The sequence below is a fragment of the Corapipo altera genome, unplaced genomic scaffold, assembly GCF_003945725.1.
Source record: "Corapipo altera isolate COAL_440 unplaced genomic scaffold, ASM394572v1 0, whole genome shotgun sequence".
In the NCBI taxonomy this organism is placed as follows: Eukaryota; Metazoa; Chordata; class Aves; order Passeriformes; family Pipridae; genus Corapipo; species Corapipo altera.
In genome coordinates, this window is record NW_020884872.1 from 56,577,801 (window position 1) to 56,866,158 (window position 288,358).

Genomic DNA, 288,358 nt, shown 5'->3' on the forward strand with positions numbered 1-288,358 from the left:
CCCCTCAATGCACACCTTGAAAGATTAAAATAGCACTGTACTGTGTGTCCGTTTGAAAAGGACCTGAACAATTTTGATTCCCAAGGTAATTTCCTCCTTGTATAAAAATAATAGAAGGTAGAGGGGGAAAGCTGAAAAGGAAGAGGACTCGATTCTCAAAAAGACATGCTTTAGGACTTCCAGTTCTCAAAGAGGTTTGCCTTTTAATTTTTGTTTCATTTCAATTTAAGTTTGTTTTTTTTTTTTTGTTTTAAAATATTCTCCTGGAGAAATGCACAGCCAGTTGGTCACAAACATGTTTAATTAGAGCAGATGGAACGCAAAAGCTGGTGATTGCTGTGAGCTCATGTGCCTTCACATGGTATATCTGGGGTTGTCTTTCAGAACTGGCTCCAGGCTTCACAGTGTTCTATGCAAAACTGAAATTTTCTGCCCAGAGGAGGCAGATGAAATGAACTTGCCTAAAGTCAGTTTTCTACCCTGGCTGCCCTGGGCTAGGAGAAGAAGTTGTCTCTGCTGGTGTCCCACCATAACCCCTGGTCGCTTTGGGAACAGCAAGCTTCTCAAGGTGTCTAGTGCTTGGTGCCTCAGCTGTCAGGCTGAACACCCCACTTAGCTCACTTACACTGAGCATCCCGATCCTGTTTTCAATGCCCTAGCTTTTCTGAGATGTCTGCTTGGGATAGCAGCAGTGGCACAGGTCATGGAGAGCAGCTTGGGGCTGGTGTAGTCCATTGGGGCATCTCTTACCTATTGAGCCCTATGTTTTAAAACCGAGATGAAAAGACCTTTCCTGGCAGGGAAATTGCTGGGTGTTGTATCCATGTGTTTGGAAAGCACTAAGATACACTGGAGGAACACACAGACTCAAAGTATCATATCTCACTGCAGCAAAGTACCTTCTCCTTGCTCTTGCTGCACCATGTAACAAAATGTCCCAGTACCACAGCACCAAAATACCTTACAAAACACAGCTCTTTGGGTATTAGCTTGCTTTATTAATCTTCCTCTGGCTTTTCCAGCAGTGGTAAAGGAAATTATACCAAACATGACAACCTGCTCCCTTAGGCTTAGCAGGCCACTACACGGCAGGTCCCTGTAAAGGGATAAAGGCTTTAAATGGGAGCTATCCCAACAGACCATGTGCAGGATGGGCTCACTAGCCTACCGGCAGTCATCTTAGGAGAAGGACAACCCTAATTCCAAACCTGGGCAGATGGACCTTGCTTAGCCCTGTAAGGCCATCTGCCTAAGAGGATACTCTGATTAAACCTACGTCCTGAGGACCTCGCTGCCACCGTCCAAGCTCGCTAGGCCCTGGCTGATGAACCTTAGGATTAAAGGGTGGGTCCAGTTCTGCGCATGCTGCATATCACCTAAAAAATCAATTGCACAGGCTCGAAGGTTATATACGCTGATGACGATGCCCTCGTCGCCCACACAGAAGCAGCTCTGCAGCATTTAACATCCTGATTTGCAGAGGCTGATGAGCTTTTTGGGCTGTAAGTCAGCTTAAAGAAGACAGAAGTTTTCTATCAACCCGCACCTCAGGAAGTCTTCCATCATCCCCATATCACCATTGGCCAATCAGAGCTCAAATCAGTCCAGCAGTTTAAGTACCTAGGTAGCATCATCTCCTCAGATGGTAAGATTGACAGAGAGATAGACAATAGGTTAGCAAAGGCATATAGTGCTTTTGGAAAACTCTGTAAAAGAGTTTGGCAAAATAAACACCTGAAGAAAAGTACAAAGTACAGAGCCGTTGTGCTGTCCACTGTTTTATATATGGATCCGAATCATGGGTCATTTACCGCCACCACCTGCGACTCTTAGAACGCTTCCATCAACGCTGCCTCCGTACAATCCTAAACATCCACTGGTCAGATTATGTGACTAATACATCTGCTCTGGAACTGGAAGCAGTTACAAGTATTGTGGCCATGTTGCTGAGAACACAGCTGTGTTGGGCAGGACATGTCTCCAGGATGAAGGGCCACCGCCTCCCTAAGAATCGTGATGTATGGTGAACTTGCCACCGGCTGCCGCAAGAAAGGAGTCCTGAGGAGGAGATACAAGGACTCCCTGAAACAACATCTCAGCATTGGCCACACTGATCTTCGTCACTGGTCTACTCTGGCCTCCAATTGGGAGGTAGAGACACACCATGTATAACGCTGCTGATCCTTTGAGAACTCATGCAGGATCACTCTCGAGGAGAAAAGACAATGCAGAAAGAATCGTGTCTTGCCAATACCATCCAAGGAGTCTTTCTGCTGTGCCTTTTGCAACCAGACTTGTCTGTCTTGCATTGGCCTTTTTAGCCACCAATGCGCCTGTAACAAATGTGGGTAGAGTCCTTCCCAAATCTTCATTTGCAAAGCCTAGCCATGATGATGATCCCGACAGACAAAGGCCAGCGTACCAGATACAAGTGTGGGTTTTGTTCACCAAGCTACTAAAAGACTTCAGAAGATAAAGACATGGCCTCTGCACCATGTACTTTCCCCAGTAAACCGCTCTGAGACCTTTTGTGTAGCACTAAGTGAAGTATGTGAGCCTGTGAGCTCAGAAATCAGCAAAAATCATTTGCTTCCAAGGCAAATGCAGCACATCAGTGAGCAAATGTTATCTTCTAGAAACAATTTTACGATCAGCATGTAGAATACTATGTTCCAGGGTTAATTTTTGCTATTATTGGAATTTCTACTAAACAGTATCCTGTGGCATACCTGGAGTGAGTCTTGCAGCCACCCCACCACCCGTGACTGCAGAGTTGGACATCAGCTCCAAAATCCAACAGAAACCACTTCAAAGCCCATGGTGTTGTTAGCAATAATTGCATAATGACACTTGTTTGCAGCATGCTTTTCACAGTATCCCATAACGTGAATGCATCTCCTAGAAGATCTTCATGGGATGCTGGAAAAAAAAAGAATAATTTGAGCTCTTCTAAGATCTTATCTTGCCCTAGTAGCTACAGTGTTTAAACCCTGCAATCAAAACAAACGGATCTAACACAAACTCATACAGATTTTTCACCAGCAAATGCATTTTTACCTTTCCAGGATCTTCCCTGATGGTCTCTGCCTGGGTCAGAGGAAAATCTAGTAAGGTTAAGGAAATTGAAACTCTATATCTCTTTGGGGCTCAAAGAATCCCCTCCCTTAAGATCCAAGGTAGGCAGTTGTCCTGGTGCATAAATGTGTTCCCCAGTGTAAGAGCATCCCTATGAATATACGTGTTCTCAGAACATGAGTACAGAGGAGACCTGCACCGAGCTGCCCAGCTGCGCAGGTGTGAAGCCTTGAACACAGCCCAGAAGGCATTTGCCCCTTCATTCCTCCCCACTTTCCTTATTTGCTGACAATCTTCTGCCAGTTTTACAGCATCACATAATCCCACAGGCTGGTACAACATGCTTAAAACACGTCACAGCTGCTGTTGCATTTGCATCACAAGTTTGGCCTGGTGCAGCTAGGTTTTGGCTTTGCTGCATTGGCGGGGGGGTTCTGTTCATATAATCTGTGCATTGGGGTGCTTGTCACCCTGCTCATGTTGTGTGTGGAATTTAGAAGAATAATGCAGAGTTTACTCCACTTTTTGTTTCACTCAAAATGTGTTTTCTGTCATTAGCTATTCTGTGTCCATGAGCATTTCAAATGGCTGAGTGGAGGTGGATGTGCTGATACATTAGCTCTGACTTTTTGGGTACAGCCAAGGCAGGGCTCTCAGAACTTACTCCAAGACATAACAAAAAATATAAAATAGTACAAAATTAATATAATAATAATATTAATATACATCTCATCAATATAAATAAATTATACCAATAATATAAAGAAATATTGTAACTATAACTATAAATAACATGATATAAATATGAAATAATACAGTATAAATAATAACAAGGTTTGATCTTTCTGATATGTCTGCACATATGTTGTACGAGAACAGGGCTGGATAAAGTTGCAGTTTAAACTGACACTCATTAAATTAAATCTTAGTTTTCTAAATCTCACTGATCTTCTTGCTCTTTTTCTTCCTACAATTATCCCTCTCCCTATGCCAGTCCTCTAGCCATTTTCCTGATTAGCAGGACTGTGCTCATCACAACAGGGAATAGGAACAACACCCTTGACTGACTTACTGACACAGCCCATATTCTCCATCAGGCATCAAATCTGTGGAGCCATCCCGGGCAGATTAAGCAAATGTGAACCATGAACAAAGTAAAAAATATGTCCCTTAGAATAAATAAGAAAAGATATTAAAAAATGAATACATGAATAAAATACAGAGGGCAATATGCTCCACAGAGCTCCTGGTGTCTGCCGTGGCAGCTGCCCACACTTTCCCTGCCCAGCTTTGCAGTAGATGAGGCTGGGACTGGGAGCAAAGGGCACTTTGTGTGTCCATGGGTGTTCATCAGAGCTGGTTTCTGGATGGGACCAGCACTAGCCAGCAGAGGGCAACGCCAATATGTATTTTACACACATTAAAAGGATGGAAGATTCTTGTTTAGCACAGCTGTTGGACAGTGAAGAGAAGATGGCCATTGGGACGTAACATGACCAACACCAGAAAAGCAATCTTCTCAGCCCAGGCTCGGGTTTCCCTTCTGTCCATGGCCATGACTGAGCAATGAAGCTCAGCTCTCAGCAAAGGCAGCTGCCTCCATCCCCTGCCCCTTTCACCCTGGCATGGTGCATTTATCAAAGTACATGTATATTGGCTTCTTTGTACAGCTCTCTGTCTGGTATGTTACCTGATTTGTTATCATCCCAGCAAGAAAGGCAGCCAGAGTCTACAGAGTATCACTTAAAACACTATTTATTAAGCCTAATACTATGAAGAAAGAAAGAATAGTATAGATAACTTAACATTCATTTAGGGGATATGAACCTCAGACTGAGCAGCATCCAGCTAGCCTCCCATCAGGCACAGCACGATGTGCAGACTCCGCCTGTGGAAAGGGTTACCCCATTTTGGTCATGGTGGAGTAACTGTGGTATGGAGTGTGAATTTCCTGCAGGTTTCTCCACTCCAATGATCCAACTCAGTCTGTCCTGTATTGAAGGAGATGTGCAGTTTGTCACAGCCCTGGAGCCAGCTGGTATGTGCAGATCACCAACCCTTCCCGTTGGGATCACTATAGGTGGGAACACTCCATTCTGCTCTCCACAGTCCTTGGAGAACTAGTGACCATGTTGGTGCTTGTTTTTTTCCCACCACTTTGGATATAGAGAGATGAAATATAAGCCCAGGAAAAAAATCAAAGCATTTAACAATGTTTTTGTCATGGGTTTTTTTGCCCAACAGAGGGTGTTATGCTTTCCTGGTATGTTGGTCCCAGATTTTAAATAGCTGTTTTCCCACCTGACAAAGCAAAAATTCTATCAGTCTGGAACATATTCCTGTCATTTTTTACCTCACATTTCTGCCAATAATCATATATATATGCCTAAGTTTAGTTGTATATCTCTATCCATTACAGGCAAGAAAGCAATTCTGCCATGAATATACTTCACATGCCGAATCTCCATTTGCTTGAATAAAATTCAGTCTCCCTGCCCTCCTGGGTGCCTCATAATTTCTTAGCCTCACCTTCCCGTAAAGCATTACCAAAACTGAATGGCATTACACTCCCTGTCCCTCACTGGGCCTTTGTCACTTTAGCCCCTCCTTGGGCTGGATGGATTTTGCCTGGCCACCTCCCTGCTCTTCCAGCATCTCTCCAGCTCCTTCATGCAATGCTGAAAGGCTCTTTTCCCTTTGAGTAGTCCCTGCTTCTCTCTTGAGTCCAGGAAGGTTGCAATAAACAGCAAGTGAGGGAGCTTGCTGGTGGGAATTTCCTCCTTCATCAGCTCCACTGAAGCATCTGCTGGGAAGGTTTTTTGGCCAGGTCAAACACAGAAGCATTTGCAAGCACAGGCCCCCATGGAAAGGATCGTTCACCTTGTTTAGGTAGACCTGACATCATAGGGACCATCCTTACCAAAATCAGCATTGGACACACCACAATACAATCCTGAGCTTGCACTGCTCCCTTGCCCTAACAGCGGCTCAGGAGGTTTTACATGATTTATTCCTTATATGCCAAAGCCAATGACTTATTGATATCTTTATCCTAAAGATTCCCTTGTGGCTCTGATACCATCAATAATTTCGAGGTTGCTTCAGCTGTCAGCATCGCTTCTGCTGGTCACCAAGGGTTGTGTCCTGTCCAGGGCTGCCCTGGCTTGGGTATCCTTATTATTTTACAGAGGATAGCTCATCTATTGAAGCTATTGACAAATATATGTGGTTTTAACATTGAGACTGTAGCACATTTCAATACCATGTATGTTATGTTACCTCTACAAAGGTGTGTTAAAGGCTGTGGACAAAATAATTTTACAGGGTATTGCAACTTAGTCTCTAAATTAGAGAAATGGTGTAGTTAGGATACAAAAGTGAGCTAACACAAGAAAAGTCAGTTCCCTGTCAGTTCTCAGCATTTCCAGGTCAGTTTAGGACATGCACATCACAGAACCTGGCACTGGGGAGGAAATAGACATCTTACATTTCATTTCCTGCCTTTCGGATTCCAATAGCAATGATGAACTCTGGCCAAAGCAGTTGTTTGGGAATTTATGATCAATTGAGGTTATTGGGCCTTGGCCTTAGGTTGACAGGTTTCTAGGGGGTAATTAATCTCTATGAAATGCTCTACATCTCTTTTATTGCTGTTTAAATGATGAATAACTATGAATTACAAGAGTATCATTGCCATATATCAAGTAGTTCAGGCTTGGTAAATCTGAAACATTAATGTATGCAAACTGAGCTCTAATTAGAAGTTTGTTGCCATTCACCTATACTTTCTGTTGTAGAGCTGGCAGTTATGTTGTACTTAATGTGAAATAAAACCTGCAATGCTTTGCAGAAAGAAGAAAAAAAAGATACTGGAAAATACAATACAAAATTATCTTCTGCAATGCTGTTTATTAAACAAGGTCTCTAGCCTTTCCTGTATTGGTAGCAAGAGTCTTGGAGAAGGAGTGAGGCATAAAGATGGAGGAAAACAATGAAAGAGGGAGTGTATCTTATATAGCTCTCATTTTCAGCGAAAGAGACAAGAAAACATGAAATGAAATAGTTTAATAATAGATTATATATTTTCAGTAGTAAATAAAAGCCTTCTGAGAATCCTTATGTTAATATTAAATTGACCACAAAGTGATATTTACAACATGATTTGAAGGGGAAAAAAGAACTTATGTGAAAGGGAAGCTGGTGTGAGCCAGAGATATTACTTACTAAAACAAGAAGTACAATACACCTCTCAGGAAAAAGCTAAGACAGTATTGTATATGTGAAGTGCTTATGGCCTTAAACTGAGAAATCCATATGAAATTTCCCAGTATTGGTTGTAAATATTTGCCTGAGCCACCCCTCTGCAGGGTGCCTTTTCCTGGCTCATGGTTGTGTGCGCATGCTGGACTGGACCCAGGAAGTAATTTCGACAATTAAGATACCACTGATCTCTGCTGGGAGTAATCAGATATGTTCAGCTTCTGTCATGGGGCCCTGTGCTGCCCAGGTGTGGCAGAGAGTCCTCTTGCAGGGGCAGACACGTGTATATATATATGATTTGCACACCTATATGCAGCAACATGCACCTTCCATCCTTGCTGTCACTGCAATTTTCCAGGTGGCCAAGTGGTGCAAACAGTAAAATCCATCCTGACTTGCAAAAAGAAATTCTTTTTGCAGCAAGGAAGACTTAGACCTCCTAAAGAGAAGAATCCCTACCAATTTTCTCTATGATATAACATCATACACATATAAACATACAAGATTCATGGATCTTTTTGTTCCTAAGAGTTGAAGGGTGAGGATGGCCTGGTCTGTAACCCATGTGACTGAAAAGCAAAGACATTTGTGATGACTAGCACATCTTCTAGATGGGTCCTAATGAACACATTGCAAACGCATTGAGCAATACTGTTTCAGTTAAATAAAGGTTTAAACTGGCAATGCACAAAATACATGTGGAAGACAGACAGATTGTGCAAACAAAAGAGATCAGATAAAGAGGTATTGTAGAGGAATCATCATCTTTCCCACTCAAGTAGGGCTAGTATGGAATCACTTTTCAAGTAATGGAAAAAGATCCTTCTCTCTGTGACATCCAGTGTTCCGTCGGTGTTTCAGAGAAGCTGGAAGCAGCCCATTGGAGAAAATACTTCGACAGGAAGAGTCAGAGATAAACTGAATTAATTTGTTCACTTATAATGAGTGGCACGAAATAATTACTGTAGAGCAGAAAACAAATCAGATGACCCTGCAATGGGGTAGTAAAGGAAAGTCAAGATACCATATGAAATTATGTTCAATAATAGCTCACTTGGAAAGTGGTATTGACTATACAATTAATAGTACACAGAATAGGACTGCATCTGAGGTCCAAAAAAGCAAAGTCCGTTTATGATAGAGGAACAAATCATTCAGATTGAAAAAAAAAATTGTAGATGAGCAGGATTTATTCCCTTACTGAAATATTCTAGCAGTGTTTCAGCTATCTATCTATTATAAGAATTTATTATCTCAAGGACAGAAGATGAATCAGGTGTTAAGACTGAAGATAGCAATGAAAAGACTGATCTTGATTATATTTAAAAAAAAGAAATGACAAGATTTAGTGAGACAAGGTTTAGCATGGTTGAAGAAGAGAGTCCAGATTATGAGACAGACAGAAGAAAACAGATTTGTCCATCATGACAGATGGTGCAGAAAAGGCCAACGAGAGGAGATCTGGGTTTATCTTAAAGAACTTAAATTGAAATGGTGGATACACATGCAAAAGCAAATGTTGAAGGAATTAAATGCAAGCATGAAGAGGTTACAGTTGCCACTAGAGAATGTACCAGAGAAGAAAATGAGAAATGAGAGGCAGAATTAGGAGGAAGGAAAATATTTTAAGTATGTGGGGAGAAGTATTTTTTCCATTCTAGCCATTCAGATGATCTGGCAATATCTTCACCTAAGTCATCTCTTAAATATGGAGGGAAGTTTTTAGAAATAGAGGACACTAACAAGAAAGGACTAGAATTAAAAAAAGCTGGTTGGACTGTACCTCAAACTGCAGCAAGAGTTAGTTCCATTTTCAGGCAGAAAATAATGGAGGTACCAGATGCTAAACACTACTAATCAGCCATGAAGAGCCATCCTGTGCTAACAAAAATTTCCATGTGACCTTCAAATAGCCACACAAGGCTGTTCAGCATCCTCCAGATGGGAGGTGGCAGAAAAGACAACTATGGCAAGTCCCACATGTAAAAGGAAAACCACATCCTTTGTGCTGTAAGGTGAGAAAAGGCAGCAGGCTTCTTCTGCTTTCTTTGGGCTGTATGTTTGGTTTTTTTAAAATAGCTCAGCCTTTGACAAACAAGAGCCACCTGTAAGCTGTCATCTTGTCCATCCCAATTGCAATGCCCATCCAGATGCTATAAACCTCCCACTTCCAGATCTTAGTGGGCAACATGGATCTACGCTCAGGTGGCATTATATGGTTTTTAGCTCAATTGTCTTTTCTAACCCCAAATTACAGTTCAACATCTTTATATATTTTTAGTTATATTTTAAATTATCTGAGGGAAAGGGCATTTTCTTTAATCCTCCCACTGCTTAAAAATCCTAAATAAATACTTTGGCCTATCCTTTCTGACCTAGAAATACTTTTAGGCATGATCACAAAGGCATTTAGACACAAGACTGCCCTTATGCAGGCCAGACTGCAGTATTTTTTCCCATGTACATTTTTGTCATATTCCATATTAAAGACATCCCTAGAGAGCTCTACATGGCCACTGTGGTCTGTCCCAAAAACAGTGTATGTTTCTGGCAGTTTCTAAGTGCTTATAAAGGTCCCAAACAATACAGGAATGGATTTGTTGTGTGAGATTGTCAGTCATAACTCAGCCATACAGAAAGTCATTGAGGAAAGATATTTCATCAAAAAGAGGTGCACATAAAGATCTCCCACCGGGTTTTGACTATGCTGAAATACTGAACTAGCCGTGACTGTTGGGTGGGAATTGTGGAAGAAAGGTAAGTAGCACAAAGTACTACTGGGACCAAAATTTCAGCACAAAGCCCAAGGCTTATAAGAGCATAAAACCTGATATTAATGTACAACCAATATCATGCTTATTAATAACAGATGCTTATTAATAACAGATACTGGTTCATAATAGGTGGAGAACTTAGCTGGGTATAGGTATCTATAGGCTTTGTTGAGCTCATTTGGACATTTTTGGTGTGCCGATGTCTGATTTGTTTGTTTTATACAACTGAAATGTTTCCTTGGGAGGACAGTGTTTTTTAATCCTATTTATAAATTGACTTTGGAATTCTCCATTGGATGTACTTTCAGGGCAGGTATATGTGTGTACACAAGTGTGGCAAAAGAAAAAGAGAGAAATACCTGTGAGGCCATATACAAACATTTCTAAGACCCAGAGAATTCTCCTTTTAAGAGGATCTCATTGATGACTCCCTTTGTTTGGACCACAGACAAACTGTTCTCTTGAGTTCTCGAGTTTTGATCCTTGGTAGGTGGGCAGGTTAGTAAGCTGGAACATGCAGAAACATGCTGAATGGGTGAGGCAATTGGAGATGTGTCTCACTCCAACCAGACACCATAGACGAGAAAAACATTTTGAACTGTCACTCATGAGACCTTAGCGAGACCTTAGCTCTGTGTGTGTATGTACATGTATGAATGTGTGTGTGCATGCTGGGGAGAAAGGGAAGGATTTGAGGCGTTATCACACTATTCCTATGGAGAAACTCTTCCAGGCTTCTGCCACCTATCAAATCCAGCGGCAAACCCAAATAAACAGGAAAACATCCTGACTTTCCATCTACCAGTTCTTTACCAGAAAATCGCTTTTTCTTGTACTGTGGGAAAACAAGATGTTTTATAATAGGAAGAAACACTAAACCTCTGGGGTTTTTTTCCCATGGCACCTACATATCCCTCTTTCCAGAGCAAAAATCCTACACCCTTTTGTGTCCCTTTCTGTAACACAATGTTAATGGTCTAGCTGGCAGGACAAGTTATTGCTCAGCCTCTGCTGCAGCCTTTTGCTCTGTGAGGGAGTGAATCTGGCTGTCTCTCATCTCCCCAGTGCCATTATAAAACATACATGCCTTTAATACAAAGACCTGTTTCTTAAACTCTTCATCCCTCCATTGTCAAATGGAGTCAAAACTGGCTTGCACATTCAGAAGATAGCACGTAGGAAAATGACAGGTTGATGACATGGTCATTTAACTTTGTTTTTATAATGAAGGAGGGCAAAATTACAGATGACAGCAAGCACTTACTGGGCTGAGCTCCTGGGGAGAAACAGAGATGGTGATGGTGGTACAGTAAGGGTAGGAAAAAAACCTATCCCCGAAGGGGCTGCTGGGGAATACCATCAATAAATCTCCCGGGTCCTCTGCTTTTGGCAACTCTGGAAGTTTCTGGGATGTAGGTACCAGCTGCAGCAGGTGCTCAGATGCCTTTTTCATCCCTCTCCATCCTCCGTTAAGTGGGCTCAGACACTGAATCATCTTTTACAAGAGGTTCCAGTTGTGGAGCACCCATGAGTATCTTCAAATCCTTAGACTGTGAGCAGGTAACAGCAGTGACATATGACCAGTTGAGGATATTTCCTTCAACTCCATTTCCTAACACACTCCTTCTGCTCCTCCTCCCTCCAGGGCTGTAGTTTGTGGGTAATGGGATTTGTCCGTGATAATCAATAATTCATTGCCATATACATTTAAGCTGTATGTTTTCCTTGCAGAGTTTCTTTGCATATGGCTGAAAGCACAGAACAAAATTACCCTAAAAGAGACAGTAACAATGCATTTCTTGTCCCTGATCACTTAATTTTCTAATGAGGAGTCTGTATTCACCTGGGCGCTTTCCCAGCTAATGGCCTATTAAAAAAATCCATCACTAATAAACTGAAAAATATGTTTTCACCCTCCAGAATTATGTTTCACCCTCCAGCTCTCATGTTGGCTGCACCAGGTGATGGCTGATGCAACTAATCCCAGTTTACCCCACAGGCAAGGTAACAGGTAGTAAAGCCATAATCCTTACAATTGGTTATTATTTAAAGTAGTAAACCTCACAACTGGGTCTCACTTGCCTGTGCAGCCATTTCTCTTTGAACCTGACCTGCATATTCAGTCCAGTTCTGCTGCTGTTGTTTCAGGAGCTCTGAGGTAGAAATGAATAGTCCCAAAAAGGTAGCCGAGGGAGCTCAGCCATGGACACATCCCAGCTTGCTAGTGGTCTCCAACCTGCCAGTCAGGTTCCCCATTCTGCTATCAGTGGGGAGCTCTAGATATTTGTGCTGCTCTTTGTGGACAAAGTCTTGTGGACCCTGCCTCTGATGCAAACCCTGAAAGGCTAGGGACAGGGCACAAAGGATTAATATATATGTATGTATGTATATATATGAAGTTAAAAAAAGCCATATCAGGGTAGGGGGTTGTCATGTAAGTAGGAGGTCACGCTATCCGCGCCTCTGGTAGCCACTCCACTGAAGGACTGATTTTGCTCCATTTTCATGTAAGGCAAGGGTAAGGCTATACACAGCTATACAGAGTTCCTTAGAAATGAAGCCTAAACCTAAAATTTACCCGTCTCTCAGAGAGTGGTTACTGGTAAGGTTTCTTGCCCAGCAAGGTCTCTGATCTCACAGTCTTCAGGGAGTTAGTCCCTTTGGAAATGCAAACAGGCAACAGGGAAATCTGGGTTTTCAGAATCCCCATAGCACCTTCACCCAGCAATTTTGGGTCCAAAATCCATGACATCTGGCAGCCCTGGACTAGACTGCAAAGGTCAGCTCTGAATGTTTTTGGTGGACAATATCACACCACCTCACCTTTTTGCTCCTAGGCGGGACCATTTTTACAGGGTAGGCCTGGATAGAGTCCCTGTTCACTGATAATTTATCTGGAATAATTTTCTGAAAGAAGGACCTTATAAATCCAAGCAAACTCACGTTGATGCTCTGTCCCAGGAGAACACAATAGTCATTCTCAATAGTCAACATGAAAGATCTACTTTCTGAAAATGTGGTGTGAGTTTCGAGTCCTTGCTGTGAATTTCAGTTCTTTTTATCTTTCTGGGTGCATTGACATTTCCAAGCATTGTGCTGGGCAAGGACTCTGACTGATGGCAACCACCTCTCTTCTTGTCCTTTATCTGGAGTGCTGGGGACTGGAAATGTAAGAGCTCATACCTCCACTCTCATATGTCACTGTGCATCACCATCATCTTATCATGGTGGAATTACTCTAACATAGCAGGTGCTGGAAGAGCCCAGAAGAACATCTTGACAGGACAGGACGATATTTTTAATTGTTTAAGAGCATCACTTTAACAGCCTTAAATCAGTCAGCACTGACACAAGACCTCGAAACCCCAAGGGATCTCTCTGCATTTTAATGTGTAGCTTGAGTGTATGCAATTTGCTGGTACAGTGTACTTTTAGCAAGAAGATAGGCTTCTTTTATGTTGGCTCAGAAAGGTGAAAGTTTATAATTTAAAGAGCTTGGTGATGTCATCTGTACCTAGGGATTTACTTGTATGAGCTTGCTCTGATTGCTGCTATGTGTTGCCTGCATTTTAAAAACTTGCATTGCTTTATTGAAAAATCATGTTTAGGAATGCCAGACAGCATGCAGTCATTAGTGTGTGATTAGTATGAAGTTGATGTAAAAGTCTATGTGTTGGAGCAGGATTTGTTTCGTTTTTATTCTCAGCTCTGCAAGGCTGCTCACATTTTCTATTTAGTTTCAGCTGTAGGAATCTGAAGCTGCATTGACCTCTGTAGAGCTACACAGAGTTTATACATTGTTGCAACAAGGCAAAATTATTCATACTCTCACAGCCCCACTTCCAGCTGAAATTCTTCAAACACTTCTCACTTCAACTGCAGTTCAAGAATGGGGACATTAATGTTACAGTTTCTGTTTGAAGTAATACAATTGTTCATAGCACTTGTTGCATTTTATTTATGGGAGAATTAAAATGCTACATGTGCATTTTAATGTCAGTGGCTCAAGGTCATATAATGAGAAGTGAAAAGTTTGCTTTGGGCAGAGGAGGAAAGGGGATAGTTCAAAGGAGACTGCCAGTGGACCAAGGCAGCTTCATCTCTCCTTGTTTTAGACATCTCCACTGTGACCAGTACTTCAACCCAAACCTTCCCCTGATGTCACTGGATCTACATCTAAACTAGTAAACAGTCCGGGGTCTCTTATTTCACTCTGAGACCAAGTGGTGCAACATGGCTTGTGTCCATGTGGTTACACTCTCTTCCTTCTTGCTCCTATTTGAGAAAAACCTTTTAGACTAGTGTGTCAGACCCTCCTGCCCTCTCTATCTCTCTAATAAGCACAATTATGACCACACTCCTAGAACTAAGGAGCCTCTTCCAGCATCCATTCAAGTACAAAGATGTTACTCACCAAGGTATTGATTTTGTCAACATCACCTTTCCCTGATCCTCCTCATTGAGGCCAGGTCCTTGCCGTCTCCTGGCAGTAGCAGTGAGGAAGCAGGATCTGCCTGGCTGATTCCTCACACTTCTGCTCCTGGGACAAGCCATTTGCTCAGACATCCATTTCTCATCTGGCAGAAATCTGGAAAGCCAAAGAGAGCTGTCCTGTGAGAACAGTTCAGGCCTGGTGTGTCAAGCTGGCTCATGCTATGATGAGTTATCCCTCTAGAATGTTTCTGGTTTTTTCCCATTTCCCTTTTCCCTCACCACTGCCTTTATCTGCCTTGCATATTCTTTACCTTTCCTTCTGTTGTCCCCTACTTCTCTCTCTTCACATTGCTTTTTGTGCACATGCTGGTACAGCAGATGGGAAAGTCTCCACTTGACCATGTTGATCATTGTGGTCTTCCCAAAAAGCTGTTTCCTCACAAGTAATTTATAGACCTATCCCTGACTGAACACATTTCAGGCTCCTTAAATTGGTGTGATGACATCCACATCTTCTGATGTTGCAGCAAGCAAAACATTTCACTTATCTCCTTCAAACTGGAAACGCTTAATGACCAGCTTTTGGTCAGTACTGCTACTTAAGAAGGAGAAAAAGAGATGTAGGTAGATGACTCTAATAAAAAACTAACAGCCATTTATGCTTCTTTAAAGAAGGGTCACAGCAAGTAGTGCTAGGGGAAAGAGCTAGAAGCTTGAAGGAGATTTGTACTGTGGGTCCTCCAGAATCAGATCTAAACCTCACCCTTTTCCACCTTATTATCAACAATCCTATCACCAAAAATGGGCACACAATAGAGAATTTAAGACAAAGAACTGCATCTTGTTAAAAAGCCTGTGGGAAATGGAAATCGGGAGCAACTTTGGTAGTGCAAAACACGAAACCACATACTCTTTGAGTATCTCCACATCACTAGATAAAAGACAGCCAGGCCAAGCCCAGAAGCTGATTATCTGCTTCTCTGCAAACCTGTTATTTAACTTCCAACCCCATTTTAGAGAACTTCAGCTGATTCTCTCAAAGGCACTTCTATGTGACAGTTTGGGTGTGAGCTGGTCCAGGCTTCTTGGCCTCGTGTTTAACAACCAGTGTAGGGATTGCCATAAAGACTTGTGACAAAAAGCAGATGAATGACTTCTGGTGGGAACAAAAGAAGTAAACTAGGTAGCCCCAGGGCAAATATGAGCCCCAAGAGCACTAAACACGAGAAAATCCAGTGTTGTTTAAAGATTTATCAGTCCAGTACCTCAAGCAGGTGTGGACAAGAATGACCAAGGTGATCAAGGTGATTGGAGACACTGTACCAAGAAGTATGTGGCACATTCAGCCTAGCAAAAACTAAAATAAAAATGTTTCCCCTCGGTAGTAAACCTGGCAGATAACCTCCAGATGGAGAAAAACAGCTATGCAAAGCACAGGAGAGAGTCAAACAGAAGAGTGAAAACTGGAAAATTATTTCTTACCATCAAAGCACTGTTGCCTGGTAAAGGAGTGTCAAAAAAATCTTTTCTTAAGTAGTCTAACTGCTTTTCAGGCAATTTTGATCAGTTTGTGTAGATGGACATATGGAGATGTTGCTAGCAACAGAGTGGCACCATTTCCCCATAGATCTATTCTAGTGCTCTCTCCCTGTAGTATTCATGAATGAGAACTGAAAGATTTACAATGGGATGTGTCTTGCCCGAGTGTAGGTATTTACCAGATAGAGAAAAAGAATGGAGCTAATAACACTGAGTTGTGATTAAAGCCAAGAGGGGCAACTCATGTCAGGATGACTCATGAAGCAGGTAGAGACGTCTTGACTGGCTTAAGCGCTGACCCAATATCTGTCCGCCAGCTGGGGGGGCTTGGCTGGTGGAGTGACCACCCTGGGGCTGCAGGTAGTCAGCTGGCCTGTGTGAGGATTGAGGAAAAAGGAGTCTACCTTTGCAAGGATGGAGCAAAATCCACCTGGGGGAGGGAGCCGATGTGAAGCAGTTCTTGCAGTGGGGTGCACTGAGGAAATGTGGAGGAACTGGAGCTGGTTTCTTACACCACAAATCTGGGGGAAATGATATCTGCCTCATTATGCACTGTATTTTATGTTAAGAAATAACACTGTGTTTAATGTGCTGGAGTGTGTTCTTAAAACATAACTAGGGCTTTCTTCATAGCCCTATGACTTGGGACACACATCTCCAGACAAGGTTATCCAAGGTGAATCTACTGTGCTGGACTTTTATGCCTGACCACAGTCAGATGTAACTGGGATACTTTAAGTGCACTTCCTCACTATGTGACCTCTCTGCATTTCTCAGAATCTTGCACTGTTGTGATTTCTCTCCTAATATGGCTTATGAGATGGAAATCCTTGTTCTTTAAGGTAATGTCTTGTGGATTTCCACAGAGTCACAGTTCAGACTTTAGACTTTGTCTCCACACACATCCCATACATGTTACTTGTACACCAAAATGCTGTACAGAAATATTGACGTCTAAATAATCTGACTAATTGTAATTAATCTAAGTTTTAATTAAAACTGGGTCAGGAACCAAGACACAGCTTCATGCAAATGAATCTGGACTTCTTATAGTTGTGGTCTTTATACTAACTTCTCTTCCTACTCAGACTCACTTTTTCACCTGTGTCCTTACATAGAAATTAAGATAATTATCAACATCCTTTTATGGGTTTCTTGGGTTTGTGCATTGCTAAATGCTCTGCTTGGATTTTGAAAATCATGCATCAGCGTAGTTTGCATCCTATTTTATATTTTCCACATTTGCCAGAGGCAGCTGGTCAATCCCACAGTGCATGAGCAAAAGTCCCCTGAGCAGCAGAACAATCTGACTCTGTTCTGTTACCACCTCCACTTATGGCACATCTTTTCTGAAACAATAAAATTTGATTGCTTCTTATACATTTGTGTATGGGAAGAAGATACAATACTGTCTTTTACTGGAGGAAGATTATATTGGCCTTCAAATCAATTTCAATTTCTCATGAGTCTTCAATATAATTTTATTTTATCTTTATTTTTGGATATTACATTTTCATCACTTCATTCTACTTTAAAAATTGGAATTCTCCTGACACCTGCCACAATGATAAATTAGTTGTAATTGAGAACATTGCCTTTGATGGGAGAGAGTGGGTTTATTCCCAAATAGTTTAATAGAATCCCTTTATTTTCTTCAGTGGGATATTGAAGAGTTTGAATTTTTCCAGATCTCTTTCTTTTCCTCATAGAAATGGAAGTGCTCAGGAGCCAAGCCAGTGTCCAGTGATTTCCCAAGAAGCTTGTACAGAATTTCTCAAAATGCAATGTTCAGCCTTGATGTTCTTTTGCTCTTGCTTACACATGTTATTAGTGTTTGCACTGAACACAGACATTTGCATTTTGGGAAGCAACTTTTCTGCATTTGGGAATGATGCTTTGTGACAGCTTTTTGCTTTCCTCTGAACACGTGAACCCTCCAATAGTACATTTGATCTCATTGACCACAAATTTCAGTTTTTTTCTTACTGTGATCTCTTTGAAGAATCTGCAGATCCCACCAGTCTGCACACCGTAGGGTAAAAACCAATGTTTACCATACCAACATCAGGCCAAAAACCTGTTCTTAATTCACAGCTCTCAGTAGAGATTTTTGAAATCTTTTCCACACTGTTTTCCTGTGTGTGAAAAATAGACAGCTTATCAACTTCTTAAAAAAGACAGCATGCCAAAAGTTTCACCTGTCACCTCAGGCCAAAGTGGGAGTCACAATGAAACTGGAAGTAGAAATTCTCTTTTGATAAGGATGTCAAGCAAAATTCAGCAAGATGTAAGACAAAAGGTATTTGGGTTTGCTTTTGTATTTTCCCCAATTGGAGAATGAGTTTCATCAGACAAGGTATGAATTCTGATACATCACTTAGGGACCAAAGTTTCACTTTCTTATACTTCACATCTCCATTGCAATTTTGTGATGTAGTAGGCCTAGTCCTAGTTTCTTTTTTTAAATCCATTGCTGTGATATTAATGGAATAGGGTTACAGAAGATGAAAGTTTTGAGAAGTTTGTCACTGATTACCAAATATGTATTCATTGACTTTGCAAATTAAGATCTGTGGTCATGTACATAAATATATAACACAAAAAATTAATAAATAAATATGAATGTGTATGCACCTGTATAACTGTATACACACACAAACACATATGCTTTTTTATTACGGTTAAAGAATTTTATTTTTCTGCTGCTGCCTGTAATTACTGGATACTAAACATAAAATCTGAGACTAATAAGTCACAGAATCATAGAATGAGTGGGGTTGGAAGGGACCTCAGGAGATTGTGCCATCCAACCTTGCTGATAAAGCAGGCTCACCTGGAGCATGTTACTCAGGATTGTATCCAGATGGCTTTTTATTATCTCCAATGAGGAAGACGCCACAACCTCTCTGGGCAGCCTGTTCCAGTGCTCAGTCACCCACACAGTAAAGAAGTTCTTTCTCATATCCAACCTAAACATCCCCTGACACCAGCCTACCCCTCTCTTCCCCTTGTGAGGAAGCTGTAGACTGTGATGAGGTCTCCCCTCAGTCTCCTCCAGGCTATTCAAGCCAAATTACCTCAGCCTCTCCTTGTATGGCTTCTCCTCAAGGCCCTTTACCATCCTTGCAGCCCTCCTTTGGACACTCTTGAAGAGCTTAATATCTTTCTTATACTGTGGCACCCAAAACTGCACATAATATTCAAGGTGAGGCCACTCCAGTGCAGAGCAGAGCGGGACAATCCCTCCCTCGACCAGCTGGTGATGCTTTGCCTGATGTACCCCAGGTTGGCCATTCTGGCTGCCAGGGCACTGCTGACTCATATTCAACTTGCCATTGACTGGGATCCCCCAGGTTCCTTTCCATGGAGCTGCTTTCCAGCCTCTCATTCTCCAATCTGTCCGTACATGTGGGGTTGCTCCATCTCAGGTGAAGAATCTGTCACTTGTCTTTTTAAGCTTCATAGAATTTGTGACTACCCAGCCCTCTAATTTGTCAAGGTCTCTCAGAAGAGCCTCTGTGCCTTCAAGGGAGTCAACAGCTCCTCCCAGTTCCTGGAAGAATATATAATATATAAATACTATAAATAGTATTTCTGATAGAGGTTTCATAACTACTTTGCTTTTTGCTGTTTTCTGAGAAAGTTTCTGGCATTCATCCCCTTACTGTTGTTTTTTATTTTGCCTCATGATCCTCATTCTCTATGGAACATGTAGCTGAGTGCACCAAAGTCAGTAGTAGTCATGCTTAGCTCAACATTTTCCCTCTGATTCCCTGCTCTTTGGATGGTCAAGGTAAGAAAACTGACCTATGTCTATTTGAGTGGAGAGAGGGACAGGGAAGGTGGGGAGATGTCAGGGTATCCTTGGACCCCAAGCAGCTCAAGGGGTGCAGGAATGATTGTCGTCCTTACCCATTCTCTTCTGATCAGGTACAAACCCTCTGTCAAAATACTGAACTGCGTCCAAAGCTATCTTACCCACATGGGCCCTATCCCTAGAGGCAGTACAAACTGTATGGGTGGAAACAGCAAGGTGTAGCAGGTTAAGAGAGGCATAGGAGAGGGGGTATTTTGGTTTGGGAGCTTCCTTTTATTGGTGGGTTTCCCTGAATCAATCTTAATTGCTTGGTTGAGTGGGTAGCTCTGTCTGCAGTTTTGCTTTAGAAAATGTCTTAAGAGGACACATTTGCCTAAGGATTTTCATTAAGAGATCTTGTGGTTTTTAAAGGTTTTTACTACTGGCTTATTCAGGGTAAGAGTCTTACTTGGGGAGTGGTGTCTGGAAATTCTTGTTTAGACGCTGTCTGTCTTTACCTCAGCATGCTGGTGGCCCTGATGTCGGCTCCGTTGATGATTAGTTAGGTGTAGCATCCACCCAGGGACATTTGCAGTACTGGACATAGGAGATCTCTGTGATGGATGGTGGCTTTGAGGGTCTGATTTTAGTGGTGTCTGAGGCAAGTCCAGCATTTCCATAATTATCTCCTACCTTAGCACAACCCATAGAACATGTTCTTCTCCCCATCATCAGGCTGTCCGTGTCATGTCCTCATGTGCCACTGAGCTTTGCTGATTTTGAGTAATAACTGCAGGATCCCTCCAGGAAGACAGGGCATGCAAGCTTTAGAACAGATGGTCAGAAAATAGGAAGAGAGACCACAGACCATGTCAGTAGTCCTTGAGCTCATCTTGATACTTGCAAGCATGTAGATGGATTCTCCCCTTGAGATCATGGGCTGCTATTTTAGTTGTGATGGCCCTGAAAGTAAATGTCAAAAAGAGAGACCCTGGAGAAGAGTCTGAAGGTGGGCATCAGCTTCTTTGTCTTTGGGCATTGGCTTGAATTTCCCATTTCTCTGAGAATGGAGCAACATGTTCTCCCTATGCCATTCCCAGCTGGGCCATCTGCCCATCCACTCTTATGTTTCCCAGGCCAACCTTCACCTGCATAGTCCAGCTAGCTCAGCTGTAACTAAATGCCATCAGAAATTTGAAGGGAAAGGAACTGGGAAGAGGCCAATCTCAAATTGTACCTGGTACTTACAACTCAGTGGAGGTGATATGGCCAGACACATCACTTGGGTGTGTCATGCATGTTGGTGACCTGCTGAGGCACATCCTTCCCACCTGGTCTCTACATCTAGTTTTCCTTTCCATGGCAACCAGGACACAAAGGTGTGGAATGCACAGGCTGAGTTTGTGCGGGTGTAGAGTCAGGTATCTCTGGACTGTTCCCAGGCAATAGGAAGGTTCACAAACCTCTGTGACCAGAGGACATGTTTCTACCCAGGTTCACAGACTGCCCAAGTGACTGTGAGTCTGTGAAAGGCCCTGAGCTGCGTGCTTCACATATCACCTCCAATTCTGGAGGATTCAGGTGAGCCTGTGCTGCTGCTAGAGCTTTATAAAGAGAATTCTACAAGCATCAAGGTCTTCAGTAGTCAGGTCAGTGAGATTCAAAATTAGGAAAATGAAACAAAAAAAAGCCTATCTGAGGGCACTGGGTTTTTTAGCATACTCACCCTCCTAATCTGGGTTGGTATTTTCTTTTTTAGTGGGGAGGGACCACCAGAAGAGACTGACCTAGCTACAGTAAAAAAGATCAGAAGACATGTGATGGCTCCTGAGATGGATTGTTTTTCTCATTCCTTCTGGATTGTTTGTCCTTGTAGTTTCCAAGAAAAAATTGCTAACTTACAGCGTGCAAGCAGTATCTCACAAATGAGCAAAGCATCCTTAAACATCCTGAAACTCTGGTGGGAGACTGGTTACAAGGAAAAATCAAGCACAAGAAGGGATTTATCTGTTATGGAGGGCTAGACCTCAGAGAGGGACCTGGAGCAGGGCTGCCAGAGACAGTCAGGCTCCTTGCCTCCAGAACTGAAAGCTGGTGCTAATGTAAGAAAAATCTGTAGAGAGCGCAGATCCCCTCTTCAGGGATTTCCTTCCCCAAAATTTTTATATGTTATGAAACACAGCCCCATGTTGACCGAATCACCTGCAATTACATTTACCACAGCTGCCCAGAAGAAGACATAATATCATGCAACAGTTAACATGCTCAGCATCTCAACATCTGGAAATGCAGACAGCAAACAGGAAGAGCAAACCTGCCAACCACCACTTTGATCATTCAAGCCCTACGTGAGGCAATATGAGTAGTAAATTAAGGTCGAGAGCTTTATTTCTTAACTTCAGCAATAAAGGCTCAAATTTTGCTACTGTGAGCAGGAATATGACTTGTGTGGCCATGCTTTGGCCCCTGTGTTAGGCAGCTTTATCCTTTCAGCTGTAAAATCAAAAAGGAGAAGCAGTGGTGGAAATCTGACCAGTTTTCTGAAAGACAGAAAGGAAATTTGGGACAAAGGAACCTATTTAGTTTCTTTGGCCTCCTTAAGCTGTTGACTGGTAGCTACATAACATCAGCTGAGTGCAACTAAATATACTGCTTGCCTTTTGCAGTTGTCCAGGTAGATTCCTGTATATACACAACACAACCGTGTGAGAGGTACAGGACTGCATAACACATGGGGACAGTTGTATTGCCTGGGCAAGTCACATTCAGTGCTGGCTGGAAAGCTCAAGCCCAAACAATATTGGACTCTCTCAGAAAGTCTTCACTTCCACTTCATCTACACTGTCTTTTAAATAGTTTGTCATTTAAGCTGTCTCAGATATGATGCAGGAAATCAAAACACGAGCACAGGGATGGTATCACTATTGAAACAGAATCTGACTTCTCTGGCTTCAATTACATTTAGTTGTTTTGGATGGATCTTATTTTCACTCCTTTTAGCTGAAAAGGCAGCAGGTCATTTCTACCTTACCCATCCCAAAGGACCAAGAGAAGCATCAACAGCTCTAAGACAGGTGGGAAAAGTCCGATGACTGCTCTGCTGCCAGCACAGCATGCTGTTGTCACATAGAGGAATATGCACCTCAGAAGGAGATGCTGAGCAGCAAAATGTGCAACCCTTTCTCCCAACACACTTAGGGGCCAAAGCAAAATAAAAACTATAGTGACAGGATGTGTGTTGAGGAAGACAGAGGATATATCATGAAAATGAATGGGATAATGCATTGATTAAGTTAAAAATCATAAAATCCTAGAATGATACAATGGTTTGGGTTAGAGGGGACTTTAGAGATCATTGAGTTCCAACCTTCTGCTGTGGAAAGGGACACATTTTGCTAGACGAACTTGCTCCAAGCCCCATCCAGCCTGGCTTTGAACACTTTCAGGAATGGTGCATCCACATCCATCCTTCTCTGGATAGCCTGTGCCAGCATCTCACCACCGTCAGAGTAAAGAATTTCTTCCTTTCTAATCTAAACCTTCCCTCTTCCAGTTTCACTACATGCCCTTCTAAGAAGTCCCTCTCCAGCTGTTTTATAGGGCCTTTTTAGGTACTGGAAGGCTGCTCTAAGGTCTCCCCAGAGCCTTCTCTTCTCCAGGTTGAATGACCCCAACTCTCTCAGTCCATCTTCATGGGAAAGGCGCTCCAGCCCTCTGATCATCTTTGTGGCCTATGCTGGACCTTCTCCAAAAGGTCAAAGTCCTTCTCATGTTGGGGGCCCCAGAGCTGGTTGCAGGACTCTAGGTGGGGTCTCATGAGAGCAGAGTAGAGGGGACAATCGCAATCATGTGATGCTCCCCTGCTCACTGTGACTCCACACCATCAGGCAATCATAGGCACATGTGGTCCTGAACCAGGGCTAAAAAATGAAGGTGAAGAGCGAGCTTTCCTTCTGCTGAGCATGAAGCAGTTCAGGCTGCCTGCAAGACTACTTTAGAAAATCTCTCTGTCTTTAGTGTGGCTTTGGACTAAAAAATTAACTTTGTCTAGAAATACCAGGACTTCCCTGAATGACAGGAAAACATGCAAATGAAGGGTCCCAGTCACTTAAAGGCTTCATTTCCTGTTCTTATGTCTCCTTCAAGCTCAAAAGTTTACTGTTGCTTTAACTTTCTATGCAGATAGCTATTTTTAGATTTCGTCTCATGGAAAATTGAGGTAACATATCAAAGTACTTTTAAAGGATATGTGGTCCCTTGAGGGATCTAGCCACATTGCCAGCAATTTAGCTGTCATGAGCTTTACTTTTTAGAATAAATATGGTGGCTTTCTTTTTTAACTACATTTTTACTACGATACTTTCACAGTGAAGAACCCTGGATTTACCTCCATGAGTAGAGACATGCAAGGATACCAAATGAAGAAATGACAGTAAGTGAGAACATGGCATGTTATACAAGTGTTGTTAAAGGTTCTTGAGAAGATTCCTAACAAGGATGGTGTTAAATCCTTCTGTAAGTAAATCATAATTTAAAAAAAATCTATTACTTTATCTGCATCTCAGATTTTGATGGATGTTGCTCACTATTTTGTTAGTAATATGAATAAGGCAGCAGGATGTTCTCACACCTCTAGAGACATTTCTCTCTTGTGAAATGATGACCCACATAAGAAACTTAATATCTGTTTCTTTGTCTTTCTCCCCCTGCACACTGAAGAGATTCCTTGTCAGATGTGCAATCAATAAAAAACATATCTTCAGCCACTAGTAAATTTAGTTTATTAAAACACAGGCCTGACAGTTAATTCAATTGCCAATAAAGTCATAGCATGATCAATAAAAAAAAAAGAGTGACCTCATAAGTGACATACATATATCTTCTAGATGCAAAATGATCAGATAATAAGGTGCATTGGACAGATACAAAAAACTCCACCTTGGTGAGATTAGACTGTGGCTAATTTTTTTCATTCCCTTGTAGTATTTAAAATGTGTGGTATCTCATGAGAGGGTTCAAGCTTGTCACTTGTTGCTGCTTAGGTCTGATCCTGACAGGTGAAGACCGTGGAAGAAGAGTTTGCCCCTTCCTTCCAATTATGTGTCTGCTCTATCTGCACAGGTTGCTATCTCAATCGTGTTCATGCTGCAAAACAGTGCTAGTATTCCCTTTTTCATGAATAGCATGGGATCAAGCACTGCAGCAGCTTACATGACATCATTAAGTCAGCTCTCAACTATGCTGCTGCATTACTGAAACTAGGATTTGGAGCATGAACTTTAGTGAAGACATGATAAAACTCTGTGTTTACATCAAAGGTAGCATCAAGTGACTGAAATGGATTGAACATAACCCTTAGATGGCCAAGAAAAATGTGCCTTTCCCAGTGATTTGCCAAGTACTTTTTCAGCTGACCAGCGATGATTTGCTTTTTGCATATTTCAAACAGAGCTGAAAACAGCTTGCTGCTGCTATTTTTGTTTGGGAGCAATAACGTTCAGTTTATAGAGTGCTTTCTCCAGAAAAAGTTCAGAGCATTGAGAAGTATCTTCACTGACAGAAGCCTTTCTTTGAGTGAATTTCACAGGGAGGGAAGGCTTTCAGCATTTTTGTTATTTTTCGTATGAGACCAGCTGCTTTCCTGGAAAATATGACTAAACTTCTTGTCTGTTTTTAGTAAAAGATGAGGTAATTAAAAACAAAATCTAAATATGGTGAAACTGAGTTGTGAGTCTGTTTTCACTTAGACCTGAATTTTAGAAAATGTATTTTAGAAAATATTCACAGACTTAAAACTATGGGCAGCCATTTGATGAAATTTTGCAAAGTACACATAGGTGTAGCTTCCTGTTGCTTTCTGAAACAGCTTTCCTCCTTCTTCTCTGCTGCCCATCTTTCCTCCTGTTCCTGGTTTTGTTCTTCCCTGTTTCATTCATTCATGTTTGATGCCTGGGAGTTCAAAAAAACTGGAAGTTAATCTTATAAGAAAAGGGAACACTTTCCTCCTTAGAGCAAGCAGGATGTGAGGGATTAGGCATGCTTTTGGCAGCAGTTTGCTGTCAGGCTGGTTTACCTGTGCAGAGGAAACTCTTCCCCAACTACCTATTTGGACCAAAATAATTTTGAAAGTTTGCCTTCAGATCCTTGTGTGGGAATTGGGCTGCTGAGCCTCAGCTTTCAGAAAAGCACTGGCAACACTGGTCACAAAAACAAGTGTTGCAATGACCTTGAAGGAATCAACACACATATGAGGAGCTGCAGGGTGCAGCCTGGTGCTCTGGGTATCCACATCCTGCCCTCGCTGCCAGCAGTCACCTTACTTACAACACTCTATGCTGATACCATTCCTTCAAAATCATTCTCTCACTTGACAATCAGTGAAATGTTAAGCAAAATACCTTGGTGGCTGGCTCAGAGTGGAAAATATAGAAATTTTAGTGCCTTCTGAGAAGCCTGAGCGAGTGTTGGATCCTGTTTGCCTCTCTGCCTTCTTTTTAAGTCGGACTCAGCAGAAAGCATCAGTGATGCTTTACATTCCTTTATGTGCAAACCCTTTGCCAGTGTTTGCAAGGGGAACTGGCAGGGCACTATGAATCTGTTGGGAATCACAACATCTGAACCATGCACCCTTGCACACACCTGGAAATGGAGAAGAGAGGTTCAGGTACAGGCACTGAAGTGGTCAGGTGAGCAGTTTCCCTTTGAGTCATTGGTTGAGTATTATGAAACAAAATAAAGGGGCTCTAGTAGCAAAGCAATTTCCTTTCAATCCCATGTCCTGAGGAGAGTGAACAGTAGGGGTATGTGATCGCAGTATGTGATACAGCAGGAAACAGGAGGAAGAGGATGAGAGTGATGATGATGGTTAACAGTGCCTTCTTGTGATAAACCACCCTCTTGCTCTGTAGAGTCCTGCACTTGAGCAAGGCTCTGATTGCAAAGACATAGCAGACAACAATTGTACAAAACAGCAGGATGAAACCCACTTTGAGGACAAAGCTGTTCATCATGAAGAGCCTGTGTGTGTTGAAGAGGTGGAGTTCCAAGTGTTTGACTGTGGTGCTGTACCCAGTGACTCCCTTGCTTAACAGAGGACTGGCGGCTGCCAGCACGAAGATCCACATGGCTGTGTAAGTTATTCTTGCTGTTGGTTACTTTTCCATGTTTGAACGGGTAGACGATGGCTATGAAACGAACTACGCTGAGCACGGTGAGAAAATAAATGCTGCAGTACATATTCACTTACAAGGTGTAGGTCATGATCCTGCAGAGAATATTACCAAATATCCACTGCAATCCCAATAGGAAATATGTAGCCCAAAAGGGCAAAGTACTCACAAACATGAGGTCCAAAATAGCCAAGCTCTGCATGTATTTATTTACTAAGATCCTCTGCGAAGGCTGGAAAAACACATATATGGAGAGGCCATTTCCAACAGCACCCAGGAAGAAGATAATGAGGTACATGATGGGATAAATTACTTGTTTGAAGCCATCAATTGAACACTTGAAGGAGCTGGTAGTGAAGTTGTCATCTAGAGCCATCTTGGAAATATTCATAGTCTGAGCCAGGCTCTCCATTTTTCTGCCAAAATGAAAAGAAATTATATGAGTGCTGTGTTACAGACTGGGCAGGGAGTTTGGCTATTTGAGACTATTTCACTAAGGGAAGAAATTGCAAGATGAAGATGACAGTGGGAAGTAAGGGTTAATGAGTAATTACTTTTGCTGTCACAGTAAATACACATCAAAAGGCACAAAGCCCCAAGTAAGCCCTAAATAGTTTCAGTTTTACAGTAGCTGATTGTTGTCTCAGCCTGTGAAAGTGTTACCTTTTAGAGGTGAGTGCTATGTGTGTGTTTTAATGACAAGTCTCTGATCTTTGCTGTGCAAAACAAGCCAACTTGCTGTCAACCACTTTGTGGTTGAGTCCCCAGTCACCTACCATGGAAACATCAAAACTTGATCAGAAAAGAAATCACTGTCCACTAGTAAGTCTGCATTTCAAACTAGAATAGAAAGACAAAAGAACTGAATTTGCCTTTTGGAACTACTGAAATTTTTCTGGTATGTTTTTGGCAGCATTTCCTGAGCAATACCAGAGGTATATTGAAAGATGTATAAATTAAGGACATTAAACACTGTGAAAATACTGTGCTAGTTATGCATTGCTCCTTTTTCAACTTCCTCCTCCTTGCACTCTATTTGTTATTTCTTGTTAGCTTCTGATGGCTTTCCATGTCTCTTTCTGAGAGACCTTTGCTTCATTTACCATGCCCTCAACCCCTTTTGTGCTAAACTGCTCGGCACCAGACAGTCATCTACACACTCTGCAGGTCCCAGGGCAGCCCACATTTGCAGCCTTAACGAAAAAGAGAAAATGGGCTATATGCACAGAGAGTGGCATTTTTCCTCCTATGAGGATATAATACAATCAAATCAAAACCACTCACCACTAAACCCTCTAAATAATAAATTTTTTTTCTCCTTAGTGTTTTTTCCTTGCTAAACTCTTGATTCCTTCTCTCAGCTGTTGTGGAGCTAGCAGTATTTTCAAAGGAAGGTTTCAGTATTGTTGCTTGTTTGACAGTGGGAGCCATTCCCTCTTTGCATCTACCAACATATTCTAATGACGGGGCATGGAAAATTTTAGCCTGAAAACCACAACTACACAGCATTTCTAGAGGCATGAAAAAAAACTTTTAATTTGCCTCAGTGAGAGTGATAATGTGTCTATGGTACACAACTGCATTGTATCTCTCATTCTGAACCTCAGTGGCTTCACAATTTGAAACTAATTTATTTGCACAGGTGGAGTCTCCTTGGGGGTAAAAGTGGGCTGTAGATTTGGGTGGTCCGGACTCCCAGTTACCCAGTGTGCTGTAAAGGAGAGCCAATTTACAAACTCAAACCATGATGTGGGGACCTGAGCTGCGTTCAGAGCAACCTATGGTATTTTCAGGGTGGTGTCTCAGAGTCTTTCTGAATCCCTTGATGTAGTAACCAGACGTGCTCCAGCAGTCACCTTTTATCTGGCCCCACTTAGATGGGGAGCATGGGAAGCACAACCCTGGGCTGCTCTCCCAAAGAGAAAAGCTTAATGGATATTGAGGCTCAGCAAAGCCCTGCTGGACTGTGCTCCTAAAGGAAATCTCCTCCTCATTTGAGATCCTCGTTTCTCACAGAGGAGAGAGGTAAAACACTCTTCCTAAGAACAAATCTTTTGCAATCAGAGGACTTTTAATGGTTTTTGGTTTTCTGTACACAACAACTGTCTCATATACATGTTTTCTGTATGGAATCAAAGACCAGCCTTTCTCCTGATGAAACCTGATCGCCCCATTTTGCAGGCAAACATTGCAGCATGAGGTATTGCAAAGGGAAGAGCCTTCTGACTGTGTTTTCCTATGGTCCAAGTATCCTTGCCTTTAGAAACCCTAAAATACAAGAAAATATTAGTGAAGGGATCTGCCAACTGTTGAAATATTCCTATTGCGTGTGAAAGCTGTGAGGTAGAGGAGTCAAATGAGGTTGAAGAACTTGGAACATGGACAAATTCAAAGTCCTGCTCAGCACTGTAAGTGATGACTTGTGACCCAATGCTATCTGATGATGTATACGATTAGGGCAACGCAAATTTAGTTGCTGAAAATCCTTGGGTCTCTGCACCCTTTGAAGAGCACTGCAAGCACAGAGCCTGAGGCACTCTGCTCAAGCTCTTCATATGAGGGTGTCTAGCTAACAACTACTTAAAGCTATTTTGTGCTTTGACTGAACAAGTGCTTCTCAATTCTCTTTCCAGCTAGAGACCTAGACTAAAAGTAGATGTGCATGTGCAATTGAGAAAATTTGATATCATTGAACCTGGCAAGAAAGTCAGTACTCAGACTCTTCTCCAAGTTATCCAAACAAAAGTTTCAGGTTATCAGAGAATGTCTAAGAGAAAGAGAGTGGAGACCAGTCAATGGAAAGCTCTTAACCACCATGGTGCATACCCTCAGTAGAGGGCCAGCAACAACCCATGCAATTATGATATGTAGATGCTCCTATTAGCTGTGTCTTAAAACACACAGATGAATATAGAAAGAAAGGTGAAGTAAAAGATATATTTCACACAGGACTATCTCAAGCAATCACAGAGGAGAAGGGGAGAATTTTACCCCACCTTGAATCCAAGAACTGTTATTAACCAGCTAAGGTTCAGAGATGGCTCCTAGATACACAGAATGACATATCTAAGGACAGGCAATAAACTTTGTTTTCAGAATGAGTATCCAGAAGGGCTCCTGGGTCAGGAATGAATAGGGCGTGTTCAGAATGAGAGACTGGACCTATGGGACCTTTTGGGGTCCCCCAAAAGAAGGAAGATTTGCAGTAAGATCTAACAACCCTCTGAGAAAAAAAAAAGGAGGCAAAAGGAAGAACTGAAATGGGACTCTCTCTTAAGTGATGCTGCAAGACTTCTCTGATGGAAATTCTCAAGCAGGAGATTTTTTTTTAATATACGATCTTCCCTGATGGAAGTTATCAAATGGAAGCAGCTAACACATGTCCGGAGGCTCTTACAATCTCCCTGGCAGGAGAGAGAGAACATCAGCTGAGCAAGAAAAAGGGAGCCTTTTCTGGAATAACTGCTGCATAAGTAGATTTGATGTAGAGTTTGGGTGGGTATTTGTCTTTTCTTCACCTCTGGGAAGTCTTTTAAAAATATTCGCAGCTTGAGTAGTATGGATTTTATAAATAAATATTTACCTTTCATTATAAAGTACATATATCTTATGAATTATATATTTTTATGATGAAGATATATTTTGCCTTTTATCTTAGCCTGGCTTGAGTGTGATTTAAGGTAAGGGGATAACAGAAAGACATTCCTTGCCTATGGTGAATCTAACACCCTTAACAAATGGATAGGTGTGCAAGCCACGTGGGGGGCTGAGAGAGTAGAAGTAAGAGGACGTTTGTTTAACTAAAGGAGATACTAAACTAATAAAAAATGCCCCAAACCCACCATATTTTAAGCTCAGGATGCAGGTAGCAGTCTAGCAGCAGAGTAGGGGCTACCCTATAAACTGCCTAGGGTGTGATGTGTGTGTCTGCCTCCCCAGAGCAGGTGTCATGTGTGCATGTGCAGAGCAAGGGGCTGGGGACATGGAGGGACGAGACTGGCTTTGTCTAGGCAAGAGAGGCTCATCAAGAGCAGAAGGGAGCAGGTCTGCCCAAGGAACAGACCTCCTGAGGTATCTCTGTGTATCACTTGGGGATGTGAGAGAGGAGCTGGTGGTGGCTGTGGTCATTGTGGGTACCAGGAATGAAGCTGGAATCTTTGGGGTCTCAGCTTTGAGGCAAGAAAGAGGCTCAGCCAGATTCAGTGTTTCAGCGCATGGATGAGGCAGTAGAGAGTAGAAATTTAGGTATATGAGGAACAGAGGGAACAAGGCCAAGTGATACTATATGCAGTGTAGACTGAGGCTGCTGGTGCTTGCAGACTGAAAGATTTGAAGAGGAGTATATAATCAAAAGCAATAGGGGAGCTGATGGGCATAGGAGGGCAAAGGGCTGGACTGACAAGACTTGTGAGGACAGTGAACTCACAACCAGTGCACCTCTGAAAAGGCCAGGGGAGAAATAAAGCCCAGCTGCAATAACTAGGGAAGGCAACTCCAGCTGTCCACAAATCTGGTTGACTGCCACATGCTACCTTCCATGTCTGATCAGAAACAAACCTTACATGTAATTCTGCACTGATGCTCAAAGCCAAGAAAGAGACAGGGGTGCTGTCAGGCTTGGCATGAGACCACAAACATGATGCAAGGAGAACCCCAAAGACCTGCAGGAGAGAGGATAAACAATGGGAGTCTGTGTTGCCATGCTACCAGCTTTATTGTAATGATAGTGTAGGATGCATGGGTGGAGGAGTGGCACTGTGCATGAGGGACTATGTAACTTGCAACAGTATAAAAATATTATGGCTAAAGAGAAGAACTACAGAGTTCTTGTAGGCAGAGATCACATATTCCGATAATAAAAATATAGGACTAGGAATCCAGTACTGAACTCTGTATCATGATTATGACAGTTACCAGAAAACATTGAGTGAGGGTAGGAAGATGAAAGCAGATAGCAATAGCAGGAATTTCTAGGCATGTTTATAAAAATGCAATGCTGCAGTGGAATGAGATATGATGTCCATATGTAACAACTGTTTGATTCCTAGAATAATTAGTCCTGCAAAAAAATCCACAACGTAAGATGCTATTCTACATTTTATCTTTACTGCTGCATAGGTCTTTCTTCAAGCAGGTGTTGGTGGATGGAGCCCTGAACTGGCAATCACAGTAAGGCTAGGTTCAGCAGTATTGTGGGCCAGAGAAGCAGTCCCAAAAGGAGAAAGCCCACACAATTGTGGGGGTTGTTTAGAACAACAAAAAATTCTACAAAATCTGTGTTTGAAGCCCACATTTGAAAAGAAAGAGATATTTTAATAAGTATTGAGCCCAATGTCTATCAGTAGAATAATTAGCAAGACTATTATAAGGAAAAGATCTCTGTTTAGAAAGCAGAAAGCTTGTCCAAATGAGGATGACAGGAAAGTCTGTATCATGGCAGATCAAATATGGAGAAGAAACTTAGGAGCATCAAAGGAAAAAAAGTGAAGAGCATCTGGTAAAGGATTTTCTGGTTGACAGCAAGTTTTGTAAACCCTCTGAAAGAGGAAAGACAGTTTGGGAACTGGCAGGGCTGCTTGGTGGCAAAAGATCCCTTAGGAACAACAAGGTCATAGCAGAAAAACTCCTCCATGTCACTCTTGCTTGTCAAAGATTTTGGGGTATTTCCGTGCCTGATGCAGCAAACAGGTCAGAGGAGCCAGCTCCACTTGACAGATGTGTGCAGGAAGTATTAAACCAACCAGATAAGAGAGGCCAATAAGTAATCAAGACCAGATGGCATTCATACAAGTATCTCAAAGGATTTCAACTGTGAGACTGCTGGCCAAGGCACATAACCCACCATTACAATCAGGCACTGTGCCAGGGGACTGATGTGTCACCAGTGCAGCTCTCATTTATAAGAAGGGCTTCAGAAGGCAGCTCAAGGACCATGAGCTGGTCGTCTCAGTGCTGGGAGCTACAAATCACTGAGACCTATTTCCACCTCTGGTACATATGGGGGGAGTCTGTAACAAAGAGCAAAGGCACTGAACTCATTGTAGCGCCAATCTGCAGAGAAAGAGTTATTATGTCTTCTGAAAAGGAAGGTCCCATTTTACTCATCCACTGAATGGCATTGATGATGATGGATGAAGGGGCCCCAATGCTCATTTTATATGTATATAGGGATATACATATATGGCCAAGGAAGGTGTTTTTCCCCATCTACTCTACTCTTGCGAAATTCCACCTGAGTACTGCACTCAGCTCTGAGACCCTCAACATAGGATATGGACCTGCTGAAGTCAGTACAGACTACGTAAAGATTTATTTATAAAATCATCACATGATCAGAAGGCTGGAGCACCCCTCCCATGAAGATAGGCTGAGGGAGTTGGGGCTGCTCAGCCTGCAGAAGAGAGGGCTCTGAGTAGACCTTAGAGAAGCCTTCCAGTACTTAAAGGGGCCGTACAAGAAATCTTGAGATGGACTTTTCACAAGGTATTTAGTGATAGGACAAGGGGAAATGGCATCCCTGGAAGCGTTCAAGGCCAAGTTGGAGGAGGCTTTGAGCAATCTAGTCTAGTGGAAGTAACTAAAATACCAGAGAGCTGGAAGACATGTTCTTCTGTGGGCTGAAAGCTGGCTGAAGTGTAGGAAGCAAAGTGTGGGGCATAATAAATCAGAAATTGAGTCCTCTAGGGTTTGGTACTCCGACTAGATTTATTTGATGTCTTTATCAATAACCTGGAGATGACAGTTATCCAGGTTGGCAGACACCATGCTGAAAGGGTGGCAGATGAGCATTAGTGTATTTTAAAGTAAGATGATGCAGGCTGGGAAAAATAATCTAAATTGTGCCTAATTATATGAATTTTAAACTGGCTGTTAAATTCAGAAAGGGTACTTGGCATTGGAATCATTGACCATTGACTGAATTCTGCCTCGGCAGTAGAAGCAACCAAAATTTTCATCAAAATGAGGGGCAGCATCAAGAAGTCTATGGACAACACCACCCAAATTTATATTTGTCTACACCCCGAAGTGCTTTGGTAATGATTGTAACTCAGCTTGTAAGCAGCTCTGCTGGTGGTCTTTTTTAGCATGGGTCTGAAAAAGGACAAAGAAAGACAGCTTAGTTAAGAACTAGTCTAACATCTTTTGTCTCCAGAGTGAGCACAAAATCCTTGTGTGATGATTTTGGACACTTGCCTGCATTTGCATTGACAGAACAAAGCAAGTTTAAGAAGCTCCCCAGTAGAGATCCATATCAAGTGAATTTTCAAGGTGCAGTGTGACACTGCAATATTACCTAACTTAAATTTTGCCAACTCTCATGGCACCTAAGCCGTGGATAAGTGTCCTCTTCCAGCTGTGGTTGTGCTGGCCACTTTGGTTACTGTCTCAGCTCTTTCACTTGTCTGCCAAGGTCTGCCTGCAGTGTGGCTCGTGGGCTCTCCCTAATCCCACACAGTCATTGAGACAGCTGTTGTAGACACCTGAAATAGAAGGTATCTTCTCACCCATCTCCTGTGGACTGAAGAAACTTAGAAGTGATACCATAAGTTTTGCGGACAAAGGGAGGGAGCCTTGACATGCATCAGAAAGTGCAACTGCTTCAGCCAGTGAGGCCACTGCCAAAAGAGAGCTACGGCTCTAAGTGTTCACTTGGGCAGTGCCCCAGTAACTCAGACTACCTCTTACCTGCAACTGGCAGAGACTAATTTAGGCATTGCAGTAGCAGTCTGATGACATCTCCATCACATGGTATATGGTGATAATCACCCTGGGACTGACACGCAGGCTGTTCTCAGATACAGAATCAGAGAATGAAACATGCAGAAAGGTTAAGACATTGATTACATTTTATTTTCCTGAGATGTTTTGAGAACATCTCTTTCACCATATGATATGAATATCTTCATTGCCTGGGTAATTTCCCACATTCACCTTCCTAAACACCCTGCTCTCTGGAGAGTACTGCTTCCTCCCTTTTATAAAGTAATTCTGTTTTGCTTTTAGCCTGGCCTTGAATAAATGAGGTTGGCTGCCAACTCACCCTGCACCTGACGAGCTAGATCCGGGCTGACGGCTTGGAATTTTTTAGAAACATTCACTGTATGACTCAGCTTCCGAGGGGAGTTTATTACATTTCTTACTAATAAAAACTTTGGTAATTCTGGAGAAGACATCTCAGAACATCTTGAAGAATCAAAAACTTTCATCACAAGATGCTACATGTATATCATATATTCAATGGTTAAGAGCCTAGATTATTTCGAAATTTTGAGTCCCATAAAATGCATAGATGTTTGAGGACACAGCAGAGTGCAAACCACCACTCTGTGCTGCAGCTAGTTGCCATCCTGCATCCATTTCTGTTCCTTTTTGCATTTCTGGCTGCATGACAGCCCAGTTTCAAGACAGAAATGCAGGAGTGGTGAATCATCCTATTCCTTCCCCTTCCTCACAAACACATATCCCCTCCAACCCTGCACTGAGGGACTGCCCACAGAGGAGGTCTCCAAATGTGTTAAGAAGCCAGATTTTGGATCTGAAATAAGCACTCCAGGCTAAGTAGAAGCAAAAATTTAGACTCAGTTCAAAGTTTTCTGTAGGCTAATTCAAGTGCCCCTGTGGGCTGAGCACTTCCTGGTGGGAGTGCCAGAAAAGGAGCCTGTCTACCACACTCCCTGTAACGGGACCTTGGACCTCCCAAATACACATCATACTGTCATGCGTTCCATAGGGTCAGGCCTCCCCCCAGAGCTGTCCTGTGCCACCCCAAAGTCAGGTGAGATGCTGTCTGAGGATGGTCCATCCCTACACCCTTTTCTGGTGCATTCCTCCATCACTGCAGACAACCAGGCAGGTTGTCATCTGCTTCACACCTCACCAGAGGGGACTGAGAGCTCTTGAAACCCACTCAGGTCCGAATGGATGCACACAGCCCAACAGAGTCGCACAAGATCATCAGCTCGTAGAGCATGAATACACTTGTCCTCCAGGTCCAGTAGCTTGGCTGTGCCACAGACACAGAGGTTGTTCATGAGAGACATGACAATTCCCAGTACCAGGGGAGCTGGGGTGAGACATCAAGTGTCGCAGGCAACTCAGATAAAGGAGTCTGCAATTTTTTTCCAGTTGCTCAGTCAATGTTTTGGTGTCTGCAGGCACAAACTTCTAGTGGCAGTTTCCCTTTTTTCATGCCAAAAGTTTTTTGGTAAAAATGGATCTGTCAAACAAGCAGAAGGGATTACCTCCATTGAAGATTGTAGCTGTCTTCAATGCAGCACCTTAACCTACTAACACGTATCTGTTTCCAGAGACCAAAATTACAAGCCTACATTCATTTTCTGTGCAATCCAGAAAAAAACCGTCATCCAATGTTAGTAACTCATCTGCTGTCAGCCATAAGGCTGGATGGATGGGAAGATGAAAGTGACAGCTGCATGAAGAAGGGGGAAGAAGCAGAGACAATTTTAAATGGAATTATTCAGAAAGGAAAAGCACAGAAGGTTTTCAAGTTGTTTCTTTTGCAACACTAGTAATGACATCTTTTTAATTACCTGTGGTCCTTCTTATTTGGCCACAACAACCCCATGCAGTGCTACAGGCTGGGCACAGAGTAGCTGGAAAGCAGCCAGGTAGAAAGGGACCTGGGGGTACTAATTGACAGGAAGCTCAACATGAGCCAACAGTGTGCCCAGGTGGCCAAGAAGGCCAATGGGATCTTGTCCTGTATCAAAAATAGCGTGGCCAGCAGGACCAGGGAAGTGATCCTTCCCCTGTACTCTGCGTTGGTGAGGCCACACCTTGAGTATTGTGTTCAGTTCTGGGCCCCTCAGTTCAGAAAGGATATTGAGGTGCTGGAACGGGTCCAGAGAAGAGCAACAAGGCTGGTGAAGGGACTGGAGCATAAGTCCTATGGGGAGAGGCTGAGGGAGCTGGGGTTGTTTAGCCTGGAGAAGAGGAGGCTCAGAGGTGACCTCATCACCGTCTATAACTACCTGAAGGGAAGTTCTAGCCAGGTGGGGGTTGGTCTCTTCTCTCAGGCACTCAGCAATAGGACAAGGGGGCACGGGCTTAAGCTCCGCCAGGGGAAATTTAAGTTGGATATCAGGAGAAAATTCTTTACTGAGAGAGTAATCAGGCATCGGAATGGGCTGCCCAGAGAGGTGGTGGATTCACCACCCCTGGAGATTTTTAAATGCAGATTGGATGTGGCACTGAGTGCCATGATCTAGTAAATGGACTGGATTTGGACCAAGGGTTGGACTCGATGATCTCGGAGGTCTTTTCCAACCCAGTCGATTCTATGATTCTATGATTCTATGATTTGTTTGCAGTTCCTTCTTAAAATACTGTTGAGAGTAAAGGAATGTTAATATATAGCTGGAATGGGAAAAAACACCTAATATTGTCTTTAAGTAAAATAAACTGCTCTTTTTTAACTAAAAAGCACTAAAACTGAAAATGTTTTTACCAGCCCCTTCAAAGGTGGCTGTGGGCCTTGGGAAAAATTGACTGTCCTCGAAAACTGTGGAGCTGATGGCAGCTGGGAGCATTAATACTCTTTCCAGAGAATAATCGATCCCGACCCTCAACTCTGAAAAGACTGAAACAGAGCAGGACGAAACACCAAATACTTTCTAAGGCCTCAATCTAAAACCTATTGAAGTCACTGGAAAGAATACTGCCTTTTTGGATTAAAACGTAAATAAGACATACTCAAAAACTGTGACTGGAAAAACCAGCTTTTTTCCCTTTTTCTTCAGCTAGCTAAAAGCATTTCAGATCTAACATGTGCAAGCTTGTCAGCATGTCAAGTATATTTTATTTCCTTCACGTAATGTACCTTTCAAAACCTCTTTTTGTATTTTTGCAGACATTTCTCTACCTACCAATCACCATGATGCTGAAGTGATTTTGTGTTTGCCTTATGTATTTTGAATAACTGTATTCTACAATTGCAAACTCTATTATTTCTGGTTTGAGTGTTAGACATCACAGGATTGCAAACTGGTGGGATAAATAAAGCACAGAAATTGAAGAATTTGGCAATTAATCTAGTTATCTCTATCTAAGATTTGGTCTCCTAAAGACTTGCCATTTGTATATATTGGCACACATATGCATGCGCACAGCGCTGTGTTTTGGTCTGTGTTTACCCCACATTAAATGTTCCGCGAATCTTGTGAATTCTACTGAACTTTCCTTTTGTACAAATAAAGAAACTCAAAGCAAAACAATCTTCCTTTCTTCTCTCTTTAGTGACTTTTTTACAATATCCCTGACCCAACAGCTGGATAAATCCAACCACAACGTTCTAAAATCAGAATGACAAGATGTAGGTGCTCCACTTGTAATATCCAAAGGTTGAACACCACTGTAACATACAACCTGCAAGTCTTTCCACATAACCAACTACTACCTAATGCACTTTCATATCAATGCAATTATCACTAGTAGTTAGCAAAAACATTATCACAATATGCCTCTCTGCAGCTCCATTAGGTAATCTCATTATCTTCAAGCAACTCTTTTTAAAATCTTTTCTTATCCAGTCCAATTCCAGTGCTATTTCATGCTCTCTCTGTATGAGGTGTGGGGTTGTGTATGTCCATGTACTACAGGTATGAGTGCAGCTGCATGTATGCACTTATATGAATGCTCTCACAGAAGAGCATTTAGATGTAAGCCCTTAAAAGTGTATTTAGATGCAAGCCCTTAGAGACAACCCATTTGTGGGCATGTGCATTTGTAATATAAATGCATATGTACATACAAATGCTCTATAAAAAGTTGCAGTCAAGCATCAAGGGCAAATTGTGTTGGACAGAATTTAGTGAGTCATGAAAATAAGTGTGGCACAAAAGGCCCCTGCTCTTTTCATTTGAGACTGATGGGTTTCATCTGTCAGAGGTCCCTCTCCCTGAATATGTGGGAAGTTCCTTCTCCAACCACTGATTGCAGCCAACATAAAAAGTATTTTTGTCCTCAGTCCGGATTTTAATGGTGTTTCTTCAGATAAAAGTCAGGTGGGATTAGATCTCAGTGGCCACATTTTCTATTTTACTGACTTTGGGAAATGGTTTATTGTGTGCAGCTTGATATTTTTTAAACTGTCTTTTAAAATTACATATAAAGTTATCTATAGATGTGATTTTGCATGACCTTTTGTCCTTTTTTTTTACTTGGAATTTTAGGATAATGTGGTCTGTGACGGATCATAAATATGTGGACAAAAAAATATCCATTTATGAATCAAATTTCTAGCCTTGCAAATTGCTTGGATTACATATACCTTTTGTAATTATTTTTCCACCAGTGGCCTCTCAGATAGAAATGAGAATTCATCTAAGCTCATCTTTGTCATAGACTACATGCTTTGTGACATGACTGTGAAATCCTCTTGACAGGCATATACTGAAAACAAGAATGTCTAAGCAGGGCTGGATGTGGTGATGACATGGGTGGGAGAGGGAAGGTGAAATTCTGAGCTGACAGGGTCCTCCGGCATTACAGGATGGGGATCATTCAGTGCTAAGGGGAATCCATCACCCACATGCACCCTGCTGCACACTGGGAAGTTGCCATGCTGACCTGATTAATGCAGTCACTGTCCTTTACCTTAGACTTTTAAATCATGGTGAACAACAAACTGTCCATGAGCCAGCAGTGTGCCCTTGTGGCCAAGAAAGCCAATAGTATCCTAACGGGGTGCATTAGGAAAGGCAATGCCAGCAGGTCCCAGGAGGTGATCCTGTCCCTGTACTTAGCCCTGGTAAAGCCACATCTGCCTTGTTGTGTCCAGTTCTGGGCTCCTCAGTACCGGAAAGACATGCAGCTCCTCAAGCAGGTCCGATGAAGGACTATGAAGATGTTGAGGGTACTGGAACATCTCTCTTATGAGGAAAGGCTGAGGGACCTTCCCTGTTCAGCCTCGAGAAGAGATGACTGAGAGGGGACTTTATCAATGTCTGTAAGTATCTGAAGGGGGGGTGTCAGGAGGATGGATCCAGGCTCTTCTCGGTGATGTCAAGCAATAGGACAAGAGGCAACAGGCAGAAGTTGATGCACAGAAAGTTCTACCTGAAGAGGAAGAAGAACTTCTTTACTGTGCTGTGACAGAGCACTGCAACGGGTTGCCCAGAAAGTTGTGGAGTCTTCCTTACTGAAGATAATAAAAAGCCACCTGGACACAATCCAGAGTAACATGTCCCAGGTGAGCTTGCTTTATTAGGGAGGTTGGATGGCATGATCTCCAGAGGTCCCTTCCAATACCATCCATTCTGTGATTTATTAGTCTCGGATTTTATATTTACCATCCAGTTATTAAAGGCAGCAGCAGAAAAATAAAATTCTTTAACCATAATAAATAAGAGGGTAAGTACTTTCCATCATGAGAAAGAACTTCTTTACTGAGCGGGTGACTGTGAACTGGTACAGATTGCCCAGGAGGTTGTGGAGTTTCCCTCACTGGAGATATTCAAGAACCATGTGGATGCAATTCTGTGCAATGTGCTCTAGGGCAATCCTGCTTGAGCAGATGATCCTGCTGGTGGTCCCTTCCCCAACCTTATCCATTCTGTAATTCTGTAAACTCTGGGTTTCTTGGCAGAAGACAAGAGAAGTCCAGGGTGCGCTCTCCTCCTACCTGTGCTCAGGCACCAAGCCCAGGGGCAACTCAGCATGACTCTTTGTGGTTGATCGTCATCAGGTGACCTTTTTCACCAGCTCAGTGACTGGGACCAGTCTGGGAAGGTCTGAGCAGCCTGATATGTCTGGTTGCACAACTGGGTAATGGTCAGTCAGTCTTGAATAGGGTTTTACAGTGAAACAGGGAGATAGCTCACTCCATCTTGATTAAACTACCTCATGCTTTGCTTTCAGAGTCCTCAGCGCATTATGAAGAAGCTGGGCAGAGGCTAACTGGTCTTTTGCTGCAGGAAGAAATTAAAGAGAAATACACAATTTAATTCAGTTTTGTTCATCAGAGAAATTTCTTCCATTTTGTTGCTGTTGCTACAAGACCAAAGCTGTAACTCTGGAAATCCAGAGCATGCTAGCAGAGAAAAATTAGCACACTAGTTTTAGTTTTATGCAACATTCCCAAAACTCAGCTACTGAGCACTTAGAAGAGAATAAACAAAATGAAGTAAGCTGTTTGTTCAACATGTTCCAACACCCGTCCATCTGCCTCCCCTTGTACTCACAGTTCCTCGGCCACAACTTTTCTTATCAGTCACCATCAAAAATATGACTCATTTTTCATATAAGAAAGTGGAGGAAAGTACAGAAATTTTTCTATGTAATAAAGTTTTCTCTCGCTCAGGATCTCCTGCATTAGGTCATAGTTTGCTTCTCATTAAAGAGAATAACACAATGAAAATATACCTTTTCTAACCCTAGTTAGCTGCGGCAGGACTCACTGTCTTTGCCACAATTAGCTCTGCTTGGCTCTTCGCAAAACCAGGTCTGTGAAGCTCTGGTATAGCTAATTTTAGGACAAGGAGGGGCCATGAGGGGACTAAGTGTTAGTACAGTCTATACAGAGTCTCCTCCCCTCTACCCAGGCTTCTTGTAATCTCAGCTAACATGCTTTCATGGCTGCAAAGGAGAAGCCACTCTAGAGTGGAGACATTGGCCAAAATGTCTGCCCACATAGCTCCCTCTGATTTTGAATCTGTGTTGTGCCACAATAAAACACCACATCCCCAGGCAGATGAAGTGGTTCCTGTGGGAAGTCTGTGTAGCCTGTGTAGTCTGCCTTACTGGTGACATCTTCAGTAACCATCCCTTTTCCATGTCATCATGCCGTACTCTGCTGGCAGCAAAGGCAATCCTGGATTACCAGGTGAAGTCTGTATTTGCCTAGGATATCTCTCCCAGCTCTTGTTTTCCACATGCTAGACTGCTTTTAACATCTTGCCTGGCTGAGAGATAAGAGACAAAACACACAGCAGGCTGTCAGCAGATTTCCAATTCAGATGAAATCTCACAGCTTTTGTCACACAAATCTAGTGCTTTCCCACAACGAGACCCTCATATGCATCAGACAAGCACTGCTGCCAGGAATCTCTCATGTGTCCAACTGACTCCCCTAAGAACAGAATATCACTTGCCAAGGAGAAGGGGGAGAAATTCCCCATATGTCCCCTCCCAGGTCTGCTGGGACCTCTGACTCACTTGTGCAGTGTATGTGGCACCGTGCTGCGGGTAAGGAAAGCTCTTACCAGTGTAGATCATGTCTCTGACTGACAAACAGGTTTTGCATTTCTCAGTAATTTTTCCTTCTTGCTAAAATCACTAGTACCCATGCTCAGGATAGGAGTGGGACTGAAGCACATCACATCTTCTTGAGATGCACAAAATTTGCCAGGTTATTTCGTGACACTAAAGTTATTACAGAAAGTCACAGGCTTAGGTAAAGAGGAAACAAGGTTAAGTTAATATACCTTAAAATCAAGGCAGAAATTTATCTATTGTGTCTTATAATGACTTGATAGAACCACATGATGCTGTCTCTAAAAAACATCAATGAGGAAAGCTCCAAAGAACAAGACCTCTAATATGTCTTTTGCACTTCATTTGCTCCATTCTCCATTTTAATTTCCTAGGCATCTCCTAAGTGCATTCAGTAGGATACTAAGTATAATTCCTATGAGCTAGCTAAATTACTTCTGGCAAATTTGTATCAGCACTTATGTTGTATTAGCATCATTACATTATAATTTAAAGCTTTCATTTAACCACTAATCAAAGACAGTTATTGCAAACAAGCCAAATATTCTAGTTTGAAAACAGTATCATGTCTTATTTTCTTTTTTAATAATTAAGCATGGTCACTATAACCTCTGTAGGTAATAGAGTAGTTTCTACATATCAGCAACATTCCTTTTTGTGAAACAAAATTCCTAGGTCTAAGTATCCTCTGCTTGTATCTCTACAAAGCAACATTATGTACGATATCCACCAGATATAACACCAGAAAATTCTGCTTCCCTTTGGCAGGCAATCCTGAAAACATCTGCTAGTGTAAGCAAATTGGCTGAGGAAACTGTGTGCTCCCACTCTAGGGATGTTTTCTATTTTTCATTTTTTATCTCTCTAGTGCACAGATACATCACTTGTACTGCTGAAATTAGAACTGGATTCGTAAGACTAAAGTGCTAGAATCATCAAAAAGCTGAAAGCACAATTTTACTATGTCAAGGGTTTGCAAATGGGCGATAGAGACTCTTTTCTGTTTGATATGGCAAACTGTAGTAAACCTAACACAATTATAAATATTTGAAAATGAAAGCTTCCTTGGCTTCAGCACAAGAAATCTTAGCCACAGCTAGGATTCACATCCACAAAGATACCATGTTTAGCTCTTTCTTGAGATACAATACACCATGTTTGCAGGCCACAGCCATACAAACATAAATATATTGCTTCCCTTGCAACTATTCAAAAAGAAAATCAAATCAAACTAGTGATGAAGAGCTAGAAAATATATATTAACACACTACTGGGTGACCAGGTGGCCATGCTTGTGTGCACCAGCACCACAAGAGACTATAGCTAGAAAGCACTGACTGTCTCTGATAGTGCACAATGGTAGCCTTATTTAAACTTGCAGAATGATAAGCTACACAATAAGAATTAGCCTTGTATCTCAGCCATTTTTGTGTGCCCGGGCAAAAGCTCTTTCTGGTGTCAGAGAAGAAAATATAAGAGCTGATATATCCAACATACTGCCGCCAGTTGACTGTCAAAAAAAAAAAAAAAAAAAAAAAAAGCTTTATCCTGAAGACCAGGTTTTGGAAGATTAAACCTATGATGCACACACACGTTCTTCATGTCATTGTAAGAGAAAATCAGATGCCAAGAAAGGCCACACAAAATCAGTCAAGATGCTCACTTTGCCTGGCACCCTTCTTGCTACAGGGACAAATCAAGGATGCCTATGGAGCAGTTCAATAAAAAACAAGTACATAATGGTGTTTCCCTAGAATAGTCTTCCAGCTATCAACAGCTCTTGTTCAAGGATTTGCTGCAGGAGACCAGTCTGCAGATTTACTAACCCTTGGTGGGTTTTTCTTCAATGAACGTCAACCTTTGGCAACCACATCTTGCACAGAATTCCTTTGAATAAGCACGTATCATGGAAAATTAGTGCTGCAGATTTAGATCACATACATTAGACATATATACATATGCACATTAAAACTACCTGCAAAGAAACCCCATTCTTTCAACCCCAACCTTCTGGCTGCCCCCTTTCTTTGAGGCTCCTTACTTCTTGTATTGAAAAAGCACAGGAAAAAATTGTTCCTTCCTACATACAGAGAAAAAGCTGGCTGGTTCAGAATGAGGATGCACCTACAGCAGCATCCACTCTCCAATGGAGGTGACAGAGAAGTGCAGGAACAAGGCAAACTTATATGCTACTTCCCCTTAGTATTATCCCACCTTGCAACTATTTTTAGCATGGAAAATTTTGTTTGTTTATTCTGAACACAGCTCCCACTGGCTTCGTTTGTTGTCCCCTTGACCCTGTACAGGAAATCACAGTACATTTGGAAGAAAACTTGCATCTTTCCAGCATTAACATAGGTGAAAGATTTTCTGTTATTTCCAAACTTGATGTGAGTATAGTCAACTGGTATTCACCTTTCCAGGTAGTTTTGTAGACCTTTGCCACACCCCCCATGTCATGTCTGGCAGGCTGAAGAGTTGCAGCCTACACATGCATTCTGTATGTGGAAGCTGGATTACTCCCCTTGGTCATTTTTAACTGTGAAACTTATTGGAGTTAACAACCACCAAGCAAAGGAGCTCGATACTGCACAGAATGTTAGAAACTCTGGATTTATCCAGCAGTGTGGTAGCATGGGGTTTTGCCTGCTCTTAAACTCTGAGGTTTGAAAGGAAGCCATAAACTCAGAGCCCCCCCATCTCAGTGATAAAGGTAAAACTGCTGAGCAAGGAGGTTTCTGATGTGCATCATTTTGCATCTGTCTCCACTAAATTTCATGTGTTATTTAATTGCTCTGTTATTCATACTCACATGGTGCTTTTGCAGTTCTTCAAAGTCAATCCTCAACTTTTCTATTTTTCAGAATAGCAAAGTATTCTACCTATTGTCTTCAAATTTTCTCTCTCACTTTTTACTTCTTTTCTGGATTATTTTACTGTGTAGAACAACAAAGGCCTAGTAAATGCCTGTGGAACACAACAATAGCAACCTCCTTTTGCTCTAAAAAATTATAATTTTCTGCCCTTTCTTCTGATTGTTCACACAAGGATCTCCCCTTCTATCCACTAGCTGCTCAATTGCTTTAAAGATCCCTTTAGATTTAGATTCTTAAACATTCTTTGGACATCATCAGATATGCTAAATCCAGTTCTCCTTTATTCTTGTAATTTTTCATTCAGAGTAATTCAACATATTTGTGTGACATGATTTACCATTGTGAAATTTCTTCCTTACTAGAAAAAAGTTCTTCCTCACAATGTATGGTTTATCCGTCTATCCACTAATTCTCTGTGGTTCTAAAACAGTAATTTGCCCAATACACATGCCAGGTTTCCAAATTGGTGGCTTCATTTTTCACATTCACTCTCTTTCATTCCTTTGGTATTAAGACTGTTCTAAGTGCAGAGTTATACCTTAACATGAGAAATGCAGTGCTTTCTGCCTAGAGCTTCTTGGGTGCACTTTGGATAAAAACCATCAAGTAATGGGGACTTGTTAATGTTAATACTATCTGCTTATTCCAAGGCAATTTTAGTTAAAATTGAGATATGTCCCCTGATAAATCTTCTATAAGAAGCGCTATCCACGCTCTTCTTCAGTGGACAGATCCAAAAATCATGAAAATATCGGTTTCTTCTCTGCACGTTTCACACTCCGATCATTGAGCTACCCAAACAAATCCCTGACAGACTTTCTGCTCCTAATGTGTTTTTAGGATTTATTAACTGATTTTAGTAAATAATTTCCTGTATTATTTGAATTTGGGAAGGGAGGGTGTTTAAAATGAAGTTTTTTGGCCAACTTGATACCTTTCTGCACTTAATTATAGCATACAGATCTTCCCATCCACCCTATTTGGGCATGACTTCAGATGCTCAAAGGAATTCTTCTTGTATTTAATAACATTCCTTTCAATGGTGTTTATGTATGCTGTCTCCTTTCTGTGCTTTCTCAAATCTTTTTTGATGATCAGAAAGCATTTACTTTGTTCCTCCACCATGGTACCATTAATTGATAATAAAGTTGTGTGCAGAAATTCAATGCCCTTGTAAACATCTTCCTAATAAACATCCTCACCTTTGTATAGCTCCCCTTTGCAACATTTAAAAGCTGTAAGAAGATTGTTGTTTCTCTGGGCATTCTCGCTTCTTTTGGTCCTGAAAATGTTGTAAATTCAAGTACATCACGGTCACAACTACCAAATGGCTCTTCCAAAGTCACAGTCATTATATGCTAATTTGTTCCTTCATAAAGTCCTGGGCAATTTACTCCAGGTGAGGAAAGGGGGCCTGGACTAGACAGTATCCAGAGGTGCCTGCTACTGTTGTGTGATATTATTATGTAATATTATTTAATAACAATAATATATCAGAAAATAATGTAATATGATATTGTGATTTAATCACAATATCTTTGGCTGAGATAAGAAAAGTGTAATAGTTGAAATCAAGTAAAATAAATAACAATAATAATAATAATAATGAAAAGGGAGATAACAAAAAATGAGAGAGGAATAAAACCAAGAAAAAAAAGTGATTCACAGTACACTTGCTTACCACCCACTGACCACTGCCCAGCCAGTCCCTGAGTAGCGATCAGTCCCTACTGATTTACTGCCCCCAGTTGGAATGACATGACTAATCAACAGATAAAGACAGGCTGAACAGCAAAGCACACAGATCAACACTAAGACCTTAACTGACAGAGATAAGGAATTATCTTGTAGGAACTGTGTTTCATTCATAGTAATGATGACTGCTTATGTTTGGAAAAGTATTAATAAAATGTGGACAGCAATAGAATGAGGTGGATTGTTGCTAACACAGCTGTGAAAGAATACTGAGATTGAAAATGGTTGTTTCTTTTCAGGGACTAGGCTGGTAAAGCTGGTCTTGGTAAAACTTTGGGTATTATCATTCAAAATAACGCTGGGAGAGAATGAGACCTTTGGTGCCCACATTACTTCATTAGGAAGATGAGTCAGGTCCTTTGAAGGTTGTCTTGGGTTTGAGCATCCAGTTGCTGTGTGGGTGAGATTCAGTCCTCTAGGAGGACAAGACCTCTTAAATAAAGAAACAAAGGAAATAATGGTTTTGTTAACAGATTATATACTGTTGGGGGAAGGGTATCAAAGAAAGTCTGCAAAAGACAGACTGCATGAAAGAAAACAGCAGCTAGGCAGAGAGTAGCAGGGAAGGACAGCTGTGCAGCAGGAGAAAGGAAGTCTCAACAAAAGGGGATGTCCAGTGGGGAGAGAAGCAAAGACAGAGTCATTGAAGAGGTAAAGAAATCACACCTTCATGCGGGCTCCACCATCATATGCTGGACATTGGTGACTGGATGCACTGGACTCCTGGCTGGTGGGAGGAATGCATGGAAACGGGACAGAACTGGGTACACTATGGGAATACAGGGGGCAAAAAAATAGCCTCTGTTCCTGAAACAGGGGAAGACTGTCAGCATACTGTGCCCACTAAAAGCTATCCTTGTGATCTTCTCAAACAGAGATAAGGAGGTTCTGACAACAATTACTAACGAGTCTGTGTATTTAAGATTTGAAATGAACAGTAAACACTAGTAGTATTTACAGCACAAAAAAATGTTAACCTTAAGATGTTATTTCTTGAAAAATCCCCATTGGGGAATCTCAGATATTCCTGGGAAGTGCAAGAGTCTGTGAAACAGCCATTTTAAGACATAGAATCTACAATTAGAAGAGTGAAATAATACATGCCCAGAGATGTTTTCAGACATCAGAAATGTTTCCAGATAGTCTACAGTGATAATGGTTAAAACAACCTGGTACTGAGTGTGCCAGCCTAGGGTCTTCTGAATTCCATGAATATTTTGGCAGTTACTAGGGTCATTACTATAGGTTTTAAAGACAGAGGGTCATAAAGACTGAAGCAGTCAAAGTTTTGAAACCTGCATGTGGGTCGTTCAGTTCAGTGTGAGAGAATGATTCAGCACACTGACTTTTTGTATAGCCGGAACCCTGGAAATTGCAGCAGATCTGGGAATTGAGCTGAAGAACAGGAATGACTAAAACTTTTAGAGCAGACTCATCTTCTCTGGTAATTCAAAGATTCAGGATGAGAGCTGAGGCACAATCTGGCTGATAAACAGCAGATTTCTGAGTAAATAAAAAATGAGTTTATGAGAAAACAGACAGACCTGAATTCCTTGGCCGCAAAAACAATTTAGGGTGGCTCCCAAAGTAGGGAAAAGATATTGAAAAATATACTAACAATGGCCTCTCAAGCAAAGGCACCCACACTAATTGTAATGAACTGAGCATTCCTATTATTAGTATAAATATCTTGCCCATGGAGTAAATTACAAAGAGATTTTACAAAACAACTGCCACTTTGGCAGGGCATGCATACTGATTCAGCAATTACAGGACTTGAAACATTTCCCATTAAAGGCTAAAGAGAGAAAACCTATGTGGAGATGTCCAGGAGAAGAGAAACTTTGTCAGAGGAGTTGCTTTTCTGGGATACATTACTAAATTGTACCTCAAACCAGTGGTCATGAATGAACTAACCAGTAAGTCCCTATTCCCTTTTCCCTCAGTGCAACAAACATGCAGAGAACATCATCAGGGCTATGAACTTGTTTCATTCCACGTGTTTCATTCCATTTGTTTCATTTATTGAGAAAACAACAATATCAGAATACTAATAGACAATATTCCAATTAATGCAAAGGGTGCTTGTTTCCACTTTGTTTCTGGTGGCACACAAACACTTGTCTAGTGGCATAGGGTGCTACTTGAAGTCTAGTTAAAGAGTAATTTGCCTGAGCCAAGGTAACCTATGGAGCTGGGGTGAGCAAAGCATTGCAGAAGTACTAGCAAAATATGCACAAAGAGAAGTGAAGGCTAGTCTTACAACCCCCCTGTGTTTGCCTCTTCAGTCTGCAAGACCAGGTATTTTATTAGAGTAACCTTCATTTTGACTCCAGAGCAAGTCTTGAACTGACACTTTGGTGTCTTGTCTTTGTGACTGAACCTCTGTCGAGTCATGCAGTGATATTTCACTAAGCTGGCCATGTGCACAAACCCAAGTTTACTAGGTGCAAATGACTTTCTTCTATAAATTATTGTAGAACTCCCAGAATAAGTTGAAGGAACAGTCTGAGTTATTTTAGAGTGCATCTGACTATGAGAAGCTGGGCTACCTATGCTAAACCAAATTCTTGTTTACAGAAATTCCCTTGATTTTTTTCTTCTTTGTTTGAAGACTGGTTGTTCTTACCAGAAAAAGAAAAAAAAGCCTTCAGAAAATAGCTTAAAGACTTTGATCTAAGCAATCAGCAAGATTGCTATTGTCTATCTAATACAGATGTCTATTCTATGCATGGACTAATATGTAAGGTTCTTTTTTTAAGGCAAAATTACTTGCCTACGCAATTAACAGAGGTTCTTTGAAGTGAATCAATATGCACTCATTTCTGATACACATGAAAAGTACAGCTTTACCCGTGAGAAAATAATGAAAGTGAATAAAAGGTAAGGTTATTAAATTTGGAATAAGTTTGGGCTGTTGTCTTGTTATGACTGTATGCCAGAAGAAAGTAATGTTTGAGGCACTTTGTAGATCTCGCCTTTGCAGCCTACCAGTGGAAGGAACTTCTACTAAGTGGCCATCTTCATAAAGGTATAGAAAATAAGTCTGGAAAATACAAAGAAACAGCTAAAATATATCTATTTAGGGCAATACCTATAAGAGATTTCACTCAGAGTGCTTCCTTCCCACACTCTGGTATGTTGGTAACAGCGCTGCCCGCTTGAAGAATCCAGAGATTTGAAGATTGCGAAATACAGAAGTGTTAGTTAAGGCACGGGGACACTGATCTTCAAATGCAGCATTTTCATTTCAATTGTATGTGTTCCTGGTTACTAACTATGGATAAATTATATGGCACCTAAAATAGTCTCTCTGGTACCATTCTATTGCAAGTTTTACTGTGCCAAGCACATCAGCTCCCAAGCCACCGCAGTGAGAGTTGGGCACAATGTGGCAAAGGTTCATTATGTGTTTGTTCTCTTTCCTTGCCAGGGGATAATGAAGAGTGATGGGCTTTGTTGATTTTGTCGTAGGTGAGAGATTATATGTCAAGGATGATCTGAGAGGTGACAAGTCACTGACTGTCAGAAGGGACAGTCTTCCAGTCAGTACTTCATAGCAGTGTCAGATGGGATCCCAAGAGTGCTGCAGTTCCTGAACTGAATAGCCCAGCAGAGCTGGAGTGCTCCAAAGAAACTAGACTGTGGTAGTTGAATTTTAAAGGGCCAAAATGCGGATGTTGGACTTCTTAATACAGTGCTTCTTGCTCTCCAGTTCAATAATATCTCCATGAAGACAGAGGGAAAAAAATATGAAAAACAAGTGTAAGCAGGTAGGGTTGTGATTTCAGGAGATGCATTTTGGTATATCTGCAGTTTTATGAACCACCAAAAAAAACATATACAGAGACCGCATTAAGAAGTACTTCAACACCCTCTACAGGAACCAGAAATGAACAAGAAAAGAATTTATACCAGCAGTTAATTCTGACAAATTGAACAGATCGACTAAAATTATTTTAGATTACTCAGGTAGTCTTGGAACTCTCATTTTCCTGACCAGGTCATTAAGTGTGTTATATCCTAGCAGCTATTACATGTTTTTTTTTTATGTCCCAGAAAAGATGTTGACTTGAAGGATACAAACATTCCTTACCTCGTCACTTGTCATTATATGTTTCTTCTTTCTCAGTTTTAGGAATGGATTGTTACCATCATGCAGTTTCTGAAGAACTTTATAAAACGAAAATTTGAAAGTAGATTTAGTCTAAGCTGTCCATGTTGTATCTAAAAGTCAAATGTGCCTCTTGTCCAGCATCTACTAACACCATTGACAAAGCTATAGTGTAAAATCCTAAACTCTAACTTATTTTGCAAGCACTGGGAAGGCTTTGCTCCATTCCTCTTAGCTCAGATTGTGTCTCAGCAAATGAGAACATTGTTTTCACCAAGGCGGCCTCTTCCTGTCACAGAAGAGAGAACAAGAGCAAGTGGCCATGAAATAACATAGACTTCACAGACAAACCACCAACACACTGACTGCTTCTTCTGGCATGGAGGAAAGGCCTGAATGCCTTCTTCCACAAAAGGAGCTTACAAGCCTCAGACAACACTTGGCAACATCCACAGATGTAACAGACCACACGCCTAGGCTGTGGGAAAGGGGAAACAATTGTCCTCAGGGAATTATACTTCGGCATAATTAAGGAGTGGAGTGGGATTTGGGAGTTTCAATGTAATAAATCAGGATGCAAGGCACACACAGTCAAGCAATACACATTTTGTCTCCACTTCTGCTGCCTGGCTTAACACCTCTGCTCTCCTTCCTCGCTCGCAGACACTGCAGGCAAAGCTGGTGCTCTCACAGGCAGCCTCCTAAGAAAACCCCGCAGAAGCCACACAAGACCCTGCCTGCAGTCTGGTACACTGAGTGCACAAGGGGAGCCTGCCCAGGGCACTTCAGCAGGAGACAGGTGTCAAGAGCACCTCTGATGGCTAAGGCCCCACAGACTGCCCTGTGCCCCTGGCACAGTGAGGCTCCTCAGAGAGATGTGCACTTCCTTGTATGCCCAACTGGGACTTGTAGGAGAAGTCAGACACCCATACACTCAACCCATACTCCAGGGGAAATCATCAAGGCAAAATCAGAGTGTTGTGTTAAGATTGGTGTTGTTTGGGTTTTCTGTCTCCACCTGTTCTCTAAATCTGGCCATGTGCTGCAATGCTCTGTGCCTCAAAGGCCCTGTCTATCTGGGTTGCCCCTGTCAAGATGTGAGGATAGTGATGACACATGTTCAAGCCAGGACAGGCTGTGGCTGGGAACAGCCATAAAATCTCTTCAGGCACATACCTGTTGTGAGGTAAATTTGAGTCCCTTGGCAGTGAAGCAGCACTGAGGGAGGAGATACCACTGCAGGGTGGTGCAAAGTCTGAGCAAGACCAGATGTGCCAACTGTGTTCTGCTGGGAAAGTCTGTCCTTGACAGCAGAAAAGAGGAGCTCAGCTATCCTGCTGTGTGACAGCACTGAGCAGGGATGATGCAGGATTTGGTCTGGGGTACTGCTGACAGTGTGGTACCAGTGCAAATACAGACAGGATGCCAGCAGATGCAGCCACAGTGCCCACAAGCTTAAACACTTCACATAAAATTGGATAATTCCTTTAGCCACAAGCCTCCTGCCCCTTCTTGTAGCTGGCTTTAGTAGCTTTTCCTAACAGACTAGTGGCAGTCTGAAAAATAAAAACTAGACACGCTTCCAGTATGGGGGAACTGGAATAGTTTATTGAACACAAGAACACGATTTTAAAGGTATCTGAGGTTGGACATGTTAATGAAGGGGACGAGTTATGTTAATTATGAAATTACACAAGTTTTTACTCCAATTTCTAAATAGTTAATTTTTCTTCTAGTAGGATTACATGGGGCATAGAGGGATTACAGGGGTTTAGACATGGTTTGATACAATCATCTCAAAAGTCTTTTCTGATTTCTGCTGGAGCCAGGCTTGATCCACGAGGTAGAACTTTAACAGATCTTGTGAGAAGGGTCCAGGTCTTTCAGATCACCAGGTTTTTGTCAGCCCTTGTTTTCCTTTGCTGAAAGCTGGGTTTGGGCTCCCACACAGACTTCATGTAATGCAAGACATGGGATGGCAAAGCCTCTAGCTGTTCATAGTGAAGCTTCAGTTCATCTTTGAAAAGGTCAGACTTCTTATTGTGTGTTTGGAAAAAGGAGCAATTATGTTATAAAAGCATTAAAAATACATAAAAACTGTTTTGGAATTAATTCTCAAAGTTGTGTCAATCTGCTTGCAAAGTTAATTGGTCTTGTGTGAATAGAGAGAGAAGAATTTCAGGCGTGCGGGTTCTTGCACTCTCTTAATGAGTCACTTGGATGTCTATTTGTCATATAATTCTGCCATTTGCTATTTGATTAAGGATTTTTTAACCTTTCCAGTAATCTACTGAATTCTGTGTGATCTGTGGGTGTGAGCATTCTTTGATCTCCATTTTTATATCTACAGAGTTAGCAAAAGTCCCTGTCAGTTCCTGTTAAAGGAAGAAAGCAAGTTGTTACAAGTAGAGTGGTTCATATGACACTTCACAATCATCTGGATTAAAGCAGTACTTTTTTCACTGAAGTAAAAAAAGGCTTTAGGATTAAAATCCCTCAATGAAGCCTTTTTGAGTCTGAACTCAAAACTTGCTTTTATATCCACTTGTATTCTCTCTCTCTTTACTATATGCTGAAAGAGAGACCAGAGAGTCTCATGTTTTCATATGATTGAAGCATCAAGGCTATTTTTAGGGACACCACAGTGTCACTGCAGGATGGCAGCAGACTGCCATCTTTGTGCTCATGTTGCACAAAGAATGTTCGGAGAGGTGCACATGCAGTTTTCTTTGCAGGGTCTACAGCTGATGGCTTGCATCTATTCTAATGCTGAAAGTTACTTTTTGGAAGAAACAGAAAAAAATCACAGGAGAAAGAAGGGAGAAAGTAAAAACTGTCTGAGTGACCAGCCAGGAAGAGCATCAATGGAGATGCAGAGGAGCATCCTGCCCTGTGTCTCCTAGTTCAGCTGGTGGCAGTGATGAGGAGTGTGTTATTTTCCTACAGCTACACACTTCATTGGGACCCACTTGAACACCCTACTACTTGTCCCTGTTCACAAGGCTCTTAGTGCTGATGGGAATATGCTCATTAGGTACAAGCAATGCATGTATATTACTGGACAATATTCACTGAGCATTTAAATTATTTCTATCTACTTTATTACAAACTAGAGTTTGGGTTTCTCTAATTCAGACTAAAAATCTACAAAATGAGAGATAAGGAAAAAGGGGAAATAAGGTGTCAGACTTATGCCAATGGTAGATATTTCCTGTAAAAACCTATTGTAGGAATATCTGGGTTTGCAGGTACAAAACCATGAAAAATTATAAGAGAAGGAGCCTGACAGGGGAAAAGCAACACTTTAGAAGCTCTGAAATATGCCACCACAGGGCTGCAAATAGGCAGCCTCAGCATTACTAAGGTTGTGGCATGGAGGCATTGAAGGTGTAGAGCAACATCTGTCCTGGAAGCTGGGCAGAAAAGCATCAGGTCCAGGACATAGATATTCACTACAACAATGCCACCTCTTCCCTGTGCCACCCAGGCAGTTGCTTGCTGCTGAAACAAATCTCAGCGTCAAAGCAGTGAGTCAGACAGATGTATTCAGTCCAAGGTTGCCAATGGGGAATGAAATCCAGAAGGAAATCAAAGTTATAAAAACTGTGATTAGCCTTCAGGTATGCTGCAAAATCCTCTTTCTTCTTCCAGCATTCTTACTAGAAAAGCCAGAAAATCCCAGTTCCACTGAGGGCACTTAGGGTTTTGGATGACACATGCTGTAGAAAACCTTGTGACAGGTATGAATTTTGACTAGCAGAGTGATGTAATAAAAAATCTGTTAGCCAGGGGAGGTAGACATACAAAAAAAATGTTGGTCCAGATTTCACAAAGCAACATCATCCTTGTAACAAAAAACATTATTTAAAAAATTAGTTCTTCTTAGCTAACAGTTCCTTTTCTTCGTTTTTTTTTATGATTCCCTCCCCCCCTCCCTCCCCCTCCCCCCCCCTCCCTCCCTCCCTTTCTCCCTCCCTCTCTCCCTCCCTCTCTCCCTCCCCCCCTCAGGCATCAGCTTTGCTTGAAACAACTGGAATGTGGAAAATCACATCTCTTTGTTACCGGAGCCATCTGTCCTGCAGGAAGAACCAATTGACATTACGTGGCAAAGTGTTTAAAACTACAGTAACAAACAGAAGACAAGTTGAACTGCACCAGCTACATGTGAAAGGATACCACAAACCCCCTGATTTCTTTCATACAGATAAACTGGAATGCCTCAGCACACACAGGCTCCATCCTGCTCTTAGAGAGTATCTGTTACTACAGGGCTGCTCTCCTGAGAGTCGAGAAATATGGAAAAATTAGACTAATATAATTAATCGTCTTTCATATTTCTTGTTAACTGGCATGTTCCATATAACAATAATAAAGCATAAAACAGGTGTAAAAGAAACACTAAAAACACGAACATCTGTAGAAAGCATTCCATACAATACAGTCAGGACTGTGTGAAAAATAATTGCCACTGGCAAAAGTTAGCAGAACGGGATGCAAACCTGGGTCTTGACAAATACCTATTTTAGTCTTTTACACAAGCAGTCATTAAAATAAAATCATGAAAATAAGATCCATGAAGAGAAAGGAGCTCAGTAATGAGACACTGGCGCCATCTAGGAGAGGAATAAAACGCCCACCAAAAAAAAAAAAGTTAAGTGGAGCATAAAATGCAGCTCAACCTAGTTTACGGAGTGTAATAGGGCATTTCGCTTCCACCGGATTTTTATGAATTGCAAGGACAAGTTTCCGTAAAGAACGTTCTCCACTTTTCAAACCCTCGGTGATTCTAAAAACACTTCAAAGCGTTTTAATCCTGTTTTTACATATATTTTTCATATTACTTAGTCCCTGGATGTGTCTCCCCCATGAAGTGGGAATTTTTAGGGCTCACTTAGGCAGTGGCTACCTCCACTTTTCCTGTCACTGGAGGGGCCACAGTGAGACATTTTGTATGGTTGACAGAAGCACTGCAAATTGCAGTGGTCTGTGTGACTGTGGCTTGCTGCTGGGTAGGCTTGGGGGGAAAAGGAGGAGGAATGATGGGTGTTTTCTTTCTTTGCCACATGGAATAGACCATTTAGGGCTGACGATGAATCATTTCCAGATAGGAGAGCAAAGGTGGGAAACACTGTTGGTCTTGGTGGCGTGTTGAGAAGTAACACTTCATGCTACCCTTATTGCAGTCTGGTATTCACAAGTACTTTGGACATTATGGAACCTTGAATTTTGACACAACAGTCACCATTCAGGTGTATAATGGGTATGTAGAGTCTCTCCCCATTGCTTAGGAGGGAGATATTCCATGACATAAGTGCAACAAGGAGATACAGCAGCTGCAGCTTCTCCTGTCTGCTAACAGAGTGATGCAGGAGAAAGACCAGACCAAATGAGCCACAGCACTGCTCAGCCTGATCATCAGAAAACAGAGGATCAGTTATTCGGGATATCCCACTAGTTGGAAATTTCCATCTGCAACTGCCATGTCTTGAGAGCAGCTACCTGAGCTGTGTTTCGACACACACCCCTCTGATTTTGCAATCGTCTCTTCTTCATGTGTTATTGTGCTAAGGACAGAACTGACTGCTCTTCTTAGCTCCATCTTTAGTAAAGAAACTATCCTGTCCTTTCACTATAAATGACTACTCAAAGGCATGAAGCTTCATCAGGTGCCCTCTCTCAGGTTTAAATTCCATCTGCTCGGGTTCAAATAACTTTTGGTTTGATTCTATCTGTTTCTTTTGTGTGTTTTAGTCAATAAATTTTCTAAGTGTGGTAGGAAGTGTCTAGTATGTTTCCATGAGACTAGATAGGCCATGATTTCTGAATTTAAAACCTGCCTGCACATCCATGTTGCTCAGGGAGTATTTGTTCAATCCAAAAATTATCTAAAAAAAAAAAATGGAAAAACCTAAGGCATAAAAGTTATATAATCTGTGGTTCCAGTACAGAACATCTAGACAAGATGGTCCTAAACAGGGAGAGCTTTCAATGCCTGTTTAACAGAGGGCTTATGTATGATTTATGTGTCTCATGCATTCATTCACTCACCAAAACCCAGGGCACAAGTCTTTAACGAGGTCATGTGATGGGGTCATATAGGTGCATAGAGTTACCTAGTAGAAACACCAGGGCCAGTTTTACCAGCAGTGTGGGAGAGGCTGAGTGAAAATATGAAAGTATGATGCATCTGCCTTTGTGTTTGCCAAACTACTGGCTTGACTAGGCTGTGATTTTGAGCCACATGCTGCTGACCATGTCAGCTGGTCACTGCTGCAGTGCAGACAGTGCAGCTCAAAAGGCCAAGGTGGCTGAGACCCTACTTCAGTTCTTGTAGGGGAAGTATGAACAGGAAGGCATCTGTTGAATAAAAGGTGAGGGAGTTTGTAATATATTGCTTTCTCAGTGTGAATGGATTTAGAGAGAGACCATAATGTTTGATGCTGAGTGACACAGAGGCTGTGATAAGGCATTTGAGAGTTGGGGTGGCTGCTGTGCCATCAACTCTGCTGAGAGATCATAAAACCATAGAATTACAGAATATGCTGAATTGGAAAGGACCTATCAGGATCATTGAGTCCTATCTCTGGTCCTGCACAGGACACCCCAAGAATTGCACCGTGTGCCTGAGAGCATTGTCCAAATGCTTCTTGAACTCAGACATATTGAAGGTAGTTATCTCTACCTCCTGATTTCTGTTTAACTGAGTTTATAACTTCAATGTTACACTCTTAGAGTGATCCAAAATGTTCCTAGCTAAAATAAGTGTTTTACTGACACTATGTCCAAACTCCGTCTAATCAGGAATTCTGTGTGCTGAATTCCAAGTGCACTGGGATTAAATTTAAATCCAAAAGCGGACTCCAGACTTTCTGTCCCCTAAATATGCAAAATATTCAGACCTGGGTCAAGATGTCGATATGGAAAACCTGAAATGTAGGAAGGTTGACAGTCATGTTTGATTCCACCTCTGAACTTTGAAGGCTGGCATGCTTTTTTCCCCAGTGGTAAGCATAAAGTAATAGCAATAATGACATGTCCATAGGGCCAATATTTTAATGAGGTCAGGCTTTTCTTTGGAGGAGAACCCTACTAGCAAAGCGAAAATGTGACAAGAAAAACTACCACAAGTGAAAGATAATTTATCTGAACCAGTCTCAACATGGTGCTGGAGCTGATCTATGCACTGCTAGATATGCTACTTTTCGGTATGCTAGTTTCTAACGGGAGCCAAGATGGTTACTTAATGCCAAGACATCTTCTTCAAGAAGATTCCTGTAAAGAGCTATTCCTGGGAGACCCTTCCACCCTACTGAGGTAGCTGAGGAAGAGAAGGTCCCTGGTGTGGCTCAGTGGAATGAAAGCCCAGATTGAAGTGGCTGGAGAAGTGAAGGGGACCAAGAGGAAGGGAGACCTGGAACAGGAAAACCTGAACTAACAGAAATTGTAAGATAACCGATGAATGAGACAAGGAAAGGAGAAGATAGCTGTACAGTTCAGCTGATGGAATGCTGCTGTGGAGAAGGAAACTCCCCTTTCCAGGAGAGACCATCCTAAAAGGTCCTGGGAAGATCGTTTACACCAGGCCACTCACAGGACCTCACAAAATGCATTTTTCTGGGCTTGTCTTGAATACTATGAGGTGATCTGGACATCATGTATTGACTCAGAGCTACACCCAAAGGAAATGAGAACTCTCTCCTTATCTACATAATAATGCATAATACACTCAAGTCAAAATTGACTGGGTTTTTTAAATGTTACTCAGGGTCTCAGCTGTCAATAGGCAAGTGGGAGTTATCCTCTCATTTTAGAGGATCCTGAAAAAAAATTATAATTTTCAAAGCATTCAGACACAAAAGCATCAGGTATCTTGGCAAATCATACAGGGAAATTGAACACTGTTTGAAGAAAAGAAGCAGAATAAGGTTCTGTAAACAAGGCTTATAGACCAAGTTTATTTCACCTGAATAAATACTCAAAGTGTATGATACAAGCACTTATTCACTTTAGGCTCCCTGCTGCAGAAAGGAGATAAAGAAATGCTTCCAGAAAGTAAGTCAAATTGTACATCAAACTGAAAAACTCTGAGGAAGCACTAATGTCTCTCCACTGACTTAACAGGGAGGTTTGGACATCCATCCCCTAATTCCAGTGCCAGTAAACAAGGCCAAAGGCTGAAGGCTAAAGCAGGATAAAACAAACTGCTGAGGAGCAGCTCTTGAACAATCAGTGCTCTTCCTCTTTGGGCAGATTAAGGCAGAAATTCTTTGGAGGAAAAATAGTCAGGGAACCAATAGCTAAAGACTGTGTAATAACATATCTGTACAAAGGGGGAAAATTAAGGTTGTCTGTGCATTTTTTTTCTGGCATTTCATAACTTTTGAGAGTTTGGGTCCAAAGCCTCCATGCTCTTTTAGCACGGCTTGGTGTGCAAGATGTGGAGATAGCTCTTGTGCATCCAGGGTGTCTCTGTTGCTAGATCTAAATACACCAACCTCAGCTTTTTGGCCAAAATGGTAACCAAAGACTAGTAATGGTACTTTGCCTTTCTTCTTTTTGCTAGCTTTCAATTTTCTGTTTTGTTTGTATACAGGATTTCTTTAAACTCCAGAATTGCTCAACGAATGCATGAGATAGGTTTTTAGATCATGTAAGCTCTTATTTTAAACACAATGTGCTTATACACACACACACACACATTATATATATACCCAAGTATATTACAATACACAGTATATTTAGGAAGAACAATAGGTAATCAAAACATATCTGTGTCGAAAAATACTTTTTTTGGGGGAAAATAACAATATCTCAGGGATGACCGGGTTCTGGTTTTCCTTTAGGTTGTGTGAGAGGAAGAGGTGTGGCTTTGACAGTCCTCTTCTCCCCGTTCTGCACCTGTGTTAAAGGCAACCCAGATATGTCCCATGTGTGGCAGAAAAAGAGGTTACCAACAAGTCCCCTTATTCAAATATAGCTGTTTCCAGAGAGAATGCAGAATTCATCTCTAAAAACGGTATTGAGCAGCTTCAAATGGAGTTTTCCCAGGAGCCACAAAGAAGTTCAGCCTGCAGCAACACCACACAACAAAATGCCTTTGGCCAGAACTGCTGCTGAGGTACCACTTCTAATCTTTCCCTTTTCCTGCAGCTCTGGATGGAAAACCCACATCACAGAATATTGGAACATACATGGTTGTATATGGAAACATTATTTATAGAGTATAATTATATAAGTATCACTGTTTTGGGGTTGAATTGCATACAGCTTCATTCTTCCTATAGTTATCCATACTAAGGGAATTAGGTGCTGCAATGATTTGCACACATAATTTTGCCTTAGGGTCTCCTTTCTAATTCAGAAGAACTAAATTTTGAGGTCAGAAACCCATTCATCACACTATCTCCTTTGGTTCAGTGCAAGTCTGGGTGTCCATCAGTCCAAACAAAATGATCAGCCTTACGGTTTGTGGTTCAAAACATGAAAGACTGTGACAGCTGAAGTAATTACAACATATGAAACTGTCTGAAAGAAAACGTCTTATTTCCATTTATGGAAAAAAAGAAGTTTTTATGTTTAAAATTATTGTAAGTACTCCTATGAAAGAACAACAGGACAAAAGGTAGTTAATCATCAAAGTTCAGCACAACTTTATTGGAAGATTGTGTTGATCCCACTGCCCCTAGTCACAATCCCTGGACGTATTTATAAGACAGGTAGATGTGGCACACTGGGACATAGTGTAATGGTGTGCTTTGTAGTGCTGGGTTAATGGTTGGACTTGGTGACCTTAGAGGTCTTTTCCAACCCAATTGCTTCTATGATTCTTTGATTCTATGCTACTCAGCAAATTACCCAGTGCACCCCAATACCAGATTTTGATCTTTTAAGAAATAAGTTGCATGGTTCTATATGTGATGGGGACTAAAAAATATCAGTTTTGAATATTATTTTTTTCTTTTCATTGCCTCAAGATTTAACAAGGTAAAAACTTCAAAATGTCTAATTTTCACAGTCAAGATGGCATAAAGAATGTTCTGTGGTAGAGTGTTAAAAACTTTACAGGGTTAAGGGCTTCACCCTGTCACTAGTACAAAATCAAATCAGATGCGTCATGATCTCCCTCTTACAAAGTGGGAAATCCCTCTAAATGTGAGAGGGATCCCAGTTTAAGTTAGAGCCCAAGTCCCAGAGCCGAGATGCCGGTCTGCTCATTTTAGGGGCTGTGGGTGTTTTCCAAGGAGCAGCTCTCACAACAAGGCTCACATGGATCCCTCCACAGGCATACAGGGGGTCATGATAGTCTTTCAGGATTGACCATAAGAGCTTCAACACCCAGTATTTGAATTTCCAGAGAGGTTTTTAACCTGTGTACAGATATGTGCCTTTGGCAGGTGCCTCTTCAGACAAAACAGGTTTCTGCACAGGGTAGACCAAGTCCAGGACTTCTTTCAATCTCATAAAAAAAAATTAAGCTGAAACTAATGCATTTGCAAAAGGAGTTTTCATTTTAGATAATTGGCAATTTGTGATGACAGTTTCTTTGGTGAAAGGTTCTTGACTGTCTGTAATCCTCATAGAAAACTTTATTGAATGTTTTTTGCTTTTGGTTTATATCTCATTCTCTCCCTTGTGCATATACACTTGCAAAACATCAAACTCAGAGGCCACAATCCTCTTTGAGGCTTCTACATGTGAGTAAATGTAACACTAATTGTGGTGCATACACAGTGTGTGTCATTATCTGGCACAGAAATAGCAGCCCTGCTTCTGAGTTCATGGAGTTCAGGTTAAAACTTTGAGATTACAGATCACTTTTCCTGGAATTTTACATGTTTTTCTTAAAAACATCCCGAAAAGCTTATTCTGAGGCAGTGAACCAAGATCAAATGTACTCTGTTTTCAGTCTGTTTGCTTATTTGCACAAGTTTAGAAAGTTCTTATCAGTTCACTCAAGGACGGCGAAGGAAAGAAAAACCAATTAGCGGGGAGAAAGGCAAAGAAATCATAGAAATTGCTTCATGAATGACACAAATAATAGGTAAATCAGAGTTCTTTATTCGGGTCCCCTCCTTTCATCTGCAGCAATGTGCTCATCCTAGAGTAAGCCAAATTTCTCCCAAGTCCCCCCTGGCTCCTCCAAGTACCACCAAAAAAAGTGCCCACTGGTGGGAGAGCAGTGTCATGACATAGGTCTGCTTGTTTACTTATCAGCAGAGGCTTTCATTCAGCACTCTCCTCTTCCTAGCTGTCAGTCTCCACAAATCCAATAGGAGTGTAATTATTTTGGAAACCTCTATGCCTCTGTTACATTGGTTGAAGTAGGACAATAAATTTAAAAGTTATTTGCTGAGAAGATGGGATGGGGAGAGGTCCGCAAATGAAATGATCATATAGACCTCTTTTTTTTTTTTTTTTCTTTTTTTGGAAAAGCTGGTTTAAAACTCCAGGAAAAATGTAGACAGTGAGGAATTCCCAGAGTGATAAATAGAACTAGTATTATTATTAGCATGACCAGAAAAGAGAGAGCTAATCAGTGACATGAATGGATATCAATAATTAGGCCTTCAGTTTTAAGGACCCAGAAAGCAATTTACATTTTAAGTAACCCAGTACATATTGAAACTTTTTATTTTTGATGTCACTGTTCGAAAGAGAGATCAAGATTTTTTTTTTTATTTCTCTTGTTTAATATCTTAAATGTAATTTAAATGTCTAGGAAAGTTACCAATTTAAAATTAAACCTGTGTGTTCAAAGATTATGTTAAGCTTTTCCTGATGGAGGCAGAGAACCGATATTTCTAATTCTTTGTTCAGATCAGAGTAAAAAAAGTGTGAATAAAAGTTATGTGTTGTGATGAAAATCAACTGAAAGCATATCATATGTAGTTCACTAGAGTATTACACACACTGCCAAATAGGCAACCTCAAGTTCTAATTATCCAAAAATCATCCAATACAGTACATTTCAGTAAGTTATCATGCTGTTGTTTTGTAAACAGCCATGTGCCCATAGCCAGTGATGGATTACCCCATCAAACAAGGATTTCTGTGCTAGTCACAATCAGAAATTCCAACTATAGTAGCAGAGAGAAAGAGTCATTGCCAGGATTTAATTCATCTTGTCCTACAGGAGACATCTAAAATAAAATAAATCACCCCTCAAAATGAGGATTGTTCTTCACTGATTATAAAGGATTCATGGGTGTTTGCATAGGTCTACCCTGTAGCTATCTAAAGGTAGGAAAGATGTCCCTACCCATGATGCCTGCTTATGCGAGGACTGGATCTGGTGTCACTGAGGAACACAGACATTTCTCTCAGCTCACCTTTCTGTGAACTCCAGTCCCTGCTTAAGAGAACACAGCTTTTCACAGCATGAAGGAAGGAATATTTTAGATTCATTAAAAAGGGGAAGTAATCTATACTTCTGTGAGGCATCTTGGTTATGCAGAATTGAGCTAGATTCCTCTTGATATCCCACATTATAAAAAGACTCACTTTTAGTCTGGCATTCTTCACATAAATTTACTTCTACCCATATTTATATGCTTATGTAATTTTTTGCCTGTCTCTGAAACATATATCCCATACAGTAGGTGGCAAAGCATGTATGTGCTGGGAAGATTAAGGTATGGTTGGAACAGTACTTTTTGGTTCATAAGTTAATATTTAATTACTTTGCTTCATAGAACTCCATCCTATCCAAGTTCCCATTCCTCAAGCAGAGCAATGAGCAAACTGAAGCTTCAAATATAATTTAAAACTTCCTTAATTTAGGCTGAGATACTGAAGTTAAGCTGCATCCCTAATTTAGTATCTCCAAAGGCAAACCAATATTAGTTTGGTTTTTTGCTTCATTGTAACTGATTTTTCTCAGTTAAATTTCACGTTTGGTTAGCCATTTGGATTCAAAGAAACAGGTAGAAAAACTAAAAGAGGGTTAAATTTTTCTTTTAGGAGATTGAGTAGAGGATAGAAGAGAACTGGGTTAAATAGGATTGCAACCATAGCTCTTCCTCAGAAAGCAATTCCACTAAGGGAGAATAAAAGTCAAAGAAAAATTCTCAAGAACAATTCCCTATATATGAAGCCCCTGCAGGGGACAAAATCCCACAAAGGAAATACTTTTGGCAAACCAGAGCTGGGAGAAACTCCACTTGATATTTTGAATAGTTCCATCCCAACATTTACTACATGAAACTTGCAGCCAGATGGCTTCCAGATGAATAAATATCAGTTTTGACCACATCCCATTTAGCCTAACTTTGCTTCTTTTTCTGTTCACTGAACTGTGCTAATCTGTACCCTTATCTCTGCTGCCTGTCATTTGTCAGGCAATACGCTTAGAAGTCGCAAGCCTTGCTTCAGTCCCCTGGCAGCAAGTCAACCAGTCATCTGGCAAAGCTGGATAACTACTGCTTAGTTCTAAAGAGCTTAAAATATGTTTGCATAGACTTGTGTCCTGGCAACACCAAGGTACTGAACCAGAGGGCAAACTTTCTCTACCCCGAACATTTTCTGTAGGGGAAAGGACACAAGGGACTTTGAGACAGACACGAAATGGTGGTTACCAAGAAGGATTACCAGGGACTGAGATATGTGGACTATCCTCTATGATTGATTTGCTGTTATAATAGTGTAGAAGAAACCACTGGGTTTCATTCCTCCTTCTTTTTTGCTTTTGTAGACAACTGTATATGGCTCCACTGGCCTAAAGGCTTTTTTGGGAATTGCATTTGCAGAAGTGCTTAGAAAACCTGAAAAGTAGGCTGTAGTGGAGGAAAGAGAAACAAAGACATCAGGTTAAACATTCTAAGTAAAGCTGAAGTTTTCTTTGTTTATTCACTGGAATTTGCTCATGGAAACTTCTTTGAGTTTCTCCTGATGGTTCTTGTAGTTTTTCATAGCTAAACCATCCTGACTTGCTCCATCTTGAAGAAATAGCACTGGTTAGGATGATAAGGGAGACATTAAATAAGATTGAGCCACATTCAGCACTGTTCCTCTTCTGAGCTGGCTGCAACCTTTCCCTGATGTCAGTGTAGTGTGCAGAATGGCCACCTTGCATGTCACAGTCATGCATGAAGTAAGGTGATCCTATGACCACAGAATGGAAGTCTTGAAGGACTTCTTGGTCATTAAATTGTTGTGAACATGTAGGCAATCAGGTTGTGCAACCCTGTTCATGGTCTGAAAGTAAAGTATTAAAAGAATCTTCAGTATTCAACCTGAGTACCCTCATTCTTCAGTTATGTTGCTTGTACTTCCACTCTAACTCCAGTTGCACTCGTGCAATTGCATTTGTATTGCAACCTGATAAGCACTGGGGTGATTCAAAGCTGTGCTAAACGTGATTGGTGCAGAGAGAGAAGTAGCAAGACACTCTGGAGTCCAGTGTGAGCATCATCAAAACAGTGAGGGGAGCTGCATCCTACCCCATTAGTCAGTACTGCCCTGTAAGAGTAAACTAAACCTAACTCGGGGCTGGATTTACTGCCTGCTTATAAAAAACCTGTGGAAGTCTTCAGAGGCAGCCTAAACTGTATGTCCAGGGAAAACCATACCCACTTTATCAGGGGGTTCTCAAGGTGTTTGTCATCCCTATGAACCAACCCCGCTATGCCTGACCTCTACAAACCGTCTCAGTTAGATCACAAGGCTGAGAAACAAACCACTCCACAGTCTTTCCTGGAGGAACACTGGCCCTTCTCTCAGCTAGGGCAGATGGGAAGCATAAACAGCCTTAAAATGGGATGGAAGCAATGTGGATGTTCAGGGAGAGGTTTCAGAAATGCTTTAAGCTTCAGGTTTAAGTCCCTTAGGCAGAAACTTAAGAGAGCTTTGGTGGATTTTTAAGGCTTTGAGAAGCTATGGTTTGGTGTACATCCCTGAACCTTGAGTATTAGGTACCTTAATTACATTGTGCCTAACCCTCTTAATCCAAACTTATTCTCCAAGTATATTCTACCTATGTCCCTTAAAATGTCATAAAGGCCACAACTGTGAGGTGATCAGAACTTAATATTTAGTGTTAAATAGTACTCAGCATCTCACAAATTTAATTCACAACTTAGAGATAATTTTTTCACTTAGCATTTTTATGTGACTGTAATAATACTTATTATGTGATATTCTAGTGCAAGCTTATCTTACAACAATACCAATCACAGCTTCCAATGTTACTGTGTTTCTCCATTAACAGCACATTCCTTTTCTCTGTTTCAGGTGGGGGCTTTTTTTTGTAAAGGTGTCTGAGGGGCAGTTATTACATTTTTATGGATAAGCAGTACACAAATCAATCTTCCAAAACATAAAAAAAGTCTTTTGGAAAAGTGCTAAGGGTGGCTCTATTCCCTAATTACCAATGTGCTCTCTTAAATCTGTCTAAAAAAACAGATGGCATCTTAATATTTTTGGTTTACGAAGCAAATCTTTTAATGCTGATGTAATCTTGTTTTATTCTCTTCGCTAGGTAAACTACTGCAGAAGAAACATAAAACTGTAGTGCTTCCATTAATAATGCATGGTAAAGAGTAACAAGCACTTAACTTTGAGACCCTCAGAGAACTTATGTACTGAAACTGGAACCTGGATGGCATGTAGGTTCCTGATTTCATGTTGTTATAAACCTCCCACAAAGTCACTGTCCATCCTCAGATATGAGTGTTCTGGGAAAGTGAGCTCAGTTGGATACATGCCCTCTTGAAAGGCCTGAGTTCTCTTTTGGTTTTCCATCCTGACCAGCACTCATAGGGACAAGAAAAGATTGGTGTGCTGGGTGCAATTCCAGGTGGTCATTTCAGGGATTTTTGGGTTTGCTTGGTCCATCTCATCCCAAAAGGGAAGTAGCAAGGGACATGAAAGATGAAAAAAATCTGCAAAGAGGCCTCCAGCCTGTACTGCCCTCCACTGCTCCCAGACAGACCTCCTTCTCTCAGGTGCAAGCAGAGAGCTGAGGTCTGGAATCCTCATTAGCCCAGATGTCAGTTGAGGGATCTGGAAATGGCATTTGGATACAGGTTGGGAAATACAGTCAAGTCCTTGAGAAATTAGGCCTTTGTGCACTTTGAGAAGTTACTGAGTTTCAAAAATCATTCTTCTCCTTGCCTGGGCACAGAGTGGGCTCCTTGGGGAGGCACGTGATCTTACTATAGAGTTTCTCTAGCTGAATATGCAAAGAAGTCCCAGCATTTCCTAGCTAGTGACCATTGTCCAAGTGAGCCTTTCTCCTCACATCCTTTCCATCTGCTACAAGGATGGTTTCCAGAAGAGCCTGGTGGCTAGAGCACAGCAGCTGAAGCGAGTCATAGCTCTACTTTTTATCCCCTTCCTCCAAATAAGAATTTTACATTTCTTTTACACTTGATCTTGCTGCAGCTCATCCACCCAGACCATGGGACTCATCATCATCATGGCTAGGCTTCTTGAAGGAAGATTTAGGAAAGGCTCTATCCACATTTGTTACAAGCACGCTGGTGGCTAATGAGGCCAATACGAGATAGACACGTCCAGTTGCAAAAGGCACAGCAGAAAGACTCCTTAGGTGGTATATTCTGCAAGACACGATTCTTTCAGTGTTATCTTTTGTCCTTGAGAGTGATCCTGCATGCGTTCTCAAAGGAAGCGGCAGCGTTATAGATGGTGTGTCTCCAGAGCTCCCAATTTGAGGCCAGAGTAGACCAGTTATGATGATCAATATGGCCAAGGCTGAGAGGTTGTTTCAGGGAGTTCTTGTGTCTTTTCCTCGGGGCTCCTCTCTTGCGGCAGCCGGTGGCAAGTTCACTATAAAGCAGGATCTTAGGGAGGTGGTGGTCCTTCATCCTTGAGACGTGCCGTGCCCATCGCAGCTGTGTTCTCAGCAACACGGCCTCAATACTTGTGACTGCTGCTTGTTCTAGAACAGATGTATTAGTCACATAATCTGACCAGTGGATGTTTAGGATTGTGCAGAGGCAGCGTTGATGGAAGTGTTTTAGGAGACGCAGGTGGTGGTGGTAGATGACCCATGATTCGGAACCATATAAGAGAGTAGACAGCACTATGGCTCTGGAAACACTGACCTTGGTACTTTTCTTCAAGTGTTTATTATGCCATACTCTTTTATGGAGTTTTCCAAAAGCACTATATGCCTTTGCTAACCTGTTGTCTATCTCTCTGTCAATCTTAGCATACGAGGAGATGAGGCTGCCCAGGTAATTAAACTGCTGAACTGACTTGAGCTCTGATTCGTCAATGGTGATATGGGCATGAAGGAAGACTTCCTGAGGTGCAGGTTGATAGAGAACTTCTGTCTTCTTTAAGCTGACTTCCAGCCCAAAGAGCTCAGCAGCCTCTGCAAAGCAGGATGTTAAACGCTGCAGAGCTGCTTCTATGTGAGCGACAAGGGCGGCATCATCAGCATAGAGCAGCTCCCGGACAAGATGGTTTAAGGTCTTGGTGTGGGCCTTCAGTTGCCTTAGGTTGAATAGGCTTCCATCAGTATGATATTGAATGTAGATACCATCCTGATCATCGAGGTCTGCCGTGGCCCTTTAGAGCATCATGTTGAAAAATATTGTGAATAGAGTTTGTGCAATAATGTATCCTTGTTTCACACCATTGGTAATTAGAAAGGGCTCAGAAGGTGTATCGCCATATCTGACTTGGCCACGCTGATCCTCATTAAGTGAGATGATCATTTTAAGGAACTTGGGGGACATCTTAAACATTCCAAAATCTGCCATAGACCTTTTCTGCTCACAGTATCGAAAGCCTTGGTGAGGTCAAGAAAGGTTACATAGAGACCTTTGTTCTGTTCCCTACACTTCTCTTGCAGTTGTCTGAGAACAAATACCATGTCTGTGGTACTCCTGTTGGCTCTGAAACCACATTGTCTTTCAGGTAGAATTCCTTCTGCTATAGCTGGTATGTCTGTTCAAAAGTATTCTTGCCAGGATTTTGCCAGCAATGGACAGCAGAGTAATACCACAGTAATTTGAACAGTCTGATTTATGTCCTTCTTATACAAAGTGATGATGACTGCATCACAAAGGTCTGATGAGAGTTCACCTAGTTCCCAACAGCGCACCACAAACTCGTGAAATTTAGCATGGAGTGCTTGGCCCCCATGTTTCCAGACTTCAGGTGGAATTCCATCAACCCCAGCTACCTTGCTGATTTTCACCTGCTGTATGGCCTTAAGGGTTTCTCCCAAAGTGGGGGCAGTATCCAATTCATCCTTCACCAGTTGTCGTGAGATGGACTGAATTGCTGAGTCTTGAACTACATGGCTAGTACTGAAGAGAGTGTGAAGGTGGTCAGACCAATTATTCAGAATGGAGGTTTTATCTGTCAGAAGCGTTTGACCATCAGCGCTAAGTAGAGGGCTTTGGACCTGGTATGTAGGCCCGCATGCTGTTTCAGGGCCTCATAGAATTCCTCTGTGATCACCCGTATCTGTGCATAATTGATGAGTTCCAGACCATGGGACTCAAGATATGCTCCAGCTGTGTCCTGATGCTCCTGGAAAGAGCCATTCCTATCTGATAGGGTTAAGTAACTTCAGGGCTAACATAAAGCCATGATGTTGTACCCAGATACCTGGCAGTTGGAGTCCTACCATCTGGTTGCAAATGTTAGCTTTTATACATGTATTATTTTGATTTAATTTAGTTTTGTTTGGTTGGGTTTTTTTTAATCTGCCCTCCTTAAATAATTCATTGAATTGTGGGCTAAAAGGTTGTTCTGTCACTAAAGTCCTCCTCCACATGAACAGAATACCTTTAGTGATGGTAGATCTGATTTACAGATAAGAGAGGTTTGAGCAGGGAGCCCAAGTTTACCCTTTGAAAATGAAGTCAGTGGATGGCATATATACGAAGTGAACTTTTGAAACTCATCTCCACATGAGTTCTTAAGGATTTCTGTGCTAAGCTGATTGGATCCATTACCCAAATGCTAACCTTCTTTACAAATTAATATGTAGAACCAACATCTACATAACCAAGCAGTGTACCAAATGTTGGTAAGTCCTTCCTGAAGTTAGAAAACAAAGGAAAGACTGAACAGCATGTTTTTAAGGCATGGAACTCTTCCTCACAAGGCATTGTTACATTCCTGGTTGCGTCTGAAACTCTTTGTGATTTTGATCAAGGCATTTTGTAGTTTAAGCTCTGCATTGGTTTTTAAAAGAAAAGAAGAAATAGTTCACAGCAAGGATGCCTAATATTGTAGGATCTAAATGTTTTATATAACTAATCCACTAATGGAAGATAAGTTACTTAGGGTGATTGCACTTTTTCCCAATTCAGACTAATTTCTTAAATAGTCAGGATCAATTGGGACACTTCTGCCTTCATCTCAATACCATTAAAGAGAGAACACCACTAACCATCAGTAAACTTGTGATGAACACAAAACCATGTGACATTTGGTACTGAAAGAAGTGGAATAGACCATCATTTGAAAGCTACTTGTGTTACTTAAATATTGACTTAGGAGAGTTGTGTGCCCCAAACTTGACTCAAACACTTATTTCTTTCGTATAGCAATGTTTATGCATGATGCTTAGACCCAGAAGAAGTAGCAAAGAGGAGTGACATCTGTCTTGATGCTTATTTATAAGTCTGGGCTAGGCACTCTACTGAAGAATGTGATTGACATATCTAAGTGCTTCCTGGACTTCTATATCTATTGTTTTTAAGAAGTAGGTCTTTTATGATAGTGGTGTGGTCAGAGCCCTGTTTTGTGCATTTAACCACTAAAACATGGGCAAGACTGGATTGAAGCAATTTTACCTCATCTATGAGATTTTCAAGAAGACTACAACACCTGGGAAAGAGAAGGAAAGGAATACTGTTGAATGTGTTCTGTATAAAATGTGTAGCGGTAATGAAAGAGAAAAACCATAGTCCTGAAAGACAAACAAGTTAAAAGTGTAACCAAAAAAAAAATTTAATTTACTTTTCATGCAAATCAAGAATTTCAGATGAGCTATTCTGTTTCATTGCTAAACTGTAAAGCACAATTTGTATCTATGACTCCAATAAATTAATTTCTCTTAGATTAGAGGGTTTTGACATTAGGATTAGGACATAACGAGCATTTTGGCAAACCTTCCTTATTCTTCCAACTTCCCTCCTGACAGCAAAAGCTCCCCTAAATGGCAGAGCTTCCGTCAAGCTTTTTAGGGCCATCTTCATTTTTCCAGTGGAAGAGAAGCTGACAGGGTGACTGATGAACTGTCACACACCATGACTTGCAGTTATAGAAACATATGAAAAAGCTGTGAAGTGCAGTGTGAGCTATTTTCCAGGCTACAAAAAATTGAATACCTTGTGGTGATCCAGAGACTCTTGACACTGGAAAACATTGAGGGTTTCAAGAATATCTCAAATGAATCCAAGAACTCAAATTGTCCATGTTCAGTTTATAGCTCCAGCTTTTCCCCCTGAGCAACTCGTTTATTTTTCTTTCCCCATGTATTGTGAGAACTAATATTTCCACACCACTTTTGGGAAAACATAACATGTTCACTTCCTCAAGTATACCCAGTCTTGTCACTTAATTGATTCATCTTAATTTCAAATTCTGGCGTTATTTTTTGATATTGCAGTTTAATAAACATGAACATCTATTTTGCTTATGTATGGGACTCTGTAAGTCGTCTTTAAAGCTGATATATCACAGATTAGTGTTGCATTTTAAGTGTATCAACATCTGTATATGGTGTATGTACTCTATAATGTGCACGTAATAAAACATATTTATACAGAATATACAGTATGCTTCCTTTTTAAAGCTATTTATTTCTGTATGTTTTACTATAGTATATTAAACACTTCAATTTTAGATTCAGTGTGGGTTTGGGCCTGCATGGTTGTCCAGCTGGCCTTGCATCACATTTCTTAGACTAGTCCAAAATCTTCAGTCCCTCTGAACCTTAATAGAGAATAATCCTCTCATCAACGAACAGAAACAACACTTCTGTTAAAAAGAAAACACAAAAAAATACTCCCAGGAATCACTGAGCATTTCCCTACAGGAAGTAAAAAGTGCATATCAGTGTTATCTCAAAAGCTAGACACATAATTAAACATCCTCTACATAAGGACACAGAATGGAAAAAGTGGCATAAGGGGTCAGGCCTTCTAACAAAATCAGTTCTCTGGTAGAGAGTTAGAAAAGAACAGGGTAAGTAAATATGAAACTTCCTTTAAATATTATCCTAGGCTTTGAACATCCATAGCTCTGAGATTTCCCCAGCAGGAGACTCTTTTGAGCCATCTCAGTCTCCCTCAATTTGTTCATGAAAACTTTAGCAGTTCCAGAATCTTAAAGGGGAAGTTCTGGCAGTTGAGTTGCAAGAGGAAAACTGCTTTTTGTTTGAACTCTTAGGATTAATGCCATAAATTTAAAAAAAAAAAAAAAAATTATGTTCTTCTGACAATTAGCATTACAAGTTCACATTTTGATAGCAATCATAAAAAATATATTATTGCTCTTGGCTTCTGATAAAATGGGATGCTGCTATCATCTGTAACATTCTTTTCAACAAAAAGCTATTGCCTGATTTTATTTAGCTTTTCAACAGCCCATAGAGTGACTAGCAAATTACTGCCAATGAAAAAAAAAGAAGACTGTTTTTGAAATATTTGCACCAAGCAATATAAATCCCACAGAATCTGAGATATAAGTAATTGCCTCTTATAAGGTTACTGTATATATTACTTGCCAGAAAGCTAAGATCAGTGCTGAAGCATCTGCTTAAAGTTAGCAATTACCTTGTCTTTTAATAAAACAGCCACAGAACTGAGGGCAATTTACTGTAAATTTTACACCTCATCAAATGTATGCTACCATAACTTTTTCATTTCTAGTATAGAAAACTGCTTTATTCATGAGGGTCAAAGAAAATGTCTCTGAGATGTCTGTTCCATAGGAAGCAGATGATGATAATTGATATGATACACTATCCATAAATAGCATTCACTTTGCCTTACTTATGATTTATTTCTAGAGTCCAGTAATAGAAAAGCAATCTACTTTATCCTCATGCTTACTGAACTCAGTGCAACAAATTTTGTTTTGTTTTGGAATTATAAATCAAGCTGGTGAGTTCATTTTCCTGTTGCACAAACACTTCGTATTTTTACAGTCATCCTCAGTGAGTGACACGTGACTACATCAAGGCCACCTTCCTTCAGATGCCTGAATTGCTTATGCAGTCAGCGCTGGGTTACTCTTTGTAAGAATACTTTATTCACTCTCTTTCAGTACAATTAAAAATACCAAATGAAAAAGACAAACCAACAAAACAAGACCACCTTTCAGATTCTGTTTCCTTGGATATTTTTCCAAGACTACATTGAGGATGTGCATGCAAAATAGACCTATGCACAACACATCAATAATATTTCTTTTTTTTTCAAATTCAGATCTATGCATATAGGCTTTTGCCTAAAGCCTTGACCTCCAGACTCGTCTTTACTCAGGCCTTGCCAATAAAAATAAAATTTATGGCAGAGCCTAATTAGACTCCATAAACTCATCATACCTAACCACTTGACCTCTGAACAAACATCCAGACTGCTTGTTAGCTGACTTCCTGGCAGACTTGGCCTGTGCCAACTAGCACAGTTCAAGGATAGTGCACACTAAACACTATTTCCAGTCGGCTCTATGGACAACACTGCTCCAAGTCTTTTCCCTACAGACTCCCTCAATGCTGTCTCAGTAGGCATTGCACTCTCAAATACTACCTGCTTTCAGTAAAGTGACTTAATTTTACTTTTCTCAAAAAACCACGGGGAAGAAAACTGTGGAGGTGAAACTTTTAAACAAAAGGTAATAAACAGTCACTTTCTAACACAATGAACTGCAAAAGACCCCCTGCAGGCATAAATAAGTATTATGGCTGATGGCCACAAGAAGACAAACAACAGAGAGGAGCTCCAGGGCCATAAGACATGTAATGTTGATTGGCCAGTCTGATCTTAAAGGAAATACAGCACTAAATAATATGGACATTAGCTAGGCTATGCCCTTAGGCAGGGCCAGAGGCTGTGTCCTGGCCACCTACTATTTGGTAGAGGCATAACTAAATACGCCTCCAATCTTTGTGTGAATAAGAATCAGAATCAGCTGTATGGAAGTGATAATCTTACCACTTATAAAGTAAGTAGATAGCTACAAAAATAGCAAAACTGGTTCTGTTGACTGCAAAGGTGATACATTGATATAATAAAATCCTTGAATGTAGTGTCATTTTAATATCGGGTTGCAATGCTTCAAAGCTCCTTAGAAAGTGACAAATTTCTTCCGATATGTTTCCAGGTCAATTCAACTTCAAGTCTACATTGAACAACAAGATCCTACATGAAGTCCCACCTTCTTATTTAAAGCTATTTTAGAAGCTTACTGAAATCACTGAAACCACAGCAGACAATGCTCTATTTGAAATATTGAGGAACCTCCACCCTTCTGGGACTTCCCAGTTCCCAGAATGCCGCATGTGTATTGCTCTTTCATTTACCGCTCCAGACAAAGTTTAAATGAAGGGAAATGGACAGTATAAAATCTTGTGTGACGTTATAATTAAATGTGTGACTTGCTGAAACCTTTGTTTGACAGGATGAGCACACTTAGAGAGATCACATACATGTGTTAATTATAGCAAGAAAGCAAACATAGTGACAATAGTTAAAACAAATTCTACCAGGAGGAAATGGTTATCAAGCTGTGATAAAATGTTTATCAGGAAATGTTTTTACACTATCCAAAACATTTCCTGTCTGTAACATTTTTTGTGGGAAAAAGAATATCTGTGGTGCCAGAAATAGCATCTTTATAAGGAATTAAATGACAGTGCTTATAGAAAATGGCAATAGTCACAGATCTAGTTTCTGTCCTGTTTTTTCCTTTGTACATAGAATGACATAACTTTGAAAAAGAACTGTTTTCAGAATTTACAAAAACATTCATTAAAGTTTGAGCTTCACAGATTTTAAAAAAAATTAAAGCAAATCTGTTCTATGTAGACCTAACCAATGTAATCACAGAGGTAGTGGAGCCTTGATCCTTCACTCACTGAAACTGAGAGTGAAACATTATTTCTGTTAATATATCTGGAAAAGATTAAAAAATGTTAATTAGACTGAAGAACAGTACTATTGTAGATGTTAAAACAATGATAATCAAGCAGAAGAGGAGCCAGGGATTATCTACTGAAATGTATACTCAAAATAAAAATCATGAAGAATTATACTTCTTCCAGACTTTTCAAACTAGGAAAATCCTAATTTGTTACAAATGTAATGGGTAGTATCACAAAATCATAAAGGGGTTGACACTTGGATATAAACAAAGATTTGTCAGGACCAACCTATAAGACATTACTGAATTTGAAAGTAAAGTATGTGGTTCTTTCTAGACTTGTTGTTCTATCAGCTGCGTGAAGACTAACTTGCAGTCTGTTATTCCATTCTTAAAATATTCTGCCCCTAGAAGAAGAATAGTGAACTTCAATGGATTTTTAAACGGAATTCAGACAATAAAACTGCTTGAGTATTTTGAATAATTAGGTTATTGTGAAATAACCTTTTTATTAATCAATATACATGAAATACATTTTGCTTTGATTAAAAACTGCTATTTGTTCCTATTTTAACTGCAGCTTTTATCACTTTTATTGCAAATATTTTTTTTAATTCCATAGAACTAATAATAGAATCCTAAAAGTGGAAAGGACTTCAATGGATCAGCTGGTTGACTTTCATGACCTGAATTAGGATCCACAAAAGTTATTTTATTTCTGATATAAATCTCAAATCATGGAAACTACAATCTAACTGGGCAATCTATTCTCAGCTTCCTTATTATCACTGTGAGGGCAGTTTTCCCCATTGCCAAAGCTGAATCTTATTCAGTGAACAAAAATTCTCTTTGCTCTTTGTAATAGCATTTTCTCAGAACTTGGAAATGTTTCTTTTCTATCTTAAGATACTATTTTTAAACATCTTAGTATGATGTTTACCTGTTTTGCAATGATGTGATGCTACTGTATAAGCTAAAATTAGACTGCCTTCCAGTGCACTGCCAGTCCTTCCCAGCTTCATGTCAAACAAAAATGTAATGAGCATCATCGAAGTCATTAATAGAAATACTGGGAAGAACTATAAGAGTGTTTGTAAGATGAGACAGGCACATATTAGAATCATACAATCATAGAATAGTTTGTGTTGGAAGTGACCTTTAAAGGTCATCTGGTCCAACCGCCCTGCAATGAGCATTCCTTTCCATTCCAATTCCCTTACATTGCTGCTGAGTTCTAAATCTGGAATTATATTTAGGAAAGAAGAAAAACAAACTGGAGACAGTTCAAATGAAAGGAAGAAAATGAGACTGGAGTTCAAGAACTGGCATGTAAGGAAAGGCAGAAATAATGAGACCAGGTTTTACCTGAAGGCATAAAAAATGAAGACTTTCACTGTCAGAAATTTGAGCCACGTTTCTGATTTGAATTCTTCAGGCTTTAATTTCTCTCCATTGCTTCTTATGTCTTTTTTTCCATTAAATTAAAATGCCACTCAGTACCTAATATTTTGTCATTGTAAGGAAGCTATAAACTGCAATGGTTTTTTTTAAACCATTTTCAATAAACTAAACAAATAACTCTTTAGTTATCTCTTGTTTTCAAACTATTTATCATTTCATTCAGCCTATCACATTTTCAATTTCCTTATCAAAATGTAAAACACCATTATATGCAGCATCTTACTAGCTGGCTTAAAATACTAATCATTGGATGCAAATTACCTTTTAACTACTGCTGATTACTCTCTTGGTACATTCAGGAACGAAATTAGCCTTTTTCACTTTTACATCCTCTGCTGTTACACTTTCGGTTGTTGTTCACTGAACTCAATCCTTTAGCTAAATATTGCAGAATTCAGTTTCTCTGCTTATAGGTCTATATCCATTGCTTCTAGATTTAAGGATTTCACTGTATCAAACTGCATTTTGTTTCAGTGGATCAAATACACCATCTGTTCCACTGCTTGTAAGTGTAACCTTCAGCCTAACACAGTACACAGCACTTTGAGTTAAATAGAGCATAACTTTTGGAAGAATATCCAATACTTTTTTTAAATGTGCACTGAAGAATCAATATATAGCTCAAAGCCTAAGATAAAACTTGTTTTAGGAGACGATCACCCTTTACTGCCAATCTGAAAAGTAATATTTTCAGTTTCCACTGGATGTTGTTACCACTGTCTGCTTGGCTGAAAGTATCAAGTATATTATTATACTTAGACATGTATCTGAGATCCAGCTAGGCTGAGTGGGGCTTTGAGCCAGCTGGTCTAGTGGAAGGTATCCCTGTCCATGGCAGGGGGTTGGAACTAGAGAATCTTTAAGGTTCCTCCAACTCAAACCATTCTGTGATTCTATGATAATATTTCCCCCCTGAACTGTGTGCAAGAAAACAGAAAACTGAGGAGGGAACATGGTAACAGACAAGTTGCTTTGTGTTACAGAGCAATCATTTTATTCTACACAAAGATAAAACAAAACTATTGGAAATGGCATATAGTCCTTAATGAGCCCAGTCCCCAAAAATTAATTGTCTTCCATCCCACACTTTACACACATCATTATGGATGAATGAATTTGAAATGTGGAAACCACTCCAAGAAATAAATACTCCCATCTTGGAGGAACCAAAGTGACTGAGCTAACAAAACAGTAAACATACACCTTTGCAGATGACAATGCATTCTGGATGCATGCACAGGAAGTTGAGTGCATTCTGAAGCGTAAAAAATAGCTGACAAACTAAAAGGAGATAGTGGCTCCAGAAAACACTGCAGTCAGTGGCTGAAAACATGTGAGCGTTGGGGAGCATATTAGGGAAGAACACCGGTAGTCTACAGTGTACAGCACTACAGGCACATCATGCATTAAATAGGTGAGGAATGGGATGCAAGCCACGTGTAGCCTAGTGATTGAGACTCTCACACAACGTGGTAGGTAGGGAGAATATACAAGTATGGAGTCTCTACTCCTTTGGTAACCATGAGGACATTTTTTTGCTACTTTACTTTTACTTACACAAACCTAATTTTTGGACAGCCAAAGGTTTGTATCCAAGTATATCAATCTTTAAAATGTCAAGAAATTCTTATGAGGCTGTCATTCCCACAAAAAAACCTGAGACCCTCCCTCCTTAAAGGAATTTAATTTTTGATAGGATATTAGTTCTTTAGCCCCAGAGCAAACTTCCTCCTTCTGAATAAGGTTTCCACAGGAAAAGTGTAACAATATAATTGGATACTACAGCAAAGGTCTTTGAATTGCATGTCTTCGGGGGCATCAGGCACAGCATCACCAGCTAGTTGGGGGAGAGGATTGTCCTGCTCTGCCCTGCACTGGTGCAGCCTCACCTTGAATATTGTGTGCAGTTTTGGGTGCCACATTATAATAAAGGTATTAAGCTCTTGGAGTGTCCAAAGAAGGCAACGAAGATGGGGAAGGGCCTTGAGGGGAAGCCATATGAGGAGTGGCTGAGGTCACTTGGTCTGTTAAGTCTGGAGAAGACTGAGGGGAGACCTCATTGCAGTCTACGACTTCCTCATGAGAGGAAGAAGAGGGGGAGGCACTGATCTCTTCTCTGTGGTGATCAGTGACAGGACCTGATGGAATGGCCTGAAGTTATGACAGGGGAGGTTTAGGTGGGATATTAGAAAAAGGTTTCTCACCCAGAGGGTGGTTGGGCACTGGAACAGGCTCCCCAGGGAAGTGGTCACAGCACCAAGCTTGACAGAGTTCAAGAAGCATTTGGCTTCTTAAAGCTCAGGCAGATGGTGTGACTCCTGGGGATAGTCCTGTGCAGGGCCAGGAGTTGTACTCAATGACCCTAAGACTAGTTCAGTTGGTTAGAGCCTGGTGCTAATAATGTCAAGGTTGTGGGTTCAATCCCTATATGGGCCATTCTCTTTGGAGCCAGACCTTACAATCCTTGTGGGTCCCTTCCAACTCAACATATTCTGTGATTGTGTGAATATCCCCCACAGCAAGATGGAAGGGTATTATCACACTCAGGTAAGAGACAAAACCAAGCAAAACAGGCAGGTTGTTGCTTTTAGGAAAGCTTATCAAGTCTATCCTCTTTGGGAATGCTTAATTTTAAACATAAGCCATAGGAGAAACAGAAGAATAATTAATATTCTCCCACTTCCTTTGTCAAAAAAATGATTGCACATTGGAACAGCATAGCAATATTTAACATTTCCCTAACATTTGCCTTTGACCACAGGTCTCATGCCATGTGTTGCTGCCACATGTACTTAGGCCCAGGCAACAGCCTGGAATGGGCTACCCAGGGAGATGGTGCAGTCACTGTCCCTGGAGGTGTTTAAGGAAAGATTGGATGTGCCATGGTCTAGTTGTCATGGTGGTGTTCGGTCATGGGTTGGACTCAATGATCTCAGAGGTCTTTTTCAACCTAATTGATTCTGTGATTCTGAGGAGGGAAGTGGTGTCTCCCTCAACACTGTACTCGCTCTGACCATGTCTTCCTAAAGCAGACATGTCATCACAAGGGACAGGGCCTTGGGAGTTCTGCTCTCCCCTGCAGAATTCCCAAGCAGCCAGCCGGCCTCTCTGCCGCGGGGACAGAAGCCCTTCCCCCGCCGGGCTCGCAGGACAGAAGCTGCCGCTTTCCAGGCTCCTGCTGCAGTGGGTGGATCCCTGGGAGGTGCCAACCCCCTTCCCTTCCTCTTCCCCTTCTCCCCCCGCCTTCGTGGTGAGGAGGTGCCTGAGCGTGGCAGCATCTTCCCTTGGCTCACTGGAGTGGGGAGGAGGAGCCGTCGCCGCCTGCGGGGAAGGAAGGTAAGCTGCGGCGGACGGCGGGGAGGGAAGGGGAGGGAAGGGGGTTGGCTCCCCCCCTTCGCTGTGTTTCGCTTCCCCGTGCGGCCGTCGGTGGGGAGCGGGGCAGGGGGAGGGCGCTGCCTGCGCTGGGCCGGGGTGGTGCTGCGCTCCCCGGGGCTGCGTCTCCCAGGCACCGGGTTTGGAAATGGCCGATAACGGGGAAGGCGGGGGCTGTGTGTCTGTGCGTGTGTTCCACTTCTGACAGGAGTTACGTTTGTGTGGTTGGGGGTGCCCGATGCCCGCTGGCGCACCCGAGTGTGATGGTGGCGGCACCTTAGACAAGCTGAGCTTGGTGACCATTTGTGGTTTTAAGGAAAAGAGAGAATACTTTGGAAACCAAGGGACCGTTAATTGTGTGGGAGACGGGCGGATTGAACCGTGTTTCCTTGTGGAGGTGAAATTTCTGATATCGGTGGATTCCTAATATCGCGCACAGTTAGTAAAAAGATTTTACTCCCGGTTATGAACAGAGTAAGGTCTGTAGGAAGTCATGCTTGTGCAGCAGCAGAAACCATTTGGGCTGAACTGATGGTCCTTTCAGTACCTGAAGGGAACTGACAAAAGATGGGGCGAGACCCTTAACAAGAGCATGTAGTGACAGCACAAGGGGGAATGGGCTCAAATTGAAAGAGAGTAGGTTTAGATTAGATATTAGGAAGAAATTCTTTACTGTGAGGGTGGCGAAGCACTGGAACAGGTTGCCCAGAGAAGTTGTGGATGCCCCATCCTTGGAAGTGTTCAAGACCAGACTGGATGGGGCTGTGATGGGGCAACCTGGTCTAGTGGAAGGTATCCCTGCCCATGGCAGGGGGTTTGGAACTAGATGATCTTTAAGGTCCCTTCCAAGCCAAACCATTCTATGATTCTGTGATTCTGTGTTGCAGGATATGAATGCAAGCATGGGGTAAAGGAAATGTGGAGAATCAATCGCCCTGCTCAATGTGGGTAGGAGAGGTAATGCTGTCCAGATACGAGAAATAAATGTGTAAGAATGATGTGGGATGTGAATGATGTGCTGGACCATAAAGTAGCAGGAAGAGATTGTGTGGATAAAAAAAGAGTCAAGCATGTGTATCATTACTTTGAGAAAATAAAATTGTAAGAGCTTTTGATTATGTCTGCCATAGACTGCAGGAATTGGATTTGGATAAGAACATCACTTACTGAGAGATGCTATCAGGAATTATGTCACAGATGGATTTCTTTCTTAGATCATAGAATCACAGAATGGTTTAGGTTCGAAGGGACCTTAAAGTTCATCTAGTTTGAACCCCTTGCCATGGATGCCACTCACTAAACCAGGTTGCCCAGGGCCCCATCAAGCCTGGCCTGGCACACTCCCAGGGATGGGGCACCCACAACTTTTCTTGGCAATCTGCTTGTGCCCTCACCACCCTCTGAGTAAAGAATTTCTTCCTAACATCTAATCTAATTCTGTCATCTTGTAGTTTAAAGCCATTCTGCCTTGTCCTGTCACTATCTGCCTTTGTGAAAAGTTGCTCTCCCTCATTTTTTATAAGGCCTCTTTAGGTACTGAGAGGGCACAGTGAGATCTCCCTGGAGCCCCATCTTTTCCAGGCTGAACAACAGATGCAAATAACGGCATCATTTGGGCGTATAGCAGTCCAGTTGATCTTACATACAACTGCTGTAAGCTTACCAAATGAGCTGAATTGTTTTAGACTTGCTCTCAGTAAGCAATGTGGAAAATTCCTGGAAGAGCTTGTTTATTAGTTTGTGATCTTGTATCTTGGACATTTTTAAATAAATAGAAGTAAAATAGGTGACTAAACAGAGACAGGTTTGAAATTCTCAATTTTAGATGGGCAAACTTAGAAAAATCAGGAGGATTGATTAGTGATGTTGTTTGTACAGGAATCTTGAGGGCCCTAGAAGAAGTAAAGAGGGTACAAAGCTGTTTTGTGCTGAAGGTAGAATCTATTTGGAATTTATATCCAAAAAAAGAGAAAAGATCTAATGAAAACAACTTCTGCCCATCTCAAAAAGGATTTTAGGAATAAAGAGTAGAAAAAGGATAGTTAAGCAAAATAAAAGTTAAGAGGTAAAGTGCAGTTCTACAGTGAGAATTGACATCAGTAATTCTCAGTTAGTTATAGACAATTGTTTTTTAAAGCTTCTTTAATCATGTAAGTAAAATAGAAGTAAGATAAAAGCAATAATAGAAGTAAGACCACTGAGTGATAAAGTTGAGATAAAATGACCTTGGCATCATGATGCATGTGATCTGTTGCAGTTTGGAGGAGACTACTCCAGTGGTAGAAATAATAGTAGAAACCTACACTTATACCACAAAGAATAACATTTTGTCTCTTAATTATTTTTAAGAGTTGGGAAACCTCTATGTATTATATCTGATCCAATGCTCTTGCCACTTAAAGTTCAGCAGTTCCACTATCAGAAGACTGTTAAATACAGAAATGGACAGTTACAGAGTCATTTACTGGTAGAGGAAGTGGGCTTCATATACACATTCTATTTATATAATTTATGTACGGAGATTGTATCTCTTTTCTAACATACAGTATCTTTGTGTGCAGACAGCTATAACTATAAAAATTTAAACTATCAGAATTCTTAGCTCTGGGTATGTCATACCTGTGATGTGTGTGTATTTGTGTGTGTATATGTATATATGATTAATTTTTTTTAGATATGCACATGTGTGTGTTTGATGTATATACCTCTATATATGTGTGTTTCAGGTGTATACCTACGTAAATTCTGACTTTGTCTCGGGGAACGATTTCACCATCCTCCCACTCACCCACGCATTGCATGCTGGGTTCATGGGAAGTGCTCTGGCAAGTGCCCAATGTTACAGGGATGCTACAGCCAGATTTGTGCTGGAGCTGTGCTAGACATCATCTTGAAAAAGATCTTGGTGACTCAATATGTAGCCTTCTTAGGTGTAGGCAGGAGACTGTCACGGACCACGGCTCCAATGTGCAGATTGTGCTAAACTGAAGTAAACAAGGAATGTAGGAAAGAAAGGGAGGTGTGGTTTAGTAATGTTTATGTTTAGGTTTTTTATTAAGGTTTAGAATGTTTAAAAAGATATATTTTATAAATCAGAGCACTTAGTCTAAGGATAGAATGACCTTCTGTGGGTCATTCTAAGGAGGGGCTTAAAAGTTAGAGCTGTAGAAACTATCAATATTTCTTGTTTAACAGCTAGAACAGACTGTGAGATCAAAGGACAGCTGGACCTGATGTATGGCTCAGCATTTGGCTGGTTCAGGTAACTGTAGGCTGCAAACAATTTAGGCTACGTCAGATCTACTTAGAGAGAGCATAACAAAATGTGTGCATCTGCATGCTGTTTTTCTGCTAATGCAGTATAGTATCTATGGTTACATAGTACCAGAAGGGATCTTTCCAGGCATGCAGTTCCTATGGCATGGAACTGATATTCAGTCAGGCTTCCATATGCAGGTACAATGGCACGTGACATCTGAAGTTTGTACGTGGGTTATCCTGAACAACTGCATGACCTGTTAGTGTTTCTTAAGTTCCTAAAGCTGTAATAGTTTCCGTACTACAATTCTTTAACTTTGTTTAAAAAAATAATAGCTGTTTCTTTCACATATTTACTGCATTATTTTGAATTGTTTTGTTCTGTTACATGGTCAATATTTTTAATAAAGTTCTTTTAAAATCAAGTCTTTGAAATAATTTTTTTCCCCTAAAGCCAGTTCCTTGAACTTTCATATTGAAAAGTCAAAATGAAGAATAAGTTTTCAATTCTACCAAATCAGTTGTATGGTAAATAACATTTTATGTAGCATTTAAAATAGGCAAGAGCCAATGGTTGCATCAGTTGTATTTTATTATGTTTGGTGTATGTATAGATTGCAGGAACTGAAGTGTATTTATAATTTGGCTAACAATTCAGCAAAGAGAAAGAACTTTTCAAGTTAATTTTCTGAAAATCTTGGATCAGCTAAATAAAAATTGTGGGCAAATGTTTTTCTTTAGTATCTCAGGTTATATTTCGGTTAAATTAGACTACATTAGGTTAGATTTAGACACAGGAATGACATCCTGTTGTCAAGAGACTGTCTGACAGAATGTTTGATTATTTAACAAGACAAGATTATTTTTTTCTTCTGCTGTAAAGATTTTCCTTCTTGTGGGTGATGATGATTTTTTTTCAGTTGCTTCCATTTTTGTTACTGACTGGTAAACAATCCACCATTCTACATCAGTGATGGTGATAAACAGTTCTAAAGTGGAAAAAGTAATTGGAATAGTAATGAGAAAAATAAAGAAACTTAATATGAACACTTGTCTTACCATCATATAGGAGTTTTAATAGTCCTAGGTGACTTTCTAAAAATCAAATTAGACAAATTGTCTTGCTAGCCCAAAGTCCCAAGGTTAAATTTTTTGGAGGTGAGGGGAAGGTGTCCCCAGGAATCTATATAAGATTTTTCAAAGCAATTTTGTCACTGAGGGCAGAGATTTCACACCAGACCCTAACACTTATTTTTAAACCATTGGAAAGTTGAAAAATCGTGCCCTCTGTTTTCTATCCTATTTTCTCACTTCTTTCAAAATGTTTTCCACTGATGTATTTGCTCTTCATTGCAGGCGTACTGAACCTCTATTGAAGGATGTTGCTAAGTGTAGGTAACAGGACAGTGTTCCCACTATCTTCCTTGCTTTTCATGTGCCCGTGTTTCTTTTATGTGTTGCTTACATCTTATCCTTCACTGCTTGTATTCATGGCAACCAATTTTTGTTTGGGGGTGATGATGATACTGGAAAGAAGGGCTTTGCAAATAGGCTTCAATCATGGAGCTCCAATACAGCATACTGCATGTAGGTGAACCTCTGAAAACTTCAGTAGGGTCATGCTGGAGGTGCATCCCTGGAGCCAACAGGTGGAACTGGATGTCATGCCAAAAGAGAGGTGGTGCTGACAACATGTTTCTGACTGAAGTTTTGCCTCTGGAGATTGAGACAATGAAGCTGTTTTATCTCAAATAATTTTAATTACATATTTCTCTAGCAGTTGCCTACCTTGCAAGGTCAAGGATGTCAGTCTCTTAGACTAAATATTCCTGGCTTTAAGAGTTTCTTGGATCTAGCTTCTAAACTGCAAGTAGATTTTCTCGTACGATTAGTAGGCAGACAGTGGAACTTGCAGCCAGAGCCAAGAATTCACAGTCTGGTGTCATGAAGCAAGAAGGGAAGAAGAGAAGATTATGCTTTAGTTGGAGTCAGCAGTTTTTCAAACAAGCAGTCGCTGTTTGTCAAGGTCTGCAATTTCTTGGTTATGGAAAATGCTGCATCAGTGGAGGAGTGAATGACAAGCTGAGTTCTGTCAATTTATTGTCAGCACTGGGTGAAGTAGTGACATTTCACAGAGTCAGAGAATCACAGAATATGCTGAGTTGGAAGGAACCCACAAGGATTATCGAGTCCAACCCTTAGCCCTGCGCAGCACCATCCCAAAGACTCATATTATGTACATGAAAAAGGAAGATAATTTTGAAAATATTCTTCCTAGAAAGGAATCTCACCCGTTCAATCAGAGCACATGTTGGCAATATTTCTGGTCTTATCTCTCCTGCAAAATTGCTTGGACAAGGTAGCATCATGTCATGACTACTTCAGTAGGAAACTGCTGAGAAATCAGGAATAGAGAAAGTTAGGTTCCTTTCCTAAAAGTCTCATCAAGTTGCGTTTTTTCTGTGACTTTTTCCTTTTCCTAGGCCTGTGGTTAGAGTTCTTGGGGAAGAAGCTGCAGACAGACCTTTGATTTGGCAGATGAGATTCATAAATGCTCAAGTTAAGTGGGAGGAAATACTAAGTGGAGTTCTGAAAATTTTTGTTTGCTTGCCAAGTTCCTAGAGAGAGAATCTACAAGAATGTTTACATTCTAATGAGTCAGTGAACCAGTTTAAATATTTAGGGTTAAATGGTCTTACACTGCTTATAGAGCTTGGCTGTTAGAATTAGTACTTCTATGTTCCTTAACTCAGTCTTATCTGGACTGCAGAAGCATGTGTGATTTATCCAAAGATCTATTATGGTTGGACTGAAATGAGGGTCAGAACTATCAGATTCCAAGACCTAAACTCAGACTGCCAGAGTATGCTGTACAGATTCTTAATTGTTCTTGGATTCCAGATAAGAGAATTGTGAAATTTTAATATAAATATTTTTGTATCAAAATGCTGTGCACTTCCTCAAGAAGTGGATGTTTACAATAATAATGTTTTTTCCTTTAGATCTGCACTTTAGAAATTTTTTTGCGGGAATGCAGCTAGTGAAAATTATATAGAGTTTTAATACATGGGAAATATTTTTTGCTTATCCTTTTACTTTCTAAACTAAGCATTGCATTTTTTTTTTAGATGTAGTGGCTAGCTATTTTAAAGTAAGGCTTTTTAGCAATTCTGTGAATATTGTAAGATTTAGTAGATGAATGAACCCAATAACTTGTCTGAAATAGCTAGGATATGTTTTTCTTCTGTACCTGATTTACTCAAATATACAGGGGTTTTCTCTTCATTATGATGAAAATACTGTTTTTTCCGTGCTTCACTCTGCATATACAATGGTTGTTTTTCTGGAGGGAGAATTCTTACAAGTAGGCAAATATGAATCATCACTAGTATTTTAAAGGTATACAGATAAGAATAATACTTAAACAGATGTAATATTATTTTTTTTGTCTGTCTTTATTTTTGGGATCCCAGGGTGAATATGTACTCTTAAATCAATTACAGGTTTTTAGAAAGAACACCTTTGTTTATGCAGACATGTGGCAATCAGTACATACTTGTATTAGAATACATGATTTCGAATAAAAGAATAAACTGGTATAATTTGAGTCACCCCACATACTCCTGTGGTGTTGCTCAGAAATAAGGTGTCAGTGTTTGCAGAGCAAACTGAAAATGGAGTTGCACGGTAATTTTCTCTTAGTTATAGAGAAGATAAAACATAACTTTTGAGTTGAGAGGACATGTAATTGATCTTTATTCTTGAGAAGTCAGGGCAGAACTGTCAGCATCTTTGTGGGGACTGAAAAGCAGTGAACTGGAGCACTGAGGTGATTAGATCCTAATGTGCCTTTCTTTATACTAACAAATAAACTGCTTTTAAAGTCAAACCATGCTTTTGTTTGAACAGATGCAATTGAAGGGAAATATTTGAAATGGAAAAATCACGGATATCAGTTATGTATCAAATGGCCTGAGGAAGAAAATGTGGAATTCTACATTTATTCTACCCACTGTTTGGTGTTGGGATCCCCAAGGTTATCTCCAAAAGCAATAGGTGCTAACCTGTAGGCAACTGTATCAACCCTTTAGTTTCTCTAGTTGAAAGGGAATATAACTTAGCTTCAAGTTATTTCAGTTTGGTTGCGTGTCTGAGCGTTAAGCTCAAAGTCAACATGGACAAGAGAGTAGCTGGACTTTCACATGAGCTGAATTTGTCATTTCATGTCCAAACTAAGTGTATGAAATACACTGTGTGTATGTAGATTTGTGAGTTTTGTTAAAGAGTAAGCTTAACAGTGTGTATATTCAGTATAGCTGAGCTGCAGCAATTATTTGGGGTTTTATTCATTTTAAGTAAATATTTTTTTTTGTTTATTCAGTAAATTAAATTATATTTGTTAAATCATTAACATTTATAATACTTAAATCGTATGAATTTCATGTATTTTATGCCCTTGGCTTAGGTCTTATGGCATGAAGTCCTACGTAAGAAACACGTTGAGCAGTAAGTTAGGTCATTTTATGCAGCTGCATTTGATTCTCCTTTTAGCATGGTATTCCTCTGAAAAGTAACTCAGTAAGTTGGTAGCTGGTTTATTGGATGTTATCTTGCCTGTAGTCAGAATTTTACAGACATGTAATTTTAAGTCATTATTTTCTGGCGATACTTTCTGAAGTAGAATGAGTATGTTAAGAACTCTCAGTAAACCTGAACAGACCCAAATATTTTTCTAAAATTGGTTTTCAGAATGTAACTGGAATAAAAGCATTTGAAGGCTTAGGCCAGAAATTAAATTCTCTGGCCAGTGTACTTTTTCTTTACATAAAGAAATGTCTTGAAGAATTATGTCAGCAAGGTTCTCAATACTGCAATAAAAATACATTGGAGTATTGTGTTCATAAAACATCTTTCTTTCCAATCACAGAATGATTAGTTCTACTACTTGTTTTAGAAAACCCGTTTTGTCCAAGAATTAATATTTTATGTAAGAATACAGAAGTGCAGAGTCTGTCTAACTGGTAATTGTACAGTTGAATATAAGAGCAGAACTGAGTGAGCTTTGTATTACTTGTTTTCTTGTTCCATAGAATCAAATAGCTCTGGCTTAATATAGAGCCAGTGTGTATAGTTTCATAATGTAGTTTTGCGGCAATACGATATGGTCATTTTAACCACAGTTCTCTCTCTGCAGGGGGACACAAGCAGAAATCCATATGGAGGATGAGCCTCCTCCTCAAGGAGTCAGTGCCAAGGTCAGAGTGTGAATTTGTATTGAGAGTTCTGTACTGCTCTGCTCAGAAGGGAGAAGCTTGGTTCCATTTAGCAGTAGCTTAGTAAATGCTAGTAGCTTTCAAGCTAGAAGAAAGGATACTGGCAAAAGAAATCTTGCTTAAGTGATCCACAAAATATTAGAAGAACAGTATATTCATATGATTCAGGTCTGTGTCCTAAGATTCAGATCTAGCTCTGCCTTTCATGACTTCATGCAATATAATGCGGGAACAGATCACTTATGGGATATAAATATTGGCAGGCTGATAGTTCAAGCTGTTTTTCATTTTCTTGAAACAAAATATGATGGAGAAGTGTGTAAGGGGAGAAAATATTGAAAGGTGAAAGAGTAACTCTTACTGAGTTGAATGTAGCTAATAATTCCAGACATGATTTTGATTATGCATATTTTTTTGTCTGATAAAGTTTTTGTTATTTCTTTTGTTAAAAAAATATCAGTATCATAAGTGTGTTCTTGACTGCTTATTATAAGATTAGTTAGGGATTTTTCTTTCAGTGTATTATTTTAGTGTTAAGAAATGCTACAGTTTGGGGTTTTTTTTAACCTACTAATTATAAGGGTAGGACTTGAGTGCTTTCTAGAAGGAAGTTACAGAAAAAAACTTTTCTATTTAAAATGAATGGGTTCTGACCCACTGAGCATTTGGAATTTAGAGCCCACATTGTAGAGAAATCAATATATTATTCTAGTAAAGGAATCTGTACAAATGAAGGACACACTGACTGTCCTTTTGAACCTCGGGCTTCATCAGTCTTGAGCAAAAGTGGGATGCAGCTTTGGTGATGCAATTGGAAGAGTTGTCTGTGATGCTTTCAGTATCCATTATCATAATTTAAGAGGGCTTTAGAATTAATGCTAACCTCTTGACATAAAACAAATTATTCTGCAAACAGCAGATGAATGAAGACTGATTCCATATGGATTCTGGTCCTTCATCTCTGATAAGCCAGCTATGCGTCATGGAGGACAGCATTTACTTGGACTAGCTTGGACCTACTTGCTTGCTGACTTATTTAATAACATAATGTCTGTTTGTCCAGCTGACTGCTGCCAAATGGATTGTGTCAGCAGAATCTTGCTTCCCTTTCACTTGCAAATTTGGCTGAAATTGCTCAGTTATTTACTGTGAGGAGATGGAGAAAGAACTGGTGTGATCAAAACCACAACTTTTTTTTTTTTTGTCAAGATGACCAGTCTTCCTTTCCTCTTCTCAGAAGTATATAATAGAGAAATGTGTCATTAGGTGATATTTGTTTCTTTAAAGTTAAAAATTTCCTTTTAATTCAGGATTAATTTAGGGTTTATATTTTGAGTTTCAAATGTTATCTCTATTTCTGTGTACATTTTTTCATAGTAAGTGATATTGTTATGACTGACATAACGTGCTTCAGACTCCAAATTAGAATTTATTCACATCTTTGTTTCAGTCAGAGGTAGAAAAAAATATGTAATGTAATAGATCATAAGTCTGCTTGAAATAAACTAATGATGCAGTCCTCACTGTTATGTGATAAAATACATCATACCTGTGATAGGTAAAATCTGTTCTTGCTTATCCTCTGATTTGGCAAGTAAAGTTTTTTCCCTCACATGGAGAGCCTGTTTCAATTTCAGTGAAGAAAATTTGATGCACACACCATGCAGAATTTGTTATTAAATGTTGATACTGCAGCATTTTTCTGTTTTATGCTATACCAAAGCAGTAGAAATGTTGCATGAGATTCAGACATTAGCTTAACTGGTTTTAATGTTGTGACAGATCTGTTACTCCTTTCCTTTAACTGTAAACTTATAATCTGTCCTTGGATAAGCTGAGAAATGTTCAATTGCCTTTTTTATTTTTTTAAAAGTCTACTTACTTAAAATGTAAATATTCTTAGGAAGTTCCCAAAGACTCAATACCTGTTGAAAAACAGAAGTAAATTTCAAAGGTAAAGGCGAAAACTTGAGAAATTTTTTCCTTTCTCAAGTTTCCATTTTCAATGCATAAAAACAAATGTGCATATTTTTCAAAGATAAGTATATTCTTGGGCAGACTTTTTTTCTGGTTTCTTCTTTTAACAGTAATTTTAGCCCCAGAGGAAAATACACCAATTTCAAGTTCTGAATATATACTTTATAATTTGTATTAGAATACTGTACATTGAGTTCTATAAGCTAGCAGTCATGTTGTATGAATATAATGAAACTATGACCTCTCCGTTTAACTTCTTATATGGTACTTTTCTCTATGAATATAGATCCCTTCTTTCTACATCATGGTATATTTTGTTTATTTTAATATCTTCCTTTCACATATTGTTCTAGAATTAAAATACTGATTTGTGGTTGAAAAAGGCGGTAGTGGTGTTTCTCTAATTTTTTACTGTGCAAAAGCATATATTTCTCTCTGTCTAGGTATTTGATAGCATTTTTTATAATACCAGGTCTTGGAGGCAACATTATTGTCAGCCCTGAAGATGCTGGATGTTGGGAAATGGCCAATTTTTTCTCTCTGTTCCCAAGAGGAGCTCAAGTTAATTCGTCAAGCCTGTGTATTTGGCAGTGCTGGTAATGAAGTGTTGTATGCAACTGAAAATGATGAGGTAATTGTCCAAGAGTGTGTATGAACATGGCATGTTTAATCACTTATGTATCAAGTTACTCTGCAAACCAGTACTATGATAGTATACCTAGAGAAAGTTTCATGCAAAATTGTCTGATTGTTTTGTTTGCTACTAAAACATTTTGGGTTTAAATTAATGGCTTCCTATCACAATCAGAGGATAAGGAGAAGATGGAGTTTGACATTTCTTGCAAGTGCATAGTGACAGAATGAGACATAAACTGGCAGATGGGAAATTCTGATTCAGTACTAGAAAGTAAAAATTACCATAAGAGGGGTTAAATCCTGGAGGGGTTGTGGAATTTTTTTCCTTGGAGATGTTCAAGAATTGACTGGACACGGCCTCGAGTCAACTGATCTGTTTAGGTCTTTGTTGAGCTTGGTGGGTGGACTAAATGACCTTTGGAGGAGGCTCCATTCCAACCTAAATTATAAGTCTGCGATTCTTTTATAACAGGTTTTTGTGCTTGGCATGAACTGCAGTGGGTGTTTGGGAACAGGAGACATGCAGAGTACTATTGAACCAAAGAGGTTAGATTCCCTATGTGGCAAAAAGATAGCCTGTCTGAGTTATGGAAGTGGCCCTCATGTTGTTCTTGCTACAGAAGGTAAAGTATTATCTGAATATTGCTTTTTCTGATAGTCCACTTTAATTCATTCAGCAGGTGTGAAAGGTCTGTACTGGTAACATAGAGAGAGAATTGTGAAAGGTATTCTGAGCTGTTAAGTCCAACATATTTTCAATGGTGAATATGACATGTCAGCTAGCTTTGTTCGTAGCTTGTTATCTTCAAAAGTTTTTCAAGCTCTACTTTGATCTTGTAACTACTTGAGGATGGGGTTTCTTTCACTTTTCAGTTAAGTTTGGAATTTCTGATTGCTTTTGAAATGCATTAGTGGCAGTATTATGCCCATATGTTCCTGTGCCAACACTGTTCTTTAGCTAAAATTCATCTTTTCTCTCCAGTACCTACTTTTGGATGTGCTTTTAAGACCTGTTATATTGCCTCCCAGCATTTTGTTTCCTGCATTGACACTCTATTATCTACATCATGGTAGTGGCTCCTCTGTTCATAATTAAGTACATTATTGTCAAAGACAAATTATTAATACTGTGTTCCCCGTGAGGTTCTGCTAGAGCCTGCCTGATGATATTCACATTTGTCTCTCTTTCTATATTAATAGAAGTGTTTTTGAGTAGTCTAGATTAGATGACTAAAAGTAGGTGAGGAGAATGATGCTGTTAATGTATTCTTTATATTCAGTTATGTTTCACCATTTTCTCTAGTCCTCATGGCAGATCATTCTGCATCCTTTTTTTATATATGTGTCTGTATTATTCTGAGCTCTGTTGCTAGCAGTTCTCACTGATACACTCATACTTCTTGCCCAGATGATGAAGTATTGCAAAAGAGCAGGTTCAGAACTGATCCCTGATCATTTTTACCCATAACTCCATTCATGTGAATCACTTCCATTCAGCATAGCCTTTTTTAACCTACCTTTCAGAGAGCCATTATGTGTTTCACAAGTATTATGTTAATTATTGTCATTTCCAGTATGTTTCTGTGTGGCTGTTTCACTGAAATTTGTATTCACATGTTGGTCAAACAAAGAAAATGTTGTTGACTTTTTACAGGATAAAGTGATTAGATTTAACCAGTTATTATATAGAAGTATTGGTTTAGTGTAGCATATTTTGCCTTTATAGTTCTGAGGGAAATCTTCTTAGGGATAAGGAGTTTGGTGATCTCCTTAGAAATCTGATGGAGTTGTATATCAAACCCAGCTCTCCTGCAATAATGGCACAATTTGGGTTTAGAAAATGATGATGATGATAATAGACAAGATGAATGTGGGACAGCTATTCATCAAGTCCTGCACTACTGTAGCTAGAGGACACTTGATTTAAAACAGATAAAGGAAAGTGAATATGAAAAGGTGTTAAATTCATAGATAAGAGGCCAATATATGTATATTAAAGAGAATTGGAAATACCTTGTAATATCTGAACTCTAGTGATTGTCAATGCTTGGGAACTGCAAAGAGTGACCAGGCTTGTGTTTCCCTTAAACAGGAGCTTTTTTGCTATTGCCAGTTGGAGACAGAATTTTGCACTGGGTCAGCCATTGGTCTAACACAAGCAGACATATCTTGCAGTCTTAATTTTACTAGCGTGTTTTTCAAAATACAGGACATGACTAGTATGTTTAAATAACAAGTAAATAATATAATTTTTATTAATAAATACTAATAGGTTTTTCTTACAAGCATCCTCATGCATATTGTAAGCTTGCTGTTTGAATTTTCCAAAGTGGGAAACAGTGCCAGGGCGTAGACAAGAAACTTTGATTGTCAGTAACAAAGAAATTGAAATGGGAACTTCTATTTTCTGTATTGCACCATCCCTTTTCTTGTAGCAATGTTTTCCTTTGCTATGATTATGGTGATACTATCCTTTTGCATTTGTGTTTAACACTATGTGAAGGTAGCACTGATATGTCCATGGGCTGAAGAGCCCCAAAGGCCATATATATATTTATACACTTAAATATGTGTATTGTTATTGACTTTGACTTTTCAGTTTGTAGTTTTACATTGTGTACTTACTGGAAAAATAGAGATTTTTAAACCAGCTCTTTACATTTTTGTTGTAGAAGGAGAAGTGTATACATGGGGTCACAATGCTTATAGTCAGTTGGGCAATGGTACAACAAATCATGGTTTTGTTCCCTGTCAAGTCTCTACTAACTTGGTGAACAAGAAAGTTATTGAAGTTGCCTGTGGCTCTCATCATTCTATGGTGTTAACATCTGATGGAGAGGTGAGAATAGCGGGAGTAAATACCTATTTTCTCGTAATGAAACTCACATATGTGAGAAACAGGAAAACGTTCTACACCTAGAGCATTAAAGCTTGCTTTTTGCTGTCTTTACTGTGCTGATGCAACACAAATGTTTGATAAAAATTGATTTAAAGTGCACGGGGAATATTGGGTTTTGTGCCACATCTTCTTGTAATACCAGATTATGATTTCTTTGTAGAAGGAAGCCAGTTCCTTCCTATGTTGCATTCTACTGTAAATGTTTAATGGCATTAAAGCTGACATTAATGTAAATTACATTTATATAAGGAATTCTACTTGCCAAAGTAAAAAGTTTCCTGCCATGTACTCTGAGGTGCTGTTTGTGCCAGTTAGCCATTCTACTTTGGGTTCTGGAAAACTAGAAATGGATTGTTCCAGCATTAATGCAGCTGTCATGTTGCCTCTTACCTTTGAGTGGAGGAACATAAAAGAATGGGATATATAAATATTTAGATTGGCGTATTTTTGTTAGAAACTATCGAATTGTAAACCTACGTATTTTCCTAGTAATTTCCTAGTACTAGAACACATCCACTTGTCCTTAAAATAGCGTTTTTTATGCATATTGCTTTTATCTCTCTTGAATATGTACTTTGAACTGTATGTTATATAGCTGTCTTTTATGACAATTGTCTTGCAACAGGTATACACATGGGGTTATAATAACTCAGGCCAGGTTGGATCTGGTTCAACAGCTAATCAGCCAATTCCTCGAAGAGTTACTAGCTGCCTACAAAATAAAATAGTTGTTAATATAGCATGTGGACAGATGTGTTCCATGGCTGTGGTGGAAAATGGAGAGGTAAGAAATTTGAAGTGAATTTTTGGGCTGAATTTTATTTTATGTAATAATTTGGCATGTAGATAATTTTGAACTTGGTAGTAATGAGCTACTTCTCAGAAAAGTATACCTTTCCAGACTCCCTCAAGTCTACCTGCTTGTACTTCTCCTAAAAATCTTTGTCATGAATTGTCCTGCACATTCCAACATACTTAAACACATCTTCCTATCCGTGCTGATTGTGATTTCTTCTTTAGAGAGGAGGTAGAGTGAAACAAGTAAAATTGTTTAAGGCTTTTCAGTTTCTGTACTTTCTCATAAAATTTAGCAGCTGTTACTTTATATCAGTTATTGAAGTTGGCTTTGAGCTGTAGGAGTTCAAGTATCAAATTTCAGGTTTAATTAAAAATACAGTTCTAAAGTAAAAATGGCATTGTGAAGGTCAGATTTTTATACATTCTGGGATTAAATCATTGAATATATATGTATGCGTACTTAGCATTTCATGCCAGCTGCATTTTCTCATATGCAAAAGTAACTAAGTTTGTATCACTGATTTACTGATTTTTAGAGCCAATTCTAGTAAAAATTAAGGTGCTGATTCATACATTATCCTACTGTTGTCTTTAGCATTCGTAGACAAATTATTGTCTATACTAGAATCTTAAGTATTGAGTGTGATAATAATCAGTGAATGGTATTTTAATTTTCAGTGCTCATATACACACACCTTATTTCAAGAGAAAACAAAGAAAATAAAAGTATATTGCGTATATTTGTTGTACTGCAGAACCCCTTGTGTCTCTGTCATACTTTTTTATTCTCCTTGCAAAGATACAAAGAGGTTGTAGAGTTATTGTTTTTTCAGTTCATGTGAGCTGAAGATTTTGGGCAGTCTACATCCTCTCTAGCTCCATTTCTCCAAGTATTTCGGTTTAAAACTAAGTAGCTATTGATTGTCTGCAGTAGAACATATGTCACTGAAATTATCAGAGCTCAGTATTTTCCCTTTTTTTTATGTTCGGGGTAAAGCTGCCTACTCAGACTGTTGTGCAAGCTTCCAGTTTATACTTGTTTTCATGTGTTTTCTTTTCTGTTAGAGGATTTTGGAATGAGAAATTAGGTCTGTGAAAAAGGGAAGTATTATGCTGAATTTGCTCTGTGCTGGCAGTCAGGCATATGAATCACTTATTTTCTGTTCTTCTTATTAGAATATTGTAGTCTTACATAATCTAACTCTTAAAGAGCAAAGTGAATGTGGAAGTTTAGAATTCTACGTGAGTTGGTATTTTAAAGAGAAATGGCATCCAAAATTTGCAGTACAGAAAAACATGTATGTGTGTATATGTACGCTTATATAGGTATGTATATGTGTGTGTGTCTGTGTATCTACATGTAAAGTACAGATTCTGAAATGTGGGGAGAGAAATATTGAAGAAAATTATTATTATTCAGACTCTGAAATAGTTATATTGCTTTCAAAAGAAGGAGATAGTAGCAAACAGTTAAAAATCCCTGTCTCCCTTCTAAGGTCTATGTCTGGGGTTACAATGGGAATGGTCAGCTTGGACTGGGCAGCAGTGGCAACCAGCCAACACCGTGCCGAATCGCAGCTTTGCAAGGCATTCGTGTGCAGCGGGTACGTGTGTGATGCTCCATGGCAAACCCTTTATGAACCACTGAAAGTATCCTGAAGGCATATGCTACATTTGAAGCACATAGTCCTCTCTCTCTCTCTGTTCAAAGTGCCATTTATCAGAATAAAAAAACATGTATCCTGAGAGTCTTTCTAGGATATCCCATTCTTCTTTAACTCCTGCCTTCATTTCTGGAAAATTGCTGCAGTTTAGCATTTTTTGTCTTGCAGACTGAATTTTGGTTTTAGAAATGCAGTCCAGCCACAGTGACTAACTGGTGTTTGGAGTGAACAAATTGTCTCAAACTGCTTTTGGTCAATAATTGGTATGATTTCATGGTTGGTCTTGGTCTTTGGAAGTTATTACACTTTACCAAATAGCTGGGCTGCCATCAGTGTAACTAGCAAACTGATAACTTCTTTTAACTGATAAGAAATATTTGAAGTATCTACAGAATTGGTACTGAAAGTTTTTAATTGATTTAAGCAAAATAGAGGATACTGTTTGTTAGAAAACAGTGGTTTTGAAGATAGCGAAAATTTACAAGTGTTTTGAACTTTGGATCATATTTGTTGCTTTTGCTCAGGGAAATTAGGGATTTTTTTAGATCTTTTAAAGGAAACTAATTTAATTACATAGTTTTACATTCAGTGCCTAGGATGTAGACAGGAGCTTTTCTGGTAACAATTGCTGATGGCAAGTAATGTAATAAAGTGAGTATTACGTTCCCCTGTATTTATTCTCCTATTTAGACAGTGAGTGCTCCAGTAAGTTTGGCTTAGATTCTATTTCCATCCACTTAATTTGCTTGATATTGATTAGTACCATGTTGAAGACCTCCAATCAGTAAATAAATCAAGGATTTACTTCATTTAAAGCACATCACATGCTCCATGTGTGTCAGTGGACTAAATGTACTTGCAGTATATATGCTTTGCAGATTATATAAAGATACGTGGGCTAGTTTTGAACAATGTAAATTGGTTCTTGATAACCATCTAGCTTTACTAAGTTACATTAACTCAATCAGAGCAAGACTGTTGCTGCTAATGTTGTCACTGTGTATCTGTCTGTATGTGGGACGTGCTGCATATGTCGATTGTAAAGTGGATATTTGAGCAGCCTTATCTGAGGTACCTGAGAGGGCAGCTCAGCAGGACGGCGTGGGTTTCTACAAGAGGTTATGAGCTCACACAGTTGTGTGCTGCCATCAAGATGGGGAGTTTTATGTCCTCCCTCTCTTTCCTGGCTGATTGCTCTGGTTGCTTACCTTGTGTGGGCACCAGTGGTCCTCAGACCCTACTGTGAGAGTTTTTTTTCTAGTAATGTAAGTTCATAGGATCACAGAATGGTTTGGGCCATAAGGGACCTTAAAAGTCATCTAGTTCCAACCTCCCTGCTATGGACAGATACACCTTCCACTGGACAGGTTGCTCAGGGCCCCATCCAACCTGGCCTTGAACACTTCTAGGGTTGGGGTATTGTCTCAGCAGAGGGTCCAGTGAGCATTAGAGCGGGCACAGGGAGGGGGTAGTTTTGTGTGGCTGGAAGTCAGGAATGAGAGGACCAGACAGGGAGACCTCAGCTGTTTTTACAGTGGTGAGCTATTCACACTGGAGCAGTTGCCCATAAAGCAAGGTCAGTGCAAGACAGTCTTTATTTTTCTGCGTATTTTTTGTATTTGTCATATAGCTTTCCTTATTTCTCAATTTCCAGCTTGGTTTTTTTCTTTTGCTCTGCTCTTGAGATTATCTGTCAGGGTGTCTCATTGGTGTATTTTTTCCTCAGTCACCTCATCTACTTTCCTTTCCTTTTAAATAAACTTATCTCTATTTGTAATTTTTACACTGATATAGTATTGATAGCATTAACCTATAGCATAATATGTATCTATCTGTATTAACTTACTGTTACATAAAAATGAGATTTTTTTTTTCTTTTTATTATTCCTTGTAGGTTGCCTGTGGCCATGCACATACATTAGTGCTAACAGATGAAGGTCAGATATATGCCTGGGGATCCAATTCATATGGCCAGTTAGGTACTGGGAATAAAAGTAACCAGTCTTACCCTACAACAGTTGTTGTGGATAAGGACAGGTAATACTTACAGTCCTGCAGTCAGACATTAGTTGACATACTCTCAGAAGAGCTACAGAAAATTATGGTATTTTTAATCTATTTTGGAAGAAGTAGCCTGTAATTTTTTTACAATGGTTCATCTGCTCAATGTGAACAGAATTTTCACTGAAAGTTCTTGAATCTGCCCCATAACCATCCTTGTGAAAGAGAAACTGGATATTCCTAGCCTGAATATGCTATTTTCTGCTTTGGCTCACACTGTACTTGATAGGCCCTAATTGCAGTTTCCCTTCAGTGGTGTAGTTTCATGGTTTGAAGTCAATGATGAAAGTTTTATTGTCTCTGAATGTAAATTGTGGTTTAATATGCTACTTTTGACAAGTGCGCAGGAAAAAATGAAGAGTGGACATCTGCAATTGTTATGTGTTGTTACTGCTATTATATCTGGCTCATAATCCAGGAGAGAGAGAAAGGGAGGAGTTCTTTCTTGGTATTGTTGTCTAAAAATTATGCTTAGATTTTTGCAAGCTAAATATTTTCCTTTAAGTCCTTGACGAGTAGCAGGGCAGTTATTTCTATTGCTATTGTAAAACCATGTATGTATATGGCCAGAAATCTTAGTCTGTTCTAGACTGAGGTCTTGATTTTGGCCTCCTGTTGTGAATAATAAGACAAGTGAGATGTCCCTCCTAACCTTGTGTCTGTGTACATTATTGTAAGGAAGTGGCATCTCCACTCTGGTGATGAGACATGGCCTGATCTTGAACATTGCTATTTCTTCGTGTGTGTTTATGTTTTTGCTGAAAATGTAACTGATTTTTTTTTCCAGACACTTTGACAGCAATTAAAATGTTACAATAATTTAGTACAAGTTTTAGTGCTGTATGCTGCCTTTCCCTTTTGTTGGCCAGTATATGCTTGTCAGTGAGAATATTGCCTCACTAAAGCCTGCAAGATTTGTACATGCAACTTTAAACAAGTTGTTTCCCAGCCATTTTCCCCAGGCAGCTGGGAAAACAAGTAAACAAGCAATAGTTCAGATTGCAGAACAGTGGATTGTGTAATGCTGTCCACAGTGGGAGTTTTGAAGTCCTAAATCAACCTTAGGATTAGAGAGCTAGCCCAGCTAAAAGACACTCAGAAGCAGCTGTAAGTGCTGTTTGGTTCTAATTTTTAATTTTCAAAATGAAAATCCATTAAACATAAGTAATAATAATTATATGACTAACGACACTTCAGTATTAAAAATTAAAAGAAGTATATTTAAATTGTTAGTTTATAACTGTTATCAATAAGCAAGCAGAAAAAAAAGGTTTTCATTAACTTTCAATTATAAACCAAAATGCAAATTATTTTTGGTTTGTTTGGTTTGGTTTTTTTTTTTTTTTAAAATGCCTCCTCATTTCCTTCTTAATCTTCTCCAAGTATTTGTTCTCTATAGCTTAATGCAGGCACTCGCCTCACTGCCCAGCACCACTGAGGACATTCAGAGACCTGAAACTCATCATAGCTTTGCTTGAGGGAGCCAAGGGGGTCAGCAGAGCATATCCTGCAGCAGATACACAGCTCTGCTGCAACAGTGTCTGCTCGCTCCCAAGTTGCTTTTCCACAGAGACACTTTCTGAGTGCACGCTGTTTGAAGAAACATTGATAGCCCTTTTAATTTTGCTGTGTCCGATCAGAAAATGTTCTTGCTTACATGCATGCTTAAAAATAGGTTTTGCACCAGAGAAAGAGAGGTCAAAGTAGTGTATTTACTGCATTTTGTTCTTATGAGAGTGACTTGCTCTAATTTCTTTGTTTGCTTGTAAATTCAGAGTTATAGAGATTGCAGCCTGCCACTCTGCTAACACATCAGCTGCCAAGACCCAGAGTGGCCAGGTGTACATGTGGGGCCAGTGCCGAGGGCAGTCCGTGACCTTCCCCCACCTCACTCACTTTGCCTGCACTGACGATGTGTTTGCTTGCTTTGCTACCCCTGCCGTTATGTGGCGTCTGCTGTCAGTAGGTGAGCTTAAATATTTTTTGTTCTGACATCTTCTAAATAAAATCATTAGTTCGTAAAACAATTGCATGTAATTGAAGCCTAAACTTAGTTTCTTGCAAAAATTTATACTGGAAAGCATGATCATAATCACATATTACATATGTGTAAATGGAATTGTAAAAAATTGCTTAAGCCTGATGGCAGAGCTAAATAATTGTCTGTTTTATTGATGTGGTTCATTTCTAAGGGGAAATGCCTTAGGTTTGAGGAGGGGGTGGGTGTATAACCTCTATGTGTTACTGTCCAATGGTGTGGGTGGAGAAGCCGAGTTTGAATTTGGAGATTTGAGGAAGCCATGCAGAACTCTGAGGAATGCTGAAGCTTTCTTTGATGCCCATAAATAGACTACTGAGAACTGAGGGACCCAAATTCCCATTTTCAGAATTAGCCACAGGCACTTAAGAGTCTCATCACAAGTAATCATGACCTGGGCTTCTGAAGAGACCAGTTGCTGGATCACAGATATTTGATTAACACTAAGGTCTGTCTTGCTGGCCTTGAATAGAAAGAGTTAAGTATATACCACTGTCTAACAGAAAGGTCATTCTTCAGCTACAGTTCAATCTTGTAATGGTTGCTAATAAAGTTTTGCTGACCTAATCAAAGATTAGGTTGTCTGTGGGTGTCATCTGGGAGCTTAAGCTAAAAGCTAGAATGCAGCAATTTTTTAATTTGTAATTTGAACTGTACTGAGTCCATCATGCCTCATCCCATTTCTGTAATGCCTTCATTATTGCTCTTGTGTTGCTGTATGGCACCTTGGGAGTAATTTTTTACTGTAGCAGCTGCCTGTTTTTTGGGGAGTTTTTTTGACCTTGATGTCTTGGTCACTTTGGAAATAACACTAAGACACTGTAGCAACATTCTGCCAAAGCATAAGGTGAAAACTTACAGGAGGAAAAGGTTACTTTACTTTTAAACAAAACTAGTCTCAGATGCACTTTCAAATTTGTGGCACACATTCTCATATGTACCAAATGGTCTGTCCAGCATCCCGGCACTAAAATGTGTATTCAGATGATCTGAGGGTTCCTTGTGATGACACAGGATAAAGGATGCTGACTGTCAGGCCCTTATCATGTCTCCTGAATTCCTTTTAGTTAGGTGACTCTTTGCTGTTTTTGGATGTGCCTTTTTGCGTGCTCTGGGAGCTGAGAGTGACTAACTTCTTTGTCTGGTCCCCCCTTGGCAAGTTGTCAGGACTGACTCACTGTTATTTGTCATCTGATCTATGCGTGGTGAGAATCCTCAGGCAGCTGCATCCTAGGATCTTAAATTTGCTGAACTAGGTGCCATGGACATCTGCCGTGCTTACAGCCCACCTATGTCTGTTTTATTCTGGTGCTTCCACACCCAGGCATTCCCATCCACTCCCTGTTTGTGGCAGTTCTAACATTTCTAATGCAGTTCTTAGCACTGACTGTTAAGGCGTTTTCTTGGCTTTGTGCCTTGTCAGTGTGAATGGCCTCTTCGTTTCCTTCCTCTGGCTCCCACTTAGATGCTGTAACAAATAAAAGCATCTGTTTTCCCTCTAAGAATTTCAAAGCTGAAAATCTTACTCAGTTTTCCTCCGCTGGCTGTAGAAGTCATCTGGAGATGTGTGTCGGTGGACATCCGGATTGCTACTTAACTTTGAAGGAGAGCTTCAGCTTTGCATTAGTGCTTTTAAAATGATTACTTGTTTGGATAGCAGAGGTCTGAATAAATAAACCACATGTTGTACAACGTAAGAACTAACAAAGCATTTTACAGTATCATTGTTTCAGAAGGATATTTTATTTTATCACTACACTGGATTTCTCTCCCCCACCTGTTCCAGTCATTTTACCTGTAAGCCACCACAGTTCGATAATATTGCCCTAACTGGGTATAGCTGAACATAAGTGACATCCTCTAAATCAAATGAAAAATGATTGTGCTAAACAAAGTGTAACAGTATCAAAGTGTGTGTGTATATGTGCTAAGTTTTTTCTAGAGCTTGTGGAGAAGGTCTTTCCATTTCCAGCAGAATACTATTTTGATTTCTAGTTTGGGAGGTTAGACGACCTAGCATTTATGTAATTTTCTGTAGAGAACAACCAATTACTGACTCACAAGATCTGTATAAACCCATAATATGTATTTATATGGTAAGAAGACAAAATGTTTTCAGGATTAAGAATGAGGTTTGGGGGGTGGGTTGTTGATTTTTTTTTGTTTTTTTTTTTTTAGTAGTATTAAAGAGGATAGTTCTCTGATACTGCCAAATATGATGGAGATCTGGATCAGTTCAGGAGGTAAAAGTTTGTATGCAGATAGTGGATGACTTTTCAAAGTTGTCACATACTGAGTGGAATATACATACAAATATACATAAGACACACAGAAATATGCAGACATTCACACAGAGTGCTTCTAGCACTATTAAATCTAGGGAAAACTACTCTTTGAATAGACTTGGTTGGTCTAAATACCAACTTAGTGTTGGTATTTACTTTTAGGGATATTGTACTGGGCAGTTTCACTGCAATCAATATATTGTTTATGCAATAGATTTATTTTTACTGTAAGATAATGTCTCCTTGTGGGAGCATTTTTGGAAAATTTTATTGTGATTATTTTATTGACCTTTTGGGTATTTTATAATAAGTAACAATTTTAATTTGGAATAATTTACTCAGTAATGGATGATAACATTTTTCTATCAAATGCAGCAGTAAACTCCTGGGACTGTTAACTTTTTTTTCTGGTATTATATAGATGAGTTAGAGGAATGGAAGTTACAGGTTTTTAAATAGAGATGTTTACTTGGATTAGGAAGCTAGTAAGGACTGAAGAAAGCTGCCCTTTCTTTGCTTTTTTGGAACTCATATGAGAACACATCATCTGCTGGGGTTTTTTACTAGCCTTAAGGAGATGTCATATTTATTAGAAGTGTTAATTGCTGACAGATACCCATGATGTTGTAATGGGAGATAGGTGTAGTGATTACTACTTACTGTTAAGTCCCCTTTTCATTCTAGAGCCTGATGACCACCTAACAGTAGCCCAGTCACTAAAAAAGGAATTTGACAACCCTGAAACTGCAGACCTGAAGTTTCTAGTGGATGGAAAATACATTCATGTTCATAAAGTTCTTCTCAAAATTAGGTAAGGCACAAACTGTCTAAACTATATAAACCAAACTATGTAGCATAGTCCACTGTCCTGATTAATTACTGTAAAAAATTCTTGGCTTATTTTTACAAACTCTCTTTTCTCTGAGCCCTGGGATTCACCTGCTATCCTTCACTGTTAGTCTTTTTTCCTCATTTAATTGCTCCTTTTGATTATCAAACATGCTGCTTTACTACCAGCTTTTTCATCACTTCCCTCCATCTGACATTTATCCTCTGTGCTACCTAAATAACCTTGGCCTCGATTTCCAATAACCTTTTTCTACTGAGGAAAAGGCTCACTTCCTTCTGCTGTCTTCTCAGGAGTTTGAATCAGTTTTTCCTCCGTTATATGCTTGGCTTCCTCCAGTGAAATGACTTGAGGGTTTTGTGTTTATTCTTGCCTTTCTTTCCTTCCACAGGACCCTTCAGTTGTTTCAACAATTTCTGTAGGTGCTATTCAGATTATCTTTTTTTCCCCCCTTTTTTATCAGATTTCTCATTCTGCTTTTTCAAACAGTCTGACTTTTAAAATGGCTTCTCTTTTGGTTTTTCAGCTTTACAGTGAGACTTAACATACACAGATCTACAGAGTAATCACGTTGTTATAAACATGCAGAGATTAGTTTGCTACTGCTGAAACAGTTTCTGCTGGGATATTCTAGAGACACTGCTTTAGATCTCTTATGCCTTGCTAATTGCTTCTGCTTCATCCTCCTCATTGTTACAATATTTTTTTCTCTTTGCTATCTTCTTTCTCAAAGTGCTTGGCTATCTCATCCTGCTTATTACCAGTTTTACCTTCCTACTTTTGCTCCTGAGTCCTGTTAGTGATTTCTTGTATATTACTGCGTAAAATTAAAATTCCCTGTCAATTCTTGCCTGTTCGGTTTTTTTTGGTCTTTTCTGCTCTCCTCTTACTACTCCAATTACCTGTATTACTATTTTCTTCCCTTTATTGGATTCATTGCTTGTACATTACACTTGTGCCTATAGTCCACCCTCTTTGTTTGGAATGCCATGTGTCCTCCATCAGATACCTCGACAAATCTCATGTATCCCCAAAATGCTCCTGGAAGGTTCTTTTTTGTGATAATCTGACTATATCTAACTTTCCCTTATTATTTCCTTTTACTTGCTCTACTTTTCTCAGACTATATGGCATTCTGTGAAGGAAATGTGTCTAATTCTAAAATGAATTTAAATATATGGGATTATCAAAATAATATGGAGGAATAATAAAGCATCAGGCACAGTCTGTAAAATTAATATTTTCTTTAAGTCTCAGATGCAACTGGATCAGAGGATAATGTATTTAAAATGGTATTTTGCAACATTTGGCCTGTTCAGAGCATTGTCATGAATGGAGCGCTGGTAAAGTTCCTCTTCATTATCCAGTCATTTCTGTACTACTTTAGAGGAATTTTTTCCATCTTGTTCTATTCCTATTCTCGAACTAGATTGAACTGTTGGTGGTTCTTGGCTTGCCATGGAGGAGAAATGTCAGGGAATGTCCCACTCAGTGAGAGGCAGCCCAAGCCACAGAAACAGATACATTATGAGCATGTGGGTGGGATTCGTCAGCTCTGCATTTAAGCCAGCCAAAATTAGGTGTCTGGTCTGTCTCCACTGAGAGATAGTGAGAGGGAGACAGACACTCCAAAGGATGAGTCACTCCAAGATACTTTGCAGACCAGAGGATGTATACTAACCAATTTTTATTTATTTACTTATTAATCTTTAAGGGAGCAATGTGCACCACCTTCTCTCTGACTTCCATGTGGTGCCATTGGAGCAGCAGACTATTCCCAAGGCCTGTTCCACGCTGGATGGATAGCATGGTCACCACTACTTAACATGAGGCCCTGGGAAGCAAAACAGTGGGGTTTGGTCTGCCTCTCCCAATGCCAGAATGTGGTAAAAGACATGCCAGAAGCTAGATAATGACTTCTTATTTCTTTATGATTTTGACTTGAGGTTCCTTTTATTTTATTAGAAGTCCCAAAATACTAAGAAAATAATTTCTTTCAATAACCAGTAAAATCAAATGTGAAGAAGTTAAGTGATAAGTTAAATAATTATTTTTCATTTGTATTTAAGTGATACTCTCTTTGTTGTAGTTTTATCCAAGGGATACTAAAAGAAAACCATCCTACCTTTTATAGAAAAGTTTTAGTAAAAGAAGAGAAAATTCAGATGTGGGAGAGTTATAAATTAGTGTAGTATAAAAAAGTCTGATTAAATTATGGTTGTTATAGGAAAGGTTATCAGAGATGGTGATGTTCATTTACCTCAACAAAAAATTTTGAAAACAATGTATGTATTAGGATGTTTTTTAAGGAACAGTAAGTTACAGTGCACTGTAAATTACTGTGAACTATAAGTTGCAGATTACAGCTATCAAAGGTAGTGCTTTGTCCTTGTTTGTATCTGTCACAAAGTATTCAGACTTAGAAGAAAAAGGTGATGAAAGATCTGAGTGAGAGTGTCTTCAGACAATTTAATCCTCGAACATAATGTTTAATGCTAAATTGTGTATGGACTCTGGAATAAATGATATCTAAAATTGTTAATAATTTCCCTCTTCATTAGCTCATGTTGGAGAAATCGGGGTCAAATCTCAGAATTGTGTAAATTAATCTGTTATCTGTTATGAGCCAGGTAATAAAACTCATAGTTAATGTATAATGTGTTTAAGAAAATGGCATAAAAAACACATGGGTCATCCTTGTAGATATTAAAAGTAGAAATAGAGCCTACCATGAAATATTAATAACAGAATTTAAAAATCTGAATTATATATATCAGGCTTATTAGCCTTATAAGGCTTAAAGAAATTAACATGTTCAAACCAAGAAATCATGTATCTAGAGTTTATGCTTGTGTATTTTGTCTGTTTTGACTGATTTTTTTACCAACTTCTTGCCTTTTTTTTGCCGACTTCTTTACCAACTTCTTTGCTAACATCTTTCAAGCTTAAGTCTTTACAGTATGCAATCTCTGTTTGTGTTTTGTAGGTGTGAACATTTTCGCTCCACATTGAATAGTGATGATGAAATTATAGAAATGAGTGAATTTTCTTATCCTGTTTACCGAGCCTTCCTGGAATACCTGTATACAGACAACATTAGGCTCCCTCCTGAAGATGCAATAGGTATTTGGCATAAATGGAAATAACTCTAGGTTACTGTTTCTAAAAAGTTCAAGCTCTGTATCGTAATAGAGTGAGGAAAGCAGAGCTTGTTAATTTTAGTTTTATTAGCACTTAAATCTTGGCTTTGGCACGTGTCAGGAAGAAGGGATGCAATAGCAGAAAACATGCCCAAGGAGAATGAGCAGTGGGGATGCAATAAGATCAGAGATGCAAAATGTTCACTAAGGACTCATTGCTTCTCCTATTAAGAACTGGTTTTTTTCCCTTAAAAAGGCACAAATTCCATCTTAAAACTCTTCTGTTTGAGTATCTGTGGTGATTTGATCATGAATGAAAAGGGAGCTGTTCCCCAGATGAATTTAAGAGGATGTGAGTCAGTAATTGATGCCTAGAATGAGATGCAATACAGTGAACAAGAAAACAGAACACTTGTGTAGTAATAAAATGGTTCCTTTTTTGATATGTCTATAGAGGACCTTAAAAAGTGCATCTATGGAAAAAATATAGCAGGTCTTTGATTATTTCAGTCTAAAATAATATGGTAATTGATTAACTTAATGAATTTTCACAGGGCTACTAGATTTGGCAACACTGTATAGAGAAAACAGATTGAAAAAGCTTTGCCAGCAAACAATCAAACAAGGCATTTGTGAAGAGAATGCCATTGCTCTTCTTTCTGCTGCTGTCAAATACGAAGCTCAGGTAAGAATTTCTCTTCAGGCAAGCAGTTGTTTTCTGAGAAATGAAGCTGCCTAATATAAACATAGCTGCATTTAATTGATGAGTCATGATTACTGTAATTTCCCTTTCTGCCTTCCGAGATGTTTGTTTTCTATTTTTTAAACTATAAAAAAACCAAAAAAACCTCCCAAGAAAACCAAAAAACAGCAACAAAAAAACCCAACCAACCAACCAGGTACTAGTGTTTTCTTTCTGGCCTCCTGACTTGCACCTGTGAGTCAGGGTTCTTAATCTGCTTCCTGGCATGTCAGGGCATGGCATGCAAATTTCTCACTGCCTTTGGATTCTGCACTGCCTTTCACTCCTCAAGTTCTACAGCTGATCATTTTGTCTGCCACTGTCTGGTACAGTCATTCTGGTACTGCCTTTTACAGGCAGTGGGAGAATTTACCTGTAAAGTCCTTCCTTATTTAAAGTCATGCTTAAATAAAGTGCTTTTGCAGTACTGCTTACAGTGAATTGTGCTGACATACAACAAATTACCTATTGTTGTTACTCTCCCCATATCCTGTCATCTGGTCTGCCCTTGGCTCTGGAATGTGTCACTAGCACTCAACTTATCAGTGCACTGCAAGCACTTTTTGTTGTAAACAAAAGCTTTCAAAGATGTATTCCTTTTCTCAACTTTTTAATGCTATGCTGATTGTGGAAATAATGATGTGGTGGGTTTTATTATTCAAAAAGTCTGCTTATGTATTTTAGACTTAGGAGACATTGTTATGAGTCAACATGTTGTTTGAGAAGTCCTCGTCTTTCTTTTAAGGGCTCCTTCTGCTTTACAAGAATAAAATTGATATAGCCAAACAGAAGACTGGCTATTAGAAGAGTCAGAATATGTAGCTGGTTACAATGTTTTTATTTTAAAAAATACTTGGGTTTTTGCCTTTACCTGGCTGTGAAATGTAGGATGAAGTTTTGAAGGAGGAGAGGCTAGAAGCATAACATGGTGGATCAATATACCTATACCTTCCAGGTGTAGGAGACAAATAGAAAGAAGAAACTGAAACAAAAACTGAGTTAAGAATGTTCCAGTAGTCAGTGCTGTATGGTGACTAGAGGAGGTGAATTTGTGTAGGAGTTGCAAAGAGGAGGCCAGAAGTCAGTGAGTTCTGTAAATTGAAAGAGGGGATAACAAGAGGTTAGGAGATAATAAGATTGTCAGCTGCATTTGTAACCAAGGTATCAGTAACAGAGAGCATGAGCAACTGAGGCAAAGAGGAGTTGTACTTTCAGAGTGCATCATATTTTGCTTTTATTTGCAGCAAGACTAGAATATCTGCTATTTTTTAAAGGACCACTACTGAATTCAGGGCAGGAAGGAAAAGAAAGGAGTTGATGCTCTAGTATTCTATGTGGGAAAAACTGATGGTTTCACTTACTGGTAACTTTTCTAATGACCTCAGTAAATGTGATGGAGTTCTTGATTTTATTTAGGTGGCTATTCTTGTTTTCTCAAAGTGGGTTTGTTGAATAATTTCTGTGAACAAATTTCATCCTATCAGTTGTGATTTCATCAAACAGATTAGAAAAGGGGTTGGTATGAACAGTCTGGTATGTTCTCTACCAATTAAATGACAGTTTTTGAAACAAATAATAATAATAATAATAATATTTTTTAATCAGTCATTCATATTACAAATTATCTCAATTTGTTCCTAGGACTTGGAAGAATTTTGCTTCAGATTTTGCATAAACCATTTAACTGTTGTTACACAAACTCAAGGCTTTGCAGAAATGGACCACGACCTCCTGAAAAACTTCATTAGCAAAGCAAGCAGAGTGGGAGCATTCCGAAATTGAGGTCTGACTACCACCAAGCTGAAGAGTGTGTTCTCTTCCCTCCTGGAAACACTTCTTTGGAGAACTTCTCCGTGGTCAGAATGTGCAGTGGTTTGGAAAGAAAGTCTCAGTGTCCATCAGCTTAAGAAATGTGTAAAAGTCCACTAACATGCAGGTTTTGTAAAGACGGCTACAGCATAGATGTGTGGTAACTGTTCATTGCCAACAGCCATGAGATTTTAACCCAAAAATCTAATGCAGAAACTACTACTTTCCCACTCAAAGTCAAGCAAACTAAGCTATTGTTATCTGCTCTGCCTGGTTTGATTTTTTTAAATTTTTTTTTTTAAACAATGTGCATTTGGATTTTATGGGACAGTAACCTGTTTGCTACTAAAACTTTCATAGTGTACTTTTAAAAGTCAGTTAATATGTCATAGTGGGCTTCTTTTTGTCTGGTTTATCATCCAGTGAAGATCCAAACTTGTTTTTCTGAACATATGATAAAGTAATATAAATTCTTTAGCATGAGGCTTTCTGACTGGCAGGAGGATATATCTCAGTTGCTGTTTATTTGGAGTTTATTTATGAGGAGTTTCAGCAGGATATTACATCTTTGAGTTTCCAGCATTTATGTCCACTGTTTAGGCAGAACAAAAAGAATCTCCCTTTCCATTACACTGAACAGAGTTCTTGGCACTCTAGAGGGCCAGGAAGGGGCCAGAAAACATTCACTGTATTAGTCTGGATGTGAATTCTCATACTATGAGTTTTACTACCAAGAAAATAATTTAGTTGCAAACCCAAACAAAATTTCAAGAAAAGGTGTTCTGCTTGAGGTTTATTTGTGCCTGTCTTGCTATCTGTCCTGAGATAGACCTTCTTCAGAAAAACTGAGAAAAAGGTGGTTTCGAAGTGGTAACATGGGCCTTACAATCAAATCCTAAGAGTGAAACTCACAGTAGTTTCCACATGGCAATAAAGACACCTTGTCCAAATACATTGTTTCAAATTCTCCTTTGGTCAGTGCTGCGAGGTGACCATACCACTTAGCTAACAGGTCTGTTTAGGAGAGGAGTTGCCCTCTGGACATGCCTCTCTCCCATCACTGATGAGCAATGGCTAAGGTCGTGTAGATGCTTATTTTCTAACTGACTGAAGTGAGTTAAGATGAAAACCTCACTCACTGCTGCACAGAGGAAGGTTTGCCCCATTACAAAAGATGTGAAGCTTATGGAGCATTTGCTTTAATTTTCCAAGAGGTAACTGTGAATTAACCCTGAGCATTTATTTCTCTTAAAATTTTGACTGAGTGAAGTGACTTCAAGTGCCTTTTGCAGTATTTTACAAATGGGGAAGACAAGAAGCTGGATGACTAGGCTCAGTACACTAATACAGTCATGTGACCTTCCTGCAGATCACTGCTGTTCCACTGAATCCTTCAATGACTTTTTATAATCCTCAGATGTGGTTTCTAAGAAACTAATTCTCTTAAATGATCGCATCCTCATTTCTAAAGTAGAAATAATTGTTCTTTACTGTATTGGAGGCTCATTTCTCAAACAATCCTGTTCTTTGAGGAGCAGTAGGAAAAGGAGCAGCACATACTCCAGAAGAAAAGATGAGAAGTAATGAGTATTGCCCCTCTTCACATCAGACCTTGTGGGTGTGAGTTGGAAGGGTAAAGCATGCAGACAGCAGGATTTACTTATGAAGAGGGCGATGATCAAATATTTTTGAAAATGTTGTGGTAAATATTTACTTGTGTTTGAGACATTTGCCTCAGACTTTCACTAGAAATATATTGGATCACCTACGGCTAACAAGCAAATTCTGCCACCCCCTCTGTGACTAGTACAACTTCCTCCAGCAGGGTAAGTCCATACTTCAGCAGTCGTGTCTGTATTTTGTATTCAAACAGAAGTGCTCAAAACCTTTCCAGTACATCCTTTGCAGTTTCATCAAAACCACAACTTTGCTGGGGGAAGAGATCAGTTTTGCTAAGTTTGTGTTGAAAAGCACTTGATGCCAGTACACAAATAGAGGCTAATGCAGACAGTAAAACAGTATCATGGGAGGGCACAACTTTACTGCAAACCTTGTGTGCTATAGCCCAGCACTGATCATACCAAAGCATACACACAAGGGATCCTGTGTAAGCCAAGGCTGTATATCCCTGGTTAAGCCTGGGCTGGCTGAAGTTTCTCCTTTTCAGGTCTGGGCATATGAACTGCCAGACTCACCTCCCAGCACTTCCTTAGCTGTAGCAGCACACAGAATGAGGGTGTACTACCACAGCCCAGCCTTCAGGCAGCAGTTTGTACCAGACCCTGTTCCATACAGACGACATTATGATGGCACACAGCCAGTCTACTGGGAACTGGAACCAGCTGGGCAGCCATGCCTCTGGTAATGGCCTTTCTGTGGTCACTCCAGCCTTCTTAAGACATGTACTATAAAAGGTCTCTGCAGATGTTTCTGTTGCTTTACTTAAAGAAACAAACCAAAACTGTAAATATGAAGGGATGGGTTTTTTGACTCAACATCTAATAAAAAACATTCTCTGGCTCCCTGGAGATACTACTCCATGGAATGATAGTGCTGGAGAGGGATACCACTCTCCTGCATTGACTCAAGTTCATAACACAGTAGTTGAACACTTACAGCAATCAAAATGACATGCTACTTGAAACAAGGCATTTTTAGCTTAATATAAACAATAGTGCCATTTTTTTTTTCAATTTATTTCCTTCCTGCTCATAATTTCCAAACGACTGTACACATTAAAGCCCAGATACAATTTCAAAGTAATTGACAAAGCTTGTAATCTTGAGAAAAAGCATCTCTGGACTGAATGAGGGTGATCCTAAAGATTCAGTGTGGCAGTGTTGCTGTTTATACATACCATCTGTATCATGTGACCTGGATGTGATAGTGTTACATTCCTAGAGAGAGTTATTTATTTAATTTTTTAACTTTTGTTGCATGCACTTTCCTGGGCACTTAAAGCTCAATGTTTTAAAAAACATACTGGCTTAGGTGGTTAAATGTGGATGCATGTATGTAAATATGTGCTAGAAACCTAACCATGGGACATTTCAGAAGAAAGTAGGGATGCATTTTATGATTGTGAGATAGTCTGCAACAACCTTGTGTTTGTGGATCTCGCTGGGTAAATTACTTAATACAATTAAGTATTGTTCTGTTTTAGGATGCCACAGACAAAAGGTATTTATTAAAGAGTGAAAATATGGTCAAGCATAAACTGTGTCTGGGATTTAAATAAATAGCAGTGTTCCACTTAGCAGAAAGGGAGTCAAATGGAATTTGAAAGAAAAAGAAATTACAGAGGGAGGGTCATTTAAAGGTTCTCCTAAGTTACTGAAGCTACAAGCCAGCACTGCATTGTCATATAGTAGCCAGCTGTAGAGTTTTGTTACAATGCCTGATAACTACGTAAACTGCTGTTTTTATATGATCTGAACAATTTCCATGGGCTTTCCTTGTAAAACAAAGCATTTACTTACCCCATAGAGGCAGGACTCATTGTCCAAAGGAGAGCAATGGAGATGGTGAAGGGCCTGGAGGGGAAGCCATATGAGGAGCGGCTGAGGTCATTTGGTCTGTTCAGCCTGGAGGAGACTGAGGGGAGCCCTCATTGCAGTCTACAACTTCCTCATGAGAAGAGGAAGGGCAGGCACTGATCTCTTCTCTGTGGTGACCAGTGACAGAACCTGAGGGAATGGCCTGACGTTGTGTCAGGGGAGGTTTAGGTGGGATATTAGAAAAACGTTCCTCACCCAGAGGGTGGCTGGACAGTGGAACAGGCTCCCCAGGGCAGTGGTCACAGCACCAAGCTTGACAGAATTCAAGAAGCATTTGGACAATACTCCTGGGCCCATGGTGTGACTCTTGGATATAGTGCAGTGCAGGGCCAGGAGTTGGACTCAATGATCCTTAGGGTCCCTTCCAACACAGCATATTCTGTGATTCTGTAACGATGTAGAAAGTTTACAGCCTGAATCTAAATATATGTTTTGAATTTTTGTTTCTTTATAAACTTACCTGGTTTAATAGATCATTAATAAAAATGCCATAATATTTAAAAGAGTATGAGTGGGATTTTTTCTATTCTTTTCAGTAGAAATAAAGAAAGTTTGATGCTTGTAGACTAAGTTGATTATGTAGTTAATTAAACCAGATAATATTTCACAGAGGTACCTTAAAGGCTATTTGTGTTCTTCAGGAAATCATTATCATGAGATAACACATTTGTAAACTGGAGAATTTATGGAAGTGTATTCCACCTTTCAAAGAAATTAATGCCCTAGTGACTTAATGATTAATAAAATGGTCCTCAGAACACCAATCATTGTTTCTTAAGCAAATGCACATTATGACCAGCTTGTTACAATTTAAAATATTCCAGTTGGTACTTTGTACTGGTATCACACAGCCATCACCTTCTCCAGCCACTCCTGTACTTGAAAATGTGCAGTTTTACACATTCCCATGGCTGTTCCCATACCTGTGAGGAACTTGCTCTTTACTACAGCCCATCTGAACTAGCACTGCCTAAGCACAAAATTCTTCACTTGCAAGTCAAATGCAGTGAGGAAAAAATAAGTTCCTGTGACACATAAGAACAAACAGCATTCATTTGGAAACAGTGGACAACAGGAAGAGATGAAGGTATAGAACAGCAAATGAAGAGGCTGGGAATCAGCTCATCAGTCTTCAGATGGCTACACAGCCAAGCCAACAGATTAAATTCCTTTAAGCATCAATGGACAGAAACAAGCCTTTCCAAGATCCAATTCACCTGACCTCATCTTACATGTAAGTTTTAGGCAGGGACATATTTTCTCCAGAAATTTATGTTTCTCCACAGCAATTATCATTCAACCAGTGGTCCAACGCTTACCATTAGGCACCTAAAATGCCCATCACATTTTTTTGTCCAACTCTTCTGCTGTGAATCCTAATTTTCTTTTTTCCTAGAACACAGTTTCAATATTCCAAGCCATTTTTAGTACAAGGTCTTGCTCTAAGAAAAGTGCTGTCAAATGGTAAGACTTCCATATATCTGATAAAAAGCCATTAGTTTCAACATATGCTTATTTTCATATATATCTGTTTAAAAAAAGACTCTGAAAATGGTTTTTTTTGAGGGGGTAGGAACTGGCAAGCTAGCCAGTGCACTTTGTGCCCTAAGCATTGTCCTGAACACTGATGCTATAAACAGCCCTGCAGGCTCAGCAGTGTCATGAGTCACAAGCACCTCTGGACTCTAAAAAAGCAGGGACAGGGAGCCTGCGAGGCTGATGTGCCCACAGCCAGACACCAAAGCCATGGTGGCTGACACTGGAGCTTGGTACCCTGGCTATTTCCAGCAGTTTTGAGAGCAAAGGAATTGCTTATGAAAAGCAGGGTAGTGAAATCATAGAATATGCTGAGTGAGAAGGGACCCATTATGATAATCGAGTCCAACTCCAGGAACTGCATAGGACACCCCAAGAGTCACACCATGTGCCAGAAAGTGTTATCCAAACGCTTCTTGAACTCTGGCAGGTTTGGTGCCATAACCACTTCCCTGGGGAGCCTGTTCCAGTGCCCAGTTGCTTTCTGGGTGAAGAATCTTTTCCTGCTATCCAACCTAAACCTTCCTCAGCTCACGATGGGAACGCTTCTAGACGCAGACATCAACCTCCTGAATGACCACGCAAGGGCCGTGACAATGACCCAGATGCTACAGGCCTGCATCTGCCAGCATTACCAACAGTGACCCTGCTACAAGGTCTGGTGAGACTATTTCCAGAACATCCCATGGAAGCCTCTGAAGGTAACCACAAGCCCAAACATGCAACTCTTTGGACCTCTGCACCCAAACATAATCACTGGAGATAGAATGACCTCTGCTTGTCTCAGCTGCAGAGTCATGGTGTGATACAGGAGGACATCATCACCATATGCAGTCACCTTCCCATCTAGTAAAAGAAAACTACTGACTATAAATCTTTTAAAAGCTATTTTATTTATCTTGAAAGGAGAGAAACTGATTAGTTGTATAAAATATTATCATACTTTTCATGTAAAGCCTTCAGTCTGTTTGAACAAAAAAAATACATTGTCACAGTAAAGAAATAATGAATCTGTTTAGGTACTGGACTCTGTATTCTTCCCCTCACCAAAGGAAGAACTTTGACTACTGTAACAGAGCTTAAGTCAGTGTACCCCAATGCTAAGATACATTCTTTCTGTAAAACTCTGCAAAAAGTGAGAAAATAAACATAAGGTACTCTTAAAACTTCTGTACATTTTTCAGGAAGAACATTGAAGCTGTACTGAGTCTAAAAAACCCCTCGATATTATCTTAAAATTAATTTACACATGCTGCTCGTAGAATTTTTAGTAGCTCTAGGATTAGCTTTGAATGGATCTTTAAAAAAATCCTACTGTAAGTACTCTAGGGTCAGCTAAACAACCTGTAAATAAGCTACCTGGAGAAGATGTTGGTTTAGAACGTTCGTGTCATGAACACCATGCTTTTCTACTGTAACTGTTCTTAATTTAAGTAGCTGCAAAAGCTAAATTCCATAAAAATCAGTCATTTTAAAGCAAGACATTTGCTTATATTTTAATCTACTGGAAGTAAAAAATGTGCTTTTGTTATGTGTATTTTACAAAGCTGAGTCATTGAAAGAAAAATTCCAGTATCTGAATCAGAAACTTACAAATACAAAAGATGACAAAAAGTTGAGTTGTTTTTTGGTTTTTTTTGCTAGTTGCAACCATTCACAAATTGCCCAATTAACTGCCTTTTCAGTAAAATAAGGCAGATTGATTTTCTCAACACGGGTTCACCACATTCAGCTTTTGTGCAGGCTGCAGTAAGGCCAACAGGAGATGTCCTGTGCTTTTAGAGTTCAGGCTACTCTCACCTAGAACCCAAATGGAGTCACTCAGCCTTCAGCTGTTTTGCTTGGCTACACTTAGGTAAAAATTTGAGAAAAATCAAGAACATTCTACATTATTAGAATTTTGAATTCTTATGTGTACCAGGTGAGATTTAGGTTTGTTTGTTTGTTCGTTTTTTCTTTTGAGATTTTCCAAGATAAGAAAGTGCACATCAATTACTCTGCATATGGGAAGAGGCTTCAGCTTCTGGGAAGATTCTCTGTAGGATTCTGGAATGAATCTCTGTGGGAATCATATTTTGTGAACTTCAAACAGATGGACGGTCTAACTGCCCTCTGAAATTACACTGGAAAACTGCAAAATGCCAAGTACTGGTTTCAGTAGTACGGTTGCGTAATGATTTCACTTTGAACTCAGGCCGTACTTCTGAGGCGAGGCCCACACCCCGCAAGGCCTACGGCTGCTGTCCAGTTTAAATGAACGGGAACTTGATGCACTAGTTATGTACAGAGACAGAAATCCTTGCAGTATCTGGCCCCTCATTTTAAAAATTTGCAAGCAATGGAAATCTAAAAATCAAATCTAAGAAACAAAATTAGTGCAGTTCATATCATACTAGCTAACGTTTCATCTTTAGGCAGAAAGAATTCAATCCAAGGAGACTGAATTGGCTTATATCAGTAACTCTGCAACAGGAAATTCAGAAACCTTGCAACTCTGTTTTTAAAACCCTCAAAAATATATATAAATTAAATTCAGTGGCTTATATTGTATATATGCTACATCATAAGGTAAAGGTATCATGAAAAACATTTAACAATTTAAGAAGTACAAATGCTTTCAAACTAGCAGTTTGGAATAAAAAGCAACTAAAAATGCAACTCTATTAATGAAGGTTGTAAAACAAAAACAATCTAAGAGGGCCAGCAGTGCAGCCCCTGGTCCTGAGAAGAATCTCACTTTTCTTCACTGGCTAATGTATCATTTCCATCATTCAGCTTCTGCTTTTGCATTCTTGTTCGAGTAGATGCTAGAAAAAAAAAACCAAAACCAAAAAGAATGAAATGAAATCATTTTCTTCATAATTACTTTGGACTGATTATTGTAAAAATTTGTAATGACACATGGAATAGAAGTACACTACTCTGAATTCTAAATAAACCAAATCCCTCATTATAAAATAAACACCTAATTCTGCATTGCTTCGGCAATTCTTGCTAAATCTTACACACCTTAGAAAATTTCTTCCACCTGTTTACTCAGGTTCTCATTGCTTCTGTACCCTCACTGTGTCCATTTGCATCCTTGAGGTGGGCAGATGGTCTGTATCACACACAGAATCTTGCTTTGTTGCCAGGTAGATGCTATGGGCTGAGCAGTGCCCACATCCCAAAGCCAGCTGGCCAGGAAATGCCTTTTCCCCTCAGTGACACACACTAACACCACCAGACATGAGATAGAACTCTGCTTCTTAACTTCTGACACAAGTAAACACTGAAATATTTCCCCTACCTTAAAATAAAGGAGAGGTGCCCAGATCCACACTCATACCTATCTTGATGAGCAAGGTAAGAGTTTTTAATGGGCAAATCTGCTCAGCTACAGAGCTCGGATTCCACTAGACAGTGAGAATGCCTGGCCAGACCAAGTGTGCTCCTTCTCGGGAGCAGAAAATACAACTCATGTGGGGGTGGGGTTGATTTGCTTTCCCTGAGCTAGATATGAGTTTCAGATTTTATGGGATCAGTTTTCTGTTTTTTCAAATGAAAGAAATGCTAATCCACAGTAGAAGAAAAAACAGTCAGACATTTTAGTATAAAAGACAGCAAAGCAACAAACAAAACTACATGAATGATTTTCCTGTGTATGTAAATTTCCATTTTGTAATCTGCATTTTTAAAAAACCCAAGCAAGTTACCCAAATGACATCAGCATTGAACAACATTTTCATCTGAGTGGGCCCAAACTGTTCTATCCAAGGTACTCAGTGCTGTGCAGTTTATGAGGAAAATAATACTTACTCATTTCTGCAAGCTTTTGTTGGAACTTGGACTCCTGGGGTAGGTGTTTGCTGCAGACAGAAACCATATGATTAAGTCAATAAAAATACCTCTTTATCCTTGTAACCTAAACTTTAAATTAAGGTTAGTTCATTTCAGTGTTATCGCCTTCTCTTACACGCACTGAATAAATCCTTCTCTTCTGACATCAAAGCGTCTAATTGAGAAGCATGATGCTACCATCTCATTTAATACAGTTCCTGAAGTTCACAAATTAACACAAGTCAGGATATCGGGAAGAAGTTAGGATGGAAGGCCCCAAGAACTAAATATAGGTAAGAGTACTGAAAAGCCAAGGACAATCTCACCTTCCATCCGCCTCGTCTTGCCCCTCTATATCAAAACGCAGCCTCTTCAGTGGCTTCGGAGCAGCACTTACTTCTGCACTGCGCTTCAGCTGGCCGTCACTGTTGCACAACATCTGGTTTATTTTTTGAAACTTTTCAGAAGTCTGAAGTGACAAGAAAATGAGAGAAATAATTGTCAATGAATCCTGAAATGATTCCAACTTTCCAGATTATCCACTAAAAAAATTAGGAGTTCTAAAGCTCTGTGGAGTTTTAAGAACTCTGGCTTCTGCCATAGCAACTTAAAATAAACTGCAACACATTTTAAAAGTGCATCTGGATATTTGGAAGGAGTTAAAAGAACTTTCCCGTAATTACTACATTTAATTAGACACACTCACTGGTCAGTTCCAGAGATGTGAGCAGGTTGTCTCATTCCTCCAAAAGTTACATGCATTTAAGACCAGACATTAAACATGTTAAAACTCACCCCAAATGATTCTCCAATTGACACCAAAATTCTGCCAAATGAAGAAGAGAAGTGTTTAAGTTACATTTAACAATGACAGAAGCATCCACTAATTTGCAGAGCTTAGCACGAGGCATTAACACGGTTCCTTCTCTCTCTGCATTAACAGGGCAAACTCATACTGTGCTTTACTGCAGTGAGATATTTTTCTCTGGGCCAGTGAATGCTGAATTACCAAATCAACTGTATCACATAGACAGAAACGAAATTGTGGCTTAAAAGAACCAGAGAACCCCATAGTCTGTCCCTCATCACCAGGAAGACCCTTCTGTGCTGGGTACCCAGACAATCATCCTTTCATCTTTAAGTGTTTGCTAATCAAAACCATGTGGGACTTCAACCTGAAATACACAGTAACATTTAAACTTTGGTACACAGTGGGTCAGATGCACTGGGACTCACTTGATCCTAGTTTGAAAAGCCACTGGAAAACTGGCACATTTGCTGTCATCCTCACCCACTAAGAACTACTGACCAACACTTTGAAATGTTCTGTTCAGCCAACTAAATAAACATTTTGTTCCAAAAAAGTATTTTCCCTTTGAACAAGCTTACAAAGCTCATCTGTTTTTCAGGAGTGTGATCCAGAGTCAAAGCCAACAACATTTAAGCAACTAGGTCAGGAAATTCCTCTCTAGGGGCATAAAAAAAAGGGAAAAAACAATCAACAAAAACCTCCTTGAGCGCAACAGAAAAGCACTCAAAAATGAATAAAGGTTTCAAATAGGGGACACAAACTTTTAACCAGAAAAGATATAACAGCCACAGACTACTGAGAAAACAGACTGCAGTTTTCTAATTTGCTTCCACTAAAAATCCCCCAAGTACCTTTAATTTAGTCAAAGAAATGCTTGTCAACAACCTACCTTGACCTTGGAGTCATCTTTGTGGGTGACTGAAATCCATCAGAGAATTTGTATGGGCTCTTCAAAGGTGAGATGTAGATGTTATTGCCAGCAGGGACACGCCGAGGAGAGTTGGAAAACTGGTAAGGGCTGCGAGGAATGTGTGGGATGGGTGACAGAGTAGGAGGCTATAAGAAAAATAAAATAATCATAAGATTTTATTGTCCATATATTTCTAGTCCATTGAATAATGAACAGAGTTAATGGCTTACCCTGTTGGAAGCATACTGCAAAATGTTTGTTTTCAGCTTCTGCATAAACACTAAGTTGTAAAAGACTATAATGGAGTCATATTGTTCTTCCCGGATAAGAACACGTTTAAAAGTCTACATAGGGTGAGAAAATCATACACAAGTTAAAAAAAAAAAAAGGAATGAAAATTTTACATTTGACAAACTTATAAAACCATTCATAAAGCCTGTGTTAGATAATAGCTAGGATGGTATGTGGACTGTGTGCAAGCCATTGTACCTACTATTCAGAACTGTTCTAAACTGTTAGTTTTTTTTTCCAAACATGTATGAACACCAGTAGAAGCATCTACTTCATTAGCTGGCACAGTCCCTTAAGTGCGAACACAGTTCTAACATTTTCCAAATTTAAGCTCCTTTTGCTTTCACGCACACGTGTCAAAACGTCTAGACTACTGTGCATGCTGTGGAAGGCTAAAAAAACTCATTACTGACCTGATGTGGATAAAATAGTTCTATAGGCTTGGAGACAAAGTCTGGAGTTTAGCCAAGATCCACAAATACACTATGAGAAACTCTGCTACTCAAAGGATGCCTACAGTTCCTTTAACTGGTGAGGATTTTTCTATTGATTTAATTATTGTGTTGTGCAAAAATTTCAGTACATGAAAGCTCCTATGAAGAAAGAAACTTCTTAATGTTAGAATTAAGCCTGCAACTTTAATTCATACTCAGCTGTTTGATATATAAGCATACATCTCTATTTCATATCAAACCGTATTTCTATTGAAAGCTTCTGTAGAAAGTTATCTGCTTCTCTTCCCTTAATGCTCCACGGGAAGTTAGATAACTCCTAAAGGAACTTGTGTAATTTTTGAAAATCCTATTAGCTCTACACATAAATCTTTCATCTAGTCTCCAAATAAAATCATAAACCATTATTTAGTATCTTTAAAAAAATGGAATGAAGTTAAATTTATGCAATAAATCTTTAAAAAATCTTTAAAAAAGATATGTAGTATTAGAGTCCGTTTTCTCCTCCACAAAATGGAGATGCAGTGAAGCACAGGTTTCTTTTGTATGTTCAAGTGTAGTTTGTTTTATTTTGATTTCAGAGAGAAAGAATTAGTTTATAACATTTTTATGGAGGAGTAACGTTTAAGAACTTCCATACCTCTTGATTTGTGTTGCAAAGCTCCTTGTATGCCGAAACTATTATTTTAAATCGAAGATCTATATTCTTTACTTTGCATATGCCATACATGGAACACATCATGATCTATTAAAGAAACAAGACAAGACAACTGAAAATACAGAAAATGAAATCAGCTTCGTCATTTCAAGTTAAGAAATAAGCTTTCTGTTACTGTTAGTGTTCTGTAAACTAGCCTGCAATTCAACTTCATAAGAACTCCCAGAACGTAAGTCAACTACTGTTACTTCTATTTCTGTATGACAATCAACTAACTGGAGCTGATAGTATCTTCTAAAACTCATTTCACGCACTGCAATTTTAGAGTAGAATAACAAAACATTTATCAGCCACTCATGTGATCTCCCCAAAGAAAATCATTATTTTCTTATGCAAATTATTAGAAATTGTGGTGTGTCTTCATTATTTTGAAAACAGATGAAAATGGTATTTGACAATGCAACAGTGAGTAACTGCCAGTGCTTAAAAAACTGAGATGAGAGACTTCAGTCTAAATTAAGTTCTCCTCTCAGTGATCAACAGAAAAATAAAAACTCAGAGTACAACTTCTGATGGCTAAAGAATGTCTAAGAAACATTTTGTTCAGGAGAGTCTTTTTAAGCTTTTCGAAACTTTTTTGTTCATGTTACCTGGTCCAAGTGCCTGTCTCTCATTAGCTCATACTCATTTTGCAGTGTGTGCTGGAAGAGGGTCCAGATCAAGGGTTCCAGGTCAGGATGTTCGGAGAGAAGCTGAAGGAACAGGGTATGTAGCCGACGATAGGCCAGAAGATACACTTCAGAAAAAGAGAAGAAAAATAAACTGGAATTGTAATAATAGGGGCATACAAAATAAGAATGCAATGGAGGATTCACAGCAATTGAATGTTTGCTGTCTCCAACTACAAAAACTACGAGACATCAAATGAAGGTAGTAAAAGCCAGTTTTAAAATAAATGGAAAAGATTCTTCATACAAGAGACAGCGGACACATGGAAGGCCACACCAAACAATGCTGCACATGCACGTCTATGTCAATTCAAAAAGAGCCTGAACAAGCATTTGGAACATGAATCTGCTGAGAGTTACTAATCCAACACAGTGCAAAAGGTTCAGAAAAAACCCCGAGCTGGACAAAGTCAAAGCTTGGGAAAGCATTCAGGGGAAGCACCGTCCATGCTTGCCCAGTTCTTTAGCTTCCCAGGATACCTATTTACGGTCACTGCTGGGAAAAGAAGAATCCTCCATCTGAGCCCATACAGACATTCTCACAGTCAGTAGGTAAGTTTTCAGTTCAAACTTCCAGTGTGCAGTGCGCACTCATTAACCTGCTGGCACCATTTTACAGTTTCCTCCAGAGGGTCTGCACACTGTTCACTACAGATTCTACAATAATCTTTTAAGAAATCTTGAGCACCAAAATGGATAAATAACATGAGATAACTGCAAGTGTCAGCATATACAGAAGTAACAAACCTTTTTTGTAGAACAGAGAGAGGGAGGTAGATTTTTGTGGTTTCTGTGTTTGCGGGGTCGCACCAGATTGAGCATCTGGAGTGGAATTAGCACTTGGAGGAGGTCCAGATGCTTTCTTCTTAGGAGATCTCACAGGAGAAAGGTAGCTGGAGATTCAACATATATTAAGCACTTAATACCACAGGATAAAAGAACAATTTTATATGAATAATACTTGCAGGAACTCTTCCTTAAGAAATTAATTGCTATTGCGACCTGTTATCCTCAATACCTGATAGAGGGACTTATTTATTCCTAGGCAAATGAGATAACAGTTTGCAGTTACAGCTTTGATGGATCTTAGAAAAACAGATTTCAGCATTTGATTTAAATTTATACGAGTAATTAACATCTGCAAATACAACAGTTTAACAAAACCTAAGTACCAAGCCTAACAAGTAGGAAAACAGAATAGAGGTGAATTTTAAGGGTGATATTAACTTCACATTTTCCTAGACTTCAGGCATGCATGTCACTTACAGGTCTGCAGCAGTGTGATTATGTTGTGAAGGTGTATTGGGAGTAGAAGTGGTCTCAGGCTGATCAGTTTGGCCTTCTCGTTCTTTTGACTGCTTGATAAGATCAAACAGAGGCGACCCCTAGAAAAATTACAGGAATACTACACTGTACTAAGAATAGACAACCACTTTAAATGGACTGTGTTCCCTCTTCTCCAAAAAAATCCACCAAAATATGATCCTCAATAGAAGATTAAAGCGTTGAAGTACTTCAGAACACTCATATTTTGCCAGATAACTTTTAACTATTAAATACACCAAGCACATTTTTTCTTGTTTCATCAGCAATCCATTAGATATAGGCTAACTGCAGATTTGAGACACAGTTGTATTCTAGAATCCCTTACTACTTCCTATTAAATAGCCATTCCTGAAAAGAAGAGCAAACAATACAAGAAAATACATAAAATGTTGCATTTCAAAAAATAACAAAAAAAACCCCAACACAAAAAAACCCCAACCAACCAACCAAAAAACAAACAAAGGAAACTGCAACCCATTGATGACTAAAAGTTACCGCTGTACCTGCTGTCAATCTATTTCTGCTACAACATCTACCCAATATTTTGCATATGATAATACACAAACCATGGTCATAACTCATTTAACTGCACTGGAGATTTTAGTCTCTGCTGTATCATGTTGCAGAGCCACCTTTGGCAAGAGTTTAAGTGATTCTGGATTCATTAAGTCTCTGCCCTCATGGCCAAAAACAAAAAACATTTTGATTTGAGGTTAATTATCAATACTTTAGGCAAGGCAGTGGGAGTACATTGGAAATTAAGAGCTTGAAGTAGAAAGTGATGCAGAGAGAAAGTAAGTGGAATGGAGAAGGTTCTGGGTGAAGTAACATCAGCACTTCTGCTGATGTTAGTAATAAACAGCAGTCTTGCAGAAACAAAATCTCAGGCTGCTTGTGTGTCATGAACAGAGTAGAATTACGCTGAGACAAGAAGACTGCATGGGAAAATATTTTGGGACCATATTCATAACTAATTTTGAAAACACAGGGTTGCTGGCTTGTAGATTGTTTTGTGTTCTTTGAACAGAAGATTCATCCTTGAGCACAATGTTGCCTCTCAAAAGTGCAGTATCAGAACTCCTGAAGCAACAGAGGAACATTTGATTAGCAAATATCTGCCTTCTTGTGGGGGAAGCAGTGTCCATAGTACCAACTGAGGACGAAGTGGGCAAAAACAAACATTCAGCATTTTCCTGAAATGATCTCCTCAAAAGATTTGTAAAAAGACTGATTTGTAAAATCAGTCATTTTACAAATACATTGCTTTGTACACAACGCATCATCAGATGGTCTATGGTAAGTTTGAACCTACAAATGCACATTATTAATACTAAAACGTGATGGTACAGATGATAAATCTGTAGCTACCAACAAGAGCACAGCACGCATCTAAAGTATGCAGCATCACTTGGCTAAGGCAGTAAGAAATGGTCTAGTAAAACGAGACTAGATTTATGAGAATTAAAACTAGCATTAAGACATTCCTCATTTAGACTTATTTCTAAAGAAACAACACTTTTCTCCTGAAGTGCATCAAATAAAAATTTAGAGCAACAAGATGAGAGTGATGAGATTTACAATTTTTCACACTGTGCAATTTTTAATTTATGATTTTGGCAATACTGGAGGTGTTTCATCCATAACATAAAAAACATCAGTTACTGATTCATAACCACATAGTTATTTCTCTACTGTTTCTCCACCAGTTCAGCTCTTGGGCTGGTTTGCATAATTTTCCCCTGCATTTAGTAGTGCACACACTCCTCACTTGTTTCTCTCAGCATTGCACTTGCTGCAAGCACAGACACATAACCTTCTCCATTTCTCATTCTTCTGGTCTCTTCCTTTTTATTATTCCCACAATTCACTATGCTCCGAAGAATCCAAGTCTCTTTCCCAGAGAAATCACTAAATTATTGATGAGATATCTTGACTAAGAGTGAACCCTGCTTCATTCATTTCATATTTTAGCTATTTATGACTGGGAAAGTATTGTTTTTAATGAAGCATCAGTAGGAGGAAAAAGGGTTGATAAAGGGGAATGAGAGGTCTAGGAATAGAAGCAAAAATTATTATTTTTGAGTTAGCACTTGAGACCAGCAGTTCCAGGTCCTCTCTCACGCCTGCTATAATTTTCACTATTCCAAGTGTGATTTCATTAGATAAAGTGAGGAGGCACAGCAGCTTGCTACCAATGGAAGATATCTACTTATTTTTTCATAATTTCCACTCCTCTTCTTTTACCTGCCAGCCTTGACAATCAGTTGACCTCCATGTAAATGGAGTTGATGCACTAAGCCAGCAGAAAGTTAACAGAGAAAGCAAACCCAGATTTAGGTCCACTTCGCAGAGAATCACAAGCAGAGCCAGAATAATCAGTAAGGACAGACAAGGTAGCAACACTGGGAACAAAGCACAAAAGAGCAGAGAACAAAGTACAAGATGTCCTGCATTTACTGACAACAACCTGTTCCATAAACTGATTGGCAAGTGAAATTTATCTGACAGGAATATAGAAAACCTACTGTTGCTTTCCATCAGTTAGATGAGCCACAGTCAGCAAAGGGATATTCTTTGTGTAGAAACATCTACTTATAGAGACCCAAAAGCAAGATGCAGCGAGTCCCATATTTTTTGGCTCCCACAAATACTAATTGACATTGTAGTTAAAAACACGGCAAGATAAACAGGATGCTGCAACCCAGCGGGCCCCAGCAGCACAGAGCTGCCAGCATCGGTAATGGCAGGATGTGAGACAGCCTGATTCAACACATGCCCTTGGGCAAACCACAGCTGTGTCACCTACACTGACTGCACAGCCTTTGTTAGCCCTTTGGCTGCATGAGCAGGAAGAGGGCATTTAGTTTTCAGACCTGGTGAAATTTCTGTTTCATTTCCACCTTCCTCTCCCACTTTAGATGCAGCCCTCTGCGTTCCTTTCCCGGGGAGCCCTACCACTCTCGATGGTACCTTTCCAAATGCATGGTCACGTAGTTGGATGAATAGGAGCTACACTGACAAGACTGGTGCCTCACAAAAAAAGTGTGTGCCATAATGTAGAATTATGTAGAGACAAGTTTTCTCAAATGCAACTACTCCCCATCCTGAGAAACTGATGGGTTTAATTATGGCCTTGTCTCCTTTCTTTATATTTACTCATGGAAAATAATTCTATTCAGTGAATTCAAAGCACGTTGTACAGTTTGCAGGGAGTTTTCAAGCTCAGCAGGGCAAACCTCAGCTTTAGTTCCACTATTTGATATTCAACACTCAAATGAGCAAAGTATAACATCATTAACCAGGCAATTACCAGTCCTCTAAGTAATAGTCACAAAGAACTTTAACCCCCAGGTCCAGCTTAATCGAACAGGAATGTTTATTGGGAACTTGTTTCTAAAGTGATGTTATTCATGCTATCTTGGACAAATTTTATATTGCTTTTTATAGCTTTTAAGCAGCACTTGAGGTGAATAGGTCACTTCCAATGTGTTCCTTTCACATGAAAGCAGATTTGCAGTTTTTACTTTAATTTAATGCTCAGTAAGTGATAAATGCTACTAGATGCAGCCACAGAATAAATTTTACTAATTAAGCAAAATGCTGCTTTTCATTTGAGACTTCCCTGTGATGGCTACAGAAACCCCATTTTATTAGTGTAAAAAAAGGAGAAAGCAATGAAGGCTTAAAATTTCTCAGGGTCAAAAGGCCACTGGCATCAGAATGAAGAATAAGACTGAAATTTGAGTCACTCCCCTCTCACACTACCCAGGGCTAACTAAATCCCCAATGCTATATCTGTGAATTAAGTGGGGCTTTGTTAAGTGAAGCTTTGTAGGATGCTTCCCTGCAGCAACACCTCCATCACAGGCATCTGCAGTGATTTTTCCCCATCTGAAAGCTCCTTTCATGGACAAAACAGGCAGAATTTCTTGTTGGCTAATCTTTATCTGGCTACAGTGAAACTACAGGACACACAGGTGCTTCCCAATCTTTGTATTGGTTTTATCTCAACAACATGTTTAACTAGACTTTGGTTTCCATGAAAAGATTAAACAAAAGACCTACATCCTTAAATATGGGGAAGAGCTACTCTAGGGTTTGGGTGTACTCCACTGACCATAGAGAAAGACCCTGAGCAGCTTTAAGCAGTCCTATTAGCAGCTCACAGATTCTTAAAAACTGCTTTTGTCTTTGTTTTCTATAAGCTTTATGGTTTTATTCTTTATAAAAATTTGCTAATACATTTCCAGGTTCTAGTTATCTGTTCACAATAAATTTTAATGCGGTGTTTAGCACTTAATTATGCATATATCTTAATGCCAAGGTCCCTTGGGTGTTTTTTTATTTATTTTTGGGGGGATTTATTTTGGTTTTCAAATTATTGAATCAGTCAATACAATACATAATGTTAAACAATTTTCTTCTTCATAATGTACTAATGGCTGTGATTTACAGGGCAAAACAAAGTCAGTTTAGAACTGACAGCTTTGGAATGGAAGTGCAAGGACTGGATCAGCACAAGCTATTTCCAACCCTCTTCCTCACGAGAGAATTGCCTGCCCAGAAAGTTGACCTTGCTTGCAACTTTTCAGAAGTTTCACATGATAATTAGTTATCAGAATTCTGAAATAATTTAGGCCTGCCAAAGCAAAGTATACCTCACAGTCTAAACTGAAACAGTATTGACCATGAAAAAACCAGTAATATTAAGGATCATGTCCTAATTTCACACATATAAGTTACATAAGTTCATATAAGAATAGAGACAGATCTGTTTTTAACTCCTTACAGCATGTGCATGTTTAATACAAGTCCTTACTCATATCCAGCATTTAAGATGAAGTAATAGGGTCATCAAGCTTTGTGAGGATCTTCTTTTATCTAGTGATAAAGAAGTTAAATCTCTCCAGTCAGAGAAGGAAAGCCAGGCCACCACAGTCTGGGTATGAATCTTAAAGTTTTGTTGCTTTAAACGATGCTGCAAATCCACTCTCCTCAGAGTTTTGCGATAACCTACTCTTCCTCAAAAGTCTCTGGAGAGACCTGGTAAATCTTGTTGGAAATAAAACATTATTTCAGAAAATAAATACCATAGTTTTCAACCCCTCCACTCCCAAAATTACTCTTTACCAAATGAAGACTGATTAGCCAATTCTTTATGTTTTACAGGGTCTCTTAAAAAAGGTCCATGGGATGACCTCATTGCACAAGAGCAATAAAAGAGTGTCATTAAAGTATCCTTCCTAGCAAAGGAGAAGAATGTCTGTGAAAACAGTTTTTAAACTTTAAATATAAAGATGATAGACCTTCTCTGTTAACACAGTGACTGATACTATTGGTTATGTTCAAAACTATTACACAGACCAGTGATAACACTCAGCAAACAGGGAAATTTCTGACATTTATTGCTTTATAGCTCTGCAACCAATTACCAGTTGAAGGGAGAAATGAACCCTGGTCATCAGGAATGCTCCTGTTTGCCAAGCCTGTGAGATTAACTTTTTAAACATCGGTTTGAAAGGTGTTTTGAAAGACAGTCTGCAAGTAGAACTACAAATTTATAGAACTGGGTTTTTTTAACTACACAGGATGACCCTGAGCAGGTTGCAGTCAGGTCTTGCACCACTTCCTTCAAGAGGTTTCTCTGCTTAACTCACACAACTGCACATGCAGGTACACAAATCAAAACAGAATACAATAATCCTTGCCATGTATTTTTTTGCTGAGCATTATCCAAGAAAATATCATTTTAGGCTTATCTACCACACATTTTCTCCCCAGAGCAATTGCTGTGAGCATCTTCCAGGTGAATCTGGCAGTGCAGCTGCAGAAACAATCTGTATCTGAAGTAATTAGCAACTGTATTACCTATCCCCCCAGAGCAACCAGGCTTCAATATGACTCATTCTTGGTCAAATCTTACTTTTCAAGATTTTTAGGCAAAAGCCAAAGGTCTCAAAGACAACTGAATGGATACCAGTTTCCCCCCACTTTCTGGATAGAAACTGTGTACACTAAACTAAAATGCACCTGACCTGAACCATGTGACTGTTGGAAATGACAATATATCAGTCAGTAACAACATATTCTGCCAAAGATCTTGAGGTTGAGAACTATAGCAACAACTTTAAACTGTGAAAACACTACAGAGTATAAATATTTTCAGCACAGGAAATAGAGAAGAGATGCTTTAAGGGATCATTATGATAACTGACATCACAAAGTATTAGACCATTTCTATAGTTATTTTTATACATGAAAAATTACATACACTCAGGAGCAAAACAGCACTCAAGCACTTATTTTCTTCAGAGGAACTTTTGGGTCACAAAATGCCTATCTCAGTAAAGAGAATTTATTTAGGTAATTACTATTGTAACAATCAAACAAGCTGTTACAATACCACATCACGTTTTACATCAGTTTCATTTCTAACTGACATACACAGACCCAGTTCCCAGAACAATTAAGACAGGTTCTGGGAAATATTTTTACAAGTACAAGTGGAAACATGACAATGAGGTGTCTCTGAGACTTTTGTTTAAAGCCAGTAATTCAGTTTCAAGTCTTGTGTTCTTTCCAGTTTCTCATTAACTGGACAAATTTAGGTACAAAGAGCCCCAAACAATTCTTTTACTTACCTAAATGTGGTGAGTGTTCTAGGAAACTTTGTAGACAGCAGTTTTTGAAAGAGCAGGACAGTATCTTTTATCAACATAATCAAGGAGTCAATGAATTAAGAATTGAACAGAAAAGGATATAATAGATAATCTGCAGCAGATTGGAATAAGCTACATGCACAGAAAGACTAATTCCCTAGAAAAAGTAATATTAGCTAGGGGAAGGTATATGTCCTGAAACGATTAAGAGCAGACTACTCTATGATTATTTAAAAGCAAAAATAACCATAAATATCTTGCAACATGCTTCATATAATCTAAAATAGAAAAATAGTACAAAGAAATTGGAGTTGCAAAACCAACGCGCCATGTTTTATACCAAAGCATGGCAACACAAGCATGAAAACCATTTCATGTGATGGATTTATCAACCACTTCTAGAAAACATTACAATGTGAAGAAAATTACACATGACAAAGAAGATGGAAAAAACTGAAGCTGTAACAAAAATCAGAGTCATAACATTTTGGGCACATCCTTTGAGAAGAGTTTTGGTCTTAATTTGAGCCAGTACTTCTATGACTACCATTATGGAATATCTCAAGCTCAGTTAGTCTATACCTAGTATTAGCTCAAGGCAGACAAGACCTGGCAGTCATCCTGCTGCGCTTGGCTTTCAAAGCTGAAGCATATGCAGACCTTCTGAGTGCTCAGTTGGCAGAATTTAAGATGCCTCCATTTAAACATTTCTGCCTTACAAGCAGTTATTTAACAATCAGTCAAAATGCAGTATAACAGAGGTAAGGAAGCTGCACTGGAAATCAAATTAACAAGAGAAGGTTAAAAAAAGTCTTGGGCTATTATTTAGAGTTCATTAAAAAAACATTCTTTCCAATGAAAAAGAAATAATGGAATTTTGACAGTGTGAAACAGAATAGCAAAAAACCACTCAAAACACCCCAAACTTTCCAACAACTTGTCTGAACAGACCTGAAACAAAAACTTGGAAAGCACTGATACCTATATTTTTTGATGTTATGCCTATTTCATACTTACTTTTTAGTAATTTTATAAATCTAGTATTTCAACAATTGCAAAATATTTTCCCTACTGTTTTCTCTCAAAGTGTTACAACTAATTCTGAGGTAGATCATAGTATGAGTTAGGATGAAAGGGATCTTAAAGATCATCTAGTTGGACCCCCCCGCCAGAAGCAGCGATACCTTCCACTAGACCAGGTTGCTCAAAGTCCTATCCAACCTGGCCTTGAACATTTCCAGGTATGGGACACTCACAGCTTCTCTGGACAACCTGTGCCAGTGTCCTACCAGTCTCACAGTGAAGAATTTCTTCCTAATATCTAATCTAAACCTGTCCTCTGTTTAAGGCCATTCCCTCTTGTCCTCTCACTGCACGCTCTCACAAAAAAGGGTAAAAGATATTAACAGTGCTTTCTACTGAAAAAGAAAAAAAGAAAAAGTGCCCTTCTCCACTTCCCACCACTCCTCTCAAGGGCAGTTTCACCAATCTACAGCATTAGTTGGCTTCCACAACTACAAACTATAAATTTGTATAACCATATGAGAAACAATTAAAGAATTAGTAAGTCAGCATTAACTTTGCATAGATCTGAAGCAGAACAAAAAAATGTAATTAATATTATCAAACATGAAGAGTAGCCCTTAGTAAATGATGGGAGTCAGAAGATACTTATACCAGAACATGTGGTGTATCCACAGAGTTATTCTAGGATACTTTAAATAGACTAAAGAAAACTTAAAAGAATGCAATATATCTGCTTTAATTTTTTTCTAACACCAAAAATGTAGCTAGCAAAGAAGGGTAAAAACAATAAAAAGGGGTAAAAAACTCTAAACAATTTATCTGAGTGTGTGTATGCGGTAAACTTGGACCACAGTAACATCTGCAAGAAGCTTGAGCTCACATTTCCACTAATAAGACCATTACTATTTTTCAGAACATAATGTAAGATGTGATATTCAGTGCCTTTTCTCATGGCCACACATGAGAATCTTTTTTGAAGACTGATCAGTGATGGCTAGTTCAGGCTCTGGAAAAACAACACTGGAAGGCGTAACACTTCCCTCTTAGATATTTAGAGTAGAATCATGCAGGAAATTATAGAATAGAACGGTTAAGGTTGGAAAGGATCACAGTGGGGCACCTGGTCCAACCTCACTGCTCAAGCAGGGTGTTTAAAATTCAGTGCGTTTCCATTTGGATGACTTCACAGTGATGCCTTAAGGTCCATTAAGTTTTTTGATTTTTCTAATTTTTATAAGTTTTATAAGTAGTTATATAGCAGAAGTAGATTTAGAAGCAGCAGCATTTCATTCCTTTATCCTTAGCACAGAAACTCTCCAACCCTATTACCCCATTCTATGCTCCCCATATCAATTCCACCCCTGAATTCCAGCAGAAATGTTTAGTCTCTCTTTAAGATAGGCCTATTCTGCTTAGAGAACACTTGTACCTTGGCCTAAACCGCAGAGTACAGTCAAACTCTGGGTAACTGTGTGACCCCTGTACCCCGAAGAATATGAAGACTGATGAAGAGAGGGTCTCAGAGACCCCAGCCCCAATTCCCAAGGGGTGTGACTGAGGGTGGTCCAGGGCAAAAGTCAGAGGGAGGATAAAACCTCGGATTGGACAAGCAGTATTATAAATTGTAACATCTGTACAGAGGGACTTGAGCGTGCGTCTTGTAACCTTATGCCTAGGCACAAATTAAAACCCTTCCCTTATCTCACCTTCGAAACTAAATTGTCTCGGAGCTTTTTTCTCCCTGAATTTTCTTTTAGGCATCACAGGGATCTAGGAAGGCAACAATAATCATCTTCAAGTTTTAAAATCAAGAGCTATAAAAAGACAAAGATCATGTTTGGGTTTGTTTTCTGAAACACCACATACCAGATCCCCCACTTCACATCTAAATAGCACTGACGCAAAAACTTCTCTCCCTTTAGGAAGCCCTTGTGCTACACGTCTGTGCAGTGAGGGACCCATGTTCAGCATCCCATCTGCAGTCCTTTGCCCACCCATTCTGCAACCTGAAGCCAAAACTTGGTTTGGAGGCTATAAACACAAGCCACGTTGGCCAAGAAGCACACACCCTGTGTGCTTTTGCAACCTTGCTTTTGCAACTGGGGACTAAAAAGCAAAAGCTTACCGAACTGAAGCACAGGCATGTGGATCTTGGGCCTTCATAAAGATAAAGAGGAAGACAAGTCTCCTTTTAAAATAACAAAATTTCAAAAGTAACATATCCTAAAAAAATGTCAAAGTTTTGAGAACGCTTTTGATGCCTTTATTTTGGTGCTCAGATACTCCTGTGTGTAGGGAGTAGACGTGTGTATGGAAATCAAAAAATTTGCATGGCCTCTGCTCTCTGCTTCCTCTGTGCAACACCTGCTCCTTGACCATTTATCTTTTGGTTGTACTTCCATCGGCATACAATTAAAAACTGCAACATGTAAAAAAAAGAACATATGAGACTGTCCCTGAAGGAATAACTCTGTGACATTAGGGAATATATGAAGAGCACCTATCAAAAAAGCAGTAAAACAGACTTAGCTGACAAGGTCCATTAAAGTACTAAATGATCAAAACCTATGTTTCTCCTGATCTCATTAAATTACAAATACACTGCTGGAAAACACAAATGAGAAAGGTGAAATACTTCAGTAACAATGTGCTTTTCTATTAAAGCTTTGCATTTTTATGATGAGAAACTCTCAAGTCACTTGTAAACAAAGCAAACCCCAAGTTCAATTTTTCTGGGAAAATCGTTATGCTCTATCCTATTTTGACAAAATTAAAGTCTTTTGATTCTAGTTTTTCTTCCTGAAATTTAAGTAAAACTTATTTATAGACCACAGCATGACAAGAAAAATGGAAACCAATACCAGCAGTGAAGCCAGTTGGCCCAAAGAACCCTGAAGTCAGTAAGAAAACTAACAGCATCTTCAATTCACTCTGGATTGGATATTTGCCTTAACAAAGTGGACATCCTTTATTACCTCTATTATCTTAAATAGGAAAGCATGACTATGCATACTATGTCTGTATTACCACTCATTTTTATCCTCCTTTGTGGAAAAATCAATTAGGTGTATATTGCTCTCTTTTATTACATTATAAATACCACTATTTCAAACTATTTATATGAAAATAAATTACAGGGTAGTAGACCAGAAACACAGATCTCACTCTTGAGCTTAGATGAGCTTTTTAAACCTCACACAGCCAAACACTAAGTTAATGTCTGGCCAAGAGTCAAAACAATACAGATTTTAAAGCCTCAAAGTTGAACATTGCTACACTTCCAGCACCGTTTCCCTGTGGCTTAAATCAGTCAAAGTGCACTGGTGCTTCTCTAAGTTAGACATCTGCACTTTCTGCTTCATCCCTTGCTTCACTGTTAGCACAGCTATGACTTCAAATTATGTATTTTTTAGGATTAGTTTTAAACCAAACAGTTTTTCTCATTCATGTATATGCACATATACACACAGCACAAGGGAAGAAGCACAGAGGCTTAAATGGACAGCGGTAGGATTACTTCAAGCAACAGCCCACATTCAAACTGTTTAAGTCAACCATAAAAACTGTATCAGAACCCAATGAATTACAGAAGTACAGAGAAATTTAAGGTAATATTTGTAAGCAGAAGTAGGACCTTTGTGATCTTTCCACAACAATCGGTACCTGATCCACTCACTCTTATCCCTTGTCCCCTCATTGAAGATTTTCTTTTTTTCTTTCAGAGACGATGTAAGTGATAACTACTGAAACTTAAAGCTAATGACTTTCAATACTACTGCTTCTACCTCAGATTTTAAAGACTTGCATAGCCAAAAATTAACCTTTTCCAGCTATAGCACTGAACCACTAAACCACCATAGATGACAGCTGAGAAAGTTCAACAAAACCCAGAGACTTGAGTAAGGAGTGTGCAGGACAGTGTATGCTGCTCAACACTACCTGGATCTTCCTCTATAACCATCACTGGAAGTACCCTGTAGGAGCCAAACACTATTGCATGGATATCTCACTGGGAACTGCAGCATAAAGCTTCTGGTTTTCATGCAGTACCTCCTTCTGAAGCTAAATATATTATCATAGAATCATAGAATGGTTTGGGTTGGAAGGGATCTTAAAGATCATCTAGTTCTAACCCCCTCACCAGAGGCAGGGACACCTTTGACTAGACCAGGTAGCTCAAAGCCCCATCCCACTTGGGGCTTGAATATTTTCAGGGATGGAGTATCTTGTTTCAGAGGATTCATTCTCTTACAGCAAAAGATGAGAATCCCTCATAACAAAGACACTTGCTCAGGGCATGGGACGTGGCTTCCAGCCTCCCCTCTCCTGCCAGGGTCAAACCAATGTCTCCCAGAGAGACACCTTGCCACTTCCAGGAAGATTATTAACACAGATTCAAGTGAAAATGGATCATTTATGACAAATGTTTTGCATTTGAAAACATCACTCAATTCATCCAAGACTGCAGCAGACAATTTTAAATTATCACGTGAGAAGCAAGTCCTTTGTCCATTGTCAATTGACATTTCCTTTCTTACCTTCTAGGTATTAGCTGATGGCCACACCAAAAACGCAACTGCTAAATGTGATCAACAATGTAATAAAATAGTTCATAAAGTCCTGAATTGGTTTCATAAAATTTCAGGATACAAGCTGGAAGGAAAGAGCAGCTATAGGGGAAAGTGAGTTGAAGTATTTTTAAATGCTGTTTACCAGTACTAATGATATGCTAGGTAATCACTTAAGTGATCTTATCATGCAGAATTTAAAAAGGTTATTTGCTGACTTACAGATTTAGAAAGTAATAGTTCTTCACATTAATCAAACCTAAGTTCTGCTTCTTGGCAGCAGTTCTCCCCTGTCAAGCATTTTCATGTCAGTATTTATCTAAACTAATTAGTTTACCAGTTTGAACAATTCTTATGAAACATTTTACCCCCCTTAACTTCTTACATTCTGCTTTTTTGAAGGAAACCAAATTAATACCATAGATTTTTTTGTTTTTTAAACAATATTAACTCATAAATCTTATTGAATGACTATGGTAAATTCTTTCAATGGCTTCATAATGATATCCTTTATAAGAAAGAGAATAGGAGTGTGACTGTGGGCTTTGTGCTGCCTCTGGCAAGTAGAGGTCAAAATCCTCTGTACGAATACAGAGGCCTCCACTTGGCCAAAACTGAAAGAGGTTGCAAGCATTGGATGCAGTGGTTGTAAGTAACTTGTCATGAAAGTAAAATGTGAAGAACTATGTGAAGTAACACCAGTAATCCCAACATTGAATCAGACTACCTTAACCATGGCCAGAGAATACATGTTGGGCAAAAACTTAGGTTAAAGATCTGAAAAATAACAAGTAATTGCCTTAGAACTACACAAATTGCAAATGTCTTTCTTACAAGATCTGTTATCATGACCATTTCACCCTGTATCTTTTGGAACAGTTTCCAAAATAATTAATGAGGTTTATTCCTTACTATCATTCCCAGTATTTGCTTAATATAGAAACTGATTTTTAAATTTATTTTTTCTTAAAAGAGTCACGTTTTATACTCGAAAGGTATTTTGAGTAAAAATTTGTAGTCATCCACAGATTAAAGCTCAAAAAGATTTCTTGTTATCTAGCCTCTACTAGCCTACTGTAAGATCAACTAGACTTATTTATATGTCACAATCACCTGATGTCTAACATACATTTCTAAGGCATGATGCCATGCTGCCTTTTCTCCAGGTAATACACTGCAGTATACATAAAGAAGTTATGCACTATAAAGTGCAACTCTGAACATCACCTCAGGATGTGTCTGGATACCTGTTATAAATTCTCCAGGTCAATGTCCCTAACAAATCTCTGTACAATGTCTACTACACATACTGTAGGACCTCTATGCTATACAGCAGCAGAGCCATTTTCAATCATCTCTCAAGAGTTTCTTATCTTGCCAAGTGGGCTTATTAAGATGCAGTGGAAATGATGATTTTGTTCATCCTGCAAAGTAAATTTTCCCTTAAAATGAGACCACAAAAAGGGTCAGAGGTTTAAATCAACAGCTCCTAACACACACATGCACAGCACACACTGTTTGTAGCTACAGAAAATGAAGAATTTAAAGCTGAGGTGCAGGGGTGAGTAAGCAGGTGTGCCATTTCTTACATGTTCTTGCTGCATGTATTAGAGGCAGGTGGGGGCCACCCTTTTCAATATATCAGGTAACAAATGGACATGTTGACAATATCTTATGCAATTATTGTTTCCTCTAGATATCTTTATAACTGCATTCTCAGAAAAATTTGCTTTGCACATCAAAATATTTGAGAATGTAAGCAAAAACTGCTCCTGGGACTTTCCATGAGTTACACAAAAAATGTAAATCCAGAACTTTCATTCAAGAATTTGTCAGTCCTGTCAAATGGCCTAAAGCGTCGCTGTAACTGGTCCTGTGTATTTACAGTGCAAACAACCAATCTGCATATTCCATGACAATGATTACATAATTCTAGGTAACCCTAATGTGTTCATCAGCATTAAATGGACCTTTGAGTTTCTTGTAAAAAAGCTTCTTTTGCTATTAGACATAGCATTTTTCTATTAGTGCTATCATGGATACTGTTTTCAAAATTGCAGCATTATACTTTAAAAAATTAATCCCCTATTTTCAATCTGTCTCAATTCTTGTGGGCAACAAACCAAATAATGCCAAGAGCAAGCTCTAAAATGTAAGCAAAGGGTACCTATATTTTCTGAAATATTCTAAAAATATCTTCAGAACTTCTATGACAAACTCCAGCACACAGTTCTGCACTTTTCTCCATTACTGTGCATGGAAAGCTTTTTCCAAAACTCTTGTCCAACAAACCTTTACACAAGATCAAGGGAAAACAAGAAAAAAAATGTCAAATTAGTAGTATTTTTAAAGGTTCTCTTATTTTCTCATTCTCTTAAGTTGTTCTCCCATAAGTTTGAGTACTTAGAAAGCCTCTAGCAGACCTGTGAATATTCTGAAGGATACTATTATGTTAAGGGATATTGTAATGACTAACACAGTCCCTAACAGCAACACTTTAGGTCTGCAATTGTATTTCAAAGGAGAAGGTTTTACACCAGAAGCAACAGAATATTCTTATTTGCCTCTTAGTTGCCTAAAAATTATTAATCAACACATTGGTTTTCCTTTCTGCCTGTATCAGCTTTTACATATTATTCCTTAAGTCAAAACATGTTCTCTCTAGTCCACTTCTCTTTATACTACTAGGTACATCATGGACAGTATAGGAAACAGCCAGGAAGGGACTTCATATAACTAACTGCAGTGGTTCAAAGAAACTGCTTGTGTACACACAGATATACAATAAATACTGTGAAGAAGTGTTTCAGAACTAGAATTTGACTAAAAGTGGCATTTCTTAGAGTATGATTGTCATATTCACATATTTTTAAGAACAAAGAACCAAAGCAAACTATTGTTCTCAAGTTCAAAATACCTTTACTGTATGTATGTTTGGATTTTAAAATCCCTCCATCAACTCAAGAGTAGAGAGGGAAAGAAAAGGCTCTAGCAAACTGAAAACTCATACAAAAGGAGAGAAATTGTTTCCTCTTTCTACAAGCAGGAGAGGAGCAGTTGTATTATCTCCTATAAAGGAAATTGAAACAATTCTGAAGAGAAAAAAGAGCATTTCCAACAGGCAAGAATGAAGAACTCTAGAGTTTTATTCTGAGCTTCATTTTCCCTTTTTAAGCAATTACACAACCTAATAGACTACAGTCCAAATACTTTCACTTCTCTTGCCTTTTTTTTTTTTAATACTTGGAAGATTTTTGGCTGCTATGTATTAGAACACAGCTAGTAAAAGAAGAACTAATTGAGAAAACTGGTTCTAGAAGGTCAAACTTTCAGTGGAAAAAATGTTTAAGGTTTTCTTTCAACTTTCATTTGTAATTTGAACGTCTCTTAGTTGATCCTTTTGCTTGGCTGGAAGCTAATCTAAAAAGACAAAATTTTAATCTTTCTACATTTTCACCACATTCACTACCTTAAGATCCTATTTAATAAAGGGTTCTCCATCCAAGGACTTCAAACTATATTTAGCAATTACCCAGTGTGGAAGTGAATGAACTATTACATGGAGGGAAGGCTAGAGCACAAAGTCACAGAAAACTTTGCCAGGATTGGAGCAGAAAATTTGTAGCACAGCCAGAAAGACACTTCCTGGCTCCCAGCTCTACTTCTCAATCGTAAGTAATTCCTTTCTGTACATACACATGCTCAAAGAGGAACTCCAGTAAATAGACAAGAAATGCCTAAACTCATAAAAATGACTGGATAAATAACAACTTAGAGCAAAGAAAATACTGTCCTGCCACAGTTTGTCTTCACTGCAACAGATAGCGCAAGTTCTTTTGCATAAGCTTGCTTAAGCAAAGTAGAAACAAATGCCTGCACGTGACACAGATGTGTCTCTGAAAGCAGCAACATTAGTTATTGAATAATGGAGTTACATAGAGCATTTTGTGCATCATTTAACAGTGCATACTCTGGCCTTGGAAACACTGTAGAAATTTATTAAAACACTATTAATGTTGTAGTTGGTTTTTTTCCTCTAAAGAGCTTTTAGTAGTAGCATCAGCACACACTAAATACAGTACATAAGACAAATTCAAAATTTCTTTCACCTTTGACTACAACTTCTGTTTCAGAAGCACCCACCAGAACTGAAGGTGAGGAACACACTACCAGAGGAACACCCAACACTGGTCAGCACAACTCCAAAGGCTTGGAAAGCCTTCCAATATTTGGAAGCCTTCCAATATTTTATTTCAGTGAAATATTTCTTTACCATTCAAATTAGACTTCTGAATTTAAGGAATCCTGCCCCCATGCCATAAATGAAAGCAAGTATTCAACTATGTGGCATCCAGGGGTACAAGGAAGGAGCAGTGTCCTACAGCCACTCTACTAGCAGACTGCTGGGTTATAAGTGCTTTTCCTTCTGACCCCCTGTTCAATGCTGGAATAAGTTTGCCACACAAATCCAAGATCACTTAAGGGTGTAAATAGTCCTAGATACCTCAACTCAGATATCTAAACTCATATAAGCAGAGTTAAGTGGTAATTGGCTGAAGCAGTGCATGAAATCTTTTGCTGCTGAAGTTAGAGATGATTTCAAGAATCTCATCAGCTCTTGCCTTTAAGGAGTCCATGCTCACCCTGCCTTTGGTGCCTCTTCAAGAGCCAGAGGAAGGTTGTAAATGGAAATTCAGGCTTTGCTCATCTAGCACTAGCAACAAATGACAGGTCCTAACTCATTCCCGCCTGACGCGGAAAGGTAGACAGACTTACATATGTGTTTCCCTGCAGCAACAGTATTGTTTCCTTCGGAGAAAAAACCCCCCTCAGCGTACAGGGCCCTCCCTGCAGCTGCTTCCTCCTGCCTACCTCCCCTCCCCATCCCAAAGGAAAATTGCTTTTGGTGAAGGAGCATAAGCAAGGTCATTACCATGTCAATTTTTCCTCCATAATAACTGATAAACTTCTTTAAAAATTTTTAAAGCACTGGGATCTACTAAACTGTTTTCTGAACCTGTCAGCACAAAGCTCAACATCTTAGAACAAGATCCAGTGAACAGGGAGTGTGCAATGAAGTTTCGCCCCTGCTCGTGCTGGAGCCTGGCCAGAAGGGAGGCTACTCCTGACTCCCAGCAGCTCCCAGAGCACTAGTACAGGCTTTTCAGTTTGGAGAAGCTCACACAAATTTAAACACTGCTTGGTAACAATCAGCTACATCTAAATTAAGAAAAAGGATACACAATTTGCCTTTGCCATTCACACTTTTACACTAAAATAACTCAGCCTGCACACTCAGTCATAACCCTTCCTTGCTGAAACATGAAAGCAATGAAAAACCGGTCAACTTGGGGTTTTCAAATTTTCATCCAAAGGTGGAAAAATCCTGCATCTGAATGGTATTTCTGGACATATACAAATATGACTTAGGTCTTCAATTAATGCAAAGTGCACGTACTGTACTACACCAAAAGGGTACAGGGGCCATAGAGTCACAAAGACAACAAAAGTATACACATGATACTCTAAAATAGAGATATGAGTAGTATTCACATGTGTAACAGGAGCAACAACACAGGCCACAGCAAGGCAGGGGCTCTGACGGATGAAGCAAAGGCTGAGGATGCCCCTTCACAACTGCCTTAAAGCACACTTACCATGGCAAAATAGACAGTGCCTCTGATCAAACATCCCACCCTGCCTCTGTGCACTCACACCTTCGCCCAAATGCCAAAATCAAGTACTGATTGATGAGAGATATACTCATTTCCACTAGTTTCTCTCTCTAGATGTGAATTATTGCTTGAGGTTTTGACATGTGACATCAAATTTTTGTACTTCATGGATTTTCATTCCAGTAACTGAGCCTGCCCCGCATAGTTTTCCTGTATAAAGTCAGAGCAGTAAAACTGAGATCAGAGCTCCCACAGCCTGATGCAGAACTTTTGCAGGAAAACCCCTCTCTCACCATGCAAGGTTGCCAGGAACTGAAACAAAATTTAGTGTGCTTTTGTGAGTAAAGTCAGGGAAGACAACTTTACTCTAAGGTACAAGTTAAATTGGACACATAAGAGACTCTGCCAAGCTCAAATTTTCATTTCAGGCTGACTTAGAAGTGCAAAATGCACTATGCTTTACGATTAAGCATGAATTTCAAAAATAGTCAAGAAGGTTTCTTGTGGTTATAGCCTATTGAACTTAAACTGCTTGATTTCAACTTAAAATCAAGGTGAAAATGTTTAACAAAAAACTATAAAGCAAACTTGAAATAAAATAAGAACCACTTTTTCATGTTTCTGAATTTTGTCTGACATAGTTTACATCAAGAAATCGTGCCAAAATCCTGTGAAGCGCTATTATTTACTCTTCTTCACAGTACACTATAAAGGTTCTGCCCAGAACCTTGCTTAAGTACAACTGATTAAAATCTACTTCAAAAGAACCATGCCACCCAGCCAGATATGAAGAGATTTGTTATTCTCAGACTTAGAAATAGACTGGTTTTGATGCCAGAAGTGAGTCTATCCAAGCTGTTGTTAAATAAATGAGTCTGTCTAAACTGAGATTTACCTCATATCTGCCCCAAAGGCAATAAGAGATGGGGGTTTTTTTATATTTACTTAACAATATAATTAGTTATAACATGTTTTTGTTTCATTAATCAGTGACTAATGGGACTGTTTTGTGCATATGCAATAACTGGCCCCTTTAAATCACCAGAAACAATTGCACAGTACACTATGCATTTTGCTGTATTAATTCTGTGCTTACATATTGAAGAAAATGCTTTCCACGTCACAATATTTCAAAAAAACCCTGAAGTGTATTTTTTTTTTAAAGACCCACCTTTCTGGCTAGCAATAAAGCTTGGGGTGTGCTTTCTAACATGGAACAAGTTAAAAATTTCTCCTCCCACTGCAACACATCTCAGTCCTGGGAATATCCAAGAGCAATCCTCTCTCAGTATTATTTGGTGAAATTATTTAATTACCTAACAATGTTACTTTGTCCCTCCTGAGCTTAGTATTGAGGGAATTTAGATAGAACCACTCAGATGATTCCTGGTGATTAATGTGTTCTCTATTACAAGGAAAGATATCTAACAAAAATCATGATGCTAATTCAATCCTGTATAAAATCTCACAATTACTATTATCTCCAAAGAAAAACAGGAACTTTAAGGCATGAGGGTTATTCAGGCACTGCAAAGTCTTCTCATGACTAAAGAAAAAGATTTTTCAGGCCCTGGCAAAATTGACAAAGGACTCTTCAGGAAGCATGGAAAGAGTTAAGAGGCAGCTGGAGCACTCTGCTGGTGACCATTTGCACGACTGCAAGCTACAGTCTGCAAGGTACAGCAGAGACATTATCAGATTAGGGGAAGGCAAACAAACCAAACTGAAACCATTCTTCAGCGCCCAGCCTCTTCTTCCTGTGATGTCATGCTACAAATTGCCTGAGCGCTCTGCTCTCCTCTCCAGAAGGAGCTGGGCTGCCGAGGGCTGTGGGCTGCAGGAACAAACACGCTCTGGAATTCGGTTTCTGCCCTGGCAAGCAGCTCCCTTCTGCTTCTGCTTCCTGCCCCATGGGACCAGCCAGCAAGCTGAAAAACTTGTTATACAGAAAGAAGGCTGAGGGAGAAATGCAAGTGCCCACATTGTGGCGTCCAGGAAATCGTTTCGCGAGGCACATACTCCCAGTACATTCGGATGGACAAGGCTTTGCTGTCACGATCTGCAGCCAGGAGTAAGGCAGAAAGCCCTACAGTGGCTTCATTGAATCGAGGTGGGAAATGGAACTAAGCAAGCTTTGAGGTGATCTCATCTGCCACAGATGATGCCTTTTCTGACTTTTGCCGACTGGTTATGTGATTACAAATAGCACTCGGAAGAAAAGAGTGACCTTCTGGTGATTTCTACTGGAGATGTACTCCCCTGCCACAGAGCTCGCCTTTCTTCCCTGAAGCTTCACAGCACAACAAATTTGCCAAAACACACTGTTCAAAATACATCTGATCTGCGAGTTCTTCTGGAATTTCAAAAGAGTTGCAGTAAAAATACCAGAGAAACCTCCAAATCACAGGAATTTTAAACATACCATTATAATGGTAAGCTCTAATTGTTCCACTGAGGACTCCTTTAAATATACTTTGTATGGGTGTATCTTTAGCATGGTGTTTGTTCTCGGCCTCATAGCAAACTGTGTGGCGATCTACATTTTCACTTGTACCTTAAAAGTGCGAAATGAAACTACAACTTACATGCTTAATTTAGCCATATCGGATCTGCTTTTCGTGTTTACATTACCCTTCAGGATTTATTACTTTGTAACCAGAAACTGGCCATTTGGAGACATTCTTTGCAAGATTTCTGTCACCCTCTTTTATACAAATATGTATGGGAGCATTTTATTTCTGACGTGCATAAGTGTAGATCGCTTTTTAGCTATCGTACACCCCTTCCGATCTAAGACTCTTCGAACCAAGAGGAATGCAAAAATTGTCTGTGTTGCAGTGTGGATAATTGTGTTAGCAGGCAGCACACCAGCAAGCTTTTTCCAGTCTACAAACTGCCATAACAATACTGCACAAAGGACATGCTTTGAAAACTTTTCAGAGGACACATGGAAAACCTACCTATCTCGGATTGTTATCTTCATTGAAACAGTTGGGTTTTTTATTCCACTCATCTTGAATGTTACCTGCTCCACTATGGTCCTACGGACTTTGAATAAGCCGCTTACATTAAGCCGGAATAAATTAAGCAAGAAAAAGGTACTCAAAATGATTGTTGTCCATTTGGTGATATTCTGCTTCTGCTTTGTGCCTTATAACATTACCTTAATACTTTACTCCCTTATGAGAACACAGACCTGGGTTAATTGCTCAGTGGTAACTGCAGTCAGGACTATGTACCCCATCACTCTGTGCATCGCCGTTTCAAACTGCTGTTTTGACCCTATAGTCTACTACTTCACATCAGATACAATCCAAAATTCGATAAAAAAGAACCGGTCCACAAGAACACGTGATGTCAGATTCTCTGAAAGGCCAGTTTCAGAAAACTTCATTCAACACAGCCTTCAGACCATAAAAATGAAAATATTTGACAGTGACTCTACAATATAAACTATATTAAAAGACTACTGGGACTAAACTGGAATTAGAAGCCTGCACATTTCTTCAGCTGTGGACATATGTTCTGATATGTAAATGTTATGCTTCCTTCACATCTGAAAAGTTTATTACAAGGCTGTAAAAGTGTTAAGCATAATAGCACACGGGAAAAGTATTTTAAGAATTTACGTCAAAGGTCTGTTCTGACAGACTGTATGTTAGGAATGAACTTTTAGGTTTGGATTAGGTTAACCAAAGTCCAAAGACTGTTTGTCAAGTCATACACAAATAAAAAAATAGGTTGGTTTTCTTTCCTGAAGTTAAAACAATTGCTCATTTTTAATAATTATATCAGTTTCCAAGTTACTGAGGATGGGGGTGAAGCTGCCTACTTTACGCTACAGGATCCAGTCACTCAGGAAAATTGCCCCATATTGTCATATCACTTCATAAGCTACTGTGCCTGCTCCAAGGTTTCCTCTTTTCTCTCTCTCTCTCCCTCTTACTCCTTCCCCTCCTTCTTTTTCCCTCCACCTTCCTTCTTAGGGAACATTACATTCATAGGAGGTTTCAATCCATGGGTTATAAGAACTTTGTTTCTCCTAGGTTTATCTTATTAAAATATATGCTATCTCCACAAGTCTGGCCCCCATGAAGTAATTAAGTCTTCTGGTAGTTTAGAGCATTTGGAAATGACTTAGACAGACTGGTTTTTCTTCTCACCTCTGTCTCAGATGCCTACGTAATTAAAACAAAGTAATTCCTGATGACTGAAGTTAGTGCTTCAGGTACAGTAACACTGTATTAAACTCTTTTGTGAGAAGTTCTCCAACTCAACATGACTTTTGAGGAAAATAACGCCCTCCAAATAAGTTAATTCGATCCAAAGTAGTAGTTTCTTAGAAAAACATGACTTTTGCCAACTAGAAATGAACATGTGCATCAACTCAAATATTTCTTCCAGAAAACTATTCAGTGTCTCCTAAAGAAATTCAAGACACTGTGATTTTGAGTGCAACTTCCTCTCAATTTTCATGTCCTAGAAATAATTTTAACATAAGCATTTAAAATTTCAAATGCTATTTTCTTTCAAACTTCAAAAAGTAAAAAAAATCAATACTTGGGGCTACGTGCTGGCAAAATTAACCAAGACATTTTGAGAGGTCAATGCTATGTAAAAGGAGGAATCTACATATATTAATGTTACAAACAAGAATACATAGACAAAAGTGCTTTAAAGCATCCTGTTTTATACGTTTTCCAGCCCTAGAACACTGTGTACATTTTCCTCAAAATTAATTTAACATCACTGTTAAATAAAAAAAATTTAAAAGGTAAAAGTAAGTGTTGTTTTTTCCTCCTCAAAAACAATGGAGTCAAGAATAAGAACTGAGTTTACATGAATTTGCACTTTAGATTTAGGACAGTCAGAGCAACACAGACACAGCACTGAGGTATTTTTACTTCAGGGCTGTATACAGAAGCACGAATCAATGTTGGAGAAAAGGCATATTGAGCTGTCAGAGTATATCATATGTTATCTGGCTGAGTTTACTTCCCTTTGCAAAGTTTTTGTTAATTTTTACAACTCAACAGTACATTGCCTCCTACGACTGGGTAACTGAGTTACTGAAAGACTGCCAGAAAGTAATGTTGATTGAATTTTAAATTTAAGAGCATTTTCAATCTTTATCCATACAACTTATAAAAGGAAAAGTCAAATAGCATGAGCTTAAGCTACAAACATATCACAGATATAAATATCTACATAATATCTGAAAATAAGCAATTATCTTTGGTGGGAATCCTAAACTCTTTTAAGATTCATATCCGACTTCAGAAAAATGCACAAAAGCCCCAGCATAGAGTAGAAATTCTGTACATTTTCTATATTCCACTGACAAATCCAAAGTTCAAAACCAGATATGCATCTCTAACATCTCAGTGAATCCCTCTCTAAAGAGCCTGTTTAATACTAGACTCCCTTTTAAAGACTGTGAGACAAAAGCCTTTAAATTACATACTGGGTTATGTTTCTAGGCTACTACTCTCACGGAGCTTGTCAAAGCTGTTACTCGGTTTAAGTGACAACTTGTTCAGCAACATCTCTGCACTACAGCAGTGAGCACCCTGGAGTCTCACCCTGGTACAGAGAAGCTACTCAGTCTGAGATTACACAACTGCAGGAGGGGGAAAATAAAGAAAAAAAAAAATCACTGACTTACAAGCAGAACAAGCAGATAAAGTCACATGCATGAGTACTCCCCTTTAAACCAGACTTCCTTGGTGTATTAGCTTGAGTAGGCTGGAGAAGAACAGACAGGAGGTCTTTCTGCTTTGCACTTACTCTCCAGGGCAGAAGTTTCTGCTTTTTGCAACAGCACAGTGCCACACAATACAATAGTTTTCTAACCAGTTAATAGCTTGACACCCCAAAACTATTTGAGGAAACTTTGTATTTTTTATTATTAAACTTACTTCACTCTTCCACAGGAAGAGTGCAGGAGAACCAAATACCCTAACAAAAAACCAACACAGTCAAAAAACCATCATCTGTAATTTTGAGAATCAGGTCATTACTTGAAAAATTCCTGATCTGACTTACTTAAAAGAAGAGTGAATCTGTACCTCCCACAACAAGCTGATATAAAGCCAAGGTACCAGCTATTCAGGACTGGATGAGATTTTCTCCACCTTTTCTGGTTCTGCAACAAGATTATCCTGGAGAGTTGTGGATGGAGCAATGTTTTCACTGGTACATTCCTGAACAGATGCACTCCTTCCCTGTGCTCCTGCCTTTGATACCAACTCTTGTGTCTCTCTGGTAAGGTCTTATGCTAAAATTTAAATTTAAAACCTAGATGAGGAGTTATGATCCTAATTCATGCCAAGAGCTCTCAAATAAAAAAGGCTTATATTGTCAGAGCTCCTGAGGATCTGAATGTGTTGCAACCAGTACTTCCTAAAAGTGAATTATTTTTACTCATATGCCTACACAGGGGGCATTAGGAGTTCAGTTCTAGAATCAAAACTTAAAAAACCCTGTTCTTTGCAGTCTGGTTTCTTCATCTACAGAGTGCAGAAAATGCACACTTACTATAAAAATAAAAGTAGAGGAAATTTAGTTGATTTCAAACATGTTTTTGATCTAAATCAAGGCAGGTAGACATTGATAACTAGATAATTAACCAGCAGTTTCAAAAGACAAGGAAAAAGAAACAAACCTATGATAAACACCTCGGATTTATCTCAACATATAATTGCTTCAAAAATCAAAAGATGTCCTCCCATTTTATACTTACTATACTCAGCTTGAAATTTTAACTTCTGGCTTTTTCAAGAACAGAATGCAAGTCAATTTTTTTTTTCACCCTTAGTATACATGTCTTGGATATTTAAAAAAAATACCAATACCAAGTCAAACACATTTTCATGTTTTTCATCCAAAAATGTGTAAAAAAACCCCATGGAATAGACAGATAAGGAATTCTTAACTGGAATCAACCTCCAAGCTTTCATTTCTTAAGGAGGTAACCTCAGACATAGAAATGCAAAGATTGAGAAAGACCTTTTAAGACCAGGTAGGAGATAAGAATGGCTGTACTGGGTTAGACCCCAAACATTCAGCTAATCTACAGTCCTGCCTCCAACAGTAGCCAAGTTTGGATGCCTGGGGAAGAAGATAACAGTAGGAGAGGCACACAAGACTTTCTCAAGTGTGTCCTGGTCATATCTCAGGACTTTTGGGATTGGATGTATTTGTGTGTTCAGCAACATTAAAAATTTCTCTTCTGTGAGCTTCTCCTGTCTTCCTTCAAACGTGTGTAAAGTTTTTAACATTCACAGTAGTAAAAAGTTCACATTGCATGTGTGGAGGGGGAATAAAACTAAGAAGTGCAAACATCGTTTTGTTTCAAATCTGCTAGTTTCATTACTGCCCCCTCACTTCTTTTGAAAGAGCCAGAGAGTACTAGATTGTCATTCAGTCTTTCCATATCACTCTTGATTAGTTGGTCTTCCATCATCTCTTGTAAATGAGATAGTGATTTTCACTTGTAATTTCAAGCATCATCATCACCAAAGATGAGACTATTAGAAATACACAAAGAATTCAGCTAAAATTACAGAGAACCCCGTGAGGTTCACTTAGAGACTGGTAATTTGAAAATCCCACCCAAGTGCATTATCCTCTAGCCTTATTTATTCTTTCAAGTTATTTTCTAGGAGTTTTATCAATGAAGAGCAATTTGTTCATACTTTTCCAGCAGTAAATGTAATATTATAAGGTTCTTGCACCTAGGCAGACCTGTAAATCCTGATAGGTTCCCTTTTTTGCCAGACTATAATTTAGACTTCTGGGTTTCTGGCATTTGAGCACCACTGACAAAATGAAAGAGGATATGTTTCAAAGGCTAAGGCAAAATGTAAATCAGAATTATTCTAAATCTAGAAGATATAAATGTCTGGGCTGCATTGGTTATCCAATTACCAGAATGTTGAAAACATTGTATAAACAGAACTGCCACTGCATTAGTATATTTACAGAATGTACTCAATAGAACGCATTTAAGATGAATGCAAATTCAGAAAGCCAAGCTTGCACAGTCTAATACTTCTGCAAGAAGTTGGATGGAGAAGTTTGTTCTACTTGTCTAATTCTGCTTTCACACTGAAGCCTTTTGCATTTATTGCCTCCCCCCCATCCAGTTCCTGTTATACAGCTGTTTATAAAGTAAGCCCAGTTTTTCCCGTAAGAAAACTGAACTTACCACAAAATTAAACCAAACAAAAAGAACTCTTCGCACATCTTCTGGACTTTTATAAAACCTACCATTTTGTTAGAAAACTAAAAATTCCAGAGCTGAGAATTTAGATTTTAAATAACTCTTTTTTTCTATTTAAGAAACAGTCTCCCACTCTAGTTCTAGCAAAACTAAAAGCTGTCCTGCACTAAGACAGATAAGTTCTCTACAGTTTAAACTTGAGAATCAAATCACAAGCAATGACAAAGGAAGGTCTTCAGCAAGAAGTTCTTATCCTTTCACGATGAGATAAAAAGAATATTTTTCTACATACACAGCTTTAAGATTTGCCCTAACTCTACCTTTTTTAGTCAGTGAGTTCCTGTCATAAAGAACAAAATTCTTAATTAACAGTGCTAGCAATAGGAGGCACTCAAAATTAACACCATTATCTTGGAAATAATATTAAGTCTATTTTAAATGAAAACAACTGTGGCTATGTTAAGTCCTCTGCTTTTCAGATGAATTCTGCAAATACTGCTGCTTTATAAAAGGAAGTCCCTTTGACAGATCAGTTGCAAGTCTTCACTCTTCTGTAAAATCATGCAACATAATAAGATCTAGTAATTTTTTGAAGTTTGTCCTGGTGAGCACTTTCTAAAATCAATTGTTTAAGTAATAAAAACTGAAGACATTCCTGGTCACTAAGGAGTGATACTGGATTACAAAAAATTTACCATTCATCAGCAGCATCAAGAATTACACTTGACTAAAGTTGAAACCATCTATAAAAAAAACCTTTGATGCTCTTATAAAGTAATGAAAAAAGTACCCAAGACATTGCAGATATTTCTTAATGGAGACATTTGTTAAGTATACAGCAAAGCATGGGAAAAAATGAGAATACAGATGGTGAAGCAAGTACCAAAATATCTGCCTTTTCAGCCCTAAAAAAAACATGTTTCATTAATGAAATCAAATCTGAAAACTGCTGGTCTACTTGTTTGCTAGAATTATTTCACACTTCTTATGTGCGAAACAAAGTTTACCACATATACTGCACCCTCACATTGTATTTCACATGCTCTCATGGGTGGTAAAATCAGCACGTTCTGCTATCCAGATAAGATCTGTGAGCTCCTCTGAGCTGCTGGAAGGTGCAACAGACACAGATGGAGCATGCCAAGCACAGGCTCTGGTCTGGGTAGGCTAACTCCCGAAAGGAAAGGACAGGGTGCTGACAGGCCAAGTGCTTACCCAAGCCAAGTTTAGACTAGGCAGAGTCTAACTGTGTGAACCTCAAGTCTCTGCTCGGGGGTTCAGGAGAACACCTGGTACACAGGTCCCGAGATTAGCTGTACCATAGGCACTTATCAGCCTGTGCCTGACCAATTCTGACATGCAATTCCAACACAAATGAGAAGCTTCAACAAAACCCAGAGGGATTACCTTTCTAGAGGATGGTGAACACTATGCCTACTCAACAGCTGTGAATAGGGGGATCCACATCCCTGACAAGGACTTTTTATTACAGGAAAGTTACTGTAAGACACATACTCAAGTGATACAAATATGTTACTGAAATACTATGTATTCATATCATCTAAAAGCAGGCACAAAAGAACTTTTTCAGCCTACAAAAAAACACTTCTAAACAAACCCCACGCATTTATGCATGCAATAACTTAAAGGAAGTGCAGCAAGCAGAGAGACAAAACCTCCCTTCCAATAGCATATAATTTGACAGTTTGAATTTGACATGATACTGTTATCCCCTTAAGAGCTTCAAAATTGAGCATATAGCCGGGAAAAAACCCAAACCTTCACATTAGAATGTGTACTTGGCACCTACTTTGCTTCTTAACAGAAGTTAACTTTATCTTCTGTAGAAAGGTTAGCAAGGAAATGGCCCAAATGACACAGCAATAAGGATAGAAAGAGCAATAAAAACTTACGATAGTTATTCAGAACTGTGGCTCAGATAAAACAAGCAAGACCCAAAAAAACACCAAAACCCCAAACAAAACAAAGCTTCATTCTATTCATTTCACCAGTTTTGTTTCACTACAGAGATTTATAAAAGTACAAAGCTGGAGAGCATAATCCCACACAAGGAAGAAGCAGCAGGGATACGACCTCAGAATTTAACCCAAGCATGGTTTACTTTTGTATTTAAGAAGACAGACACATCAAATTTGCCGCCATTCAGCAAGATTTTACAAAACGGAAGGACTGCAAATATATGTCTCTGAATTCTAACATATTCTTCCCTCAAGGGCAACCTTTAAATGTTCCTACAAAGCATTTACAATGCAGATATTACAATGTCGCAGGATGAAAAGCTGAAGTTTAAACTACCTAGAAACATAGTAGGACTAAAATGAAAGTCCTACAGCCGTAGTACGACCACCAAAACATTGGACAATATAAAAAAAGAGCAACTTGGAAAACAAGTATTCCCAGAAAACTATTTCACTATTTTCTGTTAAAATGTTACCTATAATCAGGGCAACCTTAAGGAAAAAAAAAGTCTATCATATTAACACAGACTTATTTCTCTGACTAACTCTGTACTTGGGACTGGTGTAGAGACAGGCAAGATACCTTTATACTGCACCAACAGAGCTGGCAGCTCCACTGAGCACAGCCTATCAACCCCAGTTCCCTGTTACAGCTGTAAATCTATAACCAGAGAGATCATAACACAGACTCTGCTTCTGTACTTACACTGGTAACTATACATGACCTCTGTGTGAACAGAAAACACAACAGTGACTATAGGCAAGATACATAGCATAAGTAGACACCTAAAGCAAAACTGGGCATAATTACACAACTGCCTTGCTTATGTCCCCTTCATGTTGAAAGGAAGGGGGAAATGCAGTTATGATGACTAGAATTAAGCATGTGACTCACTTCTACTAACTTTAACAGACAAACATTATAGATCTAGTTTAGGTTTGTCATTGAGACAGATGCTCTTTACAGTTAGGGAAAGAGAATAGTCCCATTGTAAAATATCTGTTTAAAATAAATAGAATGAATTGCTTTCTGGAAGTGCAGCTCCATCTTGAGCACAGAGGGAGACTAAATATCTAAGCTACTGAAGTAGGACTCATATTCCCCTAATAAGAGAAACTCTAAAGCAGTAGATGAAGCAGAGAGAAACTTAAATTCCTAATCAAAAAAGGCATCTAAATTTCACAGAATGAAATCTCCACATAGTTGCTGTCTCTTAGGTAATCTTTTTGGTCATGTTTGTACTTGAGTCAAAAAAGCATCTTAAGGGTTGGGCTGACTTGGTATACCTGCAACAGATAAGCCCACTAACACTGTGCTAATGTAACCCATCTCTTACAGTCCTAGTGAGTGTTGTGTACACTAAGTGAGTGTCTACTGAGAAGTGAACACACTGTCAACAGAGACAAAAGCAGGAAACACAGGACCTCGGCTTTAAGTGTTCTGGTTTCTCTTCCACTAGCCTAGAGGATTTGCTTGGATGGTAACACCCAAGCATGAATAACAGCTTTAGTCATCTTGATGATAAACAGGAGTGGCAGGAAAGATTTTCAAAGTGATGGTACAGACAGTGAAATCTAAAGTTCCCTGTTCTTCCTGGTTTTTCAATTTGCCTTCAGCTGTTCAGGCAGATAAAAGTTTCAAGCCTCAAAAGCACAGCATGATTTCTATAAAAGGAAACTCTTCAGGAGTACTAGAAAGGCATGAGAGAAATACTCTTACATATTTTATGTAAGTATTTATTTAAGAGTGTGTATATATACATGCTCAAAATAAAAAAGCATATAAACATAAATATATATATATATATATATTTATATTATACTACATGGTATATTCACAAACACCCAAAAACCAATCATCTTACAGACTTTTAAGAATGTGCCCTATATGATAAAGGGAAAATCATAGAAGGTTTTCCAGCCACAGCCGCAATAACTGAAATGTCATAACCTTAACAACATTTTTAAAAGCACATGCAGCAGAACTAGTATGATCCTTTAGTACTATCACGCCGAGCAGCAGTGGTGGTAGTGACCTCCCTCTCATCCCACATGCTTCTGAAACACATTCATGATGCAAGCAGAAATATATTTAGTATGTATGTACAGACAGAAAACCTCAAATATGTTCTCAGTTCCTTTTTGCATGTTGAAGCTGCACTCTCCTAATGTAACTTTGTTGAAAGGAGCACGGTGAGCACATGAAAAGCCATCATTTGGTGGCCCTTAGCATGTTTCATCTCTTGCAAAAAAACCCCTAGAAAACATTATATATCATCATCCATCACAACTTCCAAGCTGAGACAGGATACTAGGTGCCCAAAATTCAGAAGACCACTGGAACTGAGTCATGTCTGCAAGAGCAATCTGCTGTCTGCAATTCCTGAGGTGCCTGTCTTTACACCAGTGAAGCTCCCTAAGTAGTTTGCACCCTGACAGTGAGCGTGCTTGCCAATGTTGTCATTCTGGATATGCCAAGCACTTTTTTTGTACTTAAGGGTGTCCCTCATTCACAAATTAGATATTCCTATATCTGAGGAAAGGTAAAATTTAGTAGGCATGAAAGGAACAGACTAGCTTTTCCAAGAGAAGACAGCTGCTATGCAGAAACACCTATGAGTCCTGGAGCCTAGAGGAAAGACAGTGCAGGAACGCATGACTCATTTGCCAGCACTGCAGTCACTCGTGGTTGAACCCATGGCTACATCTGCGGTTGGCAACACGAGCCACAGCATGTCCTAAGGCCTCAAGGGCAAGTGGCAAAGCATAGCTTGCACCCACATCCACCACCACTAAACACTCACCATTGCTAATCCATACCAGCAGCTGAAAATAGTCCCTGAGCTGCATTATGCCCCAAATCTTGCCTAGGCATTGTCCAGAGGAGAGCTGACAAAGGCCAAAACAGGTCAGGGAACACAACACCAACAAAACATCACTGATGACATGGTAATCACTGATGTGGGGCAATACTCAAGCCCAAACTATTGTCTCTTTAAAGTCAGTAGCACAGACTCAGCCCCAAACACAGTCCTTGCCACATGACCTTACTTGGCTGCCTATCAACAAGACTTTAGACTCATTCTTTTAATACAACAGTAAACAGCTTATTCAGTAACCTAATGTATAAAATGTTGACAGTATGACCATTCCTATTTCTTCCTGTTTTAAAAAGAATTACATAAAATGTTGAAATCAAAGAGGTCTTCAAACTGCACGTAGACACCTATGTCTAGAAGAGCTGTAGGACTTCAGATAAACCTTACAGAAATCATTACTGAGAAGGATACACACCACAAGAAAATGTACTAACTCCCTTTCCTAGATGCTCGATTCCTCCTTACAAGTGGCACAGAAACCTAACTTGAAATTGTACACTGCATCCAGTGAAACAGGCACTAAGCACTCGAGTACAGTGAGCTCCACAATAACTGTGTCCTTGTACAACCAAAGTACTAAGGAATACTTGCTGACCTATAATTGCTCATAGCTTTACCCTGACCTGGATTTAACATTTTTTACACAAATCTTAAACATACCTATTTAATATTTTTCTCCTTACCGCATGATCAAAGTCAGTCTGCTGTTATTCCAGCTCAGTGAGTTCGTCATATAAATGCAATAATGTATTCTTTAGGAATACACAGTTTTCATCAGGATGGCATTTCTGCCACAATGAGCTGCATCAGTTAAAACCAATAGAAGTCTTGTGGGATGACATATAAACATTAACTACATAGTTAGTTGACAAATACTTATTGCAAACATTGAGTTATGTTAAGTCAAATGTACATGATAAAACAGTACTGCAGATTTCATGGCAAATGTCGGACTGACAGTAGAAATCACAGAAAAGAAGCAGTTAATAAAGGAGAAGCATTATGGAGCACAGGTTAGGCAATGCTACATGGAAAAAGTTATAAATAAAGCAAAGTACACTTGTCTACTGCTGATCATATTTTAACCATTAAGAGAAGTAACTTCAGAGAGCCATTTTCATCTTGCATCAGTCAGTAAAACTCCAAAACACATTACAACTCTAAATTGTAACATATGTCAATCCTGGTGTTCGTTCTTCCTTTTAAAAATACAAACACTAATTAGGACAGCAAGTGTTACAGACCAATACAGCCAAAGAAGGCGACAGTATGAACAGCTGCAGTGCAATGCACTGACTTAGTTCAACATCTGTTTGTTACTCACACAAAAACAAACATCAAAAGATAGCAGACCAAATCAGGCTGCGAATGAAATCCTTTTTGCCTGCCACAGTGAACCTTCACGCTCTGTTCTGGGCTGTTGTGGGGTTGCAGAAGGTGGTGCAGCTGACCTCATCCCTGTTAACAGCAAAAGCTACCACATAATCTTTTAAAACTGCAGTCCTATGAGGAATAGCCCTCGACTCCTAGCGCTCATGTAGATGAGTTAACAAGTTAACATTCTGCCATCTGTAGAGCCTAACAAAAAAAGTGTGGAGTGCTTCTTTCTCTAATCCCCCTTACTGGGTTGGCATAAATTACCTTATCTTTACACAAGGTTGCAGTTTGCCTGCAACTCCAATGCAGAAGAACAAGACCCTTTCACTACTCCAGTACCGGGCAGCTGAACCCTGACAGAGCAGAAGGGCTTTCCATATCTTGTGTTGGGCCCATCAAAAGCTGGCTTGCAGAGAAACTATTCTGTAGCACGGCCCAAATTATTTTAAGTATGCCAAGCGTGATGATTTAGAACATGTGTACGCTCCACACTCTCCACTTACTGAACATGTGAAAGGGCATTTGCAGGAAGAACCTTCTCTAAGTAGCAGCATGAAAAATTTAACACCTTGCTTGTTCCTCCCCATTCAGAGTTTGTGAGCAGAATGGAAGCTGAGAGGAAGGGAAATACAACTAGATTGCTTTGCAGATACAGATAACAAAAGATCACAGGTGTTTACTTTCTTGAAGGACACAGCAAAAACCAAAAAAAACCCCAAATCCAAACTTAAGTCACACTGAAACAAATGCATTTCAGATATTATAGACATTTCACGCAAAATAGACTGAAAAATTATAGACTTTGTGTTTCATTTGCTTGCACTGAAAACCAGTTCTTCCTTGTTTATTCCCAACACAGTGCAGCAAACAGCAACACTTTAGTCAAAGATGTGACACAGCAGTTGACAGGGCTTTCTCTAAGGGAAATTCAGATATTCTGGAATTTGTTCACACAATCTTCATTTGAGATATTCAAAACAATCACTTTTTTGGCTGGCCAAAAGAGAATTTGACAGAATTATGGAAAAGGCTGAACTTCCAGGCTGGTAGGTAATGATGCCAAAAAACCTGGTATGAAGGACTGCTCAGAGACTTTGTATCTTTAAGCAGCAAAGGCATTTATTTGCAGCATTGGGAGCGAGGTAGGTCGTCCTGCACATACTCGCTCAAAGGCACCACACAAAATCAAGGTTTTTATACAGTCTTACATACATGATTACTTACATATTCATATGATTGCAACACCTACTATACATATTAATGATAGGCGGAGTCTAGGCAGACCTGGCACTGAATTTCGGGGGTACATCCGGCCTTCAGGCTCAAGTTGGGGGTCTTTTTCTCATCTTTCCCATTCTGACCTTCTTACCTTTCCATTGTTCTTGCCCTGACTACTGAAGCTTGCAGAAAGTCTTGGCTCCAAGCCTTTTTCTTCTATTCAAATGTCTACCTTATCCTAATTTATTACCCCTAGGTTCATTGTACAGCATTCTTCTAGGTTTAGATCCAGTGAACAGAACAGAAGGGCTCTTTAGTAGCACAGGCAGAGCAGGTGTTGGGGGGGGGGCTTTTAACTCTTTTAGGCCTGGCTCTTGCTTCAGTAATGAGCTATCCCTTCCACGGGAAACAGATCTCAATTATGGCAGGGTTTAAATCATATTTATAGAAATATGATCAAAATGAGCAAAGGCTATCATCATCTTTGAGTCTAAAGTAATTTCAGTTCCCTATATTTAAAGTTACGAAATCAAAATAGTGCCTACTGTGAGCACAAATGTTCTACAGTAAAGAAAGAATACTGTACAGTATATTTCTATTTTGCAACTACAAGTTATGCAGCATTATCAACAGATTCTTAACTGATCTCCACATAATCTGTCTCTGGAAGCATCAAAAACTCACTGGTAAATATCTGAGTGGGTAAATGGGGCTTCTCCTTTTCAATAAAAGGTTCAATAAAAATTCAAGGAAAAGAAAGTACTTTTCACATGATTTAGTCAATATGTATTTGCCCCGTTTTAAAATCAAGAATTATTGAAAAGAACCTTCAGCTGTTTTTCACCCTTTATTTTGTCTGGCCATGCTTTTTTCTTTTTTTTTTAGTTAAAAGAAAAGATGACCTAGAAAAGTTTCATTTCCTTCCTAAAGCACAGACGAGCAAGTCAGCTAGCTATGCAAAAGCAATAAACATATTCATAATGACTAGCTAAGGAGTAATATATTATCTTCAGATACCAGTAAGAAATCTCAATTCATTTGATACAGCTTTCAAAGTCAGCTAAAGGTCAGATGCACTTAAGACTTTTCTTCAGGGAAATTATGCAAGGCATTTTTCCTCACAAAAGCTCTGTGACAAGTAAAACTACAATAAATTCAAGCTATTCTGTATTAAAATGCTTAGTCCTTTTAAATCTCTATTGAAGTCCTGCTTCCTAAAGCAGTCAGGAGAATGAGGAAAGACTGGATAAAACCAGACCTGACTCTCCAAAAAGCAGACAAGCCTTGTAATGAAATGCACTACCTGGGAGGGGGAAGAGGCAAGAACTAAACAAAAACACATGGTAAATAAGTAGGGTTATTTACCCAACTTATCAGAGCTGCATTATGCAAATATTTGTAAAGAAATATTTTTCAATAGTTTCTATTCTTATTTATCAAGCTAGATTTTTTTTTTTTGCATAAGCTTTACTCATTCCATGCTTTTCTTCTTCATTTTAACACTTAAAAAAATACATTCTCTAATCATACAAGCAAACTTGAGGTTTCTTGAGATTCCATCTTCCTCGGACTATCATTGTTTAAAATTAACCCAAAGCAATCAGTTACAGTGAGACATTCTTTATAAGTAAGAAGGCATGTGACTTTTCTCTCCTCCTTTATCAAGTGTTTGGAGGTTAAGAGGTATTTACTGGTATGAACTACACTTCTCTAACTGCCTACCCATTCTTGAGGGAATTGTTAATTAAGCAGACACTTGTAAACCTTGTACACCACTAGACGGAAACAATATCCAGGTAAAGAACTGCAGAAGAATACAGTAAACCATTCCTTTTTTCACTAGCTGAGCCTTTCTGGGACACCTCAACAGCCTCATAAGTCAACCACAGCAGCATTTTCTCCTGTTTCTAATAGGTTAAGTGTTTCCTGACAAAACCAGCCAATATTTAGATGAGAGGAAGGGGTGGATTTTCTGCCCTAGAGGACTCATGGCTCTCCATTTCTATGTGGGGCCTCAGCTCCTTTGCTGCAGGGACCCAGAGACTCAGCAAGACATTTTAGCACAGATAGCGTTTCACTACTACTCCTCTCCTGAGCCACCACTAAACACTCTGCTGTTCACAATTCACCGCCCTTCCCTCACGGGTAGCCAGAGGAGGCAGTGGAGGACAGCACTGAACTTTGGGGTGCCTGTCCTGGCTGCCACAGCTGCCTTCAGCTTTTGAGGAAAACCTACTGTGCCCTCTAGTGCCAAGCCCCCAACAATAGGAGACACTGTCCTGAGCTTGGGGAGACCCAGGTGAGACATGACATGAAGGTCAGTGAAGCAGCACATTCCTTTTTATTCCCTCCACTAGGCTCCACTCCACATATTTTGCTGCTACTAGGTGAGGTGATCATTGTAGGTCCCTTCCAACTGAACTATTCCATGCTACTAACACTCAAATCAGCTCTATAAGCCACCCCCATCCCAAAACAGTACCAAACATATGCCTGCAGAAGCTCAGGAAGAGAGATCCAATACATTAAAACACATTCAAGCAAAGTACTGCAAGTTTCTTAAAATACTGTCTGCTTCTTAAAATATTGCCTTCTTCTCCATTTCTGTAGGCTCTGATGAAAAGAATTCAAGGGCTTTCAGGCCATCTTATTCAAAAAAGTGCAAAACCACTAAGAAATTTCCACAGCAATGCAGAGGCAATGTGCATTTCCCAAGACATCAAACATACAGAAATGTTAAAAGGGAAAATTTACGCTCTGGTACAGCAGCTGTAGCACTGCACCAGAAATCCTGGGGTGCATACAGTGCTGTGGTGATGAGCATGGAGCTGGATACACAAGACTTGCCTCCCCCAGTGAAAAGGTCACTTTTACAACAGGGCATATTCAGAGAGCCACATGTGGCCATTGACTTTGTCAGCAAGGAAAATCGAGTAGCAAGGCCTGGTAGGCAAAAAGTGGTCCACTAGATTCACTCTGAATCAAGGCAATTACTTCCATACTACCCTGAGGTCAGCATGCTTCTCCTGGGCTAGATGGGGCTCTCACTGCTCAGGCCAACACCACTCCTTGAATCTGGGAGTATAACCCCACTGCCTGGTAAAGTATCACCCATACTAGAAAACTGTTAACTTTACACTCTCAAGCCATACACAAACCAAACACAGATTACCCTGAAAACTCATTTCATGATTAAACTATTCCTTTAGCTATGGCATACCATATTTTTAAACTTTCCAGAACTAAAAGATATGGGATGGGTTCTTAAATGGTTGCATTATGTCTCTGATTAAAATTACCAGTCTCTATAAGTCTTATGTTTTGTGGCATAAATAGCATATTTCTGGTTTATAAGTAACAAATAATAAAAAGAACAATATTTGATTTACTGAAATCCAGCCAAAAAAACCCAACCTTCCAGCACTTTATTGTAATGGTATCCAAAAATACCAAAGCGACTGAAGCACAAAGGACAATGCAAAACAACATTTTAAGTACTATTAACAAATATAACAGATGCCCAGAACTAAGGCCCTTTTGCCAAGTAGGAATAGCAGCTGGGTAAAAATTAACTTTCAAATAAAAGCATAGAATTTATTGCCTTGACTTTGGTACGAAAACACTGTTTAAGATTATTTGGCTTTATAATTCATGTCAGACTAGTAAGATGATGTTGGCTTACAATCACGTAAATCAGCAGAGTTATGTTGACTCCTTCCTCTGATACACTCCTTTTTTTCCAAAACCTGAAGACATGGTAAAACTGATCCTGTTTTGCTCTTGTAATTTATTTTTCTAGAAATAAATCTCAACAAGACCACAACCTTAATTTTATACAGTTGAGTGTGATTTCTTTTTTCAAGGTATGCATATTATACAAGGGCAAATACTACTTTAAAGTATTACTTACAGATTGCCAAGCAAGAGACTCCATAATTCGATGTTCACAGCGTTCTAGATGCTTTATCATTTCCCGTGTTAGGCTTGGCTCTGCTCTAATAAAGCTTTCGATCACCTTGTAGAAGTCAAAAGCTTTTAAATCAAATACATTAAGAATCCATGGGAAAGACAAGTCTGTTTCAGCACTGGTACCATCACTTTGTGAAGCATTTCCTGAAGGGAAAATGGACTAAAATTATCACAAGTATTACATTCTTTCACCTTTAATGCTTTTTCCTTTTTGTATTTATTGAATCATTGCTAATTCAGACATTTCTGTGAGTTGGTTTTTTGTTTCTTTTTGGTATTTACTCTATTTTATATATTAGAACAGATGGCGATAATTATCAATAAATAACAATGCTATTTAGGACCTTAGATTTAACTTACTGCCATATGTAGCCATGACAACCTCAACAGCACACGCCAGCAGAGATGTGTGGAAGATGTTATCATTCAGAAGTGTGCTAAAGAGAAAGGAAGTTATTAGTACTTGTCCTAAGGCTAAAATAGCACACTTCAATAACAAGTTAGGGGCAAGTACCTGAAATTCTGCACTGAGAGGCGCTCTTCCTCCTGAAATATATAAATCAGACCAAACTGGTGAATATTCTTAGTATTTCCAAATGCACTGAGTACTAAGCTACCAGCGCTAAACTTACCGACTTCAGCATAGACTCCATTACTCTGTAATAGAGACGTACTCCAAGCTTGTATCTCTGTTAGAAGAAGAAATTCAAGAGTATTACAAGAAGTTTTAACAGACTACAACAGGCAGATTCTTGTATTTTAACAGTGCAGAACATGTCCAGTTTTTGACAGAGCCACTATAAAGTAGTGATACCCCAGTTCCATTTGCAAGTAAGGCTGGAGATGCCTCAAAGTACTAAGGCGTGTGACTACCCCAACCACGTGAAAACTTAACCACGTGTAACAACATAAACTGTGTCCATGTTGATTCACTGCTAACAGGATAAAAAGCAGGGTTGACAGACAGGAAGCAGACTGTCAAATACAAACTTGGTTGGATTTATTTTCCAAAATCCTTGTTGAAAGCACAGCTGCCCTACTGATTTTATAAGTCACCTTTTAAGTCACATTTTATGAGTCACCTTTTGCTGTTTTAGGCCAAGTTACCTTAATGAATGCCAACAGATGTTTCACTTAATGTATTTTGCCCAGCAATTTTCCCATTCTTCAGTAAAGGATTCCAACATATTTCCACCTGGTTCATATTGCTCCTCAGAGGAATTTAAATATCTTTACAGTGCTTCAGAAAAAAATACTCATCAATTTGAAAAGAATACTGTTACTTTTTATCATTAGTGATCTGCATTGAATGAAGACAGCCAGTAATTCAGGTCTCACATTAGCTAGTACTAACAGTGTTCAAAGGAGTAACCCTTAATGCAAATGCTACTTACCTGTGAGCCAATTTCAGCCCATCCCTGTCCAACTGCTTCAGCAAATTTCTTTTTGAAGATGTGGTCAAGACTTTCTACTCTTTTCAGGATACCATCGTGAGGGTTCACTGTGCAATTCTAAAAAAGTACATGCAGCAAAGTAGGGAAGGAAAGGTAAAGGAAAGACATTTTACTTCAAAGTAATTTTAATGATTTAATCCTGCTTTACTTTGTAATGCCTCTCCATCAGCTTGCCAGCATAAATAAAAGTTGAGTATTTAAAAGAGAAGAGTACATCATCTTCTCTCCTTTTTATACCCCCTTCTTCTTCCATGCAGTATGGACATAAATTAATTTTAATATTTAGTGCAGTAACAAAAATAAAAAAGCACTTATAAGGTTCCAGTACACATCAGTTAGAAGTGCTTTCTAAAACAAGTAACTACATTCCAATTAAAATGTACTTCTTCAAAAACTGGTTGTTATTAAAGGAGCTTCCAAAATATGTGCATAAGATCTACAGGTGTATATTTTAGTTGAGTGGTAATTCCAAGAATCTTTCACAAAGCTTCCTTGTAGTAACTTACATTAAAATATGTGATGAGAGTATCTGATGGTTTATCAGGTGCTGAGTTTAAAATCATAATCAGTTGCTGAATGTTATTCATTGCCGCTCTGGAAAAATACAGTAAAATACATACTAAACATTAGGGTTGGCATGAGGGTTTGCAGAAACTGAACAGCAATTCTACCAAAAAAAAAAAATTATTTTAGTTCTCACTCCAGTTATCAAAGAACCTGCTAGGGAAAACTGTTGCACTGTGTTAATTATTGTGAATTCTAATAATGTTTTTAATCCAACAATCTAATTGTTTACTTATGGATTGCAATAATTTTAATAACCAAAAGAATTAGTGTATGCATTTCTCTCTTAACACCTAAGAAACAGTTTGATTCTTCTATGGTATTGTTACTTTCTGAACTTTTCATTCTGATTTTTGGTGGAATTGTGTGTTTTCCTGTTTTAAATTTCTGTGTCATTTAACCTCAATTTGGCTCACATCACCAGACAAAAAAATGTAAAAGGAAGAAAAATGTGTTCAATCATTATTATTGTACCAGTGCAAAGATGCAATTTTCCTTAATCTATTTTTAGAAGGTTTTGGTAAAATTACTACTGTCAGAAATCTACTAATGATAAGGAAAAACATAAGGACAGTGGAAAAAAATAAAATGAAAACACACAACTGATTCTCATTATGCTTTGAACTAGTACTTACACTGACTTTTTTCTGTTACTTTCTATATAAATGACCTGACACAAATCCACTGATAAAAACTATTAGACTCTCTCCAGTTTTAGGGGGTTTTAAAGCAGATCTTAAGTATCTAAGTTCAGAAATATGACACTATAAGAAGAGTCAAATTAATAAGTATGGTGCTTTCAGGATATCCTATGGGTGTTGTGTTTAATTGAGGGAGAGTTAATGATACACCTTCCACTTTGTGCTGGTGATCAAATATTTGCTGCCATCTACTGACACATCTGTGGCTTTATGAAAAACAGTTACTACAGCCCAAAATCAGTGCTAGTGAATAGGCCTTCATGTGAATTGCCTTAAATGGCAACAGTTTTGGAAAACTCGGAGCAAAGCCCAAGTGTGGATGGGGAGAATCTAAATATCTCACTAGTCCTTCTCTCAGATCAAAGTCAGTTCAGCACATTTCAAATTCTTAACAACGCAGAAACTTCATACTCTGGACTTTCCTCATGTCAAGAACTTCCTTTCATGTCAAGAACTTTAATGATGCATCTTTCACAGTATTAGAGGGCTTTAATTCTACTGTAATTGAAAAGTGTCAATGTCTATCTATAACTGTCAAAAATGGGATTTGTTGCTGTCAATGACCATCTTATTAGTCATAGGTGATCTAGTTTCTGACATCACACATTCAGTCTGGGAACCAAAAGGAAAACTGATTCCTTTGTGGCTAAAAACCATCACTGGGAGTTAAAGATTTGAAGCATAGAACTAAAAGGGACCACAAGGTAATCAAATAAAGCCTTTCGCAGTTTGAGGCAATTAGAAGTTCTTCTATATACTGATAAATAGTTATCTCAGCTGCATGTCTCCTTTTATTATTTTTATGAAGGAGCTTTTCAGAACTTTGCTGCTCTTTTGGTTAGAAAACAGTTTCTGCAAATGGCATCGAGCAGATTTATAGTGGACGCGCAAGCCCCGAGCCCAATTTATTCTTTTCCAAGCAATTTCCACTGCAGAAGTATTATTCATAAAAACAAAATTTATTTTACTTATTTGAAAAAACTGAAATAATAATAAAGGGTACAGTATTTTAACTTCTCTATAGCATGTTAAAATGAAAGGACTTTATACATCAAGCACAGAACAAAAATTCACTGTTTGATTTTCTTAAACCTGACACCTTAAGAATGACTACCTGTGAGGACACTTCTCTGCCTACCTAGCACATGGCATTGCCGTCACATATCTGACTGGCTCTTGAGTGTCCGGGAATTTCTAAGCACAATCAGGCAAAAACACACTGATTTTGTCAAAAAATTATGTGGCACGAGGGAGAAATCGAACATGCAACTCTCCTTTCCTTTGGTTAACTGAATTCAAGTTTGCAGTTTTTCTGCATTTGATTACAGATCAAACAATCTCCAATTAATACTCCAAATAATACATTTCTAACACATCTGTCCATTTTCCCAACTGAACGAAGTCTGTTGGCACTCTGCAACGTTCATCTTCCCAATACAGGAAAAATATCAAAAGTAAGTACTCTGAAATGCTAAATCTTTCCATATAGAAAAAGTAATACTAAAAAGCCAAAGACCACAGAAGAAATGTGTGTGCATATACAGTTTGGTATCACAAAAGGAAGCCAGAAAATAGAGAGCTAGGGTAAAACACCTTAAAAGAAAAACTCATACCGAACAGGAGTCTGTGGAAGCATAAGACTAATTTCCTCCTCTGGACTGTTTTTCAGTGGTGTCCTCTCCAACTGTGAGCTACAGAAATGGAAAACAAACTTATGCAGAACTAATGTAATCCAAAAAACAATGTTTTCTATAACAAGTTATTGATCCAAAGAGGTAACTGTGGAACACATTTTTAGAAGATCTAGATGTCCAACCGTTCCAGTTGTTTAAACAATGTAATTTAAATTTCCAAATATATCTGTATATATGCTTTAAGCAGGAAGTTAGCCTAGATGACCTCCAAAGTTTTCCGCTTTTTCCTTTTCTAGAATTCTATTTACAAACAGCTTAATTTATACGTAGAGATGATATTACTTCCTTTTTAATTCAATTTTAAATGAGTGTATTTTCCTAGTATATATTCAGGCTCACACAGTGAGCTCACACAAAATTATGGAAATGTTGAATTGTTATGAATCACTGGAATTTAGGTGTATAACTAAAAAAGAAATCAAACAGAATCACAGAATACTTCAGGTTGGAAGGGTCATCTAGATTAAAGGTCATCTAGTTCAACCTCCTGCAATAAGCAGGGACATCTTCAACTAAATCAGGTTACTTAACCTCACCTTGAATGTTGCCAGGGTTGGGCATCCACTACCTCTCTATGCAACCTGTGTCAGTGTTTCACTACCCTCATAATAAAACACTTTTTCCTTCTAGCTAGTCTAAAACTACCCTCTTTAAGTTTAAAACTATCACCTCCTGTCCTATTACAACTATTAGGCCCTGCTAAAAGAAGTCTGTCCCCACATTTATTATAAGTCCCCTTCAGGTACCGGAATTCTGCTCTAAGGTCTCCCTGGAGCCTCCTTTTCCCTAGGCTGCAAAACCCCAACTCTCTCAGCCATCCTCCATAAGGAGAGGTGCTCCAGCCCTCTGATCATTTTCATGGCCCTCCTCTGAGCTCACCCCAACAGCTCCAGGGAGTGTGCCTGGGCACACACTGTTTATTCTGCTAGATCATCTGTCCCATGCAAACTACCATTTCCCAATTTGTGGGTACAGGTCAGAAGTCAGAATGGGCTCAAGGCCACTCCCAGCAGGTAGCTTCCAAATGCCACCATACATTTTCAGGAAGGAGAATGTGGACAGTGAGGTCCCAAGCCATTTCATGCCAGCTGGCTCCAGAGCCATAACATTGTCTCCGGCACATCTAATCAACTAGCATGACATGGCTTCTGCCTCCTCCTTACAATTCCTCAGCTTTCCCTGGATGACAGGGCCTTGCATACAGTAAGAGTTAGAGCAGAGCTTCCAAATCATTTTACGGTAGAGTCACAGGCAGATGTTTTTTAATTAAGTGATAATGTAAAGCAAGGCTGGTTATGTCAGAAATACCTTAGCTGAATGACAAATGTAGAAGGTCAACAGGATACAGAAATCCCCGTTTATAACACAAGGGGGCAGAAAGTAACACAAGTTCAAATTTTCTATTATAAAGTGAAAGCAGTAAAAGGAAACATTACCATGCTACGACATCAGGCTGTAGAGTTTCATCGTGATTCAGAAATAATCTTGCATCTATATCTTTGTTTTTGAGATAGAGCTCGTCATACTGTTTCAAGATAACTTCAACCTCAAAAAAATTGGAAAAAATCCAAATTTATTTTATACGAACAAGTTTGACAATTTATTGAAAAATATAAGTTAGTCCTACCTCATAAATACAACACTGAAATGCTAAGAGAATTCCCTTGTAGCTCACAAAGTTCTTATACAACAATTGAAACACACCCAGAGGAAAATGATTGTTTATAAGAGAAAACAAGATCTTTTCGAAGAAACATAGGTCTTGACAGGGTAGAAGAGCTAAAAATAGCTATAATGGGAAACAGATCTGCAAACATTTCCTTCCAGAAAAGAGGGGTGTCTCCAGGAGCAGGAAATATAAAACGTTTGTTCTTAGAACAGCGGTCAGACAATCAGTTTGGTTCGCCTCTGATGGTTTGGAGATGGAGGCCAATGCTCAAACTCAAACATTCTTGTTCTAAGATTTTCCCCATTTCATACTAATATATTTGTGCTGGTGTAGTTCTTAAGAGATGTGCCTATTTCTGCAAAAATACAGACATTTCAAATCCACTTTTTTGTTCTTTAAATAACTGTTAAAAGTTCCTTAGTTGATTAGATCCCAGAATGATATGACTTCATATTGCATGGAAAAGTTTGTTGGATTTTTTGGATGGTGTGATTTTCTTTTTGTTTTGGTTTGTTTGTTTGTTTTTAATTTTTTTTTTTTAATTGATTAGCATAAACTTGAAGTCTGCATTTTTTTTTAATCTAGGCCTCCACTTCAAATCTGCTGCTGTGCTCCTGTGGAAGTAGGCAGTCACCTCAATTATCTGTTCCCTGAGCCCTTAAACATATTAAATGATGTTGTGCTCTGGCAAATTCCTGTTAGAAAAACAGGCAACAGTGCATATGAACCGTCCCCTCTTAGCCCCAAGAGAGAGAAAGCTGCAAGTATCTCCTACATAGCTTTGCTCCTCACCCTTTCCTTTTATCTTCACCAAATGGATTTGCTCCAAACTGATCTCACAGTTAAAACTTTGAGATGAGGACCACTAAAAAAGATTATATTTCAATTCTCATTATCACTATCTCTTGTATTTAAAAAGTTAACTTTATTTTTATTATTTTCCTAATGGCTTATGCATTCTTTTTATCTAAAATATTTCAGTATTTCATAAACTTCTAGAAAAAACAGCAGCTCTTAGACAAAATGGTTGTACTGGGATAACTGGGAAGAAACCTTCAGTCAAAAATAAGAGTTCTGCATGAATCTATTCAACAGTGCATAAAGCCTGACCAACAAACACATACTAAAGACAAATTAAATACCAACTGTAAGTCTCAAAGGCTTTTCTTGCTTTGGAAGTAATATTAAAATTTATCAAAAGTTCAGTGTTTTTGTTATGAAAATGAAAGTGAATTTAAATGTGCCACATTACTAGCTATTGTACTGATGATGTCAGCTATGGTTGATGGTTAATTGGATTACACATATGAACCAAATATCTCTGAAATATAGCTGTAACCTTCTGCTTTGCCACTCAAGGTGCTCAAGTTTCAGGAGCAAGGATAATGTGATTGGATTTTCCTTCAGATGCATTGTTTTATAAAATTTTCACCAGCAGAGTCTTAGTACTTTTGGTACTATGCTTAAGTTGAGCACCCTTGGATGAAAACCCTCTGATTTGAGAACAAGCTGTTTAATGACCTTTGCCTGGAAGTTCATACAGGGTTTCCCAACTATATATACACACATAAATTAAAAAGTCTAAACAGGCTACTGATACTCTGAAATTAATTTAGGAAGAGATTAAGATCTTTAGTGGGTCTTGTACTTCGTTCCCCACCGAACACACTATGAAACCGAACAGAAGATACACCTAGTTGAACCCTGCAGACTTATCAGTCTGATAAGCTTCACAGCCGCTTGTTTTCAAGTTACCACATCTGTTGGTGACACACAGCTAGACCTACTCTTTCAAGAACGATGAAAGGAAAACACATGGTAAGAAGTTACCTACTAAGGTGCACTCTTGGATGCAATTGTGTAGAGGTAATCTTCTGCTTCCAGGCTACGGTTCGGCAAGATGAAAATAATTCTGCATGGACACAGCTGGCCAAACTCTGCCAAGTTGTGAAACTGAGCCTAACCTTTTAGATATCTTTCCAACATCACTACAGTAACATGTCTCATTTATATTTAAATTTAGGTATGTAATTTAAGACTGTTTGCATTTACAGAGTGACTTCAGAAACCTAATATTGTAATAGTTGGGTTTTAGATGAACAGCCTTACCAAGATCATGGATATACAATGCTTATGTGATGTTTTGCTTTGAGCAAAAGCACTGGTTTAGCCTCAGGAGATTCATTTATTAAATTCAAATATAACAGCTAAACACACTTCATGAATACTGGAACCCCTGCTAAGCCACATTCCTAAAAAACAATGCATTTTGCTAGATGATTTTAGAATAACCTATTAGAACTTCATCAATGTGTAAAGGGAATCTTAAGCAATCTGGCATAAGTAAAGAACTGTTGTTAGTATCGGGTTTGTGTGGCCAGGTTCTGGTAGCAGGGGTGCTACAGGGATGGCTTCTGTGAGAAGTTGTCAGAAGTTCCCCCATGTCCAGCAGAGCCAACGCCAGACGGCTCCAGGACGAATCCACCACCGAGCCAATCAGGAATGGAGAGAACATCTCTCTGATATCATATTTAAGAAGGAAAAAAAGTTATTGGGCAGATGTAATTGCAGCCAGAGAAGAGAAGAGTGATAATGTGTGAGAGGAACAATTTTGCAGACACCAAGGTCAGTGGAGAAGGAGGTGGAGGAGGTGCTCCAGACACTGGAGTAGAGGTTCCCCTGCAGCCTATGGTACCGACCATGGTACCTGCAGCCCATGAAGGACCATGGAGATGCAGAGATCCACCTCCAGCCTGTGGCGGAGACCCACACCGGAGCAGGTAGACGCCTGAAAGAGGGCTGTGAAACCATGGGCAGTTCATGCTAGAGCAGGCAGAGACCAGCAGATCCATGGAGAGAGGAGCCTACACTGGAGCAGGTTTCCTGGTAGGAATTTTGTTGGTAATAAATTCAATCAATATCCCCAAGTTCAGTCTGTTTTGCTCATGATAGTATTCAATGAGTGATCTCTCCCTCATCCTTTTCTAAACTCATCAACCTTTTGTTATATTTTCTCTCCCCTATCCAGTTGTGGAGGGGAATGACAGAGGAGCTTCAGTGGACATCCAGCATCCAGCCAGGGTCAAACCATCACACTGTCTTAAATTCCTCCACTTACCTCTGGCAGTCCATTTGAAGCTACAATACCAGCAGAATTCAAGAAAGGAATAAAGCTTGTGAGATACACATTTTTGACCTAACAAAAAGAAAAAATGTAATATTAGCAATGTACAGAGTCAGCCATGCACACACCGCTTTTGCACCTTGAAATCAAGAAACTGAGACATTTCTGTAATGCACTGTGTTTTGTTTTCAGTAAAGCAAGAATGAAACTCCTTACATATCTAAAACACAGTGATATATGATATAAGCATGCAGCAAATACTCCACTGTTTGAGCTTTCAGTGACTAAACTGGGAAAGAACTGCACTCTTCCTAGCCCTCTCATATTTCTACTTCCATCATCCATCTGGGTATTCAAAAATCAGTCCTTTGACAGGAACAGATTTATCAGTCAAAGTAAAAGGGAATGGGGTTTTTTAAGATCCCCCACAGAAGCAATGTGCTTGTTGCATACATTTTCTCCTCATGGGATGCAGCTCTGAAACCCCATCAGAGCAGACCTCATCTACATGCTACATGCCATGATGAGCCTATAACTACATATTGCATTCTTCACAGTTTCCCTGGCAAAGTTATCATCCATACCAAAGAGCCTGTTTTGGGGTTTTTTGTTTGCTTGTTTTTTAAGCTACTTACTAGAGAAAGTATTGAATGGTAGAATACCTTCACTATTAAACTAGAGAGAATAGTTAAGTTGCCATGAGTATTGACATTTAAAACAAGACTATTTAAATAAATACATATTTCAGATGGGGTGTAGCAGCAAGACCTATGAGACATTAAAATGCAGGCATTACCTCATCTAAATTACAATCATGCTCTTTACACAGGATTTCAATAATCTTTGTATCGGTATCAAGTTGCTTTGCTGTACGTGTACTCCTGTTCTGACCTCTTCTTGGAGTTCGAGCTGAACCATTAACAGTCACTGCAGCCATAGCAGACTCTGGAAAGATATTCAGAACCATCACAATGTTAGAGTCATCTTAAGAAAAAAGATATTTAAATTACTAAACCAAAAATTACATTTTCAGGTTTTCCTCTTAAAAATGTCTTCCTTTTTATCTGTTCAGCTGTGTAAGAAACCTTCATTACAGAAAACCTATACAAAAATAAAGTTAATTTTTAAATTCCTGTATCTGTATTTGACATTTTGTTTTTAAACAGTTATTCTACACATAATGTAGCAGCACTTTCTGTAAGTAGTTTTGAATGAGCACGTGTTTTGCAAAACTGGGAAAGCCTTATTTTTTCACAGATGAGTAACTGTTTTTTCTATTTTTACAGAAGTGTAAAGCAGGAAGCTGCAAGTTGAACTTCACTCTACATGTCTGAAGGTTAATAAATCAATGCAGGACTTAAGTGCCGGTGGGAACCTGGAATATGGCCCTGTAGAAAATTTCTTCTTTCCCCAAATACCCCCAAACAAACAAGCAGAAACAAACAAGTTCACCTTGAAGAAGATATCAAAAAAACGTAATACCTTGAGTTAAAAATACTTCATTTTGTTAAGCTCAAAGTAGATGGCTTCAATACTGTCACCTTGAAATACTTGAATTATATTAATAATGTACATTACTATAATTAAATATTGTTGGTTTAAACCTGGCACACCAATCAGCATGCTGTTCTCATCTGTAACTTCATTTATATTTGACAACTTTTCTGAGAAACTCTGACAAACTACACTGCTGGGGTGGTTGCATCTTAATCCCCTCAGCCTCAGTCAGATCATAAACCTTGACATCATTCAGCACAGGAAGCTTCTTGGTCACCATGATTTGAACAATACATTGTGTTATCTGCTAAAAGAATGAAGAGCTGTTTGATAGTTACAATATCATACACAGCTTCACATTAGAAATCTAATGCTATGCACTTACAACAGGGATACTCGTATCTGAAATTTAGTCTCAAGTGGCAGCATTTTTTTTTAGGATATGATGCACAGAACCAAACTGTTTCTAACAATGAGCTCCTAAATCAGTGTGAATACAGAGCTCAAAAACAGGTAGTTTCAATTCAGTGTTTTTCGAAAAATCTCTGCTTAATAATATCTGAAATAACCAGTAGCACATGTCTGTCCTATTAGAAAGGACAAATTTAAATTCAAAACAGTACTGAAGGAGGGCAGTGATTTGCTTATCCCAAGCTTGCTCTTTCCCACTCTTTACACTGGCATTAGAATAAAAGCAAGGTTATTTATTCTCATCTGCAACAAATGATTACTAGGTCAGATAAATACCCACCAAAGCATGGAATTTAAAGAATATAGAAGTGACTATATCATCTATTCTATGACATTATAACCCAAGCGGATGTTTAGTTGTGAAACAAAGAAATTAGGCTAAAAATACTAGGGTCACATCCCAACTCAGCAGAGGATTAACTCACTATCAATTCCCTAGCTCGTTGAAGAAAATAGTTAACTGAAATATAATTCTACTTTTGAAAGTTGCCATAAACGTTCACTTTCTCCGCCTTTTTAGTGAGGTTTCTCAAGTTTTAGGTATGAAAACTGAATGTACAAAAACTTACTGTTGAAGTTTTTATAGTTTCTATAGTGAAAACCCATTATATTTTTAGTCAAAATAGTGACACTTGCTAATAACAAAGGGGTTGTAATAAAAGCAAACCTATCTACATGTTACCTCTACTGTTTTGAGCTTCTATCCACCACATATTTGTTTTAAATGTCTGTATAGTCCAGTATCTTGTACACTTCTGCTGTCCTCATACTGTTACACGTCAATGAACTAAGAGAGTAATAGCACCATCGTTTCCTTTTGTAACTCAAAACAAACCTAAATAATAGTTCTCAATTATAATCTACCCAGAACCTGAATTCTTTTACCAAATTAAAAGTGCTGTTTTAACAAAGTCCCTAAACAATTTGCATGGGCAAAGGACATAGTAAATGGAAGGCAAGAAAAAAAAAATTAAGTACATTGCCACATTCAGATAATGGAATTCAAGTTCACTATCATCTAAATTGAACTAAAACATAAAAAATCCATTTTAATAAGCTTAAAAAGTTTTATTATGTTAATTAGCAATGTTAGCATGACTAATAGAACTTTAATCAATTTAATTTCTACTTTAGTGCACAAAAAACTAAACTCCTTACTGTATGGTTCCTTGAGCATAGCAGGTGGTGACAGTTTGATAAAATAATCTAAGACACACAGCAACAACTGGAAGGAAATCACCAGGTCATCCTCCACTTGCAACACTTTACCTGCAAATATTTAAAAGGGTGAAGAAAAACTTTGTGAAATGTTTGACTTAATTTTAGAGGTAATTCTGAAAAACAAAGGTTTTGAAGTTCATATAATAAAACACTACCATTAGAATTCATAAAGCATCACATAGGATGCCAGTGTTCTTTAAAGGTTATCGATTTTAAAAGTCATGGCTCTAGAGAGGTTTGTTGCTTTAGAGATAGCAACATATACAGATATATATACACAAACTTATTGTGCACAAAACTCCTGCCCTTGGTACTCCCTCCTGATTTCTTTTTCATTTTACTGTAGTGTTGTAATGCTGTAGGCTATTTTACTTACATGTACCTCTTATTTCTGTGTAGTTCTTCCTCCCTTTCTTTTTTGTGCTCTTATGCAAGCTTTGTGGAAGCTGCTAAATATTCAGAAAGCAGGAGCTGCTATTATACAGCAGAGAAATTCAAAACATGCTAAGACACTGTATGTTCAGCCTGTCAAATACATATGAAATTACTTAAGTCACACAAACATTAGCATGAAGAGCACTTTTAAAGCTGCATTATTCCAGCTGCATTACTTCATATGCCAGAGAAGATCTCCAAGAGAGCACGCATTGCCACGAAAAATTTGGAAAGCCAATAACGACTCAAAACAGCTACAGATCCCTATTTGTGCTCTACTTACACGTCCAATTTTTGTATTTATTTTCTATCAGAACTAGCAAGCATCGCCCAGGCTCTCCTGCAACTATATGCTGATAAATTTTAGTTTTCTTTGTTCTCAAGAAAAGGCAGGCTAGAAAAACTTTTTTGCGTTTTGCTTTATGCTAATGCTTGGAGAATTCTAGTGAAAAATCTCCATGAAATTTAGCTGACCCAAGACCGATTTTGATATCAGAGATGTGTACACTTTGCTGGGAACACGCACCTTGAGTAAGCAACAATTAAGATATATGATTCATTCCCCCTTTGTAGGAGTAGTACAGTGAGACAGGCCTTCACAGACTACTGCAATTGTTTTATCACTCCACTTTAACTTATGCCTTTTCAAGAAGAACTCATAGTATTCAAAGGATGTGATTTCAGAGACTTATTATGATATCTTATTATTAAATTTATTTTTATGTATATTATATATAAATATATATGTTATAAACATATATCGTTATAATTTATATTTATTTAATATATAATTATATATACAAAATATAAAAAAATCTGCCAGTCTTTTCAGTTAATCATCCATTATTAAAATACTGGCAGTTTATAAAGCACCTCAGAATAGAGTCAAATACAGAATACCAACCTTTAAAGTAAAAGAAAAAAATCTTAGAAATCTTAAATACATATATTTCTATACAGAACGTAATACCAGTGACAACAATAGCCAAACTGCATTTTAAAAAATATTACCGAGTACTTACAAAAGCCAGGTAATCTAAACATTCTGAGCTTGTATGATGTATATTTGTAATAAGGATGCTAGTCTCATACTGGACATATAAAACAAACTCACTTCAACAATATTCATCCAAATAATTGTCTTTCAATCGAAACTCACCTTTTGCCAGCAAAAAAGTAATCCAGTAATTTTGTAGGACTAATACAGAACTGAGTTCAGCAGACATCCTGTAGAGAGACAAAACTATATTGACAGATCTGTAATAATCTAAACTATAATTTCTGAAAACATGCTTCAGTTCATGGAATTATTTAAGACAACAGGCAACATTTCCCATATAGTTAAGTTTACTAAAAATCTCATTCTATTCCCTATGTAATTATGACCACACATCTAAAAAAATTAAGTCCGTAGAGCCATTCAAGAATCACAAAATATCAGTATCATCCTTGGAAAAGACAGTAAATGTAGGCAATTCGCTTAACTGTTACAAGCTGTTTTCTCTTGTGTCTTTGACTAATGTCCTATTCTCCAGCCACAGCATGAACTCAAGCTCATTTTTGAGTTGCTAAGGTATCTTTTAGTATACTCATTTCTTGCTGTGATTAGGAAGCTCACTCTCCAAATGTTTATTTCCACCATGTCAAGACATATGCCATTGGATAGCAATCCTTCACGAAGGATATATATAATATATATAGATATATAATTTCGGAATCTCTCATCATCTCATTAAAATTCGAAGTCCCCACTAAGGCTAAATTAAACACATGACATACTACAACTTAAGTCAGTCTTGAAGGGTTAAAAGATAAAATGCTGTCATGTTTTATATCTTTACAAACACAATTTAGGAAAATCAAACTTACTCAGTACTAGGTTGTTCCAGATAAATAAGGCCACAAGTCCTATAAAATAAAAATAAATTCGTGTTTTTGAACACTTTTCTGGAAGTGAACTCTGCAGTATCTTTGACTTCAATGTAGTGAAAAAATACACCAGTTCACAAAGCATTATTCTAACTTAAAAAAAAAAAAATGCTGGCTATCAGAGAACAGATTAACAACAGATCAACTACAGGCCTGCCATAGCTGAAATTATGTTGTCACTTGCATACTTATGTCAAAGCTTAAACAGCAGAACAATTTTACCTTGCTATAATAAAATCTGTTCTTTTCTTCCAGAAAGACAAGATTTGTATATACATTGTCACTCAGTCTTTCATACAACACAGCAAAGTGTGCTACAGCTGCATAGAACACTATAAAAGGGCATTTTAAAATCTTTAGTGTTTCTGCAGTGTCACTGCAAGTCTTGTGGTATAAGGTTGCTTCCCAATTATTCTAGGTACATGATTTCAAGAAATAAATTCAGTTTATTCAAAAACAAATTAGGAAAACAAAAATTAAGACAAATCCTGCTTGAAAAAATTGTTATTCCAATCCAAGGTTCAAAAAAGTAAGCAAAGTTAGAGGAGGGACAAAAAACCAGAACATGCCTGTGTATATCTGCAATGACACTTATAGCCCAGAAAAGACTTGCAATTAATAAAAACAAATTATTTACACCTTTCACAGAATTTCACAGCTTTAAGGCAACTATAAACCGTACAGAAGTATTGTCATATACGTATTGCCCAGAAAAACAGTTAAGTGTGATTGGTTGAACTTCCAAAAGACAAATAAAGCTTATATCACATTTATGCCTCCATTATATAAACTACCAAGGGGTCACCTACTACCCCTTTCAAGGGTCATTTAAGGGATATTTTGTGATTTTGGAGGAAAAATGTAAAATAAAAAAAAAAATTAGATAGTAAACCAATCCTCTTACACATCTGTAAAAAACTCAAAGTGAGTAGCAATCACTTGTCATGCTACTCTTACTACTGTTTGTGCTGCAACAAGTGGATTGTTTAACAAAGCATTGTAATAGTTATGGAGTAAAACATAACACGTGTTTATTCAATGTATGTTAACAGTTCCATTTCACTGTTCTGTAAATGTTAGCACACAGAGTTTAAGTGGACTCCTGTAATACACAGTTTGAAAAATTCAAATACTTAATTGTTGACAGGCATAAAGAAATCATAATTTCAAAATGAAAAAATGTACTCTACCTTTCAAACTTGTGGTATAGTGCAACTAATACATCATATTTCTTTTTCAGCCTTGATACAGTGCTATCAACTTTAGTGCTTACAGTATCCATGTTAACATCCACCTCTTTCAGAAACTGAAAAAACGTGCATACACTGAAAAAAAGGAAAAAGATGACAGCTTATCACAACTCTGAGAATGAGTATCTTGAAATAGCTCTTAAAAAAAAAATAAAAACACAATCCCACAAAAACGCATTGCCTCACTTCACTAGACTCTAGCATACTTTTACTACTACTATTCTTATTCTCAGTGACAGAGAACTTTGCCTTGGGAAACACTACTTGTTTACTTCAAGTCTCACCTTTACATTTTCCAGATATAGGAGTACTGTTCAACCAGGTAACAGAAGTATGTCACAGTGTGGGCACCACTGCAGAAGGAAAATTTTCTTGGCTAGCACAGATACCATCCTTGGAAGTCAGAATTTGCTAACTAGACATATCTTTCTTCTTATTCTGCCAGCAAAACCACAAGTATCCAACAAACATATCTCAACTCTTCTGTTCTACTTTAGAAATGCTCTTACTACTCCAAGAACATGAACCTTGGTTCCATCCATTCTAAATAAAGACCTAGGAGTGAAAACTGAGATGAACGCATTGAATTATATGGAATTTCAAGTCTTGCAACAGGTATTGGGGCAAGGACATTCCCACCCTTTGGAAATGCTATTACACAGGGGACCAAGGTTCTTCCTACTCATCCATGTAATATGATGGGTCATCAAGGGAGCACTTTGTTGTTATGTTCATAAGCAAAATGAGCAGATTGCTAAAAATCAAAGAGGAGGAAGCTATCAAATATATTCAACTATTTCAACTGTATCAAATACATTTTGATCCTTTATCAGAATATAGTATTCTGAGAGACTTTTTGATCTTTGTCAGATTAAAGAAACAATATAAAACCAGACAGAAGCTCATTTAAGAACTCTTTTACCATGGAATAAAAAAGTCTTTTCAATATATCTGTGTGGCTCTAAAGGATAAGATGACTTGGTAGAAATCTCGGCCAGTTGACCCTATAGCTGACAAAAAGCCCAGGGCTAACAAGACTGATGAATCTAACACAAGGTATGCCTATTGCTGTTGACAACTAAATTTACTTTAAAAGCAGATATTGTCCTACAATTTTAGTTTCTCACTCATGTACTTAGTCAATATAAAATATAACAGTAACCTTCCCCTATAAAAGGTGCGTACAAAAGTACAAAATTTAGACTGGCATTAAAATGTTTTAAAAAGAGTAGCATGCTTGGAAACCATCTGAAGAGTAACTTTTTTTTTCCACTGTTTGATTTAGCCTAAGCCTAATGTTGGGAAAAAGGTTTTATAGAAAATCTTGATACAGGGGAAGAAAGGGACATGTCTTAAGTGCAATTTACACCAATTAAAACTGCTGAATACCTTAGGTTAAGCAAGAACAAGAATTAGTCATACAATGAGTCATACAGTCAAAGCTAACCACAGCTAAATCATACAAGTATCACTGCTCCCTCAAACTAAAATATGATAGCAAGACTTCCAGTTTACCAAAATATTCAGAATTCTTATAAATAACCTCCACTGTAAAATCAACTAGCCTGATATGCACAAAGATTCGCAATGCTTTAAAAACATTTTCTTTACAAAAATGTTGATGAATTAATTATTGAAATTAAATTTACATACTTAAATCCACTTACCTTATGCTTATACTTTTCAGAAGCTCAGTGAAAGTGAATGTCACTTCATCCAGATCAATTGCTACAATAAAGATACACACTCCCCATGTTTCCTTTTTCTTTTTGTTACAAGCCTTTTAGAAAAGAGAGGAAACCATTTTCATTATTCAATAAAAATGGGTAATATATGGAAAGCATTAATTTGTCCAAACATTATCAGAAATGGTTAAACAAAACATCCTCAAACATTTGACTATGATAGCCAGTTATCTGATAATGGAAAATGATTACAAGTTTTACAATATACATGAAAGACCAAACACTTCAACACTTATTCCTACAGCACAAGATCAACTTAACTCATACAATTCACCAAAGCTCCGAAATACAAGCTTTGGTTCCATGGAACATTTACACAAAGCAGAAGCCATGATCATCTTTTTTAAAGTTACCATATTTGACCTTAATAAGGCACTGAAGGTTAAGGAATCAGAAGCCAAGTCATAGAATAGTAAATAAAATCTTTACAATGACAGGCAAGAAACACTCATAACTGGGTACAGCTGTGTCTCAACCACTTATTCCTGCTGAGCCGCAAATCCATCTCTCTGTTTAGTAAAGCACGATAGCAACAAGCAGTTACAGGCATTTTCCTACCATATATCTACATTTAAGGTCTTCTGCTACTTAGAAGGTGCAAGTTATAACCAATCATCTTTCCTCAAAAGAAGCTAATACACAATGACAGACATGCCACCCACATGGAGTAGAACTCTTGATGGTTCAACAAGCCACTCACTATTTTGCCAGTGTCAAAACTCCAGGGGAGCCAATCGTATGACACAAATTCACAGCTTGTTTACAGTTAAAGCCAGATGATTCATCCCAGATGGACTCGAATGTATGGGAATGAACTCAAGGCAAATTCACAGCCACATTAATTTCTGAGCATTTTCTTCTTGACCAGTCTGACTCAAGATCTTTGCTGATATAGCATCACTACAGAAAACGGGCACGGCACCAGCTCAGCATCTGCCTTTGGCTGTCATTCAGTTTCAGTAAGATGACTTGCAGTGACCTTAATTCATCACAAAGCAAAGCCTACCTACCAATCGCTAGCCCAAAGCTTACTTAACACCTATTAGTCTACACAGATTTTTCTTTTTTTCTTTTATTATCTTTTATTTAGGACTCGAAGGACCCAACACTGTAACTTCAGAAAATGTACGTCAGTTCAGCTGAATCAATATACAACTCTTACAAACTCTTTCAAAATATTCACTTCTCATTCTGGACTTACTATTATTTGATCTGGTTTTAGTTTAAATCTAGTGAAAACAAACTAGACAAGTCATGGGTTTAAAATGCTCATGCAACTGAACTCCTGTGAAATGGGATTCTTTGCCTCTCTTCTTATCAGATGTAGTTGCAAGGTGTTAAAGGCACTAACAGAAATAACTTCTGTTCTCCAGTGTTAAACTAGTAACAAGGAGGAGATGGTCACAGGAAGTCTCAGTTCTAGTACACAGTTAGAGATGTTTTACTATTCTGCCAACACTGGTGACAAGTTTGATGATAGCCTACAAAAGTGATCCAGGAATAGAAACTTCAAACGATGCTGAGTGTAAAAGAAGGTCAAGAGAAATGTACATAAGAAATATGCAAACACAGAAGGGTATTTGAATCAAATGGGATATAGAATGTCTACCTGTCAAGCACCTGTTTTGAAGAGAATGATGTGGAACTTGGCTTACTACAATCTCAGCTAACACGTCCCAATCAATGTAGAGACCTAGCTTGATGGTACAAGAAACATTCACAGGCAGTTGTTCGACAGAGTCCAGAGGAGGCCACGAAGATGATCAGAGGGCTGGAGCACCTCTCCCATGAACACAGGCTTAGAGAGTTGGGGCTGTTCAGCCTGGAGAAGAGAAGGCTCTGGGAAGACCTTACAGAAGCCTTCCAGGGGCTACAAGAGAGCTGGAGAGGGTCTTTTTACAAGGGCATGTAGTGATAGTAAAAGGGGGAATGGCTTCAAACTGAAAGAGGGCAGGTTTAGATTAGATATTAGGAAGAAGTTCTTTACTGTGAGGGTGATGAGACACTGGCACAGCTTGCCCAGGGAAGCTGTAGATGCCCAATCCTGGAAGTGTTCCAGGTCAGGTTGGGTGGGGCTTTGAGCAACCTGGTCTAGTGGAAGGTGTCCATGTCTCTGCCCCTGCCCATGGCATGAGGGTTGAAACAAGATAACCTTTAAAGGTCCCTTCAATCCCAAACCATTTTATGATTCTGTATGTTTATGATTACAGTGGGTGGAAGATGACTGGAGAAAATACTCAAGAAGCACTTACAATAGAAAACTGATCGGAATTAAAACCTGCAGGAAAAATATCCCAGGAAAAAAAATTTCTGAAAGTGAATATTATACCCATTGTCTACAGATAAGAAGTTCTGTGTAAAGATGGTTTTTCAGCCATACCACTTTTAAATTTTTATTGAATATTGTCTGGGATGTAAGATTACTCAGTTTTCAACAGTTTAGATTAAATTAAAATGTAATACTATCTAAAAGTAATGGAGGTCAATGGAAAGTATTGAACTGATGAAATTAGTTCATCTGATATGGTAAGTTCCCATTACACTTTTGCATGTAGCAAGACTGGAGGGAACATCCATCTTTACCCAGGATGGGCAGAAGATGAGTAAAAAAAGAAACAGTATGCCAGTCACCTGAGCTTTTAAAGTGCAAGGGCACAACATACAAGCAATGCATCTGTTGCTAAGATACTGAATATCATCAACAAGAGGCCATGGTGATGATTTATGTTTGCTTTGGGACTTTCAGCAGCTCTTTGTTTTTTGTTTAACAAGAGAGGATCCTAAAAGGATCCTAAAATATCTGCAATTTTGCTCATCCATCCAACACTTCAGTGGATTCAGGTTCAGTTTAGCTGCAGTTCTATAAATAAGAGACAAAAGGTCTAAACAGAAAATACTTTATTATCTCACATGTGTTTCATGCTTTTGCCAAAACCAAGAAGCCTCTGCATCTTTTAACATGAGGATAAGATGGCTTGCTAATTACAATGTTCTCTTTTTAATAAGAAACCACAACCAAAAGGAACTGATTTAATTTAAATGCAAAATTTTATGAATTGGGGACATCTGATTTGCTGATCAATAATTCTTTGGTCTATATAGAGCAATCTTGTTATATTTAAGAATTCATTATTTCATTCCTTGACTTAAGCTACAGTTCACCTTTTAAGTTTTCTTCACTAAAAACAGTTCAACTCTTGTTGAATCAAGTGTTCTGCAGTATCTGCATACCAGTGTAAATCACCAGTTGGAGAGAATTTCAGAATGTAAGATTAGTAATTAGAAACAAGGAAAGATGCCTGAAACATCTTTAGATGCTAGAGACTTTCTGGGGGAAAAAAAAGGCAGCAAAAATACATTAATGACCACTGGCTTGAATTATAACACAGAAGCAAATCAGTACAGTACGTGGGGAAAAAAATTCATGGACAAAGAAAGTTAAACTAGGAAGGACTAACTATGCAGACTGCAGATCTTTCACCATGAGAATTTTTTAACAGCAGGTTAGACAAACATTTGATAAAAATGGCTCAGGAATTCACGAGTCTGAACAGCTGAGCAGCAGCAGGAGAACAGTGAGCCACATTTCCAAAACAGAGCTACGAACAGCAAACAAAAAAAATGGAGCTCCTACCCATGCACTATATATTAGAGCAAACTGGGCTGATGAAGTTGAAGCACACCAGACCCTACGCCTCAAGGTCCTCAGCAGACTCCAATTTCTATCAATTTCCTAAACCACTTCAATTTTCTTTGCAGAAGTTTGGTTCCAATTTAGTCAGCATGTCATCTGTTTCTCACACTGGTTCTTTGCAATATATTCAGCAACAATTCACTCAAGGCTTTTTTTCTGCTTATATCACCCAGTATTCTACTTTAGATTCTCATTTTATTGTTCTCTATCAAAATATACAGTAGATATATTGATAGATATAACAAACACCTTGAGCTTTTTCATAGCAGTATTAGTATGGCTTCCTGGACCTCTTCTAGTATTTCTTACACCAACAATCACATGCTGCTCAGCAAAGTACATTAGTAATTCCACTAAATCTATCCACTCCATCTAGAATTTACGGGCACTATTGGTTCATAATACGAATTTCAGGAGAGTTACAAAAAACTAAAATACAAGAGAAGTAAGTATCAGAGCCAGCTGTTAAGCCAACAACTGCCAGTGTGCAAGAGTTTTGAAATTAAGACAGTAAAAACTACAATCAAGCTACTTAGGTAAATCCACACTGCAGTTTAAAACCAAGCTACTTAGGTAGCTTGGTTTGGTAAAGAAGAGAAATGATAGAGACAACAGAAGTATTTGTATGACACTAATGTAAAAGCTCTTACTTAGATAAACACTTCCATGTGTACAATAAACTTGTGTGGGAGTTTGCCAGATATAAAAAGAATTTAAAAAGAAAATACCTTTCTGATCACACCTTCACTCCACACACCAAGAGTGCTGATTCAGTACGACATCTCTGGAATCAGCATTTGGGATTTTGTCTAAGAGATTCTGAGTTACAATTTTATTGTAAGAGTGACATTAAACTTCGGCTGTCACAGAGGAAAGCTTTAATGCTCTCCCGCTACAAAGGAAAACACCACCATATTTAACAGGCAGCTGTAGTGATCTGAACAATCCCCCTCTGCAGATCTAGTTTTTACAATTACAAGTCAGCCACATTTTCCAGAAAGATTTTTACCATCTCTCTCATCACCCTTCTCCTCCTTCACACCTCTCACAGGAGTTCAGTCTGTTTCAAGAACCCAAGGCCCAGTTGCAAGAGAGTGCAGCTGTGTATCCTTGACTCACACACTGCGGGAACAGATAAGTTGACAGGACTGTAAGGAAAGCTACAGCGCACAACTGTGCAAGATAAGAAAGCTGAAATTTCAAAGAGAAGTAGCATCACTAGTAGCTCAAATGTTCAAAAGAAAAAAATATCAGTGTGGAAAGGTGTGACATCCTGAAGGTAAAAAAAGCAGTGCATCAGCCAGTTTTGGTGGTGCCAGTGGCTCCAGTGGGCATTGGCATTCATTCCAGGGAGCAGCAGATACCAAACTTTCTCCTTCCTGACTGATGCCTCCTGGCCAGCAAAGTGTCTCACCAAAGGGCAGGCACATTTAGGCTGATACATCACTACAGTATAGCAATCTTTTGTGTACACCTGCCAAAAATAATGGTTTTATACTTTTAAGATGCATGTACCTGGTTGAAGAGTCTCTGCACATGGTTACATGTACACTAAGTGACTCCAAAAGGACAGCAATAAAAGATGTTTTCACTTTAAGTCACTAAATATTCACTAAGCAAGGATACAGCAGATGTTCCAACTATGTCCACACCCACATTTGCACTCCAAATCTCTGCCAGTTACCACAGTACCTAATGTAAGGGCCTTGCTGCTTCCTAGTTAGCACTGCAAGTCCCCTCCACATCCTCAGAGGCTTGGCAGGCACAATTCTGAGATCAACCATAAAGAACAAGGCCAGGGAAGGTAATGTTTCAGGTCTTTGCATGTTGTAAATGGCTTGAGAGTGGGATCATTAGATGCTACCTCTGTTTCCATCAGTGGCCTGATGATTTAAGCTTCTTCAAGTAAAACCAACTACAACGTTAAACACAAGTGTTCTGGTAGGTATTTGTCTCAACTAGTGGCCTGCCATTTCCCCTTTTGCTTAAGAACAGAAAGTTGCTACACAAGCAGCTTCTGTTCCAGTGCAGAACTGGTTAGTACTGACCCCTACTGATTAAAACATGCAGCTGCTGCTTGCAGGACAAGCCCTGCGACAGCCCCTCCAACATATCACCTCTACCAGAGGAGGGAAAGGGGTAGGCACTTAAATACGGCCTCCTCCCGAATCCCTGCAACTTGAACTAGTGTCACCCTGAGAAGCCAGGCTCACCACGATAACAGCTTGACCTGAAAAGCACAGCAGCAATTAGCCAGGCTGTTACTTCGTTTGACTTCACTGTCAAGTGAGGTCTGTTCTCAGCTAGAAGTAGCAGCTCCAGTGCCTTTCAGGTCCCCACAGAGGCACACACTTGTGAGCTTACTCATTTCAACACCTTGCTGATACATTTGAAAGTTTGAGGAAAAGGACTTGGATTGAAACACAATATAATGTAGATTTTTTTTTTCCTATACATGGAAAGGCTCTTAGCAATTGGTCTTATGACAACAAATATTAGCTATAAATCATAATGAAAGTCTGGTCCTTGTCCTGTTATGAATAGGTAAAGGAAGTCATCTTCAGGTGCTGAAGGGTTTTGAGTATCCTGTATCTTATCTGGCCAGTGCTAGGTAAAACAAATTAGTGAAAATCGGTGCAAACAAAACTTGGCCTATAAGTGAAATTTGTAGGATTATGCTGAAATCTGCCTTGCTTTTTTCCCCTCAAGAGAACTGACTACTCCTGTTTTCATTCATATATGGAAGCTAGACTATGCATTTTGGGAAATGCTTCCTGTGAACACCTATGGCCAGAAAAGTGTCTGTTACTGAAAGAGCTGTACAGTCTCTCTCCCATGCTGTTACTAAACTTGGTTGCAAAATTCAAAAGCAATAAGAGTTGGTAAATCCACACTGCAGTTTAAAAGCTACAGACAACGAGGCAGTAGTAGTGACAAACTACTTTACGTTGAGGATGGCAGAGCACTGAAACAGGTTGCCCAGGGAGATTGTGGAGTCTCCCTATCCGGCAATGTTCAAAACATACCTGGACGTGTTCCTGTGTAACCTGCACTGGGTGACCCTGCAGGGGCATTGGATTAGATGATCTCCAGAGGTCCCTTCCAACCATAACTATTCTGTGGTAGCCCTGGTAGGTCAGCTCAAGTTGCAGAAGAGTAAGCAGAAGTGCAACATATATATAAATGCAAGTCCACACAGCAAGTTATACCGCAGCTAGGTATTACAAACCTAAGATGTGTTTGTATAAAAAGCTTCTGACATGATTTAATTGTATTACAGCTGTTCTCTGAGTCAGCTTCTTGACACAGCAGTGATACTGAGAAGGAAAAGCAAAAATCACAAAAAGGCCTAACATTTTATTAATTTGTTTACACATGCCCAGTGACAAATTTCGAATGGAAATACCTCAATGGTAGGTACATACAGGTTATCATGATGCAGTAGGAAAGAAAAGAGTTTAACATTCCTTTCTTCACACTAGTCTTGTCCAGATCCTTTCTGCAGCCTCATAAAGGAGGCAGCAGGAAAGATACAGAGAAACAACAAGATGACCTCTATAAAGCTGACCAAGACATATTTGAAATAACTTACACTTTTAATATTTAGCTGATCACGTGGTGTTTTTTCCTACTGTGATTTATTAGTCATCTAAAAGAATTCTTTAGCCCATACCTTTACTGCAAAACATTAACGAGAAAGGGGAATCTGTGGAAGCCAGTTTATATAGACACGACTATGGCAATATCCAACTTTGTTTTTTTCCAAGTGAAGTTAGACTGAAGTCACACTGCACGAGCTTTGGTCGTGAGACACTTGGGCCCCGGTGCAGCAAAGTAATGGCTCAATATCATCTGAACCAGGGCACAGGACAGACACTCCCACAGAGCAATGCCATGAGCAGCAGGTACTTACCAGAGCTCCATCCACTGCGGACAGGCTCTCATACGTCTTCCACGCTTTCTCCCTCACGCTCTCCGACACTTTCAGGGCATCACAGAGCACGACAAAGTCAGCCTCTCCGATTTCGAGCCTAGGAAAAGCATCAGACATCGCCAGCGGGGACTCGGTGCGGCGGACCGGCCGCACACCGGAGCGACGAGGGAACTCACACCACCCGCTGCCGGAGCCGCCCTGGAGTGACACCGCCCCACCCGGCGGCACAGCCCGGGAGAGGGCACAGCCCGGACCCCCTGGCGCCGAGAGCCCCGGGGCGGCCCACCCGCCCCCCCAGCCGTCCCGCCGCAGCGGCTCCCGGCCCGGGCGGCGCTTACCGGGGAGCGGCGGGCGGCGCGGAGCCGCCGTCGGGGCTGGCGCGCTGGCTCCTGGCGGCGCCTGCCCTGCGCGAGGGCTTGGGCGGCATCGCGGCTCCGGGCACCGCCACCGAAGGGACCGCGGCTCCCGCTCCCGGCCCCCCCCCGCCGCCCGAACTTCTCCGCCGTCACTTCCGGGCCGCGCCCCCGCCCCGCCCCCGGGACAGCGGGAAATGCGTGAGGGATAAGGGAGGCTTGGCCGGGCCGCTGGTGTTAGTCCCTCACACAGCGAGCACCGGGGCTACCGGGGCTGGAGATCCGTCCGTGCCCCTCAGTCACCCCAGGGACGGCAGCCCAGCTGTGCCTGATACGTCAGGTACTCAACCAGCTGACGGGGCAGTCGATACATCTTTTCCGTGACATGGGAAGAACCACAGACCTATATATAAAAATAAATAACTATACAGGTGCAGAGCAGGGCAGGAATTGCAGATTCATTATGAGCGTTGGTTCAATAAGGCGAGGTGCCCTGTCCTGCACTTTGGCCACGACAACCCCATGCGGCGCTACAGGCTGGGGGCGGAGTGGCTGGAGAGCTGCCCAGGAAAAGGACCTGTGGGTGCTGATCGACAGCTGCTGAATATGAGCCAGCAGTGTGCCCAGGTGGCCGAGGAGTCCAGTGGCATCCTGACCTGTATCAGCAATAGTGTGGCCATCAGGAGCAGGGAAGTGATTGTCCCCCTGTACTCAGCACTGATGGGGTTACACTTTGCTGTGTTCAGTTCTGGGGCCCTCACTACAAGAAAGTCCAGAGAAGGGCAACGGATTTGGTGAAGGATCTGGAGCACAAGTCCTATGAAGAGTGTCTAAGGGAGCTGGGATTGTTTAGCCTGGAGAAGAGGAGGCTCAGGGGTGACTATATTGCTCACTACAACTATGTGAAAGGAGGTCGTAGCCACGTGTGGGTCAACCTTTTCTCCCAAGCAACTAGCGTCAGAACAAGAGGTCCTCAAGGAGAGATTCAGGATGGACATCAGGAAGAATTTCTTCACAGAAAGGGTTGTTAAACATTGGGATGGGCTGCCCAGGGAGGTAGTCGAGTCACCATCCCTGGAGGTGTTTAAGGAAAAACTGGACGTGGCACTTAGTGCCCTGGTCTCGTAGACAAGGTGGTGATTAGTAAGAGGTTGCACTCTGTGGTCTTAGAGGTCTTTTCCAACCTAAATCATTCTCTGATCTCTTGATCTAACATTCACCCAAGTCTTCACTGAAATGTTACTATAGCACTGTGCATTAAAATTGCACTTAACATAAGACATTCAGTCTATGGGCATCCCCTGGATTTTAAGCCAATGAGATTCAAATCCTCAGTGCCCTGATTCACAGATCTTAAAAATCGACTTTGTTGTCTGCAGTTGCATACCCATGTTTAGATGGCAGATCACTGTTGTAAACAAGCACATTTATTTTCAGATTTGTATGATGACAACTTCTTAGAAAAATGAAAAATATTTGTACATAGGGATTCTTACTACATGCACATATTTATCTGTTGCCTGTAAAGCAACTAGTTTTAGTGAGATTGCTGTCAAAACTGGATTTAAAAAAACCAAAACTGAACAAAACCCAAGATGAGTATTACTATGATATATAGTTGAAATTCACTAGTATTTTTAAGATTCATACATTTTGTTAATTTTTTCAGGTTTTTCCTTTATATTCATTAACTTAAAACAGGAGAACAGACTGTTTTTCTGCTATATAATTAGAATTAAACCAATTACAGAAAAATGAGATTTCTGGAGCAAATCAATGTACATAAATTCCAAACTAAATTTTTGAGTTGTAGACTGCCTTGGGATTGAGACATTCTGTATTATGATACTAGTACAACTGTGGCAATACATTTTTCCTGCTTCTAAGCATATTTAAACACTTCTTGTAATCAGATGATATCAGATGCTTTGGAAGGTTCGGAGTCTAGGACTGCCTGTCATCTACAATTGAATCACAGACAATTGACAGATTTACCAGCTTGGAAAAGTAAGCTAAACCACAAGTGAGTCCATTGCCTTCTCCTCACAACTGGCTTTAAGAGGACGAAAGAATTTTAAGGGAGAGCAAAGCATCTCAGAAAACTTGGTCACAGCCAGTGGAGACCATCCCAGCTGTCAACAAGAAGGAAACACACCCTCCTGGGTCACTTCCCTCACAGCTGCTTTAACATGCTGTTAGAGCCAGGCCCTGGATCATCCAAATGATAGGCAAAGAATTTGTCTCTTGGCCCTCTGTGCCTTGCTCTTTTCAAGGAGTTCACAAACCAGCCTCAGTGTGAATACTAGTTTTCTAAAATTGTTAGTATGCCAAGCACCTTCTCAAGTCAAATTTTATGCACTTTTTCATCAAGCAAGGCTCTTAGGGCTCCCTTCCATGCGCAGGTATAACCAAAATATAATCTCAGAATACTTAAAGTTACAACTAGAGGGAGAAGAAGGGAGGCAGCAAATGAATCAAGCAACAATAACCTTAAACTGTCCGTCCTGGCGTCTCAGATGTAGAAACTACATCTGAACTGCAGTAAGAAGAAACAAAATGTACATATATACTTCCAAAGAAAGGCATGTGCTTGTGTAAAAACATATGTAAAGTTCTGCACTTTCCCCCTGCCTTGTTAGAGGCACTGATTTGAATGTTTTAATCCTGTACTTTAAAACGTCTTCTTTTAAATGGAACCTTTAGACTTTTCAATAAAATGACAAAGGAAAGAAGAAAATCAGCTCTGAGTGGGAAAAAGAAAAAAAAACAAAGGAAACACTGCAAGGTCAAATAACGTATTAATGATCATTTTCTCATTTGACTTGACAATATCTAAATGTTTATTCTAAACATCTCGCTACAACTGCCTTTAAAGTGTACGTCATAGGCAGTTGGAAGTCTGTGAAACATCGCCCAGTCAGGCAGTCCTGACACATTGTTTCCAGCTGCTACAAAACCTTAGGTAATTTTATTATCTTAGTTTTTTCACTTAAAACTGTTGCTATTAGTTTCATGGTAATTGCCGGTGGGAATAGAAGCCATGATTTCACTGCAAATGAAACCAAGCCTAGAAGCTTATTATTCCTTTAGTTTTCATAAAAATGAAATATTTGTGAGAGGAAAACTCGATTTAAGTACACCTCATGGTCTACCAAGACTAGCTGCTTATTCCTACATTATCATGGACCTCCATCACTTAAGTTGTTACAATTACAGTAAAATCAGTTCTTCTGGAGTTGCATGACAAAAATGTATGCCATGTAAAACCACCAAGTTGGGAGCTTCTGGATATTAGTGCAAGTACTAAATATTTGCAGAATTTTTTCTTGAATAAAGCTCATAGGCTGTAAAATTCATGGATTATAGATGTCTGCCTGAATCACACCATTTCCCTGTCTTTAACAGGCAGAATTAACCAGGGAGGGGACATAGCCTCTCCAGGTCAGCCTTTTCAGAGCAGCAGCCTCTAGCCCCCTGCCATCAGTGTCACCTGGAGCCCAGCTGTCCCTCTCAAAGCCCCAGCACAAGTGCTAACAGGAGCAACAGACGTGCTCCAGCTCCCTGCAGGCCAACTGTGCTCCACCTGCTGCCCTATAGGCCCCAGGCCTTAAGAAGTAGTTCCCTGGAGCAGCACCTGGCACAACAGACAGACCCTACGTGCTGGTCTTGCTTCAGGAGTGCCTCAGAGACACTCTCAGGCCATGGTTTGAACAGGCCTTTTCCACTCCTCAGCATCACCTTTCCTGGTAATGCTGCCTTGAGGTTACAGTGGCATCAGCTCTGCTCTGGAAGCTGGAAATGGTTTGCTGGTTGGTGTAAGCCCTGGAGGATGCAGGGCATCCTGCATCCCCTCTGCAGGGCAGTTCATTTTGGTTGGTACTGCCACCTGGTAATGAAATAAAGGTCAGCAAACAAACCACAACCCTCTTATTGCTTGCAATTATACTGCCACAATGAACCCATTATGATCCCTCCCCTTCCATCCTGCTCAGTTCCAGGTTCTGCTTCCTCTCAAGATGCTCTGGCAAGGGAACACCCTGTCCTGCTGCTGGCGGTCTCCCCAGTGAAGATGTTTCCCATGCCACCACTTCCAAGATTTCCTAAGCCCACAAGAAGCAGAATGCACTCTACTGGAAGTAGGTCTCAGGAATCAAATTAATCTTAACCAACAACCTGAAACCCAGTTGAAAATTAGCAACCGTAGCCTGTAGTGAACAGACATAGGCATTTCTCTGAACTAAACCAACCCAGGATCTTGTTTTTTCCTTTTTAAGTGTGCCCAAGGTAATGACATTCTTTACTAAGCCACGGCAGTGAAACACCCTAATTAGGTGGAAACATTTGTGTATAGCATTCCAGAAAAACTCATAGTATGACAATACTATAGGCTCTATGTTGCTTCCTCCATACCAGTAAAATATCCTCCTACAACTAGAATATGCAATGTCAGTGAGAATGCAGCTCTAATCTCTCTAAACCACAAGCTTCTGCTAACACTGACATGTCAGACTTCCATCCTCCCACCCAACCAGTATGAACAAACGTATGTGCACACCTTGCCAGACGTCAGCTGGCATAGCTGAATTCTTGCATTTTCTATCTTGCAGGCCTTAAGTATTTTTTTCATGCCAAAATTTGCCCCATGCATCTTTACTAAAGCTGCAAGGCTTCAGTAAAGATGAGGGAGGACTCGGAGCTTTTATTATGGTCTGCAAGCCCAGATCATACACATCGACTGGTCACAACAGCCCTACACAGGCAAAGGCCAGCTGAATTTCATGAGGGTGTTTGGGACCCAGGAGAGACCAACACAGCCCCCTCCACCAAATAAACATAGGTTAGTGATTTTGCTACATCAGTGACAAAGTGTGTCTCAGTATTAGGATTAATTTTCTTTCTTATAAGGAGTTTTAAAAATATTTCCAAAGATAATTGTCCAATGAAGTAATTTTTATACTAACCCTTTTCTGGAATTCATTGGGCTAGAAACATGGTTTTCTTCAGAACAGCACAGCTACGTTTATTAGACTCTTAACTATTATTATACTTGTATTTATTATATTTATTTATTTATCTATTTAAAAATAAAAAAAGCCCAAGCATCTCCTAGTTCTTTCCATGGATTCACATCCCATGCTTCATGGACTTTGTCTATGAGGGCAGAAGTGCCAGCATGAGCTTTCGCTGCACTCTGGGTGTTTTAGGTCATCTTCCCATACAAACTGCCTGGCATTTAATACGGCATTAGTACATGCTGGGAGCTTTCCCTCAGTACACACAAGTTTCTCCCTCCTTCCCCATGCTTATTTTCACACCACTGACCAAAGTAAATTTCCTTCCACCATCCAACAGGCTCAAAAGCTATAAGGGACACAGGCATGTGGCATGATCTTAGAAACTGCCTGTCTGTAAGAACAAATCTACTTCTCCCCCTGCTCCACCACCCTTTCATTAGCGTCATTTGCTGGTGTCTCCATTAAAGGACACACCACAGATCACCAAGTTTGGCTGTTGAGTTTTATTCTGAAAACAAGTTAAACACAATGCGAAGTTTGCTTAAAAATTAACAAGTTTCATGCTTAACTTATGGAAAATAGGAACAGTACGCTCATGAAAAGGTAGTAAACATCCTTAAAAGTACTTCAGCGTGAATCTTGCGTCATACAGGGCTCCAAAGAATGCACCAATAACCTTGTCCTGACATAGACTTGACCTCTGTTGCAAGCACACAATTGCAACATCCTGAATGTCTGCACCTAAAGTTTTCCCAGCAGGTTTTCCAGCTTGCTTGCATCTATACTTAAGTGCAGCTATATAAATATAATTTATACGTGAACATATAACCTATATGTACATGAGGCTTTATTTGATGCTCATGACTTCCATGAATGACCATCAAGAATGGATTAAAAAAGTCTGGCTTTTGGAAAACAGCAGTTATACTTTTCATTTTACATATAATGCACTTACACTGTAAATCAAGCCACACGCAGATGAAGAAAAAAAAGTATTGTGTATTTAGGAAGCTTCCTTTAAAACAAATTATTTTATCTCAAACCAAACATTCACAATAGCAGGAAGCTGGATGATAGCATGTTTATAACTGTATAATAGCTCCAAAAACAGTAAAGCATCCTTCCACTATATTAAGAAAAGATCCTTTAAAAGATGAAAAATAAGATTAGTACAAAGCCTCTTAACTGAATTAACCTAAGACAAATGATTTGGTCACCTATGGTGCATATTATTTAAAAATAGGTTTAAACTATTTTTTTTTGTAAGTCCTCTATTCAACAGTCCTACTTTCCTGATGAATTTGGTCAGAAGACAAATCAGTTCCCATATCATGGAAGCTCATAAGTGGATTTGGGGGAGATTTTCCAGCCTTGTTTTTGAGTGTTACTCCCTTTTTTCATGTCCTGTATTTTGTTTCACAACCACCTTCAGAACAGCAGGTACTATGCTATATCTTATTCTGCACTCTCCCCTACAAAAGTTGCTGTTACAAAGGTCCCAATCATATTTTAAAAAAACCAACAAAACCAGTCCTGCTTTAAGAATGGTAGTTTTTAAGTGTAAATGGCACAATGCAGAATGGCACTAGTGGTATTTGAGTGAGCTCCAGGTTAACCGGCAAAGCTCAGGGGCACAGGCTGGCAGAAATGCCATGAAGGTGAACAAAGGGAATGGCAAAGTCCTTCACGTAGTGAACGTCCCTGGCTCTCAGCCTGGTCAGCCTGACTCACGGCACACTCTGGATGATGCCTGCCATTTGACAAATACGACAGGGATTTCAGACATGAACAAAATGCTAAGTCAGCTTTGGGTCTCCATTCTGATCATATGTATTGTGAAAATACCAACTCAGAATTTAGGCAAGCAGCACAATATTACCTTTAAATGAAAAAGGAACAGAAAAACATGCTTCTCTTTTCGTATTTAATTTCTTAGCCATCACCTATTCTATCTTTACAAACAGCACTTCAAGTAAAAAGAATTAATTTTAATTGTAGTCCCCTCCTCTAAAAAAACACCCCAGTAATAGCAGAAAAAAACACAAGGCTTTTAGACAAACAGGTTTATAAGGTTTATTTTCCATTGCACATACATGGATTATATACAAGTTAGTAACATAAGTTACTTCTTAATTTTCTAAAAGATTGTTACAGCAAACACTTGCCATTTCAAAACATCAAGTCAGAAATCAATCTAAAAAGGTAAATATGACAATATTTTAAAACCAAAACAAATTGCACTTGGTTAGGGAGAGTCAAATACAGGTTTGTTTATATGCTGTAACAAACTATATAGCAGGTAATATTACAGTTAGAAGTAGCTCTTGCAGTCCATTTGTACATTAATAATTCTTTTCAATTTTACTTATTTAAAAACTGGTGGATATTTCAAAGACTTCCTCCTCTTCCTAGTATTCAAGATTCATCACGTGAAATGTACTAGCAACTAAGTCTTTATACAATTGCTATTCAAATATAAGAACACCACACGTGAAAATAAGGAAAAAACTAAAACATATTGATTTTACATGTATCATGAGATGAAAAGTATGGAAGGTGTTCAGCAAGAAAGCCCTGTCCACTACTTACATAAAAGAAGATTTTAAAAAATAATCACTGCACACAATACAAAGGGTGGGGTCATACTGTAATTTTTAAGTCTCCTGTAACAGCAATATTCCTCATTACTGTTCACAGATGAGCGTTTCCATAGCAAACCTGTTCTCAAAGTGTCGAATCTTTCGGCAATTGACGGCTTCACGCTTCTGAATTCCTGTTGTATTAGTAAAGAACAACAGAGGGTAAACAGAAGAGGGGGTGAGGTACATCAGAGATATAATGGTTTAACATTTGCTATGATAAGATGTCACCAGAAACCGAACTACCCCCTTTCAACCCACCCCTCAGAGAAACACACACAGGCACACATTCAGATGTAGAGAATCAATAAGCAGGCAACAATCCTGAAGGTGTGGTGAACCAAACTGGAGTACCCAACCTGCCCAAATCCCACCCTGGTTAGTTTTTAACTCAGATCAGTTCCCAATCTCCCTCTCTGTGCATCTGTAAAAATGCTTGTGGGAATGTGAGAGAGGGAACAGCAAAGGAATAAACAGCTATAGGCAAAAAAGAGTGGACTTGTAGTATTTAAACATTATCTTGGAATTGTACAAAGAATTTAACTAAATTTTAGCCAAACCAATGCTCACTGTCAACCTATGCTCATCATTTATTACTACAGAATAAACATACTGAGCTTTTGCTATGAAGACCTTTTCATTTTCAAATGCTTTTCTAAATTGTTTTCATAAAATATATTTCTTCTCCTTGTTTTCCCAAGCAGTCAGGTCCAACAATGACTAAAGCAATCAAACTGCTTTGGTATACACTTGCCTACCACACACTCACTAACAACAAGAGCAACCAAAAAAAACCCGAACAATCAAATAGCAGAAAAAACAACCAAAAAGCAAATCTGAGTAACATTTAAATGCAAATTTTAAGGCAATATTTAATAGCTTGTTAAGACTCTTCCAAATAATGTTTTTCAAACATTTTCCATGAAGAAGTACCAACCACTACAATTTTCCTGTGAAGATAACTCTTATTCACATTTCACTGGTGCAAACAGGAAACCGTGGAACAATTTTTAATGACAGGAAAAACCTGCAATTCTGTACTTGGACTACAAGGCTATAGCTTCTCGCATACTAGAGGGTCTTTCTTTGATTTTGGGTGGGGGTGGGTCAAGAAACAAGATTAAAGAAGAGTATGAATGAAAGGCTGAACTCCAGAAAACAAGCCTGTGTGCACACATACATTTTGGCACTCCTGGCTCACTGGAGCCTTGAGCACTTTTGCACAATGAAGTGACTTATTTCCATACCTACACCAGAAAATATCAGCTGTACTTAGTCCCACATAGCAATTACTGAAATAAGCAACCCTTGCTTTAATTAGAGTCACTCCTTTCAACAAAATCAAGCCTACTTAACGAACTCAAACATCACTGAACATTTTGCCAACACACAAGACTGCGGGAGGAACACTTACCTTTCATGGCTTCTTTGCGCTGTAGTTTATAGGTTTCCTTGCCACGGCAGAGGCGGTAAATAAAGAATCCCAGCTGATCCACATTTTCAATGCGATCAGTAACGATCATCTGTTCATGAATCAAATAGGACTGAGGCAAGTATGTTCCAGCCTGTTGAACAAAAATATAACAGCTCTGTCAAAATCCATCTCTTCATGGTCTAAGTACACAAGAAACACTTTGTAATGTTTTTCTTTAACATGGCTGTGACACATCTTCTTTGAATTCTTTCAAAAGACCTATTACCCATGCAATTTTATTCCAAATGTGCAAGCTTCACTACACTACAGAAATACATGTTTATATTCAAAAAAGTCACAAAACTTCCATTGATGCATACATCCACCGCCCTCCTGACACAGTGACATCAGCCTTCGGCAGGTTTTCTTCCAGGTGTGCCTATTGTCACAGATCAGTCCTGCACTTATCATCCAAAGTTTTCAGTTAATTAGTAACGGCCCAATAGACCTCAGTGGGAATGACTCCTAGGCAGGAGCTGGCAGAAGCGTGATCTACATGGAGAGACTCTTGCTGACAAAGCAGGCCAGCTACAGTCTACTCCAGCTGCAGTCCATGGGGTTGGGAAGCCTTGAACTTATTCATAGCATGGGTCACAATTCTCAAGCCAAACCCTAGATGAGACCATCTAGCCACGTAAGTTATGATGGTGACTCCCACAATCGTTTATTTGGAAAGGTATTAGAAAGCCATGGTGATACATCAGGTGTTTCATGGCAATACACTAAAAAGGGGAAGAGCCATGACGACATGCAAAGGCTTCTCAAGCCTTTTCTAATGCCTTCAGTGTTATTTTGCATCAGATGAAATGATGGAGGAATCCTGCTCTGTGCACAGCTCACTGTACACTGCTGAAGATGCACAGACTTAGCTACCAGCCAATTTCTTAATACTACCACTGGTAACTAATCATCAAATTTTAAAAATATTATTTCATTTAAGAAATCCTGTTAGAGTGGTTCTAATTTATAGCACTAGAGAAGGTGTTCCTTGCTTTCTAAAAATAGAATGATTGCTTATTGTGAAAACATATTCAGCTTCTGTGGCAAAAGATGGCTCTATGTTTTATTGACAATAAACAACTTGAAATTTCCATTGCAAAACAAGAATATTGTGTCAGCCCCAGCAACATGTTGAGAACATGATTAAATGGTATTCTCCTCAGCAAATAGAGGACTGCATAAAATTCACTTTAAATGACAAATATTTTCTTCAGCACACATTGAGGAAAACAAGAGCAATTTTTTTTCTTTAAATAAGAGCTTAGAAAATGTCATTCCCCCAAATTATCCCACTCATTATTTTTTAATAATTAAATCACTGTAAATTCCTCTATCTTAACTCCTGGTCTCTCGAATTTCAGGAGAGCCCTAAGGGAGCTCCAGAGCAAAGCAGCAGCACAGGGCACTGACAGAGTGGGCAGCAGTGCTGAAGACTTGGGGGACAGCCTGGAGGGACACTCCTGGGCTCATGCCCTCCACATCACAGGACTCCTCCAGCCATGTCCCAAACCAGGAGGAGAGGAAGCTGAGTGCAGGAATCTCCTCTGCCCAGCTACCGCAGAAGCAATTATCCAGCACTGGGATCCAGCACTGGGATCCAGCACAGCCGCAAATATCGTCATCTTTGAGACATCCTGTGCGTTGTGTACAGTTAAAATTAGCCAGTTGGCTCAACAACGGGAACAAGGTGGATGAGCAAATATACCTGGGTTTCAGCCTCGTTTCCCAAAGAAAGCAGGCCTTTCATGTCTGCACATTCAAGCAAACTGTATCAATATATAGAAATGTGGCTCTCAAAGCTAAAATTACACCTTTTCTTAAAAACAAACCAGCCCAGAGAACCTCCATTTTCATAAAATGCCCTCTGCATGTAGTCACAGCTCATTTTAATAAAACTAGCACATCAATTTCATACATTTTTTCCTGGTGTAACCAGTGTCACTGCAGGACAGTTTTTGCTCACTTTGTGCATCGGCAGCGTAGTTTCCCAAATTTCAGTTACAAAACACTTAGCCTGATTTTCTGTGACATCTAATGCCCACAGCTTTTTGTTAATACAATGAGAATTAAACAGATGTCTCACAAAATTAGGGCACTCATTGTTGGGGACACTGGTCAAAACAGTTTGCTTTTGCACAGATTTTCAGTTACATGCATGATGCCTTGTAAACCAAGCATATTTGATTTGGTACTAAAGACAAACTAGGAAACTAAGAGAAAGTAAAAAAAAATACAGGGTCACTGAGTTTTACAGACACCACATCACCCTTACATACAGGAAATGAAAGTGTGGTTAAATAGCCAATCTCAAAATAGGCAGCAAAAAAGCAGCAGAGGACTTACTTGTGAAGTAATTTTTCACATGGAATTTACTTATATATACAAACTACTCAGAAACGGCTAAAATGGTTCCTGGAGTCCTATTTCCAAAGCCTTTTTTGAAACATGCAAACCCAAAGATGATGTAACAGTTCTAAATTTAAAAAGCCCAATAAAATAAAATTCAAAACACTCTCCCCAAATCTTAAGACACAAGTTAATCAGCTCTCTTCCCCATCTGAACTGTTTTGCTGTTCTGTGAAGAAACCAGAAAGCTCAAAACCAAGGTAAATACTATTTAAATTTGCATTAAAGGCATACATACATAAAAGTTAAAAAAACAAAGAAAAATTCATATTAAGTTAGTAAGAAACCCCATTAGATTATCTGCTTTGGCCTCTCTAATTTCACAGGCCATTACGTTTCACGCTGTTACCAGGACTAACAGAACAGTGTGTCCCTTTGATGGTGACAAGTGAGGCAGCAGCAGCACCATAAGTCCAGCAGCAGTGTTCAATTATCAAACCCTGCTGGGAAGCGTTTAGGAGCTCCCACAACGTTATACTGAAAACCCATGTTTGGTTGTTCAGCAATTGTGGCATCTCAGTCTTTTCCATGGTCTTTGTTTTTAAGGACAACAAATCTTGAAGGTCTGGTGCTCACAGAACCAGGAATATGGCCTCTTGTTTAGACTGGCTTTGCTAATCATACAACCCACATCCCAATCACTCCTACAAAACCTCCCTGCAAACAGGAAGATCCATCTTAAGGCTGCTGGAAGTCTCATGAATTTCCATCACACCTAAGTGCCACATCCAATTTCCCTGTGCATACACAGGAGATCCAATATGCCTCATGTACCTCACCCTCAAGCCACTGGATCAAAGTAGGGACCAATCCTAGGGACCAGTTCTTTAAACAAGGCCCATGTTAAAAGGATTTCCCAGTCATCTGCTTCATTCCTCTCATCTAACCAGTCTTAGTCCAGCACATACATGCGCTGTAGAAATTTTAGTCACAATAGATTGTAAATTAAAAAATACACAGATTACTATCAAATAATCCAGGTATACCACATTTACACAATTTTGTCAGCCAAATTTACAGCATCAAAAAGTAAAATCACATTTGTTTGCCTTCCTCTGAATTAATAATTCCTTCATGATTGTAGATCATTAACTGAGTAGGTTATAGAATGTTCTTCTCTTTGCAAAGATCTCTAGCGATCAGTTAACTTTCTAATATATGCGCCTTGTGCAAATGTCAGAGTTCTGAAGAAGGAAAAAATAAAAAGGAAAACATCTACTTTTTTCCTGTCTTAAGAACAAACTACTTATATTACTAACTTATAACTATACCTTGATATTGATGAGCAGCTCCAGGAAATTTTTTGGTGGCATAACAACTGAAGTGTTCAGAGGAATCACATAGCACTTATCCAGGCTAAGGTCAAGATAGGCAGTGAGTCTCTGTTGAGAAATATTTATTTTAATCAAAATAACAAGAACATCAAAATATTGACATACAGATCTTGTTGAAATATTATTGTCTCGTGCAGTTCTTCAAATTATTGTTTTGTTCACTATAAAGTCTGTCCAACAACTCCAATCTGAGAGTAGGTAAATGCATAATTATAAGACAGCCTTAATGAGAGTTTGTATCTACAACAGGGATTTGGGCAAGGCAGCAGGCGACGAGTAGCTGAAATGCACTACAACAATGAAACTACAAGTGTATCTGAACTGTTACAGAAATAAGTACAGTATTTATTTATTGCTAGTATTTTGAAACAAGAGCGCAAAAGCCTTGCTCCAATCTCCCTGCTTTTATATTTTGTTATAGTCTAAAGGTGCCGGTGTGAACAAAACACAGAAAGAAAAAAATACCATTACAGATAATGTATCAAAAGTCCTTTTATTTTCAAAAATACTACTGACTTGATGGGTTAATGAATTATTAACTTTATACAGTACCTGAACTGCAATTTTTGCCATTATTTGATAAAAAGCTGAGGGTATTACCCTGATGAAGCCTGTAGCTCTGTTCACTGAGCTGTGTTTCACTGCATCTGTTCTTGCTAAAGAAGACATTATCTTTAGCTGCTGAAAGCTCTGAGGCTGGGGATGTATATAAAATACTGAGCACCAAGAGCCCAACAGTCAAAATAGTACAGGACACCAATCATGGTGCAACTAATCTCATTACATGGAAGCAAGTGTTGTACCTATGGCAAATGACCATAACAGCAAGGCCTTTATCTTATGGAATCAAAAAGTAAATTTCTAGTATTATATTGTTCTTATTCACTTCTTGGATGCTGCTTTTTTTTTTTATTTTCCAGTTTTCCCTCTTTAGAGTCTTTGTGCTAACTCTTAACAGATGCTCCCTAAATATATTCAGAAATAGTTTTAATTACATAGCTCGAGCAAGCAATGTTTTCCTCTAAATCTGGTTATGAATATTTGATAGATAGTGCTTGTTTTGCCTGAAAAACTTTAAACTTCGGAAGTTTGCATTAAAAAAAAAAAATAGGACACTTTCCTGTTCTTCTTTTTTAGCCTTGCTAAAAAAGCTGTTCAGCAAAGTCTTCAAATGTTCACAGAAATTTAGCTTCCTGAAAACCAGGTGTACATTTCATTGCCATGTATCAGCTCCAATCATGTGGATACAGAAAAGGAGGGTTTCTACTTGTTTCACAGCTGCTGTTAATACTAAGAGCTGTAGGCCTGTCAACTGCCTTAACAAAAATTTATTACCATGATTCCTATCAATCAAAGTTATTTCTTCAAAAAAGGAAGAAACAGCTAAAAGTGCTTTGATACCCTAGTTCAGTGCCTCTAGGAATCATAGTAGCCTGTGGTGCACAAAGAAATTAAACTTTGGCTAGGCTTCCTATGGCATCTGGAAAATGAGCCCTCTTCCACGGTCGGTCAACTTGTCATTTCCTTCCCTTTCTGCTGCTGCTTTTGGGTTTTGAGCCATGCTAAGAGAGCACCTCTGGGGGTGCTTGAACACACCTCATGACATGAGATGCAATCAGCCCCTGCAAGCTGACCTCAAAGCTATGACAGCCCTTTCCAAACTTCCCTCGGAACCACAGCAGTTGGTCAAATTCTGGCCCAGTGAACTTTGCCAAGCAAGAAGTATATTCTCTTTACTTCCTCATACTAAAGAAAGGAAATAGGTCTAAGACTTTTCCCATTCTAAAAACAAATGATGGTTTAGATACTACCTCATGATGATTGAATAATGCTGTACCTTGTATGCCCAGTTAATAATTGCTTGCAGCCTACTGCTGGTCAAAATATTTCTGCTGCCTCCTCCACCCTTCATTTTCCCCAACCACAATAATTAGGGAGTACATTTATCAGGATGACTGAGGGGCAACATTTTTCAAGTTTTAAATGCTTTAAACTTCTTCAGAAATATTTCTTACCCGGTGGAAGTCATGGACTATATCAGCAGGATCACTATCAGCAAATTCAGGGACCGGTACACTGATAAACTCAACATCTTCTTCCTCCAGGATCTGAATATTTTGCTCAATCGTGTGGTAGTGAGCACGCTGAGCCTCTGCCCCAGCCTCAGGTAAACTTAAGCCATCTTCAATGTACTTTATTCCACAGAAATACACATCACCCTGCTAAAAATAGTTAACAACCCAGCAACAAAAGCATCAGTAACCTAGAAGATTAAAATTAATATATTCAAAGCACTGTGGAGAAAAAAAACTTTTTAGAGTAAATGAAATTTTTTCCTTTTAATTTGATTCGTACACCAAAGTAGGAGCCAGTTGCTATCTACAATGGGACCATGGCTAAAACTTTAATTGTACTCAACCCAAAGGGAGTTCTTCCCTTGAATTCAAAGAAAACAGGATCCCATAAGCAGGTTCTTAAAATCTAGTCTTACATGTGTTTTTAGAAAGACAACGAAGTTCCTACATCTACATCCATATTATTAAATTATGATCTAACTGTACAATTTAAAACTGGTCATCCAAATCACCTTTAAAAAGCAAGTCTAACCCTAAATTTAGCCCTGCTTGCAGCAGAGGGTTGAACCAGATTACTTCAAGACTTTTCTTCCAATCTCAATTATACTGTGAAGTTGCTTAGTTTTACAAGATTTCAAAAGTTTTGGAAGTCAGTTTCCAAAATAATTTTTTAACATTTTTAAAAGACAAAACGGTAATAAAAAGAAATTAAAGCAACCAATTTGTGTCTTTCTGTCACAGTACACATGGCAAGTTGTCTAAGAGAAGTGTAACATAAAGTCCTGAGTCAGAGGAAGTCATATGCCAAAATTATAGGCCAGATAGTTTTAGAACTATGCAACTTATGCATACGCACATGCCATCAATTTAAAGTTTTGCATTAAAAACATGTCTTCAGTGCAATGTTAGCTCAATTCCTGAGTGCTTCCTTCAACCCAGATCTGACTCACAGACAAGTACCACAGGTTTGAATTAAACAGCACTTTCAATTTCATCTTACTGGCGTGTGAAAGGTGGAGCAGCCCAGTGCATTTGAAATGCAGCACACCTTCAGCTACTCAGCTTCTTAATCCACCAAGATACACTATGCTGTTTAGGCATCATTTGCAACACCACTGCTCCTCTGTAAATTTGGTTAATGTGATAGCCAAAGACACTACAAACTGCAAATTCAGCTAGAATTTCTCAACTTTAATCACTTTGCCTTCCAGACAGCAGCTACTAAAATGGGGAAAAAACAACCATCCTGGTATTAGGGACAAGAACAAGAATTTCTATCTTATGTGCACTACGAGTGGGCTAGAGGGATTCATGTTTTGCTTACACTCTCCCTTTCTGACTCTATGATCTTGCAACCCCAGCAGTTTCTGAAGCAGGGAGGGTGTGCTTGCACCACTTGGGCAACAGCCCAGCACATCCAGCACTGCCCACTGGCAACTGCCTGCAAGGCAGACAATGTTTAACTCAGATCTCCCACGTTTTAGGTAAATGCTCCATTTCCCTGGCACCGCTGCCTTCACAGGGCTCCTCTTGCAGCAGTGCCATTTGTTAGAAGACGGAAAATACATTTTGTTAGAGATCTAATCTTGTCAGCACGGATTCAACTTGACAGAGCATGTTTAACCACGCTGCCTGCAATTTTCCCAAGTCCCCTGCAGGGCCCATATTTCTTTTCCCTGTGGAGGCTAGGAAAGAGGAGAGTCACTGTATTTCTTTGACAAGCAGTCCCTTTCCTGTGCATTAGCAGTACCACATGTGTTAGGAAACCTGGGATCAAACAAAGGCTTTCAAGGGGTTAAACCACCTCCAACATTTGGCACTGCAAAAGAGGAATGAGAGCAGATGAAAATCTGGGACGCCACTGGGGTTCACAAGCCCAAGTCCTATTTAGATACAATCTTTTCTCTGTAAAGTAAGGTTTTCAAAAATGCTGCTCCCTTTTATTTGTCAGCTTCACTTCCGCCCTCCTCTGCTGATTGGTAACTTCAGAGCAGGCCTTATCCCTGGCCTTTAGAAAAGCTGAAGTTTTGGAAAGAGAAAAAGATTTTGTTCCTTTGGTTAGTCTGCTGCTCCTCTTCTAAATGTAATGCAGAAAAACAGTCTGTTACTCCACTTTCCCCAGAGGAAAACACAACCCTCTCATTACAAGTATGTGACTTACCTGGAATGCAAAATATTTGTACAGATAGGCACCACCCAGGATCACACCAGCCAGCATAAAGGCCAATCCAAAGCACATGCACCAGCACCAGGCCCTCCTCTGCCCAACAGGCACAGCATCCTCAGGGTCCTGCAAGGTAACAGAGAGGGACCTTCAACACACTGTTCCCAACACAGGTATGAGAGCAGATGCTTCAGGCCCAGCAAGTACAAACACTGCATCCACCAGAAAAGGCTGTATGCACTTTATCAAAATTGTTTGGAAATTTATTGTATTTGGCCAAGTTTAAAACAGGTCTATTTGAGTTGAGGTTTAGTAAAACTTGTACTATCAGTCACTTTTAATGCTATTGTGACTAAATCAGCAGACTAAAGAGAAAGATAAAACAGAATCTCCCCAGATACCTAATAACACACAGTCAGCCAGCTATTTCACAGACTGCAGACAGAAAAATATCCATTCTCAGGCAACCTCCGCGCAACAACAGCAGAGTGAGGAAGTCAATTCAGAAAGGTCAGATTCCTTTTTACCTCAGTATATGCAATTTAAATTAACCTGAAGAACCAACAAAATACCAAAAGTAATAAGAGCAGCAGAATACATCCTTTCCTATGTTGTTCCATCAGGTCAAAAGAGGCTTTACCACAGCTCGGCTGGCAGAATGGTAAAAATGGGAATGAAAAAAACATGCTTTGTAAGCTGTTGTTAAAGAAGCTTTCTGCTCTAAGACAGCATTTGCCATGCCTCTATCTTCTGTTTGTGTAACACTAAAGGAATGACAGGACGTTTCCCCTTTGGGGCACTAGTTTGCATAACCATGCAGTCCCCACAGGCATCCTAAGCAATAAACTGCTGCTTGCAAAATCTTTCCTCTATCAGCCACATTACAATGTTCTTTTCTCCTCCAAGTGTCTGCATAACTCACACCCAAAGAAAAAAAGAAAAAAAAATAAAATCCAACTTTGATTCACCCTGTTCCAAGCCATGATAATCCTGGGAAAATATCTGAATTCAAATAAATACAAAGAAATTCATTACATCTTTGCAACCAAAAAACAATAGCATAGAATGATGATCAGGGCAAAATCATTATGACTGAATGAATAAAAAACATCAAACCAGAAAACTGAGGAAGAGTATGAGCTTGAGAAGGCTTCGATAGCTATGGTTGTTAGTCAGTGTTCTGCCTCATGGTTTTGGGTTTTTTGCAGTATTTGCTAATTTGGATGATTTCCCACTTGAACAAAGTTGTGAGTGTAGTCCTCATGCTGTCTTGGTCCAGTTAGGAAGTAATTCCCCTTATCTGAGGACACCAAATGGAGAGAGGACCCTTCCTTGTAAATGGTGGGAGAAGGTGGCACTTCCTAAGAATGACTCATCTCAGCTATCCTAGAGAGGAAGAAGTGGGAGGTACTTACTTCTTTTCACTGATTATAGAGGGAAATTCCTTGGTTAACAAATTAGGTACCTAATTCATATGCAGCTAAAACTAAATGATGTGAAACCCACCTTTACAGTACACTGCAATTATCTTTCATACCGAAGTGGCAATGCAGCTTCTTTGCCAGGCAATGGCTGCCAAAATATGATTAAGAAATATTTAGAGTCAAACTGAAGATATTTCACAGATTTTGTTTTACGTTACCTTGCTAACTACTGCAGTAAATCATATTGTGAAATCTCCATCTTTGGAGGTTTTCAAGACTCAACCAGAGAAAGCCATGGCTAATCTTGCTTTGGCAACCATCCTGTTTCTAAAGGGAGGCTGGAGCAGATGACTTCCAGAGGCCACTTCCAACCAACATTTCTGGGATACATTACAAGACAAAGTGAGATTGGCAAGAAAACATTTGCTGTTGACTGAAAAGGTAGAATGTAAAGACAAGTAACAACTCTTTATAGGTTTTACATTACTAATTATTTAAGGAATTCAGTGTAAAAATTACAGGATTTCTAGCTGCCTGATTTTTAACCTGGTTGTTTGCAAAGACTGAGAACAGGACATAATACCCATGCTAATCTAATTAACTCTCAGGTCAGGTTGAGAGTCACTGTGGATTCTTCTATAAACCATCTCAATTATAAATCTAAACCAGGTAAATCAAGGATTTTTATGTTGCCCTGTATCATTAGGTAACTATTTCCCTAGATACTTCAAAGTTTAAAGGACACTCCATTGAAACTTTTTAAAATAGCTGTAATTTAAACCATTGTAAGTTAATGTCAGAAAAAGGGATAGCAAACTGACTGTGGGATACAATGTCAAAATATTCCCTAAAACTGAGTATAAAGATTATCTTTATTCTTTCTCAGTACTGCTTTTATCCTACACACCTTTTTTATCTCCAAGCAGAATTATCCACTAGCGGAATAACTGCCTTTTCCATTTTTACATTATTTTGTAAGTTCAGAAACACTAACAAACATGCATTTGGGAAATGGTGCAGAAGGCATACACAGTGTGAGCACCTACCTGGAAATTGGGATTAATGATAGATTAATTTTACAGAGGTCAAAAATAATCGGAAAAACAAGGTAACTTTTACATTTCACCACGCCAGAAGAAACCTGAAGGACAAGTTTATCAGTATTACAATGTAAACAATTTTGCTTTGATATATAAGATGACAGGTGTAAACAACAGGTTTAATACAACTCTCTTATCCTTTACCAGCAGCTAAATGTTATCATTATTATTTCTGAAAGAATCCCTAGCGGTGGCACGTCAATCTATTTTGTATTTGTAGTTGCCTATTGCACTGATTTGTCTCCAGTCTACTGAAAACAGTCCATGGAATTTAGAACAAGAGTTCAAGCCCAGTTTAGGCTCTTGCTTAGGAGAATGTATAAGAGCACAGCATCTCATTACAGAGAAAAACTGAAACTGACAACACTGAAAACATTTTATGCTACTGAAAGAGAACATAGGATTGATTTCCTAATCTGAAAACTAAGTATATTATCAAGCAGTTTAAGACCAGCTTAAATTAAAATATTACAAATAACCTACTGAAGCTAAATTATACTCATATTAGTAGCTGCACCATGGCTAAGCTCCCTAAGCTTCTGTATTGTTGCCATGACAGCTTAGTTTGGGCTGTATTGACCCAAAAGAATAATTTGTCCCTTGCTATATAAATCTGACGCTCTGCACTGCAAGAGAACAAAGAGCAGTGGATGCTCACCCTCCTTCCAGGTAACTCATGTTCTGAAAGAAAACACATTAAGTGAAAGCAGATTCCCAGTAAGAGGGACAGTGCTGAATTAGCACTTCTCCCCACATGGTTACAACTGTCATAGAGCTCAACGTGACATTGCAGCCTCACTGGCTAATTTTTTTCTAGGCCAGCTTTCCACTGACAGAGGTATCTGACAAAAGAAAGCCTCATGTACTTGAGGTGAAGACTGACCTCTAAAATATGCCTCACTACTTTTGTAAGCAGCAATAATTAATCATTACTGCTATGGTCCTTTCATTTCCCCTCTTCTGCTTCATCCCTGCCCTGGGTACTTTCAGCTCCCTCCTGAATCCTCAGTCTTAAGATGATGCCACAGAACTCATCTTTTCTGATGCAAAATGCCTTAGGAGAAACTGGATGCAAGCCCAAAACTGGCTTGTTTCCCTTGATGAGCTGATTGTTCTAATTGGAAAACATTTGATTAGCCTATTTCCCATGGACGAGACATGAAACAGAAGCATCTCTCTGCCACTTGATCACTAAATACTACGGTGTTAAAATTAAATGGTTCAGAATTTCCCAAACTCAGTAGCTTCAAGCTCTGCAGGAACAATTTTCCTGCAGATAGAAAATCAGAAGTATTAAATTCTGTATTATCTGAGACTAGCAAGATTCATATCTAGAGTCTTCTCACAAGGAAGTTACTGCAGTTTTCAGTACAGATCCCTTCATCAATGACCACAGTAGGTAATGTCAAGCTGCTCTGTCTTGTTGCTGAAACCATTAAACACTTTGCAGATGGACAGATGATACCATAAACTATTTACCAAAACACTATTCAACTATAGAGAGTTCTTCACAAGAACATCTTTAAGATAATTAGCATTAAGTGTTCTGCAGTAAGTTAAAAGAAAAAAAAGTTAATACCCCCCTTAAACGTGCAAACATTAGCAGTTATTAATAGCTACTGGCCATATATGCTCTTGCTCTTTGCAGTTCAATTTTAATGCTACTTTTTTCTTTTTTAAATAAATTCTGAATTTCAGAATGACCACATTCATGTTTGGGGTAGTATGACAAATTTATTCTAAGAAGCACCAATACTGAGCCACAAATATGTATAATCAGACTTGGTAATTACTTAGATTTTCCCCTTGTGGCTTTTTCTACATAGTGGAATATAATTGTTTTAACATTATAAAAGTAAAGCAGCCTAAAAACTTACAAGGCATATGTCTAGTTCATATTAAAATGAGTGAGATTATCAGACCTTGTTCCCTGGCAGAAATTAAGGACACATCAATGATATGATAAAAAAATCAATTATGAATCAGTTAGGTAAGAATCCACTTAAACCAGATATGATGGATAATATGCTGTGGGAAGTCCAGAATACTGTATGACTGCTGAACAGCTATGCAAAAGATAATGTCCCAAATTTAAAAATAGATACGATAGCAATAAAAATAATTTTGTGAGGGGGAAATGTCTTTGAGAACCAACACACAGTCTTTGATCCACAGAGAAACCAGATGCAGAGTATCACTATTACATAGTCATTATGCTGGTTACAGTATAATACACAAAATGTTCATAATTATGTATGTGAGAATAACATCTTTTATATATATATATATATATATATATATACACATATATATATATAAACACACATATAAAAGCTTACAGTTAATGCGGGTAAAACTGCCTGGAAGCTGTTCAGTTTTCTTTTGAGGTCCTTTGTGTGCCACTTAGCTCACATGGATTGACATAATAGAGTGGAACGGACTGAGCTTCCTAAAGCCAAATATTGACCAACTGCAGCTTTAATTAGTGGAACAGGAAAAGGGAAGTTAATGATGACTCCCTAAAAGTGTTTTTTAACGAAAGTCTTGAAAGAAAATATTGCTCAATGGCTGTATAAACTGAGTGCTGTTGGTCAGGCTCGCCTCCTGACTTGTAAATCTGACATCTGTAGAAAAGACAGTCCATTTAAAATGAACTTAATTATGGAAGAGCTCTGCATTCCTTCGATGGCATTCCTGCCTGAAGACTGCTCTAAGCCTGGTATTCTATTTATTACTTGTTGCAGATGGGAAATTAAGGCGGGCTTTTGCAAGACTCCTCACTCGGCAGATGCCGCAAATCTGGAAGGCCATAGTAGTGATCCGCCTCTCAAGCAGTAATTTTATGCTTACTAATAAAATAAAATTTAAATTTTAAGTATAATGATCTTCTAACTTGCCATTTGGAAAAAAACACTATATACAATAGATGGTTCACAGATTTCTTGCTTATCTGGGAAACAAGCTCTGCTTGTTTACGTGCAGTTGAGATCTGAACACTGCAACCCTTCTGTGGCAGCACTGCCAGTTCCTCTTCTGTCACAATGGACAGGGACTTGTCCATCTGGCCAAAGGCTCTCTGTCTGAAGAATACCATGAAAACCAGACCTTAGTTCTACTGCTGTTTGCTGTAGTCACGTAGCCTGAAAAACCAGGGATATTAATTAGAATTACCTATTAGGCAGTTCATACTATTAACCTCTTCCTGCATTTCTAGTATCTGTATATTGTCTTTGAAATAATATTTTAAATACAAAATCTGTATTACAGCACTAGAATATCCAGAAGTGAGAAGAAAGTACATTCCAAGAGCTTTACCAAGTTCAAAGTCTAAGGTCATTTTCATATAACTTGTATGCTACCTTTCATCAAATGATGGGGGGAGTTTTATGAAAAATGAGGTGTCTGTCAAATGACTCATTTCATGGTTCAAACATCATAACTATGACAAAATAAAAACATTAGTATAAGCAGCAGCCAGCTCAAAATCATCTTAGAAGGGGAATCAGCACTGATGGGTTGGAACGGAGTTGCAGCTGCATGTATTGGGAAAGACAGAGGTGAAGGGAGAACAAAAATCAGAATGCAGGCAAGAGAAGAGGAGCAGGAAATAAAACTAGAGAGAAACATGGTGGAAAATGAAGAGTTCAATTTCTCTGCAGGAAGTAAAGGAAAATTACAACTGCAAAGTGAATGTAAAGGACATGAATCAGCAGTTTGTTTACCCACACCCATGTGACAGAGGGACAACCAAAGAAATGTGTCCTGAAGAGTAATCCTGCAACTGAGTTATCCTGATTTACCTAAACACTGCCTTCATTTCTGAGAAAAGAGACTGCAAAACTTGATGGCAGCCAACAATTAAAGAGGATGGGTAAAGAAGGAAGAAACCTGTAACTATTTATACTGCTGCTTTGGTTAAACTTTGGAGTAACGCTAAGAGTAGTCATTGTTAGCTTTGGTCTTACACAAACCAGAAAGTGGCAGGGGGAGGGGAAGGAAGGCAGAGTGTGTGTGACATGCCCAGACACACTTAAATGGCCTGAAAGTTCTGTCTCTGTAGACCAGGCAAGGACTTTCTTCATGCACATGCACAACTTTTGGCTACATCCTTGAACCAGGCTGTCTACAACAACCGTACAACCAACCACACACACTGTATTTTACTGTTTTCTTCAAACTGTGTTCCCCTAGATTGTTCCTCTTCTATGTCCAGTTCCAAGATCCACCAACTTCCTTCTCTTGCCACCAAACCTAGTGGTTTCAAGTCTTCCTATAACTTCCTCCTTGTCCTGTGTCTATGCCCCCTGTATCTTTCCCCACCCCAAAGCAGAGTTCTCCAGTCTCTGCCATGTGCTGAGTAACTGGGCACACCTTGTTTCCCTTTCCTCCCTTCATCACTGCCACAAGATAAACCATTCACCACATCAGTGTGCTATGCTCTGGTGAAGAGGAGCTGGGTTGTGGCCACAGAAGTGCTCTGTACTTTGACCTGCCGCACCAGCCAGCACTCCTGTGCCTCTTTACTACAAATGCACAGGGGCCAGGACTGCCCTCTTTTTTTTCTGTAGACAGATTAGTACAACAGGATTTTAATACCCCCTTACACTCCTTCCGAACATGAGGAAACACTTTTTTTACTGTGAGTGTTACCAAATGCTCACACACAACACTGAGTGTTACACAAATCCTCAAATGTTACCACACTCACCCAGCGAGTTTTTGTGGAGTCTTCATCCTTGGAGATATTCAGAAGCTGATGGGACCGAAGATAGTCCCAAGCAACCAGCTCCAAGTGGTCCAGCTGGGGGGGGGGGGGGGGGGGAACAGCAGGTGACCTCCAGAGGCCACTTCCAATGCCAGCCATTCTGTGACACACATCTACAGTTTTTAAGTAACACTCACACCATAGAGGGTAAGGATTAATAAACAACCTTAACCATTGGCTTCATTAAAGAAAAAATACCCTCCAGGACTGCTATGTCTGTGCTAGACAAGCAATAAAGCTCCCCATATACTTAATTTTCTTTGCTTTGGGGTTTTATCATTCTTCTGCCATTTCCCCACCCCCCATATGAAACTTCAACAAAACCTACATTTAGAAAATGTCTTAAGCGTCTGGATGCTGAACACAAAAGTTCTTGTGCCACTGACAGTAAGAGAATTGCCACTGCCCCATACTGAATATAAAGAGTTTTCATAAGCTTGGTTAATGAAGAGATGGTGGAAGTCACATTTATTTATATGATATAATAATGTTGCTGAATTTATCTATACATTTTCATTAACTAGGATGCTGGAAATTTGTTCTGCATTCAATACCTATTTTTCTCAAGTATTTTAAAAAAAGAGAAGAGTTCTGGTGCAAGTTTTCAAGTCATAGACCAAAGCATGCAGGTGAAAGCTTGCACACATATCTGGCAAGAGGTGCCTGAGGGATGTTTATTTATTTTAAACAAAACCCCTCAAACCAAAGAGGTCATATGGGACATTTTTCAGAATGCATTTTGCTTTCAGAAAACAAAATCACTACACTCTTTACGGTTGCAGCACATCAAACATGGCATTTCATTAAACTGTCTAATTCTGAAAAACACTTCATTTTTAAACATCGCAAAAACCAACCCTTTCCCCACTTGCATTCTTTGACTTACAACTGACTTATATTCTCCTGTTCTTATAAAAACTACACTAAATCAATCTATAACTTTAATGCAGTATTGCTCTCATCTTTATCCTGAATTAATCAATGTTTGAAAACAGGAACTTAGAAGGCTCCTATTGCACTTAAAATGGATCGATACTAAATTATCTCTTTGACCTTGATTGTTCTAGTTCCTGTCTCTTCCTTATCCTGCTCACTTCTTTTATCTGAAATTTCTCTGCTTTTTTCCTAAAACTGGCTGAATCTCAGACATCAGTATGATAGAACACCATGTGGATTTAACCTAGATTTCTCTCAAGGCTATTTTCCCAAGCGGCATTGGCTCTTTCACCCAAGAGATCTCATTAGCATGCACATATGCGCCACTGAGCCTCAGAATTTAATAACTCTATTCCCAGTTCAGCCACAGATGGTATGTCATCTCAAGCAAGTTACAAATGCTGTGTCTCAGTTTCTCTTAAAAGCAGAATCCAGCATCACAGAAACCACTTGTGAGGTTCGTAGTCCAGCCTCTTCCTCTAAAGGAGGGTGGACTCTGAAGCCCGTGCAGGTTGCTCAGAGCTCTTGTCCAGCCAAGATCTGAAAACCTCCTAGGCTGACACTTCAAAGTTTCTGTGGGTAACCTCCTCAGAACCATCCAGTTCTCCTCAGACTGAAAAATATTTTGCTTATACCAGTTAGAGGCTCTCCTTTTTCAATTATATGATCACTGTTTTTTCAGTCCCCTCCCCAGGTGTTGGGAGGCTGCTGTGACATTCCCCCCTGCAGCAGTTTCATATCCAGGCTGAATAAGCCCCATTCCCTTGGCCGCTCCTCACAGGGCATACGCTCGACCCTCTGACCATCGTGGTGGCCCCTTCTGGACTCGCACCAGTTTGTGACTGTCTTTTTTGGATCAGAAAGCTCTCAGCCTTCAAAGATGCCGATGACTTGTGCCCAGCTGATGGTCCACCAGAAGCCCTGGGTCTTTCTCAAGCTTCCCAGCCAGGTGGTCCCCTGCCTGTCCTGATGGAGAGAACGAGTCTGCTCCAGGTAGAGGACTCTGCATTTGCATTTCTTATTTCTGAAGCAGATTTTGTTCAGCCCACTACTGTAGCCTGTTGGTGTTCTTCTGAATGGGAGCCCCACCTTCAAACAATTATACCCTGTTAATACATATATTAGTGAATTAAGATGTATAGTACCTGTATGGCAAGCAGAGTTCTCTGAGTGGAAACAATTCTATATGCAAATATAGAATAGCATTTAATTGTAGCACTTACGAGTATCAGCACAGAAGAGCTGACCTTGAAAGGCTTATATTTAATTATGCCCTCTTTCTAGGAAAAACTGTTGTAACCAACTAAAGGGCTTCACTGCAATTAGACTATTCAAAGCCTGAGGTGGAGCATACACTCCAGTGCCGAGCACCTGGCTGCATCACACCCTGCAGAATCACAGATCCTGGCCATTGTTCAAACACCTCACCAAGAGAACTTCACAAAACTCAAACTCTAGGCAAGATAACTCATCACTCTCTGCAGCAATCTCAAAAGGTTGTGTTTGGCCTCCCACCCTGCACAGGGTACTGCATTTTCAAATGCATAAGTGCAAGGGTTTTCTATTTTTATGTAGACTTTATCTTTAAAATAAATAAATAAATAGATAAATAGGCCTTGGTGATTCAGCAACTATATGAGATCCACACCAGAGATCACAGACTCCTCTCGGTTATGATCTCCCCAGCATATTCTTTTTCCATAGTCGTTCCACTGTTTCATTCTACCCTCAAAGGAGCAGAAAGCTGCCATCAAAAGCAGCTGTTTGCTGAACCCTAGGAAGAAGATAACCACAAATTAACCCAGGATTTGCATTCAAGGAACTCTACTCTTAAAATGCCTGTGGGTTTTATTTTTATGTGTGTATATATATATATATATCACATACTTAATAATATATAAATCTTATAAAAATATTTGTATACACATACTGACACTATTATATGGAAAGGACAAACAAGATATCAATTTATTTTTTCCACCATCTCTATAATAACTGTTGGGCAAATATTACTTTGCCATTTTTTGATTGTGAATTTTGCTTGTAGATGACACTTGGATCACTCAGAAAGGACCTGCGTTTCTCTGTATGTCCATTGTTGTCCAAACCCTACTTAGGTCACGTCATGTCTGCCACAAAACCATTTCTGACTTCGCTGCAGAGCCTAATCTCATTAATTATCTCATTCCTTTGCTTTACCACATCTGTAAAATTAGGACAGATATCCGAGTTTTATAAATTAGCATGCTTTTCATCTGTAGATTCAAAGTAATTTCCACTGAGAATAAAAAGCAGTACATAAATAGTAAGAAAATGAATGTTGTATTATACATACAGACCAGGAGAGTAAAAGCAGATAATACTAACCTTTGTCAGCATAAGGGGGGATGGGGAGAAAAAACAGGGGAAAAAAAAGGAATCTGTGCAACAGCTAACAAAACATATAATTACTTATCCCAGCTGTAGCTATGTTTTAAATATGTCATAATGTTTTTGGAAGCACAGAATAGAGAACATTTAAAATTACTAGGACCTAAAAATGCAGTATTTGCTTTTGAAGATATTTCCTGAGAGTCATAGAGAAGACTATTTTCTTTGTATGTAAGCTATTTGGTGCCTGTAGCTAGTGGCTACTGGATAGAAAATACATATAATGCCAACAAATATTCCAAAACTGCAACTGCAGAAGAATTAACTGAAAACATTACTGGAGGTAAGTATGCTTACCACTCTCATACTGTCCCCAAAAGACCTTTAGCATCAACATTTATTAAAATGCTGATAAGAAAAAAAAGGGAAAAAACCCATGCAAATAACAAAAAATATAATTTGAGTATATAAAAACAAAACTGTTAGATTACACTGGTAACTGCAAATGTTTCACTAAAACACTTAACAGGAAAACTACATATACACATTATATTTTGAAATTAAACTTTTCTTGAAATAGATGTTCATATTTTGGATTAAATATTCATTATAATGGAAGGAGTCTAAATCATTTCCCTTGAAAATACTGTTGATTCCAAGAAAATTTTCTTTCAAATGTTTCTCACAGAAAAGCTCAGCATTTCATTTTGACCCACATCTTCAGAAATTAACTAATTTAATTTGAGCTTTCCTACTGAATAGAACTTTGGTTCCAACAGCCACTTAAGGGGTATTCTTCACACTACTACACAATGTTAATATCCAAACTAGTTTCTTGGATATAATCAGAAAGACAAGAGTATTGCAACACAGAAAGACAGGAGTGAAAGTAAGAGGAGTAATTATGGTATTTACTATAACATTACAGTGCAGGGTAGTTTTTCTAAATATCGCACTATATATATAAAGCTTCATCTAATTACATACTTTTCCACATGACAATGTTAAGGGGAAAAAAAGTTCTCCAAATGCATTTTTAGGGCAATGGGACTCAGCCAAGTAAAACTTTGTTAATCTGGAAAGAGAAACTATTTAGAACTGCATAAAGTATTTGTGTTGTCTCTATAGTCATCCCTGCACTGAATTCACAGGAGCTGTAAGGTACAGCCATCAGCTCCTGCTCAGTCAGCCAAAAACGCAAATGATACAAATAACTGACGCAGCAGTTATCACAAAGGTCTAGTATTAAATATCATTCTTCTGGGAAATGGTTGTATTTGCCAACCAAGGTTTTGTATTTGTTATTCAAGTCAGGAAGTTATGAGAAACAGAAAAGGAAGTGAGATACAGAGCACTGACAGAACTCCTCTGTCCTACAGGTTCATTTCCATTGCTGGGGGGATGGGGATGGCACAAGCTCTTCCAGATCACTTTTTGAACTTCTTAGCTTCTAATCCCAAATTCTGAAACTCACTTAAAAATAGCAAGAGATTGTCAGAGGAGCACCACAAACCTTTAAAAATCTTGGTTTTTAGTGTCTCTCAATGGCTGGTAACCTCTAAGGAATAGTTCTCAGAGCCAAATATCTCAAGATCACAGTTACCTTATTATCAGGAAGCCGTACTACTTAACCAGTAGCACAGATTCACCATGTAAAAGGATGCAGCCAATGACATCAACCACAAGGCTTCTTTTCTTATAAAGAGTTCCTCAGTAACAACACAAATTTTGTTCAATAAACTCAATTTACCCTAATTTATGTTTGCAGGTATGTATAAAGTCAAATGAAGGAACAGAACCCTGGGTATCCTTGTGCCTGAAACTGGAAGGTTTTTTCATCTCTGGTTTGATGGGTTTCCATTAAAATCTTAGCAACGCCTGGAAGGAGAAGGGGGAGAGAATTCAGTTTGTTAGGATTTTTTACTTCTGGTCCTCCTTTAAATAATCCACAATGCTCTGACATATAGCAGAAGCTGATTAGTTTAATGACCTAGTTGCATCACAGAAAATACATGAAAATACAAAGACTGCTCTTTCCTCAATGGTGACTGGTGAAAGGCCTATAGAAAACTTGGCTAGAGGAAGCCTATAAAGGGAATAAGGAAGCTCCTCCAAGAAAAAAAGAAACAAAACACCAAAAAAACCCAACCCATTTAACTACAGACACATCCCATTTAACCATTTAACTACAGACACATCCCACTGCTTTTCTGACAGCAAACTAATAAGGAAATGTATGTGTGTGTACTAACATCTGTAACATATAAATATGTTATATAGTACTTATATATAAACTGTAAAGTTAACATCCTTATTTCAGAAACATCTAATACCAATTACATAAAATCTAAGGAGTTTTCTGCATAGCAAAATGGTGCCTATCAGTTGCTCAACATACTTCCCAGGTGGATCTCCTCACTCCGTGTTAAAAATGCCTATTTTAGTATGCTTCAGGAAAGACTAAGCTAAAGTGAAAAACAAAGATTAATTTTAAAGGTTGGAGTAATAATGTTCTCATACGGATTAAATGCAAAAAGCTGCTGCTTTTAAAATTCTTAATATTTACACTTTCACACTGAACTCTCTGCAGATAGAGTTATCCAAAGGTCAGCTACAGTACATACGGGTGAATCCGAAGCTTCCCTGCCCAAAGCTGTACACGGTAAAGATGCACTGCATTGAGTGCCCCAAAGAAAAAATATAGTTTCAAAATGTTGCCACCTACTCCAAAAACAGAAGGGAGCAACAGCCTGAGAGCTATTGAGGGTACAAAGATCTTTGAGAAGGGCTTAATCTATTGAATGGACTCTGCAAAACGTCTGAAGATTTCAACTATGCTCAGAACCATCTTTGGCTCTCCAAAGATCTATTGTAGGGAGAAATGTTAAAATACCACACATTGTTTGTTTGTTGGGAAACTGGGTCATAAAATACCCTACTGTAAAGACAAATGAGCAAAGTGGAAAATTAAATGTGGCCTGAGAACCTTCACTAAGAGTATTCTGTATTTTGGCCAAGAACTGTGGCATAGAACTACCATCAGTGAGTGAGTTTTAGTGGCTGCCTACAGTAAGTATGGAGACGCTTCCACAACACACCATGTAATACTCATGATTTATGCAGAGACAGGATTAGCACTCTTGATTTTTAAATGCCTCTTAAAGTAACATACTCCAGTGCATAAGACCATTGCCTTCTGCAAAAGCTTTTCTTAAGCTGTTTTTCCCATGACACATCCTCCACTCTTCTTGCATCTTCTTCTCTTACCTTCCCCAATTTATTTCCTATTAGTATCTGCATCAGAGGTTACTGGGCAAATTTTGGCAAGATCAGAGTATTTCTATGCTACATTCATCAGCATATTTTGGCTGCAAGCACTCTTTAATAAGTCCTTGGAAGATTATGTATTCGAGAGTAATTCTGTGATGGCAGAGTTGCAGTCTTCAAGATATGGTGCTGGGAAAAGCAGCAGAAAGAGACCGTCAAAGAACTAGCTCAAAAGCTCGTTCCATTAGTTTTTATTTTCTGGACATTTCAGAGCATTTTTCTGTTTTCACTAATATCAACTGGTTTACTAAGATCTCTTGCTCAAATCTTTGGTAAGTTTTTGATAATAAAGCTCTGAATGTACAATTCTGCTGATCCTCTTCCACTCTTACGGTTTTCCCTTTCCTTCAGTCCAGAATGCCTCAAAGGACTTTCTTCATAAAAGAAAGCTTCATAAAATGTTGTTATATTTTTCATGTTTACAGTTGCAATCCAAATCTATTTATTTTCCTACAGAAACAATGTAGGAGAGGGAAAAACAAATATATGCTGTTTTGGAGATGTGACTTTTTCAATCCACTAGAATTCACTCTTCCAATATACATTTCCACACTGCCTTCAAACCTCACTTTTCCAGCAATGAAGTGATATGAATAATACATCTGTCAGATGTAGTTTATTTTTCCCCTTTCCTCCAAAGAACTGCATAGGCAGCTGAAGTTGTGGAGCGGCAGAGGCAAGATCTGTTTCTAATGCAATTATATTAGAGAAGGCAAAGTCCAAAGAGCGTATCTTGCACTTACCTCAAAGGTATCAAGTTTTACAAGGGCATTCAGTTCCTTTTTTTTCCCCCCCAAGATCTGAGAATAAACTACCAGAGTTGAAGAACCATATACCTCTAGAGCTACATGACATAATTTGTTTCATACTGTTAATCCTGCATGGATTGCACAGCCTTTTTTACTGAACTACAGATGACACTACTGTACTCAGATATACTTTTATTTATGCTCCAAAACACATAATCTAAAAAAAACCTTAGTCAAGAGAATTTTGCAAACTGGTAGGTGTGGGTCTGCAGTTCTGCAGAGAAAAGACAGAAATGTGTCAAGGAGAATGTCAAAGACTCAATGTCCCTCAGAGCATTCATCTGCTTTTCGAATTTTCATCTGTGCTGAGCGTCCACTCCTAGCATTCTATTTTAGGACTGGTTTAAGCTTTGTTAAGGCATGTTCATCCCCTGACAACAGTACAAGAACTTTTAAGTAGCTACTGTGAGACCAGACCACCTCTTGACCTGGTTAATAAATGTTTACAAGTCTCATTTCTAGGCAAAGAAAGCAGTACTGAGACCTGGGCAAAGTTAAGGCAGATCCTGTACCTCATCCTCAGCTGCAAAAATTTACAGCTCTGCGTTAAGGAAATCATATTCAAATGACATGCTTCCGTCAGTATCTGGACAGGGTCAGAAGGATTTGTTCCCTAGTGTACAATTAGCCAGATGTGTTTTGTTTGTTTAGCAGTAGGAAAAACAAGCCCAATTTGGTAGGCTGTCTGGAAACAAACATCATCCAGGGCAGGTCTGGATTCCCAGATAGTATGAAAACCCCATGTTCTGAAACATGTAGTTTGTTTCTCCCTTATGTGCTTGGTGTTAAACTGACCATCAAATCTGGGGTCAGAAACTCTACAGCTCAATCTGGGCTCAGGGAAGCCATGACTTTCTAGAGAATGGCACTCCTGCAACGAACACGGAGCACTTAACAGATTTCCCATAATTGCAGGCAATTTGAGTAACAATACTGTCTGATCTGTTGTGGCACACTGTTTTATTAAGTCTCACTTAAATACTTTGGTCAGAGTTTTACTTGTAAGTGCGGTATGTTCAGTAGAAGCGTGAAATTTAACCACTTGCTGTACCAGGAAGATGTCACTAGAAACACCTTGGTGGTTCCCCTTGGCCTTGAAATGACAACGGATTCTGCAGGTGAAGAACCTGGCCCCATCAAAATCACAGAAAAACCTGCACGAGGGCACAACTTCATACTACAAATTGTCTTCCTATGCAGAAGTTCATCATGAAGATTTAGGAAATTAATAAACACTGTTGCTTTTGCAGAGCAAATCTAGTAATTTACAGGCCTGATGCACAAGAAATTGTGAAAGCAAATGAAAACATCAAGACATGCTGTTTATGTGCAACTGGCCATTTTTTAAGTTTTCATTCACTTTTCAAAGAGCTTAAAGCAAAGTACACTACTCCTAATTAAGGAGTAGTTTTGATTACCGGAGCATAAAAACTGCAACCAAACCTCTTTATATTCTAGGCATTTTTCCACTTCAAAAACTTTAAAAGCCGCTGCTGTTTTTGTGCTTTGTTGCTGTTTGCAGAGGGGAGGTGAAAGCAGCGCCTGGAGTTTGGGTGCTGTTTTGGGGCGGTGGGAGGCAGCTCTTTGTTCCTTTATTTAAGCCAGAGCAAGTTCCGAGGCGAAGTTCTCGGTATCGCACAACCACAAGGCTCCGCGAACACGCTGCGGCACAAGCACGGCCAAACCCCCAACTTCACCCTGGCCAAGCGCTCCCTCGCTCCGAAGCATTTGGGGCCCGGGAGCAAGCTCGCAGCCCGTCGGACTGAGCCGTGCGGCCAGGGGGGATCGCACGCGGTGGTAAGAGCAGGCACGATGCGCCTTCTCCACGCAAACCAGCTCTCATCGCCGAGCCGAGCACAGCGAGGGGGCTGAGGGTGCGGGCGGGCAGCCGGGCTTGGGGCAGCCGGCCCTAAAACCCGAGTTGGCCGCGGTCCATGCGCTGTCGGAGCTAACAACAACAACAACAAAAAATTTAACCCGAACTACCACAGAGATCCCCAGAGTCGGGAGAAGCGGAGCTGCAAAGCTCGTTCCTTGTCAGCCATTTTAGAAGCGTGAGCCGAGCGGGGCGCACCGCAGCGCAGCTTTCCCCGCTGGCCCGCCCGCGGTTCGCCGCCGCGGGCAAGGGGCGTACAAAGAGCAGCATGGTCTCCGCCGCGCTCCCCTCCCCGGGCGGCCCCGCGGAGCGGAGCAGAGCGCCCGGTACCAACAGCAGCCGGGCCGGCCCCGGCGCCTCGGTGCCCCCGGCGCCCTCACCTTGCTGTCCGGCGGCAGGATCAGCACCTGGCTGTTCTCCTCCTCCTTCTTCGCAGCCTCCTTCTGCGCCAACGCGGAGTTGAACGACACCTTCACCATGGCCGGTTCTCAGCGCTCTGCACGCAGGAGAAAGAGGACGAGAAGCAGCCCCCGGACCGGCGGAGCCTCGCAGGCTGTCTCCTGCCTCGCCGACCCCCCGCTGCCGCCTCTCAGCGACTGCCACCCCCGTCCCCTCGTCAGGCGGCGGAGGAGGTGGAGGAGAAGGAGAGGAGGAGGCGGTGCCTGACGGGGAGGATGAACAGAGGGGAGGTGGTGGCAGCGGGGCCTCGCCCTCTGCCCGCCCCGCCCCGCTCGGCCCGGCCCGGCCCGGTGCGGCGCGGTGAAGGGGTCGTGGTTGGGAGGGTCTGTGCTGCCGCTGTTGGTGGGTAGGCGAGGGCAGCGGGGCCGCCGCTCAGCGGGTGCCTGGCTGTGCCCCGGGCGGCATCGCCCTGGCCTCGGCGGGGAGCCCCGCGGGGGTCCGGCCGCCCAGCCCCCATCTGGCTCCTCTACAAGGCCTGGGGGCCGGCCCGCGGCTCGCCCCGGGCCGACACGCTGCTAGCCTTGCGCTTCCCGGGGCATGGGTGGCGCAAGCAGTTCGGTTCACCTACTGCAGTGCCAACATTTCTCTGGTTGCCATTTTAATTTGATTTTTGTTAAAATGTTTGGGTCTCGTGTTCGGGAAGAAAATCCCCGAAATGCTATATAGGCAGCGTCGAGGTGAAGTCCAGCGGTTGTTAAACTCCTCGGGAAGGATACGAGGAGCAACGGGGAAGTGGAGGTGTGACCTTCCCCCTTCCTCTCCGGTGCAGTGGGTGTTAGAAGTCCAGTGAACCCAGCACACCATCCTAATAGGGTGCTCTACAGTAAAATTATGTGATGCACCTATGCGAATTTACATTGTGGGGATGATTGTAGGCTACGCTGAGAAGGATTTCATTTTGGTGACTCACGTGGGTACAATTGATTTCCTGGCAAGAGCTTGGCAGAGTAATGTTTCTATCGCTCTTAGTGAGATACCTGGCAAGCAAAATGCAGTCCTTGAATTCAGCAGGTGCTCTGCTGCTGACTTGGGCAAAATCTGGTCTTTCTCCCTAGAGCATTAGATGGCACCAGGACTGAATTGTCCTTATGCTGTGTGCCTGGTCATCTGTGTCCTTTAAAATTGTTGACAGAAAAGCAAACTTAACCTGCATCATGCTATCATCCTAAAGTATTTAAAGAACTATGGATCATTTAATTGTTTTTTTTAATAAAGATATAAAATCCACAAAGCAAACCATGGTAATTTTACATGACCTCAAGATAAAACAGCTGATCATACGGCTTGCACCCAAGACTGCAAATTGCCCCAGGTATTCCAAAATTCAATCTAACTGCCTTAAAATCCAAGAGAGGTTAAGTGAATCATTTGCAGATATTTCACTGAAGTGTAAAAAGTTATGGGCACCGAGGAAGACAAAACACAGAGATTTCTCTAGGCACTTTCCAACCATATTTGGTATGACCTTGGAGATTTTACTTTAATAGGAACTTTCACTGAAAGTATTTGAGCATCCTACATGAAAACAATAAAGTACTTTAATAAAGCTATCATAAGCTACACTTTCCCAGACTACTAATATGGATTTTAATTTTTTTTTATAAGTGGGACTTTATTGTCTCACTCCCAGATTGAGAAAAGCACCAGGTGACACCTCTGTTCCCATTTCAAAGGGAATCCGTGCAGGCGCACTGTGTATTCAGGACAATATTTAGCATGCAAAAGCTGCAGCTCAGAGTTTTGCTTTCCTTTGTTCTCCTTAATGACATCTTCAGATATTCTTCACAAAGAGATGGGTATGCACAAAACGGTCAAGGCTAAGGCATGGCATCTTATTATCTGTGTCAAAGTACATCTGACTCTTTCCCCAGGCAGCATACACTTATCTTTCCAGATCAAATATGCTCTGTCTGCTTCCTGAATCATGTTTACAAACCATGGCACCTTACTGAAGCTGGATTAGAGCAGCACCCTTATGTGTTGCCACTTCTGACCTTTCTCTTAGTGAGAATTTAGGATATTAGGACTATTTCTATTAGAGCCCAGAGTAAGGATAAAGAATCTCTCTGCTTACTTCCAGACTGTGCTTTGCTTCTATGTGCTTGCTTTCAGACTGTGGTTTCACAGGCAGCTGAGCTGATTGGATGGCTCCATTCCTCCAAAAGGAAATCTTTTCTCACCTTCTTCATCCTCTTGTCCTTAATCTTCCTCCTCACTCTTCATACTTTCCTCCTCCCAGCAGCAATTCCACTGACTGCCTGTGCCACATGTATGACCCCTGCATATCTAAGTTTTTCTGGGTTAGTTTTCTGCTTGGTTGGTAAGTTAAGTCAATTCAGAGAGATATAAGGACCAGCGCCATTATCAAGTGGGCCTGTGAGGCCAAGACAGGGAGGAGGGAGGAAGTGAGGAAGATCTCCCCACTTCTGCATAGATAACTGTATTAAACCAGCCCATCACCTCTCTCAGAACCACAGTGTCATTTTTTCTCAGGCAAGTAGGTGAATCTCATTTTATATCCATATGACTTTCTCATTCTGTCTCAGGTTTCTGCCTTTTTTCTCTCATGTACAAGGCTTCATTTCCTTTAGTTCCCTGCCACATCATATATTGGATATCAGGACACCCTCTAGGAAGAGATGACCTATGCTGTTTAGATCTGTCTGTTTATGTCCTTGGGCAGATGTTTTCCATTGTTTCAGCAGACACTAAAAAGTGGGCAACTCATTGATTCCTTGTTTACTCTGAGTGGAAAATGGCTATTACATCCATAGGACTGGGAGCTGCTTTCTCTTTCTGATGTCACTCTTAAAATGCCACAGTGCTTCAAGCAGTACCTCTGCTTGCCCATCTACAGTTCAAAATCGCTCGGTGCTATCTCTTACACTGGGATTATAAGATTCTAATGCCTGTGCTAGATATCTTTGGATTCAAAGTTGTAAAACTGGGGGGGGCTGTTAAATATCGATTTTGTCTGCCAACAAAGGACACTATTTTGACATGAGGAGAATTTTTAAAGTTTCTTTTATAAAGCTTTTAAATGCAACTGAATGTGGAAAATTCCATATGGCATCATGGTATTTTTTAATTGTTTCTGCTACTCCTTGTCTCTTGTTAACCGAATTACATTGTGATATGGTGTGTCTTAAGGTTTCCCTCAACCACTCTTCCCAGTTTTATGTCTCTCCCTATATATATTTATCTGTCTCTGTCTAACTATGTATATCATTCTCATTTCTTGGAGCAGGGAGAGGGAGGAGACAAGTGGAAGGTGTTTCTGTGGCAGGCATTTTTTCAGCCTGGTTTCTTAGCTAGAAGTTGAAATCCATTTACACTGTTTCAAAGCTTTTCACACCATGGCTAGCTCTTCCTCTCTGCCTTATTCTGCCTTCCACCCCCTGCTTCTTCTCCACATGGCCCCCTCAGCTTCACCTGAAAGAAGTCTCATCTGCCAGATTCTTAGCCAAATGGCCCACAAAAAACTTGATGTCACACCGTCCCTTTTATGCAATCCCTGAATTAATTCACAAGGACTTTACTAAGCGTAGACTTTAGATACATTAGAACACAGGTAAGAATAGTAGTTTTATTTGTATAATTCCAGTGACAAAAGCCTCTGTTAGGAATGTCATTTTTATCAGAAAAATGAATTTTTTTTTCCATTACTTAATGTGTTGATCTGGGAATTTTTTTCCGGATTGTTTGTTTTGGTTAGAGGGGGGAATATGGCTATAGCAGCATTTTTTAACTTTGTCCTGAGCTAAATCTGCTATCACCTCCAAGTCTACCTTTCCTTTAACAACTCAAAACAAAAAGAGTAGCCTAAATTCCGGAGGGCTAAAGCAGAAAACAAAAGATGGCACTTACTATTGTAAACAGAATAGGATAAGAAAGGAAACATATCAAAAGCCATTTGAGTCTGTTTATCAGCATCCATATTCTTCTAAATATCCCAGAACTTGCTGAAGTTGGCAAACCAAATGGTGCATAAATCTTTGCCATTCTTTATCTTGCAGATGGATGGGATTGCAGACCGTTGGTGTTTTCACAAAATTTGGGATCCAACCTTTGCAGCAGAATCTCCATTTTTTATTCATTTCTAGGCAGTACTGTAATCTAAATCTTAAGAATAACATAATTTTCACAATCTGTCTAAAATATAGCCACTACAACAAAGCACGAAATAAGCCTGACAAGTTGGCTTGTGCCTCCTGGCACCTCAGTCATCCCTGCTGTAAATAAAGCCCTTTAGAGTGAGTAAGCTGTACCACAGCAATGAATTATGCCATAATCCAGCAAGCTGCTTTGCATGGCCGGCTTCTGCACCTACATGGAACCCTGAGGTCCATCAAGACACAGCAGATTGCCTGACTGGGTCTGTAGTTTGTCTGGTGGAAAATTACCATATGCAATATGCAGAAATGTACCTATATGCACAGTACCTGGTTGCATGCTCTTAATTTCAAAGAATCGTTCGCAACACGAACCAGAACCTCCCTCGTTTGGAGGCAGTGAAGGGACTCTCATCCTCTTCCCTTAAAGCTGATCCTGTATGAGGGTTCAGTACAAATGTTTTTACTTCAGTCCTTACTGGGTGTCTTATATTAAGTGCCAGACTCCAGGAAGGCAACCTTTGTATGAATTTATCAACACTTTATTTGCTCATTAAGCATCATGATTTAGCCAGTACTGAAGAAGACTCAAATTAAAGACTATTGCTGCCCTAGGGACTTTATAATCTAAATCAGATACAGAAAGAAAAACTTCTCAGGGAAGCTAAGGACACAGAATAACTTTGAAAGCTCACTCTCTTTTCCCTTAAGCTCTTTTCCTTCTTTCATTTCCGTTCACAGAAATAAAAAATGTGTGCAAGCCCTTGTCCTCTAGTATCCTAGCAGCTGCTTCCTTCTCCCTACCAGCCCAACACATACCATTTACCCTTTTTTTATACATTAAATGTTGCAAGTATCTTTTGTCTTTTAGGATTTATTGAACTGACACTATCACTCCTTTTCACTTTGTCCTTTAGCACTCAAGACTGCCAGAATTGTTGGGTGCATGTGATTAATTTACCCCAGGACACCTGCTTTGGGAAGTTAAAGAGAAATTCAGCTTGCTCCATTACAATATATCCTAGCACAGAGTGTCACAGTCTCAATTTTCTATTCAGGCCTCAGGAGTTTTTTGTACTTGTCTTTTTGCCTCCTTTTCTGCTACCTCAAATGCAAACTTTCTCACTTGGCCTTCTAGGCCTTCCCTGGCCAGCACATGGCCTTGTCCATATTTGCTGTTGGATCTTGTGGCAGGTCCTACAGATCTGGTGCAAACTTTCTTTTCTTGGACCTTGGCTCACCCATATGTGGAAGGAGCTGTCCTGTCCATCAAAACCCATATACTGCTAAAACTATGTGTTTAGCCCAACAGAAGAGCCACATCTATGGCAGCTGGGACACCACAGATTTGTAAAGTTGCCCTTGTCTCAAACTTCCCAGCCAGACCACTAGGATCTCACATATTTGCATTTAATGCATTTAAAGCATTGTTCTCCCTTGGGGCAAATGGTGTCTTTACAGAGGAGAAAAAGAAGCCACATCTGAAGCACTGAGTCAGTTGGATGGACCCACATGCTTTGAGGCCCTACTACTACAGGTCCTCTGCAATTCCAGGACTCAGGATACAGCCTCCTGTGTACTGATGCACAGGTAAAATGACAGCCCTGCTGAGCAGAAGTGATAGACTGCTTGCCTCACTAGTACAAATCATCCTATCATTGCTCTGCACGCTTGTTTTCACCCCTTTCCCCCCATTTGCTGTATATCACTATGTTTCCATGGCTTTTCTGGACCCGTGATTGTCTTTTCATAGATGTGGTGGAAGTATGACCATGCACACAGTGCTTTTTGACATCATCTAACTAACCCCTAGGCAATCCTGTGGTACAAACCATTCCAATAACATTCTTACTGTATATTTGAAGCAACAGGGTGGTGGAATATCAGTGGTATGTGACTGGAACAAAATTCTCATTTACCAAATTTGTCAGAATTTCTATTAGCCAAGGTCTTTCGTTTGTTTGTGTTTGTTTTTTTTTTTTCTTCCTAAAGCTTTTTTTGGCCTTGTGGATATTAAATCTCTTTTGTGTTTACCAGCATTTCACAAAGAAGGGAGGAACGGACCTTTCCAGCCTGATGCTATAAGATTAATTCTACCTCGCAACTGGTGGGTTTTAGGATAAACTTCTGCAAAGCCGCATGAGTTGCACAATGCAAAGCACAAAAGGCTCTGTCCTGTTTAAACAGGTTTCGATGTGGTTGGCTCTTAATGCTGCTCAAAGAACAGTAAACCATATATTGTGTTGGAGGGTTAATTTCTCTGCTAGCTGTTCTGCCACACCTAAGACAAACCTTCCCCAACAGCAGGAGCTGAACCCAGATGTGCCTGCTTAAAACATCACCTGGTATCTTCAGGAGAAGTTTCAGGTTACACTGAATTTTGGACAACTGCATGTATCTGCTACAGTGACAGCCCTGTTGCTTCCTATGAGTCAGGCCTTGGTGTGGTCAGAGATCAGCTGGATCGAAGACTAAAATGCTTCTTTTTTTATTACTGTGCTTGCTTGGTGGATGAGCTCTCACTGGATCAGCTCTGAGCCACTCTCTGCTCAGCTGCACCATCCCTGGAGCTGCCTCCAGGGAAGCAGCCAGAGGTGGCTGGTGGGGGAGGAAAGGGAAGGAGCAGTTAAAGGGCTCCGGGCAGGCAGCAGCCACAGTCACTTTGCTTTGGATGTAATATGAAACCTAATTCTTAATATCAGAAAACTGACATTGTCAGCCTGGCAATGAAGATGTTGGGGGTTGTGTATGTGCGTGCAAAAATGGCTGAGAGCTCTTGTTTATCAGGTCTTTTTTTTTTTTTTTTTTTTTTTTGGTGACAGGAAGGGCATTCTGGAAAGACGGAGGGAGCAGCAACATAACTTAAGAGGGCCTGCAGGAGAATACTGGTATCAGAAAATGGGATCTGCCAGTTGTCCCATGGCAGTAATCAGAGGTATCCTTACTTTTGCATTTGACATAAGTTTTTAAGCTGCTTGGACATTACTTTTCTACTCAATTTACAAACTTGTAAGACACCCCACCCCATTTTATATATATTTTAAAAACAACTATAAGTTCAATAAGGTCACTTGGCTTAATAAGAACAAGGAAAGATTTCCCCAGGAATGCTCAAAACGAGGGAGGTTTCCTTTATGATGCTGTAGTTTTAGTAAAGCAGAGCAATAAGCATGCATCCCGAGCCTATGACTTGTTCACATCACACAGCCCAGACTTTCCAATATTGCTCAGGCGAGGCGAGGCAGGGTGGGGAGAGGCGAAGTCAGTTAAAACCATGGGTTATAATGACAGCAGAATTTGGAGTGGGCTGCATCATACTCCTTGTTAAGTACTGTCACTGGGCCAAAGAGAGTTAGATATCTGTCAATAATTTAAACCTGTTTTAAAATTTCCTTCAGGAAAATTTCCTAAAGGACCGCCTTCTCAAACCCTGAATGGATTTGTGAAAATATGTTTACTCTCCAGAAAACCTCAGCTTTTGCTTGATTATAGAGACAAAAAATTAAATAAGATGCAGTCTCTCTCCAACATTTTTCTCTTCAGGATTATTTAAAGCTACAGAGCAAACAAATTGAGTTTTCTTTATATTTTTGAGGGTGATTAGTTGGGTAGTGATATGATTACAAGGATGAAACACTGAAGAAGCTGAAAGAAATGAAAGAGATATTCCTTAGTTTCTCAGAAAATCCCTGTGGTTGGTTGTTATAATCTTCTCTATCCACTGAAATACAGCATTGATCACACTAGCACAGGCTAAAACAAGCTGTGGCAATGTGACTACCTCCCTGTTCAGGGTGGCTCAGACTCTGCACTAGGGAGATAAATTATGCAGGAAAGATAAAGGTAAGAGTAATTTGTAAAGAAATATCAAGACTCAAAGAGAAAACTGTAGTCTCAATCTAAGAAAAATTGTCAACTATCTCCTTTGGGGAGGCTTCAACACAAAAAAAAATAAAAGAAAAAAAAGGAAAGAAGGATCTGTGTTCCTGCCTATGACTTCATCTGTAGTTACTGAAGTCAAGAGCAATATTCCCATTGAATGAAGATGTACAATTATGAGTCTTGACTGCCTTAGAGGTAAATCAGCCATCTTCACTGTGCTAAAAAAGGAGTTTACAATCCCCTCTTAAGATTAACAAAATGTACCAATGTACAAAAGTACCAAGAAACACCTGGCCATTTCTGGTAGCAACAATGAAGAATACAGTTTTTTGCACAAATTGCATCACTGAAATGATTGACAAGAAGCCGTCATCAATCAAAGACATGGGTCAATGTTTTACATATGTACCTTGCCAGCAAACCAGTTAGTTTTCCTTCAGTCTTTAATAATTCATAGCAGAAGAATTAGATTCCTAAATAATACTGCCCCTTCTGAATGGAAAGCATTTAAAAATATGTTAAAAATAGTGAATTTTATGAGCAATTCATTCTTTACATAGATTGTAAATTGAAACATATTATTTAACTGTTCATCTGTGATCAAATCTGAGGCTACTTGTATATTGGGGAATATCCCTACCATCATGCAGCTTGTCACAGAAGCCACAATAATCCTAATATGAAAACCGTGGGTTATTTCCACTGCCTTTTTTCCGGTAAGACTGCCATTTGCTTTCAATAAAGAATTGCCCGAGTAAAGGCAATAGAAGCAGGTCTCATATTTGAAAAACAAGAACAAACACAAACGAATACACAGGAATGACAGAGGAGCCAAAAATAAATATCCAGAGAAAAAAGAGCAAGAGAAGTAGACAGTTTGATGAGACTGGGAGTGTGGAGGTTAAGACAATTTCCATGATAGTTTTAAACCCACATTAAGAAGAAAGTGATAAGTATTTTATAAAAAAAAAAAAAAAAAGCATAGGCATGTTTTGGTATATCATTCTTTTCTCAGTATGTACAGGGGTTATCACCTTGTTTCGGTTTAGGAGACCTAAAGAGATGTCTTTCAGTGTGAAAACATCTTTGAATAAATCCCATTATCATATTTGCTAGACTGTGTTTTCTCCTCTGTCTTGTACAAGTCACAGACGAAGTTTGTGAGCCCTGCGCTCATCCTCATGGTACCTCTGAGTTTTCTAAAGCAGTAACTTCTGAACACAGTTTCCATTTATTTCTTGAGTTTCAGGATGTGTTCTTGGCACAAGTGGGCAGAACTCTCTTGATTTTAGTAAATATTTAATAATGAAGAAGAAACAAAAAGTAAAGAGGGTAGGAGGCCTTTTTCTTATGTTTATTAGAACTACAGTCCCAGGGTGTATAGCGAACCAAAAATCCTAGATAGCAGGGCCCATTCATCCTCTCTGCTTGTTCTGTCGATATGGTTGGGACACATTCACACTCGGAATAATTCCTCTCCCAGACAGAAATAAAACCCCATAATAATAGTGGGGGAGTGGATATGAACCCAGCTCTGGAGTTAAGGAGGGAAGGGGGGGAGCCTGAATTGTAAAAAAAAAAAAGAGCATCAAGTCCTTAGCATAACGAAATCAGGTTCAGCTAAGAGCGGGAAAAATGAGAGGAAGACAAATGCTTGCACTGGGTAGGATGTTGGTGGCAAGGGAAAATGATATGGATAGAGACTCTTTGGCATGGGAAGAGAATCGAGATCCCAGCAGAAAAATTGGGCTACACTGATGTGTGTGTCTCAAGGTGGGAGTGATTGCAGTGCTTTTTCAGCAGGACCGGGTGAAGAGGGTACACTGATTGACCAGCAGGGTAGTAAAATATAACCACATGATATCTTAGGTATGAAACATGGGCCTAAGGGAACCCTGAAACTGAAATGAGAGGTGTAACATAGGGAGATGTTTTGTATACAGTATGAAAGGTGGCTTTAAAAAGAAAAAATCCTACAGATTCATAGAGTGAGGCAAGACAAATGAAGATTCCAGTTAAGCTGGGTGTTTCCAGGAATGAGCTCCTCTGGAGTCCCTTTGCATAAGTTCCCTCACATTGCCTTAAGGTGACTGGAGATAGGAACCTGCTGTCCTCAAAGGGCTCTTCAGTCACTGGTGTGGAAACAGTTGCCAGGCAGGCTCTCATGTGGGAAAGTTAATCCTAGCCACTTCCACAGCCACCACAAACATAGACTTGCCTCCTGGCTGTCCATCTCCTCCAGGGAGCCATGTGCCACTTTGGAGAAGGGTGAGCAAGGACACACACTGCTAGGGCAGCACATCCTCATGGCCTGAACAGCAGTTTTTCAATGAGTGATGGCAAGTTGTGTTCGGCACTTTGGGAGTGCCTTCATGCAGCAACAGAATGAACAGATGATGAAGAGACAGTTTACAGTTTACAGGGAGCAATTTCTCAGTTCCCCACCAAACCTCTAACCCTGCACATATGGTCTGTCCACCCATAGTCCAGTATGCCCCATTTTTTTCTGCCTGCCAGTGTAGAAGCATTAGTATCTTTCCAAGATTCTTTTACATTATTGTCACATAAGGTTTGTATATTTTTCAAATCTAACACTTTCAGTTTGTATATATACTTTCATTCTTACTAAAACGCATCCTGAACTGCACAGCTTCAAGCAGCTTCCTCTCCACCACAAAGCTACTACCAATACCTGGCGACACAGGATCTTTTTTGACACTGTGGTTATAACCACTGACTTTATCTGACAGGTTCATATCTGCCTCAAGAAGCACCAGCACCGGAGCGAGACTATGCTCTCAGTACCACCTCAAGCTGGCTGAATGGATACAGGAAAGGCAGATCTGGCTGGGAACTTTTACTGCCAGTGTGTTCTACAGACAGAGGCTGCTCATTTTGGGGTGAAGCAGTAGAAACCTTTAGGGTGGTAGGTTTGAGTGGCCTGTTACAGTGTGGCTATGGCACTTTCATTGACCTAGGGCACAAAAGTCCTGTGTAGGAGCCCTTGAGGAGACACACTGTCAACCCAAAAGCTAATGAGAAGTCAAGGAAATAGTTTTTTGTTCTCTGTCCCTGCAGATTTTACTTCTCCGAGTATAATTTCATACTCAGGCAGGGAGAGTAGGCTTACACAAAATATGATTAACCATTAGAAATGGAGAAGAGCAATTAGGATCAATCAGAGTGCATCCATTTTGAGAAACCTGAGGCAAAGAACACAGGACACCATAGTGCTGCGTGCTGTACATACACAGGACAGAAGGTCTCTACCTCTCAGGACCAAGGAGTTAAGCTTAAAACTGAAGACAACAGACCAGAACAGACAAACCAGGAAAACAACTCAGGAATCACGACAGACCTGCGTGGCAGTTTCTGCACTGTTACCAACTCTTCTCATAAAGGATAGTTTTGAGAAGTGTAATTAAATACTTTAGGGACAGTGTAAGATGACCAGCTTACTGATGTTTCTGGAGAAAGCCTTCCTGCGAGAGAGATGTGGGAGGCAGAAAGCTTGAAGATCACTGTCTAACTGAGCCACAGCATTAGCAGTTGCAGTGTTGTGTACATTTGATATGGCTGCGTAGAACTCTTAAACTGGCTTTTTGTTGGCCTCATCAGTTCAAATGATGAAAAAAGTCATTGGATAGAGAGAAGAGAGAGGAAAGAGAAAGAAGAAGAGCCACATCTGCTGTGTAATGAGAGCCATGCCATAGCCTGGGTAGCAATGTGGCAGCATATTGCAAGCACACATTACTCCCCACTTAGATGCAATCCTGTTTTATTCCTCTCTGGCTGAGATCAAGGCTGGATGGGGAGAGAGAAATGGACCTTTGCAGAAATGAAATGTCTTGCCTGTCTTGTGACCAGGCACATACACATGGGCCTGAGGGAACCTGAGGAACTGAGTAGTGTCAGTCAACAAAATAGGATGTGTCAGTAAATTCCCCACTGGAACTGCTTTTATTCAATCCACTTCAAGTTCTTGTATGGAGCCCCTTGACTTGATGCTGAGTGGCTCTGTGGTAAATGAAGCATTTTGCATTTCCAACTTGGGACATGGTAGAAAGTAAACAAGTTTTCTACTTAGAAAAAAAAAATTAATCTTGTGCAGAAAGGAAGGACGTTCTGAGCAGTTCTTTCACAATATCTCCAGGCAAAGAAGGGACCCAGTTTTGCCCCTTAGCACTTTTTCCCTCAGGGCTGAAAGCCAGCCTTGACCCATGGAAGTCCCCTTTATTCTCCAGCTGTTGATTAAGTTTTGACAGATTCTTCCCTCCTAGTTTTCTTGGATGCCACAATTGGCAACTATACATTTATTGCCCACTTACTATGAAAAAGGCAAAGATTGGTCCTGGTGGTGAGATCCTTGTGAGCCAGAGGTCATGTTTTGAAGTACAAAAGAAATAACAAAATATGTCTCCATAGCACATACAGAGTATGCAGACTTTTTGATTGTCCCAGATAGATCACCTTGAAGCAATTTCCTGATGCAAATTAGCTCCCCTTGAAACATCCCAGAAGAAATGCCAGTCTGCTGCAGGGAAACTGAAATACTTCTCATAGATGAAGAGTAATAATGAAATACGATCTGGAAAAAAAAAAGTGATCTATAGGTGAGTTTCAGGAACCGGAAAAATGTGGCTTTAGAGAGAGGTTATAGATGAACTGATCATAGGAAGAAAAATTGTTGGTTTCTGAGATTTACTATCACAAGGTGCTTTCTAAAAATGAGAGTTTAAATTGCACAGAGTATTATTTTGCAACTGTAATATGAATATGTAATATCATAATATTCAGAGTGATTCTGTAGCAGCATTCAAACATAAATGAGGGAAAGAATGATCCTGGAATAAGACCATAACCCTGAATAAATAAAAAAAAAGTAGCCTAGTTCCATACTTGCCAACAAGTTCCTTCATCTAGACTCCAGTGCTAATGGAATTTTTTCACTCTACATATCTACCCTCATTGGTAACAGGCAATGTGTGGGGTAGTATGGGTTTCAGTGCTTGTCCCTCCTCTGTCCTTCCCTCTCCCTGTCATTGTGATCCTGTGCCTGTTCAGATGGAGTGCAATTGGAGCACACTGTAGAGCCTTCTTTTCCTATACACCTGAATTTTCTTCCAGTGAAAAACAGAATACAGGAAGGAGGGAAAATTGTACATCAGAACCTTATCCTCATATGTAGTTACAGCGTGGCCAGGGTACATTTTGGGCACTGAGGTCTCTTGTCCCAGAATTTTAGATGCACCCAGAGCGTTCAAATTTCCTGATATCAGATATCAGAAATTGGGGATTAAACCGTGTTTCTTACTGCCCTCCTCTGTAAAACAGGAATAATACTTTATAGCAAAGCAAGGAATGCTGACAAAGTCAGCTTTTTTTCATGATCAGACAAGTGCACTGGGTGAATAATTATTTGCCTATAAGAACTTGATTTGCAGGTGGCTTCAAAATTATCCATGAAAGGCAGTGTTAATATATATATTCTGAATATCTGAATGTGAAATGGCTGCTGTTACAATTAAAAAGGCAAAGGAAGCCTATGGAAAATTGATAGGGAAACACCTGGCTGAGATCTTAGTTAATTAAAGCATGTAATTTATTAAAACAACAAAACACAGTGAACTGATTCAAGACCATCTGTCTATGGTAATCCTATGTATCTAGTCATAGTATTGCATCATTTGAGTGATAACCATAGTTGAGCAAACATTTTGAAAGAAAGATAAACCCATCAAGCGTAAGTTCAACGTGTGAGCACAATGATGACCTTAGTCCTCAGCCAGGACTGGGCCTCTAGATCCTTTGACAGTATTAAAAAGCAGCTATAAGGAAAGGGAATGAAAAGTAATTGAGGACTAAACAGCAGGTTTTAACATGGTTAAAACATATACATCCATGACTAATAAAACGCAGATATTGACTTCTTAATTACTCAAGTTTTGCCCTGTTTAAACAGCATTTTGTTATTTTGAGTCTTCCTCCATAGACTTTTAGCAGATGCAGAATGAACAGCAATTAAAATATGCACTAGAATGTTTTCCTCTGGGGGAGAAAAAGAAAAAAAAGCAGCAGAAGAGTGTCTTTCTCCTATGACAGTGTTTGAATTTTAATGTAAAATGCATTCTGAGCTAATCCTCCCTTACACAGGCTTGTTCTTGCATTGAAAGATAACAGGCTTTTAAATCTGCCAAAGATGAGTTCAGATCTTTCTTTCTGGCTCTGCATTGCTTCTGCAATACTTGCTTGCACCACTGCTGCTTAGGGGAACATGAGGAGTCTACCTTAATTTAAGGGTGAGCTGTAGAAACGGGAAATGCTGACAGTCAGGCCTCAAAGGTGAAGAAGGAACTGACGTTAAAACCATCTTTAAAAGAACAAAATGGATAGGCAAGAGTAGCAAATAATCAGGCTTTAAAGGAGATTCTTTCTATATGCACAAATTCACATAAGCTGTATCCATGTTAGCAACTGCAAGATGTTAAGGCAATGCCTGTGCTAGCAAATGAAATATACTTATGATCCCACTGCGACTACCCATTTTGTTAAACTCTCTTGTCTCCCCGTAGAGGGTGGCTGTGTCCAAACTGCATATTGCAAATGGTCCATAACTGTTTACCACAGAGCATTCAGGACTGTGTGGGGAGGGGCTGCACACCCTAGCTCAAGTGTCGGGAGATCCTTCTGACAGGATCCCTTGCTGGGATCCTTCTTCCACTTTAATAGCCTGAATGCTCAAATTCTGGTTCTGAGGGGCATTTACTATTTCCTTCACCAGTGTAGGGAGAACAGTGCATTTGTCTAACATGAATAAATGAGCTGAAGTCAATAGAATAACTTATAATAATGAAGGCATAGATCTAGTACATTGTACGATTTATGTAAAACTACAATATGATTAGTAATTATTACATCATCAGTCTCTGCATACTCATATGTATTTGTTCTGTGAAGCCACAGACCTCTGAATACTTGAGAAGGTCTGGTGGCTATTTATATGCATAGAGTTGCTTGCATACTTAAGAGTTTGACATACTGTGGTCGAGACAAAGACAGACAGTAAAACCCTTGGGGAAGCACATTACAACATGTAGTTTATTTCTTCTGGCAACAGCAATTTATATTATATTTCTGTTAGTACTTCACTATGTCCTGATTCAGAAAATTGGTAATATGAATGATTTGGTTTTTGGAGGAGGTAAGGCCCTCACCACAAGATAGGAGATGTATGGATTGTTGAAAGTAGCTGGAGCCCTACCAGAATTTTAAAGCTAGAACAGTTTCATTGTGTTTTTCTCCAATAGAGTCTTTGAATTCACCTAAGGGGAATAATATGTGCATAATATATTTTATAGTTTCTGCAAAGGACATATCAAACATGCAGTGACCTGCTAAGACCTAACCAATAGTGGGTTAAGGGTAAGATGAACAAGACCATGAGGAGTAAAATCTTCCTTATGCAAATTCAATGGATAAGTTTCATGAACATTCTCTTAAAATTAAGCCTTCTATGCATAGTTATCAACCCTCACTTCCTTGCCACACAGGATCTGGTTCTATAGTACAGGCCTGCAGCAAAAGAAGCAAAGCAACAGAGCAGGAAAGAGTGGGAGACAAAATTAGTATTTAGTTTTTACTCACCTTAGTAATCAAGTATTTCCATATGCCACACAGCAAATGAAACCTGGTTTCTAACTCATTTTCATCTGATGGTGGATCTTCCACCATCTGATAGTGGTGCCACTTCTGATTAAAACTCTTTAAGAGCTTGGGACATATAATATTGCACTCCTGTGTAGATTACTCTTACCTAACATGGCTTGGGTTGATGGTATACATTTTCTTCTGTATAAGGCTGTAGGCTTTCCCTCTGGTATATTCAACTGTCTGTTTTCATGATACATGTAGGGACCCAGTATGTTTGAAAGTGCTGTCTTTGAGTAAAACTGGGCTCAGAATGGCCAGGGGTTGTTTGCAAGTGGAGGACAGACAGACACACAAGAGCACACATATGCTCAGAGCAAGACCGCATCACTGCAATTTCCACAGAGGCTAAAAATAAATAAACACAGAAGTCTGACTTTGCTGCACAATGTCTTCCTTAATTGTAAAAGTTCAGCTGGGCTAGAAACTGAGTTAACCACATTTTAATGCTAAGCATATCTGAACACTCATGCTACAAGCCTAAGGCAAGTGTGTGCTCAGAAAGTACGCTCCACACCAGGCATTGAATGCAGCCACAACAAATCATCCTTTGCACAACTAGATCTTGAAACAGGGTGCAAAGACCATGCACACTGTGGCATTAGTGTGGAAAGAAGAAAATGCAGCCACCATCACAAATGAAGATATAGAAGCTCTACTGCACCTCCTGTGATTCAGATCTGCTTCTTTCAGCCCTGCCAAGAAATTCAGGATGCCTCCTCTTCAGAAATCCCTGGCCACGTTACTGCAATACCTGCACTTCCCAAATTCTGTCAGAAAGTGCATGCATCCTATTTCCAGGTCTTGACAGCATAAATCAAATGATTCTGTGACGAATAATCTGGAGTCTAGGGTTCCTATGGCTCCATTACACACTCAACAATAGCTCAGCAGCACATGCTGTTGATAGGAACTCGGCATATGTACCGCACAGAGGAATTTTCACTGAAGCGAGTCGACTTCACTTTGAAGGAGGTTGGAAAGCTCATGTTGTTCATTGTGTAGGAGGGAAAAAAAGGTTCCCAGGTCTCTGCCACAGCTTCTGCAAAATCACAGTGCATCTAAACTGCTCTGAGTGGATCCTATTTTCTGGGTGTCTGGGGTTCAGGCACAGAGTTAGTTGTTTTGCTGTCCAAAGAGTGTGGATGACTTTGTAGATTGTAATCACTCAAACTGTATCCTGCTGCTCCTCAGGGGTGAAAGAGCTCTCCTTCTGCTTGACTGTTGGCCAACTGAAATCACTTTGGTTTGGGGAACAGAAAAGGGTCAGAGCTGTGACCTATGAAACAGATCTGTGAATCTCTTGGCTTATAAATTCCAGCAGAGAGAGGCTGGGCCCATTACGACAGCTGCCTGTAAAACCTGTGACCTGACAGCAAACAAAATGTCAAGTCTTCTTAACAAAGGAATTGCTAGACTGATGCTCAAAGAGAGGAAGTTCTCAAGTAGGTATTTTGTCATGTAAGTGACACTCTTCTCTACCGAATGCAGGCTTCATCACAGCATTTCCTACTGTTTTTGCCTAGCATCTGGATTCCTGCTGCTCCCCTCCAGGGGCTGGTGATACAGATTCTCCAAAAGCTTCAAGCCCATAATTAGATTGCTGCCTTAGTAAGCAGAATTTCCTGAAGGGGAAGCACATTGCACCACTGTTCCACAACCTGCCCAAGCTGCCAGCAAGAGCCAAGGAGAAAGCTGGTTCTTGGATCTACAAGGATCTGCAAACTCATTTGGCCCATAGTGCATAGCAGTAAAAGTTTGGCAGGGCTCTGACAGAGGAGTTGCATGTATTTAATAATGTGCTTTGGATAGCAAAGTCCAAGAAGAGCTGGGCTGCAATTTGGCAGGAAACTGAGCCAACCTAGCAGCTTGGTGTTCCCAACAGTCTGTGATCCTACTCCTACAGGAATCTTCTGCTCCTTCCTTGGAATTGCTTGCTGTGGTGCTCCTCCAATCATGCCAGGTGACCAAGAAAGCTGACCAGCTTTCTTGGTCACCTGGCATGATCGGAGGAGCTCAGCTTCTAAGCCCAGTAGACCACTCACTTTTTTGCTGGCTATGTTTTCTTATGTGGTTAGTGAGACAAACTGACCCACTCTTAAACTAAGTGCAAGATGAATGCTGGAGTTGGTGCAAGGCAAACATTAATGGCATGTGCCTGTGTGGGAGGAAATGCAGGAGAAAAAAAGATGAGCAGCCCCCCTTCCAGCAGCAGCAAGCTTTTAAATTGCATTCAGCATCCCATGAAACCCCACCCATGGGCCTTGCTCATTGGCTCATTGCTGAGTCTTCTTTTTTTTTTTTTTTATAATTGCAAAACTCTACACGGGTGATATGTAATGTATTTTGGAACTCAGTGTGCAGTTTAAACAAATTTATTTTACAGGAAGTATGGATGATGGTAACCCACTGGGAAGATAACAGCCCGAACTATACCTTGGAGTATGATTCCAACACAGCATAAGCTGCTCTAAGTTTGGGCTACTGCTGTCTGATTCCCCTTCTTCCTCACACATTTCTTTCTTTCCCACACGTTTTGCCTTGTGTCTTGCATAGCACTGGCACCAGGGGAACCAGAAGATGAACTAAACTCAGGAAGCTGATCTAACTAGAAACTAGCCTGTCCTGAGTGAGTTTTTTCCCTCAGGAATCTATTTTCTGAATCAGACCGTTACACAAGTCCATCTCATGCAAGGGAAAGGGTACAAATATTTATCTGATGGCATAAACAAAGGAGAGAAGGATACTTTTGCCTTTTTAACAGCCTGTTATTTTTTTAATATGTGTGATAGGAGTGTTTTCAAATTTAGGCACTAAGAACAAAAGAGGAAGATTCACAAGGGACTCAAGGTATTTTATGTCTAGGCAGGTACTCAAGGGCTGTAACTCATGACCTTGATTTAGGCATTTCTCTCCCCTTCCAGGAACAGAGGGAGTTAGACAGTGGTGCATCCTTTTCCTACCAATGAAACCTCTGAATGAGGGAGAGCAGCATCTGTTGAAATCAGCCAAAGGCAAAGACAAGGCAGAGGAGAGCTGAGATTCTTCCTGTTTTCAGATTTAGCCTTCTGTGTGTGTCAGGCTGGAATGTATTTTGATCCCTCCTTCCTTTCATTAATTTCTAGATTTAGGTAACTAGCTCTGCCCTGGGAAACAGATGTGTCTTGTTGAAAAGTGGTCTCCAAGGAGAATGTTTTAATATCCTCCCAAAGAAAAAAGAGATCAGGGTTTTCCTCAGAGGGATGGTGTTCAAACTTGCAGTTCCCATCTTAAAGGGGATCTTCTTATGCCAGAGCCAGGAGGCTAAGCTGCACGACCCTTCCCTCCTACAGTAGAGACCACTGGACAAAAAAAGCAATGAAGAATCACAAAGCCAGGAAAAGCACAAGCAATACTAGGAAGCCCATCTCTGTACCTTAATTGTAGAGGTGTTCCCCTGAGAGGTGGAGCTCTTGGGTGCCAGTCCTTGATTTCAGCAGAGATTACATTTTTTTCATCCAATGACTCCTTAAAGCATAACATACAAGCAAATCCAGGGGCAGGGCTATAGGGAAGGTATTAATTCTCCTTACTCACTAAATTCTTTGATTTTTCAAAGCACAAGACATTTGTACAGTTGCTAATAACATGATGTAACTGCCCAACAGCTCCAAGCAGGAGGGAGAATGAATGCTTTGTTATTCTAGGAAAATAGATGTGTATTTTTACTGTAGTCATAACAAAAGAGGCTTCAAGCATTCCTCTACATGGCAGTTGGGATGTTTTTTTCATCACAGATATTCATCTGCCTGCAGTCTGTAATGTCTTTCTGTGTTCATATGTGATGAATTCTGACAGCTTTTCTACAGTTAAAATTTGATATTTCAAGAAATCCATTCACAGTCTGGCTTTGAATATAGCACGTGCAGTTACTTCAGCTTCCGCATCACTTTCCATTTTATTTTCAGCAAACTTGGGTTAGCATATTCCTCTAAATGTGTGAAACTTTGAATTGGAAAGGACTTATTTCAATTCTCCTTCTTTTAATAGAAGTTTGTCATCTCTCCAAAAGATAGAGGAAATGGGGTTTGATTGAGAGTTAGATTCCCTTCCCACATACCGTTATTTCTAGAAAATTACTGCATGTCAGGTGTTTAGAAGTGAACAGAGGTTGTTGTTCCACCAGGAGGTGGGATTGCCAGAGGTCACTCAGAAACTAAGGACATTGCTTGGCTTCTCCAGCTAACCTACCTCTGATGTTCAGATGTTGAAACAAACCACAGCATTTTGTTTTGATAAAAACAAGCCTTGAGGTAACTGGGCACATGAGATTAATACCAAATACTTGTATAAGGACTGCAACAAACAGACACCAAAATCATGTAAAAAAAGCAAAACTAAAGTCTCTCTGCGAAAGTTTTAAGGTTTAAAGATTTTTATGTTTTAGGGGCAGAATTTGTCAAAGCCTGAAATGTTTTCTAACTGCTTATGTCTGAACAGAATTTCTATATTATTTCCTTGCATAAATAATCTTAAAAGCCTATACTGAGTCCTCCTCAAAACTCTATAGCATTAGGCTACTATTTAATTCTTTATTTCTTTTCTTTCTTGGCACCTATGTGGAGGCCAGAAAGAGGAGCTGGGTAAGAAGGAGGATTATGGATTTAGGATTTTATCTCTACAGAGTCTGGCATGGTCCTCTCTTGTAAGACTGCACCCTAGTACCTGGATTATCTGTTTTGGTGAGAGAGAGGCAACTGTTTGTCTAGGAAAATGACAGAACAAATGGCACATGTGAATTCACAAGGCAGGAGTTTTATGTGAGTGCCTAATAAGCAAGGGACAATTTTGCAAGGCAACTGATAGCCTGAGAGAAGTAGAAATACCATAGCGATAGGATAGTCTTTTCACAGAGACAAAGACAAGCTTGTTTATTAAATACCTGTTTCCTGAAAAAGAAATGTTAACACTTATATTACCACACGGGTAATGTGAATTAACAGAGAAAGAAGACCTAAAACAACACAAGACATGTGGCTACATGCAGAATGCAGGTCTGGAATACTCAACTTTATGTGTCTTGCTCAGGAGTCTGGAAGAATGTGTCACAGTTGTCTTTTGGCGTGAGTTTATTTCCCATGAATCAAAGGTGAGAAGAAGTGGGTGAGGCAAAAGGATAGACTGGTGCACACCCAAGGCTCATCCTGGTATACCAGAGACATATGTTTGGACTTGGGACTACCATGGAGGCACTCCTGGGTTCTGGAGTTTATCCCATAAGATTCTTTGATTTTGCTTACAGGTGCACACAACAGAAAGGTATAGTCAGTGCTGGCAGGGAGAGTACAGCATATTGCCATCTCCAGCACTAACTTCTAATCTATACTGGTCATGTAGGGAGTTTGAGCTCTTGGGTGAATGTGGAAGGACACTCTTCTGTGACAGTGGAATGGTCATATCAGAAGCAACTCAACTAGTTTATACAACTGCCTACAAATCTACAAGCATCCTGCCTGCATCCATGTTGGATGCAACTCCATCCTTGTGGAAATGCTTAAGGAACAACAGAACTATATTATATTTTAAATATAATAAAAGTGTATAAATATAAAGTGTCACAGCTTGGAAGGCAGGGAATATAGAAGCACTTGGTCATTACCAGCACCTAGAATAAACGTACTTGTGCAGTCCTAGCACAAATGTGTCCCTGAGTACTCTGTCCTGCAAGACTGGAATCTTCCAGGTAGTGTATACTCAGGCCACAATCTACCAAACAGCTTAAATATGTTCTTAATTGCAAGCAATGAGTCCAAAGCCCAAAGTTAAGCACAGGGAGAGGCATGCTATTGAACTGAGGGAAAAAGCCCTTAGCACTTCACAAGGGCAACCCTTAGCAAAACTGAACCTTAATTTCGTGAAGTACCATAATTGTTGATGTGTCTTTGAGGCTTGAATTTGGAAATGAGGGTGACTCTTATTTCAAGCTGTATGACTCAGGCCCTGAGCAATCAGAACAAAATCAGAGACAAGTGAGAATTAGAAAGCACAAGGGATACTGTGGGGGAAGAAGCAGACAACTGAGTAAGAGGGTTCCCTGGGGTGAACTCCTCACCACAGTACCTGCACATGCTTATAACTCACTGCTATGACATTCTTTTCATTGCCAATTTTATTACCAGATAATCTAAGTGTGATTTATGAAGCACCTGGAGACAAGAATTACATAGGATGCCAGCCTGGCCACGTTCCCTCCTACTGTAGTGACGACATACCTCTTATTGGGATGGGGACAGGGTAGGGATTGTGAAGGGAATTCAGTGAGGTTAAGAGAAATGACAACATGTAAATTATTCTCCTGTCATGGCACTTTTCAAGGTCTGTAAAGATGTGGCAGATTGTGCTCGTTGCTTTTCATATTCTGTATTTCAGAGTGCATTTTGCATATATGCCTTATGTGCCCAAGTTCATGCCTACAAAGTGGCTCTTAACGAAGCATTTTCCAGTGCTAGTGTTGCCATATGTATAACATACGAAATTTTGACAAGCAGCTTGGAGCTGAGCAAGGTTCTGTGTCCTTACAAGGCACAAGAGATGAGTCCCGGCACAAGAAGTTTACATTAAACAGACAAAACCTCCAGGATGATTTCAAAATACATTGGATATCAGTGATACCTTTATTTTAATCATGTATGAACTCTTGGCAGATTACTTTCATTGACTGCCACCTATCTAGCACAAGGTGGCATGGTAAGACTGCATGGCTTTTAGTGATCTCATGTCAGTACTGTGTTGCAGTTTGGGCTAAAAGGGAGAAATGATATGAGTAAACATGAACTGTAGTTAGGATTTGTCTACTGGAGAGATGTTTGGTGTGAATTTATCACAGTAATCACAGAAATCATCATAGAAATCAGAATGGTTTGGACTGTTAGGGACCTTAAAGACCATCTAGTTCCAACACCCCTGCCATGGTCAATGACATCTTCCACTGGATCAGGTGGCTCAGGGTCCCACCCAACCTGGCCTTTGAGATATGGTCTCTGATTCTGGAATGACAGTGCTGCTGAATGGCTTCATCCCTTTCCGAAGCAGATAAGGTGACTCTCTAATGACCTCTCTTGGCCTGAAAGCATCCAGGTAAGTCTGTGTCCAATGTGCTTTCAGTATCTATGCTTGTGGATGATCAAAACTATGGAAACAACTCTTCACTTGGCCCAACCACTAACCTTTGAACAACTCATTTGCAGGCATAATAAATCTGCCAGTATTTAAATGGGAGTGGAGTTTCTTTCTACATTATATGCTAGTATCCAGATAAACAGCACAGTCCTGAAGCAGAGAACCATGAAAGGCCTGCTTCACAAAGGGCAGGCTACTACTGATTGTAATAGTCTTTCCCAGGCTTAATAGCTATGAACTCTCCCCTCAATTCACATGGAATCAACACTGTTAGTAGTTTGTTAGATTGCAGAATCTCCCATGGGATCCAACTTGGCTGCTGAGTACAATTCTGTAATTGCTTTTGGAATAGTGTATCATACTGTTTTCTCAGCTGCCAACAAAAACTTGCCTCAGTTCTCCCAAGACTCATCTTTCATAAGGAGTTTTACCTCTGCCCATCTCCAACTGTTAGGAAAAAAACCCACTTTTTTTCTCCATTTTCAGTCTTGTAGGTTTCAAAATAAATCCTACATTTTATCTTCACCCTAGAACTCAGTCCTTAAAACTCATTTAAGCCAGCTACCTCCCTTTCTGGCTGGTGTTCTGCTCTTTCTGGATCTCAGGGCAGAAGCTGATGTCAGATGCAGGTATTTGAAAACCTGTCTGGAACTTGCACTACTGTGAAGCAGGTGAAAGTCGGAGTAGCATCTTGGAGATCAGAAGATGAACTCACCCAGTTAAAAGATAGATGATGGCTTTATCTTTAGCAGGCAACGGGGCACAATAAAAGGGTGAGTGAGATGTGGGAAGAGATTAATTCTAAGTAGATTACCGCTCCTATCAGCCTAGCTGGAATTCAGCATGTGGGTGAGCAGGGACTGCTGCAGTCATCACTGCCCTTGGATTTTTTTGTGAGGGGAAGTAAACAACTCTAAATTTCAGCCTGGCTTCTACAGAAGCTTGTGTGGGTGTCCCAGTAGTTTTTGGTAAACAGGTTGCAGCAGGAGCCGCAAGGAAAATGAGATTTTTTTTTCCAAATAAACACATTTAACTTAATGAAGACTCAAAATTAATATGTGTTGGGGGGTTACCCCAGGAGTCTCATTATCCCTAATTGGATGTTTTATTTCATGAAGTAGTCAGCATTAACTTTTAGCTTGATGAGGGAAAAGATCTCATATTTAATTGCCCCCAAATTTTCTTTTATTCCTGGGAACACTTGGCAGGATTGCGAATATCTCTAGTGGCCAAATTGTCAAACAAGCTTTCCCTTTTCAAAGGACATTTTTTTTTTTTCCTTTTTCCCTCCCCTCACTATGCAGGGCCAGTTTTGATTCTCTTTCCCACTGAACGCCTCCTGCTTCATAGGCAGTACTGGTCCCCACAAGCCCTCCAGCAGACTGAAGGCCTGGACTGCTTTCTGCCTGGGTGACTTCCTGTCTTGAGGGCTCTGTGCCCAAATTTACACCAGCAGAAATCAGTGTAACTCAGTTTTAATATAGCTCAAAGCAGAGTTAATTCTGTTCTGGAACAGTCTGGAATGGTGCACCACACGCTAGTTTTGGCCATATGTACTAGTGTTTCACACTCCTTCCCCCCCAAAAAAATAAGCTTTGGCTCACAGTATTATATATTTTTACCTCATCTTTAATGTGTTCTAGAATTACACTGGCTAAGCAGAGCCACTTTTTTATTTTTTTATTTTCCTTTCTCATCTCATTCTAAAATCACTAACATAAGTGAGCAAGGAAATAAAAATTTCTTTTTAAATAGCCATAAGAAATGGATGATTTATCAGAGGCATTTCAAACTATTAATTGTGTAAAGACAGCTTGACAAATAAGGGATGATTATTCTCATCTCCACAGACCAAAGTACAGCTGTGGAATCCTTCCAAGCAGTGCTCAAGATGTTTGATTTCTATTTTAGTTGATATTTGGCAGAAAGGATTTTATTTTTACATTTTTTAGGGGAAGTGGAAATGAGAATTTGTTATGTCCTTTTCCTTCTTGCTCTCTTTGCTTATTCTCCTGCCTTTTTATTTGTAGTGATTGCACTATTTTATTACACATGGTCCTGAGAGCTTTCGGGACGTATGTATCTTCTGTAGTCAGTATTTTTCCTTATTATTTTAAGGTATGTTATACCCAACACTTGCCAACTGAACACTTGATGTCTGGTGTCTGGAATGTATAAATAAGAAGATAGCTGAAAAGCACCATAGCATGGAAAAGATACAGACTAACTGAAACACATATCTGCTTTGGGCTTCTTAGATGACTCTCTACAGCTCAACTTCCAAGTTCCAAAGTGATCCTCTAGTTCATGAAAAGTAAGGTAGGAACACCAGGAGTTAAGAAATCACAATAGTATGTTGGAAGAAAAGGCTTTGCACCAGAGGAAACCTAGGTCTGAATTGCACTTCATTTTTAGTAAGAGTAGCATAGCTCATTGCTCTCCTGGCCACAAACTCCCTTATGTCTAGTGACCTAGCAATGGCCAGTCCTGAACTCAACAACTTCAACATGCTCATCTGACGGAAAACAAATCCACCAGAAAAATGATGGATTTCCATTGAACACATTTGCTCACTTGATTCATTCTGCAGTCTCACAGTCATTGGACCTCATAAAAGGGGGGAGCATGGCTGAAGAGAGATGGGGAAGACCGTACTTTTCAGCACTAGCCCACAGTCATACTAAATTAGTTGTAACTAAAACTGCACCCTGAAGGCATGGTTCTATATGATGAGGTTTGAGTTCACTCACTAACCCAGAAGGAAATGAACACCCTCTCCCAAATTAAATATTCCTCAGTCTTGTTATTGAGTTGACGTGGCTTATGGAAGCATATGGCAAACACCAAGGAGATAAGAGAGAGTGAAAATCTGCGGTTGGGAGATGAGGAGTCAGCAACATCTCAGCTTCTCAGCATTGGTGAACTATTAGATCAGCTCAGCTGCTCGTGGATCTGTCTAGAGGAGATCATCACTTCAAGGCCCATTCTGGAAGAGACTCAACTGAACAGGATAAAATAAGCTATTTTTGCTTGTGCTAGCATGTTCTTAACAATACATTTAGTATACCACTGAAAAGACAATGTGACATGAAAGAGCTCTGAAATGTCTAATAATCTCACTGTGGATGGAAAGATACATTTATGACCACATAATCTAAAACGTTCTCAGACTACTGAAAAAAATTAGGAACAATGCTTAGTTATTCAGGAGGGGCATGATCTTTAAAGAAGCAGATTTGGCTCAAAACCAACACAACTATGAAAAAAAGTTTACTCAGGGGAAAGAAGGCCAAAAGCACTAAAGAACTGAGGAAACAGAGGAACCAACACTGGAGAAACAGAGGCTGTGTTGTTTTCTATGGGCGAGTGTTCCAGAAGTCTATTCAGCAAATGATCTACTCAGTCTTAAAGCAATCAGCCCATCAGGCAAGTTTGGGGCATGAGCCCATTTCACTCAGCCTTTCCCTTTGCCCTGAAGCAGATGACCCCTCTGACATAGTCTGAATGACTTTCTGTGTCTTGGCATGGGCAGGCATTCCCTGATGCCTCTGGTCTCACCCTGTCCTCCCACACAGGGGCACAAGCACAATTAAGTCTCTGCCTATACCCCTGCACTTCCCAGCCATAGCCACATCCCCAAGACAATTAGAAGGGAAGGACTGGGCAGTAGAAAGCAGACAGATGAACATGTTGCCTGGAAAAGGGGCGGAAAATGGAGAAGTTGAGAGAGAAGGGTGGCTGCTCCAGTGAAAGATTGGTGGTATTGACCTGATTGGGTGGGCATAGTACTGCTGTCAAGAGGAAGGGAGGGAACAAGTTCCTGGGCACAAGAAGAAGGAAAGATAAGCCTACAGGAACCTCCTATAACCAATATCCACACCTGTCAACTTTGGAGGTCCTATTAATGCTGCAAGCTTTTAGCTCTAGTGAAACTAGCATTATTGCCCTGAAATATATCAGAAGTACTTCAGATCTAAATAATTCAGATGTCAAAATGAGTATGAGGAAGAAAGTGATTTAGCGGAAGGATTGCTTTGTTTTCAAAGTTGGTATTTCTTTCTGTTTATGCACCCATACAGGCACTAACCAATCAGTGAACTGGGTGCACAACCGGACAGCATCACACTGATTACGTCTTTCCCTGAACAAAAGTGAGGAAATATAGGAGAGAAAAAACCAAGGAAGCAAAAGTTACTCAAAAGGCAGAACTATTTGATGAGATTTTATCTGCTGTGCTGTTTAAAGAGAATTCCCAAACTATTTACAGTCAGAATGTTGGGAGTTGTTGTGTATTGTAAATGAACTTTAAATAACTCCTGTTGGCAGAGTTTTCTTCTTGTCAGAGTTGCCAAATCTTATTGCTTTATCACAGATCTCATAATGTTGAGTCGCTTATTTAAACCACAATTCAAAGAAACACTGACTAATGAGTTTCTTGCCTTTTTTTTTTTAATAAGTGTAAATTTCTCAGGAATATACTTGCTGTGAAAGGTAAAAGATAATCAGAGTAAATACCGGAACAGTCAGGGATGTTATTGTTCTAGTGCTTTCTCTAATCAGGGGAGAATTGCTATTTACTGGCAGGCCTTGCAGCTGCCTACTGACAGAGAAGGACATGGGGTCTGGGGGTCCCAGTTATTCTGTGGCAGTGCTTGCCTCAGTTAATAAACCTTGGCCCCAGATTAGCTTTCTCTCCATACTTCCTCATCTGCCCTCCATCCTGGTTTCTCAGTGTCTTTTCACATTACTGAAACTTCCATGAATATATAAAATTCCACGGGCTTCAATGTGACCCCACCCAGAACAAGAGGCCTATTTACAGCACCAGCCCATATACAGCACCATTAAAATCCCCCACAATAAAACAATATTTTTTAACTCAACTGCTGGCAGGGTTGGGGGCAGGATTTGCACCTGTTACTTGCCTCACCATCGTGTGTGGAGGTCTGTGATGGATGACAAGCTGCCTTTAGCCTCCTCAGCCATACAGGTCTGCATGGGCAGCGTCAGATGGGTCCCTGCTGGCTTCAGTCACTCATGGGACAGCCAGCCCAGGTAAAGCCCTTGGCTTGGTCTCATTTAAAGCTTGGAGTTTTATTACATTTTCAGTATCAAGCACTTAACCTTCTTTGGCCATCAGTAAAGCACCATGTATAAATATGTAAAGTGGGGGTGCCAAGAGGGCAGACACAGGCCCTTCTCAGTGGTACCATGCAATAGGACAAGAGGCAATGGGCAGAAACTGATGCACAGGAATTTCCACCTGAACATGAGGAAGAACTTCTTTACTGTGTGGGTGACCATGCACTGGAACAGATTGTCCAGAGAGATTGTGGAGTCTCCCTCACTGGAGATATTCAAGAATCTGTATGCTCTAGGACAACCCTGTTTCAGCAGGGACGTTGGACCAGATGACCTGTGATCCCTTCTAACCTGGCCCATTCTGTGATTCTGTGATTTCATCCTCCATCTGATCGAAGGCTCCTAAGGGATATTTTGACACCAAGACACTCAGAAGTTGAGTTGAAAAATCCAAGATGTAATTCAGTTGCATGCCCTTTCCTTGCAGCCTATTTTCTGTGTCTTTAGCATATATCTGAGTCTCATTTGGAGGCTCGTAGTGGAAACCCAGAGACTGGAAATACACTCCAGTTGGATGGTTGTAGCCACGTAGGGGTTGGCCTCTTCTCCCAGGCAGCTAGCAATAGAATGACAGAACAATGTCCTAAGCTGTGCCAGGGGAAGTTTAGATTGGACATTAGGAAGAATTTCTTCACAGAAGGGGCAATTAGACAATTGGAATGGGCGGCCCAGGGAGGTGGTGGAGTCACCATCCCTGTAGGTGTTTAAGGGAAGACTGGACATGGCACTCAGTGCCACGGTCTAGTTGACATGACAGCGTTCGGTCATCGGTTGGACTCGATCTCAGATGTCTTTTCCAACCTAACTGATCCTGTGATTCCAAGAGCAACTAGCGCAGATCCTCGTGCAACGACCCGGCTGCAGGAGAGGGCGCTCACAGACGCTCATCCGGCCTCATCAAAGCCGATGCTACCTCCTCCCTCCTCACGCCCACGGCTCTCTGCAAGACCCGCTCACCCTCGCAGGCCCTTCCCACCCGTCCCGTCCCGCCGCGCCTCACGGGCGCCACCGGCACAGGGGGGAACCATCTCCCCCCACGGCCTCCCTGCGCATGCGCCGCCCCGTGCGGCTGCAGTTGGTCCCTCGGCCGGCGGGGGCGCTGCCGCGAGCCCGCGGGGGGCGGGTCCCGCTCGGGTCCGCGCCCAGAGCGCGATGGCGGCGGCGGCGGCGGCGGCGGCGGCCGGCGGGGGCGGCGGGGAGCGGAGCAGCACCCGGGACCGGCTCCTGGCGGCACTGGAGGACCTGGAGCTCTTGGCCAGGTACCACGCTCGGCCCCCCGTCGGCCCCAGGTGGCGGCGGGGCACCGGGGGTGGGGCGAGGGCGGCCGGAGCCATGCGTGCGCGGAGCCTCCGGCGGGGGCGGCAGGAGGAGCGGGAGCTCCTGGGCTTGGGGTGGGAGGGGATCGGCGCGACCCGACCGCTGGCCCGGCTCGAGTGCACGTTCTCCTGTTCTCCCGCCGTTCCCAGGCCGGTTCCCCCGGGAGAGGGGCTGGTCCTGCGCGGGGGCGCGGCCCGGCCCGGCTCTGCGCTGCTCCCCGGCGTTCACCCCAGTGGGAAAGCGCCGGCGATGCTTCGTTTCTTATTTTCGGAGAGAAGGGGAGGTTCCTTATTCTCCCACTTGTCATTCTCTTTTGGCTGACACCTGCATTTCCTGTGAAATGCACCGTCATACACCGATTTTAGGCATTAGTCACTAAAAATTATGCTGAAGTCAGAAATGTGTAGATGGTGTTGCATGAAATAAGCTGTTCTGCTCATTGCCTGTATTAGTGTTAAATGACTCCAGGTAGGCTGCAGGGCTCATCTTTGGAGTGTTGTAAGTGCTCAGATTACTTAGTCCATGCTCTTGAGGCCAGACTGGTAGCCCTTATCCAAGCTGTCCACCGTTGTTGCTGGCAGTGAAATTAAACTAATTATTTTCCACCTCTCAAGGAGAGCAGGAGCTTAGGAAAACATTTTCAGAGGGAATAATACTATCCATATAACTGGATTGGTCTATGATTGCTACTAGTAGGACAAGGTATTGGTCAGTTGCCCTTGTTGTGTCTAGTTAGGTTTTATCCTCAGTCTTAGATTTTATTGTGACACAAGGGTTGCTGAAGAACATGTAGTTTTGGGAAAAACAAACACTTGTTCTTTATGTAAACTTTTTTTTAAATGTTGGAACTAATATTCTACCATAATGAAGACAGAGCAACCCTCAGCAGCATTTACTGAATCTTCCTGTTGATCAGCCAAGTGTTGCAGCACCCTGGAGCTAGGCCTTTCACAGTCACAATATCAGTTTGATGGTGGGGGCAAAAATAAAGCAACATGTCTAATCTGCGGCCTTCATATACTTTTGAATCTGTGTCTGTGCATGTCTGGCTAACACAGGGCAGAATTATAGTGCTCCATGACATCGGCCTTGATGGCAGTAGTTGACCTACCTGCAACAGATTTAATTTGGTACTGCCCAGTATTGGCCAGGTAGAATAAAGCTTTAGTGACAATGGCAAGTTTCTTTAACCATTTAAAATCATTGTAGTGTTCAGGAATGAGCAAGAGACATAGACCAAGGTGCTATTTAGAGCTTTACTGGTGAGGGTTGTTTCAGACATTTTGAAAAGTACCTGTTTTCATTTTAAGGTTCTGGTCCCACTGCTGTATCAGTCATACATCCTACTGAGCTGCTGACAGTGGAGCAAGCAAAGAATCAGTCCTTCCAAGGACAGTGTCTTCAGATACAGAGTTACTCATGCATAGGGTTGAATTGCCATCCGTAGCCTTAAAAGCCAATTAACTTTGCTGAATTTACAGAAAATGCCTTTTTGTATTGTGGTCCCTCAGAGGTTCTTACTGGCTTTTCAGAACAGTGGCAAAGTAGTTGGCTACATGGAAGTGTGATCAAGAGGTTTGTTGGAGAAGCACTTCTAACCTAGCACCAGAATATTACTAGTTTTTTGGTATTTTTGTGTGTTTGATACACAACTAATATATCACTGTGGAAATACTTGTTGTAAAAGTATTTTCACAACAGACTCTGCAGTGTGGACTTAATTGCTCTAAACACGTGTGAAACTTGCTCAGTTGGCAAAAAAATGGAGAAAAAGTAGAGAAGTAAAATGGTGAAGACAACTTTCATTATACTGTTTCTTTTCTCAGCTTCTGCTTATGTCTTTTATAGTTTGACAGGAACTTAGCACATTTCTTGAGTACAAATATCCAAGTACTTCATGAACTCCAAGAAAAAAGAAGAAAATGTGCTGTCTTGGTTGAGACATGCCTGCCTACACTGTACTATAAAACTCTGAAATACTCAAGTGCACGAATACTTTTGTAATTATACCAGTACTCTGATAATTTTATGAGGACTTGATATGATAATGCCCTAGAAAATTGCACTAATACAGTTCTCCTTTCAGGGAACTAATAGAAATTTTGGCAATTTCGAGAAACCAAAAGCTTCCACAACCGGGAGAGGAGAGCCAGGTAAGCTGACTTTCTAACCTGTGTTTCTTTGGGTAAGCCTAATGCCTTACTTCTAATTTTTTTCCGTTCTTTCGTTCGTTCTTTTGCTCGTTCTTTCTTTCTCCCTTTGTCCTTGCCTATACTCAAGCTAATGTTGATGATGAGGTTTTGGCCCTGCTACAAAGGCATTCTTGGTTCTCCTGTTGTTGTTCCTTTGTTGTATGCTTCATAGGCTGTTTCTGCAAACAGAAAGAAATTTTCTTTCAGTTTTCATTCAAACAAAAATACTCCTATGGATGTCATTTGCTCCTCTTTGTAGCAGGGCTGAGGGTGTGTTGTTACTCTAGCCAAATTAAAAGTTCTACAAAACTCTTGTTCAATAGATCCTGGAACTGCTGATTCAGAGAGATGGAGAGTTTCAAGAGCTAATGAAGTTGGCAGTTGATCAGGGAAAAATCCATCATGAAATGCAGCTTTTAGAAAAGGTTGTAGAAAAGCGGGATAATGATATTCAGCAGCTGCAGAAACAACTAAAAGAAGCAGAGCACATACTGGTAAGTTCGTAATGATGTGTTTTCTTTTGAGCATCTACTTGTGGAAAAGGTGGTGTTATGTTAGTTTGAGAAGATTTAAATATTTAAAACTTCATAAGAGCTTCGTGGTTTGGGTTTTTTCACAGTAGTCAAATGCTGTTTAGTTATGGTATTGAGTTTTGTTTTATAATGCTAATTTTCTTCTAAATCTACTTTATTCTGTATATTTTGAAAATGTTCACTGAATAATTTCTCTCTTCAAATGCAATTAAACTAAGGGGTTTATTCACAGAGCTGACTTTATGTAGATGTGCACAAATTAAAGATGCATTGAAGGTTTGGTTTACTTTGTGGTTGTTTTTTTTTTTTGCAACTAGGCAACAGCTGTTTATCAAGCAAAGGAAAAACTGAAATCAATTGAAAAGGCACGGAAAGGTGAGTATCAGTGATTGTACATACTACATAAATGCAGTTGTAAAGCTTGTGAGCTCAAACTGGGGCTTTTTTATTTTTTATTTTTTTAATTCTGCTACCACAGATTTTGGATGCTTTATACATAGACAAATTTCTATTTCATTATGAAACTATAACCATTTCCTCAGAATAAAAAAGCAGGAAATAAATATTTTTTGGGGAAACATCTTAATAATAAAGTGTCTCAACAGTCTTCTTGGACTGGTAATAGTATATGTGATTATCTAAGTGTCTCACCAAATTGCCTCAATTAGTCTGTTGAGGAGAGGGAGAGAATGTTTGTTTGTGCATTGTATTTGAAAGACTGCCTAGCTGCTGATACTAGTTTGTAGCAATTCCTGCCATACTGTGGTACTTGCCAAGCTGAACTGACCTTTTCTTGGGAGAGGGAGGCATTTTCTCTGGTTTTTGGTTTGGTTTTTTTTTTACAGTGTCTTTTATCCTTTTGTTATACCTCTTTCATCTAAAAAAAATCAAGGAATTTTGTAAAGTTTCTATTACTCTCCTAGAGGCACATATTTAGAAGGAGTCCTACAGGTATGCTCTACAATTACTAAACAAACAAACAAAAAAATTCTTTACTACAGAAAACTCCATAAAAAATCAGGTGCTGAAGTTTTACAAATTGTGTTTGTCAAGTACACTGTTTAAGAGATTGGTTTGTGTTTTTCACAAGGTTGGAGAACTGTTGACACTGAAGATATACCAAACTTGTGGCTGTAAAATCACTGCAAAGCTCATCTTTGCATAGTCTGAGAATCTTCTGAACAGTCATTGCATTTGAACCAGGCTCTTAATGTTTGGCAAAATCACATTCCCAGTCTTTTAGATATTAGTGTCCAATATTCTGAGATAGTTAAATGATGCAATCTCTTGAGAATACAGCAACTTTTTTTCCATTCTTCCAGGTGCCATTTCCTCTGAAGAAATAATTAAATATGCCCATAGGATCAGTGCTAGCAATGCTGTTTGTGCCCCTCTGACATGGGTACCAGGTAACTATCGTGTTTATGACAATAGATTTCTTTTTTGTAATAAATCATGGTTAATATCTATTCTTATAATGTTTTTATATGGTGAAAACCACTGGGGTTTATTAGAGTGATATTGTTTTCAGCAGTTATATCTAATATTTTCAACAAAAATGGATATCCACTTCACATGTATTCAAAAGGCTATGGAACTATGTATTTCCATTAACTGACTGGCATCCTCTGCTCTCCTTTGCCTTTTTCCCCTGAATGTTGGCCCGGATTGTAAGTTAAAACCAAGTATGCTAAAGGCTTTTATTGCATGCCTGGTTGTGTTCCCTTTTGCCCCTTACAGGATTCTTTTCAGAGGATGTTGGTAATCCATGGAGTCAGAAGCAGGACTTTCATTCAGGACTGTTTCAATTTTGGGTACTACTCCCTTGTTGTCCAAAATGAAAATGTGTTTGATCCAATTCCTGTCCTTGCCATTTAGATATAAAGTACCAGGGAGAGCAAAGATATCTTCTAAACGTGGTAGGGTTTTTTGGTTATAGTTGTTTTGGGTTGTTTGTTTTCTTTTTAAATGTGCATTTTCTGCCAAGTTTGAATGAACAAAGAAAGTCTAAGTGAAAGCCAGGCTTGGATTTTAATAAAACAGGTGTGATGCTTGTTGCTTACTAAGCAGAGTATGGGGTTTTTTGGTCATTAAACTTGGCACTGAAGAGAAAACTAATGTCTGCAAGACAATTGTTAAATATTTCAAAACATTTTTTTTAAGGGGACCCACGTAGGCCATATCCTACAGATCTGGAAATGAGGAGTGGTCTCTTGGGTCAGATGAACAACCCATCCACCAATGGAGTTAATGGACACTTACCAGGGGATGCACTTGCAGCGGGCAGACTGCCAGGTAAGAGGAACTCAGTTTTGTTTTGCTTTTCTTTATTCCTTGTACAGTCACAGCAATTACACATTTCCCTTAGCAAAGGCAAATCAGAGTTCATTTATTTTAAATGGCTTTAAACTAAGTGATATTAAATCATATTAGAAAGAAGCATTTTCAGAGCAACATTTTCTTAGTAGTGATGACAAAGTATGGAATTGTGAAAGCTTTATTTGGAAGAAAAGAGGTTTATTTTTATCCCCTGGCTTTCTTTAAGTTTATGCTTAAAAGTTCTGGATTGAAAAGACATGGCAAGGGACAACTGACTGTAGGAATTGAGCTTGAATCCCTTAATTACTTAGTGAAATAGGCACTTCCATTGACTTCAGTGGGATTCATTCATTCATACATAAATTACAGTAATCGAATCAAGAGTTCAGTTGGTCTGTACGTGTTCAGTATTAATCTAAAATGATTGGACTAAAATATGGAAAATTTCTTAGTTTGGATTCATAGGAGATCAGAAACAGTTCCTACCTGTCTTTTAAGCCACTTTTTCAGGCATTATGGAAAGCTTGCTTTCAAAAATTATGTTGAATTTGTTAAAAAAAAATATTACAACTCCATTGGAGAAATAGTAAACTTGGCTTTTGTGTTTCTGATCATCTGTCTAATCCTATTGTCACCTCTTAGGAAGTGACTTGAAATTATGCATCCACTTGATCTGTAAAGCTCTGACCTTGGATAAAATGGGTTGGTGAGCTGAACAGGAGTAGTACCCTGACATCTGTCCATAGGAACCCACCAGGGAAATGCTGAGGATGAGTCCACATGTCTTTTCTCTTCTTTTGAGCTCTGTATGAATATATACTGTTTTGAAGTGGGGTGATGAGAGATCAAGAGCCATCTACATAAATGGGCCTCTCTGGCAGAGTAGACTTTTACAGTCAGAGAATTATTCCATCAGGAAATGTTTTCCAGCTGTTACTGGAGGATTTCATCTGTCCAAAATTCAGAAAGGATTTTAAGATTTGTTTTGATTTCAAATTGAAGTTCTGGTTGAGCTGTCATGTTAAATTTTTTTGATATACAAAACTGATAGTTTGGTTGGTTATGCCCATTTTTTTTCCAGATGTGCTTGCTCCTCAGTATCCTTGGCAGTCAAGTGATATGTCAATGAACATGCTACCTCCTAATCATAGTAATGACTTCATGTTGGAGCCTCCAGGACACAACAAAGAGAATGAAGATGATGTAGAAGTTATGTCAACAGACTCCTCAAGCAGCAGCAGTGACTCAGACTAGGTACAAGAGGGACAGTATCCCTAGTAGACCTTTCCTGTGGTGAAGGTAGGTTGGATGCTGTTTGTCACAAACTGCAATGTCCTTTTGTTACGCCAGCAGCCTTTTGTAGGGACAAGATAACAGCTGGCTCAGAAATAGGGTGACTAATTTAAAAACCACGGACTGTAGATTTTGTTTTTCCGTTACATATTCAAGTAAAATGACTGGGAGCTTTCTGCTGGGGAGAGATGTAAGATTTTCAGTGATTGTATGAATGTGTATGTTTGCAAGAGACACGTGTGTAAATATATATGTATTCACTATACATTAGATGACAAAAGTTCCTGGGAAAAAAGGTGTAAGGGGAATCCCCTTGTATGTTTGTTAGTAACTTTAATCTTTTGATGATAACCTTTTCTATGCCACAGAAATGAGACATGAAGTTTGTAATTTTAGTATCTGTTTTTTTGTTACTGCCTAAATCCACATTCTTGATCATCTGTTTACCAAGAACAAAAATACGGCAATAAGGTGTAAAAAAAGTTTGTAATTATTGTATTATATAATGAATGATTTGTTATAAATAAACTCAGCTTTGATCTAACTTTAATTTTCCAAACTTGAATCTAAGTTACCTTGTAACATCAACATTTTATCCCAGCACGTGGTTGAATTCTGATTGAGTTTCAGAAGTTTGTACTCCATTTTTGCCTTTGCAGAATGCCCACTCAGTGTTAGAAGCAGCTGAGGAGGAGTCAGAAACAGAAAGCCTGTCCTTTTCGGGTGAGCCCTATTAGGTACACATGCAGCTGGGCAGACCCTGAGGCAGCAGAGGGCCCATTCACAAGGCTGCACCAACACTTGGTTAAGGGTCCTGGGACCCTGGAGGCACACTGCGGGTTCAGCTCCTTTCCGTTCAGAGTGCTCACAGATTCTTTTATTCTTGTCATCTGTAATTTTTTTTAGTTCTTTGAACCCGCTTATTTGTTTACTTGGTCAGTTGCATGTCCTGCCTCAACTACGGTGTTATTTTGTCTTTCCAAAGGCACTTCCTTTGGCTTTCCATTTCTTGTTCTGTTTTGAGTAAGGAGTCATTTTGTGACAGCTGCTTTTCTCTTGGTAACCTTCTGATCAAATCAGAAAACTAGTGGGAACTGTTACCCCTGGCAGTTACAGGTTTCTGTCCTGCAGCACAGATCACAGTTCTCTTCACTTTTCCATTTTGTAGATTCCTTACAGGAAGTATCTGATGAATCCTTTGCTCAGACAGTCTTTGTAATGCTGCCACATATGACCAAAATGTGTACAAATCCCATAGGAATGCAGAAAGGAAAAGGACTTCAGTTAGGTGCAATCACATAATATGGGGCAGTGTATTTTGTTTCAAGAGAAATGGGCAATTTGTTTTTGTCTCAGCTGTTCCTTTTGGAAGTATCTTCCGAGTTATTAAACTGTCACCTCTTTCACAATCTAAGACTATTCATATGCATCTATATTTTAACCTTTATTAAGTATCATATTTTCCTTTTAGATGTTTACCTCCAACATCTTTCCTCTTTAATTCACATTAATCCCGATACACGTGCCCTGTCTCAGTCATCCTAGTCAACCTTGCCTACACCGTTCATGGTTTTTTTTCTTAAAACGTGATCAGAATCATACACAAAATGGAGTTTCCTAATGCTTTGTATCATTGAATTAGCATTTTCTTTCTAAATGCCTCTCTCAGCACATGACACACACAGTTCACTAGTCTCTTTTAACTTACAAGGACATTCTTTTCTTGGAGTGAAATACAAAAATAGATACTTCAGTCATGCAAAGTGTAATGTTGCAACCTACCCAAAACTCTTCTATGGCTGTATGGTAGTTCACTAGCTGAAATACTGTGGAGAGGGTGATTGTTTCCAGACAGGAAAGGAAGGAACTGAAGCAAAGACCGCTTCTGTTTCTGGGTTGTGTGTTACTCTATGAAAGGATTGAATGGGACCAATGTGTTACATCTAAGAAATAGGTAAGGCAACAGCTCTGCCCACTGTTCACTTAGCATAAAAACAGACTCTGGATATAAGATGCATTCTAATCACTTTTTTTGCATCAGTGCTCCAAACTGTGTACGGTTCATGAGTATGTTTCTCAACTCTGGCTAAGTATAATGCCATTTTAGGTGAATTCTGTCTGTTAGAAGCAGTTTAGTGAACCACAAAGTTATAACTGAGTGTTGTTAGTCAGTGGTTTAGATATGTACATAATATATTTTTCTGTTTAGCAAAAGTGAAGACTTAGTTGAAAGAACTGGGTCTTAGCAGCGAAAATCTACTAAACCAGATTTTGGGGGGTGGGGTGGAGATGGGAAATACAAATGCATGATACATACAGATGGTTATTTAAGTTGGGGATTGCTGACAGCTGGTTGCAGTAATGCATTGTAGTCACTTAATCAGTCCACTTAAAAAGGATACAGAAAGGCTGACATATGGAGATACTGTTTGTGTCCTCATTTCAGTAACTATTTGTGTATTTAAAAGAGATAGAATAAATATAACCATTAACAAAATAGGGTAAGAAAGTACTTATTGCATGACAAGGCATTTTACAGTGGCCACTGTTTTCTCATTAGGAGCTAGAGGCCTTCTAAAATTTAAAATTGTACTAAATAATTTAAATATTTTTTTCCTCATTATTCTTTGTGACAGATGGGTAGGACATCTGTCAACTATTCATACAGCTTCTTTGTTAACTGCTGGGTAGAATAATTTTCAGTGTACATAAGGTTGCTTTCAGGAAGCAAATCTCCACTTTTGAATAGAAAAAAATAAGCTTTTTACAAAGGTACAGTAGCAAAGGAATTTTCGGTGATATGTCCAGTTCCAAAGCTGCTGTATAACATTATATTCTTTCTTCACTTCAGAGAAAGGGTGTCTGTCGCAAGGAAAATTGCACATAGGTAATACTTCAAACTCTAAGCAGGAGGCTTGCCATCGGGAGTAGTGTCCTTATACCTCGTATCACTGTGCCTGCTTCTCAGCAAAAAAGAGTCATCTCCATTTAAGAAAATGTACGTGCAAAGTAAGGAAGAGCTTTAAACCCTTCAAGCTTATTTAAGAACTGAAGATTCAACTCATAATTTCAGACAATTTTAATCTTTCAATATTGTGCTTGTGTTTTATTAAAAAGAAATTAAAGATATCTCACAACATTTTTGTACAATGAGTATATCTAAAAGAAACAGACAAGAACTGTGTTAAAGAACCCTGAGGAGAAAAAAAATGAGCCAATTAGTGATTTCTTTAAAAGTCATATCCTAAAATTAACTGCTGATGTCCTAGTGACTACAGCTGGAAAATATCCAAATTTGGCTACAGATTCTAGAAAAATTAGAAATATAAATGCATTGGTTTTGTATGTATCTTTTGTATGTATCTTCACTGCCAATTCAGTTGTTTAATACTGACAACTCCCTTTGGCAAAAAAGTATGACTTTTGCCATTCAGCTACACCTATAAATGAGATGATTTTGTTACTTATGTCAGCCTAGTAGAACACTGTAGGCACCATTATAAGAGTTTAGTAACATTAAGTCAGATCAACTGCAGAGATCTGTGACATTTTTAACAGATAAATTCAATGTATCTGAGGCCGCAAACAGAACTCTGTTACAAAAGCAAGTGACAAGAAGGATCAGGGAATGTCATCCCTGTAATAAGCCATCATAACCTCTTCATATTTATAATACCCTTGATTTTCAAGTACACACTGCTGTCTGCAGGAGAATGAGGCATTGTCTGTGAAATGTAACTTTTTTTCATGACAGTAACTTCATAACTAAAGCTAAGAGACAAGGCTAAGTTTTAAAAGTGGTCCAATAATTACAGGAAAGCAGCATGACATACAAAGTAAGTTTACATATAAAGCAGGGCAGTGGTTTAAACAAGTAATTTTCTTGGGCCTGATGCTGCAACTGTTTCTAAGTGAGTAAGCTTCTCTGGCGAGTTCTAACTTACAAATGGCTGTTCATCTGTATAAAGATTAACCAGACAAAACACTCTGAGTTTGCTATAAAAGCAAATATTAATTGTTAACACTACAGCTAGAAATAACTCTAGAATGAGAGACCACTGTTATGTGAAATATGGTAAAAGCACTGAAACATTTGGCATCTTTCTGGCTTTGGAAAGGGTAATATTTTCACATGGGCAGCATGAGCACGATTAACCCTTTTTTTCTTTCATATCAAAAAAAGCAGCTCTGTCTTTTAGTGCGTTACATATGTACAATTTGGTTTTACCCTAGTTGGTGACTTCCTGTGTACCCCTTTAGATGATCAAGCTCTTCCGTAAAGGGATTGTAACCTTGCTCTCTTAAGCAGCGTAAGGCCCAGAATAGTTGATCTGCTGGAGGAAATTCATCCCATTTAACCCATTCCCAGCCTGCAGGGGGAAAAAAAAAAGGGGGGGAAAAATCAGAGTATAGAATTAAGACACAAGAGGTTTAGACTGAATTTGGGAAAAGGTTCTTCACCCAGAGAGTGGTCAGGCACTGGAACAGGCTCCCCAAGGAAGTGGTCACGGCACCAAGCCTGACAGAGTTCAAGGAGCGTTTGGAAAACGCTCTCAGGTACACAGTGGGACTGTTGGGGTTGTCCTGTGTGGGGCCAGGAGTTGGATTTTGATGATCGTTGTGGGTCGCTTCCAACTCAGGGTATTCTGTGATTCTGTGTTATAAAAATTCTTCCTCTGCAAGTCAGGATGGATCGTGCAGAAACTACCAACATAAACCCAAGTTCTCAGTTGCATGCAGAGTCATTCTGTCCGAGCAACTTCTCTGTTGCCCGGAAAAGCTGTGGATGCCCCATCCCTGGAAGAGTTCAAGACCACGCTGGATGGAGCTGACCTAGATCTTCCACTAGCCACCTGACGTAATGGAAGGCGCCCCTACCCGTGGCAGGGGGGTTGGAACTAGATGATCTTTAGGGTCCCTTTCCACCCAGTCCCTTCTGTTACGTCACATTCATTACTCACCCTCGTTCTTGTCGGGCTCCTGGTTGCGCGGCTCCGCGCCGGGCTCGGCCTCGCCCTTCATGAGCACGGTGACGTAGTGGTACCGCGCGGACGCGCACACCGCGTTCACGGCCGACGCGAACCGCACGTGGCGCAGTCGCAGCGCCGCCTCCTCCAGCGTCTCCCGCGCCGCGCACTCCGCCAGGCTCTCCCTGCGGGACGGAACGGGACGGGAAGGGAAGGGAAGGCACGGCACAGCACGGGACAAGAGGGCGGGGAGGGGAGGGCGCAGGGCTCCTACCCGAACTCCAGGTGGCCTCCGGGGAGCTGGTAGGTGCCGGCCCCCACGGCGCCTTTCCTCTTGCCCAGCAGGACGCAGTTGGGGTGCGCGGCGCTGGTGACCACCACCCCCACGCCGATCCCAGGCCGCCGGGGCTGCGCCACCTCCTCACCCATGGCAGCCCTGGGCGCCTGGGGAGGCTCTTTCTCCCCGCGGGCGGGCGGGGGCGACTCCGCCAATCAGGCTTTGGGATCCCCGGTTTTGGGAGGCCCTTTCCCGGAGGGTGTGACGGGAGCGCGCAAGGTGCACGTGGTGGTGACGTCGCTGAGCTTCCCAGGCAGGCTGGGGAGGGAGCGGTGCTTCTGTTTGTACGGAGTTCTTTGGCCGCTGAAGGCAGAGGGGCTGGGGAGGCGCCGAGAACTGAAGGCGCGTTTGTCCAAATGAGGGGCAGCTGAAAACGAGGAAGATCCGACTCGGGTTCTTGGAGGTCGTGGAGCCAGTTGGTCTCTGACTACAGATTTGTTTAGATCTTAGAAAGCGGCCCTTCTTTGGTTAGGCCACAGTTTCCGCTGAAGTTATTTAAAAAGGAAGCTACAAACTTAGCTAAGCGGAGCTCCAGAGGCAGAATAACAGTTCCTGGCTGATAAAGAAGAAATAAGAGTTTCTGCTAGCAAATATTTACCTGATTTTTACATTTTTTAAAATTACAGAGATATGTAGAATATACAAACTTTCATTTTCCTACACACAACTGTAAAATTTGTCAGATTTTCCCCTTTCTCAGCTTATTGATCCCAATGGATACAAAGTTTCTTATTTGCAGACCTTTCAAATAGTACTGGGGGTTTTTTGTTGTGTTTTGTAAGGTTTTAAAATACCTATGTACAGATGTTTTTGTTTACATGTGAAGGTCACAGGGCCAAACGGCTGAAGCTTAATCACTACTTTTTGTAGGATTAGTTTTCTGAGGTTTAATTACCTGAACTGGCTCAGTACAGCATCAAATGAGTCCCAATGCTGGCATGAAGGAAATTGCAGTAGTGATTGGCTGGGCATGCTAGAAGCAAGGCTGCCCTATGGCAGTGGCTGCCTCTGCTGTTTAGCTGTGATGTCAGTCCACACTCCAAATTACTGACATTAGTTACAAATTATGATGATAATAAGCAGATTGCCAAGCTAACAAGCTAACTGACTTTTTGTAAGCCAAGCTCATTCACTTGTATCTGTCCCCCAGTACAGCTGGAGTATCTTAATCTCCAGATGAAACATCAGTCAGTTATGTCACTTCTGTATTTACATTACATTTACATTTCTGTATTTACATCTTACAAAAGCCCTATGAATGATTCCTCAGCCACGAAGCTCATTCTGGTCCAATACATTAAAACACCACAAGGCTGTTCATCTGAACAATAAAAACATTCTACTTCCTGTGTACACCATTTTCCCATACCTTTTACCAAACAGGATTTAGTAACAAGACTGAGGGTGACCCACTGTCATTCTACCGATACATTTTTAAATACAAAAACATACAGTCATTATGCTTGTTTAGAATGTTAGCAGGATATATTCAATGAAAATATTACAAAAAGATGATGATGAAGAATATAAAAAGTGTATTTTTATAAACAACTGTAATTTTTGTCAGTAGGTTAAGATTTTCTCTCTAGTATCCTATTGATCACAACAAGGATGTGAAATATTACTCCTTTACAGGACCTTAAAATAGCTATTTTTTTATTAAGGTTTTGAAATCTGCTTGTATACAGATGTTTAGATATAGTTGTTTCAATTTTTTCACCTTACATTTGTAAACATTATCATAAAGAATATTGTATGAAAATAAGCATTTTGTTGACTGAATCTGTTTTAACTGGTTTAACTCTAGGATTTATTTATGACATGGCTGTGCAGTCATCTTTTGCAAATTATTAAGTAAATATAGGCTGGTGTTTCTGAGTTTGGCAGTGAACAGACATCCACTGAAGAAAGACATAAGGATAAGCAAGAATGAGAAAGTGGTAAGGTGCATCTTCTGCCATAGGAGTATGATGAAAAGCTTGCAAGGTTATGATTTATATGCTCTTGTAACTTGTTTATTAATATTTCATCTGACAAAATACTTCTGTGAGACAAACAGCTCAGTGTATTTAAACCTGCATGTGTCCAGGTGGGTATTGAAAGGGAGGCACCTACTTTTCAGGCCCAATCCCTTGTCCCTTATGCTAACACTGTTATTAATTGCAGTTGCTGTACAATGAACGGGATGAGTGAAACCGATCTGGATCTAGAAAACCCATTTTTTAAAATTAATTTGTTTTGCAGCATTCTGTGGGGGGCACAGAATGGGGACAGGACAGAGTTTGATCACATTAAACGTAGCACAAAGCCAAACCTGACTCAGCACACTGGGAGACAGATTATTTTTTCAGCAGGATGTGTTCCCTGATGCGATTTACAGATCAGGTACATAAACGAGGGAGGCAGCAAGTAGGAGCAGCTGAGAAAAAGAATGGTGGGACTGAGCATGTCAGTGACAGGCCAGATTTATGTCAGATTAAAATGACTACACAGCCTAAGAGGCATTAAAATGACTACACAGCCTAGAATGACTACACAGCCATTCCCTAAGAAGAACACACATAGAGAAAGCAGGTCACAAAAGCACACAGTGTACAAAAGCTTCTTCTAAAGCAGCCACACAACCACAAAACATCCATCTTACTGAGAATTTCATGCACATGGTTTCCTGGCTGTGGAACTTACTATATATTCACATTTGCTTAGCTGAAGTATAAACTGGAAGATGCAAGGATTATATTTAAATATTTTACATTGGAAAGCTGTCATTCAGAAGCTGAGTGGAATGTGACAGCAATGCATGGCACCAAAGTCCTGCCAGCAACCTTGCTGAAACTTGAGCTGGGAGGATTTTCCTTCATTTGCATTCAAGAGGCTGGTTGTTGTGCTAAACCTTGAAACTGAAAATTTAACATTGTTAACTGTTTCCTCACTTGTATTTTAGCAGAAGTATTTCCACGACACCTCATGCTTCCACTAAATTGATGTCTTTGGCAATAATTCATTCCTTGCTATAATGTTACAGCTTTATAGATGTTAGTGGAAATCAGGCAATGTACGATGCGTTGTTTTTATGCTAAAATGTAAATAAGTTCTGATCACAGGACCAATAGGAAAAATTAGAGCTGTGCTATAGGTGTACTGTCTTCATTGCTCATTAATGATTTCTTTCCTCTCCTTTGCTCATTTGTACAGAAATGACTGAGTCATCAGAATTAGTGTAGGTGGTGAAACAAATGTTTTATTTGTAGCTCTGCCACTAACATATTAAGCAACCTTGGACAACTGGAGAAGATGGATTGTGCTTCAGCTTCTGTGAAACTTCTGGGTGTATTCAATCCCAGGGGAGACCGAATCAGAAGAATATAAAACTATCTATTAGCTCAGAACAAAAATCCAGTACTATCTAGGATAGTACTTGGCAGTCTAGAGTGGATGTCTGGAATATAATAGGCAGGAAACCATGATGGAGCTTTTGACTACTATTCTACAGCCATCTGTGGCTCAGTGACTTCTCAAGGCAGAGATGGCTTCTGTGTATTTACTAACCCTCTTCTTGTTTCTCTTCTTTAAACCCACCAAGACTCCTCTTGATGTAAACCTCCATCATTTTCAGCATCCATGGCAAGGTGTTCCACAGCTTAACTATGTGAAGAATCACTTTTGCAAACAAAATCGTTTTGCTTTCATTGAACCTTTCACCTACCAGCCTCCCCTGGTGCTTCACAGTTCTTCTATTGGGAGAGATGGTGGTCTGGTTCTTAATGTTCATACTGTCCCCTGTAGAAAACTGCACCCATTCAGACCTGAGACTGCATACATTAAATCCCTGTTTGTTAGGAGAGGTGTCAGAGTCATTGGCAGAGGCTTTGGCTTTCTCTGATGTTCTTCTCGCAAGACCCTCTGCCCTAATGTTTTTCAACTTAAATATCAACCAGTGGAGCTTACAAGGTCTGAGAAACAAATCAAATTGTACCATTGTCACTATGTAGATGTGGTAAATCCATAATAAAGCGAATTAATATCTATTTCTTAATGCCTGAGCCTTCTGGGATGCTTTATTTGGCCTCAAGCAGCTGTTTGTCTGTTAAAACATCTTGGCTCCTTCTATCTCATTTGCAATGTACCTTTTCCTTGCTTCTTTATAGTTTTAAATACAGCTTCAGAGAGGGCTTCTATCCTGTGTTAAAAAGCTTACTCTGACTTCAGCAAGAAGTCTCACAATTTTAAACTTAGAATAGGAAGGAATCTATTTCTGGAGATTTAGCAAAACATCTGGATGTCTACCAGAATACTACTTTCCCTTTCCTTGCACAATCTCTGTGTTTGCAGTATAGGTATTGAATTAGACTGAGCCTGTACAAACCCGGGTTAGAAGAACTGGACTCACTAGGAATTTGTCTGTTTGTAGTCAAGATTGTTATCTTTTCTTGTTTCTCTAAGAAGGTGAAGAAAATGTCAATGTGTCATTTCTAAGAACTGTTGGGTTTAAGGTTTGAGTTGTACCAATTCCCAATCGCCTTGTGCTGACAGTCTGAACCATATGGTGGCACTGCTGATCAGACAGAAATCCATGCTTTTTTCAGTGCATCCCAGTTAAACCAGTTCTCACAGCTGGAAAGAAATTGGACGATACATCTCTCCATACAGCTGTATATCAGACTAAAGACAATGGCATCAATCTTTCTAGAAGTCCTTAAGTGTTGTCAGCCATGTAACATTTCTTCTTTTGATGTATAAGGTAAAAACCATCTTCATCTTAAAACTGGAAAGGTAAGTCACCCGTACGGAGAAGAAGATACAGTAGTAGTTGTACTCTGAATGTCTTACAGTCTTTGCTAAGGCAAAGATTAATTATAAGCCTAGAGATAGTTGACCAATTTTCTTGCAGTAGCAAGCAACTGAGTCAGGATATAAGTCTGGTTTCCTGACCTGCAGCCAGTACTTCTCTGAACAGTAGCTTTGAGCTTTTAAGCTTAAGGTCTAAAGTTTTGCTAAGCTTCGTTACATGGTCTTGTAAACTTTGTTGCATACTCTTTCCAGGGTAGAGGTCATTCTGGGGATTCTCCTGGAATTATGAGTTTTCTTGAAGTTTATATGGGGAAATGGCATATGGGTACTGTCCTGTGATGGAACTGCAGGCAGGCCCAGTGACTAGAGAAGAGCCACTGTATGTACAGAGGAGAGAAAGAGCACAAAGTTTAAGTGCTTTGTTTTCCCTTGCCCTTGGCAGAAGGAAGTGTTTTATCAGCTGTGGTGGAAAATTTTGGATGGTCTATTAAAATTTTGCAGCTGCTTACAGGTTCAGTGACATATCCTCCTACCTTGCATGTTTGAACACAGTGGTGCAGAGCTAACCATTCTGCTGAGCTCACTGCAGTGCTAAGGGGTAACAACACTAGGACAGCAGAGGATCAGGAGTGATATAACTGAACCGTGGTAACTCCATCTTTTGCAATACTCACCCAAGGAGAAGTTATGATAGTGCATTTTCAGTTTCAGAACAAAAAGAGGCAACTTGTCCAGTTAATGGATAATTCCAGCTACAAAACTCAGGAGAATCATAGCTCCAGCATGGCTTTCCTGTAAATCAGATCTAGCTCTGATGTTCATAACATACAGAAATAACTGCATTTTTCCTTATTGTTGGTAGAGGACATTCTCGTTCCAATATCCTAGGCCACTACTCTTCTCCCAATTACCATTTTGTTTTAAAGGAAAAAGCTTCACCTCCTTGTGAATCACAGGTCTGGTCACTAGTTTCTGCAGAGATGCCTGTTCTCTGCTTCAATTCCTCAGTGACCAACTTAAGGCTACGAAGGTACATGAATTGCAGAGGGGGAGTCGCAGCTTGGAGCTGCGTGAGGCAGAAATGAGGTTTGTGGTGTAGGGTGGGGGAGAGGCCTGATATGGGGTGGGGGGAAGATAGGCTGCAAAATACCTAGAAATACTGGGACTGCAGTCATAGAAACATAGAATGGTTTGGGTTGAAAGGGACCTTAAAAATCATCTAGTTCCAACCCTTCTACGATGGGCAGGGAAACCTTCCTCTAGACCAGTTTGCTCAGAGCCCCATCCAACCTGGCCTTGAACACTTCCAGGGATGGGGCATCCACAGCTTCTCTGGGCAGCTGTGACAGTGCCTCACAATCCTCAGTAAAGAATTTCTTCCTAAGGTCTAATCTGAACCTGCCCCCTATCAATTTAAAGCCATTTCCTCTTGTCCTATCAAATAATGGATGCGTTTGAGTTGTTGCATGAAAATACCCTGAAGTAAAAAAAAGAAAAAAATTCCTCAGAGTAAAAATACAGAAAAAATTTTCCATTCTGAAGCTGAACCGGTAGGGTGGGGTGGCAGAAGGGGGCTGTGCCCCTCTCCTCCCCTTTGACACAGGCGGTGCCAGCCGAGGCCGACGCGGTAAGAACGTTGGTGGTGGATTACAACCCGCTTTAGGAACCTTGTCAGAAAAAAAGTAACCTTTATTAAAACCAGAACAGCTGAAAAACAAGGGGCCGAAGAGGACGCCACAGAGCCGCTCCTCCCCTGGCGGCGTCACCGCGGGAGAGGCGCCGCGTCAGGCGCTTCCTTGCCCCGCCCCCGCCGGGAGCGGCGCGTGCGCGCTGCCAGGGGCACCTGAGGGCGAAGGGGCTCGGCCATGGCGGCCTCCATGATTTGCAGCCGGGCGTCGGCCGGGCTGAGGGGCAGTGGGTTCCGCGCCGCGCTGGGCTCCGCCGCGGGGAAGGTACAGCCGCCGCTCGGGAGACGGGGCGGGCGGAGCCGGGTCCGAGGCAGAGCCGGGTCGGGATCGCGGTCGCTCCCTGCGTAGCGCCGGCGGGAGGAGCGGCCGTCTCGTCCCACTCGGGCCGCCGTTCTGCCCTGCGGTGCTGGCAGGGCTGGCAGCCCTGTGCTTACCTTCCCCCCCCCCCCCCCCCCCCTTCCCCCGCAGGCGCTGTTCTTGCGTGTGGCAGCTCTTCCCGGCGTGCTTCCATTTCCATTCCTTTTCAGCGTCCCCTTCCTCCAACTTGCTTGGAAACCCCAGTGTTTCCATCTCCGCCGTCACCTTGCCCGTAGGAGAGGTCGGGCTGTTGCCAGTTGAATTCTTGCAGCTCGCATCTCCGCCAGCCTCTGCTCTTGGTTCCTGTGAATGCCATTGCGGGGCGCGGGCTTGGCTTTGGCTGCAGCACCCCTTGGCAGGCGGTGCAAACGAAGGAGCTCCGGGGGCTGCCGTGTGTGACACAGTGGGTGGCACTCGGTGCCACCTTCTCCTCCTGCCACCTAGGGGGGAGGATCGCTGTGAGCGCCCCTCTCGTGTTACGCGCGGCCTCCCGGGGCCGGCGGTCAGTCGGCGCCTGTCCCTTGGGTTCTGTGCCAGGGAAAGGGCCTCCTGCTTACAGGAGGAATCCTTTGGAGATTAAATAGGCCTTGCCGATTCGCTAACTTGGAATGTCGTAGCAAAGCTCTTGGTGTTGTCTACTTGCAAAACAAACAAACAAAAAGCTTAAAAATCCGACCTGTTAGAAACTTTCTAATACAAGCTGATTTTTGCTTCGGTGCTTGTGCCAGTGGTGCATGCTAAAAAGAAATTAAAATTAATGGAAAAGTTTGTAGTGTTTTTGCCATGAATCTTTTGGTGCTGATCTCTGTTCATGGATTAGCTGAATTCGGTGGGCTTGCTGTTTCGTGTGTGTAAAAAAATTAAGGTCTTGTTCCTGTATAGTGAAATAGGGAAAAAGCAGCAAACATTTTTCAGTTTTGTTGCTACTAATTTATGTGTTACAATATGCTTCTGAAATTCCTCGAGGTTCTTTTTCTTACAGGTGTTTTCCTTAAAGTACTTAAATGTTAACTGAGTGCTCAAGGGTGTTTTAACCCTGCCAGTCCTTGTCAGTGCTAGCAGCTTCACCAGCTCTTTCCCACTGCCCAGTAAAGCATCCAAAACCAAATACCTGACTGGACATGAATGACTAATGTGGAAGGGTAGGATTAAGTGTTCAGGTGTTTGCATTAGGACACTGAACTGTACTTGTTTAACATGTAGACTTTTTTTAACCTAAACAAAGAGGGCAGTTTTTCACAACAGTCATGTTCTTTGTTGGTTTTGTTTTCTTTTTTTAATTCTTTTCCTTCAGGCGCTTGGTGGAGGTCCAGGAATACTCAACAATCATGGATTTCAGGTGCAACAACAGCAACAGAGGAGGCTATCGCTCCATGAATACCTGAGCATGGGACTGTTGAAGGAGGCTGGCATTTCTGTTCCACATGGAGTAGTTGCCAAGACGCCAGATGAAGCTTACAAAATAGCAAAAGAAATAGGTATATTATTAAAGAGAACTTTTTCAAATAGGCATGGGATTGATACAAGGTGTAACTACTTTTTCTCTTTCATGGTAAGGCATTTGTTGGAGTTCTGAATATACCTTTTCTTTAAGAGAACCCTTCCTGTGAAGCAACCTTCCTCTTAAGAAGGAATAGGTCAGGTATAAATTGTAGTAGCCTAGACTAATATAACTGTCTAACCTTCTTTGAGATGAGTAATAGATTCTGCAAATCCTGGATTTCTTTCTGCTTTCAAGCAAGCTTAAAGGAAATCTTGTGTGAAGAGCTTCAGTGGTGGTGACAAGATGTCATAGAGAGCAGAAGATGCAAAACATACCTACCTTTAGGCTGCAGAAGAAGAGTAAAATCCTATCATTTGTGAGCGTGCTTTTCTGGCAGAATGCACCTACTTCATATGGGGGGGAGCACTTTGATGGCTTGTAGTTATACACTTATTTCCTGGGTTTTTGGTGGAAAAAGTATCCAGTCTCATTTGCTTGGTACTTAAATACCTTATTTAGGCTGAGCTTTAATTTGGACTTGACTCTGCCTATTAATTTGCCACTTTACCAACTATGTGTACTAGTAACATTTTTTTGTTTAATTTGAATGTAATATAGAATCAGCTTCTATTGTGTGAGGCATTAATAGGTGGGGGGTTTTTTTTGGTTAGTTGATTTGCGTGTTTGGGTTATTTTTTAGTTTAAAATGTGGTGTTTTTTTCCATCAGAAAGGTGTAGTAGGCTTGTCACATAGTTTTAATGAAGACTGTTGCTTGTTGTATTTTACTCCCCTATGTACATGCCCAACTTTCTTTTCACCTTCAGATAGATATATTTGTAGTAATTCCTGAGTTTATAGGTTTTGTTAGATTCATTTCAGTTTCATGTGTAGATTTAATTTAAGAAATGAAATCTGAAAAAGAAGATAATTTTTCTTCTAGAGCAAGTTATGCTGCTTTGTAATATAGAAAGGAATTGAAAAGCTGGTTTTCCTTTAGATCTGATGTCCCAGAAATTCAAGTATGATCTGCCTGCTTTCTTTATCTTGTTTCTGTTAGAGAGTAAATGATACAAAATTATAATAATTTTATTAATATGAAAGGAAGATGCTAAAGTACTTCTGAGAATGGTTTAAAATTCAGATCCTCGCCTTCTGTCAAGAGTGAGCTTGTAGCATGATCAGAACTTCACAAATCAGGCATACCCCTTTGCTCTACTTTAATATTTGCACAGATCTTGCTGCTGGCAAATGAGACAGACCACCTTTGTCTATGGCTCTTTAATCAACAGCCCAGAAACTCATAGGTCAGGGTTCCTTTGTTTTGTTCCTCGTTTGGAGTGGGATCCTGTAGCAAAGTAGGTACGTCCAACTGCTGGTTTATAGCTCTGTGTCATCCATGTGATGTCACAGGTATTCCTCTTATCCGGAGTATGTGACTCTGGGCAATTTCTTGCGGATCAGAAAAATGAAGTTGTGCCGTGTGTGAGTTAGTGTCCTTCAGTAAAGGAATTCGGGGCTTCTGGTTGACAGCCAGATACTTCGTTGAAGTTAGTGTGTATTCAACACTGTGGCTGAGAGGAGGAAAGGAAGACTTCCCAAAAGGAAGAACACACTGAAAGATCTTGAATTTTTGAGGCATTGCTCAAACATAAACTTATTCTGAATGGTGACAGATTATCCTTTGCTCCAGTGTTTTGGTTTTTTTTGTTATTGTTGCCATTTACCCACCAGTTTTCATTTAGTATGTACTTAAAAAAACCCAACAAAACCCAAACCAAACAAACCAAATCTCTGGCAGAATGAAAAAAAATTCACTTTTTTGGTCCACCTGCTCATTGTTTATTTTTGTTGTGTAAGAGTAGTTGCCAGTGGATATGAAATTATTTTTTGTTTCTTTTTGTGTTAAAACTATTTTTTCAAATGTGTGCCTAGACTGTTACAAAGGTAGTTGGTGATACTCTTTGCTCTGTCTCCCTAGTGCTGAACCACATGCTCCTGATAAATTTACACAGAGCAGATTTCTGACTAAAGGTTGAGTTTGGGATTGGATTTCTTTTGCAAATACTTCACTTAGAAATGGGTAACTTTTTATCCAATGTGTAACAAATACAAACTTCCCATTAACAGTGGTTATCATCGTTAGCTGTGGCTGTAGCTAAATCAGTGTTACATGAACATCTCGCTTAAATTTTGAAAAAATGAGCTGAGTTCTGTTCCTGAGTGTTGATAAGAGGCTGCAGCACGTCTTGATGATGGCCTCCAAGCTTATGGTTTGCTCTCAGCCATGTGTGCATTCCAGCTAGCACTGTGAGCAGTTCTGATTTAGAAGCTGATATGTGTTTGTAATCAAGAACACGACTAATGAACCTAAAGACTATTTCCTGAAGAACATATGCTTTGTCAGTGTGGTAGCAGATAACAAACAGCAATGTTATACATTTCAAATAGTGTGTTCTGCTGAGCTAAGACAGCACCTATGAAAGTGTATGTATTGCTGTAACTGAGATTTTGATGCTTCCGACACCTTCCTCTGGTAACGGGTGTGTGGAAGGGAGTGACATATTGTATGCCTGTAGCAAAGCCTGCTTTTCTTTTATTTTTAATCATGATGATTTGAGAAGTAAGACTTTTTAAGTCACTAATATCTTGAAGCTTTTGTGTTCCAGTAGTTTCGTCGAATTTTCAGATAGTGAATCCCACAGCTTTATGTTAATGGCAGTGTCAAATTTTAGAAAAACAAAAATGTGTACAGAATAGGAGGTGTTAAGAACTGAGTGCATAACATTTCACTCTTCTGCTTCAAAGTTTTTTGAAAGGAGACTGAAAGCAATGGAGTCTACTGCTTTTGCTGTTGCAGTTTAAGAGATCTAGTACAACTCCATATCTGTGTGGTTTATAAAGAATGTTCTATTTTTGGTATGCTTTCTACAGAACGACTCAAATAATTGGCTTGACTGTATTCCTGCTGAAAGTTCCATGATTAATAGATGGTTTTTTTCAGATCTCTTAAGGTCTTTTCAATGTTATTGAAACCTCTTAAGTTCTTTTAGATATTATTTATTTTTCTGTCTATGGCTTAAGTTTACAACCTGTATCTGTTTAAAAAAAAAAACAAACCAAAACAAAATAGTGATGTGTAAACCTGGGTAGATTTATAAATAGAAATTTTTCTCTCAGGCTTGATTTAGTCAGAAATCAAAGTGTAGTACAATGTGTGAAATAATTTTTTTAGGTAAAGTGCTTTTTCTTTATTAGCTCTTCAAAAGAAAGGTATTCCAGGCACTGTGGCACAAAAGCTAGAGTGTTTTCTTCCCTAGTGTGTACCACACCTTCCTTTGTAGTCTGTGGTTAAGTTGTAGGGTTTTTTATATGTTCTATGTCATACTGAAAGCTCATGTCTAGATTTTGTTCCTGGTATTTTTTTTGGTTGTTTCGCCATTATCAGTTTTCCCCATTGGTCGATTATCTGCTTGACTCTACAGACAACCTAAAAGATATTACATAGTAGAGTCTGAAACTCCAGAGTGTTTATTCAGATGCTGTAGGACATGGATGATGATCTAAGGTGGCAAATTTGTGCAGAAATCCCCCAGGTGTTAAAATCATGCAGTTATGTTTCTACTTACCTGGTCAAAATCTCTAGATAACCAGCAGTAGGAGGTAGTAGTCTAGAAACCAAACATGTACCTAAATTCTGGCATCTGAAGCTTACATTTTGCTTTAGCTTTTGCTTTCTTCTGTAGTGCTTTACTCCTTTGAAGTTAAAATACCAAAACATGTTGTTGATGATAATTCACTAATTAAAATAAACTTGTCTAACCAGCAGATTAAGATTTTGACCTCTGTATTTTAATTGCTTGACTTAGACTGTTGCCAAAACCAAACCTGTCTTGTGGGCTGATGACGAACTTGATGCAGTTGAATAATGTCAGGAAGTATTTGAGTAGAAACTATTTTGTAATAGCAAAACATCTGTTTGCTCTCCTGACTGGTATGGTCCTTTCATTGAAAGTATGAAGATTCCTGGCACATAATTATTTCAATAATCATACATCTGATTTGTGTGCAATGAGTCTTTGAACACTCAAAAGTTTCAAATGCTGAAAAAAATGTGATTTTTAAGTTAGAATTCTAAATAACTGTACTTACTAACAAAATGCAGACCGTATATCTGAAGAGATTCTCTGCCTCTGTTGACAGAGTTAGGGTCAGCATATTATTTGAGTTGATACTTCTGTTTTTAGTTACAAGCCCATCTTTTTGCTTCCTAATGCCGGTAAATAAACTATGTTGTTTAAACTTAGAGCTGTTATTGTATCTGTGCAATAAAAACCACAGTTTGTGTTATAACTGGAGAGTTACTTTTTCTGAAAAAGTAACTTTGAAATACTAGCTGAGGCAAAAGTTATGTGTCTCTATCTCTCTCCCAGGATAAGTTTGCAGTTGAGTGGTAGTTGAGAACTTGGTTGACATTTGTGTTACTAAACTGTCACTGCCTTCTACTGTTGTCTGTCTTGTCAGAGTAGATTAGGGTTGCATAGTTATCATGAAGGGATCTGTAATATGTGGAATGCAGTACTGCTGCAACAGTTAGTGTTGGGCAGAGAAGTGCCTATTAATGCGATTTGACAAATTCAGAATGGAAACTTGTAAAGCAGAACGTTTTTGTACAGTTTGTCCTGAACACATTAGTGCTAAGTCAGCGTTGTGCTGATTTCAGACACCTGTCCTCATTGGTATTTACTCTTAGTTTTCTAAACATTTCCTGATTTTTTTTTTCAGGCTGTGCTACTTACATGTGTGTTTAGTGCTGACTGCCATTAACATGGAAACATGATGCTTAACAAATGCTTGTTCTGAGATTTGTGCCTTGGCCTGTAGCTTGCTTACCTGGGACACTGTCTGTACTGATGTTCTAGGGCCCTGTGTTAAGGCTTTATGGTGTGTTACTGCTGCTGAAAGCTGAAGTCCTGCTCACTGAAGTGTCCCTGTGCATGGCACACGGCGCATAAGTCTGCAAAAGCACTGTCTGCTGTATGAGCTTTTACCTTCAGGGAATCGCTCTTCTCAAGGCATGATCACACAAATGCTTATGCTGGCACAAGAAAAGACTGGAGTGAAAAGCTGAAGACAGAAGGCAGTATAGGACTTCTGTGGGATTGTGTTTGCTGACATAAACTGTCCGGGCTTTGTATGTGGGTACCTGCTCTAGGGCAGAAACTGCTATATTTTATTGAAACAAAAGCCTAGCAGTATTTCAAAGCCATATAAGCAAAACACAAGGGCGCAGCTGTTGATACTGAGCAGAAAACGATAGGAGCTGCTGGTTTCCAATTTTTTTCCTTGCATTACCATGTATCAGCAGTTCTCTGTGTCAGATTGTGACAGTGCTGCAGCTCTAACACTGCACATGGGGTGTATGAGCAAACATTTCTGTCCTCTAGTTTTAGGGTAATTTTATATAGGAGCTGTGGGAAAAAATGTTTATTGAACAATAAACTTCCTGCATGATGGCTTAAGTTACGGTTTCCTTGGGACATATTATCTTAAATTTTGTTTCAGGTACATTTGTGCAGCTTAATTGCTTGTAAACATAGCTGGTTAAATAAACCTTTAAGTATTATGTGTTTATGCAATTAAGCAGTTTGCTTGGAGTGCTGTAGGAAAACAATTTACAAATCATTAATATCCTGCTCATTTAATGACACAGTTGTTGCATAAGGGATAATCCAATGATGTTATGGCCAAATTGATTGTGAAAAGTTAAAAGTTGTTTTTCTCACACTTTTTTTCAGATGTTGACAAAGTTTAATAATGCATAATAATGACATTTTAAAGAAACATCTTACAGAATCAGAGCAGTGATGCATTTAGCCCAATACTCTACCTAAGGACAAAAGAACATAGTATTTAGTGCAGTTGTTAGCCTGCCTATTTTTGCTGTCCATTACCCCTCATTTCCCCTCAGTATTCATATTTGTTGTCTTAGAAATATCAGAGGGAACATCTCTACCCAGTTCCTTTTGACTCTTCTGTTCTTCATTCCCATCTCCTGGCAGGCTTCATTATCTTTTGTGTAAAGAAGGGTCTTTTTCTCTTGCACCATTTTAAAACTGACTTCCCTTGGTAGGTGGCTTTTGTTTTTGGCTGGTGTAGAGCAGCAACTGGAATGAATGATGTACATGTAGTTCACAGAATCACAGAATATGCCGAGTTGGAAGGGACCCACAAGGATTATTGAGTCCAGCTCCTAGCCCTGCAGAGAACCATCCCCAAGAGTCACGCCACAGTTGTGTATTCTTGTTCTATCCTGCACAGGTATGGCTGAAGACTGTAGTTGTATTCTTGCTTTCTTCTCCTTTGATAGATTTAAAGTGCTAAGCTCCTTCAGTTTCTTCTTTTGAGGGTATCTCTTAATTTCAGTGATCATCCTAGTAGCCAGAAAAAACTTCTATGCCCAGCGCTAAGTGTGATATTCCAGCTGAGATCTTGCCAGAGCATTAGTTGGGATCTAGTTTTCATTGTTCAGATTCTGGTCTTTATTGCTAGGAGGAATGACCACCACAAAGAGGTGCCTGTGGGTGAACTTCTGGCTTTCTGGAAAACTTCTCTGTAGTAGCAGCTTTTTAGCTTCTGGACTTGTGTAGGAAATGCAAAGTAGAGCGGAGAAATAGGACCCTCTCTTCTGAACTTACTAGTGGACTGTAAGTTAAATCTTTTAGTCTTGATTGATAAGTATATTGTTTCTGAAACATTGTCAGATCTTCCATGGAAACCTCAAAATAGTAAAATAACACTGTGAATATATTAGATCTTAAATATTTGAGGCACTTCAGATCCTTGTGGAGGAGCCCTGGTAAGTCCTCTATGAGCAAGGGAACAAGTGTGAGGTGGTGGGTTTTGTTAACCTCTTCGCAGATAAGAAAGCGTTTTCCTCTCTTTTATACTAACACTGAAGAGTCATGCTCCTTGTACATACAAGGTAAATTGTTTTCAGATGGATGGAACTTTAATCTCGCATGTTGGAGTACATGGCTTCATTTATCCATGAAGCTGCTACTTACTTATTCATACATGACACTTAGTGTTTCCTAAAGCAGGCTTGGTACTTGGAGTAGCTGTGTAAAATTAAGTCTTGTGTGGCTTCTATCAAGTATGTTATCTTACTCGATTGCCAGTACTTGGTAGCTATAAAAAAATGGTTATCTTCAGGAACTGAATTAAATGTTAGAATCATAGACTGTGATAAGTTGACATATACTTGTGTGTTCATAACCTTCATGCTTCTTGTGGAAAAAAAAAGGGCTTTAAATCAGTTGTGAATTCAGAGATCTGTTGATAGGTAGGCAGTCAAGAAGGAAAATGAACCAGTAGCTAGTTGGGAGTAGTAACTTGAGTATTCCCTTTGTTTATAGCCTCCCTAGCTTGTGATGTTATGCAAGTTTAATTTTACCTGCCCAAGCAGGATGCAGGTCAAAATAGGAATCAACACAACTTCTTTATGTCTATGATCTTCCTCAGTATGTGTAGTGGCTAGTTTTGCCTGAGTACTGTAATTATTCTTAAGCTTTTCCATGGTTCCCTTTTCACATCTAAGAGAACAGTAAGTTCTTTCTTTGCTCAGAAAGACCAGAGTGGCTCAACTAATGGTGGCATGAGAAGAGATGAGATGTGCTGAACAAGTGTGAATGGGTCAGCTCTTAACATCTTATCATCTAGTTGCTCTCTGTACTCTAAGTGAACTTGAATAGTAACTCAGGACTTAGTTTTTCTTCCTTTATCACCTTAAATGACTTTATGAACTCTTTTTTTTTTTTGCCTTTAATCTTTCAGAATATCCCAGTTCCATTTTAATTATATTCTCATACTTTACTTTTTAAACCCAAATGCACAGTCTCCCCTACCTGGAATAATATTTTGTAAAGGATTTTTAAACAGTTAAAGCCAACTAAAGGGCTTACTCTGCCTGTTCTTAGAAAAACAATGGATTTGTTTAGGCCTCTGCATTCTGCAAAGCACTCAAGCTCATGCATCAGTGCTCTGCTGAAAGCTGTAGACCTGCAAGCTGACTTGAATAAGTGCTATAGTTATGCATCATTGCTGGGAAGGTAGTGGTTACAGATATAGGGTATTTGTACTTGATTGAGGAAAATCTTGGATTACAGTGTGTCAGGTATTCAGTTTCATCTTGTTAATAGTCTGTGAGATGCTAACAGTTTCTTACTAGGTGCTTAATCACTTGTGATTCAAACACATGTTAAAGATGTATCAGAACAGTCAAAGTACCAACACTTTTGAATACGAATTCACCAAGGTTTGCTCACAGAGCGGCCTAAAGCTGCAATGTGTGGATTATTTGAGACTTTTGGAATAATCTGTGTGAGCTACAATACAGTCTTCAGTTTACATGGTTGTATTTTGAATGGTGGGAGTGGAGAAGGCGGGATAAAATTAAAGCAGTGTTTATTATTCTACTTGGGGCAATTTGTTTTAGTAGTTACACATGACAAATTTTTGGGTTTTCTTTTGTTCTAGGTACAAAGGATCTTGTGGTAAAAGCACAGGTTTTAGCTGGTGGTAGAGGAAAAGGAACATTTGAAGGTGGCCTCAAAGGAGGAGTGAAAATAGTTTTTTCGTAAGTTGTTTTTAAATTATCCAACCAAGTGGAAAAACTTAACAGTTTCACATTATGAATTGAACCTATTGCTTTCTTTGAAACAAGTATTTTAATTCTTAACCTTAAAATAACAAAAATTAGGTAAGATTTTTTTTTTTTTTAATGCTACTTCTGTTTTTTCAGCAGTTTCTATGTCACATTCTGAGCTTCTTTTATTCTAGTCCAGAAGAAGCGAAAGATATCTCCTCCAAAATGATTGGAAAGAAGTTGTTTACCAAGCAGACAGGAGAAAAGGGCAGGATATGCAATCAAGTATTTATCTGTGAGCGGAGATATCCCAGGAGAGAATACTATTTTGCAATAACAATGGAAAGGTCTTTTCAAGTGAGTAATATGAGAAATAGAAGTAAGATAGTTAACTTGTTTTAACTGAATTTTTAAAAAATCAACAAAACTGTTTATTGTACTGTTTATTCACTTGCTTGCTTTTGAAAATCGAAACTGCACATGAGCTAAATTGTTTTCTAATATCTCTGACTATATGATTGCCTCAGTTTTTAAGTACTTTAAAGAAGTTTAAATGCTACAGTTTAAATTTACGGGATAATAAATAAACATTGGTAGTCCCAACTGAAGTTCAGAGTCACATGGCTGAAGAGAAGATGGGTGGAACAAGGGGGTTATTTTCATTTTGGTTTTAATTTGCACTTACTACTGGATGCCCATATTAGCTATATTTTTAAAGTAAGTTCTATATATGTACATGTACACACTGTTTAAGAGTGTCAGGAACAAGATAAGTAAAAGTGTTGTGGAAGAGCAAATGGTCCTGTATAAATCAAACATCCTTTTTCTCTAATGTGGGAAGGTTCTAGAGGTGTATGGGTGTGTCCCTCGATTTTGAGTGTGCTGGTAGCTTTCTTATGCCAGTGCTCTTCAGGAATTGATAAGAAGATTTGGGCCTAGAGGGGTCTGTCTTCAGAGCTTTCAGGAAAATGAATACTGCAGTCTTTTCTGCTTGTATGAGCTCTGTGTGGGGGTATGTGGTTTTTTAGGCTACAATTCAAACTGCGTTACTGAAGTGAGTCAGTGTTTTCTGACAGACAAGTGTTCTGTTGTGGAGCATAGAGCATGAATTGGTAAATAATTTTAATGAAGCTGGGGTAAAACAGGTCTTGGAACTTTATTTTCTGAAGCTCAACAAAAACTGGGTTTTTGTTCAGATGCATCTATTCAGATGCTTAAGTGTTTGCAGGGGCACTGGTTTTGGTAATTGGAGTATTTCTGGTGTGAGTATGAAATAATATTCTGTGGAGGAATTAGAAAACTAGTTGTATTCTAATTTATTTTTTTTTTTGTAATAGTATTAGGACTTAAATATTGTATTTGCTTCTTTCTCTTCCTCTGTAGTGTTCTTTTTGATAGGAAAGTATCCGTTGTGTTCGATTGTAGTACAGTTATTTGGCCTAGGCACCTACATTCTGATATTTGCTGTAATAGAACGGGGAAGATCGAAATGTTGCTGTACGAACCCCAGATTTGCCACAGGGTGGCGCTAAAATGCTGTAAATTAACAGATTTAGAATCTTAAAATCGTGTAAGCAATAAGCAAGGATCCTTGTGGAAATAAAATTTTCTGTAACTGATTTAAGCAAATTAGATAAAGAAGGGAAACATGTTTTCCTGACTTGTTCTTGCTCTTGTATAAAAAAATAAATCTTATTTGTGTATATTGAGTATACTGTGTGGGCTATTGCCTTGTGATAGGGATGTGCTTTGTTTTTACTGCTGACTTTATAAGTTACGTTTTTAGATGTGCTTGTAGTTGCTGTAACATGCATAGGATGCTCATGATGAGGAAATGCCTTTCAAAAGAAGGAAGTGTGAGGATTGAATAGCACACAATGTTTATTCCTGATGTTGCAAACTTCTTCCTTTAAGGGGGGGGGGGGGAAGACTAAAATAGTCAGCTGAAACTGGAACTTGGTGACATGGATATTATTCGCCAACAGGGGTTTATGCTTTAGGCAAAAATGTTCACTTTGGTTGTTATTTTATGATGTGTTTGTGTTGAACCTTGTTACTAGATGCAGAATAATTTGCCAGCTGTATATTTCCATTTGGAAGGATGGTAATGGGAGGAGAGTGGTGTGGTTATTAAGCATGTTCTCTGTACCAGAGTCACATTTTCTATAATTAATTGTCAACGGTTATAAAGCTGTTTAATGTTTAAGACCTCTGCTGATAAGTACACCTATGCCTTAGTACACCCCTGGTCATAATCAATGCATGGGTGCTGGTAAGGGAAGGTAGGCTGAGGTGCTACGAGTGAGTATGTTTTAACTGTGAACCGGAGGAGAGATTTTTAGGTTTGATGATACCAAGTCCTTGATGCTTTTGTTGAGATTTAGACAGCTTAAAAAAACCCCAAACAACAAAACTACTGCAAATGCTGTCAATTCTGGTTTCTTAGGTTCTTTTATTATGGAATAAATCAGTGCTGTTTTGTCAGAACTCCATGACTTAATTTTCAGTGATGGCTATAGTTGCTGAACAGGTATGGTTTGCAGTAATTTATCACTAGGTTTTGCACACTTACATTTGTCCTTGAAGTTGGAGCATGGCAGAATGAATAAATGAGTGCCTGGTGTTTGATCAGTGTTTGTATAGGGGTTAGTGGAGAACATGGAGATGAGAAGGTTGTTCTTTTTCTAGTGACAACCTAAAAGATAAAATTCATATGATTACTAAGTTGAATCTTTCTATCAAAATTTAAAACTAGTATGTCTGTGTTAATTGCTCTGTTGCTACAGTGGACACAAAGGACAGTTTTCCTTTTTAAAAGAAATTAGACCAAATGTACACCTTAAAACTTGGAAAGTATTATTAAAAGGTTTTATATAGAAGTATTGAGTAGATAATAACACTCTCCTCAGAGCATACAAGTAAAATGCTCAAATAAAAAAAAAAATTCTAACAAGGTTTTATTGCTGTGAGGTATCATATGGGAAGAGCAGAGTTTCAATTCTGTGGTATAAAATTACTTATACTTTTTTTTTCCCCTCTCTGTTCTAGGGTCCTGTGCTGATAGGCAGTTCTCAGGGTGGTGTTAATATTGAAGATGTTGCTGCAGAGAATCCTGATGCGATAATTAAGGAACCCATTGATATAGTAGAAGGCATAAAAAAGGAGCAAGCTGTTAGGGTAATTGTTAATGTGGGAAAGTACACATTATCAAGGATGGGAGGGTTGCTTCTAAATTTTGTAAAGTGTGTATGCATTCAACCTACTGAGTTGTCATAAACCCTTTTTTGAAACAGATTTGAACTAGATATTTGAGTATTTTCAGGTGATAGTATAAATCCAACTACTTGGCAGTGCTTTATCTAGCTTTTATATGGGTTTATAAAGGCATGTGATGATAAATTTTTACTAACTGTGTTTTAGGATAAGTGCAGTGTTTTGTATTGAAAACAATCTTTTCAAACCTAAGAGTTACTCTTTTGTTTCTCCCAGGTAGACAGGACAGGTTCTGCATCTGTAAATTCAATTGACACTGAAATAATAGCTAAACTGAGACCCCTCTAACATGAATTAACTGATAACCAATCTTTTTCTTTCAGCTTGCCCAGAAAATGGGATTTCCTCCTAATCTGGTGGATGAAGCAGCTGAAAATATGATCAAATTATATAATCTTTTTCTGAAATATGATGCTACCATGATAGAAATAAATCCTATGGTGGAAGATGCATCAGGAGTTGGTAATGTTTCTTACTCATATTCTTCATGTACAACCTTGATGTTTTTGTAAATCTTACCTGCTTTACACTGCTAAAACTTTAGCTGTATACAGCAAGAGGATTTAGTGTTAACATGGTATGGTGAAAAACAAATTTAATAAAGCATATAAATTTGACTAATCTAAAAATAGTAGATATCTGCTCTAAATTGCTAAGTAGGATCCTAAGTTTAAGTAGCTTCCTTTTTTAATTTTTCAAGGTTTGTTTTTTTTTTTAAGAACACATCTTCCACTCTTGAGTGACTACCCAGGATAAGGCATTCGTGGAAATTAGGTCTTTTCAAAATTCATGAATTGAAACTAGACCCATCTCATGTATCCAAATTGGTACTGTAAAGGTAACCAGAATAGTAGCACCTTCTAGAAATCTCCTGCCTTTACTATTCAGGCATCAGAATGACTGAATGATTGAGTTTGATGTATTGAAAGACATTATTGATGTATTAAATAATATCTTGATGTTTATCATGTTTTTAGCATATGCAGTTGCAGAATAGTTATTCAATCACAGCCAGTTCCCCTCTCAGTAAAAAATAAATCTGTAGAGAATTAATTAAATTAATGGTATGGAGCAGTCTCTCCCATCTGTTTCTTGTACCTTGTCGTTTTTATATTATTTGTAGTGAGGGATAGAAATCAAGGGATACATTTGTACAGACAGAAACTTAGTTCTGATGTAACGAGTACTCTAGGTTTTCCACGTCACCTGCTATATCTAAGTAAAACTGAGTTTTGTGTTTTCTCCCAACACCTTTTCTTCCAACTCAGACATGTTTTTTCATTGTGTTTCTGTGTGCTTACATGCATGCACCCACATTATATATATTTAATCTGAAAGCAAAAAACTAAGAGGGATTAAAAAAACCTCAAACCAGAAGCACAATTTGCCCAGATTTGTTGAACAGCTTGTTGTAAGCTTTTTTGTTTTTAGAGTGTCTCAAGAAATAGCTGTTCTCCTTTTTGTGCAGTTAAAGGTATTTAACTGATTGCATGGGTAAACTGGAGAGAATCTTGTGTTTAGTTGCAGTGCTAAGTGTGTCTTTTCTGCAAAACTTTGTGCTTGGACTGTATGACCTAGCTGCCTAGTTTGGCTTAACATACTTTAACACATTCATGTAGCAGTTGAACTGTTATTCTGATATTACATGATGGTCAGTTGTGGGGTTTTTTTTTTGCTTTCAGTGATGTGCATGGATGCAAAGATAAACTTTGACAGTAATTCAGCCTATCGTCAGAAGAAGATCTTTGATATGCAGGATTGGACACAGGAAGACCAAAGAGACAAGGATGCTGCAAAAGCAGATCTCAATTATATAGGATTGGATGGAAACATAGGCTGCTTAGGTATGTTCTATTTAATGAATGTTAAATGACCTAATGGATTTATAAACTGAAGTCCTAAATGTTATCTTTATTCTCATGTAGTCAATGGTGCTGGTTTAGCTATGGCCACAATGGATATAATTAAACTTCACGGCGGAACTCCAGCAAACTTCCTTGATGTTGGTGGTGGTGCTACAGTGCAGCAAGTGACAGAAGCCTTTAAACTTATTACCTCTGATAAAAAGGTGAGGGAAGAGTTGGCATATCAAGGTCCTACACAGTGGTAAACAGGCTGGGATATGGAAGACAATGCTTAGTGCATGCTCTCCAGAAAACATGTTTTTATAAGAATAGAATTAGAAAGAGAAAAAGATGGAGATGTTAGTTTAATCTTGGTGCAGATGAAGGAGGCATGAACACCTATTGCATTTTTTCCCTTTTTAAAAAATAGGTTCTTTGGCTGTGTACTGAGTAGACAGTTTTGTGTTTTCTGGTTGAAGTTAGAGTTGTATTTGAATCGTTCCAGAAATCTTGGAGTTGGAAACTCCCACAGCCCACAAACAGAAAGCAGTATTTGGATGGGTTTCCACTTTTTTTTCCTCTGGGACCCATTTTGCAGCTGAGTCTGCTTCGTGCATAGAGCTGTAGAGATGAAAGTTTGCTGTGCTGTGCACAAGCAAGTTTCTAAAGTACTGGTTATGTGTAATGTAAGATAAAATAACTTTGTAATGGGCTTGGAAGGGCATTAATGTTTCATCCTATTAAAAGTTTATCAGAAGTGTTTGCATGTTATTAAAATAATAAATTGATTGAAACTAGAGGAAGAGCTGTACTATCCCAGAAAAATAATGTGAGAACTGGATTGATGGTCTGCATAAGAGGTGCTTACCTCAGTGGGAACTTGGCAGTTTGGGACTTTTTAAAAAAAAAGAAAAATATTTAAAAAGGGGTAACAGGAAAAGATGGGAGCGACTTGCAGAACCTGGTAATGATATGCTACTTTTGCACCAGAATGTTGGGCACCACTTGCTCATCTTTGGAAGGGGCCAGAAGCAAATAGTGAGTGATTTAACAGAGGAGCTTAGTCTCTGCCTCACTGGAAAGACTTTTATTACCAAATGCAGAGTCTGACACACTCTGCAAGAATGTTTAGAATCATTGAACCATTTAGATTGGAAAAGACCTTGAAAATTGAGTCCAACCAAAAGTCTAACACTACCCAATTCTGCACTAAACCATGTCCCTAAGCACCATGTCCACAAGTCCTTTAAATAACTTCAGGGTTGGGGACTCAACCACTTCCCTGGGTAGCTCGTGCCAATGCTTAACAACACTTGAGGGAAAGAAATTTTTCCCAATATCCAATCTAAAACTCCCCTGGTGCAACTTGAAGCCATTTCCTCTTATTTTACTGTTTGTTATTTGGAAGGAAAGACCAACCCCTACCTCACTACAACCTTCTTTCAAGTAGTTGTAGAGAGCTATAAGGTCCCCCTGAACCTCCTTTTCTCCTGGCTAAACAACTCCAGCTCCCTCAGCCACTCCTCATAAGACTTGTTCTTTCTTCAATTGAGGGGAACAGTGAGGGACACAGGCACAGAACATCTAAATTGCAGAGAGAAAAGAAGAAAACAAGGAAGAATCTGGGGGTTGGTGATTTGGGACCAGTTTTTGCAATGCCAGTTTTCTGCTGATGTATGGATAGAGGGTGTCCAAACAGACTTAATATAACTTTTCCTTTCTGCCTTCTTTCAGCTGCTCACTTTTTTATCAAAAAACTGTGGCTGTAACTGGTATTGCTGGTGCTGAAAGTCAAAGCAGTGCAGCCTGCTGGTGTCGTGGACTGCACTCTGGCTGACACTCAGGGTTCAGTTCAGGGCTAGTTTGGAACAGCCTTCTGGGATGTCAGTCTCGGTTGCTTCTGCCCATCAGTAGCAGGAGCAATAACGATGTAACAAGATGGGCTAGTCTAATTGCAAGATAATGAGAACCGAGTTTTTGTATATTAACCAGTTGCACAGGAATGTTTTGTTTTGTTAAGTTTATTCTGTCTTCCAAGGCTGTTTATCCATTTTGGCTTCTGCTTTATTTCATTTTTCACCATTGACTGTGATCTTTTTACCCTTCTTTTCCACTGCTTGAGTAGGAAAAAGATTATGCCTTAGCTGCCGGCTTAGTCCTCCTGAATAAAATTTATTTCAGATAGCTTAACTCTAAGCATGCTAGCTTTTTTGTGAACTGTATAAACACTGCCTTGTGTAAGAATTTTTTAAATTTTCTGTGTTCTTTAGCACAGCTTCTTCAGTATGTGGAGGTACTGGTGTGGGAGGTACCTCTACTGGAGTACTGTTAGAAATGGAATGATAAGCAGTTGACAGATTTGATTTCCTGAAGCAACTATTCTGCTCTATGTTATACTGTATGTTTTGCTGTACTTTATAGAACTGTACTTTTGTTGCCAGTGTTCTCTAGAACAGAAATGTTCCGTGTCTTTTGCAGAGTCCCTTAATACATTTAAAGAGCTTGAATTTTTCTTAGGCAGAAAAGGCTGAGTTCTGCTTTTATCTGATGTGCCTTTGGCCGTTTTTAACAGGAATATTGTCATTGATTCTGTAGGTACTGGCTATTCTGGTAAATATTTTCGGTGGCATTATGCGGTGTGACGTTATAGCACAAGGCATTGTTATGGCAGTAAAGGATTTGGAGCTAAAAATCCCTATTGTGGTACGGTTGCAAGGTGAGTGTGCTTCATATATATTTGAATATGTTTCTGTCCATATTGACAACTGTTATTGAGCTTGTGTATTGTGTAACAAGTTGCCTGTAAGTTGAAGTCTATGGAAAAATAAGGCAAATCCTTAGTTTAGATGGTAAGGGTTGGCAAGTTAATAAAAAGAGATTTCCTGCTTTGAAACTACTAAAGATGTCTTCTAAATTTATTCACTAACTTTTGGAAGAGGCTCCCTAGTAGTAGTACTCTCCTGTTCAATGAGTGGCATTTTATCTGTTTCTTAAGGTACACGAGTTGATGATGCCAAAGCTTTAATAACAGCTAGTGGCCTCAAAATCCTTGCGTGTGACGACTTGGATGAAGCTGCAAAAATGGTAAGATAGCTGGTTATGAATGTTCTTTTCGGAACACAGCATCTGTTGCAGAGTATTGAAAAGTTGAAACTCCATTCAATCAACTTAAGGTAGCTTAGGATAAATCACAGTGCCAGTTATTATTATCAGAACCTGAAGCAAGTGTTTAACAGCTTGGTAAGTACATAGTTTGTCAGGGAAACAACTGTGCAGGCAGAAGCTGTTAAACCCCACAAACGAAAGCCAGACCAGTGATCAGATCAGTCGCTCCCCTTGGTATGGGAATGGCTAAGAACTTAGCTTTACTAATTTTGAGAAAATATGTAAATTGAAGTGGATGAAAAAATGCAATGTAGCACTTCCTTTGATACACCACTATATTTCAGTGTGCATGATTAAAACTGTAGTGGATCATCCTGTTGCCTCATAAGATAATTAGAAAGTCAGACATGCAGACACATTGTTTGTGATTTTTTTTTTTGGGTGTATTTACCTTGCTTTGTTTTTGCAAATCACACCAGGAATGTGTAGCAACAGTAAAGATGAAAATTTTTGATCTGCAGAAAGTTAGAAGGCGTCTGGTGGATTTTATATCATGGGGAAACACGTTTCTGAGTCTTTCTTTTTTTCTGCAGAACCACTTACTCAGTTATAACAGTTCATTCTAAGTAGGAAGTAATTCAGAGAGATTTAGAGTTGTTATGCAAGAGAAGATGAGGCTCCATAAGGTATCAAAATAAGATCCAGAAATGCTTGCAATAAGAACTTAGAGAAGAAATAGTTCTAGATATATAGACTCTCTTGTGAGCAGATACCCCAACAGCTCCCAGGATAATAGGGTGGCACATAAAATTTAAAACTTTTAGCATGTTATCAAGATATTTGGTTGTAAATGAGAAACAAACATTATTAACTCAGATGTTTTCTGGAAGACCTGACTGTCTTTCATTTAAAAGTGGTTAAGAAGTACTGAACTAGGTAATAATCCTACACCCACCTCTCCCTTTAAGATCTTACTGATGATTCTCTGGCATTACTTTGTTTAAAAAGATTGATCCAGCTCAGTCAAGTTAGGATTGTTTTGAAATTAAGTCATTATTTTCTGTTTTTCAGGTGGTGAAGCTGTCTGAAATAGTAACCTTAGCAAAGCAAGCTCAGGTGGATGTTAAATTTCAGTTGCCAATTTGATCTGAGAAATGTCATACCAGTGTCTAACATGTTCTCTGAAATACTGTGTTCTGTGGGATATTTTTAGTTTTTCTTTTTGTGGAGGTATGGATTGACAGGCGCACAAACTTAAGTATCTGGTCTTTAATGTTAACATTCA

General features: G+C 39.6%; 8 protein-coding genes across 11 annotated transcripts in view; 4 read left to right on the forward strand and 4 right to left on the reverse strand.

Moving 5' to 3' along the window:
- Nucleotides 1–26,584: 26,584 nt before the first annotated feature.
- Nucleotides 26,585–27,459, reverse strand: CYSLTR2 (cysteinyl leukotriene receptor 2). The gene is given in 3 exon segments (XM_027650146.1): nt 26,585–26,714; nt 26,716–27,024; nt 27,026–27,459. Coding segments are annotated over 3 exon segments (873 nt in total).
- Nucleotides 27,460–79,769: 52,310 nt separating this feature from the next.
- On the forward strand, nt 79,770–112,329 carry RCBTB2 (RCC1 and BTB domain containing protein 2). 3 transcript variants are annotated; one of them, XM_027648829.1, is made up of 13 exons: nt 79,771–79,895; nt 88,384–88,444; nt 90,912–91,070; nt 91,548–91,698; nt 93,748–93,914; nt 94,600–94,758; nt 96,269–96,376; nt 98,331–98,473; nt 100,273–100,463; nt 103,505–103,631; nt 106,654–106,790; nt 107,362–107,492; nt 109,191–112,329. In XM_027648829.1, exons 2-13 carry the CDS (start codon nt 88,406–88,408, stop codon nt 109,329–109,331), a joined length of 1,653 nt encoding a protein of 550 aa, XP_027504630.1. In that variant the 5' UTR covers nt 79,771–79,895; nt 88,384–88,405; the 3' UTR covers nt 109,332–112,329. The 3 variants fall into 3 exon arrangements, with proteins under 3 accessions (XP_027504637.1, XP_027504630.1, XP_027504645.1); XM_027648836.1 differs by lacking the exons at nt 106,654–106,790; nt 107,362–107,492; nt 109,191–112,329 and adding an exon at nt 105,382–105,492 and having other exon boundaries at nt 79,770–79,895; XM_027648844.1 differs by lacking the exons at nt 79,771–79,895; nt 88,384–88,444; nt 90,912–91,070; ... (2 more) ...; nt 94,600–94,758; nt 98,331–98,473 and having other exon boundaries at nt 96,273–96,376.
- Nucleotides 112,330–115,325: 2,996 nt separating this feature from the next.
- On the reverse strand, nt 115,326–186,845 carry RB1 (RB transcriptional corepressor 1). Its single transcript, XM_027648857.1, has 27 exons — nt 186,741–186,845; nt 186,382–186,499; nt 178,697–178,809; nt 176,970–177,104; nt 175,720–175,758; nt 175,010–175,077; nt 173,353–173,463; nt 171,023–171,171; nt 170,221–170,298; nt 166,870–166,979; nt 165,353–165,430; nt 162,981–163,068; nt 162,415–162,531; nt 161,653–161,709; nt 161,535–161,566; nt 161,381–161,457; nt 160,962–161,164; nt 123,387–123,505; nt 122,868–123,013; nt 122,043–122,188; nt 121,375–121,479; nt 120,222–120,335; nt 119,971–120,137; nt 119,066–119,096; nt 118,597–118,739; nt 118,250–118,299; nt 115,326–117,258 (listed from the first exon to the last, which is right to left on the reverse strand). Exons 1-27 carry the CDS (start codon nt 186,827–186,829, stop codon nt 117,185–117,187), a joined length of 2,757 nt encoding a protein of 918 aa, XP_027504658.1. The 5' UTR covers nt 186,830–186,845; the 3' UTR covers nt 115,326–117,184.
- Nucleotides 143,121–144,844, forward strand: LPAR6 (lysophosphatidic acid receptor 6). Its single transcript, XM_027648867.1, is given in 2 exon segments — nt 143,121–144,680; nt 144,683–144,844. Coding segments are annotated over 2 exon segments (924 nt in total). The 5' UTR covers nt 143,121–143,803; the 3' UTR covers nt 144,730–144,844.
- A 6,973-nt stretch (nt 186,846–193,818) lies between the features above and the next one.
- ITM2B (integral membrane protein 2B) lies at nt 193,819–221,129 on the reverse strand. Its single transcript, XM_027648881.1, has 6 exons — nt 220,850–221,129; nt 203,860–203,988; nt 201,639–201,845; nt 199,561–199,671; nt 195,824–195,974; nt 193,819–194,543 (listed from the first exon to the last, which is right to left on the reverse strand). The coding sequence occupies exons 1-6, from the start codon at nt 220,946–220,948 to the stop codon at nt 194,455–194,457; spliced, it is 786 nt and encodes a 261-aa protein (XP_027504682.1). The 5' UTR covers nt 220,949–221,129; the 3' UTR covers nt 193,819–194,454.
- Nucleotides 221,130–250,073: 28,944 nt separating this feature from the next.
- MED4 (mediator complex subunit 4) lies at nt 250,074–257,133 on the forward strand. Its single transcript, XM_027648902.1, has 7 exons — nt 250,074–250,188; nt 252,333–252,399; nt 252,762–252,932; nt 253,289–253,346; nt 254,294–254,380; nt 255,135–255,266; nt 256,372–257,133. Exons 1-7 carry the CDS (start codon nt 250,082–250,084, stop codon nt 256,542–256,544), a joined length of 795 nt encoding a protein of 264 aa, XP_027504703.1. The 5' UTR covers nt 250,074–250,081; the 3' UTR covers nt 256,545–257,133.
- A 2,539-nt stretch (nt 257,134–259,672) lies between these two features.
- On the reverse strand, nt 259,673–262,215 carry NUDT15 (nudix hydrolase 15). 2 transcript variants are annotated; one of them, XM_027648915.1, is made up of 3 exons: nt 261,825–262,085; nt 261,545–261,735; nt 259,673–260,953 (listed from the first exon to the last, which is right to left on the reverse strand). In XM_027648915.1, exons 1-3 carry the CDS (start codon nt 261,977–261,979, stop codon nt 260,808–260,810), a joined length of 492 nt encoding a protein of 163 aa, XP_027504716.1. In that variant the 5' UTR covers nt 261,980–262,085; the 3' UTR covers nt 259,673–260,807. The 2 variants fall into 2 exon arrangements, with proteins under 2 accessions (XP_027504716.1, XP_027504724.1); XM_027648923.1 differs by lacking the exon at nt 259,673–260,953 and adding an exon at nt 261,113–261,287 and having other exon boundaries at nt 261,825–262,215.
- Nucleotides 262,216–268,504: 6,289 nt separating this feature from the next.
- Nucleotides 268,505–288,358, forward strand: part of SUCLA2 (succinate-CoA ligase ADP-forming beta subunit) — a 20,452-nt gene continuing 598 nt past the window's right edge. The window contains exons 1-11 of the mRNA XM_027648891.1: nt 268,505–268,630; nt 270,018–270,201; nt 278,743–278,842; nt 279,046–279,208; nt 281,900–282,028; nt 282,448–282,586; nt 283,807–283,968; nt 284,050–284,192; nt 286,564–286,684; nt 286,964–287,052; nt 288,145–288,358. The exon at nt 288,145–288,358 is cut by the window's right edge and continues 598 nt beyond it. Coding sequence (XP_027504692.1) covers nt 268,544–268,630; nt 270,018–270,201; nt 278,743–278,842; nt 279,046–279,208; nt 281,900–282,028; nt 282,448–282,586; nt 283,807–283,968; nt 284,050–284,192; nt 286,564–286,684; nt 286,964–287,052; nt 288,145–288,219 — 1,392 coding nt within the window. The 5' untranslated portion in view covers nt 268,505–268,543 and the 3' untranslated portion in view covers nt 288,220–288,358. The remainder of the gene's footprint in view (nt 268,631–270,017; nt 270,202–278,742; nt 278,843–279,045; nt 279,209–281,899; nt 282,029–282,447; nt 282,587–283,806; nt 283,969–284,049; nt 284,193–286,563; nt 286,685–286,963; nt 287,053–288,144) is intronic.

Bases quoted from the DNA above. Each gene is read 5' to 3' on its own strand.
- RCBTB2 (XM_027648829.1), top strand. From the start codon at position 88,406: ATGGAGGATGAGCCTCCTCCTCAAGGAGTCAGTGCCAAG. The intron at 103,632-106,653 runs GTAAGGCACAAA...TGTGTTTTGTAG, and splicing joins AAAGTTCTTCTCAAAATTAG to GTGTGAACATTTTCGCTCCA. The intron at 106,791-107,361 runs GTATTTGGCATA...GAATTTTCACAG, and splicing joins CCCTCCTGAAGATGCAATAG to GGCTACTAGATTTGGCAACA.
- RB1 (XM_027648857.1), bottom strand. From the start codon at position 186,829: ATGCCGCCCAAGCCCTCGCGCAGGGCAGGCGCCGCCAGGAGCCAGCGC. The intron at 122,189-122,867 runs GTTTGTTACTTC...CTTTTTCTGAAG, and splicing joins CTCTCTGTTCTACAAAAAAG to TGTATCTTCTGGCCTATCGT. The intron at 121,480-122,042 runs GTAACATGAACA...TTTCTTTAATAG, and splicing joins GAGACAGGCACTTGGACCAG to ATCATGATGTGTTCCATGTA.
- ITM2B (XM_027648881.1), bottom strand. From the start codon at position 220,948: ATGGTGAAGGTGTCGTTCAACTCCGCGTTGGCGCAGAAGGAGGCTGCG. The intron at 195,975-199,560 runs GTATAGTTATAA...TTTGTTCAACAG, and splicing joins AGCTGCTCATCAATATCAAG to GCTGGAACATACTTGCCTCA. The intron at 194,544-195,823 runs GTAAGTGTTCCT...CTAATACAACAG, and splicing joins GCGCAAAGAAGCCATGAAAG to GAATTCAGAAGCGTGAAGCC.
- MED4 (XM_027648902.1), top strand. From the start codon at position 250,082: ATGGCGGCGGCGGCGGCGGCGGCGGCGGCCGGCGGGGGCGGCGGGGAG. The intron at 250,189-252,332 runs GTACCACGCTCG...TTCTCCTTTCAG, and splicing joins GACCTGGAGCTCTTGGCCAG to GGAACTAATAGAAATTTTGG. The intron at 254,381-255,134 runs GTAACTATCGTG...ATTTTTTTTAAG, and splicing joins CCCTCTGACATGGGTACCAG to GGGACCCACGTAGGCCATAT.
- NUDT15 (XM_027648915.1), bottom strand. From the start codon at position 261,979: ATGGGTGAGGAGGTGGCGCAGCCCCGGCGGCCTGGGATCGGCGTGGGG. The intron at 261,736-261,824 runs GTAGGAGCCCTG...TCCGTCCCGCAG, and splicing joins GGAGGCCACCTGGAGTTCGG to GGAGAGCCTGGCGGAGTGCG. The intron at 260,954-261,544 runs GTGAGTAATGAA...TTCCCCCTGCAG, and splicing joins GGAGCCCGACAAGAACGAGG to GCTGGGAATGGGTTAAATGG.